The sequence below is a fragment of the Nyctereutes procyonoides genome, unplaced genomic scaffold (genome assembly GCF_905146905.1).
Source record: "Nyctereutes procyonoides isolate TBG_1078 unplaced genomic scaffold, NYPRO_anot_genome, whole genome shotgun sequence".
NCBI lineage: Eukaryota > Metazoa > Chordata > Mammalia > Carnivora > Canidae > Nyctereutes > Nyctereutes procyonoides.
This window is the reverse complement of record NW_026575122.1, coordinates 24469366-24713819: the sequence shown is the minus strand read 5'-3', so window position 1 is coordinate 24713819 and position 244454 is coordinate 24469366. Positions and strand designations below refer to the sequence as shown.

General features: G+C 41.0%; 3 protein-coding genes, 1 long non-coding RNA gene and 1 pseudogene across 16 annotated transcripts; 3 read left to right on the top strand and 2 right to left on the bottom strand.

Annotated features, from left to right (window-relative positions):
* Window positions 1–10604: 10604 nt before the first annotated feature.
* SLC17A8 (solute carrier family 17 member 8) lies at window positions 10605–58766 on the top strand. The gene is made up of 12 exons (XM_055336384.1): window positions 10605–10853; window positions 27724–27976; window positions 34767–34885; window positions 37175–37289; window positions 38602–38689; window positions 42764–42850; window positions 43191–43330; window positions 43456–43605; window positions 44748–44880; window positions 51443–51553; window positions 55370–55497; window positions 56983–58766. Exons 1-12 carry the CDS (start codon window positions 10753–10755, stop codon window positions 57322–57324), a joined length of 1767 nt encoding a protein of 588 aa, XP_055192359.1. The 5' UTR covers window positions 10605–10752; the 3' UTR covers window positions 57325–58766.
* Window positions 58767–107261: 48495 nt separating this feature from the next.
* NR1H4 (nuclear receptor subfamily 1 group H member 4) lies at window positions 107262–179771 on the top strand. 8 transcript variants are annotated; one of them, XM_055336594.1, is made up of 13 exons: window positions 107262–107497; window positions 122258–122347; window positions 123089–123223; window positions 123874–124006; window positions 137983–138348; window positions 152450–152602; window positions 152707–152877; window positions 154992–155125; window positions 156593–156691; window positions 157024–157123; window positions 160260–160406; window positions 174858–174971; window positions 176558–179771. In XM_055336594.1, the coding sequence occupies exons 4-13, from the start codon at window positions 123928–123930 to the stop codon at window positions 176794–176796; spliced, it is 1602 nt and encodes a 533-aa protein (XP_055192569.1). In that variant the 5' UTR covers window positions 107262–107497; window positions 122258–122347; window positions 123089–123223; window positions 123874–123927; the 3' UTR covers window positions 176797–179771. The 8 variants fall into 8 exon arrangements, with proteins under 8 accessions (XP_055192569.1, XP_055192568.1, XP_055192573.1 ...); XM_055336593.1 differs by lacking the exon at window positions 122258–122347; XM_055336598.1 differs by lacking the exons at window positions 122258–122347; window positions 152707–152877 and having other exon boundaries at window positions 107280–107497; window positions 152450–152590.
* Window positions 171180–172401, bottom strand: LOC129516985 (protein lin-28 homolog A-like; annotated as a pseudogene).
* A 2368-nt stretch (window positions 179772–182139) lies between the features above and the next one.
* LOC129517012 (uncharacterized) lies at window positions 182140–184118 on the bottom strand. Its single transcript, XR_008665921.1, has 2 exons — window positions 183560–184118; window positions 182140–183342 (listed from the first exon to the last, which is right to left on the bottom strand). It is a non-coding gene; the product is annotated as an uncharacterized LOC129517012 (long non-coding RNA).
* Window positions 183787–223020, top strand: GAS2L3 (growth arrest specific 2 like 3). Of its 6 annotated transcripts, XM_055336643.1 has the most exons (10): window positions 183946–184024; window positions 184211–184313; window positions 201225–201271; window positions 206733–206901; window positions 208042–208157; window positions 210188–210329; window positions 213967–214030; window positions 215104–215242; window positions 219991–220098; window positions 221652–223020. In XM_055336643.1, the coding sequence occupies exons 3-10, from the start codon at window positions 201248–201250 to the stop codon at window positions 222888–222890; spliced, it is 2001 nt and encodes a 666-aa protein (XP_055192618.1). In that variant the 5' UTR covers window positions 183946–184024; window positions 184211–184313; window positions 201225–201247; the 3' UTR covers window positions 222891–223020. The 6 variants fall into 6 exon arrangements, with proteins under 6 accessions (XP_055192622.1, XP_055192618.1, XP_055192619.1 ...); XM_055336647.1 differs by lacking the exons at window positions 183946–184024; window positions 184211–184313 and adding an exon at window positions 183787–183852; XM_055336644.1 differs by lacking the exon at window positions 184211–184313 and having other exon boundaries at window positions 183961–184024.
* The last annotated feature ends 21434 nt before the right edge of the window (window positions 223021–244454 follow it).

Here is a 244454-nt window from a genome sequence, read left to right as displayed (position 1 = left end):
GGATTCGATCCCAGGACCTTGGGATCACACCCTGAGCTGAAGGCAGACGCTGAACCATTGAGCCACCCAGGCGTCCCCATGGTGCCTTTTTAAAATTGTTTTTGATGCTATCAAATGATTACTTTTACGGGTCGCATTTTCCCAGATTAGGCTGTATACAGTGTGGAGGGGGATAGGGGAACAGAGTTGTTGTTTTTTAAAATTTTAATATTATATGAAAGTGCTTAAATTAAGAAAAATCTAGCTAAGTGACTGATCACCAGGAAACGTAGAATTAACACTGGCCACTGAAAACCCTCCATGGGATGAAAAGGCAAGGAGCACCCAAGTGAGTGATGATGTTATTTCTAGTTAACTTAACGTTTCATTCATTTCAGAAATTTAAGAATTCACGATGGATACAATACAGGTATACCAAATAGATGAGTAAATCGATTCCTTAAGAATAGTGGCTGTCTTCCAGGGGGGAAAAATATGTCTAGCATAAATGTACTTAGTCTATGAACTACCAGGAGGTGTCACTGTCCCTCAATTAATGGCCTACTCCAGCCGCACTTTTGCAGGTACGGGTTTGTTTTTGTTTTTGTTTTTTTGAATACCAGCAGGCTGTGATAGATTGATAAGAATATCTGATTTCTGGTATTGAATTTATGAGAAGGATCGGACTTCACAGGAAACACGTGCCCAAAATGTGTAGATTTGTTTCATCTTGAGTCTTCATGCCCCAAATATGAACCCTGTTAGCTGTTCCATATGTGGAAGTTATCTGGATACTCTGGGTTCCACCTGCACTTGAACATGAAGGTGGTGAAAGGTCCTTCAAAATATCCTCTCTGATCTTGATTTCTGCTCACAGGTTCAGGTGGCCTTGTTATGATTTAACTGCATTGGCTAATTTATCGGATCTCCTAGGATATTTTGGCCTTGGGCACAACCTAAGATACTGAACCTTTTCTTCAAGTCACTGTTCATTGTGTGTGAAGCAGAATGAGAGTGTTTTGAGGGACAAAATGAACCAGTATCTGCCCCAGTTACTAATAAATGGGGACATCAGACTGAGTCTGAACCAATATATGCTCAAGAGTATCCAGCAATAGCACAATGTCAAAGAAAAGTCCATTCTCTGGTCTTGGTAGCCAGGAAACGGACTTGAGAGTTGATAATGAAGTGTCTGATCAGGGGGCCTGTGGGGAATGGGCTTCTCCAAGATGAATATACATAAGGGAACCATTTCTAGTGCAATTCTGCTTAGTACCTCAAAGGAAGTGTTTGGTCTTCTCCATGTGGTCAGCTTCCGCAGTGAAGCAGGGTAGTCCGGCCAGCTTGGTCCTCTAGGTAGTTAAGGTGGAAGAAGCAGTTGAGAATGAAGTTAAAAGTGCTTCATAAATAGAAGAAATAGAGATTCATGGTCTGGACAAATTCTGTGAAAAATGTGAAACGCTTAGAAATTATTCCATGCTGTGTGGACATCCTCCTGTCTGTATTTTGATTATTTGACTTTCTTTTAAATTTTCATTTCATGGGGGAAAAATTAATGACAACCTAATATTTAGGCAGTTCCAATGGTGAACCAAAAATAGAATTTGATATGTTTTCAGGGTGTCTCTATATGCTTGCAAAATCTATGGAGATGTAGTTTACATAACATGGGCATAAAATTATATTCCTAAAATTCAGGAATGGAGAGCTAAGCTAACTGAATTCTAGTAGCCCAGTCACTGCTGAAATGGAACAGGGCTAATGAACAATGCTTTATTGATGGCCCTAATGCTTCAGCAGCAGCACGGTGTAATGAACACTTCTAATCAGAAAGGTTTACATCCTGGGTCTACCACAAACCATGACTTCGGACAAGTTCTTGCGCTTTAGCCTCAGTTTCCCTATTTGTAAGATGGAGGTAATATCTCTTTGGTTGTTCCACTTTGTGTATGTGCGTTATCCTTTGACTTGGTGAGAATACATCAGTATCAGGAAACTGATATCAACTCATACGTCAGAAAAGACATATAAGGAAGCGATTATAAATGGGTGAAAGGTTCCTGCTAACCTTGGAAGGGTGGGTAGTGGCGACCTCGGTCCAGGGCCTAGGACATAGGACTTCAGTGTTTTATGTCGATTTGTCTTGACACTACTTGTTGGCCCTACTTTTCAGTGGAACTTTTCTTTCTTTTTTTTTTTTTTAAAGACTTTATTTATTTATTCATGAGAGATACAGAGAGAGAGAGAGAGAGGGAGAGACACAGGCAGAGGGAGAAACAGGCTCCATGCAGGGAGCCCGATGCGGGACTCGATCCCGGGACTCCAGGATTATGCCCTGAGCCGAAGGCAGACGCTCAACCACTGAGCCACCCAGGCATTCAGTGGAACTTTTCAATGAAAGCCAACAGCTTGGTGTATAATTTTAAAAACCAGCACCCAGTTTTATTTATTTCTCAAATTTCCACAGTAGCTGCACAGGCTTTCCTATAGTTCGATGCTCAGTGATGGTTTTTTTCCCCTATTTATTTATTTTTAAAGATTTTCTTTCTTTGAGAGAGAGAGCGCATGAGCAGGGGTGGAGAGGGGCAGGGAGAGTGGAAGAAGCCCTCTACCTGCTGAGCAGAGAGCCTGACCCCGCTTGGCCCCAGGTCATGACCCCGGCCCAAGGCACATGCTAACCCACTGAGCCCCCCAGGAGGCCCTTAGGGATGCTTTTAAAGGCACAAAGATTTTGAGGACACCTTTCCTAAGTCCCGTTAAATGCAGTCTCCAGCACTCGGTGGTAGGATTATAGGATCTCAGTGTGTCCTGCTGACCTTGGTGTTACAAACTCAGGAAATGGGTGCAAGGATCCACCCCCAGGCCTCCACATTGTACCCATCAGGTCGCCTTGGGCAAAGTTGGGTCTTGCTCTTTGCTCCTTGTGCCACAAGGTGGTTGTGAGACTCAGACGACATACTGGAAACTACTTTGCATGCATCCAACCTTGGCTGTTAATAAACGGATAAACGGTAAACATGGCCGCGTGTTGAAAAAAGATCATTTCATATACATTATGATTAGTGCTAATGATAGTCATCAACAACAGAATTCCAAATTTTATTTTATTTATTTTAAAAATTTTTACTTATTTATTCATGAGCGACACAGAGAAAGAGGCAGAGACACAGGCAGAGGGAGAAGCAGGCGCCATGCAGGGAACCCGATGTGGGACCCCGCCCCAGGACTCCAGGATCACGCCCTGGGCCGAAGGCAGGTGCTCAACTGCTGAGCCACCCAGGCGCCCCAGAATTTCAAATTTTAAAAGGTTGAGAGAAGTCCTAGAAAAAAAATGGACAGTATTATGCAGGTCTCCGTATGTGCTAGAAGACAGGTAGGAGTTGTGCAGAGTTGGGGTGGAGGAAGGAATTGGCTGGAAATGCTGGCACAGAATTCAGGAGAGAAGGGGCCTCAGGATGATTGGTTTTCTCCGTTACCTTTGTTTCCTTATGAAGTTTCTCATCCAAAAGGGTGAGTGATTTGGTCATGAGCTCTAGGCCTGGGTAAAATTCTCCACCTAACACTTTGATCAGGTTTGATGGGATTATGCTCTTGAATAATTATCTTCAGGGTGTTTGGGATTCGTTTGCTTAGCCCCTCTCCACCCCCCAGCGTAGGCTGGAATATCTTGGCTCAAAACCAGCCCAAGAGCTCTGCTGTTTTCACTGTTGGCCACAAGCATCCTACCTGTCCGTTTCCCTGGCTGGTCAGGCCTGCGGGTTCGGTGCAGGCCGGGCCGTCCTGGCGACACAGGATTTGGGTTTTAACTCCTCGCAGGAGTCAAAGGCTGTATCAGCCAGGAGCAGAAACTGTTTTTAGCTACAGAAAGTCAGTTTGCTTACAGGGGTGTGGGTGTTTCACGAAACCCGAGGGTAGAAGGACCACTGGGTCTAGACACAGGAGCTGGGCGCCGTGACAAGCAGAGACCAGCTCACCCCGTGAAGCCTCGTTCCGCTCCGTCGCCCTGCGCCAGGCGGTGTACCCCGTCCTGAGGTCCGCGGGGGCGCGTGGCCGCACCAGGGCCCGCAGGCCAACCGGCGGCCTTCCGGTGACAGCGTAAAGTTACCGGGCGACTCTGGCATCTGAGGCCTCGGCGTGGTCCAGGAGCCCGCCCCGGGCCTCCGGCAGTGGGCACGGACGTGGGGCCTGCAGTGCACGCGGAGGCCCATCGCTGTGCAAGCGACGATGTTCCCCCACAATGCAGAATGCCGTGGTCTGGATGAGGACTTCTTTTCTTTCTTTTTCTTTTTTCTTTTCTTCTTTTTTTTTAAAAAATAGATATTATTTATTTGAGAAAAAGAATGAGAGAGAGCATCAGCAGGGGGGAGAGGGAGAAGCAGGCTCCCTGCTGAGCAGGGACCCCATCCCAGGACCCCGGGATCATGACCTGAGCCGAAGGCAGACGCTTAACCCACTGAGCCCCCCCGGGTGCCCCCTGGGGACAAGTGTTTCTAAAGATGTCTTAGTTAATATTTTCTCCAAGGGAGGAGACTTTTTTGGTCCAGGAGGCCAGGAAGTCATCTAATGCATGGTGATGGCTGGAATCTGTTCTAACAAACCTTCAGTGTGTGCATCCCCAAGCAGGTGGGAACTAGAGTTTCCTGGTCCTCCGGCCTCCGCTCCCCATGTTGTTGTGGGCGGCTCCTGCTGTGTGCCATCTGGAGATGGGGACCCCATGTTTAACAGCTCATTGGGCAAACCTCAAGAGCATCACTCCGGCCCTGGTTCTACCACAGGGCCCACCCCAGGTTCCCTCAGGTGCCGTGTTCTCCCTGGTAAGTCTGCTCCCACGTGTTTTTCCCCTCCTGTTTGCCTCACTGTGTCGCCCCTGAGAAGTGGCACTGCCGTGTCCCTCACCTAGGAAGCCTCTCCCACGCCCTGTCAGCAAGCCAGGGAGGTGGCCCTGCCCGTAACGCCATATGGGGCACTCACTACGATGCACAGGCTAGTCTTCTGGTTGGTTTGTCTCTTCAAAAGCTATAGCACATCTCAACCTTTCACAGTGCCCCTACAGGGCCGCCACCTCATAGGCTTTCAAGAGAAACAACAGATAAATACATAAAATGAGCCTCAATTCTTTAAAAGTCTGGCTTTATGTTTCTTTGTGTCTCGTATCAACAGTCCTAGTGTGGGAGCTAAAAGGACAGGCTCGGATGCCAGACCGCCTGGGTCCATCTCCCATCTCTGTTCAGTGTCTTTGCTGTGTGCGCTTAAGCAAATTAACCTCTCTGCACCTCAGTTTCCTCATCTGTAGGGGGTATGATAATGGTACCTACCTCAAACAGTCATTAGTTGAAGGTTCGAAGTTTGACACCCAGAAACTACTCCTCAAATGTTAGTTATTACCATTATCATTCATCTCAATCACCGCCAAGAGACTTTTGTAGACTTAAGTGTGTTTTGTGAGCAATATGAAGGCCACTTCTTCAGGAATGGTTAGTGTTGTCACCAGCTGTGACCCTTCAGAAAGAGGTTCATGTGGTCTTTGTCTGAAAGCACCTCCACTGTGTGCCCTAAGATGTGAGCAACCCAACAACATCTGGAGACTGAGAAGTGGGCCCAAAGTTCTACTAGGGGATGCTTTCTATAGCAAGACAGTGTGCTTATCCTATGGTGATTAGATTCACTTTTGATGAACAAGTGGGCTTTTTGGGAAACAGGTGGAGTGATGAGATGTGTAATGTCCTGTGGTCTGAGCATCCTTAGCCTTTGGGGGTTTGTGGTTGGCAAGGTGGGTGACCAAAAATTATCCTTTGAGGAACACAGGGCTGGCAGGAATTTTTGCAGAAACCGACATGCCACTCCTAGAATTTATATGGAAATATGAAAGACTTAGAATAGCCAAAACACAAATTTAAAAAAATAAAATAAAATTGGAGGAATTTTATTTCCCAATTTCAAAACTTACCATTAAGCCACAGTTAGGACAGTGTGATCTTGGCATAAGGATAGACATGAAGATCAATAGAAAGAATTGGCAGTCTAGAAATAAGTCTTTATGTTCAACTGATTTTTTGATGACAAGGTGCCAAGGCAATTAATCCAGGATAGCCTTTTAACAAACTGTGCTGGGGCAACTGGATATCCACACAGGAAATGATGAATTTCAATGTGTACCTCACACCATATATAAATATGAACTCAGAATTATCATGGACTTAAATAGAAGAGCTGAAACAGTAAAACCTGTAGAGGAAAAAAAGAGAAAATCTTCAAGACTTTACATTAGTCGAAGATTTTTTTGAAGTTTGAACAGAAGCAGAGTGTGTAAAAGAAAAAACTGAAATTGGACTTGATCAAAATCAAACATTTTTTGGGCTTCAAAATACAGCATGAAGAAAATGAAAAGACAAACGGCAGGCCAAGAGAAAATATTTGCAAAACGCATCATCTGAAAAAGGGTTGAAAACATGTACGCTTCAATAACAAGACCAGAATCTCATTTAAAAAAATGTTTAAAATACCTGAATAGAAATTTCACCAAAAAAGAGATAAAAATGGCTAAATCAGCACATGAAAAGGTGGTCAGTGTCATTAATCATCAGGGAAATTCAGAATCCTAGAGGAGAACACAGGCAACACCCTTTTTGAACTTGGCCACAGTAACTTCTTGCAAGATACATCCACGAAAGCAAAAGAAACAAAAGCAAAAATGAACTATTAGGACTTCATCAAGATAAGAAGCTTTTGCACAGCAAAGGATACAGTCAACAAAACTAAAAGACAACCTACAGAATGGGAGAAGATATTTGCAAATGACGTATCAGATAAAGGGTTAGTTTCCAAGATCTATAAAGAACTTATTAAACTCAACAGCAAAGAAACAAACAATCCAATCATGAAATGGGCAAAAGACGTGAAGAGAAATCTCACAGAGGAAGACATAGACATGGCCAACAAGCACATGAGAAAATGCTCTGCATCACTTGCCATCAGGGAAATACAAATCAAAACCACAATGAGATACTACCTCACACCAGTGAGAATGGGGAAAATTAACAAGGCAGGAAACCACAAATGTTGGAGAGGATGCGGAGAAAAGGGAACCCTCTTACACTGTTGGTGGGAATGTGAACTGGTGCAGCCCCTCTGGAAAACTGTGTGGAGGTTCCTCAAAGAGTTAAAAATAGACCTGCCCTACGACCCAGCAATTGCACTGTTGGGGATTTACCCCAAAGATTCAGATGCAATGAAACGCCGGGACGCCTGCACCCCGATGTTTCTAGCAGCAATGGCCACAATAGCCAAACTGTGGAAGGAGCCTCGGTGTCCATCGAAAGATGAATGGATAAAGAAGACGTGGTCTATGTATACAATGGAATATTCCTCAGCCATTAGAAACGACAAATACCCACCATTTGCTTCAACGTGGATGGAACTGGAGGGTATTATGCTGAGTGAAGTAAGTCAATCGGAGAAGGACAAACAGTGTATGTTCTCATTCATTTGGGAAATATGAATAATAGTGAAAGGGAATATAAGGGAAGGGAGAAGAAATGTGTGGGAAATATCAGAAAGGGAGACAGAACATAAAGACTCCTAACTCTGGGAAATGAACTAGGGGTGGTGGAAGGGGAGGAGGGTGGGGGGTGGGGGTGAATGGGTGACGGGCACTGAAGGGGACACTTGATGGGATGAGCACTGGGTGTTATTCTGTATGTTGGTAAATTGAACACCAATAAAAATTAATTTATTAAAAAAAATAAAAATAATAAAATAAAATAAAAATAAAAAAATAAAAAATAAAAAAATTTAAACAATAAAAAAAATAAAACCACAATGAGACACCATTTCAAACCTACTTAGAATGTTCATACTAAAAAGTTGGCAGACATTGATGAGGGTGGGTGGAAATGGGAGCCCTCATATGGACTGCTGGGGGGTATAAAATCGTGCAGCCACTTTAATTTTGCAGTGTCTTAAAAAGTTAAACATATACTGAAAATATGACCCAGCAATTTCACTCCTGCTGTTTCCCCAAGAGAAATGAAGAGATACATCCATGCAAAGACTTGGTGCGGGCAGATTCTTGACCGTTTTATGCATAATAACTAGAGATCGGAAATAACCTAAATGTCCATCAACGGGTCAATGGATAGACATCATGTGGTAAGTCTATGTATTGAAATATTCCACAGAGAAGAAAAAAAAGATGGAACAAACTACTGATGTGAGCTGTGATGTGAACAAACCTCAAAATTTTATACTAAGTGAAGGAAGTCAGACACAGGAGAGCATATATTGAATGATCCCATTTATATGAAGTGTCCAGAGAAGACAAAACCACATGTAGGGAAAGAAGATTGATGGTACCCTGGGGCTGGGGGTGGGATTGGGAGATGGGAATTAACACAGACTCTGGAGGGTGTTTTGGGGGCGATAGACATGTTATGTTCTATCTGCTTGGTGATTTAGCTTCAGCACACAATAACCGCCATTATTGCACAACTTGGTAAATTTACTAAAAATCACTGCCTGCTTGAAAGGGTGACCTCTAGAATATACAAAATATGCCTCAGTAAAGTCAGAGGAGGCAGTGCAGAGGGGGTGGATAGAGATAGAAAGGGAGAGGAGAGAGATAGAAAGGCAGGTGAGAACCCCCGGAGCGAGGCTGTCTGGATCTGACACCTGGCAAGTCCAACATCTCTGCCTCAGTTTCCTGTTAGTGAAATTGAAAAAAACAATGAGTCACCAATCACAAAGCAGTGTTGGGAAGATTGTGGTAATACACGAAGTGTGCTCAATTTGGGCCATGGAGCTCGAAAGGATATCGGCTACGATCATGATAATAGTTGTCATCGGCGGTGGTCTTCACTCTACCGAGGATCCAGTTCGGATTTGGGTAATTTAGTTCAAATCTTGGAGAAGGGCAGGCCTGCAGCTGGCAGATGGCTGTGACCAGTCCTGTGGATGAGACTCGGGGGGGGACCTGAGAGCCTAAAGCACAGGACTCATCAGGCCCGTGAAGCCTGCGAGGCTGGGGCGCTGGAGCCTTGTGGACAGATGCTGTTTCTTCCCTGCAGCATCATCGACAGAGGTGACGCCTGCTGCCCATACGTGTGGGAGCAACCTGTGGTATTATAACCCCAGTCCAATAACCCTTACGGTTATACCCCCCTGGGTGCCGGGGCCTCCTGGGGCACTGGGCAGGTGATTCGGAGGCATGGAGGAGGAGCACCCTGTCTGGGAGGGTCAGCAGAGGAACGGATGTCTGGGGGGGGGGTTAGGAATCCCCTGATATTTTCTAGATGAAGGGTGTAGAGGGTTGGCGAGCAAGAAGGTACACACCTGAGCAAATCCCAGAGGTGGAATGGAGCTCGAGGAAGGAGCAGAGTGATGAGAAACATGGTCGGGTTCCACGGAGGGCCTTACGAGCCCCAGTAGATAATAATGAAGAACTTGGATTTTACTTCAGGACGATGAGGACCAGTGAAGAGATCCAAGCGGGTACTCGGGCTGCTCAGGTACCGTCAGTCAGGGTGCTCTCAGGGGCTCCTGAGCATCTGCCCTGTTCTGGAGCTGGGGTGCCATCAGTGAGGGTGCTTCCGAGGGTCCCTGAGCATCTGCTCTGTTCAGGAGCTCTGGTGCCATTAGTCAGGGTGCTCCCAAGAGCACCTGGGCATCTGCTGTGTTCGGGAGCCGGGGGACCGTCAGTGAGAGTGCTCCTGCGGGCTCCCGTGCATTTTTCCTGTTCTGGAGCTTGGGGACCATCAGTCAGGGTGCTCCCGAGGCCACCTTATCAGTCCTGCTCTGTCCAGGAGAGACCATCAGGGAGGATGCTCCCGAGGGCCCCTGAGCATCTGCTCTGTTCAGGAGCTCTGGTGCCGTTAGTCAGGGTGCTCCCAAGAGCACCTGGGCATCTTCTCTGTTCAGGAGCTCTGGTGCCATCAGTCATAGTGCTCCCGAGGGCACCTGGGCATCTGCGCTGTTCAGGAGCCCCACCTCCCTTCCTTGCCTCTGGCACGCAGCCCCCCCCCCCAGGGCTAGTGTTCCCCCAGGGCCCACATGCACACTGGTGGGCGGTTAGAAACCTGTTTCCTGGTTCCCCTGAGGGCATACGAGGCAGAGTGTGGCCGGAAGCCTGTCACTAAGGCTAGACCTCAGCGAAGCCTGGAGGGGAGAAGGCTTCTCGCACCCCCCCCACCCCCTGCCCCGGGGGTCTGCTGCGGACAGCCGGTTAGCAGCCCCAGTGGCCAAGCCCCAGGGCCGAGGGGCAGGTGCCGGGTGGTTTGTACAGCGTCCCCTGGGAAAGGATCGCTCCGGGAGAGCGGGGCTGGGCCGAGGGAGGCGGGAGGGGGTGCGGCCAGAGGCAGCAGGGGAGGCTGGGGAGAGGCCGCGGAGGCTGCTGCGGGGCTCAGGACGCCCGGGGCTGGAACCGCGGCCTCTCCAGCTGCGCCCCAGGCAGGGAGCCGGGCGGCCGAGCCTGAGCGTGGCTGCGGCGCCGGAGCCACAGGCTGCTGCTGAGCCCGGGCTCCCGGCGCGAACTCCCAGCGCGCGCTCCTGGGCCTCTGGGGGGCGGGGGAGGCGGTGGCTTAAAGGAGGGTGGGTCGGCTCGTCTAGGAAGATCTGGGCTGGCTCTGGGCTCCTCACTGATTTAAGCAGTTACCTTCATGAGATCTGACTTCGGGGTGCTCATCGAGGAGGAAGGCAGAGCGGTCCCCAGGCTGCAGATGAGAAAGGATGACAGTTTCTGAGACTTGACCAGCTCCTGGAGGGCCCTCTCACCCTTTCAAAATGCCTTTTAAAGCATTTGATACCTTCAAGGAAAAAATCCTGAAACCTGGAAAGGAAGGAGTGAAGAACGCCGTGGGAGATTCCTTGGGGATTTTACAAAGGTAAAGTTTGAATGCAAACTTAAGGTTTATTTCTGAGTAGTTTCATATCACCAATGTTTGAAAGACTTTGTTTCATATTTTAAAAGCCACATTTTTTTTTTTTCTACAAGAGAGGGTAGGTCAGATTACACGGCTGCTGGAGCCCCTTCAGCTCCAATACACCGTGTCTGGAAGAAAGAACAAAGATCCATCGAAAGTATAGAGTTGAATTAGGAAAATAGCAAGACAGGCACTGTGCTTATACAGCAGTATTAGTACTTACTGGAGATGGTGATACTGCATATTGTGTGTTTGGCTTTGAATGAGAAAAGACAGAGGAAGAAAATAGTCCCTGTTAATTCAGTACTAATGACAAAATCAGGAACCCCTGATACATGGCTATGCTTTTGGTTGAAATAATACTTAATGTTTCACTCTAAGTGAAAATTAGATATATGTGTTTGGTTTGCTCTATAAACTATATACAGTGGTTGCTGACTGTGGTTTTGAAAGAAAAGAATAGTTACACAATAGTTTGAAGAAAGTATCTTTACAAATTTATATTTAGGTAAAAAAAAAACTTTACATGGCTATAGTGGGAAGATATTATGTATTATCATTAAAGTGAATGTTTTTGTCCAAACCAAAAAATAAATCTTTTTTTAAAGTAAAATACATTATTATTGGAAGGAGGGTTTGCCATAAATGAATGAATTGCTATGACATTTTAATTTGTGATTTTTAAAAATAGTCATAGCCTTTCTAGGTTTTAGAGATGAATTAATAAGCAGTCCTTATGTACAAGGTAAGATGACTTCTTTAAACCTTCTGATGTAGATAAATGTGAAAAATACTCTTGGTGATATTTTTATATATTTGAATGACTATTACTAATCCTGATGAATGAAAATGCCTTTGAACTTTTATATGTTATCCCTTACATTAAAAAACTTTAGCCTGCAGAGGACTATTTCTTGGCACACAGAGATTCATTCCATTCTTTGGAGTCTTCCAACGTAGGGGCTCCTGTCGGGGTCAAATTTCCACTGTATCACTCTTGATGAGCTTTCATAGTAAGAGAACTGGGTTTGGCCCTTCATTAATGTAAAAGCTAAAAACACAAAGATTTCAATTAGACCTACACTGAATTATCATGTATGAATAAAAACCTAGTTGACAGCAGGACAAACCAGCCAAACATAGGAAATGATGATAATAGCTTTTTCTTTTAAGAATGTTTGGGTTTTGTGTTGCGCTCTCCCCGGGGAACGTCCATCTTCCTGTAGTGGCGTTCATTTGATTAAAAACAAAAAAGGACACCACGATGGTCTGATTGGCATATTCAGATATGATGACAAAGGACTCTGACAAAGTCAAGAATAAAAACCATGACTTTGGACTATAGTTGACCATAATCACCTTTATAATCACCAAACTCTGTGCCTTAGTTTATATCATATTTGACAAGGAAGCACTTAGAAATTTTCTTTCCAACATTAGGTGGACTTGCTTTTTTGAAACAGAGTCACTGTCTTTGGTAAGAGACTTATCCTAAGAGCCAGTTTTGTGATGTGTGATTAGATGACCCACTCAAAGATAATCTTTTGTTTGCCAGATCGGTTTGCTTAGACATATGACCAAATGTGTGTTTTCCAAGTTGTACCACCTCAACCTAAAACTGAGCTATGTGTTTAAGATTCTGAATGGTTTCCTTGGAAGTAAATCCCAACACAATAGAAAAATCGCTAACAGAGCTTGAGATGCAGAAGACACTAAATGCATGCTAGATCTTATCTGTGTCCTCTTAATTGTAGACAACTTGGGAAAAAGCAAAGTCAAACTCGAACCCCTTCTTTCAGTGATCCTAGAAGGAAATTATTGGCAGAGGAAGGTTTTTTGTTTTTTTTTTTTGTTCTTTTTTTTGTTTTGTTTTTTTTTTTTTTTAAAGGCATAGTTGACCAGCAATCCAAGTTGACCCTAAGCTCTGGGGGTCTTCAAGCCGAGCTCCAGAATTGGCTCCTCTAGCGAGACCAAGTCTGCCACATGCTTGGTGTTCACCTTGTCTGTAAGATTTTTATACATAAAGTGCCTCACTCAGGGCCAGGTCTGTAATGAACAGTCCTTTCCCTTGCTGATTTTTTTTTTTTTTTACCAAAAACATCTAAACGGAATTCTTGGGGTGCTTTGGTCACAAAATTATTTATTTGAGAGACAGCATGGGCGTATGTATGAGGTGGGGGAGAGGCGCAGAGGGGGAGGGAAAGGACTGGGAGAGAGAATCTCAAGCAGGCTCCGAGCTTCATGTGGAACCCAACATGAGGCTCAGTCTCATGACCCTGAGATCCTGACCTTAGTGGAAATCAGGAGCTGGATGCCTAATGGAATGAGCCACCCAGGCCCTTCTGTTGGGGTACTTTTTAAGTATTGAGGGCTCCTCATGGTCGGGGGAGTGACAAGTGCATAAGAAAAGTCTGAAGTTAGCGCTTGGGGCTGATGACGGTCAGGTGTCATTCCTGGAGAAGAGTCATTGATTAAAAAAAAAAAGCAGCTGAACAATTTAATCGGCTAAAAGTACAGCAGTAGTTCAGAGGTGTAGGAAGCAAGACTATTCTCATGGATAGTCTACTAATGGGACATCTGATGCAGAAGGCATTACATCGGGAAGTTGCTATCTAGAAATTGGCACGTAGGTTTGTTCAACTTACACGACACCATAGGGTCATCAAATCACACTGGCACACGTTATCTGTTCTAGGCACCGCAAACACACTTCATTCTATTAAGCCCTATGGGGTGGGGACTGTTGTAGTTACCATTTTATTTTTATTTACTTTTAAATTTTTAAAATTTTTAAAAGATTTTATTTATTTATTCATGAGAGATGCAGAGAGAGGGTCAGAGACACATGCAGAGGGAGAAGCAGGCTCTCTGTGGGGAGCTCGATGTGGGACTTGATCCCGGGACTCCAGGGTCATGCCCTGAGTGGAAGGCGGACTCTCCACCGTGGAGTCCCCTAGGTCCCCCAGGCCACCAGCTTCTCCACGGGGCAGCCTGAGGCAGGACCCATGGGTTCTGTCATTGTGTGTCCCCTGCTGTACCTGTTTTGCCATGAATTGAGTGTCTCCATGTTGCTCATCGGGATTGTGTGAGCCATTGGGGGCGAGGCTGACTCACACAGGGAGGGGGCAGTGAGGCAGCCCCAGGTGGGATGAAATGCTACCCTTTCTGGGTGCAAGGAGTGTGACATACACAATTTGCCCCAAGAGCCGAGTGGGCCCCTTGAGGATAGGGCCGGGCATTGGATGTGGGGCTGGAGGTAAGAGGCTTGGTGAGGAACACCCCGCACCGCCTCTATGTCTGTCCCCCAGTTCCTGCACAGCCAGTGCCCCGGAACTGCCTGGGGTGAGCAGAGGGTGCCTGGGGAGAGCTGGGCCTGCTGTATACACCAGCTGCATAGGGGTGGCTCCGTGCTGTGTGTCCACGAGCACCCCGAAGGGGTCCCTGCGTGTCCCATCCTTGTCCCTGCTCGGTGCTCAGCCTCACGTCTGGCAGCTCCTCTCAGTTAGGTTCTCCAAATGCCACTGTGACCTACTTGCCCTTGTCCCTTTTTTTTTTCTTTTTTTTTTTTTCCCTTGTCCTTGACCTTAAAGTGCTGCCCACCACCTCCCCAGCCGCCCAGTCCGCCCTCTGGCTCTGGCAGCTCCTGCCACCGGGTTAGGCCTGCGGGGGGACAGGCTGTCCTGCTCCTGCTGCCCTGTGAAGGGCCTGTGGTCCCTCAGGCTGCCCGAGGGTGCACTTAGCCCATGGGGTGATCCGCCCCATCTAGTAAATCTACAGAGCATGTCTACTTTCTTTGAGCCTATTGATCCTTTTTTTCCTATGATCTGCCGTAACAGGTCTGGCATCTTTCTTGAAAAATGGAAAAAGTTAAAGGGACACCTACTTACTGAATGATTCTCAATGGTTAACGTTGAAAGTGTGTCGTGAATTTTCATATTCCAGATCACGGACCTCAACATCTTAGCTAGAGGAGTAGAAGAAAGCCAACCTAATCCTCAGGAATTCATCCAAATGGTCCATTATAACAGTTACTAAAACAATGAAATAGGCCTTTACTTTAGGCTTATAGGACAGTGAAGGCAGGGAGAGGAAGCGAGCCCCTGAACCCAAAGAAGAATATTCTTACAGCCTTGGTTATCCTGCCCTTGACATGAGTATGAGAGGCAAGAGGAACAACATTGGACATGCTGATTAAATCATGACCTGACTTCTCCAGGTCCCCACCTTTAGCTTCTTATTCAGAGCGGGAAGTCCCTCAAGGTCAAGGTGAAAGGCAAAAATCAGGGACAGTCCGATCTCCTTCAGTGATGGGCTCTGCTCAATTACCCACCCACCAGAAACGCTTGAGTCATTTTTTTTTTTAAACACCGTAGTGGCTAATCTCTGCCCACAATGCAATAATGATTAGAAATCAGTATACAATTATTATTATTTTTTTTTAAAAGAGAGGTTGTCAGGCTCCTCTTGGTGTCCCTACTTTGAGTTTCTGAGGGCCTCATGAATGCCCATTAAAAGGCTTTTTTTTTTTTTTTGGCCTTTGCCAGGGTGTTAAACCCTGTGTCATGTGCCCCTTGCATTATTTTTTCCTAATTCGGAGTCAACCAAGTACCACAAATGGCACAGCTGATGTCCTTTTATTCTCTCACCATTCTGGAGGCCAGAAATCCAAAATCAGTGGGTTGGTGGGACCACGCTCCCTGTGAGGTTCTGAAGGAGGATTTATCTTGGCCTCTTGCTTGCCGCTGGTGGCTGCTGGTAACCCTTGGCACTCCTTGGCATGGAGACCTGCACGGTCACTCTAGTCTTTGCCTCTCTTGTCACACGGCCTTCCTTCCTGAGCTTCTGCATCTGTGTTCAAATTCCCCTCTTTTTACAGGGACACCGGTCATTGGATACACACCCACCTTCATCCCGCAGGACCTTGTCTTAATGACATATGCAGAGACCCTATTTCTAAATCAAGTCGTATTTAGAGCTATCAGAGGTTAGGACCTGAACATATCTTTTTATTTTTATTTGGAAGCACTCTCCTGATTTTTAAACTCTGGAAATCAATCCAAATTCTAAAAAACCACACACACACACACACACACACACACACACGTGCACACCAAACCATACAGACAAGACATGTCTGTGGGCCCGACTGGCCTTTGAGCTGTCAGTTTGTCACCTGTAGCTCAGGTTTTTGGGATAAAAAAAGTCACAGAGACGAAATATTTTTACTTTCTTTTATTTTTTTACTCATTGTCCACCTTATCATTCCCTGATGAGGTGATAAGCATTGACTCTGCTTGAATGAGGGGACAGGAAAGGATAGAGTCACCAGGAGGAAAATAAAAACAGGTTAACACTTCAAAATCGGTGTGACTGTGCTAGGTGCTGGGATACTTGGTTCCTGACTTTGAACTTATCATATAGCCTACTGGAAGAGGAGATACTGGTTTTAAAAATTACAAAAAAAAATATAGATAGTATCCCAGGATTGATAAGGTAGGAGTTGGATTTTATTGAGATCTTTTTGAATTTGAGGTCTTGAGAGCTGCACTGATGAGACTGTATCTCAAATCTCCAAACCCTCTAGGAGTCAGATTTTAAGTAACCCCCCTTCTTTAAAAGTTACCATGTATTGATTATTTATCAAGTGCTAGGAATGATGTGAAGAGCCTTATATACTTTATGTCATTCCACAGCTAATAAATAACCAGACTGAGCATCTGCTGCAGGACTGTCTGATTCTAGGGCACATCTGTTCCCTCAGTCCTTCTTCAATTTTCCTTCTCCAGAACCTTTGAAAATGTCTGCCTAGGTGGAGCACCTGATATTTGGAAGGTGCCTTCTGGTTGGGTCCTGTGGTGCACGGGCAGGAGCAGGCTCGACATCAAATGTGGGCTGTAGCTGGGTGGCTCTTGGGCAGGTTGTTGATATGTACTGAGTCCCCCAAGCTGAAGAGAGGGGTAAATCCTACCTCTCAAGACTGTTCTGAGGGTGAAGAGAGATTATCTGTGTGTAAACATGTGCCTCTCGCAGCACCTGTGTGGAAGGGGGTCCGTATCCTTCAGTTCCCTTGCTTCTTCCTGTAGAGACGCCACTCAATGATGGCGTAGAAACCGTTCTGGGGTAAAGGCGACTCTTCCGGAAGGGAAGTCAGAAGCCATAACCAGGTGCCAGAGACCGGGCCGCTTGGCAGACATTTATTTTCTCACGGTTCCGGAGACTCGAAGTCCGATATGCCCTGAAGGCCTGTCCCGGTGGCTTGCAGGCTGGCCACCTCCTGGCTGTGTCCGTCTGCGGACGTGCCGTCCTGATGTCTGTGTGTCCAGGTTTCTCCTTACAAGGACACTGGCCCTCCTGCATCAGGGCCCACTCCTCTAACCTCCCGCTGTCGCCTCTTTAAGGGCCTTTGTCCTCACACACGCTGAGGTCCTGGGGCTTGAGGCTCGAGGCTTCAGCGTGAGAATTGAGGGTGGAGGCAGCAGGGACACAGTTCACCCGTAATAAATACCGTAAGCGAGCAGGTGAGCGGCTTGAAAAAGCCCTGGACCCTTTTTGAACCTGGCCACAGTAACCGGAGAAGGACAAACAGTGTATGTTCTCATTCATTTGGGGAATATGAATAATAGCGAAAGGGAATATAAGGGAAGGGAGAAGAAATGTGTGAGAAATATCAGAAAGGGAGACAGAACATAAAGACTTCTAACTCTGGGAAATGAACTAGGGGTGGTGGAGGGGGAGGAGGGTGGGGGGTGGGGGTGAATGGGTGACGGGCACTGAGGGGTACACTTGACGGGATGAGCACTGGGTGTTATTCTGTATGTTGGTAAATTGAACATCAATAAAAATTAATTTATAAAAAAAAAAAAAAAAAAGAAAAAAGAAAAAGCCCTGGACTGACGAGTGAGCTGCGCTTGCGGCGTGCGCCCGACGCTGGTAAAACCACGCGGAGCCTGCCCTGGTTCCTGGGCCCACGGGGCTGGAAGTGGGTGCGACCGCCAGCCGCAGCTCCCGCGGCTCCCGCGGCTCCCGCAGCTCCCGCGGCTCCCGCGGCTCCCGCAGCTCCCGCGGCCGGGCGCCCGCCCTTTGTGCGTGGTCGGCTTGTGCCTCCCCGGGTGGAAGGGCCGCAGCCCACAGACGGCAGCTCCCCGTGTTTGGAGAAGTGGCCGAGGCCGCTTCCCGGCAAGGGCAGGGACCAGGGCCGCAGGCACACAGCAGCACCCCGCTGGGATCCCGCGGCTCTTTCGCGCGGTTGCAGCCGCTACTTCTTAAGAAGAGTTTCTTCTCCTCCAGAGGACCCCAGGCCTCCTTAGACAAACAAAGAAACAAGCAAACACACTTGCTGCCGGCAGCGGCAGCGGCAGCGCAGCGGCAGCGGCAGCGGCAGCGGGGAATCCGTCAGCGCCCGGGCGGGCGCCCCGCGGCGGCGGGGCGTGCAGAGCCGCTCCAGCAGGGCCCCTCCGGCCGGTAGGGGTCGGCCGCGTCCCCGCTCCCCGCCGCGCGCAGCCGCGGGCTGAAGACGAGGCGAGACTCTCCCGCCTTCCTCGCTCACCACGCGCACCGTCTCGGAGGGGCGCGTATTCACTCAACACCTACCGCGCTGGTGAAAGCCAAGGACTAGGGCGTGGAAGGTGTCCGGTCCTCAGGCGCCACCGGGGACGCTGTCGCCCCGACCCGGCGTCTGCGAATCGCCCCTCCCTGGTGGGGAGGCTGCTCTGGGACCCGCCACTGCGCGAGGACCTGGGGCGCCGGGAGGGCCGCTCGGCGCCTCGGAGGCCTCAAGCCGGGCTTCCCCGAGCCTGGTGGAGCCTGGCCTCGTAGGTCTCACGCCCAACGTGGTTGGAAAACCTTCCTCTCTGAGCTGGGCTACACGAGGAATGTCGCTCTAGTATACTGGTTTAAAAAAAAAAAAAGAGGTAGAAATTGGGGGCGCTTGGGGGGCTCAGGTGTTGAGCGTCTGCCTTCCGCTCAGGTCACGGTCCAGGGATCCTGGGATCGAGGCCGCATGGAGCTCCCGGCTCAGTGGGGAGCCTGCTTCTCCCTCTGCCCCTGCTTGTGCTCTCTCGTTCTCTCTCTCGAATAAATAGTCTTAAACAAAACAAAACAAATCCAATCTGCCCCTGAGGGCCCGGCCTGGTTGAAACGAGCTTTTAGTTGATGTGGGTCCCCCCCTGCCATAACCAGGGTGTGCGAGGGACACAGCAACACCTCAGGAGGTCCCTCCCTCTGGTGGTGGATCCATGTCTGTGCGGGTCTGGTGGCTTGAAGCAGGCTGACTCTGCAAGCACTTTAGGCAAGGGAAACTGGGGCCCAGCACCCAACCCTCCTCTCCATCGCTCCCCGGGTCCCATCTCCAGCTTGAGGGAGGGTGGTTCAAGGTCCCATAGCTATAGGGCCTGCTACCTGGGGGACCCACACACGCCTTCCTTGGGGCCTGTCTTCCCCTGGATCACACTAATCTTTCTCTCTGCCTCCCATACAGTCGTGTCCTTCCTCTGGAAACTCTCAGGGTGTCTCTGACAGCATCATGCACACACAGGTGCTTGTGCTGGTTCAGGTCCTCTAAGAAGACAGGAACACGTGCCCAAGAGATTTGTTGAGAGCAGACAGGGAAAGAGCCGAGGGGAATGCGTTTGGACGTAACTGCTATCTGTGTAGGAGAAAGGGCAGGAAGGTTTTGGGAGGAAGAGCCGCAGACTGCACCCCAGTACTGGGAGGTTTTGCAAGGCCAGTTGCCTCTTGCAGGAAAGGGCCTGCCTTCCACCCCTGCTGTGCTCAGTGCTTGTGGGGGGCAGCCTGAGGGAAGGCAGTCTTCAGGCCCAAGGAGGGGTGCATTCAGAGCACACTGTCGTAGGCCGACTTTAATTAAGCTCTCCAAGGCTCCTTGGTGCCTGAAAATGTTAGTCTGTATTACTCTTCATCCAAACTTCTGCATGATTACAGAGAGATGCTGAGTTTATGACTTGTAATCATTGTATTAATAGTAATAATAGTAGTATTTACCATTTAGCAATAAAAAGCTCTTTTAGGTACCAAGCACTGTGCTAAATAATTTACATGCGTTATATCATTTAATCATTAAAACAGCAGTATGAGATAGCTATGATTATTGGTCCATTTTAAAATTTTTTACAAAATGATTTTATTTATTCATTTGAGGGAGAGATTGAGAGAGAGAGTATGAATGAGGGGAGGAGTCGAGGGAGAACCAAACTCACCTCTGAGCAGGGAGCCCAACATGGGACCAGGACCCCGGGATCATGACCAGAGCCGAAGGCAGATGCTTAACCAACTGAGCCACCCAGGTGCCCAATCAGCCCATTTTAGAGACGGGGGTTATATAACTGAATTGTGTTGCCCCCAAATTCAGATATTGACATGCTAACCGCCAGTGCCTCAGAGTATGACTGTATTTGGAGATAGGTTCTTTAAGGAGGTAATTGAAAAACAGAGAGACTCTTAACTATAGAGAACAAACTGATGTTTACCAGAGGGGGTAGGCAGGTATGTGAAATAGATGATGGAGATTAAGGCGTACAGTTAACACGATGGGCGCTGGGTGATGTACAGAATTGTTGAATCACTATATGGTACACCTGAAACTAATATAATAACACCATATGTTAACCATACTGGAATTAAAATTAAAAAGTTAATAAAAAATAAAAGAATGCAGAGATTAAACAAAAAATAAAAGAATATAAAAATTAATCAAATAAACAACAAAAAAGAGGTGATTAAGTTAAAATGTGGTCTTTAAGGTGGATGCTAACCCAAACGACTGGTGTTATTATACAAGGAGGAAATTTGGACACAGAAATATGCCGAGGGAAGGTGTTGTGAAGACAGCCATCTTTAAAAAAATTTTTTTAAAAAAAGATTTTATTAATCTATTCATGAGAGACACAGAGAGAGAGAGAGAGAGGCAGAGACACAGGCAGAGGGAGAAGCAGGCTCCACGCAGGGAGCGGGAGGTGGGACTCCATCCCAGGTCTCCAGGATCACACCCTGGGCTGCAGGTGGCGCTAAACCGCTGCGCCACTGGGGCTGCCCCCAAAATTTTAAATTTAAATTCAATTAATTAACATATAATATATTATTATTGGTTTCAGAGGTAGAGGTCAGTGATTCATCAGTCTTATGTAACACCCAGTGCTCATTCCATCACATGCCCTCCTTAATTAATGCCCATCACCCAGTTACCCCATCCCTCCACCGCCCTCCCCTCCAGTGACCCTCAGTTTGTTTGCTATGATTAAGAGTCTCTTATGGTTTTGATGACGGCCATCTATAGGCCACGGAGAGAGGGCTCAGACGGAACCAATCCTGCCAACACCTTGATCTTGGAGTTCTGGCCTCCAGAATTGTGAAAAAGTAAAGTTATGTTGTTTGAGCCACTCACTGTGTGGTACTTTGTTATGGCAGCCCTGGCAAGCTAATACTAGCATATTGCGGCTTAGAGAGGTCAAGTGGCTTGGCCAAAGTCATGGATCTAACACATGGGAGAGACAGCACTCAGCCTCTCTCATTCCAGAGTCCATTCTCTTAAATTCTTTCCTCTACTGGGTTGTCCACAGTGTCTGGGTCAAGGGCCAAAAAATAACAGAAGGCAGAGGGCAAGGTGACAGGATAATCGCTGAGACAAAACACAGCCCCGTGAGCTAGGAAGCACACCTGAGAGGGAACCAATAGACCTGATAGTCAAAAGAAAGCCTTCTCCCCTTGCCTCTACCCTCTTCGGGCTGTGTGGTCTTGGCCAATTCACTCTTTCTTTCTGGAGTATAGTTATATTTGTGTCAAATGGAAGTATTAGGTTTCTTATATATTCCTGAGCCGTTTTAACCATAATGAGGTCATTATATGAAATGGGAAGAGAGAACTGAATTAGCTTTATACAACTATTAGTGTAGTTGTAATTTATTATGTTTTAGCCAATACTACTAGTACTGTTGTGATGGGATGTCAAAATTAGAGCATCAATTTTCCATGCTCTACAGATTATATATATTCTGATGCCAGAAAATTCATGGTGACCACTGGAACTGCACATTATAAATAGTCCTGTGACTCAAATGATTCTTGGCCTTCAATATAAGTGGTAATACATGGCATCAATGCTCAGTCTAGCAGCATGGACTCATTAAATGATGGTGGGTATTAATGTAATAAAGGTAGCTGATATATATTGATTTTTTTTACGTGTGTTAAGTTCTGTTCTAAATGGTCTAAATATAATATCCACTTAAGATTATCATAAGAAGAACCTCACAAAGAAGAAACTATTTTTATAATTCCTAGGTTACAAATGAAGAAACAGAAGTCCACAGAGGTTAAGTAGGCCAAAGTCACACAGCTAAGTAAGTGGAAGAGTAAAAATTCAAACTAAGTCACACTGGCTTAGAAGCTACGGTTTGGGTTTAGGGTGGAGAAGAAATGAAGCCTCCAGGATTTGGCTGGAGGATTTTTGCCTGAGCAACCAGAGGAACAAAATTATTATTACTTGGGATGGGAAAGATTTCAGGAATTAATTTTTTTTTTAGGGAAACTTAGTCTGGAAATGTTAAGTTTGAGATGCTGATTATGTGTCCAAGGAGATGTCAAATAAGTCTATATATGAAAGTTGGAATCTGTCACCATATGCATGGTATTGAAAACCTACAGATGGGATAAGATCACCTACAGAGTGTAGATGGAAAACCAAAGAGATCTGTGAGCTGAGTCCTGGGCATCCTAAGGTTTACAGGTCAAGGAAGTAGAGAGTAAGTAAGTAAGAGACAAAACAGAAGGAGTGGTCAGAGAATTAGGAGGATGAGCACATGAGTGTAGTTTCTAGGGAGAAAAAAAAAAGGAAGAAAGAGTGATCAGTTGCATTAAGTCTACTGATAGGCTGACTATATGAGGACCTATGATGACATTGAGCAAAGGAAGGCATTTTTTTTTAATTGGTGTTCAATTTACCAACATACAGAATAACACCCAGTGCTCATCCCGTCAAGTGTACCCCTCAGTGCCCGTCACCCATTCACCCCCACCTCCCGCCCTCCTCCCCCTCCACCACCCCTAGTTCATTTCCCAGAGTTAGAAGTCTTTATGTTCTGTCTCCCTTTCTGATATTTCTCACACATTTCTTCTCCCTTCCCTTATATTCCCTTTCGCTATTATTCATATTCCCCAAATGAATGAGAACATACACTGTTTGTCCTTCTCCGGTTACTGTGGCCAAGTTCAAAAAGGGTGTTGCCTGAGTTCTCCTCTGGGATTTTGATGGAATCTTGTCTCACATTTAGATCTTTCATCTATTTTGAGTTTATCTTTGTGTATGGTGCAAGAGAGTGGTCCAGTTTCATTCTTCTGCATGTGGATGTCCAATTTTCCCAGCACCATTTATTGAAGAGACTGTCTTTCTTCCAGTGGATCGTCTTTCCTCCTTTGTCGAATATTAGTTGACCATAAAGTTCAGGGTCCACTTCTGGGTTCTCTATTCTGTTCCATTGATCTATATGTCTGATTTTGTGCCAGTACCACACTGTCTTGATGAACACAGCTTTGTAGTACAACCTGAAATCTGGCATTGTGATGCCCCCAGATATGGTTTTCTTTTTTAAAATTCCCCTGGCTGTTTGGGGTCTTTTCTGATTCCACACAAATCTTAAAATAATTTGTTCTAAGTCTCTGAAGAAAGTCCATGGTATTTTGATAGGGATTGCATTATACGTGTAAATTGCCCTGGGTAACATTGACATTTTCACAATATTAATTCTGCCAATCCATGAGCATGGAATATTTTTCCATCTCTTTGTGTCTTCCTCAATTTCTTTCAGAAGTGTTCTGTAGTTTTTAGGGTATATTTTGAGAACCATTTGAATGGTAAATGGTTCTCCAACCTTTTATTTTCAGGTTGTAGGTGTCCTTCTGTCTAAAATGAGTCTCTTGTAGACAGCAAATAGATGGGTCCTGTTTTTTTATCCAGTCTGAAACTCTGCGCCTTTTGATGGGGTCATTAAGCCCATTCACGTTCAGAGTTACTTGAACTTCTTCTTAAAGGGGAGTTTTAAGAGTCCCCCTTAAAATTTCTTGCAGAGCTGGTTTGGAGGTCACATATTCTTTCAGTTCCTGCCTGTCTTGGAAGCTCTTTATCTCTCCTTCCATTTTGAATGAGAGCCTTGCTGGATAAAGTATTCTTGGTTGCATGTTCTTCTCATTTAGGACCCTGAATATATCCTGCCAGCCCTTTCTGGCCTGCCACGTCTCTGTGGAGAGGTCTGCTGTTACCCTAATATTCCTCCCCATGAAAGTCAGGGACTTCTTGTCTCTTGCTGCTTTAAGGATCTTCTCTTTATCTTTGGAATTTGCAAGCTTCACTATTAGATGTCGAGGTGTTGAACGGTTTTTATTGATTTTAGGGGGGGATCTCTCTATTTCCTGGATCTGAATGCCTGTTTCCCTTCCCAGATTGGGAAAGTTTTCAGCTAGGATTTGTTCAAATACATATTCTGGCCCTCTGTCCCTTTCGGCGCCCTCGGGAACCCCAATTAAACGTAGGTTTTTCTTCCTTAGAGTGTCATTTATTTGCCTTAATCTGTCTTCATGGTCCCTTAATTGATTGTCTCTTTTTTCCTCAGTTTCCCTCTTTGCCATTAACTTGTCTTCTATGTCACTCACTCGTTCTTCCACCTCGTTAACCCTCGTCGTTAGGACTTCTAGTTTGGATTGCATCTCATTCAATTGATTTTTAATTTCTGCCTGATTGGATCTAAATTCTGCAGTCATGAAGTCTCGTGAGTCCTTAATGCTTTTTTCTAGAGCCACCAGTAGCTGTATAATGGTGCTTCTGAATTGGCTTTCTGACATTGAAGTGTAATCCAGATTTTGTAACTCTGTGGGAGAGAGGGCTGTTTCTGATTCTTTCTTTTGAGGTGAGGTTTTCCTTCTAGTCATTTTGCTCAGTGCAGAGTGGCCAAAAACAAGTTGTATTGGAACACGGGGGAGTATCACTGGTCCGTCCAGCTGGTCTTCTGGGGGAGGGGCCTGCTGTGCTGATTTTCAGGTGTTAGCACTTGGGGGAGCTGCTCTGCCCCTGCCTGCTGCCGGGCTCAGCGGGGGTTGTTTACCCCGTCAGGCCCCAGGAGGAACAGCCGCAGTTGCTATGGCAACTCTGGAAGCCTGGATTCAGCCTCCGCAGGAACTACGGGCTCGGGGCTCTCGGTTCTCCGTCCGCAGGGCCTGGAGGCTCCGGGGCGGGGCCGCTGATCTGCTCAGCTCGGGGCAGGAGCGTCCTCGCTGTCCTGGGCCCTCCCGGCCTCTGCCTGTCCCGGGGGAGGCCGGATCCTGGGCTGTGTCCCGGCGCCCTGTGCTCCGGGGCCTGCGCTGTTGGATTCGCGCTCCCGCCCCGCAGCCCCCTCCGCGGAGCCGCCGCCCGAGCCCCTCCGAGCTGCTCCGGTCCCCGCCGTGCGCGCTGCAGCCCTTAGGGAGCTCGGCGCACTCTCCGGGCGCGCAGGTGTCTGTTAGTGTCCCAGGGAGCCCGAGGGCATCCCCGCCCTCCTGGGTCCTGCTCCAACTCCCTGCGAGCCCCTTTCCGCCCGCCCGGGAAGGTTGGTGCAGCTCCTGCTCCTCCGGGACGGGGCTCTCCTGTCCTGGGGACACTCGCCCCGGCCTCAGCCCGGCTCCTCGCGGGGCCCCTCCCCCTCGGAGGCCTTTTGTTTCTTTATTTCTTTTTCCCCGTCTTCCTACCTTGATAGAAGCGTGAACTCTTCTCACTGTAGCGTTCCAGCTGGTCTCTCTTTACATCTCAGGCCGAATTCGTAGATTTTCAGGATGGTTTGAAGGTTATCTAGGTAATTTGGTGGGGACAGGCGATTTGGGGACCCTGCTCTTCCGCCATCTTGCCCCTCCCCCAAGGAAGGCATTGATGATCTTAAAAAGAGGAGTTTTGGTGGAGAGGTTGGGGGATACCCGGTTGGAATGGGCACAAGAGACAATGGGAGGTGGGGAATTGAAGATAGTGATGTCCGATTTTTCTAAAAAAAAAAAAAGAAGATGAGAATGGGGGTAGCTGGAGGAGAAAGTATTTTTATTTTATATTTTGATGTGATGTGGGAGAAATAAACATATTTGTAGACAGTAGGGATGAACTAGTAAAGGGGAGAAAATAATTGGTGAGTAATGGGAGTGGGAATTTCTGGAACAATATCCTTGAGTAGATAAGAGGGGGTGAGATCTGGTGCCCAGGGTGAGAGGTTGGCTTTGGGTAGAAGCTTGGATGATTACCAGAGAAAACCTAGAGAGCATCAGCATAAATGCAGGTAGGTAGGTGGGTACGTTGAGACGTTGTTGAAGTTCTCTTCTGGTTATTGCAGCGCGCTCATCCATGTATTAAACCAGCACTCTGAGCTCAGTTAAAATTGAAAGCTCCTTCCCTTGTTTTATCATTGCTCCCTGCTTTGATTTCAACAAAATTTGCATCATCTAGTAATTATGTCTCCTCGTCTTTCTTCCTCACCAGCTAAGAGCTGAAGAAGGGCAGAGAACATGTCACATTTTTTATTGCTCCCCAACACTTGGCATAGTGCCTGACACACAGTGTGCACTCAATAAATATTTGATGGATTGGATTGAATCTAGTATACTTTTTTCTCTATACACATACTTTAAACTTGATTTTGCTTGAGTCTTAAGAAGCTATCAAAATCATATTCTCTATGGATCGGTAGTCAGATTATTTGTGTTTCAATCTATTCTCTTAATTATTGTATTAGCCATTTATTACTGAATTCAATATTCATGAAAACTTACAAGCTTTCCTGATTTTTACAAAAACTTGGACCTTAATTGGGCCTTAGGAAATCCTCAAAAGTGTTACAATATGTGAGAAGATGCAAATAGCTCCCTTTCTAATTGACATAGTGTCCAGTTTGCCCAATTCTTATTTATTTATTTATTTATTTTTAAAGATTTAATTTATTTATTCATGAGAGAACACAGAGAGAGGCAGAGACATGGGCAGAGGGAGAAGCAGGCTCCCTGTGGGGAGCCCGACATGGGACTCGATCCCAGGACCCTGGGATCCTGACCTGAGCCGAAGGCAGGCACTCAACCATTGAGCCACCCAGGGGCCTCTCTTTTTTATTTTTATTTTTTTAAAAAGGCAAATTCACTGTAATTGACACACCATAATATGAACGGATAGAAGTCAATGAAAAATCCTAGCATCTGGTTAACAGATTCCAGAGGATCAGATCACCTCCTTAGAAGAGCCTCCTAGAAACAAAGGATATACCACCACCTGGGTATATACTGTGATGGAAAATGTGCCCCCCTGCTTCTACCTTTTATTAAGATTTAGATAAAGAGGAAGAAAAGAATCCACAAATGGATTGATTTGCTACTGTATATCTTTTTAGCAAGCTTCGGGTGACACTAAAATCAAGGTCAAGTGCAATTGTTAGCTTGGTCATGCAACGTGCGTGGTCTGTCAGTACTCTTCCAGCAGGAAATTCAGTAAAGCATTTTGTTTAGGATACAGACTTGCACTTGGACTTGCATCCCACTCAATGGACTTCGTTCCCTGATCCATATAATGGCAAGATAGCACCATCTATGTCATGGAGTAGTTGTGAGCTTTAAATGACCTAATGCCTATAAAAGTACAATCCAATATCCAGAATATCAGTAATTTTAGCCATTATTATTTGCTTTAATGACTATAACACCTTTTAAAAATGCAGGCTGCATCCTACTTTGGGTTTCCCTTTTTCTTCTTTCGTACATCTTTTCTTTTTGCCTAGTATACTCCCTTTTTCCTGGCCTTTCTTCTCTGACCATTTTTCTTCCACTCTAGAAAAATCGATGGGACCAACGAGGAAGAAGATAACACTGAGCTGAATGAAGAAGGAAGGCCAGTACTGACTTCCAGGCAGAGGTCACCACTCTGCAACTGCCACTGCTGTGGCATCCCCAAGCGTTACATCATTGCCATCATGAGTGGGCTGGGATTCTGCATTTCCTTTGGGATTCGGTGCAATCTTGGAGTTGCCATAGTGGAAATGGTCAACAACAGCACTGTATATATTGATGGAAAACCAGAAATTCAGGTCAGTGTCAATGTTTGGTGGGAGCTTTTTTGTCCATAGCTGTGCAAATGCCTTGTTATAGGAAAGAAAGCTCTGCACTTCTTCCATTGATGTGACAAAAAATGGAGAATGGCTATCGTGTACCAGGCGCTGTGAATAGAAGGGAAGGGAAGGGGAAGGGAATAGAAGGATCAACAGCACAGGCTGGGTCCTTGTTCTCATAGAGATGTTCAAGTAAATAATCATAATCCATGATTGTAGGTGCTATGTTGGAGGTGTTCAGAATGTGTGGGGTCATATAGGAGGATGCTGGACCAGACTTTGATATTGTGAAAGAATTCCTAGAGAAAGTAAAGTGATGGCTGGCTCTGAAAGATGAGGAATTGACAGACTAGGAAAGTTTTGGTGAAGTGGGAAGAAGAGTATTGAAGAAAAAGGAATATCATGTGTGAAAGACTGTAGGAGAGAAGAGGGAGAAAGAGAGAGACAGAAAGAAAGAGAGAGAGAGAAAGGGAGAGAGAGAGAGAAAATGGTGTGTTTAGGAACTGAGATAGGAGTTCATCTTTTCTGAGCCCTGGACCCCTTTGGCAACCTGCTGTAGACTTACGACCCCTTTGTCAAAATAATATTTTAAGTTCCTAAAATAAAATGCATGGAATTATAAAGGAAACCAATTATATTAGAATACAGATGTCAAAGTATTTAAAAATAAAATTAGTGATAGAGAAACATATGGGCTTCTTTGTGAACACATCAGGTGACAAAAGTCTAGCAATGAGCTAAAATTACTGTAACTTTGAAGTCTGATGTATAAACTGTAGTTTAAGATAGTGATGACAACTGTCATAGGAACAGATTTATAATCTCCACTAGTGATGGAGTCACAGGTCCTGATCATACTACTGTGATTTGTTGCCTACAGTCATGATCACAGGAAATGCTAAATTTCAGCTAGCAGTTGTGAAAATAAAAATGCTGATTTTTCCCATCAAAGTTCACAGATCTGCGGGATTCCATCCTTGGACTCGAGGCTGAGAACCCCGGTTAAGAGTGTCGAGCATGAGTGAGCAGCAAGGGAGGGAGACACCAGTGTAGTTTTAGGCCAGGTAAAGCCTGGTGAAGCCACGTAGGGAGTCATGGGTGGGCTTTGGGCAGAGAAGCGATATGATGGAAACTGTTCCAGAATGACCTCTGCCCAATCCACTTAGTCCCCCAGTGGATTGGGATTGAAAGTGAGTGGAAGCAGGAGGACTAGTTCAAGGGATGCTGTGGTCGTAAACAAGCATACACTGATGGGACTTCAAAGCATTGTTTTTATGAATCACTGGAAAGAGACAATTTGGCTCGTTTCTTAAGTGGTAGGCCTAGAAAAGTATTGAGGCTACAGGGAAAAGATGAAATATGTATGCCTGGTGGATGCCTGGGTGGGCACATATTTCGTTGTACGGGACACACACGCCGATGGAACTCATGTGGTGATACATGCAGGTCTCAGAGAGGCAATCTGATCATTCGCTGATCCCTGCCCCTGTGTGGAGAAACACTTCAGTCAGAGTTTCCCAAACTGGTGTTTGGCAAGTGACTGTCGTGTAGGATGTGCCATGAAGATGATATATAGGATGGGAGCTTCTACTGTGCTGGGTCCTGTGGGAGTTTCCAGCAGGGGCCTGTGGTCCCCATTGCTTCCTGCACTTTACTGTGGAACACTTCCTGTCCTGCCGCATCTCTCAGCATCACCTGGAATAGTTCCTTCCTAGCACTGGTTTGGGAAAATCTGATTTTGATCCATTAAAAAGAAGTCTTTATTTGGCCCTGCAAGCCTTTTTCTTCTTTTTTTGTTTTCTTTTTTCCCTTTTTTCCTTTTAGCTAAGAGATGATTTTGTCAGATGAAAAGAGCACAATGGAAAGTCTTGTAGCCTCCTTTTGATGCCGCAGCTGAATTTGTTCCAAAAGGATATGCTAGTTGTTTATTTTTTGGTGGGGAGGGAGGTGCAGAGGTGTGATGGGGCAAGCCATGCATTTTTTAAATAAAGAATGATGTATATTAGCGAGTTTTCAGATGGGTATCACATGCATTCTCCCAACCTTTTGTGAGCAAGGCCAGCTAATTAAAACTCGTCTGCCGAAGCCCAGATCAAAATGAGATGCTGGTTTGCATTTGTTTGTTGCCTGGAAAGACAGGCCTAGGTCAACAGAGTCTGCTTTGAGGCCTATGGAAAAGACATTCTAATAAAACCCAAGGAACAATGCTAGTTTATGTTCTCTGGTTTCTATGGTTTTCCCTCTGGAGTCTTAGGGACACTGATTGGGATCTAAAATACACTTTGCATCATTCCTTCTGGTCTCCAAAAATAGGAGTTTGGTAGTATTTCCAAAGGTCTAGGACAACTCCACTTTGTAGCAGGCCGTTTCTCTCTTGCTCAAACAGAACAAAGCTCACATTTCATCTGAGCGTGTTCAAGCCGATGACAGATTTCACTAATTATATTAAGAAAGTCTCTGCATGACTAATATTTCTGATTATTTGGTTTTTCATTTTATGGAGGGAAAACTAGATATCCTTCACTGAGATGTTTTTAAACCCTCATTTTCAAAAGAGGGAGAGAAGGAGGCAGTATGAGTCTCTAGGTCTTAAACAGGGTAGTTTCAGCTGATGTGTGACTACCCACATTTAGCGTAATAATTATGAATTTTAAAACATGTGGATCACTTAGAACAGCATCTGGCACATGGCAAGCAATAAATGACTGATGTTTAAGACACTTAAGAAACTTTAACATTCAGGAGAAGTCCAAACCCCTTCCCATTAATCACGAGTCCTGCAGAGTTAAGAGGACGGGCTTTGGAATTGGCCAGACCTTGTCTCGAACTTGACTTCTTTTGCTTATTAGCTTTGGGACCTTGAGCCAAGTTGCCGTTATGTCCTGGTCAGGGACTGCTGGTTGCAAGGAAGAGAAATGCAGCAAGACCTGGCAAGTTCAATAGGGAATTCTGGTGGGGCTGTAGGGGAGCTCATGAGAGTGAAAGGCCAAAAGCAGGTCTGAGGTGTATATATGTATAGTCCATGCCCTGCCCAGGGGTCCTGGGGTCCTGGCTGTTGTCCAGGAGGGGCGGAAAAGGGGTCCTCCCCTAGTTCTTTCCAAGGCATAGATAGAGGCTCTGCCGGGAAGGGCAGAGGGGAGCTGGCTCTCCTGGACCTACAAAATCCTTAGCTACAGTGTCCAGCCTCCCGGCTCCACGTGGTCCCTCATCTGCTTCTCTCTGAGTATGCTTTTCTGTCCCAGGTCTCTCCAGGGAGAGAGACTTTTCCTTTTCCATGGCTTCCCACTGTCCTCCAAAGCTGGAGTGTCTTGCCTCACTTGGCCCTGACTAAAAAGGGATTGGTTTCAGCTCAAGTCTTCAGTGCTGTCTAATTCCTGAGTGTGGATTGGAGAGAGAGATGGAGACAGAGAAAGACAGAGAGAGAGACATGGAGAGAGATAGAGACAGAGCCTAATTGGCCAGACATCCAGTCAGCAGGGGATAGACCCGGGGCACTGAGGTGGGGCAGGGGGCGGTGAGGGTGGGGAATGCTTTCTGAAGGAGATGGGAGCCTGGAGGCAGGAACAGACATTTCTAGCAATTCTAGACCCTCATTGTCCTTATTATAAACTGGGAATAAAAGGCCTGCTCTGCATATTGCAGGAGACAATTTGGTGCTAACTAGTAAGTACTTCTATTAGATTCCTAAAGCTGCTCTAACAAATTACCTCAAACATGGTGACTTAAGACAACTGAAATCTATTCTGTCTCAGATGTGGAGACCAGAAATCTGAAAGAGTGTCAGCAGGGCCACACTTGCTCTCCAGGCTCAGCAGAAGAACTGCCCCCCCTTGCCTTTTCCAGTTTTGGGGGCTCTCAGTGCTCCTTGGCTTGTGGCAGCATCACTCCCATCCCTACCCCTGTCTTCACCTGCACTCTTCCTCTTCTGTCTCAAACCTCTCTCTGCCTTTCTCTTGCAAGAACATGTGTCTTTGGATTTAGAGCCCAACTAGATAATCCCGGATAATTTATCTCAAGATCCTTGATTTCTATCACATCAACAAAGCCTTTTTCCTGAAGAGGGTAGCATTCTTAGGTTCCAGAGATTTTGCGTGTAAATCTTTTGGGGGCCATTCTTTACACAATACCTGACACTGTGGTTGGCTTATCATAATGGCGCAAACCTGGGGCCATTATGATTCTAATGGAGCTCCAGCGGTGATGGAAGTCAGTTCTGGGCAGGCCCAAGTGCTTTTAGTCATGTATCCTATCCTTCAGAGATTACCTGAAAGCACCATCTCCTCAGAAGGAAAAGTATGAACAGGGGACATCATGATTGGTAATTAGCCTCTGGGTGATGTGGATCCTTGGTTCCCTGGGTCATTCTGTGACTCAAGACAAAGAAGTCTAGTCTTTATTTCTTAGTAAGAAAGGTCTCTACAAGCAAAGCAAAGAATGTAGTTTTTTGGGTCAGGTGGATAAGAGATCTTGATCCTGGCTCCCCTTGTAACTAGTTGTATGACCTTGGGCGAGTAAGTTAATGTCTCTAAGCCTCAATTTCCTCCTCTAAAGAAGAAGAGCCAATAATCACCTCTGGGTGTTCTAAGAATTAAGAGAGGAAATATATGGACAGTACCTCAAAAAATTATGTCCCCCTTCTGCTCCAAACTCCAAATGGTTTCCATCTTTCTTTGAGGAAAAGCCAAGGTCTTCTTGGTGACTTAAAGGGCCTGTCATCATTTGGACTGCTCCCACTTTAACTCCTTTTCTCATGTCACTTATTATCCCCCAGCTCTCCTGACATCTTGCTGTTCCTCCAACCTCAGGGCTTTACACTTGCTATTTCTCTGCCTTGAAAGTTCTCTCAGATGATCAACAGCATGATTTGCTCCCTTCTTTCCTTTAGAGCTTGACTCAAAAATCACCTCCTCAATGAAGCCTTCCCTCCCTCTTATCCAGCACTTCCAGTCCCCTTCTCTGCTTAAGTTTTTTCTCCTCGTCCCCAGTCACCATCTAACAGGGTCTATACTTGTTTACTATCTGCTGTCCCTACTGGCATCTTCGCAAAGACAGCAAATACTGTTGTCCTCCTGTTCACGGTTGCATCCTCAGGGCCTAGAACAATGTGTGGCATATAGTAGCACAAAATAAAAATTTGGTGAGCTGATTTGAATGAATGATTATTAGCTTCAGTTTACCCCCCCCCTTTTTGAGTAATCTCTATGCAATATGGGCTTGAACTCATGCCCTTGAGATCAAGAGCTGCATGCTCTACCAACAGAGCCAGCCAGGCACCCCAGTTTCGTTTTTACTCTCAAACTTCAATTTTCTAATTAGTAAAATGGGAAATATGGCAAACAGGACAGGCCAATGTTACACAGGACTGTGATCGCCCAGAACACAGAGGCAGTTCTTGTTTGCATTAGTATTTATACCATCTAGCACCTGACCTGGCATGCAGGAGGCACTCGGTGAATGTTGAATAAATGAGCAAATAAATATGTAACAACTTGTGATGGGAAAATAAACCAACAAAAGTTTATTTTTTAAATTTTTTTTAAATTTATTTATTTATGATAGTCACACACAGAGAGAGAGAGGGGCAGAGACACAGGCAGAGGGAAAAGCAGGCTCCATGCACCGGGAGCCCGATATGGGATTCGATCCCGGGTCTCCAGGATCGCGCCCTGAGCCAAAGGCAGGCGCCAAACCGCTGCGCCACCCAGGGATCCCTTTTTTAAATTTTTTTTTTAAATTTATTTACCAACAAAAGTTTATAAGGCATACATCTTGATAACTAAGAACCCCTCCTCTGTAATTGGAACACCTGCATTTTGATATCATTGCCTTTTTTAAAAAAAAGATTTTATTTTTAACTAATCTCTATAACCCAGCGTAGGGCTTGAGTTGTTAAACCTGAGATCAAGAGTTGCATGGTCTAGGGACCGAGCCAGCCAGGCACCCCAATGCTTTACAAAGCCATTCATGGATTCATTCATTTGGCAAATATTTCCTTGCACCTTCTATGTTCCAGTAATTTATTTTAAGTACTAAAGCTATAAAGTCAAAAGGACGTGGCCGCCACCTTAGAGTTGCTTGCCCTAGTGTGGGAAATGGATGTGTGAATGGCTAGTTTGAGAACAGCACTGGGCACAGGCTATGGCTGTAAGGACAGAGGTCTCTGGGACAAGTGAGGACAAAGTGACCACTTCAAAAGGGAGCTGGGGAGCTTCCCCAGAAGGAGGTACATTTGCAATGAATCTGAAAAAAGTGACTTTATTTGGGAAGAAAATGAAGAAAGGGGGTTTGGCCCTGGAGAATCACATTTTCTTTTTCCTTTTTAAAGATTTTATTTATTCATTCACGAGAGACACAGAGAGAGAGAAGCAGAGACACAGGTAGAGGGAGAAGCAGGATCCCTGCAGGGAGCCTGATGCGGGACTCGATCCCAGGATCCGGGATCACGCTCTGAGCCAAAGTTGATGCTCAACTGCTGAGCTACCCAGATGTCCTGATAATCACATTTTCAATAGTTTAAGAGTTGTCTCATTATATATATGTGTTTGCATTTAAGTTTGTACACAATCTCTCTTTGCTTTCACTAGAAGACAAACTCAATGGCAGGAGGGAGTTTGTTGTGCTTGTTGTTTGTTGTGAAGCCCTCCACAAATATTTGTTGAATAAAGGAAGGAAAGAAGGCCCTTGTGGGGTTATTATGTAGGATCATCAGTGAAAAATGATGGTGAAGTGTTTTCTTACAAACGCAACTGTATCTGATTTTTCATTTCAGACAGCACAGTTTAACTGGGATCCAGAGACAGTGGGCCTCATCCATGGATCTTTTTTCTGGGGTTATATTGTGACACAAATTCCAGGTGGTTTCATTTCAAATAAGTTTGCCGCTAACAGGTAAGGTAAACTGATATCACATGAATGTGGTGCAGATCATGACATGATTTTGTGTTTTTAAAAAATCTGCATAGTTCTCTCTCAATTTGGAGATGCAGAATGAGAGACAGGAACCATTCCAATAGGTGTGATCCACAGATATTAATATGATTCTGTTCTTACAAGTCTCTTTTTATTTACTTTTTTGTCTAATTTATCTTGCAATTCATGATTATGTAGTAAAAAGAGCAATTGAATCTGAGTCAGAAGAAATAGTTCCTGGACCCTAAATAACTCACAAGGTGACCTCTACTGAGTCACTTTTTTTCCTTCTCTGGGTCTGTTTCCTCATCTGTGAAATAAAGCATGGTTTAGACTGTGTTAGAGTTTCCTTTGATAAGTGACATTCTGCGATACGTGTACTACGTTTAGATAGTCCAGTATCACACAGATTTTGGGGGCTTGCCTCTAGCTTGCAAGATGTCTTTAATGCCCTTGAAATTCTTTAGTAGGTGCTTGAGCAATTAAAAGTATCCAAGACAAAATAAATAAATAAATAAATAAAAGTATCCAACACAGAATGAGCCATCCCAAGGAGCAGTTGAGTTCTCTATCACAGAGGTATTCAAACAGAAGAAGATGGCCACTTGGAGGATACATAGGATGTATATATAGCAGAAAAGGAGTATATGCAATACTTCTAGTTTTCTTCCAAGTGTGTGTCCTTTGTGATTGTATGTGTGGGTTTCACGAACTGTACCTTCTTATAAAGCAGCATTTCTCAAATTCTAAAACACAACTCATTAGATGGCAATGAAATCAACATAGTGACTTACCAATGAGCATTTTCTTTTTTTTTAAATAAATTTATTTTTTATTTGTGTTCAATTTGCCAACATATAGAATAACACCCAGTGCTCATCCCATCAAGTGCCCCCCTCAGTGCCCATCACCCAGCCACCCCCACCCCCCACCCACCTCCCCTTCCACCACCCCCAGTTCCTTTTCCAGAGTTAGGAGTCTCTCATGTTCTGTCTCCCTTTCTGATATTTCCCACTCATTTTTTCTCCCTTCCCCTTTATTCCCTTTCACTATTTTTTATATTCCCCAAATGAATGAGACCATAAAATGTTTGTCCTTCTCCGATTGACTTACTTCACTCAGCATAATACCCTCCAGTTCCTTCCACGTCGAAGCAAATGGTGGGTATTTGTCGTTTCTAATGGCTGAGTAATATTCCCTTGTATACATATAAAAAAAAGAGAAAAATAAATGTATAAAATGTATAAATATGTATAAAAAAGAGAAAAATAGAAGAGATAATCAAATAGAATAAAATCGGATAGAACATATTTTAATTCATTGCACACTTAAGTATTGGTTTTTGAATATTGGTTGAGTATTGGTTTTGGTATTTGGTTTTTGAGTATTGGTTTTGAATATGTTGTGTGCAATATAAAATATATGCTGTTTTATGGGTTAAGGTAAAAAAAAAGTTTGAAAGTCCATACCATCAGATGTCTTTAATGCCCTTGAAATTCTTTAGTAGGTGCACAAGCCTGACTTTATTTACTTACGTTCTTGGCTAATTTGTGTCTTCCATTTATGGTCACTTACTGACTGTATTCTTTTCAAAAAGTGATAAAATACTGGCTCATATTGTCTCCAGGGTTACTGCCCGCATTTCTGCCATAAAAATAAATCACACATAATATTTCCCAACATGTTAAAAGGGCTGATGCATCATTAGTGTATGAAAAGGAAAGAAAACACTGCTTGTCCTCTTTTCCCAGGATGGGTGGTCGGGGCAGAGAGGAGAAGACAGGTGGCACTGGGTAGGGACCTGGGGGTTCTGACAGATACACACCCTGTGCTTGGCAGGTCCTAGGACACAGACTTCTTTCAAAGAGTATGGCCTTCTGGTCAAATGACAGCAGAGTCGTGAAGGAGGAGATATAATTCAAACATAAGAGTCAGAATGAGTCAGTTGGGTAGAACCAAGCAGAATGGTGCATCTCCTGCAAGCTCACCTCACCTTGGTCAACCTCCAGCCTTGGGGCTTCATTCAGGGAGGACGTCCCTGTACTGCCAAAAATCTGTCCATAATGGGTCTAGGGATGAGCTCAGGACTTAAAGCTACCCAACAGTTTAGCTGGGGTCACACCAGAGCCTGACATGACATCTGTTTCTCTGTTTATTAGTTTCCATGGTGATATTCCATGGGTTGTGAGGTTCATTTCCAATATTAAACCAAAGTGCCCACCCACAAAGGGAGGCTTGCTCAACTCACACAGTGTTTTGGTCCCTCAGGGTCTTTGGAGCCGCCATCTTCTTAACATCAACCTTGAACATGTTCATTCCTTCTGCGGCCAGAGTGCACTATGGCTGTGTCATGTGTGTCAGAATTTTGCAAGGTCTAGTGGAGGTAGGAGATTCCTTCTTTAACGGGTTTTGATGCCACTACCTGCAGTATGGTCCTCTAGATGATTCAGCTTCTAAAGAAAACCTGCGCTACTTAATTTTCTGATCTTCCTCCTTGTCCCGCTATTTCCCCTTCCGAGTTTTCATGACAATCATGTATACTTTAATTAAAATGCCTTGGATGATTACAAATTTATACACAATGAAGAGTCATTTCCTAGAATGTAGAATTTCACATGAGCCAGCAGCGATCTCAGAGATAATCTAACCCAACCCTTGTCATTTAATAAATAATGAGGCAGAAGCCCCGGTCCTATAGTTCATGTAGCAGGGGCCCTTTCCACAAAAACAATTTAAATGGATTTGTTAATAAATCTGTAAAATTCCTAGAGTGTAATATTACACAAAGATTTCACTCAAAGAGTTGTTGAATCCCTATGTCATACACCTGAAACTATTATAACACTGTATTTTAACTACACTGGAATTAAAAAAAAACAATAAAAAATTTTAAAAATGTGAATCTAGGAAAAAAATGCAAAAACCAGTCCTTCTTCAAGAGCAGTACAAAAACAGATGGTGGGCTAAATCAGGCCATAGTTTCCCAAGCCCTGATGTAGAGCAATGTTTCTCAAGCTCATTCACTTCTAACCTTCGTTGCTTTTGTCATATCCATGTACAATTTGTGCTTTGTTTGCCTACAGTGTTTCCTTAGATCAATTCATTAAAAAAAAACAACAACAAAAAAAAACAAAACCACACACCAAAAAATAACCTCATAGTAAGCAACAATATTTTTGAAATCATGGGTTTCACATGCCAGGTACCTTTTTTCTAAACCCTATTAGAATTTTTCTAAACCCTATTAGAGTATATTTACACCAATTCTGATAAAAAAAAATGTAGTTTGTTGTAGCAACTCAAATCCAATTCTAGTACCACACTTTGGGAAATTCTGGTGGGTGAAAAGAACATGATATGCACAGCCATGAAGAGTAGAATGTACTCACTCAATGGCTCTTAGCCTCAGATTCTGTATCTTGGAATGAGGGGATGGACCAGCTGATTGCAGAAATCCCTTTCTGCACCAATATTCTATAATAATATGGACTATAAAGGCCCTTTCCTCACCATTCTTATGTTTGAACTGATATTCAAATTGCAGCATCTGTGCCATGAGTTAAAATAGCTGACACAAGCTATTTATGAATTGGGTTTTTATACTGTAGCCTCTCTTAAAGAAGCAAGATCCACATTTTAAACACCAACAGAAACTGTAGTCAAGTCAAAAAGTCTATTTTCAACTGTTTCACCAGGGTGTGACCTACCCAGCCTGCCATGGGATGTGGAGTAAGTGGGCACCACCTTTGGAGAGAAGCCGACTGGCCACAACCTCTTTTTGTGGTAAGTGTATTGGAATCATAAGTTTTACTTAGGGAAGCTTTGGCTTCATGTGAAGACCCTACTATGTAGAATTTCTTTTGTTCACATAACAGAAGTCCAGAGGTGAGTGACTGCTGGTGTTGGTTTTACTGCTCATGATCTAGCATGTTATGACTTTCTACTCCACTGTCCTAGGAGTGATAGCTTTTTACTCTCACACTTGTTCCTCAGGTTCACAAAGTGGCTGTTAGAGCTCCAGGCATCAAGTCCACATTCAAGGCAGGAAGAAGTGGAGATGGTTGTCCTAACCACATCTGTTCCTATTATCAGCAAAGCAAAAGCTTTCCCAAAACCCTTAGCAGGCCTCTACATAGTTCCTTGGCCCTAATTGTGTCATATGTTTCATCAACTGCAGAGGCAGTGAGGTAACCAAGTGCAAGCTTTTCCAGCACTGTTAGTAGAGAAAGGTGGAAAAGAAGGGGTAGGAAGTGGTTGTTGAATGAGCCAACAAATGGTATTTGTTGAAGTCAAAAGCAGAAAGGAGAGAATCATCAAGTATCTTGCTCTTGTTTTTAGATAGAGAAACTGAAACTAAAGTGTAAAGTTAATTTCATTGAATGGAAAATGAGGTTCAAGGTCACATTGGGCATGAAATGGGAGCTAGACCACCTGAGTCTTAATTCAGAACTTTCCTCACTACACATACTATGTACATGTTATAGGACAGATCTGTTAATTAATTTTTGCCATTATAGTCCAGATGAAAAAGAAGCCATCCACCTCACCTGAAAGTATGTCAGTGGTCCTTAAGTAGTGAGGTGACTTTAATTCCTGGGTGACCCACCTTCACCTTGATGAGGTTGTCTTACTCCAAGTCATGGGAGTGGCCTTCTCTATATCTCTGGAATAATCAGTGTTCCAAGCGTCTACCTAGATGCCAATCAATAATTTAATGAGGACAGTGCAGGCTGACCCCATCAACGCAATTGTAAAATATATTTTCCATTTTTTTTTTTTTTAATGGAGGAAGGGGCCCAGGCAGACAAAAGTGCCTTAAGTCATGAAAGTCACAACGGGGACTGGGCAAAATTAGGATCACAATTTAGCACTGCCTTGTTTTTCGAGCTAGTGTGCCTTTCCTAGGAAACACCAACCTGTATTTCTTAGTGAAAAGGAGAAATAAAGCTTCCTCTTAATTTTTGTGAATATTTTAATTTATTTCTCTTTACCTCCTTAAATAATAATAATAAATAATATTATTATAATAATATAGAATAATATAACATATCTAGAATAATATCTAGAATAATATAAAATATCTAGAATAATGTATAAAATATTATATAATAATATTCTATATTATTATTAGTTTATTATTTTATTCTATCATACAGAATCCCTGGGACTCTGGTGTGACGTATTCACCAATATGCCCATTTTATGCCTTGCTTGGAACTGTATGTACAGCTGAGATATCTTTGCATCTTTAGCCTTTCTTGTCCTTAGAAACCATTTCTGTTCTCTTGTTTGTAGTTCAAGATCATCTCCTCTTCGACTACTGACCTTGAGCCAACTCTAGAAGAAAATAAGATTCTGACCTTGTGGATTGTCAGATCCTTGATCTTATTTTCTTTGGATGGCTTATTTACAAGGCTTTTCATTTTGATTTGCTAGCAAAGCAGGAATGACTAGCTGCCACTCCCCATTCTTAGTGTCTTTATAACCCTTAAAGGGCTGATTTAAGAAATGGTTGACTCTCAAGGAAAATACTGATCAAAGCTTTATTACTCTTCCCAGCTAAGGTGTGGCCTTGGTTTGAAAGAACAGCCAAGGAAAAATGTCATTAGAAGGAAACCCTAATTTGGGGTTAATCAGTTCTTACCAAAAAAGTAGTGGAGTTGGCAGGAATGTTAGGAAATATCTAGTGCAGTAAGTTTTCCCACCTAGTAAGGACAGATTTAGGGACTCTCCTACTCCTGATGGCTACTCCCCCTCCTCATGCCACTCAACAAGCACTGGAGGGCTCCTCTGTCCTCTGCTGTCTACCTACAGAGGGATCAAAGTGCAATCAGCTCCCCCAGGGCTGTGTGGGTGGCACACCCCACTGAGGTATGCTCAGGGGCTGTGGGTGTGACAGGAGATTACAGTCAGCCATGTCTAGAAGGAGGAGGAAGAGTTTGCTAGACAGGGAAATTCAGTTTCAAGTATAAAATTTCCTCAATGAGAGAATTCTTCCTACTATGAAGAATTAAGGGGCGTTTTTGGGCAGAGGAGGCAGGATCACAGTATGCAGTAGTTATGGAAAATTAGGCTCTGGATTCCTACAGACCTGGTTCCTGCCATTCACACCTATATGGCCTCTGGCAACTTACCTCCCCTCCCCCAGCCTTGTTTTTTTTTTTCCCCAGTTCAATAGACTATTTAGCGGTGAAAGCTTGAGGCAGGATGACCAAGCTGTTAGTTATTCCAATTAGAAAAGAAACATCATAGACAAGGTGCCAGAAACCTAAGGTCTCCATAAAGCATTTCAATGGATTCAAGAGTGACTTAAAAGTATACAACAATGGAGATGACTCAAAGTAACAAGATCAACTGTTTTTAAAGGCAAGTGATAGATAGGGAAGTGACATTGGTACCAATGCCAAGGGGTTGAAAGAAGGGTTAAATAAAATCATAGGTCTAGAATCCTCAACACAGTAGTGGCCACACCGAAAGCCCCCAATGCCTCCTAGGTGGTGGATTTATCCCCTGATCCTCCCTGTCCCTGGCATTCTCCTACCCCTCATGTCCTAGAAATTTGGCCCAGGGAAGACCACCTTCTCTCCACCCACAGCAGAGTGAAGCCTGAAGCTCTTTCTAGACAAAATGCCTTGGAATGCTTGTCTTACTGGTTTGAGGAAGTCTGAGGCTGAAAAAAAAATGCATTGTCATGCTGTACATTATAGTCTCATGATAGTTGGGGTTTGTGCGGAACTAATTACAGCTTACAGAACATCTTTGTGGACAAAGTTTATTTGATTCTCAAAAATATCTCTGGGAGATAGAGATTTCATTCTCATCTTTTATCTGAGGATAATGATTCTAAGTGACTGAGAGACTCCCTCAGGGGTCATGATGTTCAAATTTAGGATCCCCAGGTTGTGCCTTTCCTGGCCAGTCAGGCCCAGCTTGGAAAGATAGGATTAATCTCTTTCTCTAGAAGGTCCCCATACTCCCATTTCTTGATGGTCTTCCTTAGCACTGAGGTTTGAGATACAGAATTTCCTGTTGCTGCTGCTCACTTTTTCTGAGCAAGAATTTTTTTCATTCACAGCCCAAAGCAAATTTCAGGTAATAATTTTTTTGGGGGGCATCCAGTGAATATTGATTGGAAGTTTTTAGGACTCATGTTTCTACAGCAGATTATCATGGAGCTGTAGAGGACAGTGGAGACCAGGCCACTGCCTTTAGCGTTCATGATCTTGTCTAGACTAGATAAATATCCACCTGTAGGTAAAGTGTTTACAAGGTTAGGTGTTTACAAAGAAATAAACTTCAAAATGGGCCCATTCCGGGGGTAGATGGAGAGCAGCCTTGCTGTTCATTCTGCCATCCTCGAATAGAACTGTTTCCTGATTTTTTTTAAAAGAAACAAAGACTCGAAAAAGTATGATTTCTTAATAGTTTGAAGTCCCTCATTTAAAGACTGAGGTGATCATTCTTCTGAACCGTGAGCTCTGAAAGGCAGATCCATGTGCTCCTTTGCTTCCTATCTTCAGCCCATAGTATTGTACCTGGTTGAATTTTTCAAATCTCTGTTAGATTTTTTTTTTTCTGATCTGTTTTTTCTATTCTTTCATGAAATTCAAAATTGCTGTGCCTGAGTCATCTTTGCCCAATCCCTCCATGGTACCTGGATAAAGTCAAAGGGTATCCAGTGACCTTTCTCTCCTGGAAGCGCTATTTTAAGGTATACTGGGAGTGTGTCCCTCTGCACGGAGGCATTCTGGCTCTTGCTCAGTTTGATCCATCTTCATTTCCACAACAGGAACTCTAGATAGGTTGAAGGGGCCTGTGTGGCAGTTGTTCAGTTTCCTCCATGTTTTCTTGTTCTAGGCTCCTATGCAGGGGCAGTGATTGCCATGCCTCTGGCTGGTGTGTTGGTACAGTACATTGGATGGGCCTCTGTCTTTTATATTTATGGTGAGTAAGTTGACTTAATGAGTTCCCATGGATGACTCATAGAGTTGGTATTTCACTGTATAATGGGGTTGGCTACGAATTTACTCTATGAAAATAGAGGTTATTAAAACAAATGTATCATACAAATGGAATACTTGTCTGCTTAGGATTCTTTTAATGCTTATATTAAAGTAGAATTCCTTAGTGAGAACAATATTGTCTTTCTTTAAATACCAGTTAACAACAACAACAGGCAAAGCAACAAAATAGTTTCTCCTAAATGAACATTGTGCCATGTGGGAATATTTAGAGACATAAGACAAGGAAACCATAACTGTAAGCCTCTTGTTTTGTACTGCAGGCATTTTTGGGATTATTTGGTACACGTTCTGGCTATTGCAGGCCTATGAGTGCCCAGCTGCTCACCCAACAATATCCAGTGAGGAGAGGACATACATAGAGACAAGTATAGGAGAAGGAGCCAATGTGGTTGGCCTCAGTGTAAGTACAGATGGAAAGATCAAGACTTATCTCTTTCTCTTTCTCTTAGTGATTGTGTTGTCCTCTTAAGAAAAATTACATGTCAATATAGTTACTAAATTTCTCATGGTATTTTTACTCTCTAGAAATTTAACACACCGTGGAAAAGATTTTTCACGTCGTTGCCGGTTTATGCAATCATTGTGGCAAATTTTTGCAGAAGCTGGACTTTTTATTTGCTGTTAATAAGTCAGCCTGCTTATTTTGAAGAGGTCTTTGGATTTGCAATAAGTAAGGTAAACACAGAGACGCTTCAAATATTCGTGAACTTTAAATCTCTTGCTTCTACTGAGAAAATCTTTGTGTGATAAAATAATTAAATTGCTGATCAAAATTCATAATGCTCCTGTGACATCAAATACCCTAGAAGTCAGACAGGTTTTACATCCTAGGCACAGTATACATAGCTATTTAATATCTTCTTCATAAGGATCAGGGCTGTATTAAGCTGCTTTTAAAGATGTATGTTCTATCCGTGCTCAAAGTGGTTTTGAAGCTAAATTCAACGACTGCATATGAGGTAAGGATACAAAGATTTCCAGAGAAGATGTTTTTGTGGGATTTCCCCCCCTATAAATTACTCGGTGAGTAGCAGTAAGGGCCTTAAAGCTCATTTTGCAGACCACCCATTTCTCTGTAATGGCAGTTGTAGCATTAAAAACCATTGCCTTGGGATCCCTGGGTGGCGCAGAGGTTTGGCGCCTGCCTTTGGCCCAGGGCACGATCCTGGAGACCTGGGATCGAATTCCACGTCGGGCTCCCGGTGCATGGAGCCTGCTTCTCCCTCTGCCTATGTCTCTGCCTCTCTCTCTCTCTTTCTGTGTGACTATCATAAGTAAATAAAAAAATTAAAAAAAAGACCATTGCCTTGTATGGTTTAGAAAGAACCTCTTTCAATATCCTCAGCCGTTGCCAATATTTCAGGGAGGAAAGATGTAGCTGGTGAAGCATAAAACATCATCATGAAAGACGACCTCCTTTCTACAAGGGAAAGAACAGCGGCCATAGAGGTCGATGCGTCCATAGCTCCCGGTACTGTCTGAAGTGACCGTGGAGAGCTAGCAGAGGCAAGTCACAGTGCTTGCCATCAGTCAAGGCTCACTCTGTGCCCAGTATTTGACTATCCTGTGCCAGGCATTATGGCAGGTGCTGGGGTTGAATGGCAGATTGGCAGATGAATACCAGTTGGGTCTACCCTCAAGGAGCTACCAATCTGGTACTTAAAATTATTCACTCATTCATTGTTTATTATAAAATTCAGGACTATCTGGGTGCCAGGTAATTAGATAATTAAACTTGGTTGGGGGGGGCAGGGAATTAGGCAAGTGAATCTCTCCAAAGCAGCTAGAAATAGCTCATTGTTCTTTATTCATTCCAGGTGGGCCTCCTGTCAGCAGTCCCACACATGGTTATGACTATCATTGTGCCTATTGGAGGACAGTTGGCTGATTATTTAAGAAGCAGAAACATTTTGACCACAACGGCTGTCAGAAAAATCATGAACTGTGGAGGTACTATGGATTTCATTGGTTGCTTAGGCAGCCTTTAGAGAATGAGGTGAAACTGAGTTGCAGAGCATGTTTTGGAGGTTATGCCGAACCATTACAAGGATCTTGGGGCACCTGGGTGGCTCAACTGGTTGAGCGTACGACTCTTGATTTTGGTGCAGGTCATGATCTCAGGGTTGTGAGGTTGAGCCCAGTGATGGCTCCATGATCAGTGGGCAGTCTGCTTCTCTCCCTTTCCCTCATCCTCTGTCCCTCCCCAGCTTGCTCTCTCTCTCTCTCTCTCTCTCTCTCTCTCTATTTCTCTCTTTCAAAGTCCATCCTCTGGCAGATACTTGAATGTCCATCACACCCCCGCCAACTGGCCATTCAGTCCAAACTTGTGCAGCCTGGGATAGGACAACTTAGCTGGCAAATCTGTACACATCTCCCAGAAATGCTTCTTTCATCTGCTCTAGGCCAAAGCCAATTTCCTGTGACATATGTTTATTTTTTATCCTTCCCATACATTCTCCCAGTCACATAATCCTTTGCTTATGTAGATATTTTCCCTTATCGCCTTCCCTTTCTACACATACAGGTTTTGGTAAGAAACCCAAGAAAGATACTTCCTCTGAATGGTCTTCTTTCCTCTCAGCATATGCTGGTGTATGGGTAGGCACACACACAACCACACCTCATTCTCTTTTCTACTTTCACTGAGTTCCTGCTTTATGTTTTGATTTTGCAAAGACAAAGTAGAAGCCATGTGATTTTCCAAAAGAGGTAGGGAAAAGTAATTCTGAACCCCCGCAATGTTTATGATTGTTCACCTTTTAAAAAATCTTCCACTTTTTCCTTATCCCTTTTTGTGTTTTTATTTATTTATCCCTTTTTGTGTTTGTGTTTTAAATTTAGCATTTATTGGATGCTTTCTGTGTATAAAATCTGACCAAGGAGTTTGGGAATAGTCTGTGGGCATCAGATCTTCCCTCAGTTTGACTGCTGGCACCAGGCAGAAATGGTTGGCTATGCCATTAACATGAACTTTTTTATAGGAGACTGAAGGTTGGCAGTGGGTGAGGGGTGAAGCTCCCTGGTGGGGGAGAGGTGAAGCTCTGTGGCACTGCATTTGTGGTAGCCAAGGTAGACAGAATAATGCTCCCCGCCCCCACCAATGTTCATGTTCTGATTCCCAGAATTTGTGGTTATGTTTACCTACATGACAAAAGGAACTTTGCAGATGTGATTAAATTAAGGATCTTGAGATGGGGAGATTATCTTGGATTATCTGGATGGATCCAGTGTAATCACGAGGTTCCTTGTAAGAGGAGGCTGGAAGCTCAGTCAGAGGAGCTAGGATGATAGAGGCAAACGTCAGTGTAATATAGCCACAAGCCAGGAATGTAGACAGGCTCTAGAGGCTGGAAAAAGCAAGAATGGGGTTTCCCTAGAGTGTCCAGAAGGAGCACAGCTCTGCTAACATTCTGATTTTAGCTCTCTAGGATCCATTTTGGACTTCTGATGTCCAGCACTGTATGATTGTTAAGTCTGTATTATTTCAAGCCACTAAATTTTTGAAAATTTGTTACAACAACAATCAGAAACTAATACAGGAGCCAAATTCCTCTCCTCTGATGATCACATTCTGGCCCAGCTGAATAGTCCCCTCCATACCAGGGCCTGAGTATTTCTTTCCATCTCTGACTTTGCTCACTCCCTTGCTCTTTACTGTGAGTTCAGCTCACCTTCACTTCTCACCCTAGTCCTCGCCACATGTCCTTCTACATGGGTTCATCTTCCCTCCTGTGAAGTCCACCTCAACCTCCAGTGACTGCTCCTTCCTGTACATATACTTGGTTGGTAACTCATCACGTCCTGCTTTATTATAGTTCTTGCAGGAAAGTGTTTTAGGCAGAGAGAGTAGCATGAGCAATGGCCTCAAGGCAGGCATGAATGTGGCATGTTAGAGCAGAAGGAAGGAAAGTCAGAATGGGTGGAGCTTAAGGAGTGAGGTAGAGAGCGACAGGAGATGGGACCAGGATGCTCGACTAGGGCCAGATCTTGGGAGGCTTCATAGATGTGCACAGAGCTTGGATTTTATTTGAAATGCCCAGGGAAGCAAATAGAGGGTTTAAAGCAGAGAAAGTTACATGATTTGATTTATGTTTTTAAATCTGAAGAGTAGAAGATAGAACATAAGAGTAAAAGAAGGGAGACCAGCTAGGAAGCTATTTCATTTATTCTGTCAAGAGAATATGGTGAGTTGAACTAAAGTGGTACCAACGGAAGTAGAGAGAGTGGGAGGGATTTCTAAATTCTCCAACCCTAACTTTCTTCTTTAAAATCTGAATAATAGTATTTACTTCCAATGATGGTTATGAATGTTAAATGGGATGATGTACAAATACACCTAGCATGGGTTCAACCTATAGAAGGTTCTCAACATATGTCAATGCCTTTTTCCTCTTCTGTGTTTAAGACACTGACAAAACAGTAGTTTTCTAAGTAAGCATTCAATAACTATATGCTATTCAAATATACCCATGGTCAAAATTATGCAACCTCTTGACCTCGAAGTTGAAAGAAAATTCTGGATTTCAACCCCACTTGCACAACTGCATCTCAAGCCACATGCCTTGAGGACTCCGAATCTATTTTATAGGACTATCTTGCTCTGTTTAATTTTGCCTCGATCACTTCAGCCATCATTCCTCCATAATCGGGAGTGTTGGTGTCAGGTGGTGGTGGTGATGAGAATTCTCAACAATTTTGAAATACTAATGAAGTAACTTTTGAGAATAATTTTTTTTGTTTTAGACACTAGAATGCAAACACAGAATCTCCCTAGCATCTGCCTCATCTTTAAAAAACAAACACACAAAATAGCATCATCAACAAAAACCAATCCAAACCTCTTCACATGTCTTTTCATGTCATTTTATATTTTGTAATAGCAGGACCAGTGAGTTCCACATTGTATGTTTTAAAAAATGGTTGTTCTATTCTGCTTATATACAAAGATGCTAGACTAGAGATGAATACGTGAAGAGAGAGTTTTGTGCCATCACCGAGTAAGCCAGATTGATTTGGACAAAACAAACACTTGCATGATCTTCTGGAGAATTTAGTTGGTTTCATGTTCTCTGAGAAGAAATATAGAGGACATTTTTTATTGGAGAAGGATCACACATTTCCTGGAGTCTGTCACCTTTCTTTTCTTTCCATAGGGATGTTTGCTGCTAGAATCGTTTAAAGCAAACAGATCACCTAAGACATGAAGCTCTGTTCTAGTTCATTCTCGATCAGGGCACATCTCCAAGATCCTCAAAACCAGATGTCAAATCCTTGTACTTCCTTCTGTAGTATGTGTAAAGTGAGACTGGGAGAAAAAAGTCTCGTCTGGCTGAATTGGTTGCCTGTGTGAACTTTAGATTGTTTAAATATGAGATGAACATTTTTCTCAGACCTTTAAATCCTACTTCTGTTTCTCTTGTCAGCTCCAAAGAGGTTCACATTCAAGGTTTTTTGATCACCTCTGAGGTTCACATTTTATTCTCAAGCTCCTAAAGCATACAGTCCTTCTGTAGCATTTTTCGCTGTTGGTAAGAACCATTTAGGCTCTTAAATTTTTTTTTCTCCCTTTGGAAATCTACTATTTGGCAAAGATCATCCCCCCATCCCTTACAGATGAACCAGTGTATCATTTGTAAGTTTTATTCTTCACAAAATGTCTCCGTTCTAATTCTTTGGAGGAGTTAATTCTTTGGTACAACTTTTGCCTAGAGTATTAAGATAAAAGAGGTTTCAGCCAGATGCCTTGATATTTAAGACAGGTTGAGTCTTAAGTACATACAGTTTGTATATAAAACACTAGTAATTTTTCCTTATATATATGACTTAAAACGTCGAAACAAAATTGATTAACGAATAGATGTGGTATAAAGCCCACAGTGGATAAGCACTACTGTTTTCGTTTCATCTGATTCTCTTTAAAAGATTTTTTAAAGAAGATCTTATTTTTTATCTATCATATATCTATCTATCTATCCATTATCTATCTATCATCTATCTATCTATTATCTATCCATTATCTATCATCTATCTATTATCTATCTATCTATCTATCTATCTATCTATCTATCTATCATCCATCCATTTAGGGAGTGTGGGGGCTGGGCAGAGGGACAGAGAGTGTTAAGCAGGCTGCATGCCCAGCACGGAGCCTGAGGCAGGGCTTCGTCTTATGACCTGAGAGGGTGACCGGAACTGAAACCGGGAGCTGGTAGCTTAGCCACTGAGCCACCCCAGGGCCCCATCATCTGATTCTCTTTGATGCCCATCTAGATTTACTGGTGCTTGCCCTGTTTCTTTGACAGTGTGGGGAAAATGAGCTCAGAAGGTAAGCAACGTACCAAGGTCTACGGAAAGTGTTTTCGCTTGTGTTTCAACCTAATTGTCTTGGTTCTGCGTCCCATTTCCTTTCCTTTGCATCAATTCACCAAATATTATTTGTTGAACATCTGCTGTGCACTGGCTGGGCTCTGCCTTGAACGTGGTACCCTGTAGGGGGACCAAAACACAAACTAAGACTCAGGAAGCAGTGTTGAAAGGTCCTGTGAGATGAGTGAGAGGGGAGAGGCATGGGCTCCACCGCAGGGAACAAGGGCGGCTGGCGGGGGAGGGGGGATTCTGAGAGGAGGCCGCATTTGAGCTGGACTTTAAAGGATAGGAAGGTTGCTTTAGAAAAAGAGAACTAAGTATTGGGAGAAGAGCATCCTGGGCAAAGGAAGAGCCCGTGAAATACGTCAGGGGCTTGGAACCGTGTTGTGAGTGGGAAATGACTCAGGGATCCATGGGACAACAACAGAGGGCCTTATGTGGCCTGGGGGTGCAGATTGGACTGGAACAGCGAGGAAGGCTGATTGCACCAAACTGATAATGTGGAACCTTGACAAAAGTTAAGCCAAGGGTCAAGGGACTAGATTTGTGGCTTAGGGAGAGAGTGATGTGGAGGATGGGTCAGAGGAGGGAGAGTTGGGGAGACCATTAAAGCAGCTACTGAGGTAGGCCAGGGGAGAGGTAATGGGGCCAGGACAAGACAGTGGCAGAGGGGAAAGTAGAGGTCAAATTTGATACCCTAGATTTGTGTGGGAAAGCTGAGGAAGAGTGAGAAGTAGCCAAGATGATTCTGAGATTTGTACGTTTGACTTTTGGTTGTTGTTTTTTTTTTTTTTTAAGATTTTATAAAAAAGTAATCTCTATACTCAATGTGGGGCTCAAACTTGCAACCCTAAAATCAAGAGCCAGCCAGGTGCTCTACTTTTGGTCGGCTTTTGAGCTGTGCTTGTGTAACAGGCACTGTATTTGATGCCTTATATTCCCAATTTTGTTTAATCTAGTGTCCAACAAGGTTGCAGGATTAGCCCCATTTTGGGGGATGAGGCATCGAAGGGGTGTAGCAACATGTCTAGGGTCACATACTTAGTGATTGGTCATGGAATCTGAGCCCAGGCTTGTCTGACTCTAAAGTCTAAAGTCTGACTCTAAATATTCTCTAAAAGGGAATATAGTTTCACTTCCCTCCAGTAGCCAGACCATTCACAAGGTTCTAAACATGGGTGGGTAGGTTAATTTAAAGAAAAGAGAGCGTGGTGGGGGTGATGTGGTGGTGGTGGTCTTTGTTTAGAAGTAAAACATAGGGGAACAGTGTGGTGTGAGTATGTGGTCTTTGAGGTAACTACAGCGGGTGGGCGGTGTCTGGAATCAGCAGTCTCCAGAACAAGGCATCATTGCCTTCCATCTCCCAGCGCACTTCATATACCTGGAAATGGCACTTAGACCATCTTTGGTCTGCTCTTGACTGAAGTTGTGTGTGTGTGTCTGTATGTGTGCCTGTGCGTGTGTTTTGTGAGAAGGAACATCTTCATAATTTCCTCATCCTTTTTTTTTTTTTTATTGTACCAGATTCACTTATTTGGAATGAAAGGAACAGAAAGTACTTTTGTCCTACTCTACTTCTGTGCGAATATCTCATGGTTTTATGAAGAGGCCTGAGAGCTTGGCAAACTTCTGAAAGGGAGGGATTTTTGCCTTATGCTTTAAAAGAAGTGAAGTGCTGCTTTTTGTTTCAGATATTCACTGCAGCTTTCTGATCATTCCTGGCAACGTAGATTAGAGTGTTGTCATTCTATTTTTCCATGAGAGGCCTTAACTTATAGAATCAAAGGGGGATCTTTGACAGTACATGAGAGAGTTTTAGTGTTTAGAAATGGCAGGGGCAACTACCCATGGAGCAACTAATAATAAAGATTCCCTATCCCAGGGGCATCTTTGGAACGTGCTGGAGCCATTCAGTATTCAGAGTGCACCTGTACACTGGAAGGCCCACGGAACCCCTAGGTGGTATTAGCATAGTCATGTGGTCATGAAACCCCCCTGGTAATGTGTGAGCAATGTGCCAGCAGTTATATACTAGAAACTTAGGTCTGTGGAAATACGAAAAGATTCTTATTTGATAAATTCATGAACTGAGCTGAATGACATGAAAACAACATTTCCCCCCCCCCCCCGCTCTTTCCATTTGCAGGTTTTGGCATGGAGGCAACCTTACTCCTGGTGGTTGGCTTTTCCCATACCAAAGGGGTGGCCATCTCCTTTCTGGTGCTTGCTGTAGGATTTAGCGGCTTTGCTATTTCAGGTGACGTGTCCTTTGGTTTTCCACATCTTTTCTACAGATTCAGCAAGTCTTGGGAGGAAGGAAGGAGAAGGGAATATTGTTTCACTTTCCCTCAGTAGCCAGACCATTCACAAGGAGCAGGTTACTGGCTAGACGGTTTCATAATGTGGGGCTGACTTTTTAAGATCGCTGAGGACCAGGCCTGGGAGCCCAGTCGAGCTGGGATTGTCCCTACTTCCCTGCTTAGAGAAAGACACAAAATGCAGACACCCCCCTGAGCCACAGGCAGAGGCATAAGCATGTGTCCCAAGTGAAGGGGCATGTTCATGCCTCTGGACCAGGTCACCCTACCTCACAGAGGCTCTTGTGACATTTTCAGTACTCACTTTGAACTAGAGAATGGCTAACATCAGCCCAAACGTCAGGTGGTAGAGTCATTTGACATAGTGTCCTAAAATTCAAAGTTTTTTTTTTAAGTGGAAAGCTTCTTTAGATTTTGTCTTCTCCACAGCTTTCCTTTTCTAGAGAAGAAAGTGCAGGTCTGGCTGGCTCTAAGCCTCTGCTCTTTCTACTATTCTAGGCTGCCTGAGAGATCAGGGTAAGAATATCCCAGGGCAGAAAGATATGGAACCTCTGATAATTTTTTAAGCCATCCCCAAAATAAAGCCTTGGTCTTTTAGAAATAAATAGAGCTGCTCAACAGTGAAATTAAGGGGGAAAAAGTCTGTTTTAAAAGAAACATGCGCTAAGAACTTGGGCTTGGAGGGGCATAAACCTGATTTTGAGGCCTGTCTCTACTCGTTGCTCTGCATAAAAGAAAGAAATGCTAAGTTATCTAAAAGCCCAAGCCCTGGTTTCCTCATGGGATTGTTGGGAGATCTCCAGGAACTGGAGGTAGTTCTGCACCCGGGTGCATTTCCCAGGATAAGTCAGGGCTGTTTGCACTAGGAGGGATGTTACAGCGCGGGGAAAAAAAAATCAGATGGTGTCCTCATAAAGTTTACATTCTAGTAGAAATAAAGCATTTGAAAACCTTCACCCAGGGCAAGAAGCACAACCAAACTAATAAGTATTCACTCTTGTGAATTGTTCAGTTATTATCCACTTTCACCTCGGGCTTCTCAAACTTTGACGCACATACAAACCACCCTGCAATCTTGCAAGATGCAGATTGTGATTCAGCAGGTTCCAAGCGGGGCCTGAGATTCAGCATCTCTCATGAGCTCCCCAGTGCGGCTGCGGCGGCTGCTACCGGGGTCTACACTCTGAGCAGCAAAAATTCTAAAGCAATTCGGCTGATTTCCAGCAGATGTTGAGGAACATCTTCCCCCCATAGCTCTGTGCTGCAAAAGGGATTCATATCCTGTCTCCAGAGATAATGAAATATTTAGGTTCTTGTCGTTCCTGGATTACCAATTATGCCACGGGCAGGAGAGAAACGCAATATACCAAAAAACAGCACCTGCCTTTATTTATTTATTTACTTTTTTTTTTAAAGCACTTCCTCAGTGCTGGTGACATGATCTTGTTTAATGCTCCTGACAACACAATGAGAGGGATATTGCTATATCCATTTTACCAGTGAGGACACCAGGGCTCAGAGAGGTGACTCAACTTGCTCATGTAACTTGAGTGACTGGGATTGGAAAAAAGTTTTGCCCGACCAGTAGTTGCACTGTGGAGGAACAATAGACCTGGGGGTGATGATTCCTCAGGATCTGCTATCTGCCACCATAGACATGCCGGGGAAGACTGGGATTATTTGGGAACCGACTGTTAACAAGAGAGCTGAGACAGGTTGGTTAGGAAGATAGAGGGATGGATGACACTTGCTCTGAGAAATGTCCTGTAGAAAGAAGACAGACTTTCCTAGCTTGTGAGCTTTTGATTGTTTTGTTTTGTATCTGCCACAAAAAAAACAAAAACAAAAACAAAAAACTATCAGTATCTTGGTTTCTCAAAGATTTTTTTCTCCTAAACACCAGGATTGTGCAGCTAGAAATCTAAATCTTTTCTCACATTATCTTTAGCTGAACGCAGATGCCTAGGCTTTGTATCAGAATATAATACTCAACAATCATATTAATTGCTTCTTATCTCTGGGTTCTTTTCTAATAAAGTGTTTATCGCTTTCAAATCAACAGAAAGATTAATTAATCTTGCAGCTGTTTTATATTCTGATTGTCTGACACTTTGATCTGAAAGAGAAGGTACATTTATTACAGAAAAGGTTTTCTCAAAATTCTCTCTGAATCAGAGGTAGGGAAAAACAACCAATGTGCCAGATTAGGGGAAAAAAATTTTTTTTTAAATCCTACTTTCAGGTTCTTTGCTCAGAATAGAGAATGAAAAAGCAAGGCTAAGGGAAACAAAAACATGAATAAACAAAGCCTACAATCCCCTGCTGTAATTTCAATGGCTCGAATGCGTAATTAAACAATTATTTATCAAGTGCGTACCATGTACCAGACCCTTTGCCAGCTCAGGGAAGATAGCGGTAAACAAGACCTATGGATAACCACCCATAAGGACCATTCGTATTGGTTTTCACCTCTGTGTACCGTGGACTTAACATCCATTATTTAACTTAATTCTTACAACAATTTTATAAGACTGATTATGCCAGCTGGCAGATGAAGAAGCAGAGGTTCTGAAGACTTCAGTCCTTTGTCCACATTTGCATCTCAATCAAGCTGCCAGAGACAAGTCCATCTGACTCTAGAAAGTTCACCCAGCAAGAGCAGCACTAGTAGAGTTGGGTCCCAGTGCGCGTGGCCTCCTCCTTCAGAGCCTAGCACCTAGTGCCTTCCCCTGCCTTCACTGCTCTTCCTTCATTCCATTCATTTTTCTCTCTTGATAAATAGTTATCTTTTTGGAGAAGATACTCAGAGAGGGAGATGCTGAGCCAGCGGCAGCCTCGGGCAGTGTCCTGGTGGTGGTAGTGGTGCTGGTTGGCATCCCTATTTCCCCAGGCTCGACTCACAACTTTATGACTTTTTTTTAAAAGATTTATTTATTTGTTTATTCAGAAAGAGAGAGAGAGAGAGAGAGAGAGAGAGAGGCAGAGACACAGGCAGAGGGAAAAGCAGGCTTCATGCAGGAAGCCTGACGTGGGACTCGATCCCAGGACTCCAGCATCACACCCCAGGCTGCAGGCGGCGCTAAACCACTGCGCCACCGGGGCTGCCCTCTTTATGACTTAAGTAGTCATCTTGCCCCCATGTTAGAGGAGAGAACAAAGGCCTAAAAATTACTTAAGTGGTGTAAGTGAGATCCAAGACCAGCTTTACAGACTCCAAATCAAGTACGGATGTGGAAGTCTTGTGGAAGTCACGGGAGTTCTGCCAATGTTTGTGCAAATATTTGTTATCAGAAAAGTATCTTTCCCATTGGGCCATGTGGCCACCAAGATAAGCTTACCTCTGGTGGCCTTTTGGAAGTGAGCTGAGGACCGGGATGGGGAGAGTATTATGAGGCCAGATTTGGTTCTAATCGCACTGTAAACAATTGGTGCAGTTGTTTACTCTGAGTAAATGTGATCCTGTCGATTTTTTTTTCAGTATTGCCCAAAACACTGTTATTTTGGAGTTCTACCTAGGAGCATAGGTGTTCATAAATCCCCCATGGAGGGTTTATGGGAGCCATTGCTGATCAATCACAGCACGTTTTTCTGCTATGCGCAGACAAAGCCTGACGATTCTCAACGTAGCCACCTTGGGAGAGGTACCCATTAGTCATACGGTAGAGGAAACCAAATAGATTTATGAGACTTGGGAAAAGCTGTGTAGTGCCCAAAATGTTCTGGACTCTGATTTTGAGGTTTTGGCTTCACTGTAGGTTTTAATGTCAACCACCTGGACATTGCTCCCCGCTATGCCAGCATTCTCATGGGGATCTCAAATGGAGTGGGAACCCTTTCTGGAATGGTCTGTCCCCTCATTGTCGGTGCGATGACAAAGCACAAGGTAATGGTCTCCTTTGGGGCTATGGGTTGCAGTATCAGAGACTGAAGTACTATGCAAACTTGAGAGCTCAAGGCTCTGCCCCAGCCTGTAAATCCTGTAAATGTGTATGTCCTTGACCTTGGCTGAGTCATTTGAACTTCTTTTTTCTCTCTTCTTCTTTCTCCTCCTCCTCCTCCTCCTCCTCCTCCTCCTCCTCCTTCTCTCTTCTTCTTCTTCTTCTTCTTTTCTTCTTCTTTTTCTTCTTCACTATTGTTTATTGATAGTAATAGGGCTGATTGATGTTTGGTTCCACATTTCCTCAACTGAGAAGTAAAAGCAGTGTGTATGGGGGAGGAGGTGAAATGAACACCATCGGGACAGTTTAGAGGCATGAGGAAGAAACTGATGTGATCAACTCAGGATAAATAATTTACCCAAGATTGTTTTATAATTCTAAGTAATTAAACTTTATAGCCCATTTCCACCTATTACTTAGCATGTTCTAGTGTATAGATATTAGTACTGTTATACTTCCTTATTGTGAAGAAAATGAACAAGACATTAATGGCCTTACCAGAGAACCTACAAAGGCAGGGCACTCGGTCATTACGGAGCCTTGTGCGTTTAGACAAGGGTGGGTGGTAGAGGAGGATCCCAGATCTAGCCGGAGTTCAACCACAGGCCACATGGTTTCTTAGTTTCTGTCACTAAAAAGATTTCATGATGCTGCTTTCCACAAATAAGAATTTTTTGATTCTATGGAGTTTTTACCCAATTTTTTCTTAGTTGGATTGCCTATTACTAATATGATTCCAGAAATTCTGCCAGCTTCTTGGAACAAATATATAAGTTAATTTTTCTTCTTTTTTTTTAATAGAAAAGGAAGATGGGTTTTGGGGATTTTATAGGCAGAGGATCCAGGTTTTCCCTCTCTGTTCATGAGATGATGGTATGGGTAACATGACCACTAAATTTCAGATATTAATTTCACCCAACTTTAAACCCAAATTTCCATCATTTTTTGATTTACTGTATTTTACACAGAAAATTAGATTATAAATAAGCTACTGACAGTCAAGAGTGAGCATTTTCACAGTTGAAATATTGTTATGTATCCAATGGTAAACAAGAAGGAGACCTCTGATATTTAAAATGGTGGGTTCCTAAAGCAAATTTAATGTAACCTACCATATGAACGGAAATCCCATTTGTATATTTAAAAGACCTGTGAATGGTGCTTCATATATTTTTACATATTGTTTATTTTAAAAAGTATTTTTCTAAATTAAAAAAAATGCACATTCATTGTAGTTTTAACTTTATTTTTTAAACACTCAAATTCTGCTTGGCTCCTGGGCATGCTTCTGACACATGTCGTCCCTAGAAGTATAGCATTGCCTTTGGGTGTGGGCAGGAGATTTTGTCCCGCTGGAAGCCTCTAGAACAAACTGTTAATCCCTATTTTTGGTTAAAACCCATTAGCTGGTACTCTATTTCCTTGTTTAGACCCGGGAGGAATGGCAGAATGTGTTCCTTATAGCCGCCCTGGTGCACTACAGTGGTGTGATCTTCTATGGAGTCTTTGCTTCTGGGGAGAAACAGGAGTGGGCTGACCCTGAGAATCTCTCTGAGGAGAAGTGTGGAATTATTGACCAGGATGAATTAGCGGAGGAGACAGAACTCAATCACGAGAGTTTTGCGAGCCCCAATAAGAAGATGTCTTATGGTGCCACCACCCAGAATTGTGAAGTCCAGAAGAAATGGAGAGGACAGAGGGGAGTGACTCTTGATGAGGAAGAGCTGACATCCTACCAGAATGAAGAGGGAAGCTTTTCAGACACAGCCTAATGTCTGAGGGGCACTTTCATCTCTCCTTACCTTAGAACTAGAAAGTATCCATACCTATTGCCTTCCCTGTAGCCCAGCTTGCCAGAGGGTCAAATATGTGAACACTGGAGGTAGGAGGGGGGAGAAGAGGAGCTCTAATCAGCAACAGAGAAAGAAAGGAAAAATATTATCTTGCAGTGACACTTAATGGGCATAGAGCTTGCTCTCAGTTGAAAAAATGGGGATAAATATATAATTTTTTTGGATTGGCAGTTGACTCTTCTCAAAGAATTCTTTAAGAATTGAAGTTATTCAGAAAAGAATGACTAGAAGAATAAGGGAGATAATACCATGTTGTTCAAAGAAAAATTGAAGGAACTGTCCGTATTTGGCCTGGAGCAGAAAAAACATTAGCTCTCACTACATTTCTGAGGGCATCCATGCAGAAGAGCATTTCCTATTCCCAGGAAAGGCTACTGCTCAAGGAGGCCCTGCATTGTGCCAGGTGCTTTAGAAGCGTTCTTACTTAATTTCCACACCACTGTGACATACGTTTCTTGTCTTCATTTTACAATTAAGGAAGCTAAAGCAACAAGATATTGAATTGCCCAAGGGCCAGGGCTGAGATTGGAGGGGTACAAAATAGGTGGCAGTTTCAGGGAAGAAGACTTTTTTTTTTTTTTTTAAATAATGAAAACTGACACTGGAGAGGGTTGTCTTGGGGATCATATTTTATTTTGGAAAGCATGGGGGATGGGTAACATTTGGGTTGATGTGAAAGCATCGCCATTTTACGAGGGGCTGGATTAAAAGATCCTGAGTTTGGAGAGAGGTTAAAATGTAAAATGTTAAAACAAAACAAAACAAAACAAACAAACAAAAAACAAGAAAGGAGAAAGAAAAGAAAAAGGAAAAAAGGTAAGTAAGATAGATAAATTTTCAGGCATCTGATGTCTAGAATGGCTGAGAAGAAAGCAAGGGCTTGACTAAATTTTGACCCTTCATGATATCAAGAATGTAGTTAAATAAATAATGTCCCAGATTACTTATAGATCTTTAGGACATTTAGTAATTTAAGAAGTTGATTCATGTGTTTTATTAGGTGAAATTCTCTTGGAAGAGTCTTCTGGCTTAAAAAATGTATGTCTTTAGCCATTTCTGCTGGTGATATTTAGAAGTTTGATCAAACCATACACAACTATGATTGAAATATTCCTAATGGCTTTATTTGGAATGTTACTGGGGAAAAACCACAATAGTAATTATGCAGGGAAATGAAATGAAAGCATGTATGAAAGCACCTGTGGCAACTAGACCCATAGCTAATGTTGAAAAATTCATCTTTGATCATATAAGGCAATACCATGGATACTCTCTGGATATATTTTAAAATCTAATGGTATTTTAAAATTTAAAGCTGGCATGTAAAGGATTGTTTGAAAATAAAGTTATTTCCCTGTTCATTGGTTTTGAAAATTTTATTTCTACTTTCAGAAGAAAAATATAATGTCAAAGAAAAATTATAGATTTGCTTGTAACTTATTATCATAGTGGTTTTTTTTTTTTTGTAAGTTCTCACATATACATGTCTGGTCCCTAATTGTACCAGCAGAGTTGCAGTGTATTTTTAAAAAAAGAACAATTCTGAAAGAAAGAAAGAATTGCCTGACTCTCTAGTAAATAATATCCTATATGTCATTGGTATATAGTTTTTTTATCATATATCTTTAAATCTCTTTAATGAGTGAATGTATGTATTCCCATAGAACAGTTCCTGGCATGTAGATAGTGCTCAACAAACATGAGCCATCATCATCATCATCTTGCAGGCTTTCAACTTTTCATTTGAAAAGAAAGCAAGCTATATACTTTTCATCCATTAGCCATAGACTTTATTGTGAAAATCGTGCTGTTTTCTAAGTAAAAAAAAAAAAAAATTAGAGAGAGAAATTTATGGTAGCCAGTGTTTTATCTTTTCTTCTGTTAATAAAGTCAAGTAACTATTAAAAGAACTCATGATAATCCTTAAGGTAATATTGTAGATTGCAATACAAAGTTGTATTTACGCCACCATTTAAACTCAATGTCCTATGTAGAAATTCCACATTTTGAGAAATCAAAGCATTTAGGGTGCCTGTAACTTGTCCTTCTAATATTAAAGAAAGAAAAAAAAAATAGAGCCCTGGTTCATGGTGTTAACAATGAAAACATGTTTTGTTGTGATGGGTTTTGCAAAGGTTGCATGGCACAGATAATTACATTTGAATACCAGGCAAGATGGAGTGTTCAAGTCTGTGGATATTTTGCTGCAAATCTCCATTTGTAGGTCCACCCTTGGAGGTAAGTCATAGATTCAGCAGAAGGGAAGGGAAGGCCTAAGAGTGTTGGATTCTTGAGATAAGAAACGTCTGACTGGACCTTTTGAAAGAATGTAAGTGTTGGAGACTCCTAAACACGACCAAAAAAGATTATGCCAGAAATCATGGCACATTCGTCATCCCTGCATGGATGTTAAGTTCAACAGGTAAAAACTGGAATGTACTGTTTCTTTTTCAGCCTCCTCCTGCCCCCCAACGCACCTGTTCTTCCTTCTCTGTTTCTTAGCTCTGCTAAGCGCTCTGCTGCTGGAGCGGGAAATCTCGGAGTTGTCTTTGACTTTTAAAAAAAGTAATCCTTTCTTTCTCTCTTCCCTGCCAAATCTATTTAATTTTATTCTCGATCTGTGGATCAATGTCTTACATTGGTTTTGGAAAAATTTCAGCTGTTATCTCTTCTGATACTGCTTTTGCTCCACTTTTGTGCAATTTCGGAGTCCACTTAAATCAATGCCAGACACTGTGTGGAACAGTCTCTGCTATATCTCTTCTACAGTTTTTATATTTTCCAGCCTTTTCCCTCTTTCTGCAATTCTGGAATTCTTCTTCTGATTTATTTTTAAGTTCTTTATTTCTTTCTTCAGCAAGGTCTACTCTGATAAAAAAGAGAATCCATCCACTGTGTTGTTAATTTCAGTCATTGTATTTTCAGTTTGAGGACTTTTATTGATTCTTTTAAAATTCTGCTATGTCTTGTAAGAAATAGTTCTAGTTCCCTACTGAAATCTTCAATCCTGTATTTTATTTCCTGGAACACAGTAAGCTAATTATTTCAGAATCCGATCAGTGCCAATATCTGGAGACCATGTAATTCTGTTTCTATTTTCTGTGGGTTTTGCTGATTCTTGTTTACATTATCATATCTCGGTCTGTACTTGGTTTTCTCTGTATCCAAAATTGTATTTGAAAAATTGTTTGTAGAGTGATATCTGGGTGGCTCGGTTGGTTAGGGGGCTGATTCTTGGTTTCAGCTCAGGTCATGATCTCAGGGTCATGATGTCTCCCTCTGCCTGGTGGGCTCTGCACTCAGGGGGGAGTCTGGTTGAGATTCTCTCTCTCCCTCTCCCTCTGCCTTTCCCCCTGCTCATGCTCATGCTCTCTCTCTAAAATAAATAAATTAATCAATAAATAAATCTTTAAAAAAATAAAAATTGTAGAAATGATTTTAGGTTTAAAATAATGCTCTCTCTCTCTCCAGAAAGGGTTTCTGTTTGCTTTTTCCAAGTGCCTACTTTCCAGTTGCAAAGTCTGAGATCTTCCGTGCCACCCAGATGACAGATAACTCAAAGCTGGGCTACAGGAAGCAGGAAGGCTCTTTTTTTTTTTTTTTTTTTTTACAATTTATTTATTTATTCATGAGAGACGGAGAGAGAGAGAGAGAGGGAGAGAGAGAGGCAGAGACACAGAGGAGAAGCAGGCTCCATGCAGGGAGCCTGACTTGGGACTTGATCCCCGGTCTCCAGGATCACGCCCTGGGCTGAAGGCAGCACTAAACTGCTGAGCCACCCGGGCTGCCCAGGAAGGCTATTTTGCTTTCAATTCAACTTTATTCCCGGAGTCCAGAACTTCAGGGTCCCAACGCCTACTACTGTGCTTTACCAGCATCCAACTTTTGTCTCTCACCCAGCCATCAAACTGCTCAGCTATCAAACACTGCTTTGTTATAATTAATAAATGCTCCCAGGAGAAAAGTAGCCTCAAATATCAGGCTCATGTCTCTGGATTTTTATGTTCACCCAGATGGCCAGATGGGAGCCAGGTAACTTTTCACTTCCAATGCTGTTGAGTAGACATAAAAAAAAAATTTTATTGTTGTTCAGCTTTTCTAGTGTGAAGGTTCACCCGAATTATGTAGCCTGCCATTAATGGACAATGAGTCCCTTTTAATTTTATCTTCACAAGTTCCCATGAACGGATTTATATCCCTAGAGATAATGTGATAATAAACCTCAAATCTCAGTAGCTCAATACAACAAATGTTGATCTTTCTCTTATGTTACTGATCAAGTGTGGGTTTGGTTAGGTGGCCTGGAAGCTTGTTTCAGATGTCACTCAGTTATCTAGGATTTCTTTTTTTTCTCTACTCACCATCTTGTAGTTCATCATTCAGAACATATGACCACTGAGGTCACCATGCAAAGGGGAGGGAGGCACACTGGCCTTTCACTGCCTCACTTGGAAATGACACTGTCATTTCTGCTTCTAGTCTACCAACCTACACTAGCCATATAGTCCCAACCTGACTTCATAGGTGCCCAGGGAATGAAGGGGATGGATCCCTAGAATGAACACTAATTACATTTGCCACTCAGCTGGAGTCTAGATTCAGGGTCTCTTGAACTCTCACGTGGCATGTTGAATGAGTCCTCTAACCCCAAATTGCCATAAGTGATGTGACTCTGCAATGTGGCATTCTGGAAGATCTGAACTAGGTTATAGGGAGCAAATTATGTCTGGGAGGAGCTTTGAGCCCCCTCTAAGGAGAGACCACAAAGATATCCATTCATTAGAGTAGAATAGATTCTGGCCTGATTCAAACTTGAGTTAATAACCACATGGACCTCTTTGAAGGACCAGGAGAATTGAGCTTTTCTTAAGATTTCATGTATTACTATGTCCCAGACCTTATGTGAAGGTCTTTCCATACACGATTGTTTCATTTTTACGGCGACCCCATAAAGAAGGTTCAACTATTTATTCCCAAGCATTTATTAATAAATAAATGGTGTTTCTGAGCAGAAATTAAATGCAAGACTCTAGTGGCCATATATAATATATAATCTTAATTCTTAATTTTTAATCTGTTCTCCCCTGCTTCTTCATTCTAGACAATGGTGATTCTCAAAGTCAGGAGAGTGTCCCAGTTATTTCAGCGAGGCATGAGCCAGCTGATGGAATGAGCCCTGGTAGATTAGTCTAGACCCATCCACAGGGATAGGTGAAACAGCAGATGAACAGGTGAGATTCCGCTTCTCACCAACTGCCAGACTAAAGGGAGATTAAGAACCAGAGGCCCTGGGCAGCCCGGGTGGCTCAGCAGTTTAGTGCTGCCTTCAGCGTGATCCTGGAGACCTGGAATCGAGTCCCATGTCAGGCTCCCCGCATGGAGCCTGCTTCTCCCTCTGCCTGTGTCTTTGCCTCTCTCTCTCTCATGAATAAATAAAATCTTAAAAAAAAAAAAAAAAGAGAACCAGAGGCCCTTATCTTTCCCCTACTTCTCTGGCTGCACAAAGAGTAACATGGAAAGACTGAACCCATGCTGACTGGGCATATGTATCTTGGGGAGTGGGATGGGAGCAGGTTCCAGAAGACTGAATTTTTCCCAGGTACCCCAGGTATGGAAACAGAAACACAAAAGGAAGGAGGTGAAAATTGCATTTAGGAAGTCGAATGGGGTCACGTCTGTCTTTACTGACTTCAGCAGAACTGAGTGAAGAAAGGAGGAAGCTGTTTTGAGTTAAGGCACCCATGGAAGCTGATGAATTGAAGGCACCAGCTCCAGGTTCCTCAGGAGGACAGAAGGAGGAGGGGCAGTGATGTCAGAGGAGGGTTGCTGAACACACAAGGATCGGTGGAAAGTGAGAGTTGCCAGATTTTCAACCCTGTTGGAAGTGCACATCAGGAGTCTGGCCCTGACCAGCTCAACCAAGAAACTGCATCCCCCCACACCTAGTGAGGAACAGGTTTATCTCCTGGACAGGGAATCTCTGGACTCAGGAACACCTGTCATAGCTCAGCATCAGCTCCAAACGGTAGAAGTTTTAGTCTCTTGTGGTCCCCTAAATATCTGAAGTACCTAGAACAGTGCCTGGCTTTAATTGTCACTTGGTTAATATTTATGGAATGGATGAATGAACCTTACTAAACAAACACAGGGAAATTATTTTTAATAGAAATGTTTTTATTTTTTTAAAAAATATTTTATTCATTCATTCATGAGAGACAGAGAGAGAGAGAGAGAGAGAGAGACCCAGGCAGAGGGAGAAGTAGGCTCCATGCAGGGAGTGGGACGCGAGACTCGATCCGGGACTCCAGGATCATTCCCTGGGCCGAAGGCAGGTGCTAAACTGCTGAGCCACCCAGGGATCCTCCAAACACAGGGAAATTACCAGCTGGCATACTGAATGCTGAAAACTTTCAGCTGCCTTCGTGAGCTGGACTTCCAAAACACCGGGGGTCAGGTTTCTATCCCTGGGTAGGAGATTGGTGGGATCCCAGGGGAGGGGTGGGAACCCATGAAGAGAAAGGCTTACAGCTGTTGACATTTGGACATTTGTTTCCCCATCAAAACAGCGGCCCAATCACTCCCTGTGGAGGCCACCCACCAAGCCCTGGCATGGGAATACAAATTCCACCATTCATTCATTCATTCATTCATCCTGTAATTATTTAGCACTGATGATAAGCACCTCAATTATTGAGTTCCTACAGTGGTCTAGGCACTAGGGATAGAAGAGAAGTTAACAAATCAAATCTCTGTTCCTATGGAGCTTATACTCTGGGGAGCAGACACGAAAAATAAGCAGGTAGATGAGTAAATCCAGTACCTAAAGTGTCAGAGGGTGATAAATGCTAAGAACAAACATAAAACAGGGTAAGGGGAATAGGGAGTGTGGGGGTTGGTGTGTTATACTGAGTGTTCAGGGAGAAAGTGAACTTTGAGCAGAGAAAGGAAGGCAGTGAGTGTGTAAGGCAGATGCCTATTTGGGCAAAGAGTTTGAGGACTAGGAAAAAGCAAGTACAAGTCCCTGGTGTGGGAACACCCTTGGCATATTCGAAGAACCCCAGTTCCTTGGAGTTCTGGACATATTTTGAAGGAAGATGGGACGTTTACTGAGAGGCAGAAGACTAGGGAGGATCAGGATTGGTGAGGAAGGGATCAGGAAGTTGGACATGTTTGATTTTGGAATTTCACTCGCCTGTTGCTATCTATGTGGCAGTATCAGGTGGACAGTGGAAATAGGCTGGGATTCAGGGCATAGGTCAGATCTGAAGCCGTGTCCTTGTGAGTCATCAGCATGTCACACAGTGGTAGTTAAAGCCACGACACCAGGTGAAATCATCAAGATTTGAACATGACTGAGCCCTGGGGATGCTCCAACGTAGGAAAATGAACAGGAACCAGCAGAAGATATGAGAAAGTGGGGGATGGAGGGGAGTTGAGGGGTGGGCTGGGGAACCTAGTGGCCAAGGGAAGAAAGCATGGCTCAAAGGGGGACGTAAGGTTAGGACACGATCTATGGTGTCAAGGGAGGGTCAGGAAGATGAGGACTGAGAATGGATGATTGAATTTAGCGACAGGAAAACCGTTCATGACCTTGACCAGAGCAGTTTCGATGTGGTAAGGACAAAGTCCTGCCTGGATGGATGGGTTTGATAAAGGGTGGGCTTTTTATTGTCTACCCAGGGATGAGCATAAATATTAATCTGAAAGGGAAGAAAAAAATGTTCTAAATGTACTAAAATAGAATTCTATTTTTTAAAAAGGAAGAAATATCCAGAGGAGCAGATTGGGCTAGATAAACTCTTGAGTCTGGGACATCAGTTAGGAGTCTGTTATAATAATTTAGGAAAGAGGGCAGAGCCAGGACTGTAGCAATGGAAACAGGGAGGAGAGGGCAGTTACGGAACACTTAAAAAATGTTTATTTTCCTCCTAAGAAATGTAACACATGCTCCTTACAGAAAAAAAATTCAAAATTTAGAAAAATTCATTGAAAGGAATAAAAATTACCCTAATATTATAGCAGATTTAATTATTCTTGCCATCCAGCATGTGTGCCTCCAGTCTTTCCCCTCCACATATGTATTTTTGAAGAATTTGAGATTATATTGCAATACGCAGCTTTATGTCTTGCTCTTTGCACTTAACCTTACATAATAAATTCCTGTGTCTTTAAATATGCTTTGCAAATATGATTTAAAATAATCACTAACTGGAGGGTATTATGCTGAATGAAATGAGTCAATCGGAGGACAGGCATTATAGGTTCTCATTCACTTGGGGAATATAGGTAATAGTGAAAGGGAATAGAAGGGAAGGGAGAAGAAATGGGTAGGAAATATCAGAAAGGGAGACAGAACATGGGGACTCCTAACTCTGGGAAACGAACTAGGGGTGGTGGAAGGGGAGGAGGGCGGGGGGGTGGGGGTGAATGGGCACTGAGGGGGGCACTTGACAGGATGAGCACTGGGTGTTATTCTGTATGTTGGCAAATTGAACACCAATAAAAAATAAATTTATTATAAAAAATAATCACTGAGATACAATTTACATGGCGTAAAATGTACAAATCTTAGATTTGCACATCGACAGATTTTTACTTACGTATACACACACCTGCATACCACTCCTACTGGTAATCACTGTTCTGATTTCTATTATTGTGAATTGATTTTGCCTGTTTTTTGAGCTCTGTATAAATGGAATCATGAAGAATCAAGTCTAGTAATCCTACTTCTTTCCCTAAGTATTGAAGTATGTTACTATGCTCATCAGTAGTTCCTGTTTTAAAAAAATGGTGTATAATATTATCTTGTGTGAATATAACAAAAATTATGGATCCATTCTCCTAGTGATGGCCATTCGGGTTGTTTCCAATCTTCGGGGGAGGGGAGTGCTGTGAATAAAGCTGCTATAAACATTTGTGTCTTTTTGTGGACATATGTTTTTATCTCTCCAGAAGTGGGACTGCTGGGACATAGGGCAGGTGTATAACTTTGCAAGAAGCCGCTAAATACTTTTCCACAGTGGCTGTTTCATTTTACTTTCCCATCATTATGAACATAAATTCCACTGCTCCACATCCTTGCAGATGAGAATATGAGTTTTTTTAAATGGTTGATTGGTATTATTTCATCTTATGTGCCTAGACCAGTTGTTAGACGTTTTACGCAATTTCTGAGTTTTCACTTTTTAAATAATAACTCTTGATTACAAATCGTCAACTTCATCTGTAAGAGATATTTTCAAGGGAAAATGACCCTGACTTTCTATTTCTATTTATCACTCAATATAAGGAATTAAGCTTATTGGCAGCAACAGAACGGATGCAAACATGTGGCTGTTTGGAAAGCAATTTCAAGGTGGCTTTGAAATGCATTTCTTTACTAGGTATATTCGAAGAGACTTGCTACCTAAAGACCTGAAAGTACTTCAAACACAGGAATAATTTGGAGCAATAGTGTTTTTCTCTTATCTCTCTCTTCCCTTCCCTTCTCCACCCCTCCTCTCCCTTCCCCTTTTTGTTTCTCCCATCAAATGACCAAACTATTTATTCACTTTTATTTCTAATTTTTAAAAAACTAAAACAGGGGCACCTGGGTGGCTCAGGGGTGGAGCATCTGCCTTAGGCTCAGGTCATGGGTGTCCTGGGATCCAGTCCCACTATGGTCTCCCTGCAGGAAGCCTGCTTTTCCCTCTGCCAATGTCTCTGCCTCTCTGGGTCTCTCATGAATAAATAAATCAAGCAGGGGAACTGGGTGGGAAAAATCAGAGAGGGAGACAAACCATGAGAGACTCCTAACTCTGGGAAACAAACAAAGGGTTGTGGAAGGGGAGGTGGGCGGGGGGGATGGGGTGACTGGGTGACGGGCACTGAGGGGGGCACCTGACGGGATGAGCACTGGGTGTTACACTGTATGTTGGCAAATGGAATTTAAATAAAAAGAAGTAAAGAAATTAAAAAAAAAACAACAACCCTAAAACTGTATAGTGATGAGTTTAGTATCCTGCATTCCAGGGAAGACAAGCCCAGGATGGGTGAGCGCGGTGCCTCCTCCCAAGCAGCGGGCCGCGTTCCCCAGGCGTTGGGGCACGCGGAGTTCGGGGGCGCCACGGGGCCCAGCGAAGCAGGGCACGGTGGGCGGAGGCGGGGGATTTTCTTCCAAGGTGAACAAGTCTCACTTCCTAGGGTCGGGCAAGGGCCCAGCGCCGAGGGGCAGGACTGTGACGGTGTCTTGGGTGTCCCTGGCCAACGCTGTGTGTGCGGGAGCAGCCCGGCTGCGGCCCGGCCCGCGTGTCGGCACCGCCGCCCGCCGGCGCCCGGAGCGGGGCCCAGTCACCCACGTAAGCCTCCCAACCCTTCCGGGCACCTGCGTGGGAACATTTGCAGACTGGCTTGAGGGCGGCTGCCAGGCGACGCCACGTCCTTCCTCGCACTTCTCCGTCCAGGGTGGAGGGCACTGCCCTCAGCCACCCGCAAACGAGGGCGGGGGGCCCAGTGCGTCCGCGACGCCCCGTCGCTCGCCGCCATTCCCGCGGAGGGCGAGCCCCACGGGGGAAGGGCGAGGCCGCCGCTGGGCCGCGACGCCGGTGACGCCCCCGCGGCTCTTGCTGGGAGACCTCGAGCCTTCCCGTTTGCGGTGGGACACCCCGCTTCATAGAACACCCCCATAAAACAGGAAGGAGACGGTGAGTTCGCTTCGGCCAGAAGGCGGGTCTCTGGCGTTTCCGAGCTAGCGTCGAGCTCGCCGGCTTGCCCTCGAGGAGCTACAGGGGCGGAGCTGCCGGCGCCCCGGGGTCAGCCACACCCGCACGGCGGCTCCAGCTCACAGGCCGCTCCGGAAGCCTCAGGCTCCGGCTCCCCCGCCTGGCCTCGTCTCTTCTTCTTTCTCCTCATCTAGCCTCCTTTGTCTACCCTCCATCCCATTTCCCCTAGTTCTTGCCTTCATTTGGATTCCCTTTCCTTCCTTCTTTGTTTCTACACTCCCTTTCTCCTCTCTCTGCTGTCTCGGACTCAGCCGGAGGAGCTTGGCTTGGAGCGGTGGGTGGTCAGGTGGGTGAGAACTTCTCCGATTTATTTCTCTCCCATCCTTTCTTTCCTTTTAAAGATTTTATTTATTTATTCACGAGAGAGGCAGAGACACAGGCAGAGGGAGAAGTAGGCTCCCTGCGGGGAGCCTCATGTGGAACTCAATCCCAAGACCCTGGGATCATGACCTGAGCGGAAGGCAGAAGACCCCTGAGCCACCCAGGTGCCCCTCTCTCCCCTCCTTTCCCACTCTTCCTGTAAGCTATGATTATAAGACATCAGGATTAAATAGAGAAACTCATTTTGAAGGACTCTACATAGTTTTCTCTTAAGCCATCTACCACCTGACCATAATATGTGATCAAACATAATGATGAACACCCCAGGAAGATAATGTTGGCATCCTTGAGAAATTAATGGAAAATACTATGAGGTACTGTCCATAAATAGCCATGAAGCTTGGTTAAATAGTATCACTTAAAGAACCATTTACAAAATGATGCTATTTATATAACAAAAGTGAATCCCATTTCTCTGCAGATCAAATAATTATGCACAGCAAGAGCAAGCACCTTGGCTTTTACTAATTACAGAGTTTTTCCAGAAAATAGCTTTTTGTATTTTAAGAGTGCTCATTGTTTTAAAGTTGTTTCCAAGATTGTATGTTTAAGATCATCTTTTAATCTTTCACATTTTTAAGTATGATGTAATGCTTCCTTGATTATTTCAGCATAGGATAGAATCAAAACTCCAGTTTAGGGTTCACAGATACTTCGTTTTTAATTTTCTTTAGAAACACATTTCATAATGAATTCTGGTCTAAAATGCTATCCTGATCTGCATCAGGATTTTTCTCATACTGTTCTTAGCTGAAATAGGGTAAAGAGTCAAATGACTTTTGGGTCATTTTTGTCTACTGTTTGTGGTTTCACATGGTTTTATTAATATGCCTGAGGATAAGATTTTATTTTCAAGAGAAGGGTTTAAGGCTGCTGTGGTCCCTAGACCTGTAAGCTGCACTCTCTCTACTGAAGGCCATAATATTTTTTATTTTTAAGAAAGATTGAAGAGCATGGTTTATTTTTTAAATTTGTTTTTATTTTTATTTATTTTTAGAGTGAGAGAGAGAGAGAGAGAGGAAGAAAAGAGTGTATGTGTATGAGCGAGGTGGGGAGGAGCAGAAGGAGAGGGAGAAAATCTTAAGCAGACTCCATGCGAAGCACAGAGCCCATGCAGGGCTTGATGCAGGGCTCCATCCCACATCCCTAAGATCATGACCTGAGTCAAAATAAAAGAATGGGACTCTTAACTGACTGAGCCATGCGGGGGCCCCAAAGACCTTGGTTTTTATGGATGGATTTATCAGTATACTTGGGATAAAATTGGTTTTTAAACCATAAAAAGTTGATTTCACTCCTTATTTAAAACTCCAAAAATTTCTTTAGTGCTTGTCTATCACTGCAGAACAAATCACCACTAAATATTTAGTGTTTTTGAAACACAAAACTACGTAATGGCCCCAGTTCTGTGGGTCGGCAATTTGGGTTGGGCTCAAGCATGTGGCTCTTCTGGTCTCTGCTGGGGTCACTCGTGTGGCTTCAGCCCTCTTGTGTCTGATGCTGTTTGGATGCTCTAGGGGGCCTCGGTGGCAGTTGGTGCCAGCTGTTTACTGTGGGTGCCCTAGTTCTCCTCCACATGGCCTCTCATTTTCCAGCTGGCTGGTCTGGGCTTCTTTACATGGTGGACTCAGGGCGGTGTTCTAAGGAGGAGAGTATGGAAACTGCAACACCACTTGAGGTCATGTCTCGGATGTCCCACAATGTCACTTTTGTCACATTGGTTCCAGGGCTAGCCCCCTCAGTTCAAGGAGAGGGAGAGTGGACTATACCTCTTGATGAAAGGCGTCTCAAAATCATTTTGCAAGGGAGCATCCACATAGGATGCAAGGATTATAGTGGTCATCTTTGCACATAATCTACCACAGCTTCTTATCACATTTAAAATAAGAACCAAAAAATAAAATAAAATAAGAACCAAAATTTTACCATGACCTACAAGTTTCTTCATCTTCTGCCTTCCTTTTCAATCTTATATTTTTCCATGCTTCCCTTTGTTCATTGCCTTCTTTTCTGTCACTCAAACCACCCCACCTTGTTCTTCTCTCTTATCTGAATTTCTTCTTCATCCTATTTGGGCTCCTCTCATCATTCAGGTCTCAGTCAAATGTCACTGAAAATCTTTTCTGTTTAAAACTACTTTATTGAGGTATGTAAAAAGCTGTATATATTTAATGTGGGAATAGGTATACATCTGTGAAAATAGCACCTCGGAGCAAAGACACGTCCATCATCTCCAAAAATTTCCTCACACCCCTTATTGTTATTAATATTAGTGCATGGAACATTTAACATAAGACATACTTAAAACATAAGTTTTAAGTATACAATATAGTAATGTTAGCTGTAGGCACTGTGCTGTATAGTAATCTTCAGAACTTATTCATGCTACATAACTAAAACTTTGTACCCTTTGACCATCACCTGCTAGTGTTCTCTGCCCTCACCCCCCAGCCCCGGTAACCACCATCCTGCTCTTTGCTTCTGTGAGTCTGATTATTTTAGACTTCACTTGTAAGTGAGAATTCTCATATATTTAAAGTTACTCTGTCTAAATTTGCCCCTTCCACTTTCGTAGCTACTTTTATTATTATTATTACCTGTATACTTCTGTCTGTTTTTAAAATGACTCTTTGAAATTGCCTTACTTAAAATATGCTTGTTTTGCTCCTCCAGTATGAGTTCTATGGGAGTTAAAGCTTTGTCTGTCTTGCTTATTCCTACATGTACCAGGATAAAAACATGCCTGGTGTAATGGTTTTCAACCCTGGCCACACTTGAAATCCATCCAGAGGGTGTGGATTAATGCCCAGACTATACTCCAGATAACTAGTAAGGCCAGCAGATCCCAAAAAACAGCCAAAGTAAAGAACCACTGGCCTAGCCTTCACAGAGGAGCAGGACCCCAGGGTTGGGTCTTAAAAAAAAAGAAGGCAAGATTTGGAGCAGGGGAGGAAGAAGTCCTCCGTATTAGAGTAGACACAGGAGGAGCAAGGGAGAAAGGAAATGGATATTGCACTGTGAATAATGCCAGGCTGGCAAACTTGATTCAATAAGCATTTGGTACATCAACCATTCTTCTGAATTTTCCAAGCTAGATCTGATTTGAAGTATTTCAAATACAATATTGTATTCCATTTTCCATGTAAAGCAGCAAAACATCTTTTAACATTTTAGCATCCAAACTCCATTTCTGAGGCATAAGCAATATAAGAATCATAGTTAAATGATGTATTTTTTTCGTTTTCTTTAGGAAATACATTCTCTGGCATGAGAAATGCCTTGAGTAAGCAACTTTAGACTCTTAAGTGGGGCACAGGAGTGATAAAAGTGGGATGTTATGATTGTTCTGTTAGAACAGTACATCAGCCAGGCTAATGCCTTTATCCCTGTGAAGGGGGTAAGAGTCATGGCGATGGGGTCATATAGTCAAGGGTAGATGTGAGAGGCACTTGGAAGAAAGAAGCAAGTCACAGTCCATGATGAGAGATCAGTAGTATCACAGCTAGAAGAGAAGGGTATCTTTACTGTCTCGGATTAAGTTATTCTTGCTGAGCATTGACCAGTTTCACAGAATTGACTTCGCTTAGTGCTGTGTGTTACCCGAGGGGAGAAGAGTGACTGCTCAGAGAGCAGAGAGAAGAAGTCATTTTCTTGGCATTGCTTTCCGAGAGATGAAATCTTTTCTTTAAAAAATTGAGATTAATTTACATATCATAAGATTCACTCTCTTAAAATGCAAAAATCAGTAGCTTTTAGTATAGTCACAAAATTATACAACCAGCATCATTATCTAATCCGGAACATTTCTTGTTACCCAAAAAGAACCCCATGCCCATAAGCAGGTACCCCTTATTCCTTCTTTCTCCATCTCTTGGCAAATACTAATCTACTTTCTATCTCTGCTGATTTGCCTGTTGTGAACACTTCATACACATGGCCTTATGTATCATATATGGCTTTATGTGCCGGACTTTCATTGAGCATAATGTTTTTAAATTTCATCTGTGTGGTGGCATGTTTTAGTGCTTCATTCCTTTTTATGGCTGAATAATATTCCATTATATGATGGATAGACCACATTTGTTGATCTTTATCAATCGATGGACGTTTGAGTTGTTTCCACTTTTTGGCTATTCTTAATGCGTAAGCTCTGCATTTTTGAGATAGCCTTTCCTACTTCCATGAGCCCTTTTAATTTTTTAACAAAGCAATTTTAGAAAAATTTTTTTGAGAGATTTTATTTTTAAGTAATCTCTACTACAAACATGGAGCATGGACTCACAACCCTGAAATTACAAGTCACATGCTCCACTGCCTGAATCAGCCAAGTGCTCCTCATGAGCCCTTTTTAATATTTCAAGGGTATTATGAAAACATCCCATTGTCTCATATAGCTATTAGAATGATGCCATTAAAATGGAAGATCAAGGCATTGCTTTTCTCAAAACTCCTCAATGGCTCCCATCTCACTAATAGTGAACACTGATTCTGAGCACAAATTCCAAGGCTTTTTTGATCTATTCTCCTAACTGTGTCTCAAGGGATCACTCTGTAACCTCCTATAGCCCTTCTCAGTCAGAGCTTTTCTAACCTCATCATTTAAAAGAAAAATCCTGCACCCCTACCATGTTTTGAGCATCCAATTTTACTTCCTGCTTTATGTTTCCCTTTGAACTTGTGCTATCTATATATTTTGTTTTTCTTCTTTATTGTCTATCTTCATTAGAATGTAAATTCCATGGGGATAGGAATTTTTGTGCATTTTGTTCACTGCTTTATTGCAGCACCTGGAATAGTGTCTGGCAGATAATAGATGTTCATTAAATATATGTTGAATGAATGACTATACTTGCAGTGAGGTTGCTCAGGCTGTGTAAAATATCACATTTCTCTGTTTGTGGCTCAAAGGATAACCATGCAATAAGAAAGTTTATCTCCCTTACTTTGATTGGAAGGCCCAATGAGCATAAGTCTTTGACTATACTCATTAGTTTGACTAATGTAAAATCCAGGAATATCACTTGATACATCAATTTATTTAGTAGAAAGAACTTTGGAGACCTGGGCTTATGTGAGGGAGGCTGTGGGGAAAATAAAAGGGATGTCTAGTGGTAAGAAGTTTGGGAATGACTACCGTAAACAGCTGTCTTAGAAGGGTTTTGGTGATTGAAGTTGGTTAATTTTAGAAATTGAGTGGGAAAAAAACTGCATTCTAAACAAGTTTATCAGCATGTGCCATTTGACTGGTCTCCTGTTCAAAGGTTCCTGTTGCAACTCCTTTTGCATCACTTGCATAAAACTGAGGCATCAGTAAGTGACAAAGGTTTTATTTATCTCCTGTTATTATCTGTTGACTTTTAAAGGGCTGGGTAATGAACAGACGCAGATTAGCTAACCCACTGGAAAGGATGAAGCAATGTCTTGTGAGGCCCAAGGTTCCCACCAGTCCCCTTGGAACCCTCTAAGCCCTGGTCATGGGCTCCTACTGAGAGTACATCACAAGGAACTCTTTCATTACATAGCTCTGTGGACTGAGGCTCTAAAAGGGGAAGAAATGTGTTCAGAGCCATGTGTTAAGTAAGAATCTGGCCAAAGTAAAACAAAACTGCTAATTGGGTACTAGTTTGAGAGAGTCAATATTGATTGTGCTCAGGTTGTACCACCAGGCACTTGCTCTGTATCATATCACTGAATCAGTACTGCAACCTTGTGAGCTAAGTGTTAGTTTTCCCATTTTATATTCAAGGAGACTTGAAACTCATAGACACTGAGCAACTGGTCAAAGGCCCCAAGTAAATGGCAGAGCTAGGATCCAAATCTAATTATCTTTGACTATGAAAAATTTTCATCTCCTTTTCTGAAGCCTAGTGTCTCCAAGTGAGAAAATCTCTTTCTTTAAAGGTCTCATAGCTCCTGCCCCTTGCCATTCACAAATAATAGTAATAATAATTATTATTATAATGATTATGCATGTTGGGTGCCTACAATATGCCAGGCCTTGTTCTAGGTTCTAGGAATACACAAGTAAATGAAAGGAAGAGATATTCCTGACTTTGTGGAAGGAGAAAGACAATGAACACAATATAGAAACAGTTTATATAATTTTTTGGAAGGTAGTGAGACATGGAAAATAAAGAGAGCACGGTAAGGGGGATTGGAATATCTGAGTGTGGCAGGTTCAAATACAGCACTCAGGGTGGCCTTCATTAAGATCATACAGATCATACTTGAGCAAAGACTCGAAGAGGCAATTACCTGGGGGGAAACTTTGAGGCAGAGAGAAGAGCTGATGCAAAGGCCCTGAGGCAGACACATGCCCTGTGGGTTTGAGAAACAGTGAGAAGGTCGTGTGATGAGACACCAAAAGTCAAAGAGGAGAACAAAGGAGAGGAGTTCATGGGGGCCAGGTTGTGCAGAGCCTTGTTGACTACTGTAAGGATGCTGGCTGGCTTTTACTCAACGTGAAATGGGGGAGTCTTTGTAGGGTTTTGGGCAGAGAAGTGACAAGATCCAACTTATATGTTGAAAGGATCCCTCTGGCTGTTGTGGAGGGGAATGAAGAGGAAGAAGGACGGTAGACACCTCAGGGCTTATGTCAGAGGGTAGCAATGTACACAGAGGGAGGGGACTGGGTTCTGGGCAAGATTTGCTGAGGGATTTGAGAGAGAAAGAGCAGAATCAAGGGTGCCTACAGTTTTCCCACTGGGAGTCTCCCCATTGAGTCCTCTAAGCCACATGGCTCCAAGGAAATGGAGGGTTCAACCTTCACACTGTGTATGTGACACATGGCAAAAGAGTCTACAGTCTGAGGGGAAACCAAACCACTATAAACTACTTCATTTCTCTATATAAGTTGGCATGTTTTAAATTCCAAGTAGCAAGACTTAGGACCTAGTGCCATTATCTCTAATTATAATCAGAGTCTCTTAAGCTCTCTGAGCCTCAACCCCTTTTTCTGTGAAGCGGGGATTACTGGCCTGCCATCTTGGTTGTGAGGTGAAGTGAACTCCACAGAGCCGTGATGGTGTTTGGTGGTGCTCAGTGCACAATAAGTGCTCAAGACATACTTGTTGAGCCACTAAACGAGAGAGAATGTACTCAAAAGACCTTTAGGAAAAATGTGCAAATCTCTGTTAGGTTTGTTGTTAGTGAACAAAGACAACTGCCGAGGCCAGCAGCTTTGGGGGAGACCTGAAATAACAGCTTAATTACTTTGCTTTGACTTAGCCTGTCAATTCTACTTGTTCATATAATGAAATAATGAAGACACCCCCTCAGCGTTTCTAGCCTCTGGTGCTTGTAGGCATTTTCATAAGCCAACAGCACCTGGCCAACTTACATAAGAACAGCTCTGATGAGCAGCCTCTTTAATTAAGGACATCTGCTTTTTAAAATCAGTCTCATTAGAGAGTTCTCTGTACCATGATCTGATCATTGGTGAAGCTGGTAATGAAGATATACAAAGTACATGAAGCCAGGAGGAGTTGAATTCTAATCTTGAGCCAATGAGTTAATACATGAAAGTGCTTAGTAAATGCTCCAGAAGCACTAGCTGTTCTTATCATCTGTAAATCCATTCGTTCTTCTTTCCTCCTTCCCCTTGCTTGCTATCATCTTCTCTCCTTCTTCTCATCTTTTCTTCTTCCCTCCCTTCCTTCTTCCTTCCTAATCCACTCATTTTATGACTGTTTTCTGACACCTGTTTTGCGGCAGATCCTGTGGTAGACGCCAGGCATATGAAGATGAATGAGGCTCATGAGATATTCACGTGAAGCCAATTAGGAAGCAATGTGGAAATAACATCTGTGCAACCCCTTTTTCCCACTGATATTATGTTAAAGTAACATAATTGCCTGAGTGCATATACTTAAGTTCTCCAGACTTTTTGCTTTTTTTAAGATTTGTCTTAGAGAGAATCTCAGACTCTGCACTGAGCACAGAGCCAAACTTGAGGCTTGATCTCACGACCCTGAGATCATGACCTGAGCCAAAACTAACTCAGACCCTTAACTGACTGAGCCAAAACTAACTCAGACCCTTAACTGACTGAGCACCACATTCTCCAGACTTTTGAGGTCCCTTTTCTCTTCATGTGGGAATAAATTAGCTCCAACCTCCATCACATGCACTGTGGGACATTCAGTGCCCTAATTCAGTGCTTTCTGAAGATTCCTGGCAGTGACTTCTTACTCTGGTTTCTTTCCTGCTCTTCATTTGTCATCTTATCTCCTACTTTCTCTCTGCTAGATCTGAATGGATTTATCACAAGCAACCCAAACCACCACTAACTCAAGGTTACTACGGATAAGAGATTTTCACTGTGTGTTTTGAGTGGCTAATGGGGTATAGGGTGTGTAATTTAAGCACAGAGTAGGAGCATAACTTAATATGCAATGTCAGACTCTAGTACTCCTTGAAATGTATCAGGCTTTCCTAAAATTCCCCCATTACAAATGCTCCTCTTTCGACTCTGGCCTGTTGCTCTGTAAATGGGGCCCCATTTTGCTCCCCATAATTTTCTCTCAAAACCCCTCCTTTGGTCTTTCTAGACATGGAGGTGGAAGGGATCAGCAAGTGTGGAAACCAAAAGACCAGAAAGAAGGCTGTGGCGGAAATCTAGGTGCTAGATGACAGTGATTTGGACCATCATAAAGGGAGGCAGTAAGTGGGCAAGTAGATTTACAGCTCTTTTGAAGGTAGAGTTGACAGGTTTGCTGATGAATTGGAGTTAGGATCTTAGAGAAAAAAAGTTGGGATAGCTCCAAGATTATTGGCTTGAGCAACTGGAAAAATAAAATTATCAAAAGTAACTCATGTTTAATGCAGAATACCTTGAAAACATCTAAAATATAATAAGAAAACAATCATTACCCAAAGTTTCTATTACCTAAATATAAACATTGTTAACATTTCGATGTTCCCATCTAGTCATTTTTCCCCTTCCTTGTTAATTGTTCTAGGCTTTTTCCTGTATGTATGTATACATATTTATACTAACATAATATATAGAGCAGTATATATATATACGCATATATACATGTATATACACATATACATATATATACATACACACACACATTTATCCTGCTTTTTAAAGAAGACATAATGAAAATACCTCTGAGCTATTGATACCCAACATTTTTCTGCCAGCAGGTAGCATTATGCAGGCAAACTTCCCTGTAGCATTATTTTATTTACAATATTGTATTTCCCCATGTCATTAGATGGTTTTGGAAAACACTTCATTTTTTTTATTTTTTGGAAAACATTTTAAATATATATGTAAGGGATCCCTGGGTGGCGCAGCGGTTTGGCGCCTGCCTTTGGCCCAGGGCGCGATCCTGGAGACCCCCAGATCGAATTCCACGTCGGGCTCCCGGTGCATGGAGCCTGCTTGTCCCTCTGCCTGTGTCTCTGCCCTCCCCCCTCTCTCTCTCTGTGTGACTATCATAAATAAATAAAAAAAATTTAAAAAATAAATATATATGTAATATACCACAGTATAAATCTAACATAATGTCCTGAGCCATTTCTCTATTGTTGGATATCTAGGTACCTTCCATTATTGTGCTATGAAAAATAATACTGCAATCTTTGAAACACTTGGGTGTGTCTCTGATGATTTCCTCATGAGAAATCGTTGAGTGTGAAATCAGCAGGTCAATATTTTTAAAGACAAAAAAAAGACTTCTTGATTATTGATTATTTCTCAGCATTATACCTAACACATCATAAGGTCCCCAACAGCGAGTCATTTAAGCACTCACTTACTCAGCATCTCACCAGGCTTTTAAAATCTGTGCCTACTTCTCTTCCAGTTTTGATTAAACTGAAAAGGCTAACTATAATTAATCTTTGTTAATGAGCATGAAGAACATTCTAAAGTCATGAAGAAAGTGATGATTATGAAATCTTTTCATCCAACATCATGCCTTTTATTTAATAAAAGAAGAATTTCCTTTTCCACCAACCCCATGCCAATCAATGGCTTTCATTCTCGGCCCCCTATCTGACAGGGCATGGTCCAGATCTCAATAGCAGGTATTTCTAAAAAAAAAAAAAAAAAAAAAAGAGACGAATCTAAAAATAATAAATGTTTTCTTAAACAACGATGGCTTCTTCAGATGCTAAGGTTGTCGCTATGATAAATAACTGAAACCCAATAAAACAGAGGACTCCATATGTGCAGGCATGGAAAAGCATAACAAAGTTAGGTCTCTGGCTATGAGGCAGTTTCAGGCTTGCACAGTGGGTCCTTGCTGTATGGTTTGGACTCTGATACGACTTTGCAGAGGTGCAGCAAGTGCAGCTATATTATTCACATGTAATACAGTTAGGTTCACATGAACATCCCAATTTTGGGTCCTCCTCTTGCCCTCCTCTCCTCTCTGCACACACTCATCCTAGTTTATATTAATTGATTATTTCTCTTTTGGCATATGAAATCTGACCATGATTCTTAAGAGTCAAGGCTATCCAAAAGGTATATTCAGTGAAGTGTCATTACCCTTCTCATCCCTACCACGCCATTCCCCTTCTCCCATTCTTTCCATATCATTATCACCCTCTCTTCACAGGTAGTAATATTATTTGTTTCCAGTTAGTCCTTCTTGTATTTCTTTTGTACAGATGAGCAGAAACATGTATTTTCTTATATACTTTTCTTTTTTAAAAAAAGATTTTTATTTATGAGAGAGAGAGAGAGAGAGAGAGATGCAGGCAGAGATGCAGGCAGAGGGAGAAGCAGGCTCCATGCAGGGAGCCCAACATGGGACTCGATTCCGGGTCTCTAGGATTGCACCCTGGGCTGAAGGCGGCGCTGAACTGCTGAGCCACCTGGGCTGCCCTACTTTTCTTTCTTATGGGAAAGATAGCGTACTTTATACATCTTTGTACTTTCCTTCCCCCCCCCCCTTGGCAATATCCTGGAGATTATTCTCAATCAGCTCATAGAAATCTTCCTCATTGTTATTTATAGTGGCATTATACTGTTGTGTGGTTGTATCATAGTTTATCCAACTAGTCCCCTATATATTTAAGTCATTCTATATATTTGCAATTGTAAACAATGATGCAATGAACATATTTATATAGGGGACTAGTTGGATATATATATATATGTGTGTGTGTGTGTGTGTGTGTGTATATATATGATTGAAAATGTATCTTCAAGAAGTGAGATTGCTGGTTCAAAAGGTAAATGCATATGTAGTTTTGCAATATATAGTCAAATTTCCTTCCTGAAGAGTTTTGCCAGTTTATATTCCCACCAGCATGTATGAGGGTGTCTGTGCCTGTTTCCCCACAGTCTTGTCATACTTTTTAATTTTCATCCATCTGATAGCTGAGCAACTCTAAAATCTGATTTCTATATCTTCAACTCAGCAAGATTGCCAAGTGATTTCTTTTGGCAGCATTTTCCCTGCATTATGGCCTGGAAACTGCTTCCCAACAGTAAGCTGAGCCAATCCTAAGTCTCACCTAATTTCTTTCACTTTTTTCAGGGATGATAGTCCTAAATTCTATTATCTAATGTCTAATACCCATCATTTCCAACATTTTGTCCACTTTTTTAGTCGTTTAAGGCAAAAGCATAAATTTGGTCCCTGTTACCCTATCATGGGCAGGAGTGGAAGCTGGTCCAACATTCATCTGATAAGGTTACCAGACAGAGAAAGGAGATAATCAAGTATTACCAAAACAATAAAAAAAAATTCTAAAACTGAATAGACATGTTACATTGAAATAGACATTCTTACAGAAAATTACAAGCAGAAAAATTTTGGAAACAAAATCCATCTGATGAAAATTCTTCACTCTAAAAAAAAAAGAAAAAATTATTTTACAGGGGAAGAAAGAATAAAAGAGAAAGGGAATCTTTCTCTACAAAAGGGAGAATAGCTGAGTAGTAACAGACTTCTCATTGGCAGAATGCTAAAAGACAACGTACCAAATTTTTGAAGGCCTGAAATGACTTGATTTTGAATCTAAGTTTCTCTACCAAGACAAAATAAAATATGAGTGATAACTGAATTTTAAGAGGATACTGTGAACAGCTTAATAGAAACGAATTTGAAAAGAAAGTTGAAATGGTTGCTTTTCTTGGAAAATATAGATTACCAAAATTGACTCAAGAGAAATAGAAAAATGGAATAGAATTGTATTTACAAAAGAAATTAAAAATTAGTTTCAATATATACCTTTTAAAATGCACCAGGCCTAGAAGTTATCTATAGGAGAGTTTTATTCACTTCAAGGAACAGATGAATAAAGGAAAACTTTCTGAATCATTCAAAGAGGCTACCGGACCCTTTTACCAAAGCCAGACAGGATAGTGGACCAGTGAAGGTCCATTCAGGAGAGAGAAAACTTGCCAGTTGTTGAAAAATGATAAAATAATGGAAAGAATTGATAACTAGATGTAAAATTATTACCCAGGTAACTGAAATGATAGAAAGAGAACTCTAAGGCTATCAGCATTGTAGCAACTGTAGTAAGCAGGTTCCACCCCAGGGCATGAAGAAATAAAGGGAAGAACTTAAATTTATTCAACTATACAGGTTAGAGGAGGGTCTCCATGTCTCCATGAACTGAAATTCAGATCTCTCAAGAGAGGCTGCTGTCCCACCTTGTGCTGGGATGTGTCTGGGATGTGGTGAAGTGGGGATGTGGAACATGCTGAGGCTGGTTCTGCAAGTATCAGGGAAAAAAAAAAACACTAACTGGATTCAGCTGTTGCTATGGAAGGAACTGCTGCTGCCTGGGTGAATGAAGAAGCGTTGCTGGGATACTACACACAGGAAAAGGCGCAAACAGAAAGATCATAGCAAGCTGTCAGGAAGGAGTAAATCTCCTCTTCCTCTTCTAGCTTTGCAGTCTTTGTTAGAGCCTAATAAAAAGCCAGCTGGCAGAGCAGAAACATGGTTTGCAGAGTTCTAGCATCATGAATCAAAGTGCAGAAGGGTGGGCTTTGACCTGGGAGACAGTAACTCAACAAATATCACAGAGAACATACATACAAAGGAAAATTTATCCCCACCCATTGATAAGTAGATGAAAAAATTCTTAAATAATCCATCAGCATATTAAATCCAGCCACATAGAAAAAATAATACTCCACAAAAAATAGGGTTTATCCCAGGAATACAAGGATGCTTCAACCTTTGAGAAGCTATTTACTAACAGGTGGAAGTAGATAGGTACTGAAAAGGTGTTTGATGAAACTCAGTGCATGTACCTAATCAAATTGCTCGGCAAAAGTTAGGTTGGAAGAAAATCATTATACCTAATGGGGAAAATCAGAAAAATTCCTGCTACTGTCAGAAACAAGGCAGGGAAGCCCATTATCACTGCTACTATTCAACATTATCTTGGAAGGCTGAAAATATACAATATAAGGAGAAAAAGAAGAAAGTATAAATATTTGATTGGAAGAGATAAAATTGTCATTTCTTGTAAAAATCTGGTGTTCTATTTTTAAAGAGTCAAGGAAACCAATGGAAAAACTAATCAGACTAATATGGAGACTCAAGATCACACATGTTCATACAAGAAGCTGGAGACCATAGCTTTCCCATGTATCCCAGTGAGGACCAATTAGAAAGTATAAAATAAAATTTCTGCTCATCTTAGTGCTAAAACTGTAAAATGGGCATCATAAAACCTAAGAAGAATTGTACTTATAACTCAAAAACTATACAATATAGATATGAATAAACCTAACAAGAAATGTGCAGACAGCTCTTTTAAAGAACACAAAAGACATTTTGAATAGATCTGGATGGGAAGACTGAATTTCATAAACATATCAATTCAATCCAATCTCAGTATATTTACAGCTGGATTTTTTTTTGAAAGAAAACTAATAAACTGATTCCAAAGTTCATCTGATTGAAAAAAAATGGTCTAGAATAAAATATGTTTTGAGAAAAAAGAATAACAAGGATCTTGCCCTACCAGATATTAAGCCATACTAAATGGCAATATTAATGAAAACAATGCTTATGTGGACTTATGCGGAAATAGATAAATTGATCAATGAAACAGAAGGCAAAGTTTAGAAAGGGAGGCATACATTTACAGACTTTAATCTATGGTAAATTGTCATTTCAATAGAGAAAAGAGCATACTGGATATTGACTTGGTAAAAAAAAAAAAAGTTAGATCCTAATCTAACCCAAAAACTCAAATGATTGCATTTACGTAACTAAGAAAGTATTAGGACAAAATAAGGGGCAACATATTTAAATCTTAGAAATGAAAATGGCTTTCCTAAGCAACACATAAATATGGAGGCCATAAAGAGAAACAGTGGACAGACAGGATGACATACAAATGGAGATTTTGTTTGCCCAAAGTAAAATACTATATACAAAGTTAAGAAATTGAAGGCTGCTTGGGAGAATGTTTTTGCATTGATGTTTAATAGATTGTTAGAGTCTGGGGCACCTAGACGGCTGAGTCAGTTAAGCTTCTGCTTTAGGCTCAGGTCATGATCTTGGGGTCCTGGGATTGAGCCTGGCCTAGGGCTCCCTGCTCAGCGGGGAGTCTGCTTCTCTCTGTTTTTGTCTCTGTCTGTGTGTCTCTCTCTGCCCCTCCCATCCCCACTCATGCTCTTTCTCCCCCGAATAAATTTTAAAAATCTTTGAAAAAAATAGCCTCAATAATCTTTTCCAATATTAAAAACCATCTGTAAATGTTTTGATTTAGGATTTTTTAGTTAGTTATTAAAATGGACTATAAGTCAGGCACTGTGCTAGCTCTTTCCAGACGTGCTTTAGTCCTCAGAACAACCCTAGGGAGTTGATATTATTATCTCTATCTGGCAGAGCAAAAACTGAGATTCAGAGAGTCTAAGCAATTTGCTTAATTACTCACAGTTTCTAAGTGACAGGGCCGAAATTCAACAGCAGCTCTTGACTCCAGAACCTTTCCCAGGCCCTTTCTTCTTTCTAGTGCTAAATTAGTTTACCTTCAACATTTCTGAAATTGCGCTATTATCTCCCACAAAGTATTCCCTGACCTCATCTTTCATAAAAATGCTATGGTCTAACAGAGTATATTATCCCCTTAAACCACCAATAACACGATGACAGAATAAATGCATTATATGGAGAGGGTAATGTCAGTGAGTGTACAAATATTTATTCTAAGTGAAGGGAGAGGGATAACCTTATCATGTCCATTCACAATTAAAAACTTGGCAAAAATAGTAGCTGGTCGAGAAATCTGAAGTTGGCCGGTTTACTAATTTGGTATGTGATGTTGTCAGAATTATTCATCAGCTTGGCTTCATGCTGACAAGCAATTTCTCCAGGGCCAAATGAATTTCATGACCCAAACCCATAGGAAGCTCTTAAGCAAGGAATTTGAAGATGTTCTCTTTATCTGCCAATGAACGACTCCATGCTAATTCTTGATTGGGATAATGGGGTGGAAAAAAAAAAGAATAAAGTTAACAGAATTTAAAAAAAACCCTTGATGTTTATTTAGATAAATACCTGTGGTTCCTGTTTTCCACCTTATCTTGGTCAAATATTTGAGCAGATTTGCAATTAAAGAGCTAAATCGACAGTTTCCAGTTATATTTCTTACTTGTGGTGCTGCTAGAGTGTAAGTACTATTACCTTTGTTATTTGAGATTGTTAAGAACTGAGCTAGTCCTTCTAACATTCCTTGGTAGATTCCTTCCCTCCTGTCTGTCCTTTTAACAATGGCATTCTTCAGAATCCTACCCAAGGCCTTCTCTCCTGGTCTCATATCAGCTCCAATGGCTCCAATTACTATGGGCGTGCAGATAATTAGCTGTGTTATTTAGGGAAAAACGTTGGCTGCAAATATCAGAATGCCCAATAATGGCTTAACAATGATGATATTTAAGTGTTATCTCATAGAACAAGAAGACTGGAGATAGTATGTTCCCGGGTTGGTTCAGGGGCTCAGAGGTGTCATCAGGTACCAAGGCTCTTTCCACCACTCAGCTCTGCCATTTGCGAGGCCATCTCAGAATTTCAGGATGGCAGCTGCAGCTCCAAACCTCAGGTTCCCATGTAACACATTCCGAGTGAGAAGGAAGGGAGTTTTGAAAGCAAAAGTTTTCTTCTCCTGCCGCTCTGTCTTATCAGAGAGAAAGATCCCTCCTAGAAGTTTCCCAGTAGACTTCCCTGGCCTTCGAAATGGGTCATATATGCATATTCAAAACTGTGTACTGGTTCTGATAAAAATTGTAAATTTTAGTTGCTGTTGGATAATATGTGTTTGAAAAATTTAAGCAAGCTCTCTTAGTGTAGGATCCCTAGAAAAGAGAGTGTGAAGCAAAACTTTCATGCCAGTGCTTATTGGAGAAAAGGATGCAATCCTAAGAATGCAAGAGGGAGGGGAAAAAGGCAGAGAAGGAGGAAAGCAAGACAAGTCAGTATGTTGCTAAGCTTAGGCACACCTTCTCTAGAAAACATTGCTGGCTGATGTGGGACATCTCCTGAGTGGCCCCATGGATTCACTATTCACTGCTTCTTAGAACAGTTCACTGTGGAAGAAAAATAAAGGCGTGACATTTATCTGCAAGCCTGTTTCCATCATCGCTTCATTGGGGGAAAGCCTGCCCAAAGGGCACACTGAGTTTTCCTTGCTTCCCTGATGTTGCCCTTTTGGGCAACCAGTGGCTGGGAAAATCAGATTGGGGCTGCACCCTGGACCTGCTGCAGTTCCCACACAGCTGGTGCAGAGAGGAATCCGTGGCCAAGCCAGTCTTCATCCCTGGGGAGGCTGAGAAAATTGGAGATGTTAGGATATGAGGTGATGGTGGCAGCAGCTGGGATGTGAGCCATCTCTGGGATTGCTCCAGCCTGGGAAGAAAGGCAAGTGGCCAAGGCTGTAGAGTACATGAGGATGAGTAGATCCGGAGTGGGGCATAGACTTAGCTCAATACATTTGCTGAGGATCATATGTTGCATGAAAAATGGATGAAGGAATCTGAAGAGTGCTTTAAAAGTGACATTAAAAGAAAAAATACATATGGCAGAGTTCTTTTGGCTATTTTGATCTTTTTTCCGGATACTTTTGGATGTCATTACTATTTCACAAATCCTTTTCTTTCTTTCACCAGTCCTTCAATTTGTCATAAAAGCTATTATTTTGTATTCTTAGACTTAAAAAATTTAAGTTTAAATTTTGATTTACTGGGATCCCTGGGTGGCGCAGCGGTTTGGCGCCTGCCTTTGGCCCAGGGCGCGATCCTGGAGACCCGGGATCGAATCCCACGTCGGGCTCCCGGTGCATGGAGCCTGCTTCTCCCTCTGCCTGTGTCTCTGCCTCTCTCTCTCTCTGTGACTATCCTAAATAATAATAAATGAAAATTAAAAAAAATTTAAAAAAAATTTTTTGATTTACTTCTCCATAGATTAAAGACCTCTATTTGAAAAGAAAAACTTTAAAATTATTAGAATAAAATATTGAAGAATATTTTTATATTTTCAGGTAGGAAGAGATTTCTTAATCAGGACAAAAGCACAATTTATAGAGAAAAAGAATTGACATTACAATGTTCAAATTCTGTATATCAGAGTTGAAAGCCCATACGGAAAGAGAACATATTTGTAATGCATATAACTAGAACAATTCAAGATTCCAAATAATGTAAAGATTTAGCTACAAATCAATGAAAAATCCAAACAATCCAATAGTAATATGAGCAAAGAATATAAAGAGGCAAGTCACAGAATAGGAAAACTGATTGGCAAATAAACCTAACCAGTAATCAAGGAAATGCAAATTAAAATGAGATACCATTTTAATCCCATGATTTTGGCAAAAAAGTAAGAAAGCTGACAAGATATAGTAGTGAAGACATAGAGAAATGAGATTATTATTGGTAGAGTGAGTTTGGAGAGCAATTTAGTAAAATCTGTTAAAGTTGAAAGTGTGCATACACTACAGTGCTACCAGTTTAATTCCAGGGATATACCCTAGAAACCACTTGAACCTGTGCCCCAGAGTTAGTTGTGAGAATGTTCATTTCAGCATTGATTGGAATAGTGAAAAATTGAAAACAACCTTGCCATTGCCATTCATCAATGGGAGGGCAGATACCTTGCAGAATAATTACAAAAGAATGAAAACGAATGAACTAGTGTGCATTTTTCATGAATGAAAAAGCAAACTTCAGAATAATATGCATAAAGTTTAAGTGAAGCAAGTATGACAAAACCTTAAAAGATTTCTTGAACACGATTCATTAGTAATTTCTTGAGGTTCTTAAAAAGTTATTTCGTTTCTCTGTAGAGTGGAAAATTTCATACCAAAACATTCATAGAAAAAAACCTTGAGGGATCCCTGGGTGGCGCAGCGGTTTGGCGCCTGCCTTTGGCCCAGGGCGCGATCCTGGAGACCCGGGATCGAATCCCATGTCGGGCTCCCGGTGCATGGAGCCTGCTTCTCCCTCTGCCTGTGTCTCTGCCTCTCTCTCTCTCTGTATGACTATCGTAAATAAAAAAAAAAAAAAAAAAAAATTTAAAAAAAAAAAAAAAAAAGAAAAAAACCTTGAAGGAAATAAAAAATTTCAGTTTACTGAAATCTAAATATTTAAATTTAATTTAAATGTCAACTAAAGCTGAATTCAGAAGCAGGTTGTGTCAATTGGAAATGTTTGAAAAAAAATCTTGTCGCATACAAAATGCTAAACTTTTTATTTATAGCCCCAAACAATAGAGATCTGTTGACTTGATAAAAGTTGGCAGAATGATTCTACATGAATGAGGAAAACAAAACAAAAAATGCAATAGAAAGGAAATGAGCAGGGCTTATTCTAATGGATAATCTGATTAGAATGCCTGTCACAGTATTTACTGATGCTGCTTACTTTTGCCAATATCTGTGTAAAGAGGTGTGTTAAGCAGGATATAGTTTTAATGGCTGTCACAAAGAACCAAAATAAGAGTAGCTTAACCAAGGGAAGAGTCCGTTTGTCCCTCCCGTAATAGTCTGTGGGTATGTGGCTCAGGACTGAAGTAGCAGCTGTGTGGTGGCAGGACACCAACTCCTTCAATCCTGTTGCTTTGTCATCCTCAACACACAACTTACTCTCATGATCTGAGAGGGTGCTCCAGCAGTCACTACCATGTTCACGTTTCATCCTGTTGAAGCAGATACAGAGGCTGTGGAGGATATGCTCTCTCCTTGTAAGGAGGCACTTGCTCAGTTGCCCATGTTAGTTCCTCTCACATCTCATGACTATACCTGGCAGCCAGGGAGACTGGGAAAGTTTGCTCTGGGTGTCCATGTACCCAACTAAAATTCAGGAGTTCTGATTTTAAGCTTGTCAGAGGAGATTGGATATTGGGGAAACAATTGGGCAACTGTGCTCCCCGTGGGGGAAGTCGTTCCTTAAGAGCTATTCCCAGATTCTTCTTATGGAGGGAAGTGCGTCTAGGGGGAAATGTCTTCCTGAGCCATTTGTGTGTGAAAATATAAGCATTAGGGCAAAGAGGAGAAGCAGGTGAAGTGAAAGGAGCTTGGATATTTCTTTGTGTTGGTCAGTGGAGGTATTGGGAAGAGGAGAAAGGGGAGGGGTACCAAGTAACTTGGTAATGAAGTTAAGGCTCCTCAGACTTTTGTCAGGCCTGCCACCCAAAGAAAGGCTCTGCGAGGTTGGGCTTTAGGTGTGAGTGGGAATCCAGGAAGGGGATGCGTGTCATGTGCAGGTTGATATTGCACATGACAGAGAGACCACTTGGGAAAGTGAACAGTTCCTGAGTGGAAGTACTTAGAAGCACCTCCTACCTTTCTATGGGCTTGGTGTCCTTGAGCCTGATTTTGGGAGAGTTATTTTCCAAGAATCTCTTGGGTGGAGATTGAACCACTGGCAGGCCTCTTTCACGTCTTTTAGACGTGAAGTGGACGTGTGTTCTAGGAGGAACACAGGTCAGGCCCTATCTGTGAGCCTTGCTATACTCAGTCTGATTTAGGGGCAGTCCACTCACCCCTCTGTGTCTACGTTTCCCCTATCACTAAGGGAAATGGTACAACACCAAGGCTCCACACCAGAACACTGTGAGAACTTCACAAGGTTTGTTTGAGAATTTTGATGAGAATAGTCACCAAGACATCCAAACTTGAGTGTTGATCATGGTTTCAAAAGTTCTCTAAACATTGACACTCTGGGATTCTAAGAAGTTATTATTTTGTGGCTTAAGCTAAAAAAAGATCATACTTGAATCGTCATTATTGAAAAAGTTCTTTGTATCTCAAGTGGACTCAGCTAAATGGTCATTCATTCATTCACTATAATAGGTACTATGGGAAGATGACACAATGCATTAGATATGGTCCTTGGCCTCACGTAGCTTTTCATTAATTGGTTAGTTTATTCATTGAGTCAGCAGCTATTTATTGAGCACCTACTATGTGCCTGCCACTAGGCTAGGAAGTAGGATGAATAGGAATGAGAAATATGGCCAGCCTTTGAGAAGTTTCCTATGGGTGAGGCAGGCATGGAAATACACGGTAAGACAGCATGATTCATGTCATCAAAGAGGAAAGCATCAGGTGCTGTGCTTGTGGATAGCAAATATACAATGTGTAAAGCCAGAGTCTTTGGTGGGGTCTTTAAGATGAAAAAAGTTCAGACTGGGAGGGCCCTCCCAGTTTTCAAAGCATCTGCAATTTCTCTGGCATTGTTTATAGAACAGAGCCTGAGAAAATCTTTTCTGCTAACAAGCCAGAATTTAGTTTATAATTAGACAAGAGGGCTCAACAACCAGGGGTGATGGAACATTGCCGAGAATCTTGGAGAGGACCAAAGGGAAGCAGTTTAAAATTAATTTAAATTTTGAGGTTTTGAAAATGTCCATTTATTTTCCATGGAAACCAAGCTCACCCACCTCAGAAACTGGATATTTATGGGTAGAATTGTTTGTTGCATATTTACCTGCCTTATTCCCAAGGAGTGACTATAAAATACTGATGTGCCAGGCAGTGCCAGCTGCTTTATGTATATTATCTTATTTAATCTTTGTAAACATCTTGTATGGGAATTCTTGGTCGCATTTTATGAAACAGAGGCTCAGAGTGTGTCATTTGTCTTAGTTCATGCCATGAGTCAGGTAGGATCAAGATTTGAACCCAGAGTCTATAAGACTATAAGCCCTGTTATTACAGTGTATCCTGGATCCTATCATTTTTACAGTAAAACTGTTTTAGCTGTTTACATTTTATGCTCTCTTATCTCCAAAAAATCCATGTAATAAAACACATTGTAATAAGCATATAAAAGTAAAGGAACTACAATAAAGATAAAAAAGAAATCAAAGCCCTTTAAGGCAGGGATAAAATAATCACACTCATAAGTAACCATTTTCCATAAATGTTTGTTGAATGAGCAAATGAATGGATTAAAGTAAGATTTGTGATTTTAAGCCTAGAAGTTCCTAGAAGCTAGAACAAAAAGAGAAGTGTGATGAATTATATACCTAACATAAGAAAGTCTGTAGACTTGGCAAAACAAGTGATTGTGTAGACTTTAATAACAGGGGTAAATATGAATGATGATATCTTCAACTACAGTATTTTAGAAGAAATAGAAGTGCTCTCTATATAAGAGTTATTTTTAATTTTTTTTAAAGAGATGATAAATCCTTATGAAGCATTTCTACTAAGGCACTAAGCTAATAGGGTCTAGGTAGGTCTCTTTCTGTTATTCTAATAAAATTCTGGCTCCTGGAGGAAAAGCCCTCTGCCCAGAGAAGATGTACCCGTACAGGGGAAGAGTGGAGTATTGAAAACTGATGGGTCTGGGGTCAAACCCCACCACTTGGACTTCCTAGCTGTTGGCTTTAAGCAAGCCCCAACTTTAGCTTCCTTAGCTGTAAAGAAGGTACTTGGAAAGTTTTTTTAGTATTAGGGTCATTATCTGCAGAAAATCAGGTCATGGCATAACAAGGATGATGATTATTAGTTTTTTTTATTATTTGCAGCTATGAATGTCTAAATTTGTTTCAGTTAGCTTTTATGTTCATACTTTTTTTCCATGTTGTTTTTTATATAAAGTAAATTTGGATTTTACTAGATAATATGCCTCATGAAGATAGGAAATGCATCATTCTTATGCATTGTGTGCCCAGTGACTGGCCCAGAGCAGAGGCTTGATAAATATGTATTGAATGAATGAATGAAGCAATGAACCAACGAATTAGGGGGAAGTGGGGAGTACTCGTGCTCATGACTACACTCCTCCTCATTACACCATGCATCAAGGATTCTGATTTGGAAAACATCCTTCTGACATCACATTGTGCCTGAGGATGAAGGATCTGAGCCCTCCCTGTGACCTCATGGGTCTGAGTGATATTCTTTTTTTTTTTTTTTTTTTGACTCCATGCAGGGAGCCTGATGTGGGACTTAATTCTGGATCTCCTGGATCACACCCTGGGCCAAAGGCGGAGCCAAACCACTGAGCAACCCAGGGATCCCCCTGAGTGATATTCTTATGCTCCCTTTCCCACTACTGCTGAAGGTCTGCTTGACTTTCGTAATCACCTTGCCTGTCATACTTCCTTTTACATTTTAGGAGGGAGAAGAGGAACTACAGCTCTGATGATAACTTTAGATTTCATATGTGGTTGTTATAGACACATTTTGCTCATTTTTATCATATAGAGAGTAGCTTTGTTTTTTCAATATAGTGTACTCAGCAATTAAGCCCAGGGAAGCCCATATTTGTGGATAGATGGTTTAATATTATGCTATGAGAGCAATACCCTAACAAACTAACCCATTACCTTCGCTGAGGAGATGTTACCAAAGTGATTCATAGAGACTGAGGCTTAGAACTGGATTTTAAAAGTCAATTAAGAAAAAAATGTTGATAAACCCAGTACTTAATACTTTTAGATGGGGATTCATAAAATCAGAAAGGATGGAAGAAAAATCCAAGGATATGTTTTAGAGCAAAAAAACTGAAAGAAGGTGGCATCTACAAAATTAAACCCACTAATTAAATTCCAAAGAGCAATGATCTACTTTTCTTTATAAAATTATCCTGGGCCTTGTTCTGATGATAATCTGATTCTCTTTGATAAGTACAGTAGCAGAGAGGGACAACGCTTTGAAAATGGGCTTTGTTAAAATGACAAAGCGTTCACTCTTTTCAGCTTCATCTGTGATATCTGATCCTGAAATCCGATATGGGTATGCTCCCTTCCTCTCCCTAAACACTAGAAAGAGGGGGATGGGCTGACAACATCTTCTGTCTGAAACAGTTCATCATTTTGTAGTGGGATGTGTCTCCCCAGAGTGTCACCTTGTCTTATATCCTCTCAATATAATGAATGATGATGTATCATCGTAGCAGGATTATGGGTTTATTTCTGGAATACAAAACCCCAGAGATGGGTAATGGTATCCAGTGCATCTTTTGCCTCTTGCTCCAGTCCTGCCTGTAAGACCCCAACCCGACCACTGATACCCAAGGTGTAAGGTCTGATTGGCTGAGTTAGACCAGGGGAGAAAATTGCCTGATGTGCTAGATGAAGTGTTCTCACAGGCCATGGGCTCCACTGTCCAGGAAGGGAGATTTCAGCCATATCTGCAGAGGCACCACCAGGGTGTCAGGTCCAGGAGAGAGCAAGTTCAAATTTCTGGCCAGAAACTCAAGTGTATGAAAATAACCCTATTTTCCTAGTTCTGCCAAGCTGGAAGGAGGTACAGTTGTGGTTATTACCGGGACGCTACCCCAGTGTTGTGTCAAGCTCTTACATATAGTAAGACTTCATCAATCATGGGACACCATCCACAGGGTTCACCACTGGGCTGCCCATTGTCCCAGCTAGCAGGGGCCCTTGCTACAGCTCCCTGGCTTCTCACCATACTCAGGGTGCCTGTCTTTGGCAGGGCTTGGAACCCCTGGGCCTAGAGCCCAAACTTTCTAGAAACCCATTGAAGCCATTCTCTTGGAAGTCCCCCTACTAGCCAAGGCAGAGTGGGGGGGGGTTCTTACTAACTTTTCACTTTCCAATCTTGGGAATATCTTTCCTTTCAAGTATTAAGGGTTAGATAAACCCAATGGATGAATAAATAGTCAATTAGGGTACCAACAACGTAGGGGATTGGGCACACACACACACACACACACACACACAAACTTTTAAAATAGTTATTATTACAAAAAAATCATCTTATTGATCAAAAATCTAAATGTAGCTGGATTTCTTTTTATAGATATTATAGGTTAGTATTGTTTCTGTTTTGATTTATGTTTGGAGGATGGTAATGTTGGCACCATATTCCTCTCAGTCAGGGTCTCTACAATTCTTAATCTTGCCCCCAAAAGCACTTCCCTTTCTTCTCTACTCTCATGTTATCATTTAAATCTCTTTGAAGAGGCCTTTCAGGAGTTTTCTGCTTTCTTCTCAGTTGAATGTGTGGGGGCTTGGGAGTGGGTAGGCAAAGAGAAGGAAGTGTGTGAGATCTGTCTCCCTGAGTAGAATGGTGGCTTTGCTGGAAGCACTGGAGGACAGAATGACAACACACACAAATGATTATCCCATTAATATCTTGCTTCATTGGTCATGATAAGCTATGATCATGATAGGAGCAAAATTTGAGAACGGTGTGTATTTAGTTCTCTTGAGGTCAAGGCAAGGAATTATAACCAGGTTAAAGGGGGCTGTGTTTACAGGTGAAATGCCCATCTGTTCTTTCTGCTAATTCATTTCAAATGATACTGATATTTAGTTTCGTTTGTCTTAGTTGAAGTAAGAGCTCTTTCCATTAAATTTTTTCAGCACCCAAGATGTATTCTTTAAGAAACAAAATATTTATTTTTTTGTATTTTTGCCACTTGAAACAGTTTTTTTTTCCCCTAAAATATATTGTGCTCCACCCTACCTTTTAAATGGAAGAAAAGGACATAACTTATCCCTCTCTGCAGCTCTTGAACTCGTTCTCATCTGGGCTTTACTATTAAGCACAATTCTTTCACATTTTGGAGAACACTTTAGTTTCTTGCATTGTCGCCACTCTCACCTTGCTCTTATGTTCTTTTCAGGTTTGCTGATGAACATTTGTTATCAGAGGGTGAAACCAAGCTCCTGGACTAGGGAGGATATCTACCAATAAAATGTGCTAAGACCTACACCTGGCTTTAATTCAGAGCTTTAATTCATGGCAGCCATTTCATTTCATTTCATTTCATTTCATTTCATTTTTTAAAATAGTTTATTTATTTATTCATGAGAGACACACAGAGGCAGAGACACAGGCAGAGGGAGAAGCAGGCTCCCTGTGGGGAGCCCCATGTGGGACTCGATCCCTAGACCCTAGGATCACAATCTGAGCTGAAGGCAGACGCTCAACCACTGAGCCACCCAGGTGCTCCCATGACAGCATTTTAATGGCCATTTAATCAAATTTAATTGAGGAGGGTATATTAAATAAATGTTAGGCCCAGTGTTACTTGGTTACTTGATAATTTAATCTCCTTTTTACAGTTGTGCTAGTAGACTCCTGAGCAGTTCAGGAACCTGCCTAATGCTCTTAGACTTGACACAAGTTTTTCAAACCATGTGTCACAATCCATGGGTGGGTCCTGAAATCAATCCCTAATGGGTCAAGATCAATGTTTTAAAAATTAGAATAAAAAATATTGGAATAGAAAATATCAGAACAGATGACACATAGAGACCTAAGCGTTTTTTTTTTTTTTTTGCAAACTCTTAGTTACACATGTGTGAATGTGTGTGTACATTTGTATTGTGGTATGAAATGTATTTATTATCGTGGGTCCCAATCCAAAATATTTGAAAAACTCTCATCTATACTTCCCCAGAGAGTAAGGTTGTTAGAAATGTGACTTCTGGGAACATGGTTATCAGAACTCCTTACAACCAGAGCAGATGAGATGAATGGTCTCCTATGTATTCCAGAAAAATGTAGGCTTTCCTTATAAATCTGTAGACATAAAACTATTGATGAAGCACTTGGGATATTTGCTTGAATTAAAAAGACCACCACTGACCATCCCAAGTAACCATGGAAATCACTGAAGACCCCTACAGTTAGCAGGCCCCGTCTACTCTCCCTAAATGACACTAGCTGCTATTTTTTGGAATTTATTGTATAGTGAACCCTGTTTTAAATGCTTTATACAAGGCTCTCTCTCTCTCTCTCTCTTTTTAAAGATTTTAAAAATGTATTCATGAAAGACAGAGAGAATGAGAGAGAGAGAGAGGCAGAGAGGGGCAGGCTCCCCATGGAGCAGGGAGCCCAACGTGGGACTCCATCCCAGGACCCCGGGATCACACCCTGAGCCAAAGGCAGACGCTCAACCTCTGAGCCCCCCAGGCGCCCCCACAGGCTCTCTTTTAACCATTATAACAACTTTATGAGGTTGGTGTTGTGGCTCACAGATGAGGTGAAGACCCCGGGGGCCACAAAGATGACTGCGTGCAGTGCAGCTTGGTGTCTCCGCCATCAGGCCCACCTCAGAGGTGGGGGTAGTGAGACCATATCTTCCTTCAGTGTCTGTTTCCTCCGTAATGAACAACTGCATTTTCTTGTGACGGAAAGACTTTCTCTGAGTGGAGTTGAGCTTGCTCGAAGCCCTCCCCAGCTTCATCTCCTGTGTGGTGACAGAGAACAGCTGGACACCATCCTACTGACAACAATGTGCCATCAAGCAGGGGACAGTAATTGTCCCCTTTCAGAACCGACAATATCAGCTCCTTGAACCATTTCACTAGGCCCTATCTCCCACCAAGCCTTCAATTATCTCCTTGTTTCTTGGTCGCTCCTTGGAGACTGGTTGCACAGCTGGACTCCTTCCTGCCCTGGGTGGACAGGGTGAGGCCTGGGCGCTTCGAGTTTATGTTCCTCCACACCCCCTAGGGTGGGCACCACGAGGCCTAACTGGGCTGCAACCCTGGGGGCCCCTCTCACAGCCTCCACACCCACAGCTGGGCTTCCCACCATGGATGCGCAGTCACCGGGGCCTATCTCTGGTGACCTTGACCTCACGGCATGCTGACCCTTATCATGGTCTCCCTACCTCTGCCTCAGCCTGGGGTGCCCTCCCTGCCCTCCAGGTAGCCTCACAACCTCCCCCTTCTCTAAGGGCTCTCTCCTGCCTGAGAACCCCAAGGGCGGCCTCTCACCGCCTCTGACCAGCCAACCCACACACCTTCTCTCTCAGGAGGCACTTCTGACTTCCCACCTCAGGATCTGTGTGTAGATATTGTGCACTTAAAACGCTAATTTGCACCGAGGAAGGCACTCAGGATGAGCACTGGGTGTTATAGTACATACGGGCAAATTGAATTTAAATTTTAAAAAATGAAAAAAAAAATAAAACGCTAATTTGCAGTTTGACAGAACATAGGTGCACATGATATGTAATTCAAGTGGTGCTCAAGGTACAGACCGAAGACATTTTTTCCTAATACCTTGTCCCCCAGAAGCAGGCAACCAGCATTATCAGTTTCTTACATATCATTCCAGACACAGTCTACATATCCAATTTGTGATTTTATGAGTGTGTGTGCATATACGCATACACGCATATGTACACAAACACACATATGTGTATGTCTATAAATACATATGCACACGCGTGTGTGTGTCCACAGATTAGATAGCCACTACACACCTTTTTCAATGGGTACTTGAGCTCGGATGCTATTCCATTCTGCGTTTGTAAAGAGCTTCCCTTCTTGGTGGCCCCTGGGGCTCCGGTCCATGGATATACCCTCATTAGTGTCACCTGTCTCCATCCAAGCACGTGTTGTTCTACAAGCACAGACTTTGACATCAGACTCCCTTGACAGAGGCTGGGCTTGTCGTTGATTAGCTACATGCTGTTGGGTAACTTATTTAACCTCTCTGTGCCTCAGTTTTCCTGTCTGTGAAGTGGGGAATCACAATCGCATCTCCGTCCTGGAGCTGTGCCAAGGATTAAATATGAGAATCAGGTGTAAAGTGCTCAGAACGCGTGTGGCATGTCGTAAGCTCTCAATAACTGTTAGCTGTTGATTGCTCTGTGGCCCACGGTTTGCCATTCGATTCGGTGCCACGGTGCACAGCCTTGAACGTGGAAGTGACCTCCAGATACCAAACAGCCCTTTCAGCACGAGCACCTGTCGATGAGATGAGGACAAGGCTGGCCTCCACGTGGTGCCGTCCTGGCGGCCCTGCAGTACCAGGCGCGACCTCTTGAGGTGCCCCGGTGCCGCAAGGTCTGGGGGTTCGGAGGAAGGGGCTGGATGACAGAGCAGCAGCAGGGTGTTGGGTGGGCTCGGTACACCTGATTGTTTACCAATAAATAAGGAAGCATTTCAGTATTTTCACAATCACTACAGAGCATGTGGAGCATACCGGAATTTCACTCTGTGTTCAAGGATCATTTCATACCCATGCAAGTGTCTTTTAGGATCGATTCCTGAAAATGGAATTACTAGGTAAGGGACATGCATACTTGCAATCTGTCCTCCTAGACATTGTACCAATTTACATCTCCACCAGCAGTATATGGAAGTGCTTGTGTCATTCATTCTTTTTTTTTTTTTTTTAAAGATTTTTATTTGGGATCCCTGGGTGGTGCAGCGGTTTGGCACCTGCCTTTGGCCCAGGGCGCGGTCCTGGAGACCCGGGATCGGATCCCATGTCGGGCTCCCAGTGCATGGAGCCTGCTTCTCCCTCTGCCTGTGTCTCTGCCTCTCTCTGTCTCCCTCTGTGACTATCATAAAAAAAAAATTTAAAAAAAGATTTTTATTTATTTATTCATGAGAGACATACAGGCAGAGGGGTAAGCAGGCTCCCTGTGGGAGCCCAGTGTGGGACTCCATCCCGAAACTCCAGGATCATGACCTGAACTGAAGGCAGACGCTCAACCGCTGAGCCACCCAGGTGCCCCAGGAAGTGCTTGTTTCTTCATCCTCACTGGTACAATATAATAGCAGACTTCTTTGTATCTTTGCCCATCATAGGTGAAAAGTGGTGTTCCAATGTAGCTTGCATTTCTTTTATTATGACTGAGTGTGGATGTCTTTTTATGTGTTATTGGCCATTTATAGGTTCTTTTTTTTTTGTCTTTTATTATGGTTTATGTGTCTTGTTATATGTTCGGGGTCATAAGTACATCTTTTCCTGTATATTATCTTTGCATGTGGTTTTACTCATTTTTCTTTCGTGTTGATCATTTTCTTATCGATTTGCAGGAACTCTTCATACATCACATGTAATTCTTTTACTTAATTATAGAGATTTTTTTAGCTTGGTGCTGTGCTAGGACTAGAGATAGATTTAAAAAAAAACATCACTACAGCACTTGCCTTCAAGAAGCTTACAAATTGGTGAAGGGCACAAATGAGGAAATAAACAGTTGCAATAATGAATAAAAAGTATGTTGAGAGGGGTGAACACGGTGTGCTTTGAGGGTATGGAGAAGAGATAACATTCATACGGACCATGCTGATTAGGGAATTCTCCAAAGGGTAAAGAAAGACTTTGAGTAGCAGATGTTTAATAAGTGATTGTTCTACGGTATAAAGACTGATGTTTTAAGTACTTGGTTGGCTCCCATGTTTCAGAATTTTCAGAATCATTTCTAAGGATACTGCATCACAATTTTCATCATATCTGATTCTGCTCCATTGTCACGGCCTATATTCAGCCCCTGAAACACAAGAGGACAGTATCATCACCACCGTAAAGCTCTGAAAATATGCCTTCTGGATGATAAGTAGCCCTGTCCCCACTGAAGACAGATAGCTTACCATTAAGCTATCAGCTGAATTTCCAAAACAGATGGGGGCCTTTTCAAATATAAAATGGGCCATGTCCCAAATGTGTTCTTTGTTCTATGTATTAATAATCTTTTTAGCAAGCTTTGCATTTAAAATGCAGGTTGGGCATAATGTAACACTCAGGCCCAACACCGACCCTCATCGTTCTATTATATCTTTTATTGAGAACCTGCTGTGAATGTTTCACATCCAATTAACCTGTATAGTAGCACATGGCATTAAATGGGTCATCCTATTTTAAGACTTTTTTTTTTTTTTTTAACAAGAGTTGAATGCAGTTTGGACAATCCACTCCAGCTGGGGCTGGAACAATTGAATGCAAGCCTTGAGCATAACAAAAGTTCTAAACAGCTTCTCTTATATGTTGTTCCTATTGCACAGTGGACTTTTGAAATGGTGTAGGTCATAAACCCTCAAAGCAGCTTGTCCTTTATTCACCAAGGTTGAGAGCCACTGCTTCAGCTCTCAGCAGTGCTGAGGAAAGAATGCCATGTTCATATCAGGAAGACTTTATGTTGTCTAAGTTAATAGACTGAACCAGCTACACAATTTGTGGGACTCTGTGAAATGAAAATATGAGACCTTTTTAAAAAAGTTACCAAGAATTTTCAAAACCATGACAATAGAGCATCCATGCAAACATAGAGTCTTCTAAGTGAGAGACCCCTTGTGACCACAAATGTTGCATGCTCACAAACAGCCCTGTTGATGGACTATAAGAATCTGCAGTGGATCAGCACAGCACGGACCCCTGGGACCACAGATATAGAAGGGGCTTAGCTGTCATGTGGTTGGACATCCTCATTTTGTAGGTGGTGAAACTGGAGCTTAGAGAATTAGATGAGTAGCCCCCAGATACCGGTAGGGAGAAGCAGAGGCAGATCTGTAACTGTAGACATAATGTGCTGAAAATATGTGGAGAAGAGAGGTACAGATTACTTGTCACATCCTGAAATTTATAATTTAACCTACTATAAAACCATGACTTATGTATTTTTAAGTAGCTAATTTTGTGTACCATTGAGAGTTCCATCACATTTCTATCAAAAGCATTTTCCTACCAGGGAATATAAATAAGATGTGCGTCCTTTCTCTGTTCCTCTGGCTTCCTTCCCCACCAGATTAAGCCCTGAATCCAAGCCACATCAGCCCAGATTCTATGATCTTTTGGCTAAGCAATCTTGCCTAGATCTTACCATTGCTCAGTTAGATCTCTGCTGTGATCTTACAACTGTGTTATATTGAACTCTAGGTCTCGTCAACACACACGTATGTCAATAAAACAAAAGCACCACTAATTGGTATGTATCTTTCTACTTACAATGGAAATGTTCACTCTGCTATTTTAAAAAATACACTATTACACTGAAAACAAAGGCTGTTTATGACCCACTAACTTGATTTTATGAACCACTAATGGGTCATGTCATGCAGTTCCAAAGACACTGCTTGGATGTCCATGTTGCTTCTGTACTGGGAGGGTTAATTGAAAACAGAAGGCATCTCATAGGACATTTCCTCTGGAAAAGAAAAGTACCAGCAAGGCCCTCACATGCTGGTGGAGGGCAAGAAATAGACACATTTAGATCCTATTGGGAAAATATAAAATGGCCCCATCTGTCTGAAAGCAGCTTGCTAAGTTTACTGTAGAATCTTTTTTTAAAAAATTATTCCTTTATTTATTCATGAGAGACACAGAGAGAGAGAGAAGCAGATATACAAGCAGAGAGAATAGCAGGCTCCATGCAGGGAGCCCGATGTGGGACTCGATCCGGGGACTCCAGGATCACACCCTGGGCCGAAGGCAGACGTTCAACCGCTGAGCCACCCCGGCATCTCTTACTGTAGAATCTTAAAAATATGGTTGCCCCAACCCATTAATTCCACTCTAGAAAAACAGGCCAAGGAAATAATCTTAGATGTAACCAAGGGTTTAGCTACAAAGAATGATCATTGTAGTACTATTTACAGTGGAGGAAAATTGGAAATAAGTCAAAGTTTCAGCAGTGGGCCATTGATCAACGAGGGCTTTATACCTATGAACTGAATATTATATAGCTATTAAATTATGTTATATATATAATGACATATATAGTCATTAGTGATGACTGTAAAGATTTAGTGTTATTAAAATTTTTATGATACAGTAAAAGAACAAAGCAGAGTCAGAACAATATATTCTACATGACATTTTTTAAAGAAAAGAGATGTGATATATCTCTTTGTATTAAAAGTTAAGAAAATATATCAGTGTTAATATTCTATGTTTAGAATATGAATACATTTTATTTCCTTATTTATGATTATCTGTATTTTATATTTTTCTACACTGATCATTACTACTTATGAATTAAAAGCAACAATAATAAAGGAATCCTCCAAAAAAAGGGAGGGTCAGGGAAGATACAGGAGGCGAAGTGCATTTGATCTAGGATAAGTGGAGAAACTAGCTTCTTAAGTGCAAATAGTAATGTCCTGTCTCATGGGTTACATGTTAAAACAGGTTGTAAATATACATATATTTTTTTATTTGAAGAACCAATATTTTTTCTCTTAGCTTTTCATTTAAATTCAATTTAGTTAATATATAGTGTATTATTAGTTTCATAGGTAGAATTTCATAATTCACCAGTTCCGTATAACACCCAGTGCTCATCACATCACTTGCCCTCCTTAATGCCCATCACCCAGTTACCCCATCTCCCCTCCCACTTCCCCTCCAGCAATCCTCAGTTTGTTTCCTAGAGTTAAGGGTCTCTTATGGTTTGCCACCCTCTGTCTTTTTCCCCCTCTCTGTCTTTATTTTATTTTCCTTCCCTTCCTCTGTGTTCATCTGTTTTGTTTCATTTTTTTTCATAATTGAGTTTTTATTGTTTGTCCTGAGAATCAGTACCGACATTTCGATTTGTACACAATTCTTAATGTACATACCGAAAATCTAAAAAATCACATAGTTGTGATCCTTTTCTAAAAGTTATTCCAGTGATCTTCCAGCTTAAAATTTGGAAGCCAATTTTCCTTAATAGTATATCAAGTACCAATATCTTTGAATGTTGATAGGCTGTTAGATGGTTAAGTCCCATTAATTCACAATTTAATACCATGATACACTACATTCTCAAATTTCTGATCCTGCACAGCACATTACCATTCCTAGGAAAACTGGACTACCACGACCAAGATGTAACAGAGTATACAGGAATTCTGATGGGGAAAGCCAAGATCTAGGAGTGGTTTTCTTGAAGAAACAATTCTACCAAAAACAACATGGGAATAGAAGTAATTTAAAATGTTCAAGACATATTAAATGCACGACTGACTCCAACTTGCCATTTAGTATGCTTGGTATTATAGGATATGGAAACTACCCCATCTATAGAATGTTGAACTGACACCCAAGACAATCAAAGCCTCCCACACTCAGTATCCTACTATTTTCTGGTTTGTACCAAAAAACAACCAGCAAATGATTTTGCTGCAAAAAAAAAAAAAAAAAAAAAAAAAAAGCATTTACAGTTTAAAAATGGGTTGAGGTGGGATTCCGTCTTTCTTCAAAATGTTTTTACAGCTACTAAAAAAAACTTGTCTTTACAAAATAGTTGATGACAATATTCCTCTGGATTGTACAGGAAGGAGACAGGGACCACTGACAGGACATGGTATCTGATATGAGTCAGACTTGGCTTCTCTCTCTCCTGCTTTGGAGGAGACTGGATTCTCCTCATTCTTAGTTTCTCCGTTTTCTGCAGGTAGGTCTTCTTTTGTTTCTTGGTTCTACTTCAACTTGTTTTCCCCTTTGCACTTTTTTTGTCTAAAGACTTATCCCTTCCTGCTGCCTTTTTGGGCTTCCTATCCACTTTTGCAGGAGCAGGTTTGGCTGACAACCTCCCCGACCTCCTATTGGGCTCCTCCTTCACTGCTCCCCTCAGCAGAGATGCTGACTTCACTCTTGGGCATCTTGGCGATGGGTCCGTGCCTGCCTGGGGCCTGCAGGCCTGGCCACTGCCCCTCCTCCCAATGCCCCCCCCCTTTTTTTTTAATGCCCCCCTTTTGTTTCTTAAATTCCACATTTGAGTGAAATCATATGACATTTATCTCTCTCTGATTGACTTCTTTTAGGTAATAGCCTAATACCCTCTAGCTCCATCCACATCATTATAAATGGCAAGATTTCATTCTTTCTGATGGCAGAGTAATATTGTGAACATTTCATTTTTAAAAGGTTCTGATCGTTAAGACTGGCTATCCAGGCTTAAATGAATGTCCAGCTATGTCCTTCACCATCTCTGGTACAGATATCTCTCAGTGCAGGCCCCGTGACTTTAATGAGTCACTTTCAGGTTGATTGTAAAGATATGGGTCAGAATCTCATGATTTCTAGCTTCTAGGAGATCTCATATCTTATGGGGCTGCCAGTGTTTCTGTTTGCTGTTTTTACACCATGCATTTTCGTGTGATATTTCATGTTAATTTTCACAATAACCCTGTAAGGTGAGCACTGTTTTCCATTATCCTATTAGTTTGGGGAGAAAGAACTAAGACCCAGAGATTGACTTGCTCAAGGTCATAAGATAACACCAGAGTCAAGACTCAAGCCCAGGTCCCTGGCTCTAATACTCACCCTACCATGCTGTCCTAGGTCTTACAAATTTTCTCTGATTTTGAGGGTACAACTTCTTCAGGGTTGTGGTGCCTAACCAGAGAAAATAAGTTATTTAAGGCAGTAGAATAAAGACCACTGCAGACAAACTTCTGATGAGACTGATTCAGTGTTGGGAACAAGATTCACACTCATAGCCAGGACTGAGCCAACGGGGAAAGAGGCCAACTCAACTACCCATACTTTCTTTCCTGCCCTCCCTCTCTGTATTTTAGTGTTCTCGTAGTCACTGCCCTGCGACGCTGAGTGTCCTGTCTCTGTTCTCTTACCATGGTGGTCACCCGTGCCTCCTGCCCTTAGATTAGGTCACATCTTTGCTATACTAACATTCAAGGTTTACCTATTCTGCTTCCCATTTGCTTTGGGATCTTTTATTTAGTCTTTGATCTATGATGAACTCATTCATTAGGGTTGAGGGGAGGATTTTCAATTAAAAAAAGGAGGAATCCTGGAGAAGATAAAGAAGCCAAAGTATTAACCAAAAAATGCCAATTTCTGTGAAAAGAGATCTTTGTTTTTGGCAGAGTGACTTTTATGCAACACATCTAATGCTAAAGCAGAGTTGATCACTAACAATATGTTCATAACTTCCTTCATCTCTATCCTAATTCAACAATTAATTAAAATATCCTAGTATTGATAAGCGTTTCATAAATATTTTGACCTCCTGTTTCCCAGCTTAATAGTGGAATAAAATATAGGAGAAACTATGTTAGCTTTGGGGAAAACAAACCTGAGTTTAAAGCCCTGCTTGATGGCTCTTGACAAGTTGCTGATCTCTAAATCTTGGTTTCTTCATTTGTGAAATGGAGATAATACTTCCTAGCTTCTAACTTATAAGGACTAAATATAAGAGGCCCTCATGCCCTCAGTGGGGTGCTGAGTTGGCTTGTTCTGGCTCGCAAGAACCATTTGTGAAGTTTTCAGGAATTTCTGAGCTGGTTGTTAAACATAGCCACATCAAAAATTAAAGTATATAAACTTCCAATTAAATACATTTAAAAAAAGATGTAATAGATACTCAAAACTCATCACATCCTAGTTATTTTGCTATATTTTACAATTATCTATAGTCCTCTGGTTATTTATATCTATTGTATGTGTAAGGTGGAAATACTCAGGAATGGTACACCATCTCATGTTAGATACCATCCTGTTGATAGTTTGCCCATGATGAGAATATTTACACTACAGAAATGGGCAAAACTATAAATCAGGATTGATTTATTGCTTTGTCAATTGTCTAAGGAAGGCAGGGCTAGCAGACAGAATTTGGCCCATGGATATCTTTGTACAGCCTGCAAAATAAGAAGAAATTTTGTATTATGAAAAGACTGTAAGATATGACAGAGACCAGATGTGGCTGCAAAACCTAAAATATTTATTTTTTGGCCCTTTAAAGAAATGTTTGCTGTCTTTTGTGTAGGTGGAGAAAAATGTTAATCAGAAATATTAAACTTCAAAGTGTGTCATGCTTGTAGCCTTACATTGTGAGGAGCACACACACACACACAAATGAAGAAAGAAATGTTTTCCACTATTTGAAAACTACTGATTCAGCAAAGAAGCCACTTGTGTTGCTGATTAGTGAATGAATTTCCAATATACATGTTGGAACTGAAAGAGGGTGCAATTTAATAAATATAATTTGTGTGAGGGTAGTGGCTCAGTAGTATATCACGGATGTGATTTCATGACAACAAATGCATTGGGAAAAGCATTCATGGGCCAGAATGCAGTTCCATTGATCAAATCATAATTGGAAATCGGCTACCAATATAAGAGTTCGGCGAAGCCCAGTGGAAGTCAATTGGCTACATGGAATTTACAACACACAAAAACTTTGTGTTCTGTTATTATTTGTGAAAATGTTCTATATCTCTAAGATCTAAAAAGTTGAAACATGTGAGAGGGCTTCCATACACATGTGTGCATGCGTGTGTGTATACACCCCTCTCTGAAAGCCAGTTGTCAAATGTTACCCAGCACACCACTGCACATACCCCCACAACCCCTATTTCTTCATACCTCCTCCAGGTTCTTAGTTGAAAAACATGGGCCCTCTTTACTTCATAGGATTATCCAAGCTACCTCCTGGCTCAGAGCCTTTGCTGTTGCCTTTTCCTTACCCTCCTCAATACCTTTCACTCCCCATACCCGAGATCCTTCAGATCCAGTCTAGTTGGCCAGATATGATAGTGTGAAGTGCTCAGGGAAAACCAGTAGTAGCTAATGCTGACATAGTGTGTCTCTATATTACTCTAGTTGGACCAGCACTTTGCACATATTAACTGATTTAATCTTCATCGTAACACTGTGGAACAGGCAGTCATTATATGTCAATCTTACAGCTGAGGACACATAGAGATGTTAAGCTAAACCCTGAGGTCTACCATCATCCAGTTGATTTGTGGCAGAGCTGAGATTTGAACCCAAGTAAGAGATTTCAGAGTCTACATCCTCAACCCTCACCTTCCCCTGCTGCTGGGGAGAATGAAATCACAACACAGGCTCTCACCATCCAAGAAGAACTGGTCTAGGGGTCATGCAGGAGTCCTTTGGACAGCTCAGAGCTGCAGAGCAAGGTGAGTGTCATCATGGACCCTTCAAGTGGGAGGGGAGAACTTACGGGGCTGGGTTCCCCCTCTTCCTTGTGATGAGGGGTGTGTCTGGGTCATGCTTCCATATTTGGGAGCCCGTAGACCTGTTGGACCTATGGATGCTAGTCAATTAGAGAAGTAGAATGTAGCACTCCTGAGAGGTTTGAATGTACACCTTCCACTAACTTTACAATGGGAAACATGGGTGTGTGCCTATATATGGGCAACACCCACATGCCCATGTGTGCTCACGCTATTTTGGAAAGTTGTCCTTTTCTCAGCTCACTCATTGATTTAGCTAACAAAGAGTTATGCAATACTTTCTCCATGGGAGGCACTCTGCTAAGACCATGGATGGATACAAAGACAAGTTGGCCACCATGCTTTCTTTCCAGAATTTTTTCTTGTATAAGCGGTAAGTAGGTCACTATAATATACAAGGTCAGAGGATTTGAGGGACAGTGAGAGAAGTACAAATAAAGGATGAGGGGGGTTGGTGGGCAGAGTAGGGGCAGATGAGGAATGGGGTTGGCTTCAGGGATAACTTAGCACTTGAGATGGCCCGGCAGATACGAGGATGTGAAAGGAAGGTGCTTTAGGTAAAAGAAGGAACTTGTGCAAATGCACAGAGCCAGGGCAGCTTGGCCAAGGTGGGCAAGATGTTAAAGTCTCTGAAGAGACAGGAGGTAAGAAAATACTAGAAAGATAGATTAGGGTGAGATTGTCAGAGGGTGGGAGGACTTCTAAATGTCAGACCAAAGCATTTTAAATGTATTTTTTTCAACAGTGGTAACCCCTCGGGGGATTTTGATTAGGAGAGCATCCAGCAAGGTGCTCACTAGATATGTAGTATGCAGATGACCAGTCAATATTAATTCAATTGATAAAGCAGAGAAATAATGGATGAAATTTATGGGGTGCTTGCTATAGGTCAGGCACTTTTCACACATTTCAAACCATGCATGTAATTCTCACCACAGCTCATGAGAAGCTCTACCTCTACCCCACAGAGGGGGAAAGTAAGACTCAGAGATGCTATGTGTCTTGTCCAGGGTTGTGACAAACAAGTAGGCATGTGACCAAGGCCTACACTTTACGTGGCTATGCCACTTGGAAAACAGAGACAAGAGAAGAAAAAGAAAGAGAAAAGGAATATGAGGCCAATGTTGTTCTTCAGAAAGGAGGCTGTGGTAGGGCCAAATTAGCCAAGGAACAGAGTGGGTTGGAAATAAGAGGAATTCCAAAGATAGAATCCACATGGATCTGTTATTACTTGCTCTAGGAGGCCCAGGAGAGAAAAGGGTCAAAAAGGCTCAGTTGCAAAAAAAAAAAAAAAAAAAAAAAAAAAAGAAGGCTCAGTTGCTAACTTCAGCCCCCAGGAGGTGGGAGAGCTATTAAAAGAAATTGGGGGGTGGGGAGGGGGAGGGTGGTTCAGTTCAGACCATGCCTGTGGAACCTGGGGACTCAGAACCCTCCAGGGGAGTCTGAGAAGAAGTGTTTTACAAGGCGAGCCTCAGGGCCCCTCAGCCAGGTCCCATTCCCTACTCTGGGCTCTGGGAGTTTGTTCTGGGAATCTCGAGGCCCTCCCAAGTTTCCTTTCTATGTTTATATCATTTATCAGAGAAAGGATTGTTAATGACTAATCTGTGTTCATGAGGCACAGAGCCAAAGAAGAGATGTTGCTGCTGAGCTGGAAGGCTGCCTGTGATCATCCACAGCTTTTACTAGAGCTCCCTCCTCTTCCTCCTCCTGCTGCTCACCCCACTGTCTCCTGGACTCACCCCAATGCAAACCCAGGTTCTGAGCGCTGGTAGCAAAATCGCTGTGGTTCGGAGAGGAGGCCTGGACTCAGAATCCTCCCAGGCCTTGAAGGTTCATCTCCAGCCTGAGACAACCCAAGTAAGTAACCTCATTCCTCAGGGGCCAGGTGTCTGTCTCAAGGTGGCAGAGGGGAAGCTGTCATTCAGGATTTCTCTTTCACATTGAGAAGTTTGGTTGATGAATGAATTCTAAGTCAGTAGAGTTTGAGGTAAAGTCCTGAAAACAAGAAGGGGAAGAAAAAGATAGAAACTCTAAAAACAAACAAGAGGAAGCAGGAGTTCATGGGGTCTAACAGCTGCTTACCTTATTAACAATTTAGGACTATCCTTTAAACATTGTGGTCATCCGGGAAAATTACTGGAGACAGTGAATTTCAGGAATGTCTCTGTTCTGAGTCCATAGACAATCTGACCTGAACAGTGTGCTCGATTTGGGTGATTTGTCAAACCTTGCTGTGACTTTGGGAATCTTGCTAATGTCAAATGACTTGGGATCTGGGGACAGGATGACGTTTAAGCCATGCTTAACCAAAGTAAAAGTTTTTCCTAGGAGAAGAGTGGCTCTGAAAAGCTTTCTCTTTTGATTTTGGTTGTAAACATGCTTTCCACTTATCATGTTACTACTGGATAGAAATATTTTTTAAAAGACGGAAAATGTTAGGAAGAACTTTGATATTAAAATTATCCAAGGTCCAGATCTACAAATAAGGCACCTGTCCACTTACCGCCACAGGGAGTTAGGCAACTAACTATAAGGGGAGCCTGAATCCTTTCTCTTAACTGAGTTTTTACTCAGAAGGGGGAGTCGATACACATGACTCACTTTGGATTCTTCCTCTGGGAAACTCACCTGAGTTTGTTTGTTTGATTGATTGATTTTATTTTAATTTTTTTAAGATTTTATTTCTTTATTGAGACACACACACACAGAGAAAGAGAGAGAGAGAGAGAGAGAGAGAGAGAGAGAGAGACGAGAGAGAGAGACAGGCAGAGGGAGAAGCAGGCTCCATGCAGGGAACCTAACATGGGACTTGATCCTGGATCTCCAGGATCACACCCCGGGCTGCAGGCAGCGCTAAACCACTGCGTCATGGGGGCTGCCCTCACCTGAGTTTTAAAGACGGCCGGGTTTGAGGGACCTCGGCAGTATCGACAAGAAATGCAGAGAAAGAATCTTTTTGAAATAATGAGCCATCACTGGGTTTCTAGCTGTGATTTTCTGAAATACTGGACACTTTCATCTTTGAGCCACCCCCCTCTTTCAAATTATGGACCTGTGCCATTTGCACTGTGGACCTTTCTGTTTTTCTCGGGGTGTTGCAATGTGGCTGATGCAACCTGCTGGGAGCTGATAGGTACCAGCCAGGGATGATACACTCTTGTCCTGGGACCCTCTCTCAGCCTGTGAACCTCCTGCAGGCTCCTCTGGCTTCTCCCCACAGCTGGAGAGGGCGAGGAGTGTGGCCTGGCCTTCCCATACCTCCCCCACCTGGCCAGGCTCTAACAGAACCACCCAGCCCTTGGGAGGCCCCGGGGAGTTTGTAAGCAAAGGAAGGGAAGTTTGCGTAGCCTTGGATGTGTGAAGGAGCTAGCTGCCTGAGAGCGCCCACTGATGAGCCGACTTCACCCCCACCGCCTGTTTCCTTCTCACTATAAGCCTGCTTGGAAGTTTTTTCTTACATTCATTGGATAGGTGAACAAACAGGCTCAAAGAAGACAACTCATTTTTTTTCTTAATTTTTTTTGACTAACACACTATCCCCCGAGTGTGGGGTTAGGCCTCACACCCTGAGATCAAGAGTCTCATGTTCTACTGGCTGAGCCAGCCCACCTGCCCTCTGAGGGGACCCAGAGCCCATCCAGGGTTGCAGTTAGGAAGGAGCAGGTCCTCAGCACGAGGCAGGCCTTCGTGACCCTATGGCCCTCTCCTTGCCACCCCGACGTTGTGGGAAGCTGGCAAAACCTGAGACCTGGATGATGGGAGGCTGGGCAAAGTGGCTGGCGGATTTCAGGGGTGATGGGTGCAGGTGCGAAGAGTCCTAAAGCCCCGTGGGGTGTTTTGTAGGGGCCCCGCCATGAGCAGGGGCAAGAGGAGGCGCTCAACGCCAGCTTCAGCCCCGAGATTGGTCTGGGAGTACCGGTCGGGCCGTGAACCCCCAGTCGGGGTGTCCCAGAGCCACTCGGCACTGCTGTGGCTCAGAGCTGCAGGCTGGGAAAGCGGGGGTCAGGGGGACCCGAGTCCCCATCCCCGTGTGACCCACGAGAAAGGGCTGGCTGGTCCTTGGGTGGTGGGGTGGCTGCAGGAAGGCAAAGGCACGAGGTTATGGTTCTTCGATGGGAGAAGTTCCCCTTGGTTGGGCTGCGAGCCTCCTCTCCCCTTTCATCCTAGTAACAGGAAGGGCTAAGAGAAACAGAAGCAGTGTCCTTGTGTCCCTCCTTGGGGCCCCTCTTCCTGCAGGGGGACCGGTCCCCGCAGCGCAGGTGTCCTCCTTGCCGGACATGCCCACCGCCTCGCTCCCCTCCCTCCCTCCCACCCTCCTGCCCTGGCCCCTGTGCCCTCCCCCGGGAGCTCTGTTCTTTCAGCTCGTCCCTTCCACATTTGGTGGCAAGGGACTGTCAGCTATTCGTACTCCTTTTCCTTTATAAGTTTGTGTCAAAATGCTCCTGACATAACGCAACTTGATGGTGAAGGGAAATACCGCGCGGAAGTCACGTAGCTTTTTTCTTGCTTAGGTCTGAGCATTATAGCAGAGTTCCAGTGTCTACATTTAATATATGTGAATATAACATCGTTTTGAATCATTGTTATTTTTCGAGATAAAATCCTAATAAAACTTGGAGATTTTACTTTCTGCTCTGAATACAATCAATGCTGCAGTCAACATCCTGTGTGCCTGTGCAAAGGACGATATTTAAGAGTTAGAATTGCATTTTATTTTAATATACACTGCTTGAGGGCCTGCCAGGAAGACTAAAATCGATGACACCACCAGCAGACTCTGAGAATACACATTGTCATGCAAGAAACTTTTGATAGGTAGAAATGGTATCTCCTTATATTAATTTGTATTTTTCTGATTATTAATTAATTTCAGACGTTTTGTAAAGTTTATTGGCCACTTTTATTTTCCTTTCAGTGAATTTTCCTCCTTATATCCTTTGCTAGTTTCTTTCATGGATTGTTTATCCTTTCAGTTTTTATTTATAGCAGTTGTTTTTATATTGTTTGTACTGATTTTTGGCTACTTATGTTGTAAACATTTCGTCCTGGTTTGTTTCATATATTTAGCTGTTCATGGTGTCTTGATCTGTCTTTTTGATTTTAATATAGTCGAATTTATTTTTTTTCCATTTATTTCTTGTTTAAGAAATTCTTCACCCTTTCACTCATGCAGGTCATGAATGTGTTTCCTATATTTTCTTCCAATAATTTTATGATTTTAAAAATCTTTGATCCACCTGAGAATTATTTCAAGAATGACACAAGATAAAAATCTTTAATTTTTTTTCCCTCAAAGGAATAGTTCATTTTCTGGATGCTATTTCTTGAGTAGGTCATCTCCACTGTATGCCCTCTGCCTCATGTAATGTCTGCTCATGATTAAATTCAAAAGGCAGCCCACCACCCTCAGGAAGATTTCCTAGTCACATACATGCTTGACGCCCACCAATGATTCCTATTTAGGATAGAAAATTGAAACTCCTTACCATAGTCAACAAGGCCAAATGAAAGCTATCTTCTCTCAGACTTCATCTCTTATACTGTCCCTTTGCTCACCTGTCTCCAGCCTCATCAGGCTTTTGCTGTTCTTCCCGAATTCCAGGCCCAGACTCTTAGCACTTGCTGACCACTCTGCCTTTGGGCTTATTTCCCTCTTGCATGGCTTACTTCTTATCCTCCACTTCTCAGCTCACACGTCCACTCTTCAGGGAGCTCTTTCAGGTTCATTCTATCCAAAATAGTGTCTGATGGCATCGCTCTATACCTCATCCCCTTTATTTTCTTATTAACACCAGTGGAAATCTCACTTTTTATTTGCAAATTATCCATCTCTTCTGCTAGAATGTAAGCCTCTGAAGACAGGTGATTTTTTTTTTTTCTGTCTCATCTATCTTTCCAAAATCTAGATCAAACCCTGATACCTAGTGGGGAAATTAATGAATGTTGAATGAATGAATGTCCTTACTTGTGCTCCTGAAGGGACTTGTGCTTACCTTTGTCATAACAATCCCCAGACTATTTAATTGGGTTTTCCTTGCCTGATGTTTCCACTAAGCTTCTTGAAGAATCATGATTTTTTTTTTTTTTTGGTCCTTATATGTCTGGTGCCTGACACAGAGTCAATAAATGTATACTGACTGAATAAATAAGTGAGCAAATGAATTCCTTCTGCATTGACACTGGAAACTGACATTGAGATGTCATTTGTAAAGAGTAAATACATTACTTAAATACTCACTTTCTTCAGATGCCAATAAGACAGTGGCCAACATGCCATATTGTTTATTTGGGGGATTATTTAATCAACTATCTAATACTATGTAACAAGCTACCCTAAAACTTAGTGGCTTAGAAAGATAATGATTATTTCTTATAATTCTATGGGTTGGCCAGGTGGTTTTCCTTGGGCTCGATCATGCTACTGATTTCAACTGGAGGATCAAGTAGATCTTATTCCCATGGCTAGGTCCTTGATGTTGGCTGTTGATTGGTATGCTTCGAATGGCTAAGTCTCTCCTGGAGTATTTCATTCTTGGTCTCTTTATGGAATCATGGTCTTAGGACATCATTCCAAGATGGTGAAAACAGAAGCCACAGGTCTGTTGAAGCTTAGCTTCAGAAGTAGAACAGTTCTATTGGTCACAGCAGGTCATAATAATAATAACTCATTAAAGGGATGATGAAATAGACTTCACTGAATAATGGGAAAAATTGCCAAGTCAGTTTTTTGTTCAAGATGGCACTGACTGGTCTCATTAAAGCAATTTGCATGACTCTTTATGGATTTATTATGAGCCTTTTTAGGACTCACTCTGTGCCAGAAAATGTATATCCATTATTTTTTGAGACAGACTCCTTTCTATTTTGAGCATGTCAAACTACTATGGAATAATGCTATGAACTAATGCCTCTGACAATATGAGAAGTCCTTTAATCCAGATGCGAATGTCTACTAGACACTTCCTTAAGTTTTTTTGAGCTCTTAGCAATGGATCTTACACCCATGATGTGATACCTGGGGCCATTGCTTATTTGAGAATTTTCTGCCCAATGGAAAGACCAAAAAATGCAAAACAGCCTTACTTTTTGACTTAGCATGTCTTGAACCCTTTGTAATTTGCTTTAAATTCTGCTTGCAAAATGAACAGCACCTTCCTCAATTCATCTCTTTCTTCATGAATCTTATCATGTGCAGCTAAATACACCAACTGGCACATTCGTTATACTACTTGGAAATCTCCTTAATCATTGGTCTGCAAGTTCACTAGGAAACTTTCCATCTTTTGAGTTACCACAGGTGACAGTATTGCCAATTGTTTCACGATTACAAAATATAACCCATCCCCTTTCCAGCTTCCTATAGTAATTTCTTCACTGTTCTTCCAATTTCTGGAGTAGTCTCCTTAGTGCCCTTCCAGGCTCTTCCCAATTCCCAATCTCCAAACCAAGGCCATATGTTTTAGCCCCCCCCCCTTTTTTATACATCCTCCCTCTTCCAGGTACTGCTTTCTGTATCTGTTATTTTTTTCTTTGTAACAACTACCCCAAAGCATAATGACTTAAAGGAGTAATTAATCATAATTAATTTCATAATCACTCATAATTAATTTTCATATTTCTGTGAGTCAGCTGTGTAGTTCCTCTGCTAGTTGCGCATGGACTCATTCATGTGGCTTATTCAGATAGAAGATCAACTAGAATGGAAGGTCCAAGATTGTCTTACTAATATGTCTGAAGTCATGGTGTAGCTGTCAGCTGGGACATTTGGGGTGTTCTCTCTGTACAAGATGTCAAGATGTTTTGTATCTGGGGGCATCTGCACAGAGTGTGTCAGTCTTAGGACAATATTCCTCAATGAGGAAAAGAAGCTCCAAGGCCTCTTAAAGCCCTGACTCACATGTCTTGCATCCACCATTCTATTTGTCAAAGAAATTACCACATCAGCTCAGGTTCAAGGGCTGGAGAATAGATTTTATTCTAGGCCCAGACTCTTAGCACTTGCTGACCATATAGACTTTATCTATTGATGGGTAGTGGCAAACTCACACTGCAAAAGGGCATGTAGAATGGAAGAATGTGTGGTGCCTACTTTTGCAAATAACAAATAATCTACACAAATAATAATCATAAAATTTCAGGACCCCAACAAATTATTTGGGAAAAAAGATGATAGGTCAGTAAGCAGAGGTCTGGTTGACTGAAGTATTTTTGATTCACGATACCTGAAGGTAATATGCTTTTAAATAGAGACTTTAGAAACACAAAAGAAGAAACAAAATAATGGGCAACCTTGTACAGGCTTAATTAATTTGTGCAAATGAACACATTGACTGCCTTAGGCAGAAGTGACCTTGCAGGACTGCCAATTCACCCTCACTAGCAATCGGTAGGTGGTTAGTGACAGTCTTGGTAGGAGAGCTACATGAGAGAGCATGAATTTGGAGTTAGATGTGGGTTCACATCCCAGTTGTGCTTCTCACTAGCAGTGTGACCTTGAGCCGTTTGCTGAACCTCAATTTTCTCATCTATAAAGTGTGTATATTAATACCTACTTGGCTTATTATAGATTAAATGAAATAACGTAGCACGGATGCTGCCACATAGCAAGTACTCATAAAATGGTAGATATTATTTTATTCCATCTCCCCCAGAATATGTACTAGTTACTGTGATAGTAATAAATACTGTCTGGTTCCTATAGGGCACCACTCTCAGAGTAATGAGTCCCAATGACCATACTGTGTGACTGCTGGTTGGTACTGGCTAAACATTGTGTTATAAATCCCTCTGGACTTTGGGAAGAATCTGTTTACCTTAAATTTGTATTTTTGCCCTGAAAAGAATGACTTCAGTTTGAGTGCTTCTGGGAAGACCAAATCCCTGGAAAAGATAAATCTTTTTTTTTTTTTTTTTTTTAAGAGCTCCTTTCTCTCTTCTCTTAAGAACATTCTTCTGAACTTTGGACTGAATCCAGGGCTTCCCCTGGGCGTGAAATAATGGTAGCTACAAGAAGTCTACTTTTCTCCTGCTCTTTAAGAATAATTTACATAAAAAAGAATGATTCACACATTTAACTTTGCCTTCAACAACTGGGTTCATCTGAGAAAAATGTCACCAAGGATGGTGTCCTTGGGTGTGAAGAGTTTATAGAGAACCAGCACATGTTACTGGTTTTTATCTTCATCTTCTGAGAACTGAGATTCTTCTAAATTAGAGTCAAAGCTATTTAATTGAAACAGGGTCTTTCCAAGGTCTCCATTTGCAAATGGTTTATGCCTCATCAGAGGAGCTCCACATACCATGAACTTCCTGTGACACATAGTATCTAAACAAGTTAAAAATTGATAACCAGAAAGTGGAAGTCTAAGTTACGAGTCACTATGCATCTTATCACATTAAAAACAAACAGTGTGTACCATCTCTAAAACTATTCCCGGGCCCTTAAGTTAAGACTAGCTTACAGCATTATACAAATAAACATAAAGTAAAATAAACATTTTGTTCCTGCTTCTACCAATACACAAGTCTTAAACTTTGAATCATCGCTTCTTTCTTTCCTTCCTCCTTCCTTATGTCTGCTGTATTCAAGTCTCCTCTTTTCCATCTCTCCAGACACTGCCATGCTGAGCACCAGATCACCTCCCTTCAGCCATGAATTTCCTCCTTTCACTGCCTACCCTCCCTATCCCACCTTCTCACTAGAGTACTTTTGAACACAGATCTCATTATGCCACTCAGCATTTCTAGTAGTGCCTCAGGGACCACAGAGTTCCCAAACATTTTATAGAAAGGAATACTTTTGGGGCACCTGAGTGCCTGCCTTCAGCTCAGGTCATAATCCCAGGATCCTGGGATGGAGCCCCGCCGCGGGCTCCCTGCTCCGTGGGGAGCTTACTTCTCCCTCGCCCTCTTTGCTCTGCCCTCTGCTTGTGCTCTCTCTGTCTCTCTCTCTCAAATAAAATTCTTTTTTTTTTTTTTAAAGAAAGGAATACTTTCTCCTCAGAGCCTTAAGAATGTGTAAGAAACATAGAATCCTCTATGAACTTGCATAAGTTTACAGATGAGGAAGATTTTTACATATATAATTTCATTTGATCTTTTTCATTATGAAATATTTCCCATTTGCAAAAAAAAAAAGGGTAATATCATCACCCTCCCCCCTTGTATTTACCTCCAGCTTGATAAGGGAAGCTTGACAGATACTATGGAAATTCCCTGTGTACCCACCCAGTCATCCTGCAGCGCTCTTCTGACTGTGGGTTCAGCACTTTCATCCAGGGCTCTATAGGTTGGAGCAGGAATTGCGAGTGTTTTCTATAAAGACCAGATAGTGAATATTTTAGGCTTTGGAGATTATGTGGACTGTGTCAAAACTACTGAATTCTGCAATAGTTGTGTGAAGATGGCCATAACCACGTAAACAAAAGGGCAAATTTGGTCTTGGGGAGGCTGGATTTGGCTCATGAATCAGTTTAGGGACCCCTCATTCCAGCATCGATGGTAATACATAGTATTGTTCATGTATCTTTAAACTTACATACATTTTATCAAACTGCCTATATTTTTCCATAACCTGATTCTTTTGCCCAATATGACATTTTTTTAAAAGATTTTATTTATTTATTCTGAGAAACAGAGAAAGAGAGAGAGGCAGAGACACAGACAGAGGGAGAAGCAGGCTCCATGCAGGGAGCCCGACGTGGGACTCGATCCCGGGGCTCCAGGATCACGCCCTAGGCTGTTGGCGGCGCTAAACCACTGAGCCACTGGGGCTGCCCCCATATGACGTTTTTAATTTTATTCCCATGAATGCATATAGTCCTGGTTCATTCACTTTAATTGCTGCATGGCACTTATGAATATACTTACAGCATTATTCATATACTATTTATTATAGCCATTGTCTTGTTGATGGGCTTTTTATGCTGTTTTCAGATTTTTGCTATTGGAAACAATGCAGTGAGCATTTTTGTCCATGTCACCTATACAGATGTGTAGAAACTTAGGAAAAGTTATACCTTTTAATCTTTACAGCAACCCTACTATTTAGACTTTTAAACCAGTATTCGGCTGAAGCTCAGGGTGTAGTGTGGGGAGGAGAGTGTTAAGTGATAGTTCCAGATCATACATGAAGCTATGAAAGGTGAACACAGGTCCCCATCCTAGCCTTCTCATATCCCATCCCCCATGACATTTCTGCTAGGTTGCAGGTGTCGTTTCTGTATATGGGTAGCACTGCTGGGTGTGATAGGGGAATTTAAAAGAAATATATGATATTTCATCATAGATAATTATGATTACTGTCTTCTTCAAATTTATGATCTGGTGCGATAGTGGGGAAGATGACAGATGTAGTGAAATCATTAATTAGCACTCGAGGGAAAAGATAAATGACAGAGTGACCAGTGGGAAGTTGGGGCATACTTGGAAAAAAATTCTACAGAACTGAGAGCTCTAGGAGTACATCAGAGTGAATAGAGACATACCTCGCCCATGAAAGGCATGTTATAAGCATATAAATCTTCCTACCTAAATATATAGGCTTGGTACCATCTCAAATTCCTAAAATAACTTAAAAAAATGTGACATGAAATGTGATGATTTATTACAGAGATAAAGAGATGATAATATCTTAGGAAATACTGAAAAAGAATGAACAATAATAGGGAAGGATGATACTAGTATAAGTTAGAGCTGTATGATAATGGGAAACTAAATTCAGTGTCAATAAAAGAAGGAGCATAAATCAGTGGAAAAAAGTATGCAAAAAGCAATTCCAAGAAAACTCACCTTGTGCCATAAACTAAAATAAAAAAAACAATGAAAACAAGCTTTAAAAATTGAATATATTTAATTATATAAATGGAATATTTTTTCAGGTATAGATAATTAAAAGACAAATAAAAGTGTCTGTAGTAAATATTCCAGAATGCTAATACATTTGATATGCAACGAACTCTGCTAAGTCGATAAAAAAGATGAACACTTCCATAGAAAAGTGGCAGAGGACATAAACAGAAAGTGGAAAGAAACTATCATATGTGGATGATAAAGATGTAAAAACAGTTAAACTTTATTAGTAATCAAAGAAATGCAAGTTAATACAGTGAGATAGGATTTGTCACCTATCAAATTAGAGAAGATTGTTGAAAGTAATGCTAATGAAGGTGTGGTGAGAAAGGCACCCTTATTGAATGCTGGTAGGAATGTAAATTGGAAAAAAATTATAGGGACACCTGGGTGGCCCAGTGGTTGAGCATCTGCCTTTGGCCCAGGGCGTGATCCTGGAGACTCAGGATCGAGTCCCACGTTGGGCTTCCTGCATGGAGCCTGCTTCTCCCTCTGCCTGTGCCTCTGCCTCTCTCTCTGTGTCTCTCATGAATAAATAAATAAAATCTTAAAAAAAAGAGAAATATAGGATGCAACTTGGCATTCTGTAATGCTTTTTTGTATTGACTGAATTTACTGCAATTTTAAAGCTACTTCCATTTAAAATTAAATTTTAAGGGATCCCTGGGTGGCGCAGCGGTTTGGCGCCTGCCTTTGGCTCAGGGTGCGATCCTGGAGACCCGGGATCGAATCCCATATCGGGCTCCCGGTGCATGGAGCCTGCTTCTCCCTCTGCCTGTGTCTCTGCCTCTCTCTCTCTCTCTCTGTGACTATCATAAATAAATAAATTAAAAAAAAATTTAAATTTTAACAAAGTGAAATAAGTCAATCGAGGAAAGATAATTATATGGTTTCACTTATATGTGGATTTAAGAAATAGTGCAAAAAACCTTAAGGGAAGGAAGGGAAACTGAATGGAGAAAAATCAGAGAGGAAGACAAACTGTGAGAGACTCTTCACTCTGGGAAACAAACTGTGGGTTGAAGGAGGGGAGGGAGGTGGAGGGATGGGGTGACTGGGGGGACCATCACTGAGGAGGGCATGTGATGGGATGAGCACTGGGTTTTATACTGTATGTTGATAAGTTGAAATTAAATTAAAAAAATAAATTTTTACAAGTTTTCAGGAAAATAGGGAATGAAAGGCAGGGATGTCTGTGTGCACATTCAGATATTTTTTTCTCTTTGCTCTGATTCTAACCTTAATCCTTTATGTATTGGCACATGTGTGAGTTCATCTGAATAGAAATGATGGCTCTCTGTTATCTGGGCTTTTATTACTAACTCTGGAGAATTTTTGGGTTCTCTGTCTACAGCTTCTCAACGTTCAGTATTTAAACAGAGCGTTTTAACTGTATTTCTTAGGAGGTGTTCCACTAGTCCAATGTACTCAGGCATCTCTGGCTGTGGCTGGTGCCTGGGGTGTGTGTGTATGTGTGTGTGAGACTTCCTTCCCATGTGCATGCTCTCTCATCACTGTGCACCAATTTCTCTATGTGTGCTTGTGGAGGAGAATGGTCCATGCTATTCACAGAGAAAGCCTAAGGGGCAACGTGCAGTTTCGATGAAGTGGACACTGATAATAATTAGTAATACACTCAGTCCAGCATATTTTTTATTGAAACATTAAAAATCTTAAACTCACTAGATTTTTTTAAGTCCAAATTTGTGTGCGTGTTTTTTAATTGCAGAAAAGTATGATACGATGATCAATAATAGGCATTCAAGTAATAAAACGTGCTACATTAGAATAAAATTCTGCAGTGAAGTGGAATGAAATGTGAGCTCACAGAGGAATGGGAATGATAAAAAATTTTTCTAGATGTTGAACATTTTCTGGTATTTCTTTGAAGGATGAGGGAGGCTATTAAATTGCTGTGGTATTTGAGTGATTGAATAGATTTAAGAGTAATGTAACAATGTCAATATAAAATGTCGATTTTAATGATATGTCAGAAGTAGTTTTTTTGCGACTTTTTAAAGTGAAAAACTACAGATATAAACCCAAAAACATGTTGATGGAGTACATTGTTTTTCAAACTTTTTGTAGGGAGTAAATGAACAAAGCAGTTCAAAGGTGACCAGTGTAGAGAATACCCATTGCTTATGCTCAACCCTCAGAACTACTCCTTCTAAGGAAGGGAGGATGTGAGGGGAGAAAAAAAGCCTTCAGAACTAAGGTGTGGGATCTCTTGGGAGTCAGTCTTCTCATTGCAGTTCTTCCTCCAACAAGGGGGTGAAGAATATTAGAGAGAGGAAGATATAGAAGTAACCCTAATTAAAGAAATAATCTATATGAAAACACTTGTTAAACTTGGGACATGATAGGTGCTCATTAAATGACAAGCCAGGTGAGGTCAAAGTCACCAATCCCAGTAAGGAACTGCTGAGAAGTAAAGACCCTACTATTAGGTGGATGTAAGTGAGCTTACACGCCCAAGGCAATCATTACCTATATTCATAGATTGCCTATAGTATTACCTAGTTAAAAAAATTTTCTTCTTCTGTTATTTGTTTAAGGCAGAGATTATCAAACTCTGCAAAGGGCTAGCTAGTAAAAGTTTTTGGCTTTGTGAGCCATACATTGTATGCACCAACTACCGACTCTGCCATTGTTGGAGGAGAAAAGCCATAGATATTCCGGAAACAAATGGGTGTGGCTGTGGGCCAGTTACACTTGACAAGCACGTTTGAATTTCATATAATTTTCATGTGTCATGAAATATCCTTCTTTTGATTTTTTGCTACCCTTCAGAAGTGTAACACCATTGTTAGTTTGCAGGCTGTATGAAAACAGGTGGCTAGCCAGCTGTTCAAGGCCACATACAGTGTTCAAGGGCCCTTTGTACTAAGAGTGGCTGTAGTATCAGAAAGATACACAAGGAATCGGCCCTCGTAGTTGTATTTTGGGAAGGAAAATGGAAAACAGAACTGGAAGGAATACTTATTTTTCAGGGTAGTGTTTGGTGTGCTCACCATGTGCTTCCATTACCATTCCAGAAATTAAAGAGTTTCCTTTTCTTTAAGCTTCCCCAGGAATCACAAGTCCATCAAACCCAGTTTGAATAGATCTGCCAACTGTTTTTGGATTCTGGAGGGCTTTCTTGTTAGCTAATCAGGGGCACCCACATTGTGGACTTCTAGCGAGGAGTAATAACCCAAATGCTACAGAAATAGAAGAATTGGGCTTTCATTTGGGTGAGAGATCAATAAATTATGTCCTTTGTGCTAATAGGAGAATCATATCCTTGTCTTGTGCCACTCCTCCAAGAAGAGCATGCCGAATGGCAGGGAATTGGGCAAAACGAAGCAGGAAAACAATAAATACAGATCATTTAATTAAGCCAACATTTCTTTTTTTGTCACCTTTTAAAGAAAATATTTTTTTTTTATTTTAGAGAGAGAGAGAGAGAATGAGCAGGAGGTAGAGAAAGAAATAGGCTCCCCATTGAGCAGGGAGCCTGATGTGGGGCTCGATTCCAGGATCCTAGGATCATGACCTGAGCCCAAAGCAGGTGCTCAACTGACGGAGCTACCCAGGTGCCCATGAGCCAACATTTCTTGAGGGCTTATTATGTGCCAGGCACTTTATATAAACATATAAAGGAAAATATGAGAATCTAAAAATGAAGATGAGTTTGCATGGAAAAATATTACAGAGCTATCATATGATGTGGAAGTATGAAGGAGCTTGAGGAACACAACTAAAGATTTAAAAAGGCAGATGTGAGACAGAAGGAAACCCAAAGGAAGAGCCAAAGAACTGAAATCTCCTGTTTTTTGTTTGTTTGTTTTAAAGACCAGAGAAAATGGGTCTTATATTACAGAATACATATCCGGATTGAATATTAGGAAAAATTCTTGACTTTGTACATTGTGGATTTATGGAAATAATTATTATGGGAAACTATGGAATTTTCCATTCCAGAAGAGGAACTCTATCTCGAATAGTAATTGTCTGAATTTTGGGGAGGCTTTTCAACCCATTTATCATACAATATGCAGGCATGTATACACAATTATAATACATAACTAATTGATATATTAACATATACACAGTGAATATATACCTTTGTAATTCTTATACACATATTGAAAGTTGGATTTCCCTAGTCCGCAACCAGCTTGTGAGTGTGAATGAGGTCTCATTAACAGTGACAACTCAGCTTTTACTGGTTTATTCCTCAGGATCTTTAGCTTTCTGTCAAACTCCAAGTATTTCAGAAATGGCTTAGGGTCTTTCCTCATGTTTGTTCATGATCAGGTTTGTTCTAGCTGCTTCTTTTACTTTTTGTGTCCATGAGTAGAGCTGTACCCGACCAGTGGACACAATTTCTCTGCTCCTCCATGGGTTATGGTGATACCTAACATGCTGCTACTATTACACAATTGCCCCAGAAAAGCCCTGGTTCTTTTGGGGCCAAAGTTTCACTGTGATAATGTGACAGCAAGGGTGGAGCTGAAATGAGTATTCTTTCCTACTCTTTGGAAGTAAGTCTGTTGGAAGTGTCTACCTCACTTTATACATTGATGCTTCTAGATTTCCTTTTTATTTATAGCCTCTCCTCTCAACTTATGGTGGCAAGAAGGCCTCTTGAATCTACTATAGATTGGTTGAACACTGTGCTACAAGAAGAATCACACATTTCTCAAATGACTAAGGTTTGCTTTAGGGGGAAGGTCATGGTTCTTGGCTCTGTCTGACTTTAGAATGGGTTTTCTCCCACAGGCCCCTTGGCTTCCTGGAGAATTCTGGTAGGGCCATGCCACTGGTTCACTAGATGGACCCAGATTTGTCTACAACCCTACAGTGGACATGGTTTGTATCCTATAGCAAGAGGTTCTCTCTCTTTTTCATCTCTTCAATAGCCTTCTGGTATTTTCTCATCAATTCTGATGTACCCTAGTCTTGACCATCTTTAAAAATTGCCCTTGAAACTACATCATTCATCAGCTACTTCCCTATCTTGACTCCTTTTCACACCCAAACCTCTCTGTTAAGGCATCCTAATCTTAAGCTCTATCACCAGCTTTCATGACAATCTGTAATCATTTGTGTACATGTGTGATTATTTTTTTAATGTCTCTTTTCTTCATTAGGCTGGATGTCATAGATCATGGACACTTCTTTTTCCTTTTACAGTTTTATCTCCAAAGATCCAGTCCAGAGCTTAGGGTAGAATAAGTCCTTAATAAATGTTTTTTGAAACTATGAATAAAGGAATGAATGCAGCAGCATAGTCTGGTAGACTACCTTACCAACAGCCCAGTATATCTGAAACTCACTTCTGCTTGAACTGGCACATTCTGCTGAGTGAAAGAGAAAGAAATAAAGACATATATAGTAGGCACATTCTAATGAAATACGTATTTGTCCAACAGAAACCCTATATTCTCTTCCCAAATAGGAAATATAAATAATTATTTATTTGTAAACAAAATGATTTCTTGGTAGAAACAGGATAAAAAGGTTTGAATATCATCCTTGGAAAATAGCCTCGGAAAAGAGATTCTAATAGCACAACTTCTCATTACTTGACCTTTCAAATTACTTCTTCAGGAAAGTAGGAGACATTTTGGAAGGAAGGAAGGAGGAAAAGAAGACCTAAAGATATAACCAAAAGTGGATATTGCTTCTCTTGTTCTCTTGGATTCATTCTGGACATTTTCTCAGGATGAAACTTCAGACACTTTGGTGAGATTTACCATTATTTTTCTTTTACCATAACTTTTTTTTAGCCCACATAAATATAAGACCATGGTAGACCCTGAGAGTGAAAATGTAAGCCCCTGAAATTTTCTCTAAAGGCCAAAAATTAAGATCCTGAGATAACACCTTCTGAATTTTTGATTTGCTGACATAGTGCCTACTCAAGAAGATTCCAGCAGGAAGTGGTCTTAAATCCACCTTTTTGTCTTTGTAAATACCTACTCAACTTTGGAGTAAGGTTTAAGATAATAAGTCATCAATTTATCCCATTTTTAATCAATGCCTTTCTATTTTTCTTTTTACTTATAAAGCAATAAAGACATAACCAAAATATCATCAAATCTTGCCCAAATTTCTCAAGTGCTAAAATTTAAATGAAAATATGTGATATTTTTCCAGATACATTAGAGAGTATCTCTTTTGAAAACACATATCCTGGACATTTGTGAGACCAAATGAGGTGTAAAAGTGGTAAATATTGAAAATAGATATGTACAGAAAGACAAAATGTCTACAAAGAGATCTAATTGCTTTTTTGTGTATATGCTACTCCCTTCCTCCCTCTCTTAATGAATTATCTACACTGCCAATTAACTACACTGCCCTTCCTCAAACTCTACTTATTTGTCTTTCAGAGTTTTTTTGAAGACTACCATAGCGAAAGGGCATTCTCAAGTAGGACAATTTGGATGGGATCAAAAATGAATCTCATCGAACACTCCCACTTACCTGTCACCGAAGAATTTTCTCTTTCTGACAACTTATTTGGTAAGTCATTGAGTTTATTTGAATATAAGTAAAAACAAAGTGCAACTTGGAAATACAGGAGAGAAAAAAAGGCCTAGATGATGGTTCCAACAGAAACTGGCAAATGTTTTTGTTCCTTCTAAGTACTCAATAAACATTAGCTACTATGCAGGGTTAGAGGTAGATCAGACCTTGGATTTATTGAACCTAATGGTCTTCTTTTTTATAGATGAGGACAGCAAGACTGAGAGCTTTGTGACTTGTCCAAGGCCATGAGGCTAGATAATTAACAGACCTGGGAGTAGAAACGGATTCCTGTTCCAGGCTAATTCTGATATTATTATAGCATGTACTAAAGTATGAAATCATGCTTCTTATGGTTTAATATTATACCTATAAAAGGCTGAGGTTACTTAGATTATGGTTTCCTTTCCACTATTCATCTCATGCTGGGGGATATATAGCACAGTGTCATGATTAGTCACTTAAATTGGATTGAGAACAAACTGTTCTCAATTGTTTTCAGTAGATCTGTAACTAGATGAAACCATAAAATGATATATTGCTTCACTTTATAAATTTATGAAAAAACTTTTCATTATAAAGAGTCTCTATTGGGAACATCAGCACAGACTCAACAGCAGCAATATTTGAGATGGGGCAGGGAAGCCTTCTGCCAGTCATAAAAATAATTCCCTTCTGGGAGGCTTGCATACTCCCAGTTTTCCACTCTACGTTAATGCATGGACAGTGGTAGACTATGATAGTGGAATGCAAAGCAAGCATTTATAATTCCTCAGAATTCAATGTTTGAAGGCACGTGATCCCTTATTTGGTTATAGACACCTTTGAAAGAGATTAATTAATAACTGATGCCATTACCTACTAGTCATTAGCATCTTAGTGTGTAATGGTTTTGTGGGTTATTTCCAAAAAGAGGTCATTATTTGTATTACCTATTTGCATATCTACCTGCCCTGTGCAGTATAAGAGCACTTAAGAGCAGTGACCATATTTTATTAACCCAAGTTTGCACTTGATAAATAAGAATCAAGTAATAAATAATAAAAGAGAAGGAGAAAGAGGTTTAGGGGAAAAAAAAGAGATATTTATCAGCAACTCCCAGAGACACCAAAGGCAGTAGTAATTATTTATGAAATGCCAGTTCTCAAACATACTTGCTGCATCTTATTTCTTCCATTTGGCTTTTTTTCATTCTGTGCATGCTTTCAAGGCCAACAGGCCCTGCCTCCATGTCCAGCTACCTAACCATTTGCTTCTGGTCCACCCTTCTATTAGTCCTTAAGATATTCAGTGCAGAGACATCTTCATAATTTTTGTCCACTAATCAGAATTCACAGGATAATTAGAACTGTAAGTGCTTATCACAGACTAAGGAAAATTCCATGGAATTACATGGAAAATTCCATGTAAGATTGTTTTTTCATCTCATTGTAATTTTATGATTGCAAGCAAGCATGTTAGCTTGAAGGCTGACCTCACCAGCCATAAGGTAAAAAAAAAAAATGTGAGCAGGTAGAGAAAGAGTGGTGGGAGTGCTGTCAAGTTAGAAACATCTGGGAGTGATTGCTTAGGGAAGCCACAGTGACTCATGCTTTTGGTGTTGCTCTTCCTTCAGCTCTCCTTTGCTAGACCACATTCCCATCTTGTTTTCTAACACTGCCACTTAAGATTTCTGAGAGTATAAGCTGCATGAGCTGCAAGCACAGCTGTTATTCCTGGCTAGAGCAGTGTCCTCAAATCTTCATCTAGTCTTTTCTCCTGGTAGACTAATATCTGGCATGGGCATTGGGACACTTTTTCCTTTTCTGCATTAAGTTCTAGAGCCAGCTCTATGCATTTTTTATCACATCTCTTTCCTCCTGGGGCCTTGGTCTCACTCCACTCAACAAACCTGAGCTAAAGGTACACCAAAGGGGTGGATGAAGGCTTACATGTTCATTTTCTTATTCCTCCTCCTCATCTTCATTTGTGTCCTGATGACCCTGATGGATTCTTTGGGCTTCTCACCCTGAGCTTAGGATGCAGGGCACCAAGGAAAACACTATGACCAATGGATGAGTAACTCACAATGCCTAACTCACCACTCGAGATGTGCCAGAGACTCAGAAGTGTTAACCCATGGGCTCAACTAGCTGGAGAGTGGGATTCTTTTCCAATGGTCCATATAATGAGTAACAGCTATCATGTTCTTACAACAAAGGGAAGTGAAGTTTACAGTATAGCCTATGGATAGCAATCATTTCTTTGACCCAAATATTGAGTACCAACTATATACTGGGCATTGAAATAAAGCAGAGAATAATACAGGCAAGATCCTAGTGGAGGATAGACTCACACACACAAGAATACAAATAAATAAATAGACAAAAAAACATCAGGTAGAGGTAGGGGCTATGAAACAATAAGACAGGGTATTATAGTAACTGGAAAGATGGGGCTGCTCTAACTGGTGTGTCAGGGAGGGCCGCTGAGGATTTGACAACTGGGCTTGAGACTGAAAGGCAAGAAGTCAAGGAGAACATTCTAGGTGGAGGGAATAGGAAATGAAAAAGCTCAAAGTCTGGAATGAACTCAGAAGGGCCTTGCCTTTTCATTTTTATTTATGGCAGTTGAAAGAGTCTAGAGAACTGGCTCTGGACCTTGCATTCCCATTAACCAGAAAGAGTAAAAGATTATTAGACCAAGAATTCTAGAACCACTCTCTAGTTTTAACATTTGGCCCACAAATTGCTACAGTTGTGCCAGAAAGTGGTGACTGGGACTCACTGGTACTCATCTGGCACATGGTATGACTTTCAAGGTGGGCTTGGGTATGGTCCTCCACCCTGCAGGTAACTGCATGGACCATAATGAAATCCCTACATTAGGACATTGAGAAGGTGGTATGACGATTATTCAGCAAATACTGATGAGCACTCAATAATGGGCACCGGAGACAGTGATGACCTTTCAGCATCTTCCACACATGGTTATGGACCCTCACTCTCTGAAGGATTTGCTTAAGGTGAAGGGGAAGCAACTCCACATGTAGAAATGGTTACCCTGAAGGAGAAGAGCCAGATGCAAGGACTTGTATGCACACAGTTTATGTGAGAGGTGGTTGTGGGTTATGGAAGCAAAAGACCGGGGTCAGGAGAGACGGAAAGAGGAAAACCAGCATAAGATAAGTTATGAGGGTCACTGCTGTGGACAGGGGAACTGGACTCCCCCAAAAGTAGCACGGAGAATTGTCTTCTGAGGGACCAGGGACTGGGGCAGTCACTAACAGGTTGAGGGAGAACTTCTGGAGCTCCCTGGCACTTCTGCACTGTGCTTTTATCACTCCTGGTGGAGTCAGGCCGTGTGGTCTCTCTCCTGTGGTGTTGGAGAAGTTCTGGGCAGAAAACAAAAGGATGTGTGGCATGCTCCAGAACTGACAAACTGAATACAAGGTGAGCCTGAGCTCACGTGTGATTATTTGCTGTGTCTGTGGCTGAAATGAGGGGTGGGTTGAAGGATGTGACACTGCTACCAGAGAGGGGTCTGCCATACGGTTTAAGTGATTTTTTCCTCCAAATCAGTTTAAATATTCAAGGGAAGGCTAAGAATTTGAGGCAGAGGATAGTGCAGATTTGCTCTGTTTTCCTAGGCTGGTCCTTGTAGAAAAGAAGGAGAGAAGCCCAGACAGGATGGAATTGTAGAGGTGAGGCTGGAACGACCTCGTGAGGTCCTTTAATTTATTCTGCTGCTACAATGTCCCTGACAAATCCAGATGGGAATCCAGCTCATTGGTAACTCAATCCACATGTAGACCTTGGCATGGAGGGATGTAGTAACCCAAAAGAGATAAGTCTCTTTTCTTTTGGGACATCCTGCAAGCCAGGAAACGTGGTCAAATATTAATTTAGTGAATTGAGAAAGGCTTCAATCTTATGAGTGAAGAAGGCAGGGTCTTTATGCAATTAGTGTATAATAAAAGGTAATAATGGCAAAGTCCACAGCTTCCCGCAGTTTGGCATGATGAATGGGTTAGGAGATTCAATATAACTGATATATTCTTCTGGCAAATTGTGCTTTAAGAACTGAAAAAAAAAATTACAGAATTTCAGACTAATAGGAAAGTATTCTAACAACAGGACAGAATGAGCAAGAGAAGGTACCATCTTAGGCTCCCATATCGATTGTTCTCAGTGCAATGAGTCCTAGTTGTCCTAGCTCAGTGATATTAGGAAAAGTTCCCTGAATGTGAATGGAAATAAGCAATGAAATTGAAAGAAAATAGTCTTCGAGGCAATGGAGATATTCTGAAGTTTAGTTTTGTCCCCTGTAAACAGGGGTAATGATGACACATCACGGCTTGTTGGGAGATTTGAAGGGCTGTGTGGGAAAATGTTCTGTAAACCTGGTTTCACACCATGTAATTAATCTGGAGTTTGCAGTGTGGTGTCACTATTTGCTAAAGTGATAAATACCACTCTACTCACTAAGGGAAGGAAGTTCTATTTATCTTAACATTGTTGAATGCAAGGAATCTTCACAGAGGCAACAAAAACCAACAGTATGGAAATAAATGTCTGTATGCCCTAAGGAAGGAGACATGTTCTATCTCATCTTGGTGTGATAGCATTGCTAACAATAGCTGTGGAATCCACGTTTTTATATTTTTAATTATGGTATCAAATAGTCCTTCCAAAGACCCATTCTGAATGAGCCCAGCAAGTGGCAGGAGGCACATTCCACATAATTCCTTTCCTTTAGCTACTTTTCTTTACGTTGTGCTTCTCTCAGTGATTATGCCTGTTTCCCCTGGGTAGCTTTATTTCTATTAGAAGATATTTACTTTGGAATCTGATTCTTGCTTATGTCTTTTGCTTAAATTAAAATAATTGTTCAGATGTTACAGAATCAGCTAAATGTTTTAAAAAACAAGTAAAAGTCTTGAGATGCAGTTTTGTGGGATATTTCTGAATTTGACTTCAGGTACCTGCAGTCACCAGATTTATCTCATTGGGTTTTAAGTCAAGTTCTGGTCTGATGGGTAAATCACAGCTAAATATTTCCAAAAGGCGGAAAGATGCCATTGGCTCAGACAAAACAGGAGCTTTGTTTGAGTATGACTTCAATATTATTTCCTACCCACATCTTTCCCACAGATTTATGTAATATCTAAGATTCTTATTAATTCACTATGGCTTTGATTTTTGCTCTCCCAGTAATCTCAGATCTCATAATCCTTGTTAGTGGAGTTAAGAAATGGAAGTAGTTAAAGAAATATCCACAGAGACTTTTCTTATGGCAAAATGGACTACTGCTTCTTTTGATAAGGCATGGATGGTTTGGAAAAGTCATGCAGTGAGATGAAGATTTGTAGAGAAGTGGCCAGTTGGTGGGCAACTCCCTTGCCATTCAGGGCCTCACAGGCCAAGAAACAGATCTCAAGGGCATTCAGAATAACCAAGATGAGAAAGGGAAAATCAGGTTACAATTCTGTACATCTACAGAGATTTTAAAAATTGTGAGCATGGTAACAGCTACTATTTCCTTTTTTTAAAGATTTATTTATCTACTTATTTGCGAGGGAGAGAGAGAAAACATGAGCAGGGGTAAGGGCAGAGGAAGAAGGAGACTCCCTGCTGAGCAGGGAAATGGATACAGGGCTGGATCCCAGGACCCTGAGATCATGACCTGAGCTGAAGGGAGATGCTTAGACTGAGCCACTTAGGCACCCCAGAGTTACTATTTCTTGAGTGCTTTCTACATGTCAGATACTATGCTTCAGTACATTTTTGATTTTTTAGCAGACTTCCTACGTTCAGGTCCATCTCTGTCATTTACTGGTATGTGGTCTTAGGCAAATTCCTTAACTTTATGCAAGTGACTTCTTTATTTAATCAAGTTCTCAGAAGAATACCTGGCACATCATAAGTGGTCTACAATTATTTGCCATTGATATTAATTATAACAACACTCCTATGAAGCATATACGGTTACTATTCCCCTTTTACTGGTAAGGAAGTGGAGATTTAAAGATGTTTAGTAATCTGTTTAAGGTTCCATAGGTAGTATGTGGCATTAAAAATATAATAAGAATAAGCAATTAGAATTGGATGGTTAATGGTCCAAAGAGGACAGTCCTCTTCACTGTCTCAGTGGAGAAATTCTTTCCCATGAGATTACATCACTCAAAGTCTATTGGTCACGTCTTTTCTCAAGGATAATTCTCAAAAAAGCATTGCCAACATTTGCTCTGGGACTTCCTTTTTTTTTTTCATGGCTTCATAGCTGATTCTCCCACTTACCATGAATGAAACATCATTCACATTGCTCCCAAGTACCATATGCAATAGGACCCATAGAACTTAACCTGGTGATGAAATATTCTAGATTTATTTTGTCCAAGGTGGTAACCACTATCCACATGTGGCTAGCAAATGCTCAAAATAAAAGTAGCATAACTGAGGAATTTATTCTACTTTAATTTAATTCATTTAAATTTCTGTAGCCATGTATGGCTAGTGGCTAGTATTTCCGTGCACAGAACAGCAGGGGGGAAAATGTAGTTTTAGAAAAAAAAATAGCACAAAGCTGTTGGACATCACTGAGAGAGAAACAGATCAATCTTATGAAAGTATTCCAATCAGTCTTATGAAAACATCCTATGTGAATTTCACTCAGCAACAATAGTTTCCTGGATCAGCTCACTTGTCCACTAATTTCCTTGTTAGTATAGCAGTTTCTGAGGACAAAAGGCCTATTTGTTTGACTTGAAAAAGTCAGTAGAGAATTCTTTTTTTTTTTTTAAAGATTTATTTATTTATTTTAGAGAGAGAGTGTGTGAGAGTTTGGGGGAGGGGAGGGGTGGAAGGAGAGGGAGAAAGAGAATCTCAAGGAGACTCTATGCTGAGTGCAAAGCCCTACCCAAGCCCTGAGAATTCTTAAAATAGAAAATTCAGAGATAGTTTATCCTGGTGTATATCCTCTAGGGGTAGCTCTCCCATCCAGGCAAGGATAACTCTTGGGCTGTGAGGAGAAGAGAATGAGGTCAGAAGTAGACTAAGGATTGAGAACAGCTTTGCAAATGGTAAATCTTGATTTGGCAATCCAAGTGGAAACATAACCATGAACTATCACTCTTTTCCTTTTTCTTGGCAATGAGGGCAAGTATGGCTTTATGTTTCAACCACGGGGTTTGAGTCAGAAGACCTGGGTTAAAGTCCTAACTTAATCCCTCACTAACTCCATGGCTTTAGACAAATCACTTAGCGTCACTGAGTTGCCTTGTAAGAGTCTATAAAATATGGTAGAAGATAGAGGGCATCATAAATAATACCTCCTCAGAGGATACAAGTAGGATCAAATGATTTCATGCATGTGGAACCACTTTGTAAATGTGTGAAGGCTGTAGAAATGTCTTGTCCATGATTACTGCACTTATATACATTTGCCTTTCAACTGCTTTCATGTTTATTGTGTTTTTATCTTCACAACAAGTCTATGAAGGAAGTAGGGCAGGAATTATTATCTATGTTTTACCATCTGTGATGTAGACAAATGAGGCCCACAGAAGCTGAGAGACTGGCCTAAGGTTATATAGGGTGTCTGGTTGCATGAAGTGTGAGCTTAACCCTGGGCCTGCTGGATCCTATTCTAAAGTTTTATCTTCCAAAAAGTAACCAACAGTTACAAGCTTGCTATCTATAATCAGCAGGTTCTGCTGCAGAAATTACTCCTACTCAGTAAGCAAGTCATCCTACAACTGGAGTCAAAAGCCAAATAATCATAACATCAGTGTAATTATGATGGGTAGCCACCCACTGTGCTAAGCATTTTATACAAATTATCTCATTTAATGCTCATGAGTTAACTCTATGAGGTTATATGGTTATCAGCCCCATTTTACAGATGAGGTAATGGAGGCAGAAAATGGTTAAGGAATTTGTCCATTTGTCCAAATCTGTAGAGCTAGCAAGTACCAAGGAAGTACAAAATCAAATCCTGTTAGCAGGATTGATTCTTCCTGAAGACTGTGAGGGAAAGGTCTATTCCTGGCCCTCTCCCTGGCTTCTGGATGACTGCCTCTTCCCTGTGTCTTTTCATAGTGTCTTCTCTGTACGTCTATCTCAGTGTCTACGTTTTCCATTTGTATAAGGACACCAGTATTATGGGATGAGGGACCATCCTCATGACCTTATTTTAACTTAATTTCCTTTATAAAAACCCTCTCTCCAAATACTGTCACATGCTGATATCTGGGGGTTAGAACTTCAACATACCAATTTGGGGAGGAGTGGACCCAATTCCACTAAACAACAGTGGAAATAAACCCAGATTAGTTGGCCTTGTGCTGTTAAGCATTAGGCTTTAATGCTTTCTGCCATTACAAAATTGTATTATTCTGTAGCCTTTTGATAGGAACAAATGTCAAGACATAGAGCATGGTACTTGACCCTAAATTCACTTTTAGAGCCACTGAACAGAAGCCTACTTTACATGTTAAATTCTAAAACTGGAAAGTGCTCCCCAAAAATGTTTAGCTGAGAGACTAGTTTCCAGCTTACTAGGCAACTTGGCATGGAGGACTTTTCTCATAAACATTTACAAATATTCTGCTCTGTAATGAAGTTAATCAGTAAACCACACAACCTCTGGCCTCTGTTGCTTCTTACCTGGTCTCATTTTCAGTTGCTGTGAATAAACTAAGAATGGTAATGCAGTTTCAGGGGTTAGAAAATCCAAATCAAAGTTGTCCTTGCCATAGGCACACATCAGAATTTGTCATGGAAATGATGAGCATGAAGCCTGCTAAAGGTAAGACACTGTTCACAGGTGCTCTTGGCTGAACTTTTGCAACTGGGTTGAGGGAGTGGGGGGACTTTTTGTTTGAGATGTTAGCAGCAGATCTCTGTCAAAGATGTCTCAGAACCAGAAGACTGGGTGAGAAGTTGGGGTGGGTGATTTTTGAGGGTTTGAACAGGTGAGGATCTCACTGAGATAAAATGTTAAGTATGTTTTCACTAAAACTCTTCATTGAATATTATATAAGGTTAGCAAGATTTTTTGAGTTCAACTCTAGGAAATTCTAACATTGATGCCTGTAGACATTTGAAAAAACACTTTGAAGTACATTATGTAGTGCAGTGTTTTAAAAATGGCATGTCTCAGATCCCAGTGGTCATAAAGTCTATGTATGGCTTATGATCACCCTTAAAAACTAGAATAGAATAGAATAGGAGTAGAGTAAATAGAAATGTCAGAGTTCACTTCAAGAAGTAAGAATATGTGTTATTTCATGGAAATGTTGTCACCATTCCAACCAGAAATTGGCACAAATGCTACTGTGTCAGGGTTGTAGCCAATTTTCTTAATGTAGGTGCTGACTTCCTTAACGATTTCCTCGTTCTCTTCTGGCTGTAGGGTGGTTCAGTGGAATCCGTTTTGTTAACACCAACAATTAGTTGTTTTACACCCAGTGTGTAAGCCAGAAGGGCATGCTCACGGGTCTGCCCATTCTTGGAGATACCTGCTTCAAATTCACCAACACCAGCAGCAACAATCAGGACAGCACAGTCAGCCTGAGATGTGCCTGTAATCATGTTTTTGATAAAGTCTCTGTGTCCTGGGGCATCAATGATGGTCACATAATACTTGCTGGTCTCAAATTTCCACAGGGAGATATCAATGGTGATACCACGTTCATGTTCCACTTTCAGTTTATCCAAGACCCAGGCATACCTGAAGGAGGCTTTTCCCATCTCAGCAGCCTCCTCAAATTTTTCGATAGTTCTTTTGTCGATCCCACCACATTTGTAGATCAGATGGCCAGTAGTGGTAGACTTGCCCGAATCTACGTGTACAATGACGACGATGTTGATGTGAGTCTTTTCCTTTCCCATTTTGGTTTAGGTTTAGCGGTGGTTTTCACGACACCTGTGTTCTGGCGGCAAACCCGTTGCAAAAAAGCTTGAACATATTTTTTATCATAGATTTAGTAGCAAGATTTTATTTATTTATTTGCAAGAGAGAGAATGCATGGAGAGGCAAAGGGAGAAGCAGACTCCTTGCTGCATGGGGACCCCCATGTGGGGCTCGATCCCAGGACCCTGGGATCATGATCTGAGCCGTAGGTACATGCTTAACCGACTGAGCCCCCCAGTGCCCAAATTTACCTTTTTTAGAAAGCATACTTTAAAGTTGACTTACCAAAAATAAAAAAATAAATAAAGTTGACTTACCTCCGCCCCTTCCACATCTGATGCTCTATCAAAAGGTTCTGTTATTTGTTTGCTTGTTTTTGTCCCAGCCCTTGACATCTCTACAGGCACAAGTACGCACATGGACACACACGCACGCATGTGTGTGCATAAGGACTGGGGCCTTTTGTATCTCTATTCTATCTGTCCTGTTCACTATCGAATCCTTAGAGTCTAGCACAGTGTCTGGTAAAGAGCAAGTGTTCACTATATATTCATAAATGAAAGAAGCATCCGGTAACTTATGTTATCAAAACAGACTGTCAATAATTACGCATTAACTCTCAGTTAACTATTAAAATCAGGATTTTGCGAGGTTCTTTAAGAAACAAACATGCCGGGATCCCTGGGTGGCACAGCGGTTTAGCACCTGCCTTTGGCCCAGGGCGCGATCCTGGAGACCCGGGATCGAATCCCACGTCGGGCTCCCAGTGCATGGAGCCTGCTTCTCCCTCTGCCTGTGTCTCTGCCTCTCTCTCTCTCTCTCTCTATCATAAATAAATTAAAAAAAAAAGAAACAAACATGCCTTATTATGGCATTCAACTTCTCAAGAAGAGAGAACTTCTCAACTATTTTATACTCACAACTACCTTAGAAGGTAGCAAGCCTGGAGTGTTAATAGTTCCCATTTTTAGAGAAGAAATTAAAACAGAAACATGTTAGGCAGTTGTTCAAAGTCTCACAGTCAGTTCATGATGGAAGTTGTTCTGATCCTCTGTTTTGGGTGGTGTTGACCATGCTGGGTTTTTAAAAAAATTATTATTATAAGTTGCCCCATACTGTGGAGATTTGGCAGGGACACTGAAATACTAGAGGTAGATGTGCTTTGAGGATAGAAGCATCATTTAATAACATGTGCTGTTCTCATATTCTTACCATGTTTTATTGTCTTCATGTAATATCAATGTCTTTGCGAAAGCTTTCCATTTTGATTGAAATAATTCCAAAGACCGACACGCTCTTGTGACCATGATCTGACTGCAGTTGGGACTGCCTTGTGTCTTATTGATAACAGGAAGTCTAGTTTTATTGAAACAATGCTTTGAGGTCTTGTAATTGTCACTTGAGGAGAAAAAAATTACACATTTCCCTGGATTTTGTAAAACTCCAGATTCTGTCATTAATTGTTTGGCCTCAGGCAAGTTGCTTCACTTTGCTGGATCTGTAGGCAGAGAGATTCTGGGGCTGGGGGTGGGAATAGGTCATTGACAGGGAGGCTAAAAATCTAGCAAGAAGAGTAAGTAAAACAAATGTTTTTAATGCTTTTCCATTCTTTTCAAGCCTATTCACTCCACAAATTTTAGTCATATTTGGTTATGAAATAGATCAGGATTTTACTTATGTTTTATCTCTTCTTTTTGCTGTAATAATATCATATTTTCATATTCTTCCATTTTGTGTTTATAAGACAAAGGACTGTTGCCAGAACTTTTTGTCTGTCAGATATACCGACTCAACACTGGTTTTATAAGGAGAAGTCAGGCATGAAAGATAGGAGGTTAATTTTTGCCCAGATGGTGTATAATCTGTGGGTCAACAATCTTTTTCTGAATCAAGGCAGAAAGCATTCTTTTCAACAAACTTTTGATAGGCCTATATTCCACTTCACCCTTGTGGAAGAGCCTGGAATTCTCATCCCATAGACAATTAGTCTTATACTTATGGAGATTTCAGATACAAAGAACAACTATAAGAGCACCCAGCATGATGTCTTTTCTTTCCAGGTGAACAAAGGGAAGCCCAGGCAGGGTAGGTAAGTACCATGTAACTAGATTCATGATGCCCAGGGACCTAAAGTCCTAAAGTCAGGGAAAACCTCTTAAGAGAAGCTATACTCAAAAAGGAAATTTGGAGATAGGTAAGTGGAGAAGAGTGAGATGAAGTTCTGTGAATGAATGGCTGTGCTGCAGAAGGTTCTAGCTCAGGAAGCAACTGGGGACAGGGAAGGGAGGTCCTATGTCTGGAGGCAGCAATGCACATTCAAGGATTAGAGAAGTCAAACATGAGAAATGGCCAGAAAAGAAAAGGTAGGATCACGGAGAGTCTTGTACACCTGGTTGCGGCTTACCTGCATGCAGAGGCATGGAAGTACAGGGGGAGGAAGAGAAAACCATTCATCATCATGCTTTAAGGTATCACACATCTGAAATTGTCCTAGAGGAGTGGTTCAGCACGTGGCTTTGATGTCCGACTGTCACATCTCAGCTATTTAGGTAGGTAAGAGGAAAGTTGCCTAAATTCTCTGTGCCTCAGGCTACTCATTTGTAAGTGAGGATGACCATGTTACCCATCTCATAGGATTTTGTGAGAAAGTTGAAACTAGTCAAGTGCCTGGCGCTAGGATGGCATCTCTGAGACTTTTCTGATAGTAGTAGTAGCAATAATACCAACCCCAACCACCACCAGGTCTGGGGCACTGCAAAGAGTAGTAGTATCTATGCGTGTAGTATCTGTGTGTGTAGATACATAGATCCACAGTCCCTAACTGACAATTCTAAATTCCTAAAGCTCTAAAACCTGAATGTTTTATCCAAAGTTTGATGCAAACTTCTCTGGCAGCAAAAGCTGACCTGAATGGATTTGAGGATACTGATGACCTTTATTTATTCCACTTAGTATGAATATCTGGACCTCTCACCGTGGGAAAGGCTGCTGCGTTGTACTCAGAGCTCTGTCCTGGGCCATGCTGGGAGAAACAGCACTGTATGCTCTCCTAAAACACACACAATTCTGAATCCCAAAGCACATGTGACCCCAAGGGTTTTAGATGAGGGACTGTGAATCTGTATTACCTCGTTCAATCCTCAGCATATCCCTCACTATAGATATTTTCATCCCAAGCTGGCTGCCTTGAAAAACAGGTTCATCAGTAGTTTCGGTTATGTGCCTGAAGTCCCACTGTTCATTAGAGGTGGACTTGGAATGTCGGTCTGGGGTTGCCTGACTATGCTTGAAGAATCAGACACATTTGTGTACTATCCTATATCTTATTTATGTTTATTAAATTTTTTAGTATTTTGCATAGTTTAAATATTTCTATTTTCGAAACAGCCATGGTTTGTGTCTCTTGGAAATAGAAGCATTTTCATAACCTTATAGTTTTCCAATACCTATAGGTTTTATAGATAAAAGACTCATTTTGTAATAATAGCAGTAGGAATAATAATTATTATCACTATTTTATTTTATTATTTTTAAAAATATTTTATTCATTTATTCATGAGAGACACAGAGAGAGAGGCAGAGACATAGGCAGAGGGAGAAGCAGGCTCCATGCAGGGAGCCCGATGTGAGACTCAATCCTGGGTTTCCAGGATCATGCCCTGGGCTGAAGGCAGGTGCTAAACCGCTGAGCCACCCTGGCTACGCTTATCAAGCATTTTTAATCTTTACTCATTTGAGGATGAATATGGTTATATTTTATATTGCAGTTTAATTTTAAATTTAGTTGTTGATAGTTGTTGATTAGTTTAAATTCAGTTTTTGTACATTTATAAAACACTTTGTATTTCTAAAAACTGTCCGTTCATATCCTTTATCCTTTTCTCCATGGGGTTGCTGAATTTTTCTTATTGGTTTGCCAGTGCTCTTTACCTATTAACAATGAGTCTTTGATCTGTCTTTTATGTTGCAGATAGTTTTCTGAGTCTGTATTCGTCATTAAATCCTTTCACAGTGTTTTTTTTTAATATAGTTAAATTTTGGTCTTAGACATTAATTCTAATTTTGTTACTCTTGCTCAGGTGTCCTAACAGAACAAGCAGCAGGACCTCGGGGACAGAATCTAGACGTGGAACCATACTCCCAATACAACAATGTTCAATTTCCACAAGTTCAACCACAGATTTCGTCATCATCCTATTATTCCAACCTGGGTTTCTACCCCCAGCATCCTGAGGAGTGGTATTCTCCTGGGATATATGAACTCAGGCGGATGCCAGCTGAGACTGTCTACCAGGGAGAGATTGAGGTAGCAGAGATCCCTGTAACAAAAAAGGCCCGAATGGGTGCATCAGCAGGGAGAATAAAAGGAGATGAATTATGTGTTGTTTGTGGAGATAGAGCATCTGGATACCATTATAATGCACTGACCTGTGAGGGGTGCAAAGGTAAGCATTTCTAGTTGGCCATTTTCTCCTTGAGGTTTTACTCTATTGGTTGTTGAAATCCTTTAGACTGGATTCTTCCCTTTTCCCAGGTAACTTCCCATTTTCTCTTCCTCCACTCTGAGCTGTTATACATCTTCAGGAAAAGTCTTTTAGTGCATTTAGCTTATGTATAAATGAATATAAGTGAACTATTTCCTGTTTACAACCCCACACATGGTTAAAAGAAATATATGGATTGTGGTGGTGGCGGGGGGGGGGGTGTTGTTTTTTGGTTTTGTTTTTGAGAGAGAGAGAGAGAGAGAGAAGAGAGAGAGAGAGCTCAAGGGAAGGGCAGAGAGAGAGGGAGAAAGAGAGAGAACCTAAGTAAGTGCCATGCCCAGCACAGAGCCTGACATGGGGCTCAATCCCCCCACCCCGAGATCACAACCCGAGCTGAAATCAAGAATTGGGTACCCAACCATATGAGGCACCCAGGCACCCTGTTATTTTTTAAAAGAAAGAGAAACTGTTGAACTCATCTCTTTTAAAACTGAGATCAAGGAGAATAAGACTTTATTATGCAAGGTATTTATTACACATAAATGGTAAACTTGTTAGTTCTAATACTTCATTTCCACTGTATAGATGAAGAAAGTGTAGCACAGGTGGTTGGTGAACTTACTCAAGGCTTCCATGGATTAGAGCAGGGAAGCTTCGAATCTATAGCTTATGGATCTAACTCTAGAGCCTCTGGTGTCAACCACTAGGCTACCATGTCTTTTAATCCTTGCCTACTGAGTGATCATTCTACTCTTGGAGCTATTTGCTCAAGACTACTATTTTTTTTTCAAGACTATTGACTAAATCAACGGCCGAAGTGTTGTATTGTTTGGATCAAGGAATAAGCCCCTAAAGTCCATAATGTAGGCCAGTTCACCTCCTTATAGGTGGATACTTGGTGAAACCTGGTCTTCCTGAGAAGAATCTGGGGCGTCCAGGGTGACTGGGGTGAAACCAGTGTGCCGAGGACAACCCCAGAAAGCACTGACTTTAATAGCAGGCAGGGGAAGAATAGCCCCTAAAGGATATAGAAGGAAGCCAGAGATGGGAGGGTAACAGGAAAGCACAGGGTCATAGGACACAAGGATCCAGAAACGTGGTCAAGAGACAACCCCATCCTTGGGCGGGGGTTGGGGGGGTGGGGCAGGTTAGGAAGGTAAAGCTGGATCTGGATAAAGATAGAGTTTTTAAGAGCAGAAAAACGCAGAACTCTTTGGTTGATTCTGATTTGGAACTTTGCCCCCAGGGTGGGAGCAAAAGGACCAGAGGGCGGGGAAGAGATGAGATGGAGTCAGGAAGGGCCTGTGTCCTACATCAGGGGTTGGCAATGTTTTGTGTGTGTGTGTGTGTGTGTGTGTGTGTGTTGTTTTTTTTTTTTTGTTTGTTTGTTTTTTTTGTTTTTTCTGTAAAAAGAGAGTAAATATTTTAGGCTTTGCACCATAGTCGTCTCTGTTGCAATTACTCAACTCTGCAAACACACCCACCTAAAGAAGAGGCAGGCGGCCTGGGTGGCTCATCGGTTTAGCACCACCTTCAGCCCAGGGCTTGATCCTGGAGACCTGGGATCGAGTCTCATGTCGGGCTTCCTGCATGGAGCCTGCTTCTCCTTCTGCCTGTGTCTCTGCCTGTCTCTCTCTGTCTCTCATGAATAAATAAATAAAATCCTTTAAAACAAAAAAAGAAGAAGAAGAAGAAGCATAGCTGTGGTTTTATTTAACCTACAAAAATAGGCAAGGAAATTTAAAAACAAAACAAAAAACCCCCAACCAAGCAGTAGGCTGTATTTGGCCCATAGGCCTATAGCTATAGTTTGATGACTGATTTTCTAGTCCAATGACTGGAGGGTGAGTGTGAGAACCAGCTGGAAACTGTGTAGTAAGAGACTACAGCACTCGGCATGGATACCAGAAATGTAAACTCATTTTGTATACCTGGATTGAATTCAATTTCAAGCCCTAGTGGAAACTATATTTTTTCTTCAATTCGGGATTATTTTACTCACTCCTGCTCCTGTGCTGCCCTGAGCCTGGGCAACACCAGGTGCCTCTCCAGGCTGTCTCCAGGAAGGTGCACAAGGATTTTTCTGTTCTAGGATTCCCAAATGATGTGGGGTTTTTATCATCTTTCAACACACACATCCTAGGATCAGTCCCGGCCCAAAGGTGAGAGGGACGGAGCTCAGGGCCTTCTCATGCACTTCACATGTCTTGTCTCTCTTCACTTCCTCTTTATTGTCCTACCTTTCCCAACTTAGGGGAAATTTAGTCTCTGAGATCTTGAGGCTTAGGCTTTGGTGACAAAAAGCCAATAACAAGCTCCTTTGTCCATTGTATATATTCTTTTGAGGAAACAAATGAATACTATCCTGGCTTTGTGATTAGGGAGGAGGTTACAGCACAGGGTACAGTACAAAGGAAAGGACCAGAGTACCCCACACCAGGAAGGCCTAACAGCTCGGCCACCTTGGTCCCTGACTCCACACCCCTTCAGTATCTGTGCTCACCAGATACAAAATTAATCTTATTCCATAGCTTTCTATCAAAGGAAGTGTGTGGACTTGGGAGTTTCACAGGCATGCATTGAATCTAGACCATAAGCCTTGGCTGAATAAGCATGGTCCTTAATAATATCAGTCAGAGTTCAGTGAAATAAAACAGAAACCAAAATTTCAAGCAGTAGGAATTAATATGGGAGAAGTTGGAAAGGCAGAGGAGCAGGTTCTGTGCCAGGTCTTGGAGAGGATGATCAGTGTCATACTGCGAAACTGGCCTGTCAGGGAAGTTGCTACGGTCAAGGAAATGGGGAAATGGGAAGCTAATTCGGAAATGTTGTCTCCAGAAAGACCACCATAGCTGCCATCTAGGCATCTGGAAGCTGCCTCTTCCAGAGCTATGGCTTGCCGGGAAAACCTGTACACATATGTGATAAATGCCCTATGTCTTGCCTTTCTTTTTTTTTTTTTTTTTCCTATGTCTTGCCTTTCAACACCCTTGAAGCTAGCAACTGGAAGCCAAGATGCTGCCCCAGCACAATTCCACAATCCTGCTTGCCAGCAGAGACGACAGTCTTGCAAGGGCACATGTCCGACATAGCTTACATCATCTCCATAGTCTTAGTTGCAAGGGAGTCTGAGAAAGATCGTGTTCAATTCTGCTGCCTTTACGGTAGAGAGTGCACATTGGAGTCGAAGCAGGAGCTGTGGACATCCAGCCAGCCAATCCTCAGCTTATAGATGTTGCTTCTCTGAGCCTCCAAGCTGCAAACAAAGGGTAATATCTGTTCCACAAGGTCTTTGTAGAATTAACTTAATATTATGTGTAAAGATCCTGGCAGCTCTCTTGCTTTCGGCTTCCCTGGAGATCTGTCAGTGATGCTTGTGATGCTTACACACACACACATACACCTACACACACCTGAGAAAATGCTTAAAAGCTTAAAAACAAAACAAAGACCATAGTTAAACATTCTGATTTCATTGGTCTCATATCTGTTTCTATTAGAAATATTTTAACCTTAATAATGAAGGTTTTATTGTCGACATTTATGGCATCCACAAGAGAAATTTCAATACGTTTTTAAAAGTAATAATTGTAAGAGCATAAGCATAGCACAGTGACAATGCCCACCATTTGCTCAGCACTAGATTAAATCAAGAGCTTTCTCCCCCCCGCCCCGCCCCCCGTGATCAGCAGGGCTTATGAAATTTTGCTAATGTTTGGATGAATTTTGATTCACACTTGAAGTGTCAGCTGAACAAAGCTGATCTGCATCTGACTGGAAATTTCAAAACGGCTACATTTCCAAATAGGTCAACGTCAGTCACATCCATCTCTAGGCTGGGAGAGTCTTCACTTATCAGCTAGAGAAAGGTAGAATTCGTAAAAGAAGTTTTGTGAGTAAATGGGTGACCTGTTGTCCTTTTGAACATATTCTTAGTCCTGACATTCTAGAAAAGACTCCATAGTTATTGCAACTGTTCTGGTGTGTAAAATAGATGCGGAGTGTTTCCAATGGGTCAGGGCTGAGGTAGGTGCCCTGACTCACACATGAACTTCCTGAAATCCGATTTGATTTTGAGGTCTGATTTTATAAAATCTGATAATGATCCTACTGATCTCTGTGGGTCAAACTATTTTAGAGTGGGATGCAAGGGGGTAGGGCTTAAACTATGTCACTGCATTGGAAGTAGTTTTTTTTTTTTTAAGATTTTATCTATTTATTCATGAGAGATACACAGAGAGAGAGGTAGAGACAGAGGCAGAGGGAGAAGCAGGCTCCATGCAGAGAGCCTGGTGCAGGACTCGATCCCAGGACCTGGGATCATGACCTGAGCCAAAGGCAGACACTCAACTGCTGAGCCACCCAGGCGCCCCCTGGACACCTTTTGTGATAAGTGTTATAAAATTCACAGGAGGAATCAGATTCTGACAGCAGACAACCCAGATTTCAACATCCCCTTCCCCCACTGCTGATTTTCTTCCCAGCTGTTCCAAGTTAACTCAGTGTGTCTGGGCTTTAGACTTTTCTCCTAATAAATGAGGATAATTAATAAAGATGAGGAGAAGGAGGAGATGAGGAGAAGGAGGTTGAGGCTGAGATGAGGATAATGGTGATGCAGCTGGGAGATAAGATATATCAAATAATTATTATGTGCAAGCTTTATCTGGAGTTTTACCTGAATTAGTTTGTTTAATCTTCAGGACCACTCTTTGAAGTAGGTACCTAGGGGTCAGTGGGAGAATTAAACAAGATCTTATGTATAAACCAATTAACATATGACTTGCCTATGGTGAACCCTCAATAAATGTCCATTATTATTATTATTATCATTGAATTGTGAAGAAAAAAAATGAGAGATTGTTTTTGAAATGTCCTGTTCTATACCTGGCACACTTAAATGCTTTGTTGGTGAATTCTCATTATTTTATTTTTGTTACCCTTCTTCTCATCTAGCCTCCCAAACTTTGATCATACACGGTCTTCAAAACTATCTCTCTTCCTATTAACTAATTAAGTAAGCTTCTAGCTCCTGAGAGTTTGAATTCATTAATTCAGTTCTTTATTCAGCAACTATTATTAAGTACCAACCATATGCCAGGCATTATTCTAAGCATGGGAGATGCAGCAGTGAACAAAACAGACAAAATTCCAGCTCTCTTACTCACCATTGTAAAGCAAAGCAGGGAAAGTTTGTAGAACTGATCTAAAATAGACAAAAAGAAAAAACACTGAGACAAAAAAGTTAAAGATTAAAAAATGTAAAAATAATGAAATAGTATCAAAAAGAACATACAGAAAAATCAAGTAATGAAAAGATGATTTCCAGTGGATAAAAATTGAAATTTCACATAAATATATAGCAATGATGTAAGATACACCTAAGACATAAAATTATATTTAAACAAGAAAAGGTATTTGAATATATAAGCAATATGTAAATATGAAAGTAATGACTGAAAAAAACCCCTCTAGTTTGCCTAAGCCTCCAGCTCCTGGGAATTTGCCTATCTGGGAGTCTGAAAATGAGTGGGAAATATCAGAGAGGGAGACAGAACATGAGAGACTCCTAACTCTGGGAAATGAACAAGGAGTAGTGGAAAGGGAGGTGGGCAGGGGGATGGAGGGACTGGGTGATGAGCACTGAGGGGGGCACTTGACAGGATGAGCCCTGGGCGATATGCTGTATGTTGGCAAGTCGAACTCCAACAACAAAAAAAAAAATACAAAAAAAAAAAAAGACATGCAAAATCAAGCTCACGCAGAGCATTATTACCCCTCCCCTCATTTTCCCAATCTAAAAGTATTGACCCCCACCTCCATCGTATTTGAGATGATCCAGTATAACCCTTTCAATAAGCAGTTGAAAACAAAAGCTCTATGCAAGATTTATCTTTTCTTAGAGATGGACAGCTTTAGCTTTTGTTTTATCAAGTGAACATAGAAAAATGGCTACCCTCTTGGGATGGGAAAGAAAAGCCCCCCCCCAATAAAAGGGAGGAGGAGGGAAGAAAAGAAGAAAAGGAAAAAAACACACCAAAAAACAATAGGAGAAAGAACAAAGCATGCATGAATTACTCAAGAAATTATCCTTTCATATTAACATTGCTGAAACTATTGAAAAAATACACATTAATGGACTCACACATTTGAGGAAGGTCATGACTCTGTGTTATGGGCTGGGCAGTTCCCACCGTAGACTGTTTATTTCATTAATCCTTATAATGGCTCCAGGAGATGGTATTGTCATCTCATTTTTGCAAATAAAGATACCAACACTCAGAAACTTGTCCAGGTCTCACAGTTGTGAAAGAATGGAGTAGAATTGGTAGTCAGATCCTCAGGATTCCTGAGCTATACTTTTTCTCTGTGTTGTCTTTCCTTGTAACCTGCTGTCAATGACTTTCCAAAGATAGCACTTTCCAAAAGCATATGCAAGGAAAATGAATGTTTTAAAAGTTGGTTTTGCATTTAGGGAAAAAAAAAAACACATGAATGAAGAGAAAAACAAACACGATCTAGGTGATGGTGAATCCAAAACCATTGGTTGTTTGATGGAATGGTCTCTTGGTGTTCTCCACCAATATGCTTTCTTTCTTTCTTTCTTTCTTTTTTTTTTTTTGGACCAACATGCTTTCTAAAAGCAGTCACAACTCTAAATTATTGAACAACACTCACTTGTGTGTAAAGAGACTATCTTCTTAATAAGAAAGTAGGGTTGTCAGCCCCTTTCACACATAGAAATGACAACCACTAGTCATATCACTTTTAAAAATAAAGAATGAAGCATCTAAGTATTTTCATTTCTAATTGTGATACACATGAGGATTAAAGCTTACCTTGCAATGCCTTATACTTTGACCCTGTACCTTCTATTAATAAGTGAAGGTGAGAAAGTAAGAATAGACTGAGTTGCCTCCCAGGCAAACTCCCACAAAGGCAATTCTCATATGACTTCAAAAAGGAGAGTGGTTTCATTTAGTGGCCTCTGAGATTTCCTGTTCGCCCCTGTAAGGCTACTGTTTGTGTTTATACAGCCTGCTTTTAGCAATCTGGAGGGAGGACAAGATGTGTGGTTGGATAGAATGTTAGGGTCTTTATCTTCCAGGCATGGGGACTCCCCATTCTCCCTGGAGGTCCACCTCCCACTCTGGTTTATATTCCTTGCTTGAGATAGCATGCAAATACTACTGCAATCCATGGATTAGATGGAGGGCAAACTTTTTGTTAAGGGCCAGATAAGATAGTTAATATTTTAGGCTTTGTAGGTATTAAGGTCTCTGTCACAACTATTTGACTGTCACTGTAGTGTGAAAACAGGCATGCATGTGAATGAACTTAGTGATGTTCTAGTAAAACTTTATTTATGGACACTAAAATTTGAATGTCCTATACAACTTTCACATACCACAAAATAATTTTCTTTTTGACTTTTTTTCACTCACTAAAAATGTAAAAGTCATACAGAAATAGGTAGGGGGTGGAATTTGTCCTGGATGCTGTAGTTTGCAGACTCCTGGCTTAGCACCATGCTCCCTCTGAGAGTTTGTAGGCCATCAGCATCTTGTATGTGAACTTGGAGTTTCCTCCATTGCTCCTAATCCTGCATTCTTCTGCAACTGTCTTGGGCAAGTTTTTTTTTTTTTTTAATAAATTTACTTTGTTTCCTGGTTTTCAGAGATTCATCAACATTTTTGTTACACTGAGGGAGTTGTATTCTAACTCCTAGAAATTATGCAGTTTCCATGAACATTTATTTTGTGGTATTTTTGACAGAAGGTGGTAGAAAAGTTTGACTTCTAAAGGTAGAAAGGGTATAGCTTTTTGACTACTAAGGGTATAGCCCTTAAAGGGTATAGCCCTTTGACTACTGTTTGTAGATTTGTCTACTTTTTTAAAGGATGTTAGGCAGCTTCCTAAAATTATTCAAAGTCAGTCCTTTTTATTTTTTTATTTTATTTTATTTTATTTTAGTCAGTCCTTTTAAAATGTATTTAAGAAAAAAATCAATAGGGATTGTAGTTGGTAAAAGCAAGTGTTGGAAAAGTCAGGTTAAATTTGTTTGACTATCTGTGGCTTTCCAATAGATTAAAGGAAAAACTTAAAATTAATTATTAGCAGGTACTAAATAGTCAATCATAATTTTCATCACAAGAAATAACTGGTGTGGGTGAGGACGTGGAGAAAACAGAACCCTCTTGCAGTATTGGTTGGAATGCAGAGTAGGGAAGCCATTGGTGGGAATGCAAAGTAGGGCAGTAGGGTAGGAAAACAGCATGAAATTTCCCTAAAAAGTTGAAAATAGAACTACTATGTGATTCAGTAACCACACTACAGGTAATTTACCCAAAGACTACAAAAACACTAATTCGAAGGGATACATGCACCCGTATGTGTACAGCGGCATTATTTACAATAGTGAAGGTATGGAAGCAGCCCAAGTGTCCACTGATAGATGACTGGAAAAAGAAGATGTGGTGTACATATACAGTGGAATATTCAGCTATAAAAAGAATGAGATCTTACCATTTGCATGACATGTATGGAGCTAGAGAGTATAATGCTAAGTGAAATAAGTCAGAGAAACCAAATACCATAGGATTTCACTCATATGTGGGGTTTAAGAAACAAAATAAATGATCAAAGAGAAAAGAGATAGGTAGATATCTAGATCGATAGAGAAACCAAGAAACAGACTCATAATTATAGAAAACAGACTGATGGTTACCAGAGGAGAAGTGGGTGGGGAGATGGCTGAGATAGGTGATGGTGATGAAGGAGGGCACTTAATGCAGTGAGCACCAGGTGTTGTATGGAAGTGTTGAATCATTGTATTGTATACCTCAAACTAACATAACCCTGTATATTAACTCCAATTAAAATAAAAACTTAAAAATATAATTTTCATCAACTTTATCTTAGAGGTTTGAGGTTTGCTTTTTCGAAAATAACAGTCTGACACTGCTCCTGCTAGGTGATCAGGAGTCTATTACCAAGTTCTAAAAAGATTAATGTCTAAAGACCATTTTTAGCAATGTAAGCTCCTTTCTAGAAGGACAGCCTAACGTACAGGTCAAGAACATCGAGCCTGGAACAGGAACTGAGCCTGTTGGGGTTCAAATCCAAGCTCCACTATTTATTATCTGTAGGACCTTGAGCAAAATGCTTCTTCTCTGTGTATCCTGTCTCCTTAGCTGTAAGAGGGATATAATAACAGAATCAACTTCATAGGATTGTTATGAATATTAAATGAGTCACCATATGCAAAGTGTTTAGAACAGTGCCTGATACAAGGTATGTTCTACCCAAGTTGGTGGCTGAATCCTTTTTATTTGACAATGTGCTGAGACGGACCTAAAGGCTATATTTAGGCTGTATTGGATATAAAGATGGCTTTGTGCATTTGTTGCTGTTTAAGAAGTATGGAGAACCTGAAAGTTTTTTTTTTTTTTTTAAAGATTGATTAGGGAGAAAGAGCAAGCAAGTAGTGGAGGGGCAGAAGGAGAGGGAGAGAATCTCAAGCAGACTCCCTGCTGAGCACAGAGCCAGACACAGGGCTTGATTTCAGGATCCTAAGATCATGACCTGAAATGAAGTCAGGAGTTGGACGCTTAACCCACGGAGCCACCCAGGCACCCTGAGACCTTGAAAGTTTTAAACAACCAAGATTTCATTGATTTTAAAGTAATGGGTCACCAGTGGTGTCTGATGTGTGCACATGCGTGTGTGCTTGCGTCTTTGCGTGTGTGTACACACACATATGTCTATATGAGTTGGGAGTAGGGTATGTATGTGAGTTTTGTCTGTATAAACCAGCAGAGAAACAGAGAAATAGGCAATATTCTGTACAGCTGAGGGACCCATTCTACTCTCCTACAGACATTCTCCTCCCCCGCAGGAGTTCCTCTGGTGCTACACCTTCTTCAGATGGTGATGCCGGCTCTGTCTACTTATCTTTCATTACCAGGGAGTCTCTGTTCCTCAGTGAATTTCCTTCCCATTCATTTCCAAATGGCATTTGTGGGCATTGTTGAATATGCACAAGATAGAGGCAGAAGTATGTGTATGGATGGATTTGCATCAGTATAAGTACTGTATAAGTCCCCAGGTTTAAGTGATGTAATGATAATATTGTGTTGCCACCTCAGAGTGAAAGGTAATTAATTCAGCTATTGAGATGATAATGATTTCTTTCTCAGTTAATACCAGAGTTAAAAAAAAAACAACCCAACTCTGCAGAATTGTCCTAGTACTGTTTCTTTGATTCATCTTGGAATAAGAAGGTTTAATTCTGTTAACTAGTGAGCTACCAGTAACTACAATGGTTTTTAAATGGAATCGTTTGTGGGGGAGGGGCTGAATATTCATGGGAAGATTGACTCAGGTTGACTAAGGAATGAGGAAAAACATTTCCTTCCTCCATCACTCTGTCCCTCCCCTTCCTTCCTTCCTTCCTTCCTTCCTTCCTTCCTTCCTTCCTTCCTTCCTTCCTTCCTTCCTCCCTCCCTCCCTCCTTCCTTCCTTTTTTCTTTCTTTCTTCTCTCCTTCGTTATTCTTCCTTCCAGCCTTCCTTTTTTTTGCCTAGAAACTCTTTTAAAATGCATGCTTTGGTATTTGCACTCCCAGTATCAATGTTGATCTGAAGCACAAAGTCTTTTTTTAGACTTTGTGTGGTTGGATTTGACATTTAGGAAAATGGTAAGATCTTTCCTACTGAAAGTTATACCAGCTGACAGATTCACAGGCAAGTCTATGACTTTCTAAACCTTGCTATCTCTAACTTTTTCTTTAGCTTCTGGTTTTATGTTGAGTTAGTTACCAAATCCTGAGGTCCCCTGTCTCCTCCTCCCTGTTCTCATCATCCAGTGCAGGCACCAATCACCTCTCCGGTGTTCCACATTTTTCACTTTGCATCAAGGATTCTTCCCAAGAGGCAGTTTAGGTCACACCCTCTTCTGCCAAAACCTTCTAATGGCTTCTCTCTTTCTAGTTGTTGAGTGGTAAAAACTCAACTGCTTTTGCCTCATGTTGAAAGGCATTTACCATATTCTGTCTCATTACATACCCTTGCCCACCTTCCCCTAATTCTCTCTATATGCTACTCTCCCACCAAAATAGATCATCCACCCTTCCTTGGCATATCCATAACTCTCTCATTTCCCAGAATATCAGTTATTTCCTCCCTCACAGTCCATGTTTTAAAGCCCTACTTTGTCTCTAATGCCTAGCTCAAATTCTACTTCCTTCATGATGTCCTCTCCAATTTCCCCTACTCAGATTAATCAGGGCCATTCCTAGCCCATACAATGCCTTTTCCTCAAGACTCTCGATTTCTAGCTATTGGGACATTGTCATGTTATACTTATTTTACTAGAACAATTTTTATTGCCTGCTGCTAGAAAAATTATCATAACAAATGTGCAAATCTCTATGTCTGTGATGGAATCACCTCCCCAAATGTGGCATAATATTCACAAGCATATAGGGTGACCCTGAAATGATCACTTTTTCATCTACATTCCAATAATTTATTACTTAATTGGCTATCCTATCACTCTACCATATATTGGGCTGTAAATTTACTACTTTGTCTTCTAAGTTGGAAGCTTTGAGGACAAGGAATGATTTGTTTATCTGGGTGTCTCCTAATTCAGAGAACAAAGATGGTAGGTACTTAATACTACTATTCTATCCTCTTAGGACCCAAAGGAGGTAATTATGGTATTGTGGTTAGGAGTGTGGGCTTTGTCACATCACTGCCTAGGTTTGAATCCTTCTAATCTACTTATGAACCATATAATCATGGCCAAGATGCTTAATCTCTCTGTGCCTCTCTTCCATGTCTGTAATATGGGGACATACGATATTATCTTCATGATAAAGTTGTTATGAAGGTTAAATAACTAAATGGAGGTGAAGTGGTTAGAACGACAATAGTGAGTGCTTAATAAATACTAGCTATTATTCCAATAGGCTGTTAAAGTAGACTCTCAGAGTCTCAATTTCAGCATTCATGAAGACACTAGTTGCTACATCCAAAGTGAGCCCATCTTTCAGTGGGTAGTTAAGAAATAGTTGAAACCTGACCTACTTTGAGGGTATGAAGTGGAAAGGAGTTGGACATTCTAGAGTAGTGTTTAAAGACTTTGGACCATGTGACTAGTGTGCTATAAATCCTGTATCTCCATTGCAGGGGTTGGGGTTGTGAGATGCAGGTATCTGCTCTGGGGGCCACCACTGAAGGTATGGTACTTTTGTGAGGATTAGGAAAACAGGTCCCCTCCATTCCCAAGGTGTAATCTATACACTAAGAAGGCCCTGCTGCTCTGTGTCGAACAAAAGGGTCTGTAACAGGATCACTTGAATGGCACCTGGGTGGCTCAGTTAGTTAAGCATCTCCCTTCAGCTCAGGTCCTGGGATGGAGCCCTGCATTCAGCTCCCTGCTCAGTGGGGAGCCTGCTTCTTCCTCTCCTCCCCGCTTGTGCTCTCTGTCACTATCTCTGCCTCTCGCAAATAAATAAAATCTTTTTAAAAAAAACCCACAAAAAACAGGATCACTTGAGGAGATTGATATGTATCCTCTACAGCTGAGGGACACAGGCATCTGACTTTCCCCTGAGAAGCTGAAAGGGCAAGAAGTATGATGGCTGTGTTATGGGTAAGTGGGAGAGATTTCTGCTCCTCACAATTTGCTAGACCAGAGAAAGCTGGCATGGGGTTATCTTAAGCTCGTGACAAGAAGGCCATGTGGAAGGACTACAGAGTAGGGAGGATGGTGGCAAATTGCCAAATTCCAAGATGCAGAAGAAAGGAGTCCAAGTTGTGGGCTAGAATAGGGATGCATTCGCCCTCGTGGAGGAATTGCAAAGGAACATACCCCAGTGGTGAGCATCCTCCAAGGAAACTAACTCAAGAGAGAAGGAGCCAATTTCAGAAATGTGCTGGAGACAAGCTCTCTTCTAACAGTATAGGCAAGTCAGCACTTCCCAGTTGCTTCTTCTCCTTGCCTCCCACACTCCTGTCCTTATTCCCCATGTCATCTCCTCACCTCGACTCTGGAAGGGTCAGAAATGACAGCCAGGTAGGGGAGAGAGAGCAGAAGTGGCAAATGCAGGAAAAGACAAAGGAAGGCAGTTGTGTTTTCGTCTTGGCTGCAGCTTACCTGTCGCAGGCTGCAGTTGTGGCCGCATCTTCTCAGGGGAGATGTTTGCCTTTAAATCAAGGTTGGCAGGTATATTAGCAAGCTGGGCCGGCCCGCTGGTCCCGAATAGAAACCTTCAGCGTGACCTCTCCCAGTCTTCCTGGTAAATGGCAACTCCTTTTGCAAGGCTTAGCTCAACACTTCCAGGTCTGATCTCTTCACCCAGAGCTGACTGTTCTCCCTGCCTCCTCTACCTGGCACAGCCCAGGAACATTTAATTTCACTTGTTTGGTTGTTTGTGTGGCTTTGCCCTCAACCAGGCTGTGAACTCTGGAAGGACAGACACTCCTTACTCGCTTTTGTACCACTGGTACCTGGAGCTCACCAGCACGCAGTCGTCTCCCAATGAAAAGCAAGGGAAAGTAACTCTCCTTTCTTAAAACACAAGTTGTGGGGGGCCTGGGTGGTGCAGTCCGTTAAGTGCCGGATCCTTGATTTTGGCTCAGATGGTGACCTCAGAGTCCTGAGATGAGCCCCACATCTGGCCCTGAGCTCAGCGGGGCCTCTGCTTGAGATTTTCTCCTTCTCCCTCTGCCCCTCCCCCTGTTCTCTCTCTCTTTGAGATAAATAAGTCTTTAAAAAGGACCTCCCCCCCCAAAAAAAAACCCAGCAAAGTGAGATTTTATCCTAAGAGAGGTTATAATTCAAACATGTCTTTATCTTTGAGAGAGAAAGTCAAAACTGCAGCCTTCTGGATGACACAGGGAGGTCAAAATTACCTTTGTCAGCTGCACACTCAGGGATGGCCTGGGCTCTCTCCCAGGGGTTCTTGAGAAGATGCTTCCGCATCCTTAATCCTAATGGGCTTTTCTGATTTAGAGTTGTTAGGAGCCCTTTTACTCCTTTCTGTGTTTCTTCCACAGGTTTCTTCAGGAGAAGCATCACCAAAAATGCCGTGTACAAGTGTAAAAATGGGGGCAACTGTGTGATGGATATGTACATGCGGCGAAAGTGCCAAGAGTGTCGCCTAAGAAAATGCAAAGAGATGGGAATGTTGGCTGAATGTATGTATACAGGTATTCACATCAAACAATTAAATTCCACTAAAAATCTCTTTTTTTTTTTTTTTTTTTTTTTTTAAATTTTTTTTTTTTTTTTAATTTTTATTTATTTATGATAGTCACAGAGAGAGAGAGAGAGAGGCAGAGACACAGGCAGAGGGAGAAGCAGGCTCCATGCACCGGAAGCCCGATGTGGGACTCGATCCCGGGTCTCCAGGATCGCGCCCTGGGCCAAAGGCAGGCGCCAAACCGCTGCGCCACCCAAAATCTCTTAAGGAGGCAGACGGCAGGTAACTCGTATGATTAGAAGGGTACTTCACGTATTAAGAAGGGATTTACTAAGCCATTGAGGTTCTTGAAAAGGGTCGTGAACCACCGAAATGGTCCAAAGTGTCAGCTAAAGAGCATTTTATTCACCTGAGAGAGAAGCAGCTTTATGTTATTCATTGTTGCAAGGAATCACATGTGGAGGGAAGCGGCATTAATCTACGGTGAAAATAACATGTTTTAATAAGCTGAATGACGACAGCCTAAAAATTTTCTCCAACTTTGATTTAATATCTTTCTTATTGTTTAATTAGCATAATAATTCACAGTTGTGGGAAAGATTAAGAAGGTGTTAGAAGGTCTAACTGCCTCTGAATTGTCTAAATAGAGTTTTAAACCAAGTCATTTTATTAGAAGTCCTTCTTCTCTTAGTGCAGCGTTGAACCAATTTGTATAGGTTTACACAGGAAATTAACTACTGTGAATTTTAATATAATTTGGCCCTTTGATCTGATAAAGAGACACTGTATTAACTGCTGGTTTTGTGAGAAACCATAATCTTCATCAATTTGGAATGCATGCTAGTATATAACATACTAATTTTTCATTCTGCAAATTCTACAGACCACTCAGATTTTGAGATATGTCCTATTCCTCCTCAAAACACAAATGACAAACAAATGTCACCAAGGGGATGATAACATTCAGGGAGGGAATGCCACATGGAAGAAAAGCCTTTGGAAGGTGACTCCAAGACTATTGTTCCCAAACTGTACAGGTGACTGGGATGGACCCAGAGAAATAATGTGTGCAGGAGGGGGAAAAAAGGTCAGTGTAAATAATCCAGTCCTGGGTGGATGAAAGTTTTATAGTAGATGATCACTATCGCCTCTTGGCATATGAAACAAGAGACTACAGTAGGGACCACTGCTGGAATCCAATCCTGCAATGGAAACGCTTTGATACTGGGGGGTTCATGTTGCTCATCATTTAAATATGAACTTGTTCCGACAGAAGTACTGAGAACATTTTTCATGATTCCGCCTCTAAGAGTCTATACTATTATTGATGCAAACTTGTCCAGTAACAGATGCAGAGCTTTCATCTGATCTCACAACATAAATTCCCTGGACAGATACATTATTGAAACTTAGTTTCGTTGGCATTGAAAAATAAGGACATTAAATGGGAATATGGAAGATTGTTCTGCATTGGTTTTTATGGCTCTGTTTAAGTATAAACTAAATGGTGCTATTATATTATTATTGAAAAGGAAATTTCAAAGTCCCTTTGAGTGATTTTCATCTCTAATGATGCTCTAATAATTTATAGTCTAAAAATTAAAGAGATATAAAATTTTCCCTAAATGATGGGGAATATGAATAATAGTGAAGGGGAATATAAGGGAAGGGAGAAGAAATGTGTGGGAGATATCAGAAAGGGACACAGAACATAAAGACTTCTAACTCTGGGAAATGAACTAGGGGTAGTGGAAGGGGAGGAGGGCGGGGGGTGGGGGTGAATGGGTGACGGGCACGGAGGGGGACACTTGACGGGATGAGCACTGGGTGTTATTCTGTATGTTGGTAAATTGAACACCAATAAAAATTAATTTATAAAAAAAAAATTTTCCCTAAATGATGTTGACGGTTTTTTTGCTCAGCATGTGTTTACTTATGTATGTTTAATGTGAAATTGAATACACTTTTTATGATACAGTTATGTAAACATGGATGAGAAATAATATTAACATTACATTGTGAAACACAAACTTTCAGGATCTCCTAGGCCAGGAATAGGGAGCGTGTCATTCACTTTTTTATTGACTGAATACCTTACATTTGTACAATGCTTTGGTATTACAAATTCTTTACATAAAATATATTTTAAAAAAAGATCCAATTAATCTACATGAAACTCTTTGAGGTAGATATTTTTCCTGTTTTAAAAATGAAGAAACTGAGATTCATAGAAGGATACATTTCTGGTTCAGGGCCACGTCTCAAAATTCAAAAGGGCTAGAATTAGCTTTGTGCCAAATTGCATAGATGTGAGCTGACTACACGTCCATCAGCTGCCTCAGGACCACACGCCCAATAGGACTCTGTGGTGAGATCTTTGTGTTTTATTTTTTCAGGCTTGTTAACTGAAATTCAGTGTAAATCTAAACGACTAAGAAAAAACGTGAAGCAGCATGCAGATCAGACCATTAATGAAGACAGCGAAGGTCGGGATTTGCGACAAGTGACCTCGACAACCAAGTCATGCAGGGTAATAACATGCGATGGTGTCTGCTAAAGCCCACAGCAGCTGAGCTTCTAGGCATATAGTGATCTGGCTGGGAGGTTTTATTTAACATTAGAGCCACAGCTGTAAGCAGAATTTCATTTCAATTGTGCATTAAGTGGGTTTCTTCTTTTTAATCAAGAGAGTAATATCTGCTTTGGTGTAGAAATTCAAATAATAGCAATGTAATAATGTAAAAAAGTGAATACTCTGTCTTCCTGGCTCCATTCCACTCCTACTACCAAGAGGTTGCCAGTAGACATGGTTCAGTGTAGAAAATGGATTTTTCAAGTGGATTTTTGATGACCATTTTCTTTTCTCTGTCACTGAGAAGGGAAGCGTAAAATGGAAAGGATGTGGACTCAGTAGAGATTTGTGGATTAGTTCCTATCAGTGGGTAATATTGGGTGGTTATATGTCTGTGGAACAATAGAGAAAAGTCTTTCCCATTGAGCTCACACATTATGCAAGAAATCCTTTGAACAACTTGAGACATAATAGAAGAACAGCATTTGGATGATTAGACACATTATGATAATCCACAGGATATATGGAAGAACTTTAATTTGCCATTAGTTGAGAAACAAAAATCCATGATTGTTTAAGTCCCACTCTTCTTAATATTTAATGTACTACTAACAAGGAAAACTTCATCCACATTTAGTTTTCTAAGTATAATATTTTGCATTCATTTCAGAAAAAAATAATTTCATATCAAAGTCTTATCTTGCCATAGTACTTCATCAATAACACTTTGGTATAAGGAAGCAAAGGGTTGACACAAATATCCACACTCTTCAACGGATGCTAGTAAGGGAAAAAGTGTTCAGGGTTTGAATTGTCCAGATTGATGATTCTACTGCGGGGCTAGGCAAACACTTTCTTCTGTAAAGAGATATTTTAGGCTTTGGCCACAAAGTCTCTATGACAACTACTCAACTCTGCCATTTTAGTGCAGAAGCAGCATAAATAACACATAAACAAGTGAGTGTGCTTGTGTTCCAATAGAGTCACAAAACCAGGTAGATTTGGTTTATGGGCCATAGTTGGTCAACTCCTGCTCTATATGAATGACTTTAAGTGTGGGAACTTTTCCTTAGTCATTCAACCTTGAACTTTCACTGAACTTCTCTGTGAATGGACTTGGTAGGCTTCGTATCCAAACTATCATATATTCCTGAGAAATATATGAAATGGATATTTTGTTATTCCTATTTTACAGTATAAAAATGAACAACTGGGGACACATTTAGTGAAGTGTGATATGGCTTGCCCAAGGACTCTGAGTAAGCGATTATAGTACACATTATATCAGAGTGCAGAGTTCCTGCCATACTTATTAGGGATTTTATCAAAAATTTCTGAGATTAGTTTACCCTAGATGAATGCACATATGCAAAAAATTTCTTAAAACCATCTTCCCTAACACTTTTTATTTTTTTGCCAGTGTAGGAGAAAACTGAACTTACCCCAGATCAACAGAATCTTCTGCATTATATTATGGATTCATACAGCAAACAGAGGATGCCTCAGGAAATAGCAAATAAAATTGTATGTACAAATATCTGAAAATACATGGGTTTAAAGTTATATTTTCTGGAGCTTTTGGTACTTTGGAGGTAGAATTTATGTATTAATTTGTTACTTTGAAATAATTAAAGCTGATAATTTAGGTTATACATTTAAACTTTTAGAAGCATTAAACAAAGAATAAGAAGTCTCATCTCTATCTAGGTGTTGGTAATAACTGTCCAAAGATCTGAAAAATATGAGCTGTGATCTTAAATTTTATTTTCCACATTAGGTTCTTTAGTCTAAAGATTTTGTGTTGATTTATCCCTTTATCTACTTATTAATCATTTTCTTTTATCCTTAAAATTTAGTTAAAAGAAGAATTCAGTGCAGAAGAAAATTTTCTGATTTTAACTGAAATGGCGACCAGTCATGTACAGATTCTCGTTGAATTCACAAAAACATTGCCAGGTATTTTTACATATAGATACTTTTCTGTTATACTGTGCAATATTCTTGTGACATTGAGAGAGTCCATTCTGTTTATTGTAGAGATTATTTCACATCTGATTTAATGTGTCTAACTAATATAGACATGAAATGTTAAAGCCAGATATTTGAAATCATTTATAAAAATTCTTCTAAATTGATAGACTAAAAATTGAGACTTTGCAAAATTGTCATTCATCAATTTATTCATTTGATGAATAAATCAAGTGATTTATTTGATTTGTCAAATAATCAAATTTGACAGTCAAATTTGAAGCAGTCAAGGTATCTGCTTGTGAAAATGTAAACTGTAAGGCGTAAACAAAAATAGGATTATTAGAGATGAGAGAAAAAAATTCAATGTGGCTGCAGCAAAATGTGGTGGGCTCCTTGATTAGACATAAAGTAGTTGGTACCAGACTGGTAAGGGCCCAACTAAAGAATTTAATCCCCATCCCCTGTACAGTAAAGAGTTTTTGGTGGTTCTTTGTTGTTGCTGTTTGTTTTGGCAGGGAAGTGATGGATTTATGTTATTCAGATATGACTTGATTAGTTTTTGTAAGATGGATTTGAATGAGGAAGGACCAAGGAGGAGGGATCAGTTAGGATGCTACTGTGCAGGTCAAGGCAGAAGGCTTGAAATAAAACAACAGCATTATTGGGAGACTGAGGAGAAAACAAAATGAAGAGAGATTCACAAACTGATAGGATTTCATGAACAATTATATTTGTGGAATGAGGGGGAGGCACTTATTATAGTCATTTGGATGGTTCCAGTATAGAAACTGGAATTCAAGATTCTTATCTCCCAGCTTCCCAATTCTTCCAGCTATATTATTAATCCTATCAAACCCAATACACTTAAGTTGTTTCAGTGTTTTAAAAACATATTAGTACAATAGAATTCCATGATCTAGAAGAGTATAATAAATACCTTGTACAACAATGTAATACTAAATTATAGAAGGTAACTTCTGATGTAAGATTTTAATTAGGTTAATTTGTCTTCTTTGGCCAGCATTATGCTATTATTTTATTAAAGTGTCATGGATAGACATAAGCCTACATAAAACTCATAAAATGTGAGGAGAAAGTGCTCATTATCATTTTAACATTAATATTCTCTCATTTCTTTATTAACAATGAAAGGACTTAATTTGTTATATGCTAATTAAGGCAATCTTGATCAAAAACAAGATTGTACAAGAGTGAAACGTGTGGGAGAAAGAATAAGAAAGGGAGAAATATGATGTTTTTGGTTGTTTGTGAAAAGGGAGTTTTTCAGTTCAAATGATCTGCTGGTCTTGAACCACAAAATAATTGAAGAAAAAAATCTTATTTATAAAAGGTTGTTTATCTGAAGGCAATGGCAATAACTAACATACCTCTTTATTCCCTGTTGCTTAGACTAGGTCCTGAGGGGAGGAAAGAGTAAAATTAATATATGTTTAATGAGTAAAGCAAAAGCACCTGGCTAGCTCACTTGAGAGGGCGTGTGACTCTTAACCTTGGCATTGTGAGTTCAAGCCCCACATTAGGAGCAGAGATTACTTAAAAACAAATAAATTTTTAAAAAATGAAGAAAGCAGAAGGGAAAAAAAGTAAAATACAGAAGGAAAGAAAAGATCCAAAACTCATGAAAAAGAAATTTTAATAATGGTAACAATATAGTTAAAATTAATATCTTAAAAATAATAATGGACATATTATTATAAATAGTAATAATAATTGATTATTGATATTATTGATGGAATATCAATAATGAAAAGGTGTTTGTGAGAGATGAATGGTTTCATTCTGCAGTTGGTGGAACACACTCAGTGCGAGGCACTGTCCAGGGTGCTGGAGACTCTGCAAGGAATGGCTCCTGCCCTCAAAGGAGCTCTTAGATTCACTAAGAATGATCCTTAATCCTCAGCATTACTCTCTTCTCTAAACTCCCCTTGTTACTTGATACTTCCCTAAGCCATTTGGACCCTGATGGTATTAGTTTATTCTTACATGTGTTGTGTGTGTGTGTGTGTGTGTGTGTGTGTGTAGATGTGCATAGGAGCTTGTGTTTGTTTCCCATGTATTCAGTTATCCATTTATTCAACACTTAATTCTTGGATATCAATTATGTGCCAGGCACTGGGGATACAAAAGTGAACAAAATGGCAAAGTCTCTGCCCTCAATAAGTTTGTACTCTATTAGGGGTGGCAGACAATTGACAAATATGCAAATAAATTTATTATGTCAGGTAGTGGTCAATTGTATGAATAAAAATTAAAGGAGGTAGGAACCAGTGAGTTCTGGGGTGTATTATTTTAGTAGGGTCATCTTGAAGCAGAGACCTGCATACAATGGGAGAGTGAGACATGGGGATAGCTGGGGAAGAGTATACCCCTGAAGCAAAGCAAGCTTGTATGTTCACAGCAGCAGCAGAGGTCAGTGTGGCTAGAGCACAATGAGTGAGGGGAAGGAGGAGGAAGCAATCATGTCAGGGAGGCTTCTGGGACTGTGGATTATAAGCCAGGATAAAGAATTTAGATTTTCCAAATGGGGTTATATTCCTTTAGGTTATCAATTTGTTCCCATATATCTCTGATATTTTCTACCCTGCATGGTACAGCAATGAGTTCAAAGCAGATATCTCAACATGACTTTGATTTTTTTTTCAAATTCCCCCATTCTTCAAATTGACTAAAGAGTCAGCCAAGTAATATCTGGATACATGTAAAGATTTTTTTCTGGTTTGTGGATGCTTCCATTCTATAGAGTTGACCCTGTGACATCAGATGTGACTAATATAATGGCTCAAAGAGAATCTGTTTTCTTCTAATTTCTGAGGGTTGCTTCATCTGCATCAGCCTGTTCTGCCATGATATGTATTTTTGGTGTGGATCTGCCATTCTTTTTTAACCAACTTGTTTGACAAATCCTACTCATTAAAAATAAAAGTCAACTTCTGTTTGGGAGAGAACAATAGATAATGACCCAACCTGACTACCCAATTTTAAAACAATTATAAAATCACTTTATGGAAATGCTTTAGCATTGGGGATGATAGTGATGATGAAATATTGTATATGGCATTCACAATTTTTTGATATTGATTTGATTATCATCTTCATCCAGGATTTCAGACTTTGGACCATGAAGATCAGATTGCTTTGCTGAAAGGGTCTGCAGTTGAAGCTATGTTCCTCCGTTCAGCTGAGATTTTCAATAAAAAACTTCCAGCTGGACATGCTGACCTATTGGAAGAAAGAATTCGGAAGAGTGGTAAGTGATTTGGTTAGTGATAAAGAGTTTGCCACTCCAAGTTAGAATTTGTACATCCCATGAAGGCAGGCTTCTTGCCTATCCTATGCAAAGTTAAATGCCCATTGTGACTAGTATGGATGAATGGCTCTAAAAAGATATGTGTTAAATAGGTGGCGCTTTCAGAGGGTTGTATTAGCAAAATAGTAAAAATACTCTTTGCCCTATATTAAGGACCAAAGGAGTAAATTTTTATAAGTTTGGAAAACTAGTCTGATAAAAAAACAGCATACAGGGGCTGGGATTATCAGTCCAGAAGAAAGATTCATTTGTTCCAAAACCCTCACGTATGAATGACTATGGATCAAACTATTATCCATCTCTATTCAAAGCAAAATAAAAGAATTATTAGTAGCAATATTTATACATCACTTACTAGGTTTTAGACACTGTTCTAAATACTTTACATATAGGATTTCATCAAATCCTTGGAAAGTCCTACAAAATAAGTACTATTATTGTTCAAATTTAATAGACAAGGAAACTGACATAGAGAATGGTTAATAACTTTCCTAGCGACTTACAGAAAACCTGATTTCAGGAGCCTGGTGTCTAAACCAATATCCTATACTGCCTCTCAAGAGACAAAATGAAATAATAGTATGAGTTGAACTTCTTGTGAAGGAATACTGTGACAGAAAGGGCTAAGAAAAAAAAAGGGCTAAGGGACATTGGGATAAATTTCCAGGAACTTTGTGCAATTTATCTTAAAAGAGTCTTAAAATAGGGTAAGTTTTAATTTTTCTGAGATACTTTATATATGGATTGGGAAGGAAGGGATGAATGAGATGAAATGATGTCTCAAGATCCTTTCTTTCCAAAGTATTATCCTTTTACGAGTGACTAGAACAAGTGTAAGTACTTATAAAGTTAGTTATGCATTTGTGAAATAAGAAAAATAATTGAAAAATTGGAAGTTATATTGTAAAAGCAGCCATCCTGTAGTCATTGTGTTTTCTTCTCCAACACTGAAAGCATAATTATCATCATTGGCAAATTTAAAGAATACACATTTTAAGAAGATGAATCATGCCTGTATATCCATTGATTTATTAGCTTAAAATATACTTAAGGGCAAGGTACTGTGGAGGCAGTGAAGCGAGGAACCAGGCATCTTCTTTCCCCTAGGCAGCTTATAGTCTATTAGGAAGACATGAACTGTATGTAGAGAGTTATAATAACATGTAGAAGAGAATGAGATAGGAGTGGCTTCTACTTGGTAGGGCTCTGGGAAGATTTCACTGGCAAGCTAAGCCTTGATGACACTACATGTCATTCAGGGTGGAGGTTCAAGAGGGAAGGACCAGCAGAAACAAAGGACTGAGGCAAGAAAGCTTAGGTTATTACATAGAAGAATGAATAGTTGAGTTTGATTGGATTAAGGGTTACATCAAAGGGAAATAGAGGGATCCCTGGGTGGCACAGTGCTTTGGCGCCTGCCTTTGGCCCAGGGCGCGATCCTGGAGACCCGGGATCGAATCCCACATCAGGCTCCCGGTGCATGGAGCCTGCTTCTCCCTCTGCCTGTGTCTCTGCCTCTCTCTCTCTCTCTCTCTCTCTCTCTCTCTCTCTCTCTGTGACTATCATAAATAAATAAAAAAATAAAAAAAAAACAAAGGGAAATAGAAAACTTTTAAGAGTCAGAATCAAATGACTGAGGGTCTTGAATGTTAGGCTAAAGGCTTTATTCTTTATTTTCTAAGAAAGAGGAAGACATTGAAGAATTTTAAGCAGGGGAGGAATAACATCAACCACGCTCTACAAATCTTTATTTTCCCAAGATACTTTATATATGGATTGGGAAGGGAGGGATGAATGAGAGAAGAAATGATGTCTCCAGATCCTTTCTTTCCAAAGTATTATCCTTTACAAGCGACTAGAACAAGTGTAATGCAATGTTAGGATAGTTAGGATGGGAAATACCTCTTAAGAGGCAGGAGGTTTCAAGAATGCGCTCCCAGAAGAAATGGAGAGAAGGGAAACGATCTGAGAAACATTGTTGGAGAATTTCACCCTTTGAAAGACAGTATATTATAAAGAGATAGGGATTCTGGTGCTGGGCAGATTTTATTTTACATGTGCTAGAATGTATACAGTGTGTGTGCGTGCGCACGCGCGTGCATGTGTTTTCATCTGTTTGTCCAGCCATCCAGGAGGCTGGGGGTAAGAGAGAAGAAGGGTTGACTCAGGTAACCTCTAAGGTACCTCCAATTCTATAAGTCTCACTGCTTGTCTTCTCCTAACTAATCAATTTTTCTGACTGCTGGTTTAGCTAGTCATTTGGCCAACTACTTGAATATCTTGAATTTTTAAAAATTGTAATAAGAACACTTAACATGACATCTACCCTATTAGCAAAATTGTAAGTGTGTAATACAGTAGTGTTGCCTCTTGGTACAATGTAGTATAGCCAATATCATCTTGCTTAACTGAAAATTTATGCCCATTGCCTAAGAGGGAGAAATGAGTAATACTTTTTTACATTTTATTTATTTAATCATGAGAGACACACAGAGAGAGGCAGAGACACAGGCAGAGGGAGAAGCAGGCTCCCAGTGGGACCCAGGGATCACCACCTGAGCTGAAGTCAGTCGCTCAACCACTGAGCCACCCAGGCATCCCAAGAAATGAGTTATTAATCAATGGGCACAAATAAGGAGATCTTTCTATTCAACAAATATACACTGAATACGTGCTTTGTGCCTAACTGTGTATAATTATTGAGGGTATGGACATGAAGAAATATAGTCTTTGTCCTCTGGGGGCCTACAGACTAATGGGGAAGATGTATAAGCAAAGGATTCTAAAACAATATGCAGTGTAACTGCACGAGGGACGTGTATACAAAATGAAATTGAAGCAGAAAGATGCACTTGCCTTCCCTGAATCTCCTTGGTGAGTCAAAAAGACTTACAAAGTTGACAAGTGAATCATGGAGAATGGTTTAGAACTTGTCAAGCCACAAAAGTCTGAGAAAGGCATTCCAAGAGATATAGCCATTAAATTATAATAATATAGAAATTGCAAGTGCAAAGATATGGACGTGTGAAAAAGCACCCACATATAAGGACTCACGAATACTTTGATATTGCTGAAAAATAGTATTTATGAAGGTGAAATGTGGTAACTGCTAGATTCTTTTTTTTAATTTTTATTTATTTATGATAGTCACAGAGAGAGAGAGAGAGGCAGAGACACAGGCAGAGGGAGAAGCAGGCTCCATGCACCGGGAGCCCGACGTGGGATTCGATCCTGGGTCTCCAGGATCCTGGGTCTCCAGGATCACGCCCTGGGCCAAAGGCAGGCACCAAACCACTGCGCCACCCAGGGATCCCTAACTGCTAGATTCTTAAGGACATTGAACACCACGAAAATAGTTTAATGTCATTCTTATATCATGAAGTGTCTTCATAATGTTTTGAGCAGATGTAACATGACCACAGCAGCACTGTAGAAAGATCTTTCAAGCAGTAATATGAAGGAAGTTTTTGAGGGACTGAGACAGGAAGCAGGTCTCTATAAAGAGATCAATGCCCTAACTAGGTGAGAAATGGTGAGAGTCTTACAGATTAAAAATAGGCAATAAAAAAGAAAAAAAACCCACCTTGCTTAATTAACAGATTTCAGAACTTGTGATTTTTCAAGTTTCAGAAAAGTTCAAGGATGAAGTTTTGTAGAATGTGAACTGTACAAATAAATATGCATGCCTCTAGTTCATAAATAGATTACTTTACCCAAACATCAACCACATATTGTGACAATGGAAACCATCCAAACTCGCATGCTGCTTCGTATTTTATTATCTATAATGATGCTTCTTCCATTTATTAATATTTATGAATTTGTTTCTCCCAGTGTATTTTCAGACCATTGCCTCTGCCACACACCACATAAAAACCTGAACTCGCAAGATGACCTTTCAGCATAACTTTTTATTCTTATGCAAATATAACACACTCTTCTTTCGAGTTTACATTTAATTCTAGAGAAACGTTAACATCTCAGTTGCCCCGCCTATGCCTGCAGAACTCTTTAAAGAATATAATGTGAAATTTCCTTGCTTGTTCTTCAAATTCACACTTTTTTGTTTGCTATTATTAAATCCCAATTACATAAACAAAAGTACCATCTCCTGAGATACATTTACTTAATGAGGGTTATAGTGTTTATTTATGTTAATTGAGGCTTCAGAACATTTATATCTGACATAACCGTAGTCAGGTTGTTTCTATGTGATTCTAGCGCTTCAATTACATTATTCCTAAAGTAGTATTATGCAAACTAGGTTTTAAAGCTGAAATATTCATTAAAAATAGGAATAATCATATGATAAAATATGACAGGGCTGACATTGCTAACGTTGAATGAGTTTACATTTTAACATTAAGGAACTGAGCAGTAACTTTTCACAGAACAGTGCAACTTGTTCTATTAACTTCAAATATAAGTAATCTCTGAAATTGATGGTATTCTTTGGCCATTTTTTAATTCCCATAACAGACATACATGAAATATTCAACTCATTTGTCTTTCTCAGGATGGCAATATATCTTGCGATTTTGCAATGGTTTACTTTTATACACCTCATCATGTCCATACTCTCAGTGGCCCCTAAAGGTGGGTGTTAGGCTCCTATTATATAGATGAAGAAACAGGCTTAGAGAAGCTAACTGGCCTGCCCAGCGTCACACCGCTAATCAGCAGATTGCCAGGAGATGAAAGCAGGTGATCCAACTCAAAGCACAGTGCTCTTTCTGTGTAGTGCACCTGTCACTCCCCAAGGTCTAATATTTGCTCTACCATAGGTTCATAGGAATGCAGACCTACCAAAACACGATTCCTGCCCTTTGGCTGAGAAAGAATGTGTAGGGAACAGGTAGGGACTTGAAGTTGGCTTTAAGTAAATGGTAAAGTGAGTGGAATCCGGGCGGAGGTGTCAGAGAAATGCGTGAACCTTATCAGCGTGATGGAGTTGTGGCTAGTTTATAGTCACATAGTAAAGTGTGCTCTGTGCAGGATATTGTGCCTGTTTATCTGCTCTTTGAATACACACGATTTCATTGGTTTAGCTTTGGCAACAAATGAAAACAATTGTAAGAACTAACTTTTCTAAAGAAGCTGATGGAGACTGATTATCAGTTCAGATACTAACCATGGAAAAAGGGTTGGAAATGTTAAGAATGAAAAAACCCAGAATATTTATAAGAAAAGTAAATGTCAAAATTTAGAGTTCTTAAACCTCATTTAGTTTTTCAAAGTGATTGTGCAGTAATTTTGGCATGGACAAATTTGGGGTTCAAAGTGTACAAAAAAAAGCCTTTTTTTAAAAAATAAGAGAAAGTAATAAATTAATATATGAGTTAGCATTTTCATTGGCTCTTAGCTCTATTCCCTAAGCCTTTTATACTTGTCCAGTATTGGACATTATGTGTTTATTTATGTACCTGCTTCTATTAATCTGTTTACTGCTCGAAGGTTATTCCCAACATTATCACAGTGCCCGGCATACATGTGGTATACGAAAATTGGTGAATTGTGCTGGGATGAATCTGGAACATGATGGTCCAAACCCTGGCAACTCCTAAGTACCAGAGAGATCTAATTTAGCAGCTAACCTTTAGCCACTAGGACTAATGGGAAGCATATTATTTATTAAATATTTCCAATTAAATATCTTATATTGAAAGTAGTTACTTTTTGAATTGTTAATTTGATGGCCACTTTTTAATTAGTGCCCAAGGTATGGCACAAATGCCTCGCCGGGTAGAATTTAACAGTTGAAATAGAGGTAGGGTCCAATCTCTTAACACCATGGGAATGATTCCATGGTCTTAATGGCATCCCTTGCCCCATCATGTCTCAGAACTATGTCACCTTCACTGCAAGGAACTAGCAAAACTGAATGTTGCCCAATTTAACAGACATTTGAGAATCTCTGCCATGCCTTGGGCAGGATCCTAGTTACAGAGGATACAGAGATGAATGAGAAACCTCTATGGAGCACCCCTGAGTGGTCAGGCAGTGTGCCAGGCATTGGGAATACAGCATTGGTTCCTGTTCTCATAGAATTTTTTCTGACATTTCACATTCTATTGGGAAGGAGAGATTATGAATTGTGATGGATGCAATAGAAATGAACCTGGAGAAGAAAGCAACTGATTCTGCTTTACTATGACAAGGAAATCTCTACAGAGGAAGAAAAATTTGAATGCCACCTTGAAACATGAGTGATGTGTCCCAGCCTCACAGGAATCCTGCCTTACATTTCAGGCAAAAAAGCATGAAGACATTAAAAATGTATCTTATTTGTCAGAGGAACTATCTGTTAGGATAGTCTTGGCTGATGATAACAGAAAATCCGATTTAACATGGCCTAAAAATAGTAAGGACATTAGTTCAAATGAGGAACCCAGAGGAATGGTGGCAGGGGAACTGGTTAATTAGGGAGCTCAACACTTTATCAGAAAGACAAGTCTTTTTCAAATTTGGGCTGTACTATCCTTGATGTATTGGCTTTACCCTCGGGCTGATTGTCTTCCTGGCCAGCGCGTTTCCAGGCAGCAAAAAACGGCCAAAGGGAAAAGAAACTTAATAAGGAAACACAATGACCTCTTCATGAATATAGGCCTCTTTCTTGAGAGCTCCGGGAGTAGACTCCACTTCGTCTCATTGGCTAGAATTGTACTGTTGCTGACTACCCCAACCTCTGACAAGGAAGATGAGGCCAACAGTGGCCGGTTCCTGGGCTGGAGCTTCAGTCTGCCTCTGCCATAGTACATGCCGTGGGGGTGGGGTGGGGGTAGGAGAAGGTAGATGAGTGGTGTGGACAGTGATCTGAATCAGCTTCAGGAGCCAAGAGTTGCAGTCGTTAGCTCCTAGAGAAACTACTGGCATGGAGGGAGCTCAGTCAGAAAGGAAAGCAGAAGGCAAACATTGCTCTGTAGGCCATGTCAGAGACATAGACCATAACGTCCATGCTATGGGGTGCTGTCATTTCTAGAAAGTTGTCAAATTTACATGGTTTTGAGCAAAAAGCAACATTTTTATTTTAATTTTATTTTTTAAAAAGATTTTATTTATTTATTCATGAGACACACACAGAGAGAGGCAGAGACATAGGCAGAGGGAGAAGCAGTCTCTATGCAGGGAGCCCAATGTGGGACTTGATCCCAGGACTCTGGGATCATGCCCTGAGCCAAAGGCAGACAGTCAACCTCTGAGCCACCAGGCATTCCCAGAAAGCATCATTTTTAAATAAGATTCTTGGCCTCTCTTGATCCCATCAACTATAATACATCATATAGAGGTATTTAAAATTCCAGGAATTGTGTCTTATACAATAGGTATTCTTGTATCACACACACATCCCTCTGCTTTATTTTTGTTCCCAAAAAACTTGGAAGTTCGTTAGGAAGTAAGTGACATTTACATTCAGAATAACTTAAAATATCATAAAGTTTATTCTAGCAAATAATTTTTCTCCCAAAGAATATTTCTGATTATTGAACAATTAATGTATCAGTTACATACCTCTTTTTTAAAAAAAAGGAAAAACAGAGAAGTAGAAACATACTTTTTAAAAAGAACTTTGCCGCAGTTGTTTTTGTTGTTAAGTTAGAAAATAGCCCCCCCGTGTGGCCAAAAGTCAGCTATTAGGCATAAGAGAAAAAAAGAAAAAGAAACTGAGCAATCTCCAGAAAGGAGAAGGCAAGAAAACAAGAAGAGATTGCCCCTTTGGAATGATATTATTGTTACATTTCTTAGGTTAGAAGTTGCTGGTATAAACACTTAAGACACTCTTTTGTTGACCGTGCTGTGGTTAATTCTCATTATTAACTCCAATTATAAAAGCAGATTTATATTTGATCCATGCTGTAGGAAATTCAAAAAATTTTTTTCAGTACCAATAAGTTTTTATTCATTGTATTTTTCCAAGGTAAAGAGAGAAGGGAGAAGGGTCAGCATGTCTGTTACAAGACAATAGCAAGTGAGAAAGGAAGTACCCAGCACAGCAACATCAACCATCAAATAAACACTCCCCAGAGATGGAGTCACTAAAGCCCAAGAGGGCTCAGTCTCTTGCAGTTTAGAAATGAGGGGAAGGAATCAGGTTAAGAATAGAGGTAAAGCTTTCCTACCACCCACCCCCACCCCAATAAGTTCAAGATTTCACACAAAGCTTTGGTTTCTAGCAGTAAACATGAGTTAACATTCATCCGTCTCCTATTAAACAATCTTGCGGCCACGTTGACAGAAGTTTCTTGCACCTGCATAAAAGTTCCTTAGTGACTTGGATATACATTCATCTTCCTTTCTTGGTCTCCTGACCCTACTTTCTAGATTCAAGTCCCCTCTCATTGCTTCTGTTTCCCTCTACCCTCAGACTGGAGAGATTAAAATAGGTTTGTTCCATCCAAATACAAGTGTATTAGTATGAATCACATCAAAGAATGGTCTTGACACAGGAGATTGGGAACAAGGGAGGAAGTGTTCTTTGCTTCTTCGGGATGTGAAATTTGTATGTGTGGGGCCTTTTCTTGGGAGGGGGGATGGGAAAGGGGTAAGGTAGGAGTCAAGTTTTTAGGACAGAAGATCTGGCTCAAAAAAGGAAATACGGGATGGGAACACAAAAGGATAGTCCAAGGCAGCCACATTTCAAGAGGGGTCACCAAGCTATGTTCCAGTGTCTTTTCCTGGTGCAGAACCTTTTGTCAACGATGATTTGGCTATTTTTCTCAATATAAAAAGAAGTTTGTAAACAATAAAACCCCAAAAGAACATGGAGAAGACCAACACATTATATGTACACAAACCAGGCCACCTAGCAATCACCCAATCAGCTATTCATGAAGACCTACAAAACCCAGACAAATACAATCACTAGAGGGGGCAGCAAGCAGGGGAGACAAGAACCCAGGATCAGACACATATCACTCAACGTGTTCTATTGCATCTGCCCCATTTCAACACAGTGACGTAGGTTTGTGGTGATCTCACAGCATATTAAATAAAACCTTCTTTTATCCTTTAGCTACCATGACACTAACCACCGCTGCAGCAGGGCAAGACACTGGCTCTAGGCACTGCCATGGCTTATGGTCTCCCTGGAAGCCAACAAGAAAAGCCCAGAATTTATAAAGGTTAAGAAAGTTAGCCTTTGCTTCATACACCCCATCTCTGGGCAGCTCAAGATGGGTTCTAGAGTTACTATTCTTTTTTTTTTAATATTTTATTTATTTATTCATGAGAAGCTCAGAGAGAGAGAAGCAGAGACACAACACAGGCAGAAGGAGAAGCAGGCTCCATGCAGGGAGCCCGACATGGGACTCAATCCTGGGTCGCCAGGATCCCACCCTGGGCAGAAGGCAGCGCTAAACTGCTGAGCCACCAGGGCTGCCCTAGAGTTACTATTCTTAAACCTATCCTTACCAACTCATCGTTAAAACATGTGCGCACATGCACACACACACACACACACACGCACACCCTGTTGTGCATGGTATGCCTAGCCCAACCCAGCAAAGGATGGATCTGGTATGTAAAATGAGTCCAGTGCCCTGAGATTAGAAGTCTGGAACAGGAATCCTTTATTACACGTATAAACAACCCTCGACTAATCCTGGCTTCCCCTCCACACCTTTCAGCTGGTGTGGCCTCTCCTAGTGTTACTTCCTATACCAGCTTTTCCTGTTCAGACCAATTTCCAATCTTCCAGTAGAAGGAGATCAAGTCATGGGGCAACTGAGTTAAAACCTCATCTCCTATGGAACACTGAAGGTAGGGGTTTCAAGAGAACACTATGGCAGAAAAGCCAGCTCTAATTGGCAAAAATGAGGTAGTTCAATAGGCTATGCACTCCAGATAGTTGTTCTCCCTGGTGATAAAACAAAAAAGTGTTCCTGCTGTGAGACCTGGAGCTGCTGCTGACTTATCCCTGAGATTGCCCATGTACCTGAGAACACAGTGCAGGAATGAGGTCCTTAAGATTAAAATACACAAAAATACAAAAACCAGAATATTTATATTATGAAAGAAAAAGGTTAAAATGCACAAGATACATCATTCGCACACAGCTAGTACAGTTGGCATCCTGGAGAAAGTGGGGCCCAAGGTGCGGTTGTCTAAGGGAACAAATAAAATCCTATCGGCCCAGAATGGGGTGGGATTAAGCTTGGGAGCAGGAGGTCTGTCGCTATTCCCCCAACAATCCCTGTGGCTACTGTCACAACCCATTGCTTGGGACAGTCTTCAGTACCCTATCCCAAGAGTGGATTATGAGACAAGATGTGGGAAAACCCTGCCTTACCCCTTAGAGATTCCCTCTCCACAGAATATAGTGGTTTGTGGGTTGAGCCCATCAATCTGGTCTTATGCTTTATCTCTACACTCTGGCTTGGAAAAATTATTATTACATGTCCTTTTTTGAAAGGAAAACAACTTCGCTATCCAGGCCACTTTCAAAAGCTGGAGATCTGAGGGTGGAGACTCAGGTAAAGCACATGGGGAGGGATTTTCTCCAGACCCTCACAGGCATTTGGATAGAGCATGGTTGTAGTTCATTTGCCTCACCCCTTCCCCTCTACCCTGCCAAGAGGGAAGTAGGGGTGATTCTGTGGGACCCTGGCCTGAGATACATGGCAGAGCCAACTGCCCCCTACCCACCTTGTCCCCACTTTCTCCACTCTCTCCCCCAAACTTCCTGATCACAAAGGAATTGCCCCCACCCACTGTAGCTCAATTCTGGGCCTCTGGGAGTAGGGCAGGGCTATGGATCCCTTCTTCTTCTTCCTCCTGAAAGTAGGCTGGCTTTCCCTGTGAGCTGAGGGCCTGTTGGGCCTTCAGTGGACACGAGGCCACCACAAGGCTGAAGCTCTGGCACAAGTGGCCTTTCTTGAGCTGGGGTGGCAGCTTGCATTCCTTGGATGGTGGTCTAGACCTCCACAGTAGCACCTGTCTCCCTTTGATCTGCGCTTCTGCATGTTCCTCCCTTTGGGCTGCCTCTCACTCCCAATACAAATACCGCAGCAGGCCCGGTGACCCAGATAGATTCTAAGCCTTCAGCAGACTCCTGAAGGTGAACTCCACCGCCTCACCCTCCGGAAGCCCTCCATGTGCAGCTTGCTCTGGTGCACAAAGACATCCATCGGGAGGGTCAAGCACATCCCCCTCGTGGGTGGTCATGGACAGGAGCCGAACCCCATGTGCACACTGAACCACTTACAGATGCTGGCACTGCGCAGGAGCAGCGGCCTCCTCTGGTGCCTTGGCCCAGCCACCTGCAAACTGCTGGTTTGCCACAGAGCCCATGGTAATCGGCTGAACCCGTGGCCCCGGGCCCCTGGTGGGGTGGCTGCTGGCCCCAGAGAAGTCTGGAGGCAAAGGGAAGGAAATTCAAATTTTAGAAAAATGTCTGTGACTTAAAATTCTATGATTTTCCACATTTTCACTTTATTCACTGTCAGCTTGTACAACATGTACAACACGAACATTGTAACAAATTTCTTTACCTCATTTTTTTCCTGTAATTAGATAGCTAACAGAGGTGACATTTTTGGAAGGTTAATGGGGATTTAGAAAGACAAGATAGGAAATTAGGTAGTCAAAGATGATTTCTAAAAATTTAATATTTTAAAATCAACCACTTTTAGTATTATCACCAAATCTTTGTATACCATTTTAAAAAATAGTGTAGTTGTGAGTTATTATTTCAGGTAGCCACAAATGACGGGTGCCATTTCTCTTTTTTAAAGTAAAAAAGAGGGCAGCCCGGGTGGCTCAGTGGTTTAGCGCCGCCTTCACCCCAGGGCGTGATCCTGGAGACCCAGGATCGAGTCCCACGTCAGGCTCCCTCCATGGAGCCTGCTTCTTCCTCTGTCTGTGTCTCTGCCTCTCTCTCTCTCTCTCTCTCTCTCTCTCTTTCTTTCTCTCTGTGGCTCTCATGAATAAATAAATAAAATCTTTAAAAAAATAAATTGAAAAAGTGCAACCTTCCCGGGAAAATATAGATCTTAGTTTTAGCTTTAATACCTAGAAAAATCCTGAAGCAAATCACTGATCAACCAATTTGTATTCATCTCTGGGAAAGTGCAGAGGGTAAAAACAAAACAAAAATGTAGCTTTGTAAATACGCAAGTAAGTGACCTTAATCTAACTAAAATTAAAATGAACTGAGCTAAAAATGAACTCATGAACTAAAATTGATCCAATTTCCTAAATAACAATAATAGTATTTGTTCTAACATTTACTGAGAGTTTGCTATCAAACTCTATCATGGCATCATGCTAAGCACTCCGCAGATATCATATGATGCCATTGCTATAATTCACATTTCACAGATGAAGAAACCACGGTTCATGGAGTTTATGTTCGTCAAGTCATAGGTCAGGTTTCAAACTCAGAACTGGCTCCCTAACTCTTAACCTCCCTGTTTTCTGGAAACCAGGACTGGTATTCCCAGGCCCACATACTTCAACCTTCGGCATTTTAAATTCATATCTAGTTTGGTCATGGGTATTCGGTTCAATCTGTGGAAGCTGGAATCCTCCATGTGACGTAATATCCAAGTTGCTTAACAAAGACGCCATTGTGAAGAGAGCCCACTGGGGTCAATGGAAGAATTAAAAGTCAAAGGGGAATAAAAGTGTGGTATTTAAACTAAAGAGAGGAAGGCCAGGGACTCGGTTTGGGAAAGCTCTTTAGACTACTCTAAATCTAAGGATTCAGACTTTCAGATTCTGTGAAGCATATTAGATGATAATCGTGCTCCTTAGTGTCTGGAATCCAACTGTATTCTAGTTTGGTTTGGCCAAAGCTGTCTGGCTCTAGGTCTGATTTGGAACAGAAGAGAACAATCTTATTTATTGTGGACCAATTCTGGGAAATTCATGTTCATCTTAATTCATCCATAAGTCACATCATTGTCTTTTTCTTTTTTTTAATTCCCATGGTTTTTTTCTCCTCTTCCTCGTTCTCCTTTTTTTTCTCTTTGTAATTCCCCAGTTGAAGCTCTTCTGAATGGGAGCCATGCACAGAACAGGTACAAAATGAATACTTGTTGAATGAGCAGAGGAAGTGACAAAAAGGCATCTTCAATTATGAAGAGGTACAAGCTAGATCAAGGAGGCGGAGGACGTTCTAAGGAGAGACAATACAAAAACTGGGCAGTGTGGATTATTTAGGGAGCTCCCAGTAGCTGGACAAGACTGTGTGATAGAAATGTCGTGCAGCCTAGTGACAGCCGGGAGCCAGGACTCTCGAGCCTGCTAGCTGTGGTTTGAATCCTGCCTCCATCTCTCACCAACTGTGTGTCTTGGGGCAAATTATATGATTTCTCAGTATCTACCTTATGGGGCATTAGGCTCGGAATTCTAGCATAATGGCTGGGAAATAGTGCCTAATACACGATGGCTTAAAGCACGTGGATCCTACTATTACCATGTAGGTGAGTAGCAGGTGGTGGGATCGGCAGGGGACAGGGCCTAGAGTTTCCCATGTAAAAAGAGAACACTTATAACAAAAGCAGCAGAGACTTTTTGAAAGTTTATAAGAACTGGGGGGAACAGGGTGTGATTTGAATTTTGTGATTCTGGGACTGAAGACAGAAGGATTGGTGGGCAGGCAGTTGCCAGAATCCAGATGAAAAGAAATAAGGGTTTAAACTAAGTCAATTCCAGGTGTTGTGAAGAGGAGAGGGAGCACCCAATAAGGCAGCAGGTCAAGTCCTAGGACTTGGCACCTGCCTGAGTTAGAGAGACGGCCAAGTGTCAGGGGTCAGGCCAGGGCAGCTGGGTGAGGATATTAGTCACTGAGAAGGGGGAGACCAAGAAAGGGACGGATTTGGAAGAAGATGAGGAGTTTAGTTGTGTACGTGGTTATTTTTGATTTTGGACATATCAACTTTGAAGAGAAGGGCCAGGTACCAATGCCCTGGTAGGCAGCAGAACTGTGAGAGGAACCCTAGCTGATGTATTAAGTGGAGACATTTATACCTTTGGTCTTAACAACAATATTTTTTTGGTTGGTTGTTTAAAATGCTACCTCTACCTTGATTATAGATATTTATACTAAAAAGATTAACCAAACCCTATGTAGAGAATGGTGAAGTTGAGAGGATTTTGGGGGGGCAATTTGAGAACATTATCATTTATTATCAGGCCATAGTGACCCAACCAAAGGCACTGCTGAAATCAGGGACGCACAAGTCACTAAGGAGGTGATATTCTGAGGATTTTGTTAACTGACCTTCTTTGATATGACCTGCCTTTGACTAGACACATGATACATAGTAATTACCTGTGCATTTTGTGTAATCCTAACCTGTGTGTGTATGTACAGTGTGTTCGTAGCTTTACACTCTTTCGTCATCTGAAAATTGTCTTATGTCTCTGCAATTTGTCATCTCTTCCCCATAGGTATCTCAGATGAGTACATAACGCCCATGTTTAGTTTTTATAAAAGTGTTGCCGAACTGAAAATGACGCAAGAAGAGTATGCTCTGCTTACAGCAATCATCATCCTCTCTCCAGGTAATTTCATTGCTGTGTTTTAATTTTTATGCCATTCGCTTATTCTGCTTCCTCCGCAGTATGACAGTAATAACATTTCTTAGAGAAGATCTGAACGACACAGAGGCAGAAAGAAACCGGGAAACAGCTCTATAATCCCACCCCTCCTGGGGGATCGTTGTTAAAATTTCAATGCAGTTCTTCTCAGCCCTTTTCCCTAAACATCGCACTCATGCACTGAATAATTGTGTTTTGAGTACCTACTATGCACTGAACATGGTTCCAGATGTTGGGGGAGACAGCAATAAAGAAATGGGCCGGAGTGGCTGCGTGGAGCTTGCATTCCACTGGGGTGAGAAAGGCAATAAATGAGGAAGCAAAAATACTTTTCAGGAGGTGGTAATGCTAAAAAATATATATAAAGATGAGGATATAAGGAAAGAAAGTGGGGGCAGGGCTTTTTACAAATATATCTTCTCTATTTATTCATGAGAAACACAGAGAGACAGAGACAAAGGCAGAGGGAGAAGCAGGCTCCCTGTGGGGAGCCCGATGTGGGACTCGATCCCAGGACCCCAGGATCATGCCCTGAGCCAAAGGCAGATGCTCAACTACTGAGCCACCCAGAGGCCCACAGAAAAGGCTTTTCTAAGGGATTGATATGTGAACAGGAAGTTAAATGGAATCACATACTTTATAACATAATAGGGAACATACTTTTTTTTTTGTTTATTTTTCTATGTCATTAAAAAATTATATCAGTAATGGGGGCACCTGGGTGGCTCTTTGGTTAAGCGTCAGACTCTTGATTCGGGCTCAGGCCACAATCTCAGGGTAGTGAGATGGAGCCCGCTGTGCCCATGCGCTCTCTCTCTCTCTTTCAAAATGAGATTATATTAGTGAAAGTTTGTAGAATCAGGTATGCATCATGTTGATGTACAATCCTTTACATGATGGTTACCATTTTTGGCTGTACAGGATGTTTCCAGTGTGTGTGTGTGTGTGTGTGTGTGTGTGTGTGTGGTTTTAAACAATGTCAAAATGAACATCTCTGCACATGTATTTTTGGATTATTTTAATTATCTGAGAGTAATGCCACGTGCGTGATTTGTAAAGCATAATTTCAACATTAGCTTTAAACCATTCTTACACATAATATTGAGGCAGAAGCTAGTGGTCATTTTGTTTGTTTTACCATAAAACAAATGATTAAAGAAAACCTTTTTGGTTCTGTATACTAAAGTCCACACATACCTACCCTGTGGCCTGGCAGTTCCGCTACTTAGAATGTACCCACTAGAAGTGATGCCTACACCCACCATATAGGTCATTTTTGGGGGCACAGACTGGAAGGAGAGTTTGGGGAGTAGTAAATGTTCTATATCTTGATCTAGTTGTGATTACATGAAAATATGTGTGTGTGTGAAAATTCAGCACGTTAAAACACTTAATATATACATTTAAGAGCGCGCACTTATAAGTCGCATTGCAAGCAAGTTCTTGTTGCTATAATCACGCCAAATTGATGCTCCTCAAGAACCCATTTTTTAACCCATTTAATTTTAATTCAATTTTAAAATGTAACTTTATTTTAAACCTCGACACAGACAGACAATACATCAAGGACAGAGAGGCGGTAGAGAAGCTTCAGGAACCTCTGCTCGATGTGCTACAAAAGTTGTGCAAGATTTATCAGCCTGAAAATCCTCAACATTTTGCCTGTCTCCTGGGTCGCCTGACTGAGTTGCGGACATTCAATCATCACCACGCAGAGATGCTGATGTCATGGAGAGTGAATGACCACAAGTTCACCCCGCTTCTCTGTGAAATCTGGGATGTGCAGTGAGGAGTGTGGCAGGGCAAGAGCATCCAGTGCTTCATTTTCCTCACAATATGTCTGATGTATGACTCTTTTTGTTTCATTTGTACGTGGTTTCACGCAAGAACTTTGGCGGATATTTATGCAGTGATTATGTGACTTCCAAAGTTGTAAATACTGAGCTAGATAACATTGCTTTCTCCGCATGGCATTTGCAAGGCTTCAGGGACTCTTTGGTCCAAACGGGCCGTCCTGCTCGCCTCGCTCCATTGATCATTCTGCACTTCCATCGGTTGAGATAGGGAAAACTTCATTTTGCTTTATCTTATATCATCACGTATATTTTATCAAAGAGTTGTGTTCAATTTTGGCAATAAACTGAACATAATGGCAGTAGGCTTTTCTCTTGGAACAAAATCTGAAAAATACAGAATCTCGTTTCTTTAAATGGTGAACGACATCCTGTTGGGCTTGGCATTTGTGTGTGTGTGTGTGTGTGTGTGTGTGTGTGTGGTGATGGGTAGTTTACAAAAAGATAAACTCTCACAACACAAATTTTTTTTTTTCTCATCCCAGAAGCAGCCCTGGTGAATATTCATTTATTTGTAATGGCCATTTCATTTCATTTTCTCTGAAGTCAAAGAAGTAGCATTCAGAAAAGCTAATGATTCTCAAATAAAGTATTCCCTCAAGCAAACCCTTCCAAAGTTAGGGTCTTGAAGTCCTGTTTACAAATGCAAATAACTCCAGTGATGGGATATTCCCTTTTCTCTCTTAAAAGCACTTAACTTTGGCTTCAGTGCATATAATTAATCTGTGTGGTTTTTTTTTTTTTTTTTTTTTTGGTTTGTTTTGTTTTGCTTTCGGAAAACACTTCTACAGCTGGGTGCACAGCTGTTGTATACTTCCCCCAAACCAGGAATTAGTTCATTTCCTTCATTCATTGTTACACTGCTGTATTCTTCTCCCCATCATCCTTGGGTGAATACCATAAAACACCTCCTATGAGCAATGGCCTTATATATACCCCTTTCTGCTGAAGTCAGACACAATGGAGCTTGCTTAGCACACAAGAGGTTTTTCTGTATTAAAATATTAGAACAAAAATTTAAAAAAATATTAGAACCACCCTGAAGTCCTAAACACGGTGGGAAAGGGAACAAGCGGGGTTAGCATTACTTGGATTCTACTTGCTACAACAAGACTTGAGTCCCCACTAAGTACAAGGTCCCTCAAGGGTCACAGTCTGGGCCTGGAGGGGTTTGCAAAGAGGTGCAGAGACAAGTTCTGTGGGCTCACTGGGCAAGTCTCCTGGAGGAGGAGGAGGTGGCATTTCCTCTGGGCTTGGAAGGCTATAGCCAGGACCTCCACAGAGGCTGTGAGAGGGAACGGGATGCAAGGGTGGCAGGATCACAAGCAGGGGCTGGTGAGGTGCAGGTGTTAAAAAGCACAAGTAATCTGGGGAGAAACAACCCTTGGCAAAACCCTTCCCAAGCCTCTGTTTCACCATCTGGAAATGTAGATACCAGCGCCTAAGATCTCTAGGAATTTACCTAATGGGTGAAAAGTGGGAAGTTGCAGGCCCCTCAAGGGAGATAGGTGGTAAGGAAAGGACACATCAGACAGGGAAGCCAGCTTCTGAATGCCTGAAGGAGGAGATTCGGTTTGGGGAACAGAATGTGGTTTGGTGTATCCCAGATCACAGGGCATTTGTAGGGAAAGTGATGGGGAATGAGCTGAATTAAGGGGCACATTACAGACCGAACTAGGAGTTAATCACGTAGGTATGGATTCATTCATGTAGGTAAGACTTTGTAATGGCAAATAATAATGCTTACGAAAACGAATTGTGATAAAATAATACATATAGGCCCTTTGTTCCCCGTTCCTGACACAGGGCTTTCTAAAACCCTTGGAATTTCCTGATGGGGTGAAAGGAGCACCTTTTATTTGTAACGAGCTGCTTTCAACCAGAGACCTGAGTTTATGCTAACAAGATGATGCAAGGAGGGGCTCTAGGTACTTTAGGAAGGGTGATGATTGCTAGATGAACCAATCATGTGATTAGAAAGCTGGCTCTTTTGGCCCTATTCCCAGACTCCGCGATGGGGAGACAATCCCAGAGGTTGAGGTCAATCACCAATGGCCAAGGATTTAATCAGTCATGCCTATGTAATGGGTTTTCCATAAAAATGCCTATATGATGCATCTTGAGAACTTCTGGGTCCATGAACACACTGAGGTGAAGAGCATGGAACACACTAGAGAGAGCACGGAAGCTCCAGGTCCTCTCCTCTACTCCCATACCTTACCCTATGCCTCTTCCATTTGGCTATTACTTACCAAGTTGTACCCTTTATAATAAACCAGTGTCTAAACTGTTTTCTTTAGGTCTGAGAACCACACTAGCAAATTATAAAAATTGAGGGGGGAGCAGGTAATTGGTAAAGATCTTATTTCCAAATAAGGTCACCTTCTGAGATTCCAGATGGACATGAATTTTGGGGGATTTATAGGGGAAGGAACACTATTCCATCCACTACATAGATATAACATTTTAGCATTAATCACAGCTGTTGTTATAAAATTTGACCTCATTGAATTACTTTCACACAATATTTGTTCATGTAAATCTGTAACATTTCTTTAAGCTTAGTATTGTTTTTAATGTAGTAGGCTCTCAAAAGGCTATCTGCTGAATGAATAGTTAATTAGGAATAAATCAAACCTTTTATTGCCCCCAAATTTAACCCAGTACTTCACACAAGGTGTGTTCATCTATTGACACTCAATTGTGTCAGAGCATTAAATGCAACAGCAGCAGCAGCCACATAATGCAGAACAATAACTAATAAACTCATTAAAAGCAAACAAAACAAAACCCAACAAACAAAAAAACCTCTAACAACTATGTTTTTTTTTTTTTTAAATCCAGCATTACTTAACATACGGTGTTATATGAGTTTCAGGGGTGCAATGTGGTGATTGAACACTTCTGTACACTACTCAGTGCTCCCCAAGAACAGTGTACCCTTCACCCCCACCCCCTATGTCACCCATCCCACACTCCCTCCCCTCTGGTGACTGTCAGTTTGTTCTCTATCATTAAGAGTCTATAGTTAAAAGAGTTTTTTTGGTTTGTCTCTTTTTCTTTTTGTTTTGTTTCTTAAATTCCACAAATGAGTGAAATCATAGGGTATTTGTCTTTCCTCTGACTTATTTCACTTAGCATTATTATGCTCCCTAGCTCTATCCATGTCCTTGAAAATGGCAAGATTTCATTCTTTCTTTATGCCTGAGTAATATCCCACTATACATGTATGTATGTATGTGTGTGTGTGTATCTGCTGATAGACCCTTGGGCTGCTCCCGTATCTTGGCTGTTGTAAATAATGCTGTAATAGACTTAGGGGTGCATGTTTCTTTTTAAGTTAGTGGTTTTGTAGTCTTTGAGTAAATACCCAGCAGTGGAATTACTGGGTCATGTGGTAGTTCTATTTTTAACTTTTTGAGGAACCTCCACACTGTTTTCCACAGTAGCTGCACCAGTTTGCATCCCCACCAACCGTGCATGAGACTTCCTTTTTTCCACATCCTTGCCAACACTTGTTGCTTCTTGAATTTCTTGTGGTTCTTTGTATATTTGACTACTTGACTTTAGCCTTTCTTTTCTTTTTCTTTTCTTTCTTTCTTTCTTTCTTTCTTTCTTTCTTTCTTTCTTTCTTTCTTTCTTTCTTTCTTTCTTTCTTTCTTTCTTTCTTTCTTTCCTTCCTTCCTTCCTTCCTTCCTTCCTTCTCTTTCTTTCTTCTTTCTTTCCTTCCTTCCTTCTCTTTCTTTCTTTCCTTCCTTTTCTTTCTTTCTTTCCTTTCTTTCTTTCTTTCGAGGGGGTTATAGAGGAAGGAACTGAGGGAGAGGGAGAGGGAGAGGGAGAGAGAGGGAGAGGGAGAGGGAATCTTAAGCAGGCTCCATGCCCAGCAGGGAGATCATAACCTGAATTGAAATTGAGAGTGCCTAACCAACTGAACCACCCAGGTGCCCTGACTTAAGCTATTCTGACAGGTGTGTGGTGATATCTCTTTGTGGTCTTGCATTTCTCTGACGATTGGTGATGCTGAGCATCTTAATCATGTTTCTGTTGGTCACCTGTACTTCTTTGGAGAAATGTCCATTCACGTCTTCTGCCCATTTTTAATCAGATTCTTTATTTTTTTGGTGTTGCGTTGTAGAAGTTCTTTATATATTTGGATACTAACCTTTATCAGACATGTCATTTACAAATATCTTCTCCCATTCTGTATGTTGCCTTTTAGTTTTATTGTTTCCTTTGAAGAAGCTTTTTATTTTGATGTAGTCCTAATAGTTTATTTTTGCTTTTGTTTCCCTCCCTCAGGAGACATACCTAGAAAGATGTTGCTATGGTTGATGTAAGGAAAACTACTGCCTGTGATCCCTTCTAGAATTCCGATGGTTTCAGGTCTCACATTTAAGTCCTTAATCCACTTTTGTTTATTTTTGTCACTACAGTATGTTTTAAGCAATGCAGTTGCTTTAAATTGCAATGCAGTTTTAAGTAATTCTTTGCAGGGCTGTGAAAAAGCCAAATCATATCTCAACATCCAAGGCGTATATGCTTCTGAGAGGCTCTTCTATTTGATTAGTCGGATCAATGATCATTCCAATGTAATAACTTAAAATTTAGATTTCCAAGCATGCGTTTTCTTAAAGTGGGGGCACATCTTCACAATCCTGGCAAAGTCACATCTATTAGACTTTGTCACCTGATGAAAATGATGGGCAAGGCTTGCTCTGTATGTTGCAACCATGGTAATTTACAGTAAAATAAGAACCTCTAAAGTATAGGTGTTAGCCTAACCACCAATTAGAAAATCTACACATGAAAGTAGATTTCACCTCATTAGGTGGAACCCTCAATTACTAATTGTAGTGTTAAAATCAAGATAGGTAAGATGGTGAGTGCACTAAGGGAAAGGGGTACTGAGAGCTGATGTAGAAATGAGGTTCAGAAAGCACACGAGTACTTCCTTCCTTCCTATACAGAAGGGAAAAGCAACAAGAATCAAATAATTGAGGTGGGAGTTCTCCGCCAACATATATCTCTAACCAGTCTGGGATATGGGCTTAAAGAGAGGAGATTTGTTTAGACTTTCTGATTGCAGATTCATTTTCCTCCAGTCATATCTTTATAAGGTACATAAGTTACCAAGACAAATCACATAGACAATGAGAATAAAAGGAAAGCAAGCATAAAATACCCTAAAATATGTCAAAGTTTCAGTAAACGGTTTAAAAATATTAAGTGGGATGTGTGTGTCGGGGAGTAGAGAAAGGACGCTCATGTACATATAGGAGTATAGCATACTTTCAGTTTTTAATAAGTGGAATTTAAATGTTTACGCATGTAGTATGCATGTAGGAAGAAAATTGTTAACTACTGGCTCATCAAACAACTCTTAAAGTTTTATAGAAAAGTGTACAGGTTCTGATATTGGTTCTCAATAAATCCAATTGAAAGCTACAACTCCACTTTGAAATTTGGCTACATGAAGGAATATGACAAACTGTCCTTAGTTTTCAACAGAAACACTGTAAAACATACGTTTATTTGAACAATCGGTGAAAATTAATCTATGGCAGATGGCGGGACCAAAGGGTTCTGGGAGCAACTTCAGTAAAAAAGAAGGAGCAACCATGAAAGGGTGTCAGGTTCAACTACCAGGACATGCCAAGTTTTGGCTGACCGTCTTACAGCCCAGCCCAGAGTATAAGCTCTGTGAGAACAGGACCCTTCCTGCTGGGGCAGAGTCTGGTGCAGAGCAAGCACTCAACGATGTCTGTGAATTAACTTTTCAAATCTGTGTCTCCTGCCCCAACCAATTAAACCACTTCTGAACACCCCTACCTGCATGCTCCTCTCACACTTGAGACTGAACACACCCCAAACCAAAATGCAGGTAAGTCAGCTTTCTTAGGTATCTCCAGAGACCTCTTTCTCTCCACCTCTTTTGAATTAGTTTAGGTAATTGTTGAATTTAGTTTTTGGAATTGTCACCAGTCTCATTCCATTCTTCAAAAATCCTTGAAAAAAAAAATGTTTCCCTAAAACACACCATCCTACCACTCCTTTTTTATAACCAATCCCAAATGACTGCAAGAAAAATTCTAAACTCTTCAGCATCTACCAGATCTTTCATCGGTGCCTACTCTTCCAGCTTGATCTAGCTCTCAATCTCCAGTCTTTAGTCTCTCAAAACTACTATTTCAGGAACATTTCAGGTGCTCTCATATCTCTGGAACTCTGTGTTCTCTCCGCCTGGAAAGCACTCCTTATTCCCAATTATCCGTGCTCTTGTCAGATTCCCAATTATCCTCCAAAACTCTCGGCTCCTTTCAAACCTCTGACCATCACCTTCCAAGGCTGTCAGGTGTTCCTTCCTTTGCAGACCTCCATTGAGCCTTCAGGCTGCTGAGCACTTCGAAGGCAGGCACCGTCTTTTTCATTTTCGTGGAATCTTCTTCATTTTCGTTTCCACCGCAGAGCAGCAGCAGGACCCCCTAAGGGTTTTTAATGAACGAAGGAAGGAATAAACACTAGAGAGAGAACATCATTCCAGGTCAACAGAAGGTCGACCATTTTACAGATGAGAAACTGAGGCCCAGAGAGGTGAGGTGATTTCACAAAATCAAACTAAAAGGGGAAGGATCTGGGCCTCCGGACTTTTGGCCACTGACACCCCCCCCCCCGCCCCTTTACAAGTCCCATTACACTTACAGTTATCAGAGACCTATGCACTTCTACAGGGAGGTCCAGTTTCTGCTTTATCTCGGCCGTCTGGGCCAGTAAGTCCCCCTCATCAGGATGAGGTTGGTTTTTGTGCGTTTCCTGAAATCAGCGCCGGCACCCCGTGTCCGCCCACAGCTGGGCTGGCAGCTGCAATCCTCGCCGTCTTTCAACACCGCCTCTCCAGGAAGAGCCTTCCCTCGGGAAGGGAAGCCCAGCACGCCCACTCCTGCGGGGTGCGTTTGTCTCCGGAAACCGGGCGCCCCCTGACAGCCAGACCTCCGGTGCGGTGCTGGGGTCGGGGCGTGGGGGGAGACTCTGCGACTCCGCGGGCCAGACGGGGGGACTCGGTCCGTGACACCGAGGAGCTACTTTGCCTTTAGGTGGAGAACGGGGCTTGGCCCCCCGACGTGAGAGACTCCGGGCGGCGGCAGGCGGGCGCCCCCGGCCAGTGAGGTGCGCGCGGGGGTCGGGTGCTCCCGGAGGCCCGGGGTGGGGGGGGGGAAGAGGGACACGGGGGACCTGCGGCCGTGCCCTCCCCCATCTCGGGGTCGAGGGGACCTGCGGCCGCGCCCTCCCCCGCCCGGGGCGGAGCCTGCGGCCGCGCCCTCCCCCGCCTTCCCATTGGTCCTTTCGAAACAGGCGGCGGGCGGCGGCGGAGGCGGCGGGTCAGAGGCGGGTCCGCTTCGCGGCCGGACCCGAGATGTCGCCCTGCGGGGAGAAGTGACCGTTCCGGGCCCGGCGGGTGAGTCCTTCCCTGCTGGCCGTCTCTCCTCTCGCGAGCCTTTCCTCGCCGTCTTGGGGCTGCCGCGCCTTCGTCTGCGGCCTCGAGGGACCCCCGGCGCTCGGGGAGTCGCAACGCTGGCTCGGCGGGGTGTCGGGGACGCCCTGCGGTTGGCCTGCCGCGGCAGCCGCGCCCCCGGATTGGCCCCCGGGGCTGTCAGGGTGATGGTCAGCCCGCCCTCTCCCGCCGCCTCGGCGCGGCGCTGCGGCCACAGGAGTGCTGGGGCTGGGGGCGGGGCGGGGGGCAGCTGCGGACCGAGTCGGCCGGAGCAGGTGTGGAGCCGTAACCGCTCTGCCTTGGAATCCGGGGGAGCGGAGCCTGAAGCTGGTTGAAGGGCTCCGGGGCACCCGTACCCCCCAGCGCCTAGCACGGTTACCGACTTGGTGCCTCTGGCCAAGGTGACAGCGCCTTCCCCCCTGGGCCCGGCTGGGGCGGGGCTCTGCGCTCCCGGCTGCACCCCTTAGTTTGGAGGGCTGCCCTGGGGGCTGAGCTGTAAAGTAAAGGGAAGGCTTTGTAGTTCGCCCAGAAATCTGGAGAAACTTTGGGAAGGCGTCCTTCCTCACGCTGCCACTCCTGCTCCCAACCGATCTTTTCAAATGGAGTTTCCTGGATTTACGAGCGCTTTGTGCTGTGCGTGGCTGAGTTGCTGATTCCGTCCTTAAGTGAAGCGGTGGTTGGTTGCGGGCCCGGTCCGAGTCACACCTTGTGTTTTGTTCCGTCTGTACCACGAGCGCTAATAACGGCTTTCTCAGAAGATAAGCAGTTGGTGAACCTGCTCTATGACCACGTTGCTTGGCACTTAATTAAGGATTGGAATTCTCACAACCTCGGATTTCCTTTGGGAGCAGACTGGGATGGATTGGAATGAAGAAGTGGAAACTGGTGAGAATCTACTAGCGTGGATTCTGATACAAGTTGTCTGATTTCATCTGTTTCAAAAATTCATTAACAGACACTGGATAGTCTATTTTGACATTATCGAATCAAAGGCAATATTTCTTTTTGGCATAGCAGAGTTGCTAAGCATGCAGGCTCTGAAGTCAGGCTTTACCACGTAACGTGACTTTAGGCAAGTTATTTGATCCTTCTAGTCCTAAATTTCCTAATCTGTAAAAGAAGGTTGATAATAGTTCCTACCTTATCGATGGGAGGATTGTTGTGAGGATTAAGTGAAATAATCTACATAAATAGTACAGTGCCTGACACATAGCTGTTATTATTTCTGTGCTGTTTAATTCTGATTAAAAGTTTCAAGCTATACCCAAAGGACTGAGAGGCCCAGAAGGCAAAGGTAGTACCAGAAGTAGTGATGAGTTCTCATTCACTGATTAATTTAATACCTGTAAGCAGTAAAAATAGTATCTGGCACATACTAAACACTGTTGCTGTTTATCAAACACATTATTACCTAGATGGTGCAAGTATGTGTTTTAGGTGCTTTACTTACATTATTGGGAAATCTCTTAGTAATCCTGTAATGTAGTTGGTGTTTACTGCTTGTTATAGGTGAGGAAACTGAAGCTTAGAGAAAGCAAATAACCTAAGTCCACCTGGAATTCAGTCCAACCCGCTTTGTTTGTGTGTCAGACTATCCTTTGTTTATACTTCTGGCGTCACATAACATCTCGCACAGAGTTGTTTGTGTGGCCCAGGTTCATTTCTGCCATGGGTATAGTTTTATTTTTGAATATTTCATTAATTAAAAAAATAGAAATAATTTGGGGTGGTAAATCAAAGTGTGTGATAAGAGAAGACTGTCAGCAACACACATGCTATTTTTTAATTTAATTTTTTTAAAAAAGATTTTATTTATTTATTCATGAGAGACACATAGAGAGAGGCAGAAGATACAGACACAGGGAGCCCGATGTGGGACTTGATCCCGGGACTCTGGGATCACACTCTGAGCCAGAGGCAGACAGACGCTCAACCACTGAGCCACCCAGGCGTCCCAACGTACGTGCTATTACAAAAAAACTAAGTGGATTCAATGGTGTTTGGAGAATTGGCCAGTTCAGAAGTAATATTTCCTAATTTGTATTTTGCCATTTAACTTTGGTGTATTCACTATGTTTTCACTGTGCAACATTCTTCTATTATTATTTTTTTTCACCTGTGAATCTCAAGTTTGCAGTTAAGAAAGTTCAATTGTGGGGGAGGGGCAAGATGGCGGAAGAGCAGGGTCCCCAAATCACCTGTCCCCACCAAATTACCTAGATAACCTTCAAACCATCCTGAAAATTTACGAATTCGGCCTGAGATGTAAAGAGAGACCAGCTGGAATGCTACAGTGAGAAGAGTTCGCGCTTCTATCAAGGTAGGAAGACGGGAAAAAGAAATAAAGAAACAAAAGGCCTCCGAGGGGGAGGGGCCCTGCGAGGAGCCGGGCTGAGGCCGGGGCGAGTGTCCCCAGGACAGGAGAGCCCCGTCCCGGAGGAGCAGGAGCTGCACCAACCTTCCCGGGCGGGCGGAAAGGGGCTCGCAGGGAGTTGGAGCAGGACCCAGGAGGGCGGGGATGCCCTCGGGCTCCCGGGGACACTAACAGACACCTGAGAGCGCAGGAGAGTGCTCCGAGCTCCCTAAGGGCTGCAGCGCGCACGGCGGGACTGACCGGAGCAGCTCGGAGGGGCTCGGGAGCGGCTCCAGGGAGGGAGCTGCGGGGCGGGAGCGCGAATCCCACAGCGCAGGCCCCGGAGCACAGGGCGCCGGGACACAGCCCAGGATCCGGCCTCCCCCGGGACAGGCAGAGGCCGGGAGGGCCCAGGACAGCAAGGACGCTCCTGCCCCGAGCTGAGCAGATCAGCGGCCCCGCCCCGGAGCCTCCAGGCCCTGCAGACTGAGAACCAAGAGCCCCGAGCCCCGTAGTTCCTGCAGAGGCTGAATCCAGGCTTCCAGAGTTGCCATAGCAACTGCGACTGTTCCTCCTGGGGCCCCACAGGGTAAACAACCCCCGCTGAGCCCGGCAGCAGGCAGGGGCAGAGCAGCTCCCCCAAGTGCTAACACCTGAAAATCAGCGCAACAGGCCCCTCCCCCAGAAGACCAGCTAGAGGGACCAGTGATACTTCCCCGTGTTCCAATACAACTTGTTTTTGGCCACTCTGCACTGAGCAAAATGACTAGAAGGAAAACCTCACTTCAAAAGAAAGAATCAGAAACAGCCCTCTCTCCCGCAGAGTTACAAAATCTGGATTACACTTCAATGTCAGAAAGCCAATTCAGAAGCACTATTCTACAGCTACTGGTGGCTCTAGAAAAAAGCATTAAGGCCTCACAAGACTTCATGACTGCAGAATTTAGATCCAATCAGGCGGAAATTAAAAATCAATTGAATGAGATGCAATCCAAACTAGAAGTCCTAACGACGAGGGTTAACGAGGTGGAAGAACGAGTGAGTGACATAGAAGACAAGTTAATGGCAAAGAGGGAAACTGAGGAAAAAAGAGACAATCAATTAAGGGACCATGAAGACAGATTAAGGCAAATAAATGACAGTCTGAGGAAGAAAAACCTACGTTTAATTGGGGTTCCCGAGGGCGCCGAAAGGGCCAGAGGGCCAGAATATGTATTTGAACAAATCCTAGCTGAAAACTTTCCCAATCTGGGAAGGGAAACAGGCATTCAGATCCAGGAAATAGAGAGATCCCCCCTAAAATCAATAAAAACCGTTCAACACCTCGACATCTAATAGTGAAGCTTGCAAATTCCAAAGATAAAGAGAAGATCCTTAAAGCAGCAAGAGACAAGAAGTCCCTGACTTTCATGGGGAGGAATATTAGGGTAACAGCAGACCTCTCCACAGAGACCTGGCAGGCCAGAAAGGGCTGGCAGGATATATTCAGGGTCCTAAATGAGAAGAACATGCAACCAAGAATACTTTATCCAGCAAGGCTCTCATTCAAAATGGAAGGAGAGATAAAGAGCTTCCGAGACAGGCAGGAACTGAAAGAATATGTGACCTCCAAACCAGCTCTGCAAGAAATTTTAAGGGGGACTCTTAAAACTCCCCTTTAAGAAGAAGTTCAAGTAACTCTGAACGTGAATGGGCTTAATGACCCCATCAAAAGGCGCAGAGTTTCAGACTGGATAAAAAAACAGGACCCATCTATTTGCTGTCTACAAGAGACTCATTTTAGACAGAAGGACACCTACAACCTGAAAATAAAAGGTTGGAGAACCATTTACCATTCAAATGGTTCTCAAAATATACCCTAAAAACTACAGAACACTTCTGAAAGAAATTGAGGAAGACACAAAGAGATGGAAAAATATTCCATGCTCATGGATTGGCAGAATTAATATTGTGAAAATGTCAATGTTACCCAGGGCAATTTACACGTATAATGCAATCCCTATCAAAATACCATGGACTTTCTTCAGAGACTTAGAACAAATTATTTTAAGATTTGTGTGGAATCAGAAAAGACCCCAAACAGCCAGGGGAATTTTAAAAAAAGAAAACCATATCTGGGGGCATCACAATGCCAGATTTCAGGTTGTACTACAAAGCTGTGTTCATCAAGACAGTGTGGTACTGGCACAAAAACAGACATATAGATCAATGGAACAGAACAGAGAACCCAGAAGTGGACCCTGAACTTTATGCTCAACTAATATACGATAAAGGAGGAAAGACGATCCACTAGAAGAAAGACAGTCTCTTCAATAAATGGTGCTGGGAAAATTGGACATCCACATGCAGAAGAATGAAACTGGACCACTCTCTTGCACCATACACAAAGATAAACTCAAAATAGATGAAAGATCTAAATGTGAGACAAGATTCCATCAAAATCCCAGAGAAGAACTCAGGCAACACCCTTTTTGAACTTGGCCACAGTAACCGGAGAAGGACAAACAGTGTATGTTCTCATTCATTTGGGGAATATGAATAATAGCGAAAGGGAATATAAGGGAAGGGAGAAGAAATGTGTGAGAAATATCAGAAAGGGAGACAGAACATAAAGACTTCTAACTCTGGGAAATGAACTAGGGGTGGTGGAGGGGGAGGAGGGTGGGGGTGGGGGTGAATGGGTGACGGGCACTGAGGGGTACACTTGATGGGATGAGCACTGGGTGTTATTCTGTATGTTGGTAAATTGAACACCAATAAAAATTAATTTATAAAAAAAAAAAAAAAAAAAAAAGAAAGTTCAATTGTTTTAGTAATTTTTTTCAAGCCAACTGTTGATGAGGCAAGTAAGGGATTAAGGCTAATATGTATTGTTATAGTTTTCTTTCAGTAACATGTCTGTGTATGTCTGTGGGTATGTGTTTTACTCTCTTCTTATTACCTATTTTTTCTGTACTTTGATATCAGATACATCTCGTACACCTCATACCTCAGGAACCTTGTGACGTACATAGAGTTTGAGAGAATAGGAAACTTGAGTCTGTCAGTGACTTTATCTCACTTCCAGTTTCCCTATTTTTAATTGAAATTTAACTGCCATAAAGAAATGCCTCAGAAGGCCTGCTTACAAGATAAGGCAGTCTTTGCAATTGCATTTCATTAGTGTTTCTCCTAGAAACACAGAATGTTTTCTCAAGTTACTACGTTGCTGCATAGTAGGTTGTCTTAACAGAAAGTTGCTGCTTATTTTATCAATGAATTACTAATTTCCAAAGAACTAGAATGTAATAAAATGTAGTGTATGCACTAAATGATAATTTCATCCTTGATGTCGAAACCATCTTAGGAATTTACAGTATTGTGACCATCAGTCACATGATAGCTATTGCTGAAGTGCTGACTTACAGAGATTTCGGCCTACTTTTAACACAACGTAAACTCTTCTATAACAGTTTACTCTTAACTATGGTTGAAGAGCTCCCTTTATATATAGCGTTAAGCATAATGACTTTTAATTTCTCTTGATACATAACTTATTACTATTTTGGATTCTAAAAAATAAAATTGGCTGTTGAAAAACTTGTGTTTAGAAGTTTTTTTTTTTTATACCCTTCCGGTTTGGAAAACATTGTGATCCCAATAACGTAATTATACGTACTGTTCTGCAGATTGATTTTGGTCACATAACATCTTTTCATATCGGTAGATATAGCTCTTATTTTTTTCAAGTGACTGAATGAATCCACTATATAAATGTATGATAACTTATTTGAGCAGTTTCCTGTTAATAGACGCTTTATGTTGTCACATTTCTGTATATTAGTGTTTGTGTATGGGTGTGTTCTCCATAGTCTTTTAGCTTATCATGTATAAAAGCAAATTGATTTTAAGTTCTTTAAAAAATTTATGATATATGAATAGTTCTATTCAACATAAAGTTAAGTTATTCAAGTTGAATGTCTATGAAACATTGCAAGAGGAAAATTTCAAATAGAAAAGCAAAGACTCCTAACAAATAATTTTTATAATTTTGTAAATAACATGTGATGTTTTTATGAAGCTGTAAGAATCTTATTTCTTTCTCTTAAAAGTCTTTATCTGCTTTAGAAGCTGCTTTTTCCTTAAATGAGCATACTGCAGATTTACTTCATTATTGTTTCTCAGTCTCTTTAGTGGTAAATGCAACATGTATTGTGCTTAGGAGTAGTTCTGGTACTAATTTTAGCACTAATTTCTACATAGTAGTAGAGGAAATGGAGAATGTTACCTCCATTTGGTTCTTATTTTAGAAAGTATAGAGTAAAATAAAAGCATGTATTGTTGTGTAACCTAAATTAGGGAGGGAGTTTGGGAGATTTTTTAGAGGAATTAAATCCGAAGATAGATAGGACTGAGTCTGGAAGAAAGGAAGAGAAAATGATGTAGATAGATTATCAGGTACAAAGTCCCAGAGATAAGAGATCATACTCAAAGGGTCTAAAAGAAGTTAACATGGCTGGAGTGTGAGGGCCAAGAGACAAGGCTGGAGGGGATCTATCACTCTTTGTTGGCTTTGTTGAGGAGTTAGGGCTTTATTCTGTAGGCATTGGAGGGTCATCAGGGGTTTTAAGCAGGAGAGTAGAAAGGCATCCTCAGATGAGGGTTTGTGACGAATCAGTCTGGCTGCAGTATGTGAAGAGCAGGGTGAGGCTTGCAGGAATGGAGAAATGGTGACTGAGTGGAATCAGTTTCAGTAAACCTAGAGAGAGGGGTGATGGTGGCGTGAACTAGAGGGGTGGCCCTAGATGCCAAAGAAAAAGTTTAGAGGCAGAAGCAACAAGGTATGATCACTGATTGTTTTGACTGAGGGATCCACTGAGACAGTGGAGGCCTGGGAGAGGGAGGAGTCATGGCTGACCTGTTTAACTTGATGAATGTCGGTGCTGCTCCCTGAAATAGTAAATGCAGGAAGCCTTTGTAAATATTTAAATGAGTGAGTAAAGGAATAAATGATCTCAGTGATACAAAGGCAGGGCCTTTGATGATGATGGTGGTGGTGGTGGTGGTGATGGTGATGTTGGTGGTGGTAGTAATGATGGTGATGGTGATGGCAGTGGTGATGTTGGTTGTGGTGATGTTGGTTGTGGTGTTGGTGTTGGTGATGGTGGTGGTGGTGGTGATGTTGGTATTGGTGTTGGTGGTGATGGTGATGGTGGTGGTGATGATGATAGAGAACACATATAGCACAATGGATTTTACCTATACATTTCGCATGGTTTTTTTGTTTGTTTGTTTGTTTGGTTTTATTTATATTTCAGCCTACTGTATACATCTGGTGTGTTTTTCTCATTGTTTCAACATGCTGGGCTCACTATATCTTCCAGTCATGTTCTGGATGTATATTGCTTTCTTGGGGCCAAATGTCTTGACCCCCTGGGTCCATACTCCTTTCTCCACTTAAGATGTATATTACTTTCCTATTACTGCTAGAACAAATTACCACAAACTTAGTGGTTGAAAACAACACAAATTTATTATCTTATGGTTTGGGAGGTCACAAATCTGAAATGAGCTTAAAAAAAAAAAAAGACGTTGTGAGGGCTTCCTTCTTTCTGGAGTCTCCAGAGGAACATCCATTTCCTTCCCTTTTCTAGCCTTGAGAGCGCACCTATGTTCTCTTCAAGGCCGGAAGTGGTGCAGCTCAAATCTGTTTCTTTCTCTACTTCTCATATCATTCTCTGACTTTTCTTTATTCCTCTTTTTAAAAGAATGTATTTATTTCTATTGAGATACAGTTGACATATCGCATTATATTAGTTTCAGATGTACAAAGGACACGATTGGTATTTGTATATATTGTAAAATGATCATCATGATAAATCTAGCTAGCACCCATCACCATACATAGTTTTAATTTTGTGATGAGGACCTTTAAGATCTACTCTCTTAACAGCTTTCAAATGTGCAGTCCAGTGTTATTAACTATAGTCTCCATGCTCTGCATTACATCCCCATGACTTATAAATTGTAGGTTTGTACCCCTGAACCCCTTCACTCATTTTGCCTACCCCCTAATCCCTGCCACTGGGGTCCACACCATCAATCTGTCTCTTTATCAAGAATCTTGGTTTGTTTAGATTCCACAGATAAGTGAGATCATACAGTATTTGTCTTTCTTTATCTGATTTATTTCACTTAGCATGGTGCCCTTCAGGTACATCTATGTTGTCACAAGTGGCAAGATTTCATTCTTTTTTTTTTTTTATGGCTGAGTAATATTCTCCTGTATTTATATACCACCTCTTTATCCATGCATCCATCAGTGGACGCTTAGGTTGTTTCTGTATCTTGGCTGTTGAAAACAATGCTGTAGTCATTGTGGGGCCATATAGCTTTTTGAATCAGTTTTTTCATTTTTTGAGGAACTTCCATACTGTTTCCCACAGTGGCTGCACCAATTTATATTCCCACTAATAGTGCATGAGGTTTCCCTTTTCTCCACATCCTCACTAACACTCATTATTTCTTGTCTTTTTGATAATAGTCATTCTTACAGGTGTAAGGTGATCTCTCCTTGTGGTTTTGATTTGCATGTCCTTGATGATGAGTGATGTTGAACATCTTTTCATGTGTCTGTTGGCCATCTGTAGGTCTTCTTTGGACAAATGTGTATTCAGGTCCTCTGCCCATTTTTTAATCAGATTGTTTATTTGTTTTGCAACTGAATTGAATTGAATATTATCTCCTTATCAGATATATGACATACAGATATTTTCTCCCATTCTGTAGGTTGTCTTTTGATTTTGTTGATAATTTCTTTGCTGTGCATCAGCTTTTTAGTTTGAGGTAGTCCCACTTATTTATTTTGGCTTTTTTTTTGCCTTTGCCTTGGGTGTCAGATCAAAAAAATCATCTCCAAGACTCACGTCAAGGAGCTTACCGCCTATGTTTTCTTCTAGGAGTTTTATAATTTCAGATCTTACATTCAAATTCAAGTCTTTAATCCATTTTGAGTTAATTTTTGTGTATGGTATAAGATAGCGGTCCAGTTTCATTTTTTTGCATGTGGTTGTCCAGTTTTCTCAACACCATTTATTGAAGAGACTGTCCATTCACTATAATGTATTTTAGGCTCCTTTGTTATAAAGTGGCCATAAATGTGTGGGCTTATTTCTGGGTTCTCTGATTGCATTGAATCTGTAGGTTGCTTTGGACAATATGGACATTTTAATGATATTAATTTTTCCAGTTTAAGAGATGGAATATCTTTTCATATATTTGTGTCTTCTTAAATTTCTTTTGTCAGTGTCTTATAACTTTCAGGTCTTTTACCTCCTTGGTTAAGTTTATTCCCAGATATTTTATTCTTTTTGTTGCAACTGTAAATGGGATTATTTTCTTAATTTCTATTTCTAATAATTTGATATTAGTGTATAGAAATAACAGATTTCTATGTATTGATTTTTGTATCTTGCAACTTTCCTGAATTCATTTATTAGAGTTTTTTGGTGGTCTTGAGGGTGTTTTATATAGAATATCATGTAATGAGCAAATAGTGACAGTTTTACTTCTTCCTTTGCAATTTGGATACATTTCTTTTTCTTCTCTGATTGGTTTGGCTATGGCTGCCAAATACTATGTTGCATAAAAGTGCTGAGAGCAGGCATCCATGTGTTGTTACTGATCTTTGAGGAAAGATATTTAGCTTTTGACCATATCATGTTAGCAAAGGGCTTGTTATGGCCTTTATTATGTTATGTTTTCTCTATACCTACTCTGTTGAGAATTTTTTTCATAAGTTCATGTTGAATTTTGTTAAATGCTATTTCTATATTGAGAAGATCATATAATTTTTATTTTGTTAACATGGTATGTTATGTTGATCGATTTGCAGGTGTTGAACCATCCTTGAATTCCTGAAGTAAATCCCACTTGATCATGGTATACAATCCCTTTAATGTATTGTCGAATTCAGTTTGCTAATACTTTGCTGAGGATTTTCATGTCCATGTTCATCAAGGATTTTAGCATCTGCCTCCCTCTTATAGTCTTGTGATCACATTTCACCTAGCAAGATCATCTTTCATCCCAGAGTCTTTAATTTACTCAATCTGCAGTGCCCATTTTGCCCATAAAGGTAGCATATTCACAGGTTCTGGGGTTTAGGATGTAAACATTTTGGGGAACTATTATTCTTTCTACCACAAATGGAGTTTATTTAAGATGTGATAAAAATGTTCTTGTGCACTGAGGCACATAAATTCCTAAGTAGCACATTGTTTCCAGAACCTATGCCCCTTGGCACAGCTATTCCATCCTTTTTACTTGGACCCTCTCCTGTACACCATTCTTAGTCTTTTTTTTTTTCTTAGTGATTCCTTTGATCTATCAGGCATTTCACTTGACCTGCTAGTACCTTGACCAGTAACCACTGTACAAATACCACGTTGGACATGCTGGGTGAGAGGCAAAATCATTTATCAACTCAACTCAGGTCACATAATAAATAAAAATAATAAAGAATACAAAAAAAAAAAAAAAGATCTCCCAGTAGGTGCTTGTCTACTATGTAGCTGCTTCCAAGCTTCTGTCACATTTTCCACAGCAGAAATGTTGTGGAGAAGGAGGACAACCCAAGTTTCCCTAGAAATTCTGATATTCTACCAAAAGTGTTTCCTAAACTTTAGGCTTGAGTACTTCTTTCAGTCCTGCTTCCAGTGGCAGTCCAGGAACTTACAATTGGCAAAGCAGTGTGCAGAAATAACACAAAATGGTGTGAAGCACTGTAAAGGCATGTGATTGGGGAAATTCTATGTGAATTCAAAAACTAAAGATAAAATCAGAAGTAATTCCAGCTAGTCAGAAAGGGCTACTGGAAGGAAGTAAATCAAACAAATTATAAGCCTGGGTTAGTTTTTTTTTTTTTGGAAAATCTTTTCAACTATTCTTTCTCTATCTCCTTTGCTAACTCCTTTTCTCATGTCAAAATGTTGGATTTTCTCAGGACTCATTCTTCGGCCTTTATCCCTGCTTTGTCCATTTCTTTCTCAAGATGATCTCATTCTTCTCAGTGCCGTTACCTCCCAGGTATTTGCTGACAATTTCTCCGTCCTCTTGAACTTTCTTCTCAGCTCAAGATTAGTATTTCCAGCTGCCAGACAGACACTTCCCTTGGATATCTATAAAGGTTTCTCAAATTAAACGTGACCCAAACGGAGCACTTTTGACCTATCAGTACGTGTTCCCTGCCGCTATTGGTTTAGACTCTCGTCATGCTCACCTCAATAACTGCTCCCACCATGTGTTTGCTCTGCTGTTCCAGCCAGAAACCGGGGAGTCACCCTTGCCAAGTCATTGTGCCCCTCAGCCCTCCCTCCCAGCCCTCCGTCTTTGTTAGCAGGACATGGTTCTCACTGACCTGGATATAAATTCCATTCACTTCTCTTGAGTGGAGGACGTTTTCCATGTTCTAGCTCAGTCAGTCACCATTGTTGGTCACCAAACCATTGCCATCCTTCAGGTTTCCTGTCTTCCTCTGCCAGCCTTGTCTCCATCTCTTCTCCTGTATGCACCCATTTCCTGTGTGGCCTCACTGTTTCTATCCTTTCTGTGTCTCCTTCCTTCGTTGTCTTGTTCCTCCCTCCCCCCAGGGAGCTCTTTTGGAATCATGAATTAGATCGGCTCTCCCTTGGTTGGAGCTCTTCCATGGCTTCCCACCATCACTGGAATAAAGTCAAATTTCCTCAGCAGGCCTTGTGTGATGGGGATGCTGCCTGGCCTCGCAGCCCCCTGAGGCTGCCCGTTGTCCCTGCAGCCTCTAGGGGTGTGCCATGTTCTCTCCTTAGAGTTTTCACAGAAATGATTCTCTATACTTGGAACTCTCCTTCTCCTTCCTTGACTGATGCCTTCTGTTCGTAAAATTCATGTTTTCCCTCCAGCAAAACCATTTCTAACCATTCAGTCTAAGTCTAAAGTAGGCGCCTGCTGTTTCCTTCCCTGTTCTTTCCTTTCCTATTATTATGATAATAATAAAATTATCATGATTTAACACCACGTATTCATTTGTGGTTGCTTTTTAAAGTTTTCTCAACTTGGTTCCATATGGGCAGTCACACATCTGTTACAGTCATCACTGTGTCTCTGAGAGGCTTTGGTGCTGGTTCATGAAAGAGGGAGAGTGAGTGCTTGTTGAGTAAGTGAATGAGCGTATACCACATGGAGAAGCACACAGTGGGAACCGTGATGTAGCCACAGAAGTAAACAAAACTGGGGTGCCTGGGGGGTGTCTGCCTTGGGCTCAGGTCATGACCCTGGGGTCCTGGGATCGAGTCCCATGTTGGGCTCCCCGCAGGGAGCCTGCTTCTCCCTCGCCTGAGTCTCTACCTCTCTCTGTGTCTCTTGTGAATAAATGAGTAAAATCTTAAAAAAAAAAAAAAAAAAAAAAAAAAAGAACAAAACTGAGGGAGGACAACAAGGAGACAGGTTGAGTGGATCCAAGGGCCTATGTTAGATAAGTTCCTGAAAACTTTTATTCTGGGAAAGAGAATTGTGAGTCACAAACTCTTATCTGAGTAACTTCCCAATTATGACATGGCTGTTTTAAAGCTTTTACTTTTGGTTATAACTATATTTATCTGTTAGCAAAAGAAGCTTTCCATATTATGTTGAATTCTGGAGAGTTTACAACCTTCTTTTAAATTTGATAAGTTGGATTAAATGAACTATAATTATATCATCATAGTATTAATCATACCAACTCATTTGTTAAGTGGTAGTTATGTGTCAGGTCCTTTATGTGTATCATCTCCTTTAATCTTTATAATAACCATATGAAGGTGGGCATCTCCGGTGGCTCAGCGGTTTAGCACCACCTTCAGCCCAGGATGTGATCCTGGAGACCCGGGATCGAGTCCCGCATCGGGCTCCCTGCATGGAACCTGCTTCTCCCTCTGCCTGTGTCTCTGCCTCTCTCTCTCTGTGTCTCTTGTAAATAAATAAATAAAATCTTTAAAAAAAATAATCATATGAAGGAGCTGATGGTATCCCATTTTATAGAGGAGAAAAGTTAGGTACCCCAAGGTATGTATATAGCTAATATGCTAGGCCTGGAATTCAAACCAGATGTGTCTGCTACTTTCTACTACCATAGTTGGTGCCTTTATGGTGAGTTATTTTAGTACACATTGAAAAAAACCGAAGTATGTTTGGTATGGCTATATAGCACTTCTATTTTCCCTATTAGGCAATTAGGAAATATTTAACTCAAAATTTTAAAGCTAAGAAAGTGCCCCCCACCCCCAACAAATCAGAGAGGATACCTTCTTCAGTTGTTTTTCTAAATGAAACATTAAAAAATGATGAAATGGTTTTTGACATCCAGAAAGGCATGCGGACTAGTATAATACCTGTATTTTTACCACTTATCTTGACATAAAGTCTTACTAGCACAGTTAAAAGGCTTCTGTGCATTCCTCCCCAGTCTCATCTTCCTTTTCCTCCTCAGCAGTAAACATTATCCCACTATCCCAACTTTGACATTTATTGTATCCCTGCAGCCTATGTATTTAAAAATGGCAATAATCTGGTGTTTGAGTACTATATGTCATACAGCAGCAGGTAGTGTCAATGTTTTTCTGAAAAAAACTTGTTTCTTTGCCATTCTTTTCCAAGTGTCCTCCCTGATTTGTACCAGGAATGCACTATGCCACCTTTTGCTCCCCATCATATCTTATAATGTGGGTGAGGAATAAAAATGTACTCAGTTTCAAAGCCTACAGCTGTGGGACAAAGGATCTGTTCAACTAGTTGACATTTTTTCCCCATCATGATCTGAAATCAAATGAGTATGAAGAGGCTCATCATAAATGATCTTGAGGACCTCATAATTGAACCTGTTTCTAAGATGAGTGGGTCAGGTCCAAATCCTGTTCAGGTTTCAGGTGGGTGAGTGAGTGCCTTCTGTGTTTCTGTTTTCCCCAGATTTTAAAAGTTAAGTACAGTACTCTTCCTTTAAGATCTGTTTAAACTCCTGGTCTCTTGAATGATTCCCAGCAGGATAACAGTATAGTTTGGACTTGGTCACTTGAGAGTTCTTTTTTTGCCCAAATCTAAGGGAAAAGACTTCCTTGAGTTGGCAAAGAGTTGAAATAGGCTCCTCCCAAAAGACAGAAAGACAAAAGCAAAACAAAATAAAAGCAACAATTTGCTGATCAAGATGCTGGTGGGTGGTGGGGTCACTGGGTGATGGATGTTAAGGAGGGTACATGATGTAAAGAGCAGTGGGTGTTATATAAGACTGACGAATTACTGACCTCTACCTCTGAATCCAATAATATACTATAGGTTAATTTTTGGATTTAAATAAATTTTTTTTCAAAAGGAAAAAAATATAAGGAAGAATTGTGGTTGTGATGCAGACTAGGGTCAGGGTAACTATAGAATAGATGCTACTCTTGGGATTAAATGCCTGAGGACACAAAGATGGTTTGGAAAGAGAATAGTAAATAACTAGAAAATATCAGTAACTGGTTCTCAGGATCAGGGACATGGTGAGTACTTGTTAATTCATTGATGATTCACTGATACAATCTCATCAGTTTATAGAAGTTTCCCAATAAAAGCATATATTTGCATACATGATAGTTTTTCATACATGAAGACACATTATAGCTTCTCTGAGTAAGATTTCATTAAAGAGTTTCTCTCTCTTTTTTTTTTAATATTTATTTATTTATTCATGAGAGACACAGAGAGAGAGAGAGAGAGAGACCAGAGACACAGGCAGAGGGAGAAGAAGGCTCCATGCAGGGAGCCCGATGTGGGACTCGATCCTGGGTCTCCAGGATCACATCTTGGGCTGAAGGCGGCGCTAAACCGCTGAGCCACCCAGGCTGCCCAAAGAGTTTCTTTTTAAAGGCAATATGGATAGTTATATTTTTGTCATCTTAAAAGTAGTTCTTTGCATTACACAAGAAGAATGCTTTGAAAAATATGTATCTAAAAAGACTCTTCTGCTAAAGTTCAACCGACTGAAGGTTGTGCACAAATTCATTTCTTTCATGAAACTAATTTTGTTGGATTTTCCATAAAAAGTGCAACTATCAAACATTCTTGTGCTAGCTTCTTTGTGAATATGTCACTGTTCTTGATTTGCACACGCCTTATAATTTAGGCCCTCTTTTGTTTTGGGTTGACAGTTCCAACTGTTAAAACTCTTATCTGATTATGTGGGACTCCTTATTTTAATGGGAGCAGCTTCTCTGCTGCATTTTTAAAAAATGGTCTCGGAAGCATCTTACTGTGGACCATTGTTGAGGACAAAGGATTATTTATGCTAAAGGAAAATGTACTCCCCACTGAATTAGCTCGTGGGAAGCATAACAAGCTCATTAGTAATGCTCAATTGTACTTTGGCCTTTTGCTATGGTAGAGAGAAGGAAAAATGACATCAAAAAGGACATTCTGCTGTCCTTTGCTTTCCCCCAAAGAAAGTGTGATGTCACATCAGACTTTTGAGTTAGATTTAGCTCAAGTTCAACTTTGGTACCAGAAGAAATGTTCCTGAAAGGAAAGTGGTATGTGTAATTGATACTGTGCAGGAGGTATGTTTGGTATAACTTAGAGGCGAAAGTAACTTTTCCTTGGAAATTGATAGCATTATAGCTTTATCGCATTTTAATTTTTTCTTAGTGTTTTAATTATGGTTTATAATAAAAAAAGAAACTAGTATATTATGTTGCTACAAGCAATCAAAAATCCTAAATTTTATATAGTCTGTGTTATTCTGTTTTTAAGCTCTTCACCTTTTTTCCCTTCTGAAAATACATTAAATAATTGTATTTACCTAATTAATTAAAATCATACTTTTTTCCGTATAGACTTCAAAGTAGATTTCCTATAGATTTTGGAGTTAAAATTGCTGTCTTTCTTTCTTTCTTTCTTTCTTTCCTTTTCTTTAGCACCTTATGGAGAAAATAGCTTATGAAAAATTATTATAGAAAGGCATTGAGTATTGTTTAACAGTTAAAATTGATGCCAGTCTTTATTACCTTGCTGTCTAGCAGAAGCAGCTGATGGTTAAGCTTGTGAATTTCTACAAAGTCCAGATGAGCTTACACGATCTCTTTGTAATAATCAGATGAGAGTTCTTGACTTCAGCATCAGCCATTGTATTGTTGCTGTTTGCATTGTACAAGTTCATGTTAGATTTACAGGAGAAAATTTGGGTAGACTTCTTCATGTGCGAAGTTTCATTGTCAGTTTTATTTTTCTAGCCAGATGCTGCGAGAATTACTTTGGTATTAGTGCCAGAAACTGCATATAAAGTGTATTTCAAGTTTGCCTCTTTAATACGAGTACTTTCATAAGTGAGAAGCTAAGAGTGATTGTTGAATTCTCTCCCACAGTCACGCTATTCCAAATAGAAGAAAAAGTTTTAGGTTTTCAGTTAAATAGGAAACTAAAGCAGATTCTCTGTAATTTGGGGGCTGGGGGAGTAGGAAAGCTACTGTTATTTGCATATTAATGTTTTGTTCTGTTTTCAGAAAAGAACTTCATTTCAATACAGATGACCATGCAACCTGCAATTCAAGTAAGTGTTTTCCCTGGAAAAATATGTTTTTAAATTATGAGATAATAATTATATGAGATTATATAAAGTTACAATAATTAGTAGAATACTAAAATCATCCCAAAACGTTTTAACTGTACTAGTTCTTTTAAGCATCAAATTTTAATAACAGGAATTACTGTACTTTAACTTTCTAGTTCTGAAAAGATTTTAATTTTAAGCATTCATTTCTACTCATTATTTGCAAGAGTCAAAAATTCCTTAGAATTGGTTAAGTCCATCTTTCTTATACTCCCTTGGGAAGAGAATTGGAACATTTTTGTAGTTTTTCTCTCCTTACAATTTACTATGTATTTGTAATTAAAAGAGCTTTCAATGAAAACAATTATAAATTATTTATTTTAGATAATTGTGCCTGTGCCCTATCATGCCTATAAATAACCAGGCATTAAAACTTAAAATTTCAAGTGGTTTTTTGTTTGTTTGTTTGTTTGCTTTTTGGTGAGAGGAGGCAAGCTGGAGATAATCAGACAAACCAGAATAACCTTACACTTGAATGTTGGTATTTGCTGTATCATTCTTATATTCTTTTGAAAGTTTTCTTTTGGTATAAATAGAATATGCTTGAATCTCAATTTAAAGATAAAAATCAGATTGAAATTCTACTTATTAATATGTGAGCAGCAGATAATAAAATTTCCATTGCAAAGTGAGAACTTTAAAATCAATCATTTGTGGTTCTGGTTCTGCCAATTCTGGTGACTTACTTGACCTCTGCTTCTGCACCTCCAAGGTGAGGATAATAGCATTTATTTTTCAGGGTGTTTGTTGAGGAAATCAATGGGATCAATGTGAGAACATGAGCAAAGTGCCTACTAGATTGTGTGTTGCGTAGTAGACACTTCAGAAGCTTGGTTGTATCATTGATACAGCAAAATTTTCCACATATAAAACTGGAGATTATACCGGTGTCATGAAAGTCTCCCTCCCTCCCTCCTTCCCTTTCTTCCTCTCTCTCTCTCTCTCTCTCTCGTTCATTCATCCGTTCTTTCTTTTTCTCGAAAGAAGGCTTATCAAGATGACAGTGGTTGAAGACAAAAGGTGATGTATTTATCAAATGTTAACAACGGTGCTGAATATGATCCTGCTTATACTCTCTCCTATGTGTGCTGTGCAACAATATCCTCTACTCTGTTAATAAAGAGTTCTATTATACTCTTTTCCTTTTGGGACTTGGGAGTCCATGGCAGTCTCCCTAAAGGTCTAATTCTTGCTCTTTGGATCCTCTCAAATCCACATTGAGTATGCTCAAAACTCCTTTGTTACTCAAAACCGTGTTTTATACCATTTTTTAAAATCAGATGATTTCTATTTGTCCTCTTTTTACTTAAGTCTCAGAAATGTCATCAGTTTCATGTTAATTATATTTTCTTGATTCATCATAGGGTGCTTTTGATAATTGCCACATTGACCATGTTTTTCTCATTCTACCCTAATGCTATTAATATTTTCTTAACTTGCTGATTTTCTTCATGGTTTTGTTTTATAGTTCCATGAAACCTTCTCTGGTCTAGATTTTACAGATGCATCTTTATTAAATCTTCTCCAAGAGTCCTCTTACCATCTGTCATGGACGTTTTTGCTTCCCTCCTTAATGAGCATGAAAACTTTGTAGGATTTTCACCTCTTTCTCTGCTAATTATATTAGACAGTTATGTAGTTAACCATGAATGCCTTATAGAGAGGAGATATCCAGTAGATAGCTTATCAGTTGATTTCTTATTATTTTAATACATTAAGATCTTCCTTGCCCTTCTTTTTTTTATGTCATTCATTCTGATTAGTAAATAAACAGACAGTCTAAAAATTGATGAACAGTAGTTCTCTTTTAGGTCATGCATAGTCTCCTTTGAGAATCTGATAAGCTATGAACTGAAAAAAGGCCCATTTGTCTACAGGCATAAGATTTTGCCTAAATGTAAGTAAAGTTTGTGTATGTACTCAGGTTCATTTGTGGACTGCCTGTGGATTAAGAATCTTTGCATATGACAGCTTTCACATGTTTGAGAACAACCCTTATCCATGCAGTTTTTGCTGTTAACATCTAACTTCTAACAACATTAATATGCTATTGACTAGCCCAGGTTATTATAGAATCTTTTGTTGGCAAGAGTAGGAAAACCCAAATATTCATTTAATTAATGTGACAAGAAATTGGAAGGACTCCTGTTAATATTAGCTTCTCCATTTTCACACTTTTTTTTTTTTTTTGAAAACCACCCTTCTAACTAGTGTACATCTTTCCTTGACAAATATTTGCAACTGGTCTGCCTTTTTTTTTAGTTCAACCAAATGATTAAAAGACAAATAACATTCTATTAGTTCTAAAATACTCCACCCATAAGATGCATCTTGATTTTTGATGGTGCAAAGAGTCATTTGCTAACATCCTCAATTATTCAACAAATATTTAACTGAATACCATGTGCTAAATAAATATTATACTGAGTTCTGGGATTACAAACAGAAATAAGACATGCTTAGGAAAAAGGAAGATTTAGATAGTAATTTTTGCTATAGTCCATTTGAAATAATTTTAAGAGAACTCAGAGGAATAAATAAGAAAGATATGTTGTCTTTTTCCTGAAACTTTCTAAGATATCTATATATTTAGGGGTTCATTCCTCAGTCTCTACCCTTAGCTCCTGAAATAATGGCCCTCAAATAAGTTATGTGTTGTTGTTGTTGTTGTTTTCTAAACTTTGGAGACTTTTTTTTTTAAGATTTTATTTATTCATGAGAGACAGAGAGAGAGAGAGAGGCAGAGACGCAGGCAGAGGGAGAAGCAGGTTCCATGCAGTGAGCCCGACATGGGACTCGATCCCAGGTCTCCAGGATCACATTCTGGGCCGAAGGCGGCACTAAACTGCTGAGCCACCCAGGCTTCCCAACTTTGGATATTTTTATTGAATTTCACTATTCCTTCTTGCCTCTTGTGGTGTATTCGTGTTCTTTTTTTGCCTTGGGATTTTTAAAATGTGTTTGTTTCTCATCAGAAAACTTGAAAGCAGCACCTTCTTCCATTTTTTCTTTTTCTTGAGAGTTTGCCTAATTTAACAATGGTGTTATGGATTTTGATTTGGTGTTGTAAGACTTGCCTTCAGTATACCTCAGTATGTATAATAGATTTTAGAGGGAAAATGATCTACATTTAAAATCAAGAAGGAACTAGATTCACTTGGTATTACCTATCCTCATATCTCTTTTTTAAAAAAATCCTTTATTTTAGGGAATCCCTGGGTGGCCCAGCATTTTAGCGCCTGCCTTTGGCCCAGGGCACGATCCTGGAGTCCCGGGATCGAGTCCTGCATCGGGCTCCTGGCATGGAGCCTGCTTATCCCTCTGCCTGTGTCTTTGCCTCTCTCTCTCTCTCTCTCTCTCTCTCTCTCTCTATCATAAAAAAATAAAAAAAATCTTTTTTAAAAAATCCTGTATTTTAAAGTAATCGCAAGAACAGACATATTTGTTTCCTGAACCATTTGAGAGTGGGTTGCCAGTCTAATGCCCCATTACCTCTGAATACTTTAGTGTGTATTTCTCACAAATAAGGATTTCATCTTACACAACTGCAATGAAATCATTGGAACTGGATATTAACATTGCTACAGCACTACCACCTAATACTCAGACCACATTCAAGTGTCGTCAATTGCTCCGTAATGTCCAGTTCCGAATTACATGCTGCATTTAGTTGTCCTGTGCCTTAGTCTTTCTAGAACAGTGTCTTTGCTCTCTTTAGTGACCTTGACACTTTTGAATTGTATAGACTAATTATTTTGTAGGATGTCCCTCAGTTTGGATTTACCTGTGTGTTCTCATGATTAGATTCAGGTTATGCATCTTTGGTAGGAATATCACAGAGGGATACTGTGTTTTCTCATTGCATCCTTGCAGATGGAATGTGATTTTGATTTGTCTCATTATTGATGGTGTTTACCTTTGTCACTCATTAAGTTGCTGTCTGTCAGGTTATTTTACTGTAAAGTTTTTCTTTCTTCTCTTTGTATTTTGTGGGGAAGCACTTTGAAACTACATAAAAATCTCATTTCTCCTCAAAATCCCAGTTTCTTCATGTATTTATGTCTATATGCATTAATAGTTTTCTATTCAATGGGTTATAATCCATTTACATTATTGTTTGATGCTCAAGTTGCTCTTGATTTAGCCAGTAGAAGTCCCTTCATGCTTACTTCTCTGTCCTTTTGGTTGATCCCTATCATTCTTTGAGTCCTTCCTTGCTTTCTGGTAAAAGATATTTCAAGTCACTCTAGAATTCATTTTAGTTTTCTCTTATTCCACTTCTTTGGCAGTGAGAAATCTGGCTCCCTTTTGATAAATCCCTGCAAATACAACCTGTCTCCCATTGTTGCTGCCACACCTTCCCTGAGTTGATGGCTTTCTCAGCTGACTTGGACTCTGATGCCCAGCACTGGGATCTTTCCCCATCTTCCTCTGTGAATACCCTCTGTGAATACGGTGCACAGGGCTATCACCATGTGTGGACACTCTCTCATCTCACTCACGCTCTGACCTCCATTTCAGGCTTGTCTCTTTTGAGAATCCCTGATCACTTGGGCTTGAATATTCAGGAAGTGTCCTGAATTGAGATGTGAAAAGTCTTTTCTCTAAATAACCTTATATTAAAGCATGTCTAATTGTATTTCAAAATTTTGCAAAATTTTTGGTTTGATAGTATGTTTCTGTCAATTTTTATTCTTACCCAGAGATTTGCCAGGTAGTAAATATTTAGCTTTGCAGGTCAGTACGCAAAACTGATGCTATTACTTAGGTACTTAGATGACAACCACTTTAAAATGCAAAAACCATTCTTAGATTGTGGGCCATGCAAAAATCAAATGACATACCAAATTATTTAGAATAGAATTTAAGAGAACACGGTTATTATGTTCGAAAGTTATAAAATCCCACTTATGCATTTGTTTATTTATTTATCTATTATACAACAATTGTTACTAGGCCCAATGCTAGATGCTACAAAGATGTATCTTATAAGGCAGGTGACAATGACTCATTTTATAGCTGAGAGGCTGAAGCTGTGGTTCACATAACTTATTAAACTTAGCTAGCAAGTGAAGGAAAAATATTATTTGTTGACCTTTATCCTGTGGTTTGATAGTAGAATCCATTCATTTTTTTTTTTTTTTTTTTTTTTTTTTTTTTTTTTTTTTTAGAATCCATTCATTGATTAGGGATCCATTTGTATTTACCGCAGTTTTGGATACCGAAAATGTCTCAAGTATCTAGATTAATAGTTTGTTTCTACTTTATAAACTTTCTGTAACCTGCTATAGTTTTATGCATGTGTATATTATATGTTGTCTATAATTCATCATTTAAATGTAAGTATAGGTTATACTAACTTTTAAGAAGGTCTCATCCATTCGGTTGGTGTTTTCTCTAGGTGTGGTTTGGAGAAGACCTGCCTCTAAGTCCACGGAGTCCTTTAACCCCCAGACACGGGCCAGGTTTGGCTGATGTTTGTCAGTATGATGAGTGGATAGCTGTGAGGCATGAAGCCACCCTGTTGCCCATGCAAGAAGATCTGTCAATCTGGCTATCCGGTTTATTAGGTAAGACTTGGAAAGATACTCAAAACTGTATATTTTTTTGTTTAGTAAATATTTATTGAGAATCTTACTTTCTGTCAAGGAGTGATTGTTCCAGAGGCTGAGGATACTCCAGTGAATGGAATATTTGATTATTTGATATCCTTGTTCTCACAAGCTTGCATTCTAGTTGGGGAGATACTCCAATTCACCTCGAACTTTAGGGCTTGGATAGTAAGGAAGTTTGAGGCTTAACACAAGAAGTCAGTGGTAATCTTTGAATAATCAACGTTTTCATTGTGAATATTAAAACTTTTTTTTTAAGTATATAGGTCTGATTTGGGATCTCTATTACTGATGCACTGCCTCCCATAGTCTCATATAAGGCATGAGATTCTGAGTGAAATATATATTGTAGTGGAAATGATTGCTATTTCTGAGGCATTGAGGGACAAAGGCATGTGAAGCCCAGGAGGAACTGTCAGGTTGGAGAATATCTGGCTTGATATTTCTTTACTCAGAGACTAGGAGTGCTCTCAACTTTCTCCCCAGAAAAACACTGTCTTTCAAATACAGAATTTCATCTATGGTCTTCCCAAGATAGTTAAAAACACTGCACACTCTAATTCATATCAGTTTGATGATTTAGATAATTTTTTAGAAGTTTATTATGTAACAATAAGTGCTCTAAGGAAAGGATTTTGGAGGTGAAAAGTTGGTATTCTCCAGGTGTTTGTTATGCTGTTATCTTTAATTTTAAGATCATAACAAAGTTCATCTTACTTATGGTGAATCTTTCTTGTGCAAGCAGTAAGAATATGCAGTGAATCAAAACGTAACCTGAACAGTTAATAGTGAAATATAAAGCACTCTGGTTTTTAAGAAATGAAATAAAATATCATTTTATTTTTTTCTTCTACATCACAGATATTTTTGTTTCAGTTGTCTTTCACTTAATTTGGCATTATCTGTTTAGACTATTGCTTCCAGGAGTGAATACTTGGAATCTGATCTAACATTTGTCTCATGTTTCAGCTATAATCAAATTACTTTTAATTAAATTTTCACCATATTGTTTGAATTTACCATTTCTAGTAGAATCTTTTTTTTTTTTCATTTTTTTTTCATTTCTAGTAGAATCTTACCTTTGAAGTATGTTTTTAGGTACTGAGGTTAAGGCGGAAAGATTATTGGAAGAACTTGATAATGGAGTGCTATTGTGCCAACTGATTGATGTTCTTCAAAACATGGTGAAAGCATACAACTCTGAGGAACTTGAGGTAAGAACATGTTTGACAGTAAGTGGTCTTAAAGATTTTATTTATTTATTTATTTATTTATTTATTTATTTATTTATTTATTTATTTGAGAGAGAATGAGCAGGGGGTAGAGGGAGAGAGAATCTGAAGCAGACTCCACACTGAGCATGGAACCTGACATGGGGCTCGATTTCATGATCTTGATGAAAGTTTTTCAGGTCAAAACCACGAGTCAGACACTTAACTGACTGAGCCACCTGGTGCCCTGACAGTAGGTGATATTATACCTTGGTTCGTGTTAATTTGTTAATAATGTACATTTCTTATCATATCTGAAAGGTTGCAATCTTCTATCCAACTATGTATATAAGACCTTAGATAATTTACCTAATCTTGCAGAATGGGAGTATTAATATTTACATTGCCAGACTTATTTGTGAGGATTTAGTGAAATTAAATGAATTTCAGATAGTATTAAATGTACAGATAGTATTTAGCTTAGTGTCTGGTGTAAGTAAATGTCTAGTAAGTAGTTAGCTCTTCTTGAGAATAATACTCTCACTTGTGAAAGTTAAATGAGAAAAGAGCTTGTGATGGTTCCTGGCACACAGTTATCATTTTTACTGCTATTATTATTATTACCATCATCATCACCATCCTTAGATTCCCCATATTTTGTCTTGGTGGCAAATTCTATAATTTGATTGCATGAATAATAATTTTTTTAGACAATTTTCCTCTATTAACCCTTAAGTCATAATTTGAAGTAGATGCAGTTTCCTGTCTTTACATCAGACATGGGTCACTGATGAGATTTGGGGTCTGTGAGCATGACACCTGGATACTCATGTAGTGTTGGTAGAAATAGGAATGGTATCATCTTTCTGGGAGACAGTGGGTGATACATATCACATTGAAAGTAAAGCACATATTTCTATACATAACATAATTCTCCTAGGGATTTATTCTAAGAAGATAACCACAATTTCACAAATACCATTGTGCAGGAAAATTTAAGAACAATTTAAATGCTTCTCAATAAACAAGTCATTAAAAATTAATTATGGCACCTAAACTGAGTGGAATGCATTATCCATTCACTAGAAATGACTGCTTTAATTTGTTATTTTTTCACCCCAAAAGACACCTACAGACTGTTAAGACACATACACACATAGATCAGATTGTGGACTAGCGTGTTTGTGCAGCGTTCTGTGGATGAAGACGTGCATACCCTTGTGTGTAGAGATGGTTACTAACATGTGAGTGAGAAGATTTCAGTTGACAATTAGAAAAACTCACAAGGCTATTTTAATCCTGGAAAATACAGCAACAGGAAGGGTACATAATGAACTGGTAATAGCGGTTATTTCTAGGAAGAGAGAGGAACTGAGTGATGGAGGAGGGAGAAAGACATATACCCTATTGTGCCTATTGCATTTTTTTAAATCTTATGCATAAATTGCTTTTTCAAGTAGAAATTTAAAACATAAGTAAAACCTCTCTGCCTCAGCAGGTTAACTATTCTTGGTCTAGATAAAAAATTAGGATTGTCTAAAAAGACTGTCAGTTTTCAAAGAACTTGAATTAAGAATGGACTACTACTTCCTTATTTGATAGTCTCCTCAAGAAACTCAGAACCACATTTATGAATCTACAAATAAGAAAGTGAACAAAAATGAGTGTGTCCATTAACCTTTAGCATAGCAGTAATTTTGTGTTTGTATTGAACTGTATGTAGAGAGATATGTAGAGGTGTGCTTTAGAATTATTAAACTGTCATTTTTTATTTAAGACTTGTGTTATTTTAAGCAGAAAGAGGTTAGAGATGTTTGATCTTGACTAGATTTTGACTAGATTGATTTCCTAGGAATCATTTTCTGGAATATACTTAAAGTAAAATAAAATAATTTTGAAGATATCTTTTCCTCTTAATGTATGTTTGTAGTTACATTCAAGGTACCAAACATTTATTTAGTAATATTAAAAAGGATATCTAATGAAAATATCTTCAATAGGCATTTTTAAAATTATCCTTTCATCTTTTCCAGAATTTTCCAATGAGAAAAGTGCCCTGTAAGAAAGATGCTGCTTCAGGTTCATTCTTTGCTAGAGACAATACTGCGAACTTCCTTCACTGGTGCAGGCACATTGGGGTTGATGAGACTTACCTCTTTGAATCTGAAGGTTTAGGTAAGTGTTGTTGTCATCATTGTGTTTAATGTTTGTTAGGGTATTTTTGTATGTCTCACATCTAATTTTTTTCCCCAAATAAGGATTCAAATGCCGTATCTCATTTTCCTAGAAAAATTGATACTTTATATATATAACAATTGGAGAATCAGATTCTAAACCATATATATTAAGCTTTTCATTTACAGTTAAAGATCTTACATATTTGGAATGCCTTAGAAACAATTTAATTCCGAAATGAGTTGGCCAGGGAAAGGCTCTGGACTAATGCTTTGCGAATTAATGTTTTCATCAAGAATTACTCTACCAAAGTCTAAATTACTAGTAATTTCTTTTTAACTGGATAATTCTAGAAATAACAGAAGGTCAAATGAGGTATGCTCATGGATTTAGATTTACCTTGTACACAGCAGCTGCCAAGTTGATTATCTAAATGGATTCATGTTTTTGACAATTAATTTTAAAAAGTCATGCTCTACTGAAGAATTATTGACATATTGTCTTATTTACTTTAAGTCAATAGAAGCATCTGTGCAGTGACTAAAGTGGAAACTAGCTGTGTTCAATTACTATATATGTGTGTGTATATATATTTCCTTAAAGCATTTATGCATGTATATACATACACACACAGAACCTATAATGTTTTGATATGAGCACTAGCCTACCAGGAGTGGGCAGAGATCATGGGGGTCATAGTATACCCTGCTACAGAGGAGTATTTTATCACTAACATTGTTTAGAATTGCTAGTTCAAGATGCTAATAAAAAACAAACGAATTTTGGGGTGGTTTTATTATTGTTTTAAAATTCTCTGAATTAAAGAAAAAAGGAATAACTAGTTTGCTGCCTTAAGCGGAGATTCAGGGTATTAGGTAACCATCTGTTCATAGTTCCATATCTAACATCAACTGAGAAAATAAACTAAAAACAGAACAAAATAAAATAAAATTCTCTGTGCACACCCTTGTTGCCTGCATGTAGGGTAGGCACGCTGCTCCCCTGCTACCCATTTGATATGCCTCCGGGTATTCCTATCCCATATACAATAAAAAAAAATGTAATGGGTTACTGTTTGATTCCCCATCTTGCACTCTGCTTTAATCCAGGTGTGTTGATTGTTATTGATGATGAAGTTGACTTAATTGCATATACAGGTTGTAGGGATCAAAGGAAAGAGGAAATGCTTTGAATTCCCTAGTTTCCAGCTTATTGTTTCTGAAAGGATATAAAATTGTTGTATATTTCTCGTTGTCAGTAGAAGGCTCTTCTGACTGTCCTGAAGGTCAGTATAGATCTAGATAAAGCACTGCCAATAACCGTGATTTCTAGGCATTGAACCGATGAGCTAATGTTTTAATTTTCTAAAGATTTCAGAGATAAGCCTCTAAATTCTTACATTTTGCTAGGAAATCAAAGCAATTAAAAAAAAACAAATGCTATGCTCTAAGTATGCTTAAAAGCTAGTTTTAGAGCAACAGGTTTAATAAAAATTACAAGACAGATTCCTTTTGGTGTGAATTTTAAAGTCAAATATAGGCCTTTTTATTGCTTTGGAGAAGAGTATATACTTTGTGCTTGGGATATATAATAGATGATATTCATAAATCAATCCTTTGGGAGAGTCAGTGTGCATGCTATTCATCACACATACCATTATTCTGTTAGGGTGGAAGTTTCCTAGAGCTTTTAACTCTAAGGAAGGAACAGAAAGGTAGATGATTCACACCTACTATATGGTAGGTTCCACGTTTATTAAGATCTTTGTTTGAATCCTTAGATTAGCATTTGGGTTCCTTTAAGAAAAATTAAACAATTTTCAAATGTGCTAGAGTATACAGGACACAACCTACCAACTTAACCATGTTAAGCATATTAGATTTTGTTGTATTTATAGCATTTTTAAAAATTGAGTTATACTTTGGGGCACCTGGATGGCTCAGTTAAGCATCCAACTCTTGACTTTGGCTTGGGTTATGATCTTGGGGTTGTGGGGTCAAGCCTGCATCAGTGTACCAAGCTCAGCGTGGAGTTCACTTGTCCCTCTCCCTCTGCTTTTCTCCCTACTTGAGCACAAATGTTCTCTCTCTCTCTCAAGTAAATAAATAAATGAAATTTTTATTTTATTTGTTTATTTAAAAAGATTATTTATTTATTTATTCATGAAAGACAGAGAGAGAGAGGGGGGCAGAGACACAGGCAGAGGGAGAAGCAGTCTCCCTGTGGGGAGCCTGATGTGGGACTCAATCCCAGGACCCCGGGATCACCACCAGAGCCCAAGGCAGATGCTCAACTACTGAGCCCCCCAGGTGCCTCAATAAATGAAATGAAAACACAAGATGTCTTTCCACTTATCTGTCTCTTCCTTAATTTCATTCAACAATATTTTGTAGTTTTCAGGATACAAGTCATAAATTTCTTTGATTAAATTTATTCCTAAGTACTTTATTCTTCTTGAAGCATTGTAAATTGAATTATTTTTTAAATTACATTTCAGATTGTTTATTGCTGGTGTGTAAAGTGAAATGATTTTTGTATATTGATCTTATATCCTGCAACTTTGCCGAAACTGCTTGTTTGTTCTAATATATATATATATATATATATATATATATATATATATATATATATATTGTCGATTCCTTAGGGTTTTTTTATAGAAAGGACAGTGTCATCTGAATGGAGATAGTTTTTGTTCCTCCTTTCCAATCTGGATACCTTTTATTTGTTTTTCTTGCCTAAATGCTCTGCCTAGAACCTCCAGTACAGTTTTGAATAGAAGAGGTGAGGGTGGACATCCTTGTCCTCTCCCTAGTCTTAGCAGGAAGATTCTCAACCTTTCACCATTAAGAATTAATGGTGTTAACTATGGATTTTTCATAGATATCCATTTTCAGATTTATAATTTCCTTCTATGCCTAGTTTGTTGATTCTTCCTTTTTTTTTTTACATGAAAAGGATATTTGATTTTGTTAAATGCTTTTTTCTGTATCTACTAAGATAATTGTAAGTTTCTTTTCATTTATTCTATTAATTTAGCATATTATTTGATTGATTTTCATATGTTGAACCAACCTTGCATTCTTGGGATAAATCTCACTTGCTGTTGGATTCATTGCAAGTATAACGTTGAAGATTTTTACATCTATATTCATAAAGGATATTAATTAATCTTTAGTTTATTTGTGATATATTTGTTTGGCTTTGGTGTCAGGGTAATATTGACCTCATAGAATGTGTTAAGAATGCCCCTCCTTTTCTCTTTTTGAAAAGTTTGAGAAGGCCATTAACACAAAGTCCTAAGCTAAAGATAGTGTAGAATAAAATTGAGGTGATATATCTCTTCAAACAATATCTCCTGTTGAGAAGTCTGAAATAGAATAATGTTTCTAAGCCCTTAGTTTTTTAGACTTAAAATGCTACAAATTAGGGTACATGGTAAGTTTTCATCCTCTTACTAGCTAGTTTTTTAAAAATGTATAGATGGTGATAATATGTAGAGAAAATGTCTTTTCTAAGTCTCCAAACAAGTAAACCTACCATCTTCATTATTCTTCCCTTTTACTTCTTCCATGCCAGAAATATATTTCCCTATTTAATTTTGCTCTTTAAAATATGTGATCTTATTTTTTCACAGTTTTACACAAAGACCCAAGACAGGTGTATCTTTGTCTTCTTGAAATTGGTCGAATTGTGTCGAGGTGTGTATTCCACATTATGTCAGAATTTCAATGTCATTAATTTTTTAAAAGCTACCTTATTTTACTTTTATTTTATTTTATTTTATTTTATTTTATTTTATTTTATTTTATTTATTTTATTTTATTTTATTTTATATTTTTATTGAAGTTCAGTTTGCCAATATATAGTATAACATCCAGTGCTCATCCCATCAAGTGCCCTCCTCAGTGAAAAGCTACCTTGTTTTAGATAGAACACTATTTTCTTTTTTTATTTATTTATTTATTTATTTATTTATTTATTTATTTATTTATTTATTTATTTACGATAGTCACACAGAGACAGAGCTAGAGAGAGAGGCAGAGACATAGGCAGAGGGAGAAGCAGGCTCCATGCACCGGGAGCCCGACGTGGGATTCGATCCCGGGTCTCCAGGATCGCGCCCTGGGCCAAAGGCAGGCGCCAAACCGCTGCGCCACCCAGGGATCCCAGAACACTATTTTCTATAAATAAAATAATTCTTGGTTGAAATAAAATAATTTCCTATTTTTTCTTTCTTTTTGTTTTTTTTTTTATTAAATTTGTTCTGTTTGTGTGAGCTGTCATGTCAACATCTGCTCACCCATATACCTTGCCTTCATTTAGTATTAAACTGTAAAAAGTGGTTAGTTAAATTTTTTAGACTACGAATAGGGTAAGAGCATGTAAAACTCTTAGCAGTTCAAAGCAAGGCAAATCCTCTGGACCCAAAGAGAATTTGATAAGAAGTTTGAGGCATAGCGTCCCCCATACCTGGCTCAGCCCCATCTTTACTCTCAAGCTGACTTTAAAGGTGACTTACTTTCAGGATTCCTGGTTGAATATTGGGAGCTTCTAGTGATCCCAATATATGATATAATGTGAAGATTATATCCTGAATTTTTGGTAGGCTGTGGGACGTTAAAAAGCATTTCCAGATGTTCCAGTGAAACAATTGGTAGAGGGGAGTCATATAGACTCCACTTTTTAAATAAGATATAACCTATCATGATATGCATGGGAGTGAATGGGTCATACTTTTCTTGAATAATGAAATATCCTGTTTGGTTTTCAGATATGGGGTTGAGCCACCAGTATTAGTAAAACTTGAGAAAGAAATTGAACTGGAAGAGACCTTACTTAATACTTCTGGGCCTGAAGATTCCATCAGCATTCCGAAATCATGCTGTCAACATGAAGAGTTACATGAGGCCGTAAGTAATTGCTCTATTTTCTCTCAACTGTGATGTGTCAGTCTTATAGCTTGCCACAGGTGATGTTATGTTTAAAAGAAAGTGTTTCTTATTTAGAACATACACCAATACTAATTTCTACTCCCTGGTGAGTTTAGGACACGATATATTAAAGATGATTTGTTGTTTGTATATGATGAGAAATGGATATGTAGTTGGGGAGTGGGGAGGCAAACAGGTTGGAATCCATCATGAAGGGTACTGTAGGCCATAAGAATTCATTGATTCTTTTTTAAAACATGGTAGTGTTATAATCTGATCTGCAAATTATAAGGATTACTTTCATGGTCATGTAGAGGTTATATTGGTTTTATTGTAATAATCCAGGTGTAAGATGCCAAGAACCTGCACTCAAGCGGCAGTGGTGAAGGTGAAGCAAAAGGAACAAAAATAGGACATATTTCAGAGGTAGAATTGAAGAATCCTGATTCTGAAAGGGAGGGAGAAAACCTAGGGTGGTTTTCAAGGTTTCTAAGTAAATGGTACACTGACACTTGGAGAATATACCAGGAAGAAAAGTTGTAAGAGCAAATTGATGGGGTTTTTTGTGAATATTCCCCTCACAGGAATGCAGACTTTAGATGATGGGTCTGAACTGGAAAGTCTTTTCACTTTACCTGTTCATCATTAGGTAGAGGTTAGTAGAGTTGTGGTTGCTCAGGCTGTGTCTTCTATGGTGACTACAATCCAATAAGTGATGAAGGTGAACTAAGTAGTATATGTTTTCTTCTTCCACTGCTGCTTACAATTATGGTCTTTTTTCAGACTGTTGTATTTTATGAAAGTGCTTAATGTATAAAATTATTTAAGAAATAACAAGAAGTCAGGGGCACTTGGGTGGCTCAGTGTTTGAGCATCTGCCTCCGGCTCAGGTTGTGATCCTGGGGTCTTAGATTGAGTCCTGCATCGGGATCCTGCAGGGCGCCTGCTTCTCTCTCTGCCTGTGTCTCTGCTTCTCTATGTGTCTCTCATGAATAAATAAATAAAATCTTTAAAAAAAAAAAAAGAAATAACAAATCTGGGATCAAGTCCCGCATCAGGCTCCCTGCAAGGAGCCTGCTTCTCCCTTTGCCTATGTCTCTGCCTCTCCCTCTCTGTGTCTCTCGTGAATAAATAAATGAATCTTTAAAAAAAAATTAAAAAATAATTAAAAAAGAAATGTTATTACTGTTAAATATTTAGAAAGTATTGCTTTGATTGTTTTAACATAATAAAAGTCTATATAGTAAAAGATTTGGATATCCTTGCAAGACAGATTAAAATGTCAGCTTGAATATTCTTTACCAGGCCAAAATATATTTACCTACATTATATTATTGATTTATATAATGACTGTCAGTGTTAGTATGTGACACAGTGAAAAAGAAAAAATTTAAAATAAAACTTAATTTTAAATCTCATGTAACTTAAAATAATGATAATTAAGAAGAAAACATTGGTAAAATATTTTTTTATTGAATAGGAAATACATTGTATTAATTTCTCTGTTATATAAAGATCATGCACAGTTTGGTTAGAAAAGCATTTCCGGAAGGTAAATGCGCAAGGACTGTTATTCACACGAGGAAAACATAGTGTTGAGACTTGCTGAGAACTAAGGAATTAAGAACACAATTTGCCTCATTAGTAAAATTTTTGTTTAATTATGAAACCTGGGCAGCCCGGGTGGCTCAGTGGTTTGGTGCAGCCTTCAACCCGGGGCCTGATCCTGAAGACCCAGGATCGAGTCCCATGTTGGGCTCCCTGTGTGGAGCCTGCTTCTCCCTCTTCCTGTGTCTCTTCCTCTCTCTCTCTCTCTGTCTGTGTGTGTCTCTCATGAACAAATAAATAAAATCTTTTTTTTTTAAATAAAATCTTTAAACAATAAATAAATAAGTTATGAAACCTGGTGGTGGTAGATTCTGGTAAAACTGTACTTAGGGACTGCTGTCTGTGATGGAAAATGCTGTAACCTTTTGAAAAACAGGTTAACAAATAGATATCAATAATCACAAAAATGTTCCTCTTTCATTTTTTACCATAATTGAAGGGGGATAAAAAAGTAGAGTGAATGAAAGTATTTATTGGGCTATTATAAATGGTGAAAAATTGGAAGCAATGTAAATAACCTCAAATAGAACATGGCTAGGTGAATTAGGATCCATTATCTTAACAGAATAATCACTATATGTGATCATTATGAAGACTATATGGCAACAAGAAAAATATTTTATTAAAAGTATGTGTATATAGATGAGCTATAAGAAAAAAGGAGAATGAAAATGATTGTAGGGGAATGCCTTTTTAGATGATTTTTATTTCTTTAAGCTATTTCTTTTAGTATTTTAATGTTAAGTATGCGGTAAATAAAACCAGAAGAGGATACTTTTTATCCATAGCTTTTATTTCTTTTAGGCTTACCCCTTTATTTAGATTGTGGGTCAATGCTAATTTTTACTGCTGAATGTAAGTGGTGTCTGGATATTTTAAACAAAGAAAGCAAGTGACTTCATGTCTTCATTCTCATGAACATTCAAAAAGAACACATTTCTTTAGACACATATGTGCTACATGAATCATTCAGTGTCCAGCTACACGTATGTGATCTACAGAGATCTTGGGGTCATGTTTAGAGTAAGGAACAATTATCAACTGATTCACTACTTAGAGTGTTGTATTCAGCTATACTTCTGTATGTTACAAAACTTCCATTGATTGAAAGTAGTGACTGAGGGGCCTCTGAGTGGCTCAGGCAGTTAAGCGTCTGCCTTCAGCTCAGGTCAGGATCCTGGGGTCCTGAGATTGAGCCCCGTGTCGGGCTCCCTGCTTAGCAGAGAGTCTGCGCCTCCCTCTTGCTCTGCCTGCCGCTCTGCCTGCTTGTGCATGTGCTCTCTCTCTGTCAAATAACTAGATAGATACATAAGTAAATTTTAAAAATCTTTAAAAGAGGGATCCCTGGGTGACGCAGCGGTTAAAAGCACCTGCCTTTGGCCCAGGGCGCGATCCTGGAGACCCGGGATCGAGTCCCACGTTGGGCTCCCGGTGCATGGAGCCTGCTTCTCCTTCTGCCTATGTCTCTGCCTCTCTCTCTCTGTGTGACTATCATAAATTAAAAAAAAAAAAAATCTTTAAAAGAAAGTAGTGAGTAAAAAAAATACCTCCTTTCAGATTACTCTGGTAATGTGTAATTGGTTCTAATAATTGTAAATTCTTTACTCACATTCAGTTAATTTTTAGCCATTTAATGCAGGTGCCATATGTGTTCATGAATACCAGGTTATGAACGAGGTAAACTTAATTCAATGGCTTATGAAAATCAGTCTATTTATGATTGTATTATTTTGTTAAATGAATGAGGGAGATAAATTGTGCACCCTTGTGATCAGACCGTTTTGACTCCATCTGTGGCTCTTCATTTTGGGTAGATAATGAAGACGATCATACATTTCTGTTAGTGGTCAGCTAGATTGGGCCTATCTGAAGATACTTTGGTTGAATGTCATGGTTCAATGAAGTGAGTTTATTTAGGTATACTCTGTGTGATAGATAATTGAGGAAGATATTCATGGCCTTGCTTTTTCAAAAATTTAATCTTAGGAAAACAAAATATTTAGCATGGTGACTGATATCAAACTTTTTTTTCAATCAAATCTCAACAAATATTTTTATTTTTTAAATCAACTTATTATAATTTCCATGTTTTAAATACAGAATTCCTGAATTGTTTTTTACACTCCAGTTTTCAGATATTTACTGCATTTAAAAATTCTCTTAAGCTCCTCAAGGGTTAGAAGTAGGGATTTCTCCCCGATTCTCATTTCCTTAGCAGACTGTTGAAAAAAGCGATCACTTTTAGAAAAGTGCCTCTTGAATCAAATTCTTTGGAATTTCACCCAGTCTTGGATGAATAGATATGTATACACATCTGCTTATTTTAACAGTAATCTTGGAACAATCTAGACATTCCCCTCCAATGTTAGTTTAGCATCGTGTTAAGGGACAAGTGAGATTCCTGCTTAAGCTTTATCCAACTGGCCTATCTTTGATTTGACACAGGTATTTTAATCCAGGGCATAAAACAATTCAAACTGACTGACTAGTGAACTCACAAGCTTCCTATGACTTACTGAGTGTGTTGTGAATCAACTTCACTGTTGTACACATTCCAGACCTCCAGCAGTCAGTGAATACACTAGGATCTGCTTGCACTTAGGCAGAGAGACAAGGAGGAGAGAGAGAGAGAAGAGAAGAGGGAAGAGAAGGAGAGAGGGAATCTCAAGACTTCATCACAGGGGCGCGTGGCTGGCTCAGTCAGTAGAGCATGTGGCTCTTGATCTCAGGGTCCTGAGTTTGAGCCCTGTGTCAGATGTGGAGCCTACTTTTAAAAAGGAAAAAAAAAAAGACTTTGTCACTGGCAGCTTTCATCAGATTAGTTCATGTCTAATCTCAGTATCTGTCAGGGAGCCTGACTGGCTCAGTCCGTGGAGCATGTGACTTTTGATCTTAGTGTCATGAGTTCAGGCCCCATATTGGGTGTAGAGATTACTTAAAAAAAAAAAAAAAATCCTAATCTCAATATTTGTCAACAAGTAAAGGAAATAAATGGTCCACTGTCTTTACATTTTTATCTTTGAGTTTGATTTTCCCATCTATCAAATGACCTTGCATTTTAACATTAAATAAAATATTTTTTGTCACAAGCACTAAATTTTGTTTACTTTTAATCTTAGGTTAAACATATTGCTGAAGACCCTCCTTGTAGCTGTTCCCATCGATTCTCTATTGAGTACTTATCTGAAGGGCGGTACCGACTTGGGGATAAAATACTCTTTATAAGAGTAAGTCCATCATTTACATCCTATTTACATACAGCTTGTTTTACCAAATTCCCTTTTGCTTCTCCTTTGATTTTTAAAAAATTGGAATAGTGTTATTAATGGAAGCATTTTACTGCACAGGAAAAATATGGAATACTTGCTTTCAGGAGTAGATAATGAGCTTGGGCAGACACCTTTAACACAATAGACTACTAACTGGGATAGGATAGCTAAGACTATTCAGACATTGAATATAATTGTGGGGGAATGAAAATCTTTATATACCTCAGGTAATTTATTCCATTTTTCAAATTTTCTAAAAAAGGCATAATTTTCCATCACAAGAAGTGATGGAAATAAATGGTCCAACTGTCTTTCAAAAAGGACAAGCCTTTCAAAAAGGAGTTTCTAATGAAAGCATAAGATGAAATATCAGTAATAAAAAAAAGGAGGTAGAAACATTGCAGTTTATAATAATATATAGATTGGGTCTTAAGCATAAAACCTTTTTTTCATTGACACAGCATCAGTGAATATACCAGTATCCCGTTGTACATATTCATTTCCTTCCTGTGTCCCATCTGCGACCTGCAGTTGATTGACTGTCCCCTTTATTGGTGGAGAGACTGAAGTTTCACCTGTTCGGCATTCTGTCCACGTCTGATACAAGAGCCCTTTCTTTCTCAATTTGGGAATATACCTAAAGATATTTAAAAGTGTAATTTCACCATCCTGTGTTTTTTAATTTAATATAGTATCATTACCTCCCCACACTTCACTCAACTCACATAGAAACACTTTCAAGCACTTTCTGTTTTCTTAATTAGCTTTCTCTTTTTTTAAGGCAGTCTGATATAAGGATGGTGCACAGAGCATGGGATTCAGAGTTAAAATTTGCAAGGCAATCTCATACGATGGTTCAGATTTGCCTACCGAATGGTTAGGGGACCTAAACATTAGCTGAAACTGTGTGGGCAGACCCAGGATGCATCCTGTCTGCACAAAAGCCCAGGCCAAAGCTGTATGATCTGACACAAATTTCCTCCATCTCACAGAGCCATAGTTTTCTTGTCTGCAGAGAAGAACTAAACCATAAATCATTCAAGGCTTTTTGAAAGGGTAAACTGCTAAAGTATATATGAAAGTAATTTATTAAGTTGTAAAGTGCAAGTTTTAGTTGTTTTATCTTCCGTTAATTGTTTTTTTGTTTATTATGAGGCACATTTTCTGTAAGTCCTCATTTTCCTTCTCTTCTTCCCTCTGTCTTTCGTCCCTCCTTATTGAACAATACAACCCTTGCAGTTTTGTATATTTGTAATTTGGATTTTTAGGATGCTGCTTAATGTGCAAAAATTTTCCTTACAAATTAGAGGACCTGTATTTAGTTGCATGATTCAATGAATTCAATTGATTATTTTAATAATATAAGAAACAGACTGTCAACTTACAGTGAAGCTTCTGGTAAATTCTCTGAATTTCATAGATCATCATCGACACCACAAATTGTGACTGCCAATGAATTGCAATTGTGAACCTTACAATTTTTTTTTTTCTACTTTCTTTTGGGGGAAAAGATGCTCCACGGAAAACATGTTATGGTCCGTGTTGGTGGTGGCTGGGATACTCTGCAAGGATTTTTGCTTAAATATGATCCCTGTCGAATATTACAGTTTGCTACACTAGAACAAAAAATCCTAGCCTTTCAAAAAGGAGTTTCTAATGAAAGCGTACCCGATTCGTCTGCCAGAACACCTCAGCCACCTGACATGAATCCTTTGTCGGCAGTCAGCATGTTTCAGAAACAAAAATCAAAGCCCGGCCCGCCAGTTGGTGTTGCAAGGAGCAAAGAGAAGCAGGTGCGTCCGCCAGGTGGGTTGCTGCCCGCGGCTCCCCTGAACGGAGGGGATCTGGGCTCTTCTCATCTTAAGCTCAAATCTTCGAAAGGCGCAGCGAAGAAACCACAGGCTCCTTCCGGCAGTGCGGCGGGTGCAAGCACTTCTGCAGCGGCTGCCCCCGGGGGCTCGGCGCGTGAACCTCGGCCACTGGGAAGAGGGGCCCCCCCCAGCGCCCCCGAGGCCCAGCTCCTTCCCGCCCCGAGGCCCGCCCGCCTGCCGGCCACGGCGCTCCTGCCCAGCCAGCCTGCGGGCAAAACCGAACCGAAGCCTTTGAAACCCGCTGCGGTCCGCGCCCGGGTGGGTCCCGAGTGTCCGGCCGCTGCACCCTCAGCCTCGTGCAAGCGTCCAGAGCCGCGGAGAGCAGATACGCACCTAAGGCCGAGGCCTTCCCCCGCTCTCCGCCCCCCTGCAAAAATGACAAAATCCGGCCCCAAAAGCACCGCGCCCCGTCCAGGGCCACGGTGCCCGCCCCCTGCCGGAGCCCCCCGCGCCGCTCCCTCGGCTCCCTCGGCCGCAGCCGCAAAGGCCGCGCAGGACTCAGAAGGCAAGGCCGTGGTTCCAGGGGCCAAAAAACAGCCTCCCGGCCAAAGCACGTCCCCGAAGAGAGGCCCCAGCCCCGGCTGGCCCCGGCCCCCCGGCCGCGCCCCGCTGTCCCTCGTGAGCCTTCCCCAGGCGTCGGCCCAGAGCCCGACAGCGCGGGGGGCGGTGCGGGGGGCGGCCGGGGGCCAGCCTCCTGCCCCAGGGCCTCCGGGACGGGGACAGGGACGGGGACGGGGAGGAGGCCCGGCGGCAACCCGGGCACCGCCCGCACCCCGCAAGGAAGCCGCCAGCACCAGCGCGGGTAAGAAACCTACTGCAAAGAAGGAAGACGACGACCATTATTTTGTCATGACTGGAAGCAAGAAGCCTAGAAAGTAAATGCTGTGTGTGTCATTTTAAGAACCCAGGAGAGGAAGAGCGTGGAATGGTAGCACACAGCCTAAAACTTTCTCCTGTTGGTGTTTGACCAAATCCGTTCAGATTTAAGGCAGTAAGGAGGGGGATTGGGGCTGGGGCTGGGGCTGGGCCCCTGCTGGCTGTGACAGGGATGGGGATGGGGATGGGACTGGGATGGAGCTGGGATGGACTGGGATGAGCTGGGGCTGGCCTGGGGATGGAGCTGGGGATGGGGCCTGGCTGGCCTGGCCAGGGATGGAGATGGGACTGGGACTGGGCTGGGGATGGAGCTGGGAATGGGGCTGCGGATGAGGATGGGGCCGGGGCTGGGGTTGGGGGTCCAGGGCGCATCGGAGTGCACGTTCCTGAATTCAGCAGACTTACCCTTTTGCAGTGGACAGTTGTAAAATCGCCATGAGGTTCTTATTAATAATAGACATTTGTATGATTCTCAGTATCTAGCACCTTGGTTAACAGCTGCCCTGTGAGGGAAGTGTAGACTTCACTAACACTACTGGATTTAGGATTACAGGTGCTATATTTTTGAATACTTATTAAACATGGAGGTTACATACCGGCTCATAGCAACGGTGGTGTTCTTAATATTGGTTATTGCATTTTAGTAGAATGGCAATGGTTTGGCACTCATCTGACAAAAGGCACCTGATTTAATATTTGGATCAGGATCCTCTGATTGAACAATACTAAGTACCAGTGGCTGCTGCTCATTAGCTCGACGTTACTCTAGGGTGGATAGAATCCTGCTGCTTAAAATTTTTTAAACTTTCCAAATCAGAGGGAACTGATTTTCGACTGGCTTTAATATATATTAACATAGGTAATATTTTGTTATATTTTTGGTAAAAAAATTAAATATTTTTGGTTAAAAAAAAGTGCAAGATATTGAAATATAAACTGAAATTTGGTTAAAAAGTGAGACTTTTTATATATTATTATATCTCTATATAAAAATGTACATCTTATATTTTAGATGGATGCTGTGCAATGTGAAAGGGAAAACTGACCCAGTAACTTTCAGCATATTGCAAATATTTTTAATATTGTTTTCCTATGAGTGCAGATATGAATTTTTAACTGAAAAAATGTGTTAGCATCAGAATTATGTGTTAACAATCTTAAAAATAAGGTCTTATTAAAGACTTGTGGCGGTGCTATATAAAAGTTCTATCATGTGATTGTTATTTTTCTTTAGATAGCACAATGCCAGTTTTAATTAGATCCTTCCAATCACATTAATTTTCTTTAATAAAGTCATGCTGCCTTCAGTTTTTCAAAGGCAAGTGGACAGTATATATCTAGTGTTTTCTGCTCCATAGGGAGGTTCTCCAAGGAACATACCCACATCATGTAATGACTGCATAGGCTCCACTGCTCCAAGGTATTTGTAAATAATTTGTTTTTTTAAGGGATTGTGGCTATTTAAGAAATTATTAATGTACTTTCAGAAGTCTTAGGGGTGTGTTTAATAACTTCACAGTATTATCAGTTATCATAGGTTATTATATTCAATATTAAACTTTGTGTTTCCCTATTTTGAACTAAAATGTATTTTCTAAAGAAAAATAATCGTGTACACAAATGTGCAATTATAAGATAAGCATCTTAAGGTGACTACTAACATTCTATAGATTATAAAGCAAGAAAACTTTGTATAAAATGAAATGCTCTTTTGTCTGAGGAATACAGTTAAAATCAGATATATGCAGGCTAGTTTTTGGAATAGTAGATTCTTTTCTTACAAGAGACAGTCACCAACTATTTGGTTTAGTTCTACTGCTCTGGGCATTGAGAGAAAACCTACATCTTTGGAAAGTGAAATCATTCAAGAAGTGCTGTAAGTTTTATGTTTTTAGTGATCAGAAATATGTAATGCATCTTTCAAAGAGGACAAATCTGACCTTCAAGAAGGAATTTCTTCCTTCCTAATGATCAAACACTGCTTCTGTTACCAGTAATTTCTAGAACTTAAAAAACATATTTCCAATCTATGAAATGAAGTAGATTTTACAATGTGTAAACAGTAACTTTTGTGTTGAGAGTAATCATGAGTAAAAGTATCCCACAGGCATCTGGCACAAATTCAGCATTGGTTTTTTGTTTCTGTTTTTGTTTTTTGTTTTTTTGTTTTTTTTTGAAAATTGGAAGTTAATTTATAGATGGCCCTATTCTTCATCAGAAAGGAATTATCTCGAATTATATTCATGTTGAATGAATTTTTTCTTATAGGTAGCTTACCCTTCCAAGATAAAGATTTTAAAAAATAAACAACAGCTTCAAAGACACTTTCTTCAAATATATTTTGAAATGGTCTTAAAGAGCTGGTGTTTCTAATCATTTTCACAATTTTTAAAATACACCGTTGATGTTGGAGAGAAGTTTCCATTTCTTCTTAGAGTGCAAAGTTTAAAAGATTTTTCATGTTTTATATTTAACAAAATGAATATGAAGCTTAAATGACTAAAGCAGAAGAAATAACATGTATTTTCAAAAAAGAAGGGGATGAGTTTTTATTTTTCCTTTCTGTAATTTGTGACCATGACTGGTAAACCAAACTGACCTTCGGAGGAAAATGAAATGCTGATTATTATTGTTTGGGCTTCCAGCAGGTGTTCAAGACTTGTGTCTTCAAAATACCTATCTCAAAAAAAAAAAAAAAAAAAAAAAAAGAAAAAATACCTATCTCTAACTTTCCTCTCCACACAGAGTTTACAATTCTTAATGGATGAGGGAAATGTTTTGAGAGAAAATTACTGTTCCTTCTGTAACCTATTAACCTTCACTTGATTTAAAAATCTATTACTTCTTTAAAAGTCTTCAATGACAGGTTGTTTTGATACATTTGTGCTTCCAGGTTCACATACTGACTCCATTGGAATCCAAATCTGTGTGTATTCTTTTCTTGTGCTGCAGTGTTTGTATCAGGTTTTAGCTTATATTTTCTCAAGTATTAAAACAAACATATGCACCAAGTTCTCAGTGTGCTTTTTTTGTGTGTGTTGTGAATGCATTCTGATCCCTCGGTTCGTGTGAGAAATTGCATATATAAAGCATTCATAATTTGAGAATAGTTTTAATTTTATTGTTAAACTGCCCTTTTCATCTTTGTGGAATTCCCTTTCCTGCTCCCAGGAGATTGTAAGACTCTGCCATTAAATAGCAATATTTGTTTCCTAAGTTGTTGTATCTGCTAGAAGTTTGTCTCAGTCAGACCCATATTTAAGAATTGGTGAGATAATAGAAATAATTTATCAATTACTGAAGCACAGTTCTGGGGTGCCTGGGGGCTCAGTCAGTTAAGCGTCTGCTTTTGGCTCAGGTCATGACCTGTGCGCGGTCCAGGATCCAGTCCTGCATCAGGCTCCCTGCTCAGTGTGGAGCCTGCTTCTCTCTCTGCCTGTGTCTCTGCCTCTCTCTGTGTCAGATAAGTAAAACCTTAAAAAAAAAAAAATGAATAAAGCACAGTTCTATAAATGACACCAGTCTTGGGTTCATGGGAGGCTCCTAACAGTAAGAATTTCTAGTTCCTGTAATTCTATTTTGATTTCACACTGAGACACAGTGAGAAGAGTCTTGAAATATTCACATTTTTGTATATTCATAATCTGAGCAATTATAAAGAATTATAAAGTTATAAAGCAGTTCAATATGTATTTCCTGTGATGTTTCAAAAAAGAAAACAGAAAAATGCCACTTAGGCAGAATTTTTATTTTGTTTTCCTATTTGTGGGGAACATGTGTGTGTAAAATTTTAAATTCATGAGTTGGTGAAATTTGGGGTAATATTAGGAAAACATCAAAAAACAATTGCCAGTAAATCTGAAAATAGACACATTTTATTAAATTTAAGCTGTTTTCCTATAGATAGATAGTGTTTTTCTTGTAGAAAAACCCAAGACTTGATCTTGAAGAAATAATAATAACAAAGATTTAGCGAGCGATAAGTTTGTTAACTATAGCACATACTAATATTGGTATAACCATAAAAGAGAATACCATGTAGTCATTAAAAATGATGCAGACATTGATTTATCTTAAAGTAAGTATGTATGGTGGTAAAGTGGTTTGTTTAGTGAGGCTGCTGTGATGAAGCATTACTATATAGTATTTCTTAATTTTTGGTATTCATCCAGGGATACCACAATTCTTGGTGCACGGTATGTGATACCTAGGTTAATATAATTAATCTCTTGTGAATAGTACCTTAGGGTTTCATAGAATACATTTTATTTAAGATAACCACTTTTCTTAAGTTACTTTTGGGAAATTACACTGGAGTGAATGAATATAATAAATAGAATGGATCTGTGTTGGGGTTGACCGTGGAGGACCTCTTGTGGTCACAAGGGGTAGTGTTGATGCCTTTGTGACTACTCAGATCATTTATTAGAACCTACCAGGTGGTGGAGATAGAACCAAGAAAGCAGTCTACCATTTAAGAGCCTTGGGTTTAAAAAGCACTTTGCAACTTACAGGATGCTAATTACATTAATAGCCAATCTTTCCAACAATCTTCATGAGAATATTAACACTGTAAAGACAGGAGTTGTGTCTGTTTTGTTTCCCACTGTCTTCCAAAGCCTAAACTAGTGCCTGGCACACAGTAGGCCTTCAGTACATATTTGTTAATAATGAGTGAAACGGGCCCCTGGGGGGCTCGGTGAAGCATCTGCCTTTGGCTCGGGTCATGATCTCAGGGTCCTGGGGTCAGTCTCCCTGCTCAGCAAGGAGTCTGCTTCTCCCTCTCGTCTGCTGTTCCCCCCCACTTGTGCTCTCTGGCTCTCTCCGTCAAATAAATAAAATCTTTTAAAAAATGAGTGAACCCTATTAAATGAGTGAATCCTCTTTGTAGATGAGGAAACCAGGGCTTAAGAAAACTGACAGTAAGTATAAAACTACTAGAGTCGATTAACTGCACCTTACTTAAAGGACAGATTTATTTTTATCTATGTATACTTTTCCACAGATTCGATTGGTTCTTTATGTTACTTTGATAAAGTAGGCCTTAGGTGGCAGCTCTTTAAAAACCTGCTGAAATATAACATCCTGCATTTTTATTTCTTCTGAGAAAAAAATCTTGATTTCACTGTTTTTGGATTACTCCATTTTAAGTATTCTAAGCTTGGATAGATTTAGAGATTAGTATATTTTTTATGTCTTTAATATTTATAAAGTTCTCAACTATGTTCAGAGCAGTGGCTGTAGGACAATGTGATGAAGTAGAGGTGCTCTGTAAAGGTTTGCTGGATGAATGAATAAAAGAAAAGTAAGTTAAATCCAGTACAAAATACTAAAGTTAGCAATTAACATCAATTTCCTGACAGTGCAATGGAAATAGATATTGGTAAAAGAAACTACATTGTAGATGGCCCTAGAACCTCCATTAAAAAACAAAAACTTTTGAAAATAAGTAATTGTTCTCTGAATGAGCAGGTTTCATATGCTTCTTCCAAAATGATAATTTGACCTCTCTCTCACAGCCCTGCAAAAGTGATACAGTGTTGTTCATGTATATGTCTCTAGTGGTTCATTGCACTGTGTTTCGTGCTCTGGAACCCAATAAATACCTGTGGAAGAACAGGCCAACCTGTGGTGTTTATTGGACAGGGGTGGAATGTGACATTTTAAATTTTAATCCCAAGCACTGAGGTAATATGAAGGCAAGTGCCTTTATTTTTATTTTATTATTTTATTTTATCTTATTTCCAATGTAGTTAACATAACAGGGTTATATTCGCTTCAGGTATACAATATGGTGATTCAACAATTTTGTGCACTACTCAATGCTCGTCAAGGTGAGTGCGCCCTTAATCCCCTTCACTTATCTCTCTCACCTCCCCTCTGGTAACCATACATTGTCTATAGTTAAGAGTCTGATATTCGTTCTGTCTCTTTTTTTCCCCTTTGTTTGTTCTTAAATTCCACATAGAAGTGAAATCGTGTGATATTTATCTTTCTCTGACTGACTTATTTCACTCAGCATTATACTATTTTTTTTAGCATTATACTCTCTAGATCCATCCATCCATGTCATTGCAAATGGCAATATTTCATTTTTCTATGGCTGTATGATATTCCATTGTGTATATATCGCATCTTCTTTATTCGTGGGCTACGTCCGTGATTTGGCTGTTGTGAATAATACTGCAGTAAACACAGGCGAGCACGTGTCCCTTTGATTGAGTGTTTGTATTCGTGGGTTAAATACCCAGTAGTGTGATTACTGGTCACAGGGCAGTTCTAGTTCTAATTCTCTGAAGAACCCCCCCCCCATATTATTTTCCAGAGTGACTGCACCAGGGTTCCTGTTTCTACACACCCTCCAAAGGCAACGGCCTTGAAACAGCAACAGGCTGTAGTTTCCATTTCCCTCAGCCATCACCAAAGACAGTTTTGAAGTCCATGGAGTCCCAGGTCTCTGCCAAGATCAAAAATAAGTCAACCTCCTGAAAATTACAGCCTTTCAGGTCATTGAGGCTCAGAGGACAAGGTAAGAAGGGAGCATAGTTGGGTGTCTTCAGAGATGGGAGGTGCTGTTCTTTCGACTCCCCACCCTTCCCTCACCACCCCTTCACCTGGCTCACAGTTAACATTCAGGTTACAGCATAAGCATCCCTCACTTAGAACCCCAGACCCTCCAAGCTGGGTTGGATGCCTCCAGCATACTCTCTTCCCAAATTACATTTTTCCTGTCATTCTGTTGCACCAAACCTTACCATCCCATCTACGTATCTGAGTCCTTGCCCAAACCCAGGATGGGAACTCTGGCTCTCACTGGTTCATAGTTGCATCTCCTGCTTTTAGTGTCTGTACTTAATGTCTAGATGTTTGTGGAAGAAGGAAGTAGGGAAGGAAATACCCTTTTCCCGAGGGAAACAAGCACTGGTGTGTGTAAAGGGCACCTCTCAATGTTGTGGACCTACCTACTGTGAAAGGATTTATTCCAGTAGAAAAAATGTCAGGGTTGAGTTTGAAGAAGTCTGCAGACATGACCTACTCATTTTGGGAGAGGAGAGGAGAGGAGGGGACTTGAAGTTACGGATTTCTTTCATTGCGTTAATGACAGAAATTGCTACAGTTTCATAGCACAAAAAGTTAAAAACTTCCCAGCTTTACCATCCACGTTTTTGTTTAAAAATACGTATTTTCAGGGTTGTGAGAGAATCCTCAGAGCGTAACAGAGGCCAACAAGGGTCCCGCTACTGACTACTTCAGTCCTCACACAACAGATGGGAAAACTCAGGCCAGGGAGTTGGTCGTTGGTGGAGCCTGTAAAGCCACCCGCTGCGCAGCACGGTGGAGTCAAATGTTGGAGGTAGTTGTCCCTCGGGTCTGAATTCCCCCAGTTCAATGGCTTCTTCGATGGGTCCTAAATGCATTGGGTCCAGTGCCATAGATTCCTCGTATTACCTGTAGCTGTGATTGTTTAAAGCAATCTATGCAACCACAGTGCAGTACAACACTCATTCATTCATTTGTTCATCTAGCAAACAGTTGTTCTGAGCGCCTACACTGCGTCAGACACTAAGCTATATGCTAGGGATGCAGTGACCAGCCTGGCCACAGCTCTCCAGGGGATGACAATCTTTGTTCCATGGGCTTTTTTAAAAAAAAGTTATTTTTAAAAAATTTTTATTTATTATTTTACTGTAGTCCACTCAGTTCTTTCCTTGTGATTTATTTTACCCAGGGGATAAAACACCTAGATGAGAACCACTTGTCTTTCTCTGTTGCTTCAGACCAGGAGCCCACAGAAGAAAATGGAATATTGGTATTTGTATCGGAGCCTCAAGAACAAGGGTCCTTTCCCATTGATTGTTCCTCAGCAAATAGAGTAGTAAGAATCAAGTCCTAGACAAGGGGTCAGAAGCAGAAAGGGACCTAAGCTGTTTCTGGGCAAGCCTTCACTCAAAATCAAGAAACACGCATCTCTAACCCAAGGCTGCTTCTCTTACTCCATGAAATATTTCCTGTGTTTGGTTTCTAACTACCGCCTCCACTAAGCTCCACCCCAGTCTTACGAATGCCCCAGAACAGAGATGAGCTCTCAAGGCAGTAGCTACATGTGGGAAGGCTGGGCTTCCTCCAGCCACCTCTGTCATGCCCAGGGAGCACAGCTCTGAGACGCTTCCTGTGGTTGGACAGCCCAGTGCCTTGCCCCAGCAGATGACAGAGGGAACTTGCTCTTGCTGTAAATTGCAGAACAACCACCTTATGGGCCTTGCCAGCATCTTCCCAGCTGGCCTATAGCTCCACAGGACCCATAGGCATCCTGGGAAGACCTGATGTGTTGGCTCTGTACCCCGCAAGCCCAGTCTGTGGTGTGCTGGTGTGCTCAGGGATGGCACAGCCCTCGACCTTCCCCCAGGGGCAAGACCAACAAGTCTACCCTCTCTTGAATCTTCAATTTCTTTTACCAGTTTTCCCCCTAGTCCTACAAACATGCTATGGCCCCTGATTATGCTTTTTCTCCCCCATTCCCTCATCCCCAAGTGGCAACCATGTGTTTGTTAGGACAGACTGGGCTTTGCTGCAAAAAAAATAAAACACTATTCTTGGCTTTTAGCAATAAGGTTACTTCTCGCTCATGCTTGATGTCCATCCAGGTCATCTGGGGCTCTGCTCATCACTGTTGCTCAGGGACCCAGGCTGATGGAAGCTTCATCTTTGACACACTTTCCATTTTATTTTATTATTTTTTTAGAGAGAGAGAGAGAGAAAGATAAGGGGGGGGGGCGCTGAGGGAGAAGAAAAATCTCAAGCAGGCTCCAAGCCCAGTGAGTAGCCCGACATGGGCTTGATCTCACAACCTTGAGATCATGGCTTATGCTGAAATCAAGCGTTGAACGCTTAACTGACAGAGCCACCCGGGTGCCCCTTGACAAACACTTCAGCAATGACTGTGGAGGGAGAAGGGAGTGTGGGAATGGCCAATCCCTCCTTTGTGAAACTCATCCTTGGTCCCCCTGACATGGTTCTGAGTTTTCTCACGATTCTCTGGTTCCTCACTTGTCCATGCAGTTTTCTGACCCATGTTCCCCCTCTGCCCTTTCCATGGAGCTACTCCCTAAGGAACATTCCTTGGACACTCTAACACATATTTTCTCTCTTGGCAATTCCTTCCAAACTGTGCTTTCCAGGACCATCCCCATGTGGATGACTTCCAGATCCCTGTTCTCAGCACTACTTCCCTGCACCCCAGTTGCATTGTCAGAGGCCATCAGCCTCGTCCCATGACTGCCTTGAGATCTCTTGTCTGAAAAGAAACTTTCCATCTCCACCAAGTCTACTCTTCTTCCCAAGTTCCCTATTTCTGTTGGCACCTCTGCCTTCCTCCGCATTGAAACTTTCAAATTATTTTAGAATGTGGTCTTAAATCTACCCCCTGCCTTATAATACTGCCCAAGTCCCTTGCACCTCTGTCCTGGAGGAAAGAAGCTCTTTGACCATATTTTTAGTTTCTCTCCATAGTTCAAGGCTGCACATGGTACAACTCGAGGGAGCACCGCCATTCTGGGTGAATGACGTCCCTGGAGTTGTGCAGCGCGGTAGCTCTGCAGGCCCACACTGTGCCCATAGGAATCTGCCTGTACAATGTAGCTGAAATCATGGCAAGCCATTGTTCAAAAACCCTCCTTGGCTTCCGGTTTCAACCTGGGTGCCTTGGCTCTACTACCCACGGATCACTGTCCCTCTTCTGAACTCTCCCATTTTTCCTACTCCAAGTAGTATTCTCTACCCTGCATCACAGTGATTTAAGAATAGTCTTTCTCTTATGTACTTGATAAGTCATTCTCAACTTGAGGGATTAAACTAATAAACACCTTTTGTTGCTTCTGGTGAAAAAACCCAAGTCAAAACGGCTTACATCTTAAAAGAGAGTATATTGGCTGACATGAATGAGAACTGCCAGGGTTATATTCTATTGCTTCAGGCATAGCTGAATGCAGGGATTGAGGGAGATCCTTGGGATTCCTTTCCTCTCTTTCCACCCAGGAAGCTGAAATCACAGTAGACCTGTCTGACGGTAGCTGGAGCTAAGGAGGAGATGCAGCTCCTGCCAGAGATGCTGCCCAAGGCAGCTAGAGAGAAGAAACACTCCAGCTCTTTCTCTTCCTGTCCTCTAGTGGCCCACTGGGACCTCCCTATGGTGACCCCAGTGTCAGCCAATAGGACTCAGAGAGGAGCTGGGGAAGAGCAAGGGGTGTGTCTGAGAACAAACAGGCAAACTACCAGCACAAATAACTCACTCAAAGTCCTGCAACAGTAAGCAGTGGAGCCTGTCTTGGCCCAAAGATGAAGCTCTGAATCCTGCCACCCTATGCTGTGGGCAGCTTGAAGGGACATTCCAGGTGAAGCATCTGTGTGAGCGAATACTGGGGTGAGAAATTCTAGACCATGAATGGAAATAGCAGAGAGTTCCCTAGCGCCATAGTGTAAGGTGGGCATACAGAGGAACTGTGGGGAATAGGATGCCCACTATAAAGCCTTAAGTCCTGCCTCAAGAATTTGGCCCTTGTCTGGAAAGCAAAAGGGAAGTTAATGAAGGAAAAGAAAGAGTTAAGGTAATTTATTTGCAGCTATTAAAATGTCAGAAACAGGAAGGAAATGCTTGGACTCTTCAAACAAAAGCAAGGTTCAAGGGAAACAATCCTTGAGAATACAGATGAGTATAGTAGAGTTGTTTTTTTCCTAATTTTTGCCTGTTTGCCGTCATTGGTACTGATCAGAGTATGGAAATGAGTGCTCATTCATTCACGTGGGGACCTGCGCTGAGCTGGCCCTTGTGCTAGGGGTTCAGAGGGTGCCACCTGACTGGTTGGGTGGGCTGTTCTAATATTTCCCTTCTGGAGTTGCAGGATTGCACTCCATGTAGTGACATTTGGTCTGAAAAGAGATGTGTGGTGTCTAGAAAGTGCATAAAAATGTCCACTTTGAACTCGTGGGTGGTTTTAAGTCTCAATGTCATGGGCTCTGGCTTTTTGAAGTTAAACAGTTTGAGCTTATTTATTTTCAACTGATATTGGCAGACCATGAATGATTATAAAGTGTGGGCTATAAAGGAAAATGTCTCTTGGGGAGAGGGAGATTGTGCATTTTTGTGGGGTGAGATTGAATTAGTTATTAAGCCCATTGACACTTCTATATTTTTAATCGCAACCTGAAGATACTTGCTATTTAATAATAAGTTTGTTGTTGCCATCTTCAGCAACAGACATGTGCTAACTAAATGCCTGATTGTGAGCTATATGACATGAGGCATGTCACCAAGGAGACCTCCTGTCAATACAAACTGACTTTCTACAGTTGGCTAGCTTTACAATTTTTAATCAACAGGCAGTACATAAAAAAGTATGACTTCCTAGGTATTTGGAAAATTTAGTCCAATTTCCATCCCATAGCACCTGCAACTCATGCATTCAATGTTTAATAACTACTTTCTATCCTCCATGAGTTCAACAAAGATTGATTAATTGTCTATATGTATTCGCCTTTGGATAATGTGAACAAAATAGATATGGGAGGGCTCCTCGTGGAGCATGAGTCTACTGGGAGTAATTTGTGTCATGGTTTGGCACAGATTTGTGCTGTCTAGAAGTTCCCTCTTTAGCAGAGAAGACAAACCTATAACTGCAAACACAATGTGTTGAGTGGATGAAGGTGTTCATTGGTAATGAGTGTCCAGGGAAGGCTCCTCTAAGAAGCTAATGCAGTAGCTAGAACTGGAAAGGAGACCAAGAGTTTCCAAACATTTGGGGAAACATGTTTTGAGTAGGAAGAGCGCCAGGATGCTGAGTCATGGAAACGTGAAGCATCCATTCAGAGTTTGTAATGCAGAGCTCTGAGGGCATGGGAACAGGTGTGCAAAGCTAGGTCATGTGGGACCTTGTGGACCATGTGTTGGAGCCTGGACTGTATTGTATGGTGTTTGGAGGCAATTGATGGATGGGAACCAGCAGTGACATAATGGCATTTGCCTTTTAGGGACACAATCCAGTAGCATGGCAACTCCAGAAGCTGCTAAAGAGACAGTACTGAAGAAGCCTGGCTACTCCCTGGATGCATGTGTGTGTGTGCGTGGGAGTCGGGGGCATGTGGAGAGTCTAGAAGGCTCCCAGGTTTCTGGCTTTTTGTAGCAGCCTGATTCAGTCCCCAGGCTCCAGTCTTTTCACACAAAACACATCCTGTTGTTGTAGGGACAACCAGACCTAGCTTCCCTGAACACATCTTTTGCCGTGTTGCTTCTTTGCTCCAAAACTTTGAGTCAGTGTTTTTTACTCCTCCACAAATTGGAATTTTATTTCCTTTCCATAGGGGGATTTTGTGGGTTAGAGAACATTCTGGCACATGGTTTTGTTGTTCCCACCAAGTGAATCATTCAAGGAGGACAGGTGATGCCATCTGAGGAGAGTTGTAGCACTCTGGGAGAAAAAAAAAGTCTAAAACAATATATAATGAATCGTGGATAATAAATACTCAATAGAGAAGAAAATCCGTGAGCTAACACAATGTGGTCGGGCTGAGACCACGCACACAGGATGCAAGTGAGTGAGAAAGAGACTGACCATCTCAAAGCAGTCCTCTTCTATGAGCTTCGCAAATGTTGAGGAAAGATCTATCATTCCATCTGGCACTGTGACCTAAAAAGTGCCAAGAGTACAGGCTGCCTCACCTGTCAGCACAGTCCTCTTCCCAGCCCCCATACCTCCTCCCACCCCTACTGCAGAAGGACACACACGGCCTCCTGTGGTCCCCAATCTACCTGGTGCTATCTCCGGTCTTCTAGCCACGTTCCCAGGGACAGACACTGCTCTCTCAATTCTACTGCCAGGAAAGGGCCCTGGAAGCTAGAGTTAAATCACAGCGCAACCGCTTAGCTGTGTGAACTTGTTCATCTTAGTTTCCTCAACTATAAAATGAAAATACAGGGCATCTGGGGGGCTCAGTCTGTGAGGCGTCTGCCTTCAGCTCACGTGGTGATTCCGGGGTCCTGGGATCAAGCCCCACGTCGTGCTCTCTGTTCAGCAGAGTCTGCTTCTCCCTCTGCCCCTCCTCTCTTTCTCGCGCTCTCTCAAATAAATGAATAAAATCTTAAAAAAAAAAAATTAGAGTAACACTAGCAAGGTAGATGTGAGGATCAAGCCAGAGAATGTTTCCAAAGCACTGAACGCAATGCTTAGAACACATACAGAGGGTTTAATAAATGGTCAATTCATTGAATTTTAAAAATTGGGAAAAAATGATTCTAAGAAGGCACGGGAACAAAATACATATTTCAATACTATGCAAATTATTTAAAACTGACTGTGATGTAGGATTAAAATAAATCTAGTGAGGAAAGAAGGGAGGAATAAACTTCACATTCTTCCCAACCCATCTGTAGGAATGTTAAAATTAGAGCATTCTTAGGACAGAGAATTGTCATGACAGTTGAACTAAATTGCGAGGGAGGAAGAAATGGCCAGGTTCTGTGTAATGTAACAATTCCTTTGAGAGTAATTAAAATCTGAAGTTCTGTTTCTTTTTTTAGAAGTGATGTTTGCCTGAAATGAGCTCTAATTGTTCCTATTGACATCCCGACAGCAGAGCGCTTGTCCTACTGCAGGCATCTCTGTAATTAGCTCCATTCAAGAACAAAGCAGTGACCATCTTTCAGCTGCTTTCTGGCTTTTGAGCTTAGGAGGCAAAGGAGAGTTTTTGGCAGACTTGCAAAATAGAATTTAGATCTGCCACAAAGCAGTCAGTTGTAAGGGTGATAATTGCACCGTTTGTTACAATCAATTTAGACCCTCTCCGGGAAAGAATGATCTTCCAGCTAAAATTATCCAGTGAATAACAGTAATATGTGAAATTCTTCCTCCTTGGAATTTTTAATGGCTGTATTTAGAATAACATGGTGACGTTGACCTATTTCTCCAAGAGTGAGCAAACCAGCTGATATTTGGGGGTGTCCCTTGATTGTTCTCACAGATACCACCTTTTTGAAAATGCATTCTGATGTGCTTTACACTCAGTATTGTGCACTTTTCAGATGAACTGTCAATGAAATTAAAAATGTGATTACCCGAATTACACCTTGGTTAAAAAAAAAATAGGCAAAAGTTAAAATTGTGTTACGGAGCCTGCAATACTTTCAAGTGCCACCAAAATCTTTTATAAGGAGCCTACAGACTGAATTATCATCCCCCCTCCCTTCGCAACACACACACACACACACACACACACACACACACACACAGCATAGACATACACATATACACACTCAGCTTGGGGGAAATGGAAGGATTCCGCTCGGGTGTGTTGCATGCAAGTGTCATGTTTTGCTTGTTCTAGTCAATCTGGGAGTTTCTTTATTCTGTGAATTTCAACTGTCTACATTATTGGGATTGCTGAGGTATTTGGACTATCTCTGCTATTTTCCTCTGAGTTTCTATTTTCATACTTTCTCTTCTATTTCTTTTTTCTCCTTTCCTGTTCTTCTGTTCTGTTTTCCCCCTTCTGCTTTGTACCAGTTTGCAAACATTCTGGTTCTATTTTTTTAATGGTTACATTAGATATTTGAACACAGGGGCAAAATATGACTCTCAAAGAAAACGAGGAATTAGCTATGTTTGTTTTCTTTCCTATTCCCTCCCATCATTTTTTCATGTTATTATCTAGAATGTTAGGCTCCATCTTGTCTCTAAATAAGAGAAAATAATTATTACTTCTATTTTTGCTGCCAATAACTATTTCTATTTTATAATCAACAATTGCATTTCTCACCTTACTTGTGGATTTATTACTCAGAACTTTTCTTGATTTTTTTAAAAAATTTTTTTAGTAATTTTGTCAGAGAAGATCTTTGGATAATAAACCAGTTTAGTCTTCACCTGAAAAAACCTATTCCATTTTCTCTTTAAAACATTTTTATTATATTACTTTGGGGAATAAGGAATGCTTTCACATGATATAAAATTCAAGTAAGCTACATGTTGTTTTAGTTGGGTATAGAATTCTAGATTAGGATTGCTTGTCCTTGGCATTCTGGAGACATAGCTCCATTTATGGTAGGCATCTAATAAACTGGAGCTTCCCATATTACTACTATTATCAACTGACACTGTCATCATGGAAATCATGTTGATTTGGGAAGACAAACAGGTAAAAAAAAAAACTTAAATACACAAACACTTCTAAAACATAAAGAAGGGACTGGTCAACTGTGCTTCGAAAGGCCAGGAAGCCTTTGAAGAGAAGACACATGAACAGGGTCTTGAAGACTGAGCAGGTGTTTACAAGTAGAAACATGGGAAAAAGTGGCAAACCGTGCAAACGTGAAATGACAAATTACATTCTGGAAACTGAAAACACTCGGGACAAGTGGAGGATGCAAGGTGAGCAGAGTCAGAGGACATACATTTGAAGAGGTGGGTGGAGGCCAATGAAAGATGACAGGGCCTTTCAGTTGCAAGCTGCAACCATCTGGAGGAGAGATGAAAAGACTCCAACTTAACAAAGATAGTTGGAGGGAAGACATGGGAATAGATCTTGGAAAACAGGAGAACACATAAGCAGGACCTGACAACTGAGAGAAGGTGGAAGTTCAAATGCCCTTAAGACCACTTACTGGCCGTGGGATTAGCAGAAGTTGTTTTACCTCCTGGGCCTTCATTGCCTCACCTAGGAAATGAGGAGAAAAGTTGGGGCCCATCTCATGGGACTGTACTAAGTATTGAAAGAGATGTGGCACTTAAAGCATGTACAAGAGCACCTAATCCACAGCATCATGTGTGGTAACGATTATTTTCATGTGGGAAGTGGAGGGTGCTGGAGGAGCCAGTGATGAAGCCCAGATTTTCCTGGTTCAGCAACTGAAGAGTTGGTGCTGCCACTCCTGGAGCCTGTGACATTGGGGAGGAACAGATTGGCTGGGGATGTCTCCCCGTGATGAAAAGGAGTCAGGCCCATGTGAAGGATGAGGTATAACAGGCCTCCGAGGTGCTAGTCATTTGCTTCATCAGGGAAGCCGTGCAAAGCTTCTGCCTGCCCCCAGCTGTGGGAAGGCTGAGTGCTAACCCAGTAAAGGGGGTGACATGGGGGCAGGCCTGAAGCAGAAATGCCCTGGAGGTCCCTGGGGAATCTCTTGGGGCCTCAGAGTTATAATGAGAAACACACAGGAGGAAGGGGAAGGCAACTGGGGATCATTTTAAGGAACAAATCTATACATAGTTGTGTGAAGCCTAAAGGTTGAGAGAAAGACCATCCACTAAGAGCTCAAACTCTTAAGCCTGTGATTTTCAGTTAGGAATTGGTGTCAGTTTTTCTCTGCCTAATATACATTCGTGCCAAGAGTCTCTTATGTTGCATGACTTTACGTCCTCTCATAAAACTTTGAAAGATGAGAAGGTGTTATCCCCTTTCTGCAAGTGAAAAAACATGCTCAGGGAGATGCTATTTGCTCAAGTCCCCACAGCTGGAAAACTGGCAAAATCAGGCCCCATGCCAAATATTTTGATTTCCTGTTACTGCTTCTCAATACACACCTTTTTTAGTGAGGTCCTCTTTTTTCTCATCTCCTGATGTTTCTTTCCCATGAAAGGCACTCAGTCATTTCACACCTGGCCTCTCTCCCTTTCCCACCCCACCCTGGGGGGGGCAGCAACATAGCTGATTGGAGTATTTAGGAAGAATTCTCCCCTCATTCCTTTTGGGAGGGAGCCTGCCTTCCAGAGCAAAGTTCTCTGCATGGCAATTGCAGGAGCTCCAGGGTAGGCAGGGTGATGGGGATGGTGGAGGTTTTTTCCTGGTTCATTTCTGCCTGGAGTTTAGTGCTGGAAATCATCTAATCCAGGCTGTGGGCCCTCTCTGTGAATACCATAAATGTTACCCTCCCATTGAGCTTCTAGTATGAATAATGTCAATATTTTGTTTTTTAATCTTTGCTCATTGTTTTATTTCCCAACTTGCTGAGAGCTTGGTCATAGAATAAGTTCACTATTTACTGGCAGCCTCCTACCTATCTGCAACACTCTAGAGAGTTTGGAAATAAGAATGAAACCATCATGACAAAGCACTACAATAACCACAGGAATATTGAGGGACTCAGAAAATACATGAGATGTCAACAGAAGTCATTGCGGAGAATCCATTGATGGTACCAGCAGCAATTAATAGATGGAAATGCTGAAAATGAAACCCATTCTCTTAGGACAAAAATCAATGGACCAGATAACAAATTAACCTCTATTCACTGCTTAAGTCTCTCGGAGCAAAAATTAAATCAATATGTACCAAGTATTATGCAGTAGTTCTAAGAAATAGCATCAGAAATGAAAACTAAGGCGAAGCATTAGGTTTTTGGGAAAAAACCAATTTGTAGAAGACAGGCTTATCCATGACCCTTTTTTACTTACAAATCAACTTAAATTTCATTTCTTCAGTGCAGCTTGCCCAGGTTAACCATACCCAACTTTTTTTTTTTTTTTTTTTTTAGTGCTTACTATATTCTAGACACCTCCTGACACATCAAAAAAAAGTTCACAAATACACAGGTAAGGGCAGAATGTGGTTCCTTACTGAGGAAAGGAGTTTAGCAAACCTCTTAACTGGAAATGAAGAAGAGTTTTCAAGAGAAAGAAGACTGTATGTACTTTGGACCAGGGCTGGTGAGACCCTCGGATGTGTATTTGTAGAACTTGGTTCTTGTAGATTCAAATGTTAGAGCACCAAGCACATTCCTACTCTGGGCAGAGTAGACACCGTGAAGCGAAGCCCAGAAGGAGCAGCTTGGTGTGTCTCTGGATCTTACTGCCTCTCCCGCTTCTCGACTGGAACGGTCAGGAGTGTTAGGCCCATGGCTCATCCTTGGCTCACTGCCTCTGAGAAGAACATTCACCTCAGGATGCTTATTTCTCCTGAGTTTCTGTTGCATTTTTACTTATTAGCAAAGTAATATGAGACTGGCACTACATCATTCTAGAAACTTGCTTTGAAAACGATGTGATCAGCCTACACAGGAGATATTTCAAAATAGAGATGTTACAAAAACACTTGGTACTTCTAATAGGGATTTCTTCTCTTCTCCTTCGGATTTTTGCTCAAATGCTCTGAAACCTGACTTTTGTGTTCTTCTCCTAGGCTCTCCACTTCCTGGGGGGCACAAACTGGGTCTTATTAATCTATGTAGCCCTCCTAGCAGTGTGCCTACAGATGGTGCTCAATAAATATTTGCTAGGTGAAAGATGGGTCACATTATAGAGGAGGAAGCACTCTAAGCCACCCTGAGGTTTACTTCTTATTTTAACTTGCCATCAGGCCTACAGTCCTTCTGAGAATGCACTCATCTGGAGAATAAAGATGTCTTGCTGTGGGCCACAGAAGTACTGGCAGCAGGAATTTGTTTCTAGCCACCTAGAAAGTTTGCACATCAACTTTATTTTTTTTTTTAAGATTTTATTTACTTATTTATGAGAGAGAGAGAGAGAGAGAGAGAGAGAGAGAGAGAGAGAGAGGCAGAGACACAGGCAGAGGGAGAAGCAGGCTCCATGCAAGGAGCCTGATGTGGGGCTTGATCTAGGGTCTCCAGGATCACACCCTGGGCTGAAGGCAGCGCTAAAACCGCTGAGCCACCCAGGCTGCCCTTGCACATCAACCTTAAAGCATATACCAGTGGCTGCAAACAAATTAGGAATTCTTCAGTGCAACTAATCTAAAAACAAAACAACAACAACAAAAAACCAAAACAAAAAAAAAAACAATTTTGTTAGGATTACTGGCCAACATTAAACATTAAACAAACAATTTTGTTAGGATTACTGGCCAACATTACTGGCCAACATTTTTATACTTCTTGATAAATATCACCAACTGTTTTCGAAACCAGTTTTCTTGGTTTCTGATGCTCTTAGAGGGATAATCATATCCTCTTCCGCAACTCTGGGTAGTAAATTTTTTTTCCCCTTAAAGTTTTAGTCATTTAATAAATGAAAAATACAAAGTTTGTCGTTCTTTTCATTCTCATGTCTTTTGAGGTGGAGCAATTTCTCCTTTTTTTTTTTTTTAAGATTTTACTTATTTTGAGAGAGGGAAAGAGAGAGCACTCACCACCCTGAGATCATAACTTGAGCTGAAATCAAGAGTCAGATGCTTAACTGACCGGGCCACCCAGGCACCCCAGACTTTCTCCTACTGATGTCCTCTGCTTGTTTTTATCCTTAGCCATCTTAGTGCTCTTCTTGCTACTTTGCTTAAACTTTATTACATAAAGGTAAAAAATATTAACCCCTGCCTTGGTGCTTGTCATATATGTAGTTTGTCTAGTTGTATTATCTTTTGCTTGGTCATATTTTTTATGTGAAGACATTTTATGTGCACTGGAATGCCACACTCTTGTGATTCCTTCAATTGCTCCCAAGTTTGGATTGCCCACCCCACCCCCCACCAGAAGTCTGATGAATATTGGCTTTATTTTCTTCTGCTTTTAAAACAATTGTCTGAGTTTTATATGTAAAGGCTGAATCCATTTGAAATGCATTAGGATGCATGTATGAGATAAAGATCTAAATAAGAATTTTTCTGCCAAATTGCTAGCCAACTATTGCAACTTGCACTAATTGAATTATTGTTCTCTTCCGCATTATTTGGTGATGCCTTTGTGAAAAATCACATATTAAATCCTTAGGTATAATAGGATCTACATCTTTAAGTTTATCCAGTCCAATCATCTGTCTGGTCTTGAAAGAGCACCACACTTTTTCAAATACTGCTTTAGAATCTTCTACTCTGTAGGACTCTTCACTGCTGCATGTCTACCCCACTAACATTACTACCACTTTTTGGAAGTTATTTTGTATTTTATATTCACCTTTGTTTACTGCTTCACATGAACTTGGAAATGTTTTTGTCTTCCTCCCCACCCCACCCCTAAAAACAGACCTGTTGGATTTTTGTTTGTCATTGATCTATAAATTAATTTGTGAAGAATTGACCTCTTATGTTGTTTACTTTTTCAATATGCTATACCTTTCCATTAATCAAGTAGTTCAACTCTCTGTAAAATTTTGGAATTTCTCTATAGAGGGCATACTCTATAAAAATTACTCCCAAGTATTTTATCTTCTTCTTCTTCTTTTTTTTTTTTTTTTTTTTTGGCTACTGCAACTGGGATTTATTTCTTATTATATTTTCTAATAGCTTCTCAGTGGTATGTAGAAATGCTACTGATTACACGAAACACATTTAGCTCTTAACCTGCCTTTTTAATCCACGGGCTCTGTCTTTTTTTATTATTTTTTTAGATTTTTAAAATTGATTTATGCATGAGAGAGAGAGAGGGAGAGGCAGAGACACAGGCAGAGGGAGAAGCAGGCTCCACACAGGGAGCCCGACAAGGGACTCCATCCGGGTCTCCAGGATCAGGCCCTGGGCTGAAGGTGGCGCTAAACCACTAGGCCACTGGGGCTGCCCGGGCTCTGTCTTTTGCAGAGCAATCTAGGGGAAGCATTCATAAGAAGAACGTTTCTGTCTCATTTGCAAAACCCAGAGTCACCATGTGACTCAATGCCCCTCATATGAAAGATGAACTAGGTTTCTTTTGGGGCAAAGAGATATATTTATGTCCTTTGCACCCTGGGTCCTCGAAATACTGCTTTCCTTCTCACCCCATGGCCACTCCTGAAATTCCAGCTGCAGCCAACAGCTGTTAACACAGGGATGCTCTTTTTGTCTCCTTGGTTTCTGTTTGGGGCCTCTAGGCATGGTTGGCCTGATCAGAATGCTCTTGTGGCTTGTAGAGTGTGGGCCTCTCTCCCACGTCCTCATGATGCCACCCTTCTTGCTTTGATGTCTCTAGCTGCTGCCACTGAACAACTCTTTGTTTCCACTCATCCTGCTCGCTTGGGAGTCCTTCAGGCCAGACTACACCCTGGTGAGGATCCAAGAGCAATAGCCTATCTTGTTTCCTTTTGTTGCTAAACTTGTGATGGTTTCACTTACCTCATGCTCATCTCTTCTTCTGTTTTTTTAATCTTATAATTTTTTTCATTGTCTTGCTTTATAGAGGATTTGGCATCATGAACCACAATCAAATCATTTTCTAAAAAACAGGCAAGATATAAATCATTAATAAATAGACTATTCAATACATTGTACCATATATACTATTTGTACCAACAACATTTAAAAAAAAAAAGAAGATGAAAGAATAAGGGATCTGGTTCATAAACATGTTACCACATGCCTCACTTTCCATTCAGAAAATGTGCATGTGTACTCATATGTATGCATGTGCACGGGTTGCTATTTAAACTCACACGTGTGTGTAGGTGACATGAAAAATATGATTATTGGCACCTGGAACTGCATCATTCTGTTGAATTCCCTTGAAAACAGTTTTTGAAAGATTCCAGCAGCTCTACTGTAACCACCTAATGTTTGTTCTGGAATGAAAACCCCTAATCATGACTTCCGACTTTTCCAAATACTTCCCTCATTGACCTGATGGACATCAGGTTCCTGAACCCAGGAATTCTGTTAGGGACAGAGAGC

What these genes read in the sequence shown, in the direction of transcription:
- SLC17A8 (XM_055336384.1), top strand. Translation starts at nt 10,753, where the DNA reads ATGCCTTTTAAAGCATTTGATACCTTCAAGGAAAAAATCCTGAAACCT. An exon ending in ATGGAAAACCAGAAATTCAG is followed by an intron (nt 27,977 to 34,766) that starts GTCAGTGTCAAT and finishes TTTTCATTTCAG; the next exon opens with ACAGCACAGTTTAACTGGGA. An exon ending in GGCCACAACCTCTTTTTGTG is followed by an intron (nt 38,690 to 42,763) that starts GTAAGTGTATTG and finishes TTCTTGTTCTAG; the next exon opens with GCTCCTATGCAGGGGCAGTG.
- NR1H4 (XM_055336591.1), top strand. Translation starts at nt 132,691, where the DNA reads ATGGTAATGCAGTTTCAGGGGTTAGAAAATCCAAATCAAAGTTGTCCT. An exon ending in GGCTGAATGTATGTATACAG is followed by an intron (nt 152,603 to 152,706) that starts GTATTCACATCA and finishes TATTTATGATAG; the next exon opens with TCACAGAGAGAGAGAGAGAG. An exon ending in AATCATCATCCTCTCTCCAG is followed by an intron (nt 174,972 to 176,557) that starts GTAATTTCATTG and finishes ACCTCGACACAG; the next exon opens with ACAGACAATACATCAAGGAC.
- GAS2L3 (XM_055336642.1), top strand. Translation starts at nt 185,207, where the DNA reads ATGGATTGGAATGAAGAAGTGGAAACTG. An exon ending in CTGGCTATCCGGTTTATTAG is followed by an intron (nt 206,902 to 208,041) that starts GTAAGACTTGGA and finishes GTATGTTTTTAG; the next exon opens with GTACTGAGGTTAAGGCGGAA. An exon ending in ATTGGTCGAATTGTGTCGAG is followed by an intron (nt 214,031 to 215,103) that starts GTGTGTATTCCA and finishes TTTGGTTTTCAG; the next exon opens with ATATGGGGTTGAGCCACCAG.